General features: G+C 40.4%; 7 protein-coding genes and 2 long non-coding RNA genes across 19 annotated transcripts; 3 read left to right on the top strand and 6 right to left on the bottom strand.

The window, feature by feature from the left end:
• Nucleotides 1-23,405: 23,405 nt before the first annotated feature.
• On the bottom strand, nucleotides 23,406-28,157 carry LOC119906083. The gene is made up of 3 exons (XR_005444925.1): nucleotides 28,014-28,157; nucleotides 27,167-27,294; nucleotides 23,406-23,574 (listed from the first exon to the last, which is right to left on the bottom strand). It is a non-coding gene; the product is annotated as an uncharacterized LOC119906083 (long non-coding RNA).
• Nucleotides 28,158-31,805: 3,648 nt separating this feature from the next.
• On the bottom strand, nucleotides 31,806-34,782 carry ela2 (elastase 2). Its single transcript, XM_038722870.1, has 8 exons — nucleotides 34,642-34,782; nucleotides 34,300-34,388; nucleotides 34,103-34,200; nucleotides 33,536-33,658; nucleotides 33,298-33,434; nucleotides 32,568-32,713; nucleotides 32,252-32,404; nucleotides 31,806-31,891 (listed from the first exon to the last, which is right to left on the bottom strand). Exons 1-8 carry the CDS (start codon nucleotides 34,676-34,678, stop codon nucleotides 31,874-31,876), a joined length of 801 nt encoding a protein of 266 aa, XP_038578798.1. The 5' UTR covers nucleotides 34,679-34,782; the 3' UTR covers nucleotides 31,806-31,873.
• Nucleotides 34,783-38,837: 4,055 nt separating this feature from the next.
• LOC119905643 (chymotrypsin-C-like) lies at nucleotides 38,838-42,545 on the top strand. The gene is made up of 8 exons (XM_038722869.1): nucleotides 38,838-38,913; nucleotides 39,065-39,153; nucleotides 39,649-39,746; nucleotides 40,057-40,179; nucleotides 40,308-40,444; nucleotides 41,143-41,288; nucleotides 42,200-42,352; nucleotides 42,446-42,545. Exons 1-8 carry the CDS (start codon nucleotides 38,874-38,876, stop codon nucleotides 42,461-42,463), a joined length of 804 nt encoding a protein of 267 aa, XP_038578797.1. The 5' UTR covers nucleotides 38,838-38,873; the 3' UTR covers nucleotides 42,464-42,545.
• A 351-nt stretch (nucleotides 42,546-42,896) lies between these two features.
• Nucleotides 42,897-44,405, top strand: LOC119905647. The gene is made up of 3 exons (XR_005444848.1): nucleotides 42,897-42,955; nucleotides 43,934-44,031; nucleotides 44,329-44,405. It is a non-coding gene; the product is annotated as an uncharacterized LOC119905647 (long non-coding RNA).
• A 336-nt stretch (nucleotides 44,406-44,741) lies between these two features.
• On the top strand, nucleotides 44,742-49,602 carry LOC119905646 (chymotrypsin-C-like). The gene is made up of 3 exons (XM_038722872.1): nucleotides 44,742-44,869; nucleotides 49,084-49,224; nucleotides 49,470-49,602. The coding sequence occupies exons 1-3, from the start codon at nucleotides 44,795-44,797 to the stop codon at nucleotides 49,503-49,505; spliced, it is 252 nt and encodes an 83-aa protein (XP_038578800.1). The 5' UTR covers nucleotides 44,742-44,794; the 3' UTR covers nucleotides 49,506-49,602.
• A 435-nt stretch (nucleotides 49,603-50,037) lies between these two features.
• Nucleotides 50,038-55,657, bottom strand: tmem51a (transmembrane protein 51a). The gene is made up of 3 exons (XM_038722871.1): nucleotides 55,450-55,657; nucleotides 53,380-53,835; nucleotides 50,038-52,677 (listed from the first exon to the last, which is right to left on the bottom strand). Exons 2-3 carry the CDS (start codon nucleotides 53,784-53,786, stop codon nucleotides 52,293-52,295), a joined length of 792 nt encoding a protein of 263 aa, XP_038578799.1. The 5' UTR covers nucleotides 53,787-53,835; nucleotides 55,450-55,657; the 3' UTR covers nucleotides 50,038-52,292.
• A 4,766-nt stretch (nucleotides 55,658-60,423) lies between these two features.
• On the bottom strand, nucleotides 60,424-66,888 carry LOC119905172 (kazrin-A-like; the record flags this gene model as incomplete). Its single annotated transcript, XM_038721935.1, has 7 exons — nucleotides 60,424-61,418; nucleotides 61,737-61,878; nucleotides 63,939-64,105; nucleotides 64,793-64,894; nucleotides 64,980-65,211; nucleotides 66,403-66,521; nucleotides 66,676-66,888. Coding segments are annotated over 7 exons (1,134 nt in total), but the record flags the coding sequence as incomplete, so codon positions are not given.
• Nucleotides 66,889-70,009: 3,121 nt separating this feature from the next.
• On the bottom strand, nucleotides 70,010-263,892 carry LOC119905641 (kazrin-like). 8 transcript variants are annotated; one of them, XM_038722862.1, is made up of 11 exons: nucleotides 263,515-263,880; nucleotides 241,153-241,310; nucleotides 198,427-198,613; nucleotides 118,886-118,993; nucleotides 88,068-88,259; nucleotides 78,123-78,259; nucleotides 76,335-76,502; nucleotides 75,816-75,899; nucleotides 74,594-74,783; nucleotides 72,983-73,119; nucleotides 70,010-72,611 (listed from the first exon to the last, which is right to left on the bottom strand). In XM_038722862.1, the coding sequence occupies exons 1-11, from the start codon at nucleotides 263,588-263,590 to the stop codon at nucleotides 72,441-72,443; spliced, it is 1,608 nt and encodes a 535-aa protein (XP_038578790.1). In that variant the 5' UTR covers nucleotides 263,591-263,880; the 3' UTR covers nucleotides 70,010-72,440. The 8 variants fall into 8 exon arrangements, with proteins under 8 accessions (XP_038578790.1, XP_038578789.1, XP_038578794.1 ...); XM_038722861.1 differs by having other exon boundaries at nucleotides 76,335-76,505; nucleotides 263,515-263,872; XM_038722866.1 differs by lacking the exon at nucleotides 263,515-263,880 and adding an exon at nucleotides 256,773-257,114 and having other exon boundaries at nucleotides 76,335-76,505.
• An 8,924-nt stretch (nucleotides 263,893-272,816) lies between these two features.
• Nucleotides 272,817-284,277, bottom strand: prdm2a (PR domain containing 2, with ZNF domain a). Of its 4 annotated transcripts, none has more exons than XM_038722859.1 (5): nucleotides 284,164-284,277; nucleotides 282,603-282,673; nucleotides 282,066-282,151; nucleotides 275,085-279,363; nucleotides 272,817-274,815 (listed from the first exon to the last, which is right to left on the bottom strand). In XM_038722859.1, exon 4 carries the CDS (start codon nucleotides 279,299-279,301, stop codon nucleotides 275,117-275,119), a length of 4,185 nt encoding a protein of 1,394 aa, XP_038578787.1. In that variant the 5' UTR covers nucleotides 279,302-279,363; nucleotides 282,066-282,151; nucleotides 282,603-282,673; nucleotides 284,164-284,277; the 3' UTR covers nucleotides 272,817-274,815; nucleotides 275,085-275,116. The 4 variants fall into 4 exon arrangements, with proteins under 4 accessions (XP_038578787.1, XP_038578788.1, XP_038578785.1 ...); XM_038722860.1 differs by lacking the exon at nucleotides 284,164-284,277 and adding an exon at nucleotides 283,803-284,151; XM_038722857.1 differs by lacking the exon at nucleotides 282,066-282,151.
• Nucleotides 284,278-288,358: the final 4,081 nt, after the last annotated feature.

Genomic DNA, 288,358 nt, shown 5'->3' with positions numbered 1-288,358 from the left:
TTGGCCCAACTTTTATGGGCCATTTTGGCCCTTGCTAATGGCTCTGTGCTCGGACTCAAACAGACCAATAAAGCATAGTCTAGCATTGTAGACTGGGCATTATTAAAAAGAGGCAGACACTATTAAGGGCCATCAAATCCATCTCAAACTGGGCAGCACAATTTCTTTGCTGAGAGACCGGTAAAACAAAAAGACAGCCTTTTCTAATCTGTGGTTTATGTTTATTGCATGGGTGGCCAGTTTAATGAGCGGACTCTGGGCTACATCTCTACAGGAATATGATAGAGATCCGTTCCAGCAACAATCCACTCGGCAAATACAGCACAACAACTGCGTAATGTCAAAAATATTTTGTGTCCATGGTAACCCTGCTGCATTCATACAGTATAGGCAGTGAATGTTCATTGAAAGTGGCTTTTTCATTGTTAAGGATTTCAACATTAAGATCAGGCTGTGGGGTCCGACTGGTGGGTTGCTCCCGCTGGTTGGTCGGTTTAGTTAAAGATGGATGGGAGTAGAGCAAATACTGTTCTTACTTTCCCTTGGTCTTTACAGATGGTTTGGCAGGGTGACAAGACAAACTGGTATTGGCATCAAACCCCAGCCTCTATTTCATGGTGGCTTAGCACTTTCTCTCTCACTAGATTACACTTGCTGTGTTACCAGGGTCCAGCCCTTCAGACTGATTTATCAATCCAATAACCAATCCATTTTGCCAGATATTACCGCAGGGAGCCTGTGACAGGGGAGCAAATAAGAACTGATCATAGATGCCACAGTCCAAGTCAATCCACAACTTTCTTTATTCGATGCAACTGCAATTCATTTTTGAAGGTGTGCCGTTATTGTCAAGAATGATCAAGTGATTAGAACCATAACTGCTACATGAGTGTGAGCTTGAGTCAGAGAGCGTAGGCTGCGTAATGTGATATGCGTTTTCCGAATATCTGTTTGAGTATGAGCTTCTCTCAACATGGCCTCCAGACCAAGGCTGAAAGCCACTAACACATAAAGTGCACAGTACACACAAGACACAAAGTATATCTTTACAAGAAATGGGACCAGAGCCTAGGATTTCCTGGATTTCTCTGCGGGACTCTTTCTCCACAACATATACACATACATGAGCGGCCGCAAAAACCACATGTGCACACATGCACACAGAGAGATTCAGTCAGCAGAGGGAAAGGCCGAGGAATGAGGTGACTCATACTGGTCTATTAACTGTAGTGGGAGAAATGGGATGGTACAGCTTCACACTGATCACAAACCAACAGCGGAGGTTATGAGGATTTACAAATTTGACTAAAAGGCATCACTAGCATTTTTAAACATCATACCAGAGGGCATGGGAGTGAAAACCTCTCTGTGTGTGTCTAATGAGATGCCAAGACGTTTTCTTTGAAATAAAAAAAACATTATTGCTGTCATTATGTTACAGGAGGACAGAGGGGCTTTTCTTCATTAGGTCCTGCATAATTCCTTTATATTTAGTGAGCCTTTGAAAATGTCAGAAAGATTAGGCCTAGTTGCCATTTTGGCTACAGTTGAATGACATCACTACTGATCAGTGGTTAATCAAATCATCTTTTCCAGAGGCAGCATCTGCATATTTAGTTACACTGAAATAAATAAAAATGTCCTTCATTGGAAAAGGCAGATACCAAAACCGAGTCTCATTGAAGAAATGAGAGAGAATTAAAAAAGAAAATTAGAGGAACACTAGCACTGACTTTAACCTCAGCTTAATAAAACATTTTCTAGCAAACCCTATATATCTTCCAAAATTCTAATAATTTATTTCCTACAAAAGACCTAATAATGTGCAAAGTCTACTTCAAACAAAGTTCACCCCTATTCTGATCTTTGTGCAGACACCAGTGAGACCATAAGAGATCAAAGCTTCACTAACGTTTCTGCACAATACTCTCCTGATTAATCTCATTTCTGTTCAAATTTATATATTGTTGATGTATTTCCAATCGGCTGTATATTTTGAGTTTCAACAACAATGAATGAGACTCAGTCTGCTTGAATTTATTTTATATTTTGTGCTACTGATTGTTAAAAAAAATCAGAAGGAAAGATGAGAGGAGGCTGGACATATTTTAAAATGGCAATTATACCAATAGTCTTGCCAGGCTGTACCGCCTAACAAAACAAAAAAGGTGCCAACCATCAAGGCCCCTTTACTTTGTCTGGCCCTCTCACATTCTCTACCTCTTGATTTATTCATCAAAACCTCCAGGTGTCCAAAGGGGATTCTACCCGAGCACAGCTATGGCTCACTTAACCATGAGATTGAGTGGAGTATGCATACACACAGAGGGTACTATTTTGATTACTTATTACTTAACCTGTAATGCATTCTGCCCCTTTTTTGTCTGCATGCCCCCCCCCCCCCCCCAATTCCTCTCCTCCACCCCCCCTAAATAAATGGAAAAATATTCCCTGCCCTGGGCTATCGCTGAACTTCTCACTCTCTGCATCCAATTTGAAGCGGAGCTGCTGTGATGTCACCAGAGCGTCCAAACAGAGAGAAAGAGGAAAGGGGAGGAGGCCGGGAGGGAGGGAACAAGAGAGAAGAGCTGGCAACCTTCAGACCTCCAAGGTCACACTTCTTAACCCCACTGCTAAAAATCCAATAACACTTTATGAATGTTTTAGTTAGAAGTCGTTAATGCAGCCGCGCATCTGTTTCGAAAGGAATACAAATGAGGTGCTGTCTTGCTCTGCACTTTCCCAGCTTCTCACACACACACACACACATATGCACACAAACACACACACAGTGCCTTTGGGCACAACATCCTGATGGTTCAGGGAAAAAGTGGCCCCTAGGACCTGGACTCCACAGTGCTAAGCCAGAACCATCTCTTTGGATTTGACTGGCCGCATATTTAAAATCACTAGTCAGGTTAAACATCTGGCCCTTCAAATTCAAAGCTATGCAGCAATTCTGTTACAAACCAACTAGCTGGCTCGCATTACCTCTTACTGGAGTTGCAGCTCAAGAACAAAGGCTCTGCTATGTATTGGCTGTTTAACGGCAAATGTTAAAATGACACAGGTTCCTTATTTTGCCATATATATACACATACATACATACACAAACACCGTTGTATGTATCAAGTGTGAGCCTGGTAGCAGAGAGTGAAAGAAACTTGGCCTCAATGTCAAGGTCAGCTAAAATATTCTTTGGTGAAATCATCCCAGAGGTTTAGTGGCACAGGCTTCCAGCAGAGGTCTGAGTGCTGCAGACCTCAGAGTGGATTAAGTGGTAGACCTATATTTCCAGATAGAACAGTCTCTCAAGCATGACTCAATACCGAACACTCCCCGACACACTCTGCAAGCTACATGCTCAATCCAATTGGTAGAAATAAATTCAATACAACACTATAAAAAGCCCGCATTAAAGGAGGGAGCAGGTGTTTTGTGTGTCTGTGTGTGTATTGTGTATATGAGTGTCTCTGCTGCACAAAAGTGGAGTGAGTGAAGGCTCGGCAGTTTAAATAAGCCAACAGGGTTGTGTACCCTCCTATTTACCCGAGTGGGAGCTTGTGGTCACAGGAGAAAAGGCCACAGGGAAGAAGGGAATAGAGGTGTCGCAGTGGCCATGATGATGATGGAGTGTCTACAAATATGACTCCAAACAGGGTCATTTTGATTTGGCAAAGGCTGGCCCGTTAACTCCTGACCTTTTGAGTGTGACCTGTGGGGGAGGGGTCTATCCGCCAGGAGAGGACAGAAAGAAAGGGAGAAAGAGAGAACGAGGGGCTGTGCAGTGTCAGGCCCATTATGACCCGCTAAAAACTCAGGCCGCTCTCCGGCGAGGAGCCATCCATCATCCGGGCCTCTCTAATCAGCATGTTTGTCACTGTAACTAAACAGTGGGCTGAGCCACATCGCCACGCTATTGGCCCTGACAGGGAGAAATAAATCTGCTGCCGGCCAATGGGCTGCAGCCAGCCGAGCGTGACAGGAAAGGTGACAGACTCTTGAGGTCTCAACTAGTGTGAGATTAAGGGGAACTAGTCCAGACTCTGGGGTGGAGGAAACATTTGAACAGTTTTACTGGTCTTTAGGCAGCAGTCGGGGTTGGGGCTGCAGTGGCGTGGGTGTTGAAAGTGAGAATGCCTTTGTCCTCCTCTCGCACAAGACAGGTCCATTTGTTCAGTTAGGAGGAACTCTGGTTCCCTTCGTAAAACCTAACAGATAGGTGTTCTGTTCGCTTTCCCCATGACATCTCTGGAGGGAAAATCCTTTCTGTGGTGGTCACATAGGATTAATCATGGTGCATTCTTCAGGAGAAAATGCTTCTCTGAGAAACAAGGTGGATTACAGTACACTGCATGTGATACTATGATATTACCACAAATTCATAATCATCACATCTTTACCTCCATAATATTTTAGACTACTGCATGCCTTGGGAAAATGTGTTACATCATGATGTTTGACAACGTCCAAAAAATATTGACCATATATATTTTATAAATATGAGGGGAAAATGATTTTTCAGATTACCATCTCTCTCGTCAAACTGAAACAGAGAGCCCCCAGGTTATATTACTTTTGAAGAAAAATATCATTGTGCTCTGAAAAGGCAATTCAGTCCATTGAGCCTGCTTACTGTTTTGTTTGGTTTTGTCTGGCTCCTTGCTTATATCTCAGCGGGCGGGCTGCACACAGAAGCTGAAAAAGCTGCAGTCATTTGACCACTTGGAGCAGGGACATTTTTTCCACTCACAACAACCCAAAAGGGAAAAAACTAAATTTTCATGACGATGCAATGCCATTTACTACCATCAGCTTGAAACAAAAATTCTGGGAAATCTCAGGAAATCACAATTGGCACTGTTATTTTGAAGGTTTGATGGCTGACATCATAACATTGTACTTGCTTTCTCCTCTGGTCTTCAGCACACTTGGCTGGTGTTTGTGCTGTACTCTACGGGTCCTGGAATCCTCCCAAACACACATTTTACTTGCAGCCTTCTGCTTACAAGCGGAGAACACTAATGCACATCAGTCCTTTCAGTCTGTCAGAGCCTTGTAGTTTGCAGTGTTACTACTCCAAAAATACTACATGGAGAAGGCTAAAAATTATTTCTGAAATGTAAAGGCCTTTTGCCAAATAGAGAACTGTAGCTGCACTACTTGTGTCCTGTGAACACATCATGCATTAAATATATTTGAAAGGATGGGGTTAAAAAAATAAACTAAAATCCAGGAACTGAGCCTTAGTCCAAGTCCAATGACGTCAGGCAAAACAAAACTGGACATGTAGAGAACAGAACACAGACACTGACACACACTCCTGAAAATACAGTGTGATTAATGTGTGGAGAATTTATGTTAAAAGAAAAAAGGGACAAATGATTGATTTACCTAATCATATTCTCTTTGATATTAATGTTTTATTAATCACCATAGACTTAAATATTTAAACCTCAAATGTCTTAAATTCCGTGAAATGTCAGAACTGACACAGGATTGTAGATTGTAGTGACATGCAAGGAATTGTCCAAGTGTCTAGGAACAGGTATCAGGGAAAAATCCAAGGGCATCTATATATTTTTTTACATTATTGTATTATTATAAATGTATTATTATACAAGGTTGATAAGACATCCATATTGTACCGTTTCCTCCTATCAGGTATACAGTCACTAATTCTCAGAGTGAAAAGATATCTTCAAGCTCCAATTCATAGTCTCTTTGCGTCAGTAGATAATCATTTAATAAGAAGTGTGTTCTTTTTTAACAGCACTTGTAGTAACCCTGGATCACATTTCACACTCCATGGGTTACAGTGGTGGCGGTGGCGGGTTGCAGAAAGGACGAGAACATGCATACACTCATTTCTGCAAAGTAAAATGACACTATATCAAATCAAGCATTTCCATATGTGGACTGTTGCTTCTGTTGTGGGTCTGGCAGCATAGGGGCAGGGCAACAAACCAAAAGATGGCCTGTGCTCTGCGGCTAAGTGAGAGACAAGGTCATTCTGTGATCTCTGGAGCCTCCTACTGAGAAAAAACAGGAACTGTCTCTCTCTCTCTCATACTGTTCTGTCCCTAGAGTAGTGTACTTTAGATATAAGGCAACAATCAATTTCTGCTCCACAGGATCAAGACCTGAGGAATATTGACTTATACTGAAACACTACTGATGTATCATAAAACATGATCAGCGACATGAAAATACATTTAAATGCAGTTATAAAATTACTTTTTGTCCAAATCCTCTGCCCTGTAGAGCAGCTTTATACATTGTTAATCAGGCAGTTAAACTAAGCTTGTACAGACACAAAAATGAGGGGGATATGGGTGCATGGATATGAGAGACAGACTTACTTTGAAAAGTTAATAACTTCTACTTTACCATTAGACATGGGAATTCGGGCCATAAATCTCAAGGGCACTCTAGACTTGTCTGGACGCCAGCAAAGATAATTGGGCGGTGTTCGACAGTGCTGGCCTTTCTACTATAAGAGGATGCGTTTTGTGTGTTGTCAACCGTTGCAGATTTGCTGCAAAGGTCATCATGACCATCTTGACTCTCATCCCAAGTTGTCTGCATGGGGCAGGAAAAATACACATCCAGGAGAACATCTGTGTTGCCCCATATTTTCCAAGATGGCAGATATTTTTTTCTTTCCGCGGTAATAGAGACATTACCGCTTCCTCCTCCCATCTAAAAGAAATTAAATTAGCCACTTTGCCGCAGTGTGGGTCAGTGGCTCAGGCAGTGCCTTTACTGGAAGCTCTCCTTTGCCAAGCTTGTCTTTACAGACATAAATTAGGCCAGGAGTGGTTGGCTAAAACATGTCAGGGGCTAAACGAAGATTGAGTGATGAGGTTGAACAGGGGAGACTGAGGACTAGCAGGACTGGCAGAATGGAGAAACTCTTGTCCTTCACCCCTACCTCGCTTATACCCCCCTATCCCCACCCAAAATAGAGGAGGAGGGGACCTCCAGTTCCCCAGTACATGAGTTGGCACAAGTTAGAGCTCAGGAAGTCCAGGAGACGCCTCTGCCTGCCCTAACAGTGAAACCTAAAACCAGTGACATAGCCAATACATGTCATATTCTTTCAGTCAAGAATGGTTTATTTTTCATGGAATTTCAACCTAAAACCTGTTCTTCATAATTATCCTGATTTGTTTGAAAAACCAAGGTGGATAGGTCCAGCCCAATTGCCAACAAGAGACCACTGTTATGTTTGGTTGTTAAAAAAATATATGCTTTTCAGCAAGACATAATTTTTCACATTTCCAAAACAATCACACAATGTCTTGTTCTGCAGTGGAAGCTGTAAATATCTTCCTCGGCAGTTCTCATTACTGAGTCAAAAATTCAGCAAATCTGCTCAAAATACAGAATATTGGGGCTTCAACATGCGTGTGGGAAAGGCAGCCAGAGTCACATACATTCAGTCTAGAGAGTGCCTACGGGCGCATGGAGCTACTCCAGGTGCTGTTCTCCATCTAAATAAATAATATATAATCAAAGTCATTGAAAAAGGCCAGGGAGAACCTGATCCAACTGCTCCCTGCTTTTGGCGGAATCTGACTGCAGGTCTCAGGGAGACATTTTTATGTAAAGGAACAACAAGAATTACTGGTCATTCTCCCAGAGCTGTGTTGAAATAGATTGTAGGAAACACATTTAAACATGTGCAACCGAAGGGTTTAAATTGTCTATAAAATCTGTTTCTTCTCGTTTTCAACAACAAACACAAGTATCTTTTCCTACCAATGGACTCCTGATTGCTTTGTAAAACTACAAATAATTATTGACTTACTATGGTGTAAATGGAATACGTAAGTAGAGCTCTGACCAGCTTGCCTCAAACATTATGAATGTAAGTACAGTGTTTTTACCATAGTAGAAAGTATGATATGGCTGAACAATTAATCAAAAGTTTTTATCAAAATCGCAATATCGCCTACTGCAATTTTCAAATGCCAGGAGGAACAATATTTGTTAAAGGAAAACTGTGTGTAAAAAGACCATTTTAAATGAAATATTGTCAGGTTGCAGAGATGCCCCAGCCTATGCATCATATTCTACACACATCTTTGTTTGGAACAAATCCACTCAAAAATCACACTATAATAAATGTAATGATTTATAGGGAAAATAACAATAATGATGTAAAAATGATCATTCGCTGTAATATCGCAAATCATTTTGCAATTACAATATCTTTTATTTTATTTATTATTTGATGGCAATTAGATATTTTTTAATGTTTCAGCCCTAGAGTATGAGTATGTTTATTTAAATATTATTTCAACATACAGGTCCAAAAATCACAGAAAATGCCTGTCAACTGTCATGCACCTTAGGGTTGACAGGACAACACAAGAGAAAACACTCAATGTCATTAAAATCGAATAATCCAAATTCACATGAAGAATGTTAAAATAAGTATAAATACATAAAGCTAATCCTAGCCTATCATTATATATGGTCAGTGAAAAAAATACGTCTGTGCCTTTAAAAGTTCTCATTCCACTATTAACACCAAGTTGGTGAGGCTTGGCAAAGAATGGGTGGGGGCTAGAGTGGCTCCACTCTTCTGTTTAAAAAACCCTGAGGTATTAGGGTGGACTAATCTTTAAAAGGTTAATTTATTCATAGAGATTTTGACAGAGATGTATGGCCAAACCAACATCTCTGGCACCTCTTCCCAGAGGGAGACGACTTGTGCAAAGAAGAGAGAGGGAGAAAGGGAGAGGAGGGAGAAGGAGGTGGGGGAGTAGAGCAGAAAGATGGAGTGCAGAAGAGAGACAGAGTGGGAAGTCAACACGCTATAAACACAAACACATAATTACCTCATAGGGGCTGACAATGACTCTGGCCTTTAACCCAGTACACTTACAGCTCTCCAGTCCTTTTAGCTCAGGAAGAGAAATGTAAACTTGGTGTAATCTATACTTCACACATAATGTTTTAATAATAAAAACAGACCACATAGGTTTGGATGGTGTATGAATTTGGTTCTTTGCAAAGTGTTTCTCTATTGACAGTTATATTTTAGTTAATATATATAAAATTTACAGAACAAGAAGATGAAATAATTGTACCCAACTCATTTTCTAATTATCATTTACAATGATTCAATTATTCTTGATGTGTGTGTGTGGAGGGGGTGGGGGAGGATTAGCTGAGGTATTTCTTCAACACAATTTAAATCATTCTGATTAGAGATTCCAATTTAACTGTTTACATGTACACTAAATAAAGTGATCCGCTAAGATTTGTTTTGACATACGTGAAGTGCTTCCGCCTGATGTGAAGAGTCTAATCTCAGAAGGGGTCCGGCTACGGCCAGTTGACCCACAATGGGCCAATGGAGGGCCGCAAAATTGCTACTGGATCTAGGACAAAGTTCATTAGCAAAGAAGATGGCATTTGGCTATCCGCCAACAATGCAAAGAAGACAATTCAAAATCCACTCAATTCAATTAGTTCCTGCTTACCATGGATGTATTATTATAACTATTATTCTCATATTATACATTCATGCCGCTTACTATGACAACACACAACAGGACTGTTTGTTAAAGCAACATTATTTAAGATTTGGTGTGGTTTGGTGCCCCTACCGTAATTCACCGCTGTTGTAAATAAGGACAACTGTACACATACATTTGTTATGATTACATTACTTATAATCAAAAACCAGCGAGTCGTCAACTTTACTACAACACAAAACATAGCAACATTACTTACTAGTCCAACAGAAAGACTGCCAGCTCAGCTTCTGTCTTACAGCTTTTTATTTCATGAAGCTCTTGCTTGGTCACCCTCTTTTTCTCTCCTTAGCTTCCTCCGTCAACGTCCTCTTCGGTCTCTTCACCTCTTCCATTTACGTAATGTCCATAGTGGCTGCAAAGCCCAGTTACGTTGCCCACTAGCAACGCTCCAGCAAGACACTGCCACCAGCAGCAGTATAATGTAGCTTGAAACTTGGGTGGCTAATGTTACTGAGTCAAGGTGTGTTATGTAGTAAGCTAGTGGCTAAACCTGTCTGTAAAACCTCAAGTTGAAAATGTCGCTAACACAGGCAAACATCAATGAAGCACAACAACACAAGACATAGCAAGCCAGCTACTAAGTTATTATTTATTATTCCAAAAGTAAGAAGGCCAGCTCGGCATCAGTATTGCATCCTTTCAGCTTTTTTAGCTAACGCCAAGCAAAAAACACTCTAATTTACTCTTGTCCGGTCTATTGCTCGGTCACTCACATTACAAAGAGTTGTGTTGTTGGTGCCGTAAAGCATTATGCTGTTGTCGTGATAAATGCCCCAGATTTCCTATGGTATATTGCCCAGGGTGGCAATCACAGAGACATCATTCAAACTATTACAAGTCAGTGTCCCATCAAAATCATTTTGATGCTATTATTTGAATACTTTAATACTGCTAGCTTAATACTGCTGTTACTGGTGTGGAAACATGCATACCAATTTGCCGTAATTTGTACTAATGAAGATCAGAGTTTAAGTTTACAAATGTTTCCAGACCTTTGAGACAGCATGACATTTATTTAGTATTAATGGCAGAAATATGCAATATTTATATTTTTTCATGTCAGTTATTATTTTGAATAGCTACTTTCCCGGATCCTTTTAATGTTTATCTGGCGCAAACAAGATTACATTGAATTAGTGAGACTTTCATTTTAATTTCAATCTTTATGGTCATGCTATGACTCCCTGTTCTAGTATATTTGTATAATATTATGTTGTTAATGAAGTTTTTTTAAAATAGCTTTCTTCTGTGGTACAAATGGTACCACATAAACGATAACTTTGAGCTGAAAAGTTGCTGAATGCAATGCATGATCACACAACAGAGAATATTGCCCATGGACCCAGAGAGTCGTTGGCCAGCTAGGGTCTGAAAGAGGGCCAGACGTGCATCACTACACATTATCAAGCTGTGGAACTAAATCAATGGACCAGGCTTCAGTATTTTGTTAAGGTTCTCGATCTCTTTGAGATTTGCATTGTTTGTACAAGTTCTATATAAATATGAATTATAATTATTTAATATATTAATAATACAAATAACCTACTTATTGATTTATCTGTTTCACCTTGTGCTCTAAAAGTAGGCATAAGGTTTATGATTATTATTGTTCTTGTTGTTATTACATTTTCTGTATGCAAAAATGCAATACTTTACCATACACAATTAATGTTTGTGTACATGATTATTATTATTATTTTTGACCTAAAAGTAAAACGGGTAACAGCACATTGCAAACAGTTGGTTGGCCATTCCTCCCACAGTTGGAAAAAGAAAACCTGTCTGAGTAAAGTTAAATCTGCCTGAGCACTTGTTGATTACAGAGTGTCAAACACCAGGGCGCTCCAGGCAGAGGATGAGCGGGAGGGTGCTGGAGCAGAGCAGTGCCTGCTCTCAGGTCATCTATAAAGACAGGAAGACACATCACCCGGTCCCCACTTGGCAAGACACAGATGTCTTCAAATCAATGAACAACGCCTTGCGGAGAATTACAGACACCATCTCTGGTGAAGTGTTTATGTGTGTGTGTGTGTGTGTGTGTGTGTGTGTGTGTGTGTGTGTGTGTGTGTGTGTGTGTGTGTGTGTTATACCTGAACTCAGTCCTGCATCTCCTGAGAACATCACAACTTTGGCTGTAAATGTCAATGACACACCCCTTACCAAGCAAATAAAGTCAACAGCCCTTGGCTACTTGGGTGGATAAACATAGCAACCCAGGCACACAGGACCGTCTGGTCACCACTTTGTTTTTTGATCCAAGATTAACTACATAAGCACAGAGAATGCCTTAGACATCAAAGCAAGAGTAAAGTTTGAAATTAAACCGGCAGATTGATAGATTTACATAAAATGCATAAATTGCTCAAAATTACATCACATTGCATCACCTTTGATTTGAAGGAGAAGAGGGCTCATGTCAGCACCACAGACGCCGTGCTTCAAAGTGCAGCAGAGGCAGAGCCATCCACTGTGAAGAAGGGAAAGCGGTCATTGGGCAGCTTCTTTAAGAGCAGTGCTGTGCCACCTGCTCATCCTATGTGCAGTTGGAGGATGCCATGGAAGCTGAGAAAGCCAACTGATGACTCCTGCCATTGATGGAGAAAATGATCCCCTGGCCTGGTAGAAGTTACACAATGTTAACTTTCCGATGCTATGGAACTGGCTTGCAAATTCTTATGCATTCCAGCCACGAGTCTACCATCAAGGAGAGAGGGAGTTTAGAGCTGAGGGGCAATGCAGTCACGTGTCAGCATTCATGTCTGAAACCTGCCAAGGCTAACGTGTTGGTTTTGTTGACATAAAATCTACAGAAGAGCCAAATGAGTGTTGAGAAGAAGTAGAGATGTGAGGGAAGCAACTATCAGATAAATGTTGTTTCGAAGAATTAAGATTGTTCTGCACTTTATCCTTAGGGGCAGCATTGTGAGAATATTTTATTTTATTTTTTTAAGTGAAATGTTGGTTATCAGTAAACAAATGTTTTAGATGAACATGCAATATTGAGATATTCTCTGTAACATTTATATTCCTATTTCTATTCTTTTTTAATTACACATTTTTGACAATTATTATTTGTTTGTCAATTTATAAGCTATATGGTGGATATCAGAAAAATTATGTTCTATTATGCTTAATTGCATATTTTTGTTAGAATAAATATACAAATCATTTATCTATCATGCTACTGGTAAACGGGAATGGCAAGGACTGTGAGTGGAAGCCAGCAGCACTTTGGCTTTGTCACAAAACAACTAAGCATATTAACAATCATTATTCAAACTTACTTCAAGTATCACTAATAATACTACTACTACTACTGCTATGCTTTTGTAAACTGGCTGGAGGTTTGCATAAATTCACTATTAGAACAAAAATTGCAGTGGAAATATTATATCATGGTTATGAAAAACACAAGAATGGGCCTCTTGGGTGACACACAAACTCTAGTTTTGTTCATATTGTGTGTCATGCTGACCTGTCGGAGGTGTGGCTGTCTCCCGTGTCCCATCTCATTTCCTCCTCCTGCATGCCGTCTCACCTGCGCCGCCCCGCTCTGCACGGCAGCCCGCACGTGACTGTGTGCGCCCTGCCGCACGCTCGACCAGGTGAATGGAATTGGGGCAATCAGAAGCTTGCGCCCAGTTCAATCAGCGGAGTACAAATACGCGCATCAGTCATTTGACTAGGATGCCATCCTAGTCAGGAGAGCTTTCCAAGAAGCTACAGTAAAATACTGCTTAGACACGTGGGACGCTGCCTTGCCTGAAGGTCTCCGAGAAGACGCCATAAAGCTATTAGAATATGCTGACCTGAGCCAACTTCGTTTCGCCAGATCCCTGACTCCGCCATATCTCTGCGCAGAGTTTGAAAATGTCACTGCATGGCTTAAAGTGATAGTAAACTGATAAGACCAAATGCTTAAATTTATATGGTAAAAAGTGTGGGTTTCCTACCTAATTTGTGTAAATTAATACTTAAATGATAACCCAAAATCCTTTGTTAAAGCTTAATTAAAATAAATAAAATGCATAAATAGTTTTAGTTAAAATGTAAAGGATATTCCTTAGTTAAAACCTTTATTAAAATGTTTGAAAATACAGATTTAAAAAATGCTGTTAAAATTTAATTGGGTGTAAAAAGGTAGTAATTAATCTATGTAAAATGCAGGGTAAAAAACCCAAGTTATATTGTGTAAAAAACAGAGTTTGGTTCATCATTTGTGTATTACACACGTGTGTGTGTGTGTGTGATTAGCATCTAATTGGTAACAGTAATTAGTTAAACACTTTGTCAATCTGTAAAACAGTTGTTAAATAATACTTTTACCTTATCTAAATATACATATTTTCTACCTTGTTGAAATACTTAACCTTACCTGTGTTGGGAAAAATGCCTGTTTATTAAAAATGCTTTTTATTTTTTGTATTTAAAGGTATTCACCTGATGCTGATTCTGTCACTGGTACCTGTTCAACTGGTCAAAAATCTTTTCTGAGTGAAATCCAAAGTCTGGTGGACACCACACAGTTGCAAAAACACTTGACATTGTGGCTTTACTACTATATTGCTTTACTGTTTGCCTAGATTTAGCTATTTGACTTTTAAGCTGTTTGCATGCCTTCTACACACACACCATGGATAGGGCTCATCAACACTTTATCTCTCTCTCTCACTCTCAAAACCCCAACCCCAACCGGTCGAGGCAGATAGCTGCCCGCCCTGAGCCATGCAGCCAGATACAGCAACCAGCTCGAGGTTTCTGCCTCTTGAAAGGAAGTTTTTCCTTGCCTGTGCTCATGGTGGGAATTGTTGGGTCTCTGTAAATAATATCACAGAGTACAGTCTAGACCTGCTCTATGAAAAGCACTACGAGATAACTGTTGTGAATCGGGGCTATACAAATAAAATTGAACTGAAATAAATTTTGTATTTTTTTTGGTAGTCAAAGTCACTTGGTAAGTTCCAGTGATGACTGTCAGAATGTCTTGTAAGTTGATAGATTCTATTCATCCATGCTTTGTGTTTTGTACACCAGATTTTATCATGTATTGTGAAAAAAAAATACAGACTTTTTTTTTTTTTTAAATGGCCCTTCAATTCAGGAACTGGCAATTTCAATTAAGCCCCCGACATACTTGCAATGCGTAGGCGAAGACAGGCGTCGGCGTCACAAACAGCATTGTTCACGTACTTGCCTGCGTACTTTGCATGTACTAGAGGATTAAACGTGAAACCACTAGGGGGCAGATCAGTGCCGGATCATCCCTCGCCAACACCGGATTATCCACCTTGACAACCTCCAAATTTGCACATCGAAAACAAATCAAACATAGCGACACTTGAGGAGGTTATGATTTTAATGAGACAGCATAACAATCTCGGTAATTGCAGACTAGCTCCAGGAGTTTTATTGTAAACATCCCACCATAAATCTCTTTTTTAAAGTCTGCTGCTGGCCGCCTTCTTCTTTGTGGCCAACCAACTGCATACCGCCACCACCTGCGCTGGTGTGTGGAATAGAAGATTTCTGCTGACCTGCCTGTCAGATCGACATACTTATGTGCTAAACTGCATCTTGTGGACGCGTAGCGTTAACTTCTGGAGATGTGCACAACCTATGCTCCAAAGGAACACAAGATATGCGTGGCCGCCATCTTGCGCACATGAACGCGTAGTTAAAAGCAAGTATGTGACCAGGTGCAATCTGTATTATCAAATTTAAGGGGGCAGGCTTAGATTCAAGTTTCAAAAATATTCATCCAAATATGTGTTTAAGAACAAAAACTATAGATCTATATTTAAAAGCACAAAAATGTAGCTGTCACTAACATATTTTAAAGTAGCGACCTAATTTTGGTGGTTAAATATCCAAGCCTCTTAGTGTGACAACACCACGCATAGTGAGAGTTTATGACCTTTGGAAAATGATATACAAATGCCCACAGGAGTCAGCTTTTAAAGTAGACAGCAGCAGCCTGCAGGAGTGAAACTGCATGCATATAAACCCTTCAGTTTGAGTTAAATGATGCTGAAAGCATAACATAGAGATTTCGGGCTGTCAGTCTTTTACGGTGAGGGGTTTTCTCTAAAACATTTACAGACTGTGAAAATAAACAGCAAATTCTAAACAATCAGGGCTTTTGCATAGCTGTGCCAACAAAAACCTAAACACAGGAGGGGCTGATGGGGCATTTCATACAAAAGTCCAGCACTCTGGATTGGCAAGACAGGCAAATTAAATGGTGCCTTGTAAGACTAATTTTACAACATGCGGGATTCAGATTCATCAGCTAAATTTAAAGTGCTTATATTATTTAATACACATTTCTGCTTTTTTAGGTTGCTGTATGTGTTAACAACATTTTGCAACATTAGCTATGTCATTTTAGATCTTTTAGACGGTTAACGTTAATTTCTTTTACATATTCCATGTATGACGTTTTTAATTTGACCTTCTCAATTTGGTAATACATTGTGAAGCTACCTAAATAAGGAAAATGGCATGTGTTCTGTTTGTAGACAGTCAGTAGGGGAACAGGGCAAACCACAGACAGATGAAGCATATACATTCGTACAGTCAGTCAGTTTGTACAACCCATCAATTCGGTATGTATGACAGCTTCTATTTAATGTTAAGAAGGCCAGTTCCAGGTCATCAGGCAGACACATTAAGGCTGCAGAACATACTGGGGTTAAACTTTCTGTGTCTGCAGTGGGCAGCATGCCCAGAGGTTGTCACATTACACGAGTGTCATGACTGAAAAGTTCCAGTTCCCAAGACAAGTTACATCTGTGCTGTTCTAGGTGTTCAAACTGGAAAGGACATGATAAGACTGACATGGAAAACTTGATCCAGTGTGAATGTGCCATCTCTGATTATGGCTGATGACACTGTGACACCAGCCATCATATCCACAACTCATGAGGACATATGAAGGAGAGTGAAAGCTGTTACAATTTAGCCTGCTAGTTCATTATGATTTACACTAGTCACATCTAATAATTTAAATCACACTGTATTTATTTAGTAGAAGTTAATAGTTTTGCAAAAAATGAAAAAAATGAATGAAAATGAAAAAAAATATTATATTAAATTAAAACAGTTACGCATGAGGTCAGTTATTTTTACGTATATGGATTGAACCAACTGCATGTTTCACTTATCTGACCCCTATGGCAAAATAACAGTGGGTTTGTGAAAAGGGCTGTTTATGTGACCTTAAATAAGGCACTTTACCCTCATCCAAAGGACTTCTTCAGTTCAGAACTGAAGAAGTCCTTTGGATGAGGGACGAAACGTCTTCCAGTATCTTCAACCAAGTCCAGTTGCCCTTGATTTTAACCTTCGTTGGATAACTATGACCTGGATGACTGAGAATCTTCATAGACATCTTTACCCACAGTTAATACAGTGGAGCTGTGCTCGGTGGCCATAGCAGAAGACGACAGACAGTGGTGCTTTGGTAAATGTCTGAATGCACATTTGAAGGCACCACTGGAAAGAGAAAACAAGATTGAATTACCTTCCCTTCATGAATGTAGGTTAAAACAGAAACAAAAATTAAAAATAAGCTGGTAGTGACACTGTCATTAGGTGTTAGCCATTATGACATGAATCTGCTGTACTACGACACACAGACATGACCCGGACAGCCCAGACTTTGGCACTGACACGCAGGAAGAGGTGGAGGTGGGAACACAACCCTAACTCTTTCACCTTCCTTCCCTCCTTGGCCCAGACATTTTGGGCCATGCTGGTCTCTCACCCTCCCTGTCTCCCCAGTACCCTTGCTCGGGGCGCATCTAATTGAAAGCGATCTCGGGGCTGAGAGAGTTCCGTTTCTTCTCTAATCCCTCCACTGGGGGAGGCTCACATGGTCTCAATTACCCCCACCCCACCCCAGAACACTGGGTCCCCTCTCTCTGCTTTCTCTCTATCCGTCTCACCGGCCTGCTCCTCTGCCAATTCACCGGCCCAGGCCCTTTTCAGCAGTTTATGTTATTAAGCACACACTGCTGAGTTCCTGTCCTTCACAGGGGCCTGGAGATGTTATCTCCCCTGCCGCTGTATAAGGTTACCTCCAAAATATTCCATAAATTAGATTGGGATTGGCAATTCGGAATATGGAGGTGGAGGCTGAGGTGGTCAGGGATTGGCTGGGGAGAGAAGGGTGTGGGGGCAGTGGTGGTGGTGAGGAACAGGGAAGCGCAGCGTAAGTAATAGCATAGGAGGATCTCTTTGTGTTTACACTGGATGAAGAACCACTGGGAGGTATGACACTGGCAGAGTGAAGGTGAACAGAGAAGTGGAGTGTGCTTAAGGGCTTTGGGATAAGGAGAAGAGGAGACCCAAATCCAGTTCCTATTTGGATAGAGATTCTTTTGGAGGTGGAGTTGAATATCTAGTCTGAAAAGAGTTAGACTGGGCATTTATTGGGCTTGGGGGGTTATGTGCTGTGATACGCATGCATCCCCCTCCTGTAATTAAACAAGGCTGTATTTGGACAAGTGACTTTTCAAGCCCTGAACAGCTCTGTCAATCCCCAGAGCATGAAGAAAGGTCCTGAGCCAGGACATCCGTGGCCAATTAGATTAGGAGGAACCTGTGAGGTCTCCAAACAATGGGCTCTTAGAGGATCTGCAATAACACAAACATGGCCCCTGACACACAGCTCCAGCACTTCAAAAGAAACCATTACGGGTCTTAGCTGAAGCAGTTAAAGACACATTAACAATCACAAATGAATTACACTGCCCCCTTAACTTCAAAAGTTCAAGGCTGTTTTGACTCCAGAAATGATTTCTAGTCTGTTAAACGGGTTGTTTTACAGACAGGGACCAAATTCATAATAATTGGCTGGCTATTAACCATTAAACTGCATGCACAGCTGTGTGATGTATCTTCTGTCTTTTGATTACTGTCTAACCTCATGACCTTCATCTAACACAAATGAAACACTGATAAGGCAACACAGAGAGATGGAGAGAAAAAAATGAGACACTGTTTGGGGCTGTTCAGGTATAAATGGGCAGGCATTCAGCTAAGCTGAGTAAAGAAGGTATGAGCAAGTATTAGAAGAAAGAGGAAAATGGGAGCACTGGGTCTAGGTCAAGGGTTCAGCCTTAACCTTGGGGGCTGAGTGATCTAAATTCTGTTACCGGCTTGACTCCATGCATGGCTAATGTGGCACACTGTCCCTTTAATTAGGGCTGACCTCCTGAGGAGGCACCAGTACTTTAAATAATTTCTAGATAGAGCACATAATGATCTGAGAAGGGTGGGGAATCAATTGAAAATTAACTCCTACCTAATTACCACAGTGCTCATTCGGTAAGATCTCTATGAGGGAATTGTAAAACTGTTTTGGACTGGGAGAAGAATGGAAACAACACTGAACAAAAGAAGTGAATCAGCAGCTCCAGCATGCATGAGTTTTGTGAAGGAAAACACCACAACTGACAAGTTTTCCAATAATTTACACACCCAACATTAAGCAAAAACAGTAGCTGGCTAATAAATAAATAGCTCTGTTAACAATTATCCACCTTAAAATGCAAAGAGGCTATGGAAAATGTTTGGGGAGTTTTGGAAGGATTTTTTGGATCAAATGGTCTTTGCATTGTTTTCACATGAGAAGATATTCATCAATGATGCTCAATATCTGTAGAGCGCTGAGGGGCCCATTTAGGCAGCCTCACTCTTGTGGTGCGCTTGAAAGTGTGTGTGTATATTAGAGATGAGGGCTCCATATGCTGCCACCTTCAGTTCACAGATGTGCAGTGTTATATGTTTTAGTACCGGAGCGTACCCATGCACGCACACGGTTAAGTTGTGTCTCATTTTGAAGTTTATGTAATCACTGTTCCTACGTAGGCAAGTTCACATTGTCTATGAAAAAGTAACGTCAGCTCAGCAAGCTTTCATTTCCTGCAGCCACTGTGGATGCAGCACAAGCTGACCAGGTTTAACAGGCTAGCTTTATAATGTTTCTTTGCAAATACATCACAAATTAAAAATTAAAAAAAACATCAGAAGAGTGAATGAAAGGATGATTAGCTGCCTTTTCAACTTCACTAGTTAACATTAGCTAGCTGTAGACTGCCGTTTTAGCTGCTTTAGTGGCTATTGGCAGCTACAACTGTTCGCTTTGCATATTGGAAAATAATGTAATTGTGATTTTTTTTGTTTGTTTTACCAATATTGCGATTTCAATTTAATATGTGATGTTTTAAACCTTTTTTGTCTTCTGTATTATTCAACAAAGAAAAGCAGTACATCATTGTATAGTATGACCAACACAATATTAGATAGATTAAACAAACGTTTGTGAAGCCAGACCAATATATTATGATGAAATTAGGTGATACATTTTTTTTATTAAACTACTTCAATCACAGTAGTATATTTTTGTTGAACTTCCAGCCTTGTAAACAAGATTTCAAACTGAAATTTTAATTAATTAATTAAGCCTGGTTTAAACATTAATATGAACCCAGGCTTGGTCTCCGTATTGAGGAGCATCATATTTTTCGCAATGTTACTGCTTGAGTAATTTCCACATGCTGTTTTGAAGTATGTTCAAATGGAGTCACGCTTTCAAACATTTTAGTCAGTTTTAGCCGTGCAACTATTTTACATGGCTTTGTGGTGTTTTGTCAAGTGCAGGTTAGTAGACTGCATTACCATAGATTGTATATAAAAAAGATCTTTACATGCTTACATTTTTTTTCAGTATAACGAATTTCCACCAGATTATTAAAGAAAAACAATGGTGGGCACAGTGGGGAAGTACTGTAATCTGTCTTTGCCTTAACATCATGTAACACTGTTTAACCCTGACTACCGCGGCAAGCCTACTGCTCATTTGATCTTGTTTCAGTCAGTGAAGATTTACAGCCCCAATCTGCAACTGGTAAACAAGACTGTATTCAACAATTTGGGTGTGGTGGTGATGGAGCAGTGGATAAGACACATGCCTTTGGTTTGAGAGAACTGGGTTCAATTCCCCACTGTGTCGCATCCACCATTATGTCCCTGAGCAAGACACTTAACCCCTAGTTGCTCCAGAGGTGTGCGACCTCTGACACAATTATAAGTTGCTTTGGATAAAAGCATCAGCTAAATGAGTAAATGTAATCTTGCATGAAAAGCATATTAAGTGTTTTTCCCGCCAACTCCAGCAGTTCAATAATGGTGTCCTTGACACAATTGTTCCATGGCTGATTGGCTGTTATGTTTGGCATGTTCTGTGTCTGTGAGCCACAGGGTGTCATCAGTGAGACACGTTTAATATCATAGTAGATCATCAAAGGTAAGTAAAGTGTAAATTTATTTAACCAGAAGAATTTTTTTTTAAATGATTCAGCAGAAAATGACATGTTCAGTTTCCTTTGTTGTCTTCTCTCACCTGCATCATCCCGCAACATTTTTGTCTGCTCTTAATTTGATACAATTTCCTGATACATTTAAAATGCACAATGTTGAACAAGAGTGTTGCATTGGAGTCAAAAAGGAGCCCCTGAGCCCCTGATGATAGGGCACCAACTCCTGATGTGGAGCTGCAGAGGCTGCCTGTGTTTGTCTGTCCTCCACTCGGGAACATGTGGTTTCAGTTACAGAATGTTTTACTGCTCAACAATGTTTCTGCCTTAGAGCTCGGCACACCGCATAAAGACTACTTTGTCCCCTGATGCCCACACTGGAATAGTCTGTTTCATTGTACACACACACACGCACACAGGGTGATGATGACATCAGCAAGGCTATTGAGCCTATGTCGATAAAGGTACTATTTTCTCCATAGACGGTAATACTTTAATAGGGCATTGCTCCGCTGTACAACTTTTTAAACAGCACAACTAAAAGTAAAAAAAAACAACCTCATATTTTCAATACTGTCCACTTCCACTGTGCTGATATTAAAGTTTGACTGCACTGCAGCACCAGTGGATGCTAAAATAGCACATGGCACTACCAAATCCCAGGACGCAAAAACAGACGTGCCGCCATGTCATGTGCACAGTGCTGAAACTTACTAAGTAGAGCATTTAATAAAAATAACAATGAAATAAGAACTCAAGTGGAACTACACATGTACATATGAAAGAAAATAAAACTTCTATATTAAACTGTAAATTACTGAATTAGCCAGTATCTTTATACAGCCAATAATCCTGTTTGAAAAAGTCAAGGGGGGGACAAGTGAACACATTTAATGTCACTAACACGACATCACACCTGCAGCTCTTTTCATTTACAGTGGTCTTTTACAACAAGAAAATGTGATTGTGATCTCATGGCCCTATTTGAAGGAGGTGATTAGCACACCCGGGGGTGCAAAGTGAAAGGCTATGGGCGAGTTGGAGGATGTCTGGCATGAAGTCACTGCAGTTGTCACTTGGCACACTTAAATCATGTTCTTCAGAACCAAAATGGTGCTAAACACTGGTCACATGCATTGGCAGAGCCGATGCACAGGGGCCACTTAACAGCTTCTTCCCATTGCTGCGTTTTAAAGTCCATTTCCCAGCAGCAAACCCAACCTGGCTATCAAGCCACAACTAATATTGGAGTAGCATAGAGTAGCACTTAATAAATAGAAATGTATTTATTTTTTTCTTGTTTTTCTTGTTGTTTAAAATTTCTGGAATTATACGTCAGTTGTATCTTTATTTAGACACTGTTATACCAGGCATTGATTGAATAATTCAAATGTTAAAGCCCTAGAGATGAAATGACTGCATTCCATATACAGGTTCAACTGTGCTTCAACTTGAAAGGTCCATGCATAGGTCAAATGTCTAACCTCATGGTTCATCCCAGCATCCATCTCACACCCAAAAACATTTTGCCCACACCCTGAGGCCAACAACATGTGTAATATTCGGTTGCCTTCTAACCTTGGATATGGTAACAGATGGACAAGGGTCAAAGCAAAGTCAGGGAGAGCCATCCAGGAATTCTACAAATTGCCAAAAACATCTCATCGCAGCACAGGAGAGGCTGAAAGGTTACATTTGTTCAACATTACCGCTTGTTGGGTTCAGTACATGGACTGGAAACTTCACACCTGCTGCTGTCCGAGGCTCAGCCAGCCTTTGCTGAGACATGGTCTGTTTCTAGTCAAAGAAAATCTCAACACAGATTTTTGTGTTGTAGAATAAAATAAGGCTATTTTCTGACAAATCCCTTTTCATGTACTACCATCCCTGACAGTGTCATATGCCCATCTGCATCTTATTGGGGTAAATCAAAATAATGTCATGAAAAAGGAGCTCTGTAGCTGTTCTGAGGACCCTATATGGTTATCCAACAATATAAATACAAAAGTATACCACAGTGACAGCAGAAAATTTGGGAAATGTTACAGTAAGTCACCGGTACACCCAGCACCAAGAATTAACTTTAGTTTCTAAATCTTGCCCTAGTAAACATTGTTACAGATAACATCACAGCCAATTGACTGATTTTAGCTATAAAGAACCCCAGTTCTGATATTTAAAAAAATCTAACATCTAGGACATTTTTGCATAATATCACCCCACATGAATCCACAGGTTAAGAGAGCCAATATGGTTACAATACACGTAAATATTCTCCACCATCCACCTGCTACACAGCTGATGACCTAAAATGTGTGTGGTTTATTGTCTGTTTAGCTTGTTAAAAAGCTTTAGCTGTTAAGGCTTTACCTTACAGTTGTTGTTGTTGAAAATAATATGTGTAACTAAACATGGATATTATAATTTTAAGTAACAATGGTTTAGGTAAAGTAACCTTTTCTCTGTGTGAAAGAGCTCCAACAGTAATCTGTTGCCATCTTGTGGCAAAAGAAAACAATTTTCAAACACATTTAACACTTAAGTGCAAAAGTGTCATTGATTTTCATCATTTTATGATGAAACACACATTACTGAGGACTATCCTATGTAGAATAAATAAGTTTTACCTGTCTTGCAAAACTCCATTGGTATCAGCCCAGCAGGGAAGTGTTCCTTCATGAAATTCCTCTCAGTTTAACCTGGAAATATATAAAGCCAAATGATGACCTTTATTATGAAGCTCGTGTTATCTATCACAGTTTTATGATAAATAATATGCATTTTGTGTTTACTGTAAGTAAAGCAAGCTTCTGCTGTAAGTCACTAACCAACAAAAAATCTGCCCAAAGCCTTAATTCTCAAACTATTTACCCAGAATTCTCTAAATAACAAAACTTAGAAACACACAAGAAAACACAACAAAATATAGTAATTAAATAGCCATTACAAATAACACTTGATGTGTCACATTAGATTACATGATGTTTTTCATGTAAATCATCTGTACACTGTGCAGGTCCATTATAACCCATTGGTTACTTTAATCATTGCTCAACTTCTCAGCGTAGTTTGTCTGTATAATTCTCTTATCTCATGATTTAAAAACATCATTTTTAAATGTTTAAAAGCACCTGCATATTGTGCATATTGTTGGTCTTCTTGGAGCTGTTAATTGTGTTTCTTGCTTTAATCATATTAAAGTCCTGATTTACAGACCTTTAATAGCTGGCAAAAACTAAAACTTAACAACAGTTCAGGAGGCCCATGAAAGCTTTGCTGGCAAATGTATTAATAATGTGACCGACATATTTCTTTTACTGTTGATCTTGCCCAAAAGCATTAAGCCACTTGGTTAAGTTACAACTTCAATTCTATTAAAGCAGAGTTTGTGAGCAAAATGTTAACGACCAAGGTGAAAGCTTGTGATCTCAAGTAAAAAAACAAAGGACATCATCTGAAAACATCTAAGGTATGGCGGAGGAGAAACTAAAGATAAGGTTGCTGATTTAACTGCCTTGACATGTTTTCCTGTGCTGCTAATGATAATTAACATGCAAATGAGCACTGGGCGCAAAATAGGGGCACAGTGGCTCTCTGTTAATAATTACTGTGGAACATCATGGTTATAAATGAGATCTTTCCAGGTACAGACAGGACAGTAATTGGGGTTGTGACTAAAGAACCTGTAACATAGGAAAATAGTATTGAAAACTGGGTATAATAATGGTTTCTGTTCATTTTATGTGTGCCTGTTCCCAGGGGAAGGTGGTGGTGGGTAAAGGAAATTAACATAATTAAAAATGTTTTTGGTCTCTGGTCTTCCTTGACTCTTTAGTCACCAGTATTCAACTGTCTGCTCTTCTATTTTACAAACAAGAAACTGAGAGATCTAGTTCATAACAGAAGGCCTATTTGTTTGTTTAAATCAACAAACAGAAAACAAAAACATATGTTTGTTTGTTTTCTTTTCTGTTTATCTGTTTTTGTTTTAAACCAGAAAAAACTAAAAATGACTTGTTTTTTTGGTTTTTTTCCGATTTAGTTTTGAAACAAAATAATGAAAGAACAAACCATACACAGATTTGATATAAAACCAATTACCTTATGGTGGACTAGACAGAAGTTTTTAAGGACACAGAAAAGTTGAGTACGAGTTTACTTTAGCTCACTACAATACTCACTCCAGGGAAGAGGTTGTTTGTTCTTCTAGGAAACCTCTGAATCAAGGACGAGCTCTTTAACAGCCTCTTCCCTAACCTCATTACATCATTTAAAGTAAAAGCTGCTTAAATACACAAAGTACAGATGGGTGACAAATTAAAGGAGAACCCAACATTAAGTGTCTTAATATGGAGTCAGGTCAACACGAGCCTGCACAACAGGTCCAGAGCTGTGGCACTGTATTGGAGGGAAGAACACCATGTTTCTCCACTGTTGAGGTGTTTCCCTTTAATTTGTCCCCATCTATAGCACATGGAAATGCTAATCTATTTCCACCGGTCCTACACTTCACACGTCAAAAGGTGATTAAGCAGTTTTGCATGACAATTAGAAAAGAGATGGAAGTTTTCATTTGAAACAGATTCAAATCCATTCCACCTCCAAATTTATATTTTGATATTCCCCATGTTTTTACGTTTTCAGTTTTATCCTCTATTAACTGTGTCCTCTTATTACTGTGGTGAGATCATGCACAAGCTGCATATGGCCTGTAGCTGCTCCTAATCACAATTTAGGTATGGATACAGAAAAGAATTCTAATGTTTATTTTACTTACAGTATTAAAGAAGTTTTGGGACCTCATCATGTCTGATGCTGCACCAGGTGCACGCTGGCTCTGCAAAGCAGCTTTAAATGCACCAAAGTACTATATTTAATCAGACCAGGTGTGAAAAATTGGAAATAAGGAAATCCACTTCTATTGTTAGATTGTCAACAAAACCATCGACTTATCAAATTGCTTCTAATATTTCTAATAGCTTTGACTATATCTGGACATCTTAGGTCTGTTAAAATGGACTCAAGTTGGTATAAATGTTGCAAAAACATGGGCAAAAGCAGATAAAAAGTGAAAGCCACTATAGTATTTTTGAGTGAGCAGGCTTACAGCTGAGATCCCACTTCAATGGTGGCTTGTGCACTTCTGCCTACTTTTTAAGATTAGTACTGCAATAGAGGCTACAGTTTCAGGACCGCATTTCATGGACCCTAGTTTTTCACAACAGCGCCACCTGGTGAATTGGATGACTGCATTTTTAAGTTTCATATTCCACCCAAATACTACTTTCTGCCCAAGTACTTTCTGTCTAGCAATTTAATTTTGTTTGCAAAAAGATGCATGTTGGACAATTTTTGTAATTGGCATTTTTAGCTCATTATCAGGTAAAGTACAGATGGAATCACACGTTGCAGCCTTTGCAGTCACTAGATCTCAACCAGACATTTGAAGGATTGGAGAGAGGTAAGACACAAGACTCTGGGGGATTTATTTCCATTTGATACAAAAAAACAACAAGCAACAATAAATTAAATTAAAAAGATTTAACAAGGAACAAGGACAAGCCTCAGGTTAAAAAGGGACGTTTAAACAGGGACGATGTATCATTATCCCTCCTTGACTGTCTTAAACCACACCGGTGAGTGGTACATCCTAAAACATAATAGAATTTAGGGCTGGACAATAAAACAATAACAATAATTATCGCTTATAATAATTATCAATATAATAATTTTTGATTTTATTCACTTGAATCATACACAAATTAGGACTTAATAATATTATTATTTAGATTGTTTATTTTGTTGAGGAAAATGGACTGAAAAAGCTTTTACTTTTTTACTCGTGCATATTTTATGCATAAAGATTTTAGAATTGTTTTGAATGTTAGATTTGTGAAGTGATCCACTGTTTGGCATCAAGTGTTTAAAATACAATTAACCATCAGGTTTCTTCACTCAGGAGCAAAAATCAACCTTTAAACTCAAATGAAATAACAATTTGATACTTAGTGTGATAATTATCTATATAGAAAGATATGAAACTTTTTATCGTGATAACATTTTTGGCAATATCGTCCAGCCCTAACAGTATTTTATGATCTATTATATATGTGTAAATTATGAATACCCAAAATCTGAATCAAGTATCTCGTCACCACAAACAAATTCATAGAGGGACTTTGTTTGATTCATTGCTCAAATGGAACTGATCATAACATTCAGGATGCTTTTAATGCATCGACTCACTGTATCTCCATTTGGATTTCCAGAGAGAATATTTACAAACTTTACCTTCTTGAAGAACTGCTCAGTTGAAATGGCTAGTTGAGCTACAGGACGGGCAGTGGAAGTCCTTGTAGCATGTAGTGCATCTTATCAATTCTGGCAAAGATCTCTTGTTCTTGGATTGTTATATGCATCTTGAAAAAGAAAGCCTAATTGGTCAAATTGAACATTTTCAGATCATCCCACAGACAAAAGAGGCCCAAGCCTTGTACTGGACCAAAAGACATTTTGAATCTTCTGTCCTGATTTGAGCTTAGTACGTATTTCTGTTAAATCCCTGTATATAGGCTATTTAGTACATGATGATAATCATTTTGAGGTTGGGACTGACAAAAAAAGCATTGTGAAGGTGTCACTTTGGGCTTTGGGCAATCATGACAACATTTCTCACTATTTTCAAAATGTTTACATTCAATTAATGAAGAAATAATCAGCAGCAGCATTAATCCATAATGAAAAAAGGCATTAATTGCAGTGTGATACCAAGAAGTTCAACCTCAACCAACTACAACAGTAAAATCCTGCATTTACATTAATGCATAAGTAATAATAATCTAATGATATAAAATAGTATAGCCTAACATTCACAGTGGACATTTTCCTTCCAGCTTTGAGTACTTTTAATACTTTCAGTACATTTTCCTGATTAAACCGTTTTCAATGCAGTGCCTTTACTCCTAACAGAGTATTTCTACAGTAAGGCATTAGTACTTTTACTTAAGTAAAAAATCTATACTTCATTCCCCACTGGTGCCTTCAGGACTATCATAGGTGGCTACTCACACTTCGGTCAGCTAACGTGAACGTTGCTGCCCAATTTATATTTAAAACTTGTTTCACATTCACTACTCACACACTGTCCATGTAACAATGCGGTCCATTGTTGTGAAATTTGGTAGGTGATGCTGGGGTCCTAGAATCGCGGTCCTGAAACTGCAGCCTCTTCAGAGTTTAAATCTCATGAAAGACAATTTCGTTGTAATGTTAGGTAAATATACAGATAAAGTCGCACATTTCCAAAATTACCTTAACTTATTGCCTTAAGCCAGCACAGTATTTTTTCCACATTAGAGCGTTGTAACATTACATCTTTACGAGAAACTGAGACATGACACGGGTTTTCTGTCCATTATTTTACAAGCTAACTTATCTACTATAATTCTGAGTGAACTTTGAATGCACCTTAACAAAGGTGCATTCAAAGTTCCAACATGTATGTGGCTATTCGAAAGAAGCTAAGGTATTACAAAAAAATTGGTGATAATGAAATTGAGATAAAATAAACAAACCAACCGGAGGGCAGGGGAACTTCTCAAACATAGTTTAGGAGATGTCGCCTCGAGGACGGGTGTGGGTGTGGGCCTGCAGCCAACTTTGCATAATCCAAGATGGCGACAAACGTCTTCCTCGCTAACCACCTGAAAGAAGAGCTTTCCTTGGACCACCGACAGGCTGTGCAGCAAGTTTGGTATAGTGGACATAGTCGAAATTGCAGGTCGTGTAGTTCCACAAACTTGTCATTTGAAATTTTGAAAAATTGAAATTAGTTACACATAAACACCATAACTAAATGGGGCTGCATAGCATCTCTACTTCTATTGTCTTTTCTATTTGGCGTTATAGTGAGTTGATCTCGCTTTTTGCTTTGTTTGCTTACTTGCTTTCTGTTAATACATAGACAAATACACATGTCACAATAGCCTACAAGCAAATGTAACATACAAACAGCACAAGTTAAACATGAACTAAAGGTGCGCCAAAGGCGTGCCATATACAAAAAAGGAAAAGGACTTTCACTTTCCTCTACTTTAGTAGGCGGTTTTTCCCAGTTTCTGATATGTCTGCTGTCCCCCAAATGGATTTTTTTGTGGTGCTCCAATCTTAAAAAAACACATTTGAAAACATTTGACAGCAACATTCCTTTTCAGAAACAATTTTTCCAGTTACAGTTTCAGTTACAATTTTCAACACTGCCACAGTGAACAGTTTTCAAAGGAACAACATAAGAAATACCCAGCTTGTTGACAGTGATGTCTCTGAATTATCCAGAATGACCAGGACATACCACAATTGTATCTGGGAAGAATTTTTGTCTCTCAATTCACGTCTATTGTAAAGAGATGCGGGCAGAAATCTCAGAAGGAGTTATATTTGTACACATAAAATCTAAAATGTCTTATGGCAGTTTGGCTGACAGGTAAGAGAAAAAATAGGTGTTTTGATAAGCCACATTCCTTGAATGGTCATACAGTTATGTTGAAAGGAGCTATGATATAGGTGATATTGCAAAATCTTGGCACATTTATATGGTTGCATGGTATATATTGTCATATTACCCAACTTGTGTATTACTGATTTCTGTGTTACATGTTGCCATGCTAGGTTTATGACCATCAACAGTGTTGTCTGACCTTAATGTCAAATCTTCTCAAATCAGGGAAGCCACCAATGGAGTGTGACAGCCCGGATTTTGTACCTTCTATTTTTAACCAGAGGACCACACAGGGAACTGCAAGGTTGGTGCTCTGTCAGTTGGCATTTAATCAGTGATCACATTCTTCTTAGCCACAACTTTTTTCATGTTTGGTTGATGTATTCTACTTTGATATTGTGCAGTGTTATCTCTTACTGAATAGAGTGTCATTTTTCCTTCACCACAGGGAGTGAACCAGGAAGAGAAAGTGTTCTGGAGCCACTGTTCCACCTGAAGCCATTTAGACCACATTGTCGAATTTTTCTATGAGTTTGTATGCTGCAATGTTAGGACAGATATATCATATTTATGTTAATTTATATGACTTTTCAGATTGTAAAAACTCATGGCTTGTATTCATTTTGAGACCTTGTGACTTGGTGCCGCAAAAATAGATGGCTGCACTCATCCTGCAATACAACCAGCTATTTATGCAGCACTGAGATCAAACTTTGGGTTTATTCTATTAAGGATGAAGAGTCCAAAGTTCAAAACAGGACTGCTGTCATTGCAAGTTTTCAGTTGGCTGTTAAAAATTGTTAAAAGAAGTGCTGTTGTTCAAAGGGATGGGCTGAGTTGGGAAGACCACCTGCTTTGGTTCTCATTAAGGTCAAACGTGGATTCATCAACAGATACATACATTGCTGAGAGTATCATTCTTCAGTGTTTCAAAAATCAGTGAAGAATAGAAAAAAGAGTGGGTAGCTGTGTCTTCTACACTCACCTAAAGGATTATTAGGAACACCATACTAATACTGTGTTTGACCCCCTTTCGCCTTCAGAACTGCCTTAATTCTACGTGGCATTGATTCAACAAGGTGCTGAAAGCATTCTTTAGAAATGTTGGCCCATATTGATAGGATAGCATCTTGCAGTTGATGGAGATTTGTGGGATGCACATCCAGGGCACAAAGCTCCCGTTCCACCACATCCCAAAGATGCTCTATTGGGTTGAGATCTGGTGACTGTGGGGGCCATTTTAGTACAGTGAACTCATTGTCATGTTCAAGAAACCAATTTGAAATGATTCGAGCTTTGTGACATGGTGCATTATCCTGCTGGAAGTAGCCATCAGAGGATGGGTACATGGTGGCCATAAAGGGATGGACATGGTCAGAAACAATGCTCAGGTAGGCCGTGGCATTTAAACGATGCCCAATTGGCACTAAGGGGCCTAAAGTGTGCCAAGAAAACATCCCCCACACCATTACACCACCACCAGCAGCCTGCACAGTGGTAACAAGGCATGATGGATCCATGTTCTCATTCTGTTTACGCCAAATTCTGACTCTACCAACAACCATGCCACGCTCAAAATTGCTTAAATCACCTTTTTTTCCCATTCTGACATTCAGTCTGGAGTTCAGGAGATTGTCTTGACCAGGACCACACCCCTAAATGCATTGAAGCAACTTCCATGTGATTGGTTGATTAGATAATTGCATTAATGAGAAATTGAACAGGTGTTCCTAATAATCCTTTAGGTGAGTGTATACTGCATCCTTTTATAATCTGGTCAGGCAGTGAAACAGCAAAAGCTAATAGAAGAAGAACTTTAGTATATGGACTGTCAGTGTATTGTTGACTATACTGGAATCTTGACAAAGAAAACCTCAAATCTAATTGCACAAACTGAAACCTGGGAAAATAAATCTTCTCATGAAAGTGTTGAACAACATTTGACATGTTCTGCTGCACACAGAGCTGTAAATTTCCCTTCGGGGATCAATAAAGTATTTCTGATTTCTGATCTGATGTTTGTGTGCATTGTCTTTTCATGTATGTGTTTTGCTCTTTGATGCTGTCATGTAATTAATAATAATTAATGTTACTCACTGAGGGCCTCTGGTTTATCAGGTACTGGAGAAATGTATGTGATGTGTCCAAGGGATCATGTCTTTCATTGTTTTACAACATGTACTTGGCTGTACTAGGGCTGAGTGTCTTTGCGATAAATTTAGAATGAATGTCCTCCAGAGGACCTCTTAAAGACAACATGTTCCAATGGTAAGATAGCGCTGACCCTGAGATTAGGATAAAATGTTTGAAAACTCTGGATGAAGGAGAATGTCACTAAACATATGACCAGTTGAATATCGGCCATCTTTGAAGTAAATAACCAACACACAAATGTAATTTTGGTGTCTGATTAAGAAAACACAAGACACTGTATAAGCCACAACATTCTTTATTTGATGCTCAAGTGCAACAACCAACAATGACACAAACTAATCCGCATCTTAGTTCGTGGTCATCACCTGGAAAAAAGAAAATATGAGGAAGATATTTAAAAATGCTCCACAGTAGGGCACTAGAGCATGTGCACTTCTTTATCATAACAATGCTGTTACATTTCATCATTTCTGTTGTAATTTAAATAGTAATTTAACCATATCTGGAAAATTATATTTTTTCCCCCTCCTTTTGAATGAAACCATTTCTCAGATAGAGACACATTATAAGCACAAAAAAATGGCTTCCAGTAGTTTAAGGGTCAGTAAAGCCAACAGAAGGTGAGAAAGTGAAAAAGTTTTACTGCTGTCTGCTTGAGCCAAAAATAAACAAAAATGTATCGAGTGTTGGACAAATATTTTTCTATAAAAAGCTTTTTCACTTACGTTGTTGATCCAGGGGATGTAGGCGCTGACCCTAGTGAAGACGGAGGGCTTCTTGGGGTAGTTGCAGCCCATGCTTGAGCCGAAACTCACCACACCGTGGACGTCCCACGAGCCATCAGGGTTCTGACAGTTGAGAGGACCGCCAGAGTCTCCCTAAATGGGACCAGAGACAAATATAATATTTGACCAAAAATCTGACAGAAGAAGGGTGACACTTTTAGAAAATGTACAGTCATAGATATAAATTCTGAAATGTAGAGGTATGCTTGAATGTAAGGATGGGATTTGGTTTTACAGGAAAAAGAACCAGACTCACGTTGCAGCTAGCCAGCTTTCCATCTCCTCCAGCACAGACCATGCTGTTGGTGACCAGGTTGCCCCACCAGTCAGACCTGGTGCAGGTGGAATGGCCAACCACAGGAAGGAGTGCCTGCTGCAGGATGTCAGCAATAGGACCTCCAGCTTAAAAAGAGAACAGGTCATTCAGATTCAGTCAAGATTAAATAGGTCTACTATCCATTCAAAAGTGAGCAGAAACCCAAGTTTCTTAAAGATGAAAATGTTTTGTAAGGGTTAACAGAAATTACAGATGCTGACTCGAATGAGCTTGTATAAAATCTATTCAGCATATATAATTTTGAGTTATTCACAGTGAAATTGTGAGAAAGGGGGGTAAATCCTCAAAATATCTGTGTTGCAAGCTGTAACCTTCTTTCATTTGTAGATTAGTGGTTAAAAAAAAGCAAAGACAACATCCAAAAATATATAAAGTCATAGAACTACTAGGCAGAGGCCAAACTAAGACAAGATTAAGTCTTGAAACTGAACATAACCACCTCAGCCCTGTTCAGATTAACAGCCACTGAATTTTCAGTTGATGATTAATCCTTTGAGTCCTGTGCAATATATCTGAAAACTGGGAGGAGAAGGTGGGAAAAGATGCCGTGCTCACACAGCTTTAAAAACTGATGTAACATTATGATTATTAAGATGTATATTGCCAGATTCGGTTTCTCTTCTTATGTTTTTTTTCCCGTAGCACTTACTCCAGAGACGGCCCCAGCCAGTGACGTAGCAGGGAGCAGCATTAGGCAGGATGTCACCAGAGTTGGGAAGACAGGCAGCCATGATGGAATCAGAGAATGTGACAGGGGTTGACAGCTTGATCAGGGCAATGTCGTTACTAGAGCATGAATGCAAATACCACATTTAGAAACAGGATGTTAATGAGCATTAATAGTCACAGCAACATAATACAAGATGAAGGGAAATCACTGAGCCCACCGGATATTGTAAGAGTCCCAGTTCTCGTGGACGACGATCTTGGCGGGGCTGATGGCGATGGAACCAGGCTCATTGTTGGTTTTGAGATTGTGTTTTCCCAGGTAGACTCTGTAGGTGCGACTGCTGCTTGGCCACATAAAAGACAGAAACAAGGGTTGGATTTACTTTGATATGGGATCTAACATACAGTGTTCATTTAACTCTTAAAGTGTTTAAATTATCACTGCCAGTGTTAAAGTGCCATAACAAAGTATTAATTTTCTGATATTTATATTTTTCTTAAATAATTTAATTGAATATAAGTAAGAATAGTAATAATCAGTGACCACAGCTAATCAAGGCATTTTTGGTTTAAAGACTAAACTGCAGTGTTGCCAACTCTATAGACTGCTAAAGTATTTAAGTATATGTTTGAGTACATTTTTAAATACAAGCTTATTTTTCATTCCACACTGCCTCTGTCACCTGGCTTGATAAGTGCTCTGTCTACCATAGACCTGGCTCTCTTTGTCCCCTGTACCTCGTATACGTTCTTGATTTCCAATTTCTACAACTTTTTAGCCACACCTGATGCAGTGAGCAGCAGTGAGGACCCACTGGTTGGAGATCAAGGTGCCACCACAGGTGTGGTAGAAGTTGCTGCCACTCTTGTACTGCAGAGACACCTAAAGAGAACAAACAAAGACAGCACATGAATGTTTTATGACTTTATGAAATGGACAAAGGACACAGATTCTTAAAGAAGAAGTTTTAAAGTGACAAACCTGCCAGGGCCAGCTGTTCTCACGGACATCAACTCCACCAACCACCCTGGTGATTACAGGGCGATAGGTGGGCAGGCCACACCCGTAGGCTAAGAAACAACAGTACAGAATATAGTGATTTATAACGGTGTCTTATCAGCAGTAGTATCAAAATGTATTATTGACAATATCAAAAATGTTGTGTGCTACAAAATTCTCTTTTTTAGCCCTAAGAATAAAATGTGAATCTGTTAAATTCTATAAAATCAATGCTCCATATCATATTTCTACACTTTATGTAAAAAGAATGTGGACAGTTTTATGTAGCAACACCCAGCTGGCCAGAGGAATATCAGAGCTTACCACCAGCAACAAACAAAGCCAAGATCACGAACTTCATTATGACAGTCTTCAGCAGAAGTTCAAGCGGGCCTGCTCCTCCTTATATAGTGCTTTAACAGGCTTGCTTAAAAATTTCAAATGTGTTGCATTTGCATTTGCCAGGACAAGCTGGTGGGAAAAATAAATCAACCTTGGAGATAAGTAACTACAGATATCCCTAAATACACCTTATCTCCCCAACTCAACCTCTGTGTGAACCAAACAGGTGTCTTACAGTGGCCTGAGTTGGTCAGGTCTTTTGACAATGTTCATACTCCTTGGTTATACATTCATTTGAAAATGGTCAGTCCAACTGCGTTGTTCTATCAAAGATATTACAACCCTGTTTCCCAAACATTTGAAAATGTGACTATGTGCAAAACAATGAAACCACATATTTAATTGAAATAGCACAAAGACAACTTATCAAATGTTGACACTGAAAATTGTATTGTTTTTGGAAAATTACACACCCATTTTGAATTTGATGCAACATGATTGGAAAAAGTTGTGACAGTGGCAACAACAGACTGGAAAAGTTTTGAAATGCTAAGAGAAAACGCCTGGTGGAAAATGTCACAATGAATTAGGTGAACTGGCAACAAGTTAGTGACATGATTAGGTATAAAAAGACCATCCTGTGATGATTATGGACAGAATGGACCCAAACGCAACGGTTCAGGTTTCTAAAGAGGTTTATTGAGGGAAAAAAGGGGATGTAGAGGGGCTAGAGGAAGGGGGGAAGACGTGGGCGCAGGGGACCGAGGAGCTGGCGGAGCAGGAGAGGTTCAGGCGAGAGGGCCGAGTGGGGCAGGAGGCCGAGGTACTCACCATCAGCCGGGCTGCCACCGCAACAGGGCCCCCCCCCTCAACGGACACCTCCAGGTGGACCCCCCAGCTTGTCATGGTGGCCTCGGTAGAAGTCGGCCAGGAGGGATCGGTCCAAGATTTGGCTGATGGGAATCCAGGAACATTATTCTGGGCCGGTTCACCAGGTACCGTTAGCCCCGGCCCCTACGTCGCACGTCGAGGAGGCGGCGCACCATGTAAGCGGGATGTCCATCGACCATTTGAAGTGTGGGGGGGGGGGGGGTCTGCCACTGGTACGGAGAGGGTGCTGGTGGAAACGGGCTTGATCCGGGAGACGTGAAAGAGAGGGTGGACCTTCAGGTGAGGAGGGAGGGTCAGGCGGAAGACATGGTCGATGAGTAGGCGGGCCATTTCCAGAGGTGGGGAGCTTGGGTAGGGGGACGAAGTGGGCGGATTTAGAGAAGCGGTCGACGATGGTGAGAATGACTGTGTTCCCATTAGACTTGGGGAGACCGGTGACAAAGGGCGACCGGGGACTGGGAGGGGGCGGAGCAGACCGGCGGGCGGCTGATGGGAAGGTTTGGTGCAGGCACACACCTCACAGGCCGCCACAAAGGACCGACAGTCCCTGTCCATGGAGGGCCACTAGAACCGCTGGCGAAGCAGAAAGAGGGTACGGGCCATCCCGGGGTGGCAACTGAACCTGGATGCGTGCGCCCATTGGAGGACCCGGGAGCGGACACTCGACGGGACGTAGAGGCGGTTGGGGGGTCCGATGCCGGGATCGGGCTCAGTGGACTGGACGTGGCGGACAGCAGACTCCCCCTCCCAGACCACAAGAGCGACGAGGCAGGTGCGAGGCATGATGGTGTCGGGGGGGTCCGGGGAGTGGAGCCGGGAGAGAGCATCTGGTTTGGTGTTTCGGGACCCAGGGCGGTAGGAGAGGGTGAAGTTGAATCTATTGAAGAACAAGGCCCACCGCGCCAAAAGACTGAACTCCCGCCAGAAGTTTGTCATCCTTCGGGGAGCGCTGGGAGAGACAGGTGCCGACGCCCACGTCCGAGGCGTCCACCTCTACCACAAACTGAAGGGAGGGGATGGGGTTGGTGAGGACGGCGGTGGAGGAGAACAGGGTCTTGAGGTGGGAGAAGGCTGCAGCGGCCTCCGGAGACCAGGCGAAGGGAACCGAGGTGGATGTGAGGCGGGTGAGGGGGGCGGTGATGGCGCTGAAGTTACGGATAAACTGGCGGTAAAAGTTTGCGAAGCCGAGAAAGCATTGTAGTTGTTTTACGGAGGTGGGAGTTGGCCAGTCAGCGACCGCCTGGATCTTCGAAAGGTCGGCGTGGAGCTGCCCCCCTTCGATTATGAACCCAAGGAACTGGACGGAGGGTGTGTGAAATTCGCACTTCTCCGCTTTGACGAAAAGCCTGTTCTCCAGAAGCTGCTGCAGGACCAGACGAACATTCACGCGGGAGAAAATCAGGATGTCATCAAGGTATACGAAGACGAAGCGGTGGAGAAAGTCACGGAGGACGTCATTGATTAAGGCTTGGAAAACCGCGGGGGCGTTGGTGAGGCCAAGGGCATGACGAAATATTCATAGTGACCGAGGGGGGTGTTAAACGCGGTTTTCCATTCGTCCCCCTCCCGGATCCGCACCAGATGGTAAGCGTTTCTCAGATCCAGTGTAGTAAAGATGGTGGGCTTGGAGAGGGACTCAAAGACTGAATCCATGAGCGGAAGGGGGTACTTGTTTTTAATGGTGATGGCGTTGAGCCCCCGGTAATCGATGCAGGGGCGAAGGGTCTTGTCTTTTTTAGCAACGAAAAAGAAGCCCGCCCGGGGAGGAAGAGGGCCGGATGATGCCAGCAGCTAAGGAGTCTTTGATATACTGCTCCATAGATTCTCTCTCCGTTGTACAGGTGACTGGAAGGGAGGGGGGCGTCCGGGAGGAGGTCTGACCCTCAATGACGGCTGTGTACCAGGCCAGGGCCCGGTCGCGGAGTAGCCCAGCGACGTAACAGATCTTGGCCTCGTCGGACTGGAAAGTTACTGGTTGCCTCTTAAACACCAGGGCACATTGCACCAGGAAGCCGTCACACGTGCCCAAAACGCCGGAAAACTTGTCTGGGTGGGACACCGGAGACTCGCGAGAGAAGTACGCGCCGGCAGGGGCGCTCGGGGCAAAGTCAGCGCTGCACCTCCTCGCCCAGGGAGCAGAGCGCATCGGATACCGACTGGAGACGGGCCGCATGCTGATCGAGAACAGCCCCCTGAGAGACGATGGCGTGAATGATTTCCAACGGAGTGGGGTCGGTGGGGGGGTGGGGGGGAGTGTGCTGGGTCCATGGTGGCTTGATTGTTCTGTGATGATTATGGACAGAACAGACCCAAACGCAACACTTCAGGTTTCTAAAGAGGTTTATTGAGGGAAAAAAGGAGATGTAGAGGGGCTGGAGGAAGGGGGGAAGAAAGTGGGAAGTGTTCACTTTTGTTCTTTTTTAAGTAGTTGTGGAATTTATTTAAATTAATCCCACATTAGTGTTTTGATGAGATTATGTGGTTGAGACGTACAAAACACTTAAATATTATATAAATAAAATAAAATGGTATACATAATTAATGTTTTAGCAAGGTTTAAAAGTGATATACATAAATCATGTAGTAATGTGGTGTGTAATAAAGTTGCATTTTACTGTTACATTTGTTGCAGCAGCTTTGCAGCATTAACATAGTTTGGTTTCTGTGGCGGCTTCAGAGTACTGTTGATGTAGTGCAGTGGTATTCCTCAGTGGGTACTTTGAAAAGCAAACATTTTTTGTCCTGCCCCAACTTCTTTTCTGAAACAATTATAGATCAAATGCTGACATTTAAGTAACATCAAATATTTAGTCAACTGTTGTTGCTATATTTTTGCTATGATGCAGACATTAGTGAATCAATGCAGAGGACTTGGTGTTTCATCCACTATATTTCAGAGCAGATATTGCAATCAAACCAAATGAACAAGCCTGTTTTAATTTAGCAAGGCATGTGGAATTTCACTACTACACTAATAACTCTGTACTGCTTAATTGCACTTGTTAAAACAGAACTGTCACAATGTCAATTCCACATGAGGTTCATGAGCAACGGAAGCTTCAGCTACTGGAGGAGGCAATGAATTTCTTTGTAAGGAAATCAGAGTAGGGAGGGCTACATTTGATTGTCAACTCCAGCTCAAGTTAAAAATTTGTCAAACACCTGGCCTTGGCCTAGTATTCCTGGCAATTTATGGGCATGTCACTGTTAAGATTTGTCATAGGGCAAATTTCCAAGAATTTGACCCAGTTTTGTAGGTTGCATAACATCGTGAAACCTATAAATATGTCACATGTTTTACTGCACACTGTGGAGATACAGACATGATGAAGTTTGTGGTTATCGCTCTCTTTGTTGCTGGTGGTAAGGAGCTTTTACACAACACACTATTAAGGCAGTTTTAAGCCATGTTCACATAAACTGTTTCAGCTTTCTCTAATAACTGAATGCACATTAACAGTTGTGTGCACCTGTTCACAGTTTTAAAAGAGTTTTTCTCTGTCTGTCTACTCAGCCTATGGGTGTGGCCTGCCCACCTTCACCCCTGTGGTGACCAGGGTGGTTGGAGGAGAGGATGCCAGGCCTCACAGCTGGCCCTGGCAGGTGAAGCATGCTAAGTGATGAGTTTCACTCAGAAAACAAGACATCAAATGTCTGAAAAATATTTAATTTAGACTGCAAAAGAGTGGAGTAAATTACAGGTTTATAGCTAAGATATATAGTGTAGTATGCAAAAGTATAAGGCAAATATATAATTTTAAATTGAATAAAATTACATAAATGAAATACAAATAGACAAAAAAAAGAATGGACCAGAGATATAGTTATAGATACAGTTATCGAGTGGTTAGATTGCAGTAAGTTGCCCAAATTTAGTAAAGGAAATAAAAGTGCAATAATGAAAATAATCAATCAAAGGCACAGAAAACCAGGACAGTTTTTAAGAGGTTAAAGCTAAAATTGGAAAAAGACTCATGAGTAGGAGACATAAGCTGGATGAAATATCAGCTGCATGTGTGCCTGTAGTCAGTAAGTCTTTGAGGGCAGACATAAAAAAGAAAAGATAAAGCTTGTTCATTGTCCATGTGTATGTTTTAGATTTCCCTGCAGTACAACAAACAGGGCGAGTGGAGGCACACCTGTGGAGGTACTCTGATCTCTAACCAGTGGGTCCTCACTGCTGCTCACTGCATCAGGTATGAAACAATGGAGTAGGTTATTATAACTCAATGCAGCACTGACACAAATATCTATATTAAATGCTGTATGGTCACATGCAACATCAATGATTGTACTCATCACAACCCACTTGCACATTTCTGCACTTTCTTCACTTTTAGGACAGAACAGTAGAAAAAAATGCTTGTCAGGACAACTGTATTTCCACATAGAATCAGCAAAACATGATTGGTATTGAACTAGTGTTTTATTTTTCTACACTCCTAGAAACTTAATCTCTGAGCTAATACATCACTGCTTCATGTCCTTCTCCCTGGCAACTTGCAGCACTGGCAAGGAGTACAGAGTAGCCATGGGAAAGCACAACCTGATAGAGACAGAGAAGGATGCTGTGTTCATGGGCACCGCTAACATCATTGTGCATGAGAAATGGAACTCCTTGTTCATCCGGTAAAAAGAAAATAGAAAATACTTGGCAATGAATTGTGAAACTTTGCTGCAAATTAAAAAGATCCTTTCAGTAAACATTACAGGAAATATCAGGTCTATGATGAATCTAAATGTGTGTGTGTCTCCAGTAATGACATTGCCCTGATCAAGCTTGAGTCCCCCGTCACCTTCTCTGACACCATCATGGCTGCTTGTCTCCCTGCTGCTGGCTTCATCCTCCCTCATGACAATCCCTGCTACGTCACTGGATGGGGACGCCTCTACAGTGAGTGCCCAATCTACCATCATGTTGAGACAAAATCAGTTTCCTATGTGGATTACTATTTGTAATTATGGCAGTTGCAGCTGAGAAAGCATTCTTTACTGCTGTTTTATTACAATATTATAGTTTTCTTAGTATTTAAGTTAGTATACAGTATTATCTTAGTATTTGGACTTTTATTTAAGGTTCTACAGCAGGGTATGTACTACAAAGGTTCAAGTAAAGAAAGAAAGAGGCTTAGTGTGCAGCCATTAAAGCCCAGTTTACCATGCATTATGAGTGTAGTAATGGATATATGTCCTTTCATGTCAGATTGCTTTAAAAAGCTTATTTTCTATAATGAAAAAAATATTACTTGGCTACTTACCAAAGACAATACTTACAGTTTCTGACAAAATGCTATATGCTAAATTGTTTAATTACAAGCAAAGTCATTTAAATTATGTTTTTTATAGTGCAGATGTTTGTAGTTATCTCTAGTTAAGTTAATTAAATACCGACTGGATTTTTGTTAGATTTTTTTTACTGCAGAGTGGATTATGACTCAATAAAAATGCATTGCAGTTGTAGTTGTAAGTTTAACAGGGTGGATAAACAATATTTATTTGCCTAATCCTTCTCTAATAAAACAGCTGTCTCGACAAGGTTGTGTTTCTCACCAGTATTTTACCTGAGCTAGTGTGCATCTCTCCGCCATACAGCCGGAGGTCCCATTGCTGACAACCTGCAGCAGGCTCTCCTGCCCGTGGTGGACTTCGCTACCTGCTCCCAGCCTGACTGGTGGAGCTTTCAGGTGAAGGACACCATGGTCTGCGCAGGTGGAGATGGAGTTGTGTCTGGTTGCAACGTGAGTCTAAAATAATTTATGACACAATATTACAAATCATATCGTACCATCAATGCTTTCTGACCTCAGTGAACTGGACACCATGCAAGCAACACTCCTTTTTCCTATTTTGTCATGCATCAAACAGAGAATCATCAGTTTAAATTCTGTACGTCACACAAAATATTCGCAATCTAACAACAAAGTACAGCTGCAACGATTAGTCTTAATTGATTAGTCAATCATCAGAAAATGAATCATCAATTATTTTGATAACTGATTCATTGTTTAAGAAATGTGTTATACAAACTGGTTCCAGCATCTGAAATTTGAACATTGGCTGTAAATGTCCTCTATGATATGATACTAAAATACATATACACATATATATACATACTCCGTATTTGTATAGCGCCTTTCTAGTCTTTTCGACCACTCAAAGTGCTTTTACACTACATCTGCATTCACCAGTCATACACATTCATACACTGAGCCTAAGTGCTCAAACGGAAACTAACAATCACACAGATTCATACACTGGCGGAACAGCCGCCAGGGGCAATTCGGGGTTTAGTATCTTGCCCAAGGACACTTCGACACGCAACCAGGGGGAGCCAGGGAACCCGCTCTACCTCCTGAGCTGCAGCCGTCCCATATATATACATATGTATACATACATATACATATACACACACACACACATACATATATATGTATATGTGAGATTGATATTTGAGATTCTTCTTTTGATTCTGTATGCTATTCCCAAAAAACTGTCTCCTAAAATGCCTTTTTATGTGAATAACATTCAATATTTCAAAGGAAAAATGTAAAGGAATGTCTGTAAGGTATTATGAAATGTAAACATTAAGTGCCTTATGAGGACAAGAAGTTACTGTTAAATGTGGAATTTGCACACTCCTGTGATTCAGGGGGACTCTGGAGGTCCTCTGAACTGCCGGAACACTGATGGTGCCTGGGAGGTTCACGGCATCGTCAGCTTTGGCTCCGGGCTCAAATGCAATTTCCCCAAGAAGCCCACCGTCTTCACCCAAGTCAGCTCCTACACTGACTGGATCAGCTCTGTAAGCTCCTGAGCCTCTCATTAAATCACCTCAGAGGTTGAAGTCATAAAAATTATAACTTATCTAATAATATCTCCTTCATCTCTCCCACAGAAAATGGTGGCCTATTGAAGGGACAGGCTTTGGGGATCAAAGCCACAATGTACACATACAAAATAAATAAAACTATTAATCAAATAAAATGTTGAGATTATTTGTGTTATTTTATGTTTTAATTGTCAGGTTAGCAGTGTGAAAAGCAACCAAGCACAATTTAAATTGGAGGCACCTGAACATTCAGTTAATTTAATAAGTATATAATCTACTAAGTTTGATAAGTGATACTTAAATAGCAGAAAAGGATCCAATGTTCCACAATGGGAGTAGTGATGGGAAAATCCTATCACCAACCATATGCTATGTCTCCAGTCTCCACCACTTGTTTGACTTTCTGCATGTGTCAGTCAAGTTTCCCAGGGCAGTCTGAACACTGGCTAGAAGTTGCTAACATACAGTATAAATACAAGCCTGTTCTTAACACAAGATTTAGTCACACACCACATACTAAACCTTCAACTACAGTCATGAGGAGCCTGGTGGTTCTCACGTTTGTGGTAGCTAGCGGTAAGACAGTTTCTATCTTCTTATACATTACTTAAAAGGTATTTGCTGTATTATAATCCAGATGAAGGTGGTGGCAGGAGAGGATGTCAGGCCTCACAGCTAGCCCTGGCAGCCAAGGTCTTGTCTGAACGTGTAAAAACATGTTCACTCCTACAACCAAGGAACAGCATGAACACTACTTTTTACCACCACAGCAGTGGTGTTTTCAATGACCATTTCCGATATTTAGAGAGCAGGGAGGCTGATGGCCGGAATATAATGCCGATATCAAAAGAAAGAAATGTATAATTCCATTATTCCATGCAGATTACAATCTAATATACATAGTTATCTTAGCCAGTAATGTGCTGTTTTAGATGGAGTTTTCATGAATTAATGATATAGAAAAATACATTGGGTTATGCTGTATATTTCAGAACATTACAGGTGTTTAAAGGAGACTGGGATTTGTCAGTAGTGACATCATTCAACTGTATTATTCTCTGCATTACAACAATATATACTGTATTTAAAGGCAGCCAGTAACGGTTTTAGATTCAATTTGCTGTCGTTTAGGATGGAGGAAAGGTTTTGACATTTAGAAAAGACGGTGGTGACAGAGGACATTTAAGGCTTGAAACTAACTTTTTCACCATTTCCCCAAAACTCACATTAGGGGGCACTAACATCTTTCACAGCAGCCACACTAACATGGCTGCCCGCAGACCTTTTTTTTTCCTTTTTTAAAATCGGCCTTGTAAGTGCAGGCATCACCGATGCCAATTATCTCAAAATGCCAGATATTGGCCTGATTATTCGGTCACCCGATCACTATCACTACACCACATTAGTGACACCTATTTTCACACATTTAATGTCTGAATCTTCTATATTTTAGTAAAAAGAGTTCTCCTCCTGAGCAGATATAAGGATGAGAGATGAAATGGATATGTTGGAGTGACATTTTAAAGCACGCTGTCCTCTCTTGGCTCTGTTCAGATCTCGCTGCAGTCAGACAGCAGTGGGCGCTGGAGGCATGTGTGCGGAGGCACCCTCATCTCTTCTGACTGGGTCCTCACTGCTGCACACTGCATCAAGTATGTTTAACTCAAACCTAGGGAAAGGTTGTCAATATAATCAAGTACAGTGCAATGGTTTGGGGGGGGTTCAGAGAAAAACATTGCTTACAAAAAGCTGAAGACCTCAAAGATTACCGCTTTAAAGCCGGTCAGAAATTGATTGGTCACCCAAACAACCACGCAATGCCTCTACAGCACTACTAACGACTTGTAATCCACCATCAGTTTAATCACAGTTTTATACGCACAGGCAGAAAAGTCAATACTACTGTCTAAACACCCCATGGAAACGCAGTGTCATCTGCCATCCCACAGTGACCACAAGCACAACCTGAAGACGAGTGAGGAGGGCTCGATAGCCCATAGCGCGGCTACAATCATCACTCATGAGGACTACAACCCCCCTGCTCATCCGGTAACGGCAACAGCCTCCCACACACAGCTCAGTATCACCTCATGTCAAAAGTCAAAAATGTTCCTACTTTCCTTTTGTAAAGCACATTGTAACATTGTTAAGATAATGTATATAAAATAGTGTTTATTATTATTAACATTACAAGTCTGAGTGAAGAGCATAATCGGCAGGCCACCACGTGCAAGCGCATCAGTGATCCGTTAACTGGTAGGCTATTTTTTCAAAGGAGGAAGTTGATGCAGCAAAACCTCAATATAGCGCGCACTCATTACTTCCTTAAAATGGGTGTATATTTTTTTGCCTTTTGCAGTAACGACATCTCCATGATCAAGCTGTCTTCCCCCAGTCATCTTCTCTGACACAATCATGCCCGCCTGCCTGCCAGACCAGAGCGTCGTCCTGCCCGACGGTGCTATGTCACCGGCTGGGGTCGACTCTCCAGTGAGTGATGTGACCTCAGCAGAATGAATCACTGTGAATCTGCATTACAGATTTCCACCTTGGACTTACTGAAGGCCTTCTTAATGGTGTCTAGTCAGCGTCTGTGCACCTGTCAGTCAATTTAGGTCAAATATCTTGACATAGCCAAGAATAACTCACAACCATTAATTGGTCAGAAAAATGTGACATATATTCACCTGTCTGCTGAATAAGCAGAGCTTAGATCGAACCATAACTGGGGAAGGGATTTATTTCCTAATGCAGCTACCAACTGGCACTCTATGATTATCTTTTGGCATAAATGTTATGTCAAAAAAAAGAAAAAGAGGTAGATACTTTTATGGTGCTACAAAGTAATTTGTACATAAATAAAAATGTAAAATTAACAATTGGCTGTTCATGTATACATTAAAGAAGGGATAATATTGTTCAAGCCACATCCTATAAAATCAATAGCTTTAGTTTCAAGGAACTACTGTAAATTCTTACTTGACTGAACACAGACACAGTGAGGTGATAGTTTTGACCATCACAATCAAGATAAACCTTGTTTTCAAAAATGGGAAACTCACAGTTTACTCTGGTAGGCTGCATATGTTCTATCACTAAAGAAGAAACACAAACCATGCTTTTTCTTCACTGCAACTGACTGACAGCTTACTGCCTTTGGCATAGATGTAGTAAAATCTGATAGAACGCATTGTTTGCAACCCTCTTCAACATGTGACTAGCCTGTGGGCTTCCTGTCTTTTACTGGAATTTGAGGGCCTATAAAACACTCTTGCACCATTGGACTTGTTTAAGCTGAGGTAGAAGTTGCAACAGAGGGGAGACCTTGTTAGTACAGAATCTATCTGTTAAGTTGTGCTTTACACAAGTATAAATCCAGGTGCTGGTCATATCATTAGAATATCATCAAAAAGTTGATTTATTTCAGTAATTACATTCAAAAAAGTGAAACGTGGATATTAAAGTCATTCATTACACACAGACTGATATATTTCAAATGTTTATTTCATTTAATTGTGTTGATTAAAACTGACAACTAATGAAAATCCCAAATTCAGTATCTCTGAAAATTTGAATATTACTTAAGACCAATACAAAAAAAAGGATTTTTAGAAATGTTGGCCAACTGAAAAGTATGAACATGAAAAGTATGAGCATGTACAGCACTCAGTACTTAGTTGGGGCTCCTTTTGCCTGAATTACTGCAGCAATGCGGCGTAGCATGGAGTCCGATCAGTCTCAGGTGTTATGAGAGCCCAGGTTGCTCTGATAGTGGCCTTCCGCTCTTCTGCGTTGTTGGGTCTGGCGTATCGCATCTTCCTCTTCACAATACCCCATAGATTTTCTATAGGATTAAGGTCAGGCGAGTTTGCTGGCCAATTAAGAACAGTGATACCATGGTCCTTAAACCAGGTACTGGTAGCTTTGGCACTGTGTGCAGGTGCCAAGTCCTGATGGAAAATGAAATTTTCATCTCCATAAAGTTGGTCAGCAGCAGGAAGCATGAAGTGCTCTAAAACTTCCTGGTAGACGGCTGCGTTGACCTTGGACCTCAGAAAACACAGTGGACCAACACCAGCAGATGACACGGCACCCCAAACCATCACTGACTGTGGAAACTTTACACTGGACTTCAAGCAACGTGGATTCTGTGCCTCTCCTGGGACCTTGATTTCCAAAGGAAATGCAAAATTGACTTTCATCAGAAAACATAACTTTGGACCACTCAGCAGCAGTCCAGTCCTTTTTGTCTTTAGCCCAGGCGAGACGCTTCTGACGCTGTGTCTTTTTCAAGAGTGGCTTGACAACAAATGCGACGGCTGAAATCCATTTCTTGCATACGTCTGTGCGTGGTGGTTCTTGAAGCACTGACTCCAGCTGCAATCTCTCCCACATTTTTGAATGGGTTTTGTTTCACAATCCTCTCCAGGGTGCGGTTATGCCTATAGCTTGTATACTTTTTTCTACCACATCTTTTCCTTCCCTTCGCCTCTGTGCTTGGACACAGAGCTCTGTGAACAGCCAGCCTCTTTAGCAATGACCTTTTGTGTCTTGCCCTCCTTGTGCAAGGTGTCAATAGTCTTTTGGAAAGCTGTCAAGTCAGCAGTCGTCCCCATGATTGTGTAGCCTACAGAACTAGACTGAGAGACCATTTAAAGGCCTTTGCAGGTGTTTTGAGTTAATTAGCTGATTAGAGTGTGGCACCAGGTGTCTTCAATATTGAACCTTTTCACAATATTCTAATTTTCAGAGATACTGATTTTGGGGTTTTCATTAGTTGTCAGTTATAATCATCAAAATTAAAAGGACAAAAATTAAACACTTGAAATATACCAGTCTGTGTGGAATGAATGTATACATTATACAAGTTTCACTTTTTGAATGGAATTACTGAAATAAATCAACTTTTTTCTAATTACAGTGAGGAAAATAAGTATTTGAACACCCTGCTATTTTGCAAGGTCTCCCACTTAGAAATCATGGAGGGGTCTGAAATTGTCATCGTAGGTGCATGTCCACTGTGAGAGACATAATCTAAAAAAAAATGATGATTGATTGACTGATATGATTTTTTAACTATTTATTTGTATGATACAGCTGCAAATAAGTATTTGAACACCTGTCTATCAGCTAGAATTCTGACTCTCAAAGACCTGTTAGTCTGCCTTCAAAATGTCCACCTCCACTCCATTTATTATCCTAAATTAGATGCACCTGTTTGAGGTCGTTAGCTGCATAAAGACACCTGTCCACCCCATACAATCAGTAAGAATCCAACTACTAACATGGCCAAGACCAAAGAGCTGTCCAAACACACTAGAGACAAAATTGTACACCTCCACTAGGCTGGAAAGGGCTACGGGGAAATTGCCAAGCAGCTTGGTGAAAAAAGGTCCACTGTTGGAGCAATCATTAGAAAATGGAAGAAGCTAAACATGACTGTGAATCTCCCTCGGACTGGGGCTCCATCCAAGATCTCACCTCGTGGGGTCTCAATGATCCTAAGAAAGGTGAGAAATCAGCCCAGAACTACACAGGAGGAGCCGGTCAATGACCTGAAAAGAGCTGGGACCACCGTTTCCAAGGTTACTGTTGGTAATACACTAAGACGTCATGGTTTGAAATCACGCATGGCACGGAAGGTTCCCCTGCTTAAACCAGCACATGTCAAGGCCCGTCTTAAGTTTGCCAATGACCATTTGGATGATCCAGAGGAGTCATGAGAGAAAGTCATGTGGTCAGATGAGACCAAAATAGAACTTTTTGGTCATAATTCCACTAACCGTGTTTGGAGGAAGAAGAATGATGAGTACCATCCCAAGAACACCATCCCTACTGTGAAGCATGGGGGTGGTAGCATCATGCTTTGGGGGTGTTTTTCTGCACGTGGGACAGGGCGACTGCACTGTATTAAGGAGAGGATGACCGGGGCCATGTATTGCGAGATTTTGGGGAACAACCTCCTTCCCTCAGTTAGAGCATTGAAGATGGGTCGAGGCCGGGTCTTCCAACATGACAATGACCAGAAGCACGCAGCCAGGATAACCAAGGAGTGGCTCTGTAAGAAGCATATCAAGGTTCTGGCGTGGCCTAGCCAGTCTCCAGACCTAAACCCAATAGAGAATCTTTGGAGGGAGCTCAAACGCCGTGTTTCTCTGCGACAGCCCAGAAACCTGACTGATCTAGAGAAGATCTGTGTGGAGGACTGGGCCAAAATCCCTCCTGCAGTGTGTGCAAACCTGGTGAAAAACTACAGGAAACGTTTGACCTCTGTAATCGCAAACAAAGGCTACTGTACCAAATATTAACATTGATTTTCTCAGGTGTTCAAATACTTATTTGCAGCTGTATCATACAAATAAATAGTTAAAAAAATCATATCAGTCAATCAATCATCATTTTTTTTTAGATTATGTCTCTCACAGTGGACATGCACCTACGATGACAATTTCAGACCCCTCCATGATTTCTAAGTGGGAGAACTTGCAAAATAGCAGGGTGTTCAAATACTTATTTTCCTCACTGTATATGACTAAATGGCTCAACAGGCGTGCCACATACAATACTTGAAACATGATTAGCTTTGGCATTAAATGCCACCCTCTAACTCTCTACCCTGGACCCATTCTGCAACAGCACCCCACTTGTCCCACCGAGTGACCCTCCCTCAAAGCAAATTCTTGTTTCTTGTGTCTTCCCCATAGCCAGCGGACCTCTGCCTGACATCCTGCGGCTGGCTGCCAGTGGTTGGCCATGATACCTGCTCACAGCCAGACTGGTGGAGCATCCTGGCAACAGACAAGATGGTCTGTGCCGGAGGTGATGGCATCACTGCTGGATATAATGTGAGTTCATCCAAGGGTCATCCTAAGATACAACAGTAACTGAATTGTCAATTACAATGATCCCTTATGTCATCTGTAAGATTTCCATCTGGTACAATAAAAAAGGTTCGGGGAAGATTCGAGTGAACATTTACTTTGAAATGGTGTAACAGGAGAATTCATGCATGACTAAGTGATAGCTGGTAGCCATACCACCTTAGTGTCTGTACATAAACTGCTCACCAACAGTGTGTGCTGACCCGCAGGGAGACTGGTGGCCCTCTGAGTTGCCAGAACCCTGATGGCTCCTGGGATGTCCATGGTATGGTGAGTTTCGGATCTGGTCAGGGCTGCAACGTCTTCCAGAAGCCCACTGTCTTTACACAAGTCAACTCCTACATCAACTGGATCAACACAGTGAGGAACATTTTCATTTTGTGATTAACTTCCCAGCATAAACAATGTAACCTGAAGCAAACAAATGCCTTGGCTTTCAAAAACAGGAAGTGAATTATAATTGCATTTTCTATTGTTAACTTTTATTGCTTTTGTCAGCAATCAAAACAACTATGATTTATTATGTGCCATCTCATTTGTTTAAAGCAAAGTAAAAACATGTTGTTTGAAGTGCAAACAAGTGGATTGCAAAGCCATTGTATGTCAATGTAAACTAAAGTACTGTCGATTTCCTGTCTTCAGCTTACAAAATAGTAGCAGCATATTAACTAAGAATTGGTCAACAGTAACAAAGTTAGAATATATGGATTTTAAAATGTTCAGGGGGTTATGGCACACCAGTCAACATGCAATTATACACAATTATTCACAGCAAAATTCTTCTTAAATGTTGGGTTAATTAACAAATACGTCCTTTTATTTCTCATAAAATATTCATAAGATACATTTGTTTTCAATCTTCAGAAAAATATAGCAAGAAATATCATAGAAAATTCTATTTTCACAGTAAATAAAAAAGAAATATAAAATCAATTCATAAAAAGCATATAATAAAACTAAAAACAAACAGTATGTTTCAGGCACTCATCTAATTAAAACAGAAAGTGACTGTTAAATCAAAACACTCAATGTTTCATCAATGTAAAACATTTTGACTACATAGAAATAACATAGAATACATAGAAATTATTTATTTTAATGGTCTTTTGTAAATGAGGTACAATACTTGCAGTATTGAACATGATACAAAGAATTAAACTTAGAAAATGAACTGTATATGTTGTTTCTGACATGAAAGTGACCTTGTAGTTTTGCTTGACAGAAATTTTAATTCAATGACTGATAAATCCCTCCATTTGACTTCAGCTGTTCATATCTAAACAAGTCTAACCTGAAGAAAAAAAGAGAGTTCATTAACGGGTATTGATTAAAAGGTGTTTGGTGATGGAACTCAAACCATTTCCCTGAACAGAGAGTCTTTCTCTGCGTACATCATGAGTGAGAACAGGGCTGCAGGCTGTGGTTGAAGGAATGGTGATGAGCAAGCGAGTGAGCAATAGTTGCTGTTATTACGGCGCAGCTGCACAGTCAAAGAGTCTTTCTGTTGGTCATCTCGAGTAAGGACAAAAACAAGCCCAGATAGAAGCGGGGACTACACTACTTCTTTCACAGCTCAACAGTGTTCACCATGGCTACAGGGAAAAGGCTTTCAACCCTCACTTACTTTCTTCTCTACCCACTGTCTGCAAGAGTAAAAACAACAATGCAATGGAAGAGCAACATTAGAGCACAGGTTCAGTGGTATAATGTATTCTGAAATGTTTTAGGAAGAGCACCAAGGCACTTCAGTGTGTACCACTGGAAGCCAACCTCTGCAATCAGTTAGCATTACCTCTCCTTGAGACCTTCAACGTCCTATAAAATGGATTCATCCCAGAAAGTTATTTCTTTTAAAAAGTAACCCAATGGTGACCTTAATGGTGACCACTGGTGCTGCACTGGTTAAGTGTAAACATACATTTCAACCACCGAATCCATTGTAGATGTTCTAACAGCCCCCTCCCGATCTCTCCCTTAAGACTGTATGGTTGAGTCTCATGAGACATGCTGACGGCCTAGCACAAAGCATCAGAGAGACAAAGTAAACAAGCAAATAGTGAAAAAAGTTTAGAATTCAGCAAAAAAATAAAATAAAACAGCTGTGTTTCTAAGTGCAGCAATTTTAATTGATTTTGGACCTGAATTACCTACTCAGTAAAGAAACACCCACAACACGAACAGCTCAAGTCCCACCCCATTTTCAAGCGAGCTTCCATTCCACCAGCCTTGGCCAGACCACTGGCACTGTACAGAGTTTCTATCATTTATCTTTCTGTGAAGAGAAACAAAAAACTAGGGTTTTCTCTTCTGTTATTACTATAACCAAGATAAAACCAGCGATATTTTGATAGCATTCAACTACTGGATTTCCCATTACATTTTTGTAGAGTGCCTTTGGCTAAGAGTCATGGGAGCTGTAGCTGATACATGCCAAGGCTTTGTTTTACATTGGTTAAAAATAGTCGATTCTTTAGTGGTGCTGTCCAGTAGATTACCATTTGTCAAAACTCTCTCATTTTCTGGAAAACTCTGCAGGGCCAGGAAAGACAATACAGGTCAAGCCAGCTGAATACACACAGCAGTTATTTCACAAAATGACTGTCCTGCACATATCTATTTAAGTGTGCACATAAATCCTCACTATAACCGCTCATTGATGTCCTATGATCTTTTCAGCCATTAACTCACATGTACAGTCCCCGTGCACTGTTCACTGGGCAGCTAAGTTATAATAAAGATAATGCACAAACAGAAAATGACTTTCACATAAAGGAAAACTGCATTTGGTGTGTGCTTTTAACCTAATGTGCCACAGTGTGACAGAATCTGTCAAAGTAAGGAAAGATCCCGCAATTTCCATTACTGCCTGTCCAACTTTAGAGGTCCAGTGAGATCCAAAATAAAAAATTAATAAAAAAGGATTGTCTGCAAGAGGAGCCACCGTCAGGTCTCGCCTTAATAAGGCAGATCCAGATGCACAAAATGTGATCATGGAATTCCAGCAAAATGTTTAAACCCCAATCAGCTTTATGTTAAATTGGAGGCACTTTATCTTCATACAGCGGCGGTGGGGTAAGTGGTTCTATACTGATTCCAGGTGTTGGCTGAGAGTTATCAATGTTTTTCATGTGTAACTTCTCTGATTTAATCCTGCGGATCTTAATAGGGAGGAGATTGCGGCTATTTTTCCCAGGTCTATGAATTGATGTGGAAGCAGCAGGAGCAGGCTGGGATCCGGTAGTTGTGTCCTCTGACCCCTCAAATTCATACTGGACACCATCAACTTGGACCAGGTCATCATAGGATGGTAGCTGGGAGTTGCTTGGGCGATGGTTGCTCTGACGGACAGGGTACTGGCCACTGCCTACTGCCTCTTCATAGGTGGGTACAGCGTAACGCTGGGCTTGCTCTTCAGCCCTATAGGTATTTATACAAACATAAAGATATCAATGACACACATGAATCATTATGTGTACACTGCCAGGTACTGTACTGGAACTAATAAGTAGGGAATAATGTATTATTATTTAATGTAAAACATAAAATTGTATTGCATGCAAATCACTTTTTGTGATTACTGTAAAATATCCACTAGCTAGTGAGAAATATTCCTGAAAGCTGTCCACCGGACAGTATGGACTTGACAAGCTATGTCAGTAAATCAAACATGGATGTTGCTAAATGGATAATGTGAATATGTTAGATTCTTGAATTAAAAAGGAAGCAAGCTGTTTGCAGCCAAGTTTCAAGTCTCAGTGAAATCAATCTGTGCTTTAAACGGTTTTATCCTGAAGTCAGTAATGTAACATTGACAAAAAGAATGCCAGTATCCTGGATTATCTATCCAATCACTGATCATTACAATGCTCTTAAAATAATGTTATGTCATTTTGTCCAACTGTGACCCTTATAATAGAAAAAAGGTGGTGTAATATTTTAAGAAAACTTTTGAGCAGACAAAATAATGTTCAAAAGAAATCCACCAGCAACTTTGTCTCACATGTACAAGATTGGTAGTTTATGTGGCCAAAAAAAATTATCAAAGTCATCTTTGGAAAGAAATGTTTTCAATCTTATGGTCCAAATGTTGTTTAGCTAGAAAGCTATGATTGGACTTACGTTTCTCTTTCCTCCGGCTCCCTAGCTACCACTCCTCTGTGGTTCTGGACCTCCTGAAGTCTCTGCTGCTCCCGCCGTTTGTTCCTCAGTCCCAGACACAAGGACAGCAGCAGCATGACCACCCCAGACCCCGCCAAGACAAAGGCCACAGAAGACGCTTTACTTTTCCTGCTACCAGTATCACCATTTCCTCCTGAACTGCTGCTGCTATTACTGGTCATGTCCGCAGGTACGACACTCCACACAATCATCACAATGCCGAGCGCAACAAGTCCAACCCCCAGAGCACATAGTGCATACTGAGAACCTGAGTTTCCACTGTTTTCACTGCTGTTGAGGTTATTGTTGTTGCCGGCAGTGCCTCCTCTGCCAAGGGGGCTCGGTGGTCCACCCACACTAGAACGCATCGTGTCGGTCACTAAACTTCAGTCAGACCAGCTCCAGTGAGGTCAAAAACTGTGGAGAGAAAGGCATGTGAGGTGGGACACAAGAAATTTAAAACCAACATCACATACCCGCAGAATGTAACAGAAAACAAACAAAACAAAGACAAATTTACAAACATTCCTACCAAAAAAACCCCAATCTAATTCCTGTCCATTCCTGTCTGTAAAATAACACTAACCCTGAAAAGACACAATATCTCTTTATCTTTAAGCTGGTATCAGAAGTGGTATGACTCTCACCAGTCAGCGCTCTACTGTTAAGTAATCTGTGTAAGTATTACCAAACATTTCCGCTCAGAGTATTTGTTCTTTATGAGAATCCAAGCCCATTTTTCAGTAAGAGAACATAAATCTCACTGTAGTAAAATACCTTTATAGAGGATTCTAGGAATGGGTGGGTTGCATGGTAAAAATTTAGAGCAGACTTGCCTTTCAAAGTCACTAGTTACATAATGTCAACACATTGCGAGGATAAGAGGTACGATAAGCGCAGACATGGCGAGTGTAAAACAAGAACCTCAAGAAGTATGACTTTCTTCTTACTTTTTCCTTTTTAAAAAACTATTGTATTGATCATTACAAACGTTAAAAGTAAACAGTATTATTTTACTATTCATTAAACGTTTGTACACGGTGAAATGATTTTCTGAAATGCATTGAGCATGACCAATGAGCATATTTTTCCTGCATACTTAGAACATGCCACTGATCACAAGGCCGCCCTGCAGTGAGACTATTTTATTTTGATCTTTGCTGGATCAGGGAGTAGAGGAGGACTACTGGGACTCAAACAAATGCCCAAGAAATGAATTATCTACATATAACCTATGTGACCACTCAAGAATGTAAGCATTAAATACTCACAGAGACATATCCTTGGATACACACCAACAAAGTATCTTAGTGTGTAGTCTGCAAACATGCCTAGGCCTCGTGGGGGGGGGGTGCGGACAGTAGGGAATACCCTCTCACCAAAGAATGCATGGCATGAGACTGAATTATGCCCATCATGACAGTTGAACACATGCAAAAATCTCCAGATTATATATGAAACTGGCGTGTCATGCTCATAGACTGCATATAAAAAAAGTCATGCTTCACACACAGTCACTCACAAGCCTGTTACAGCAGAGTAGTGCAATCCAGAGGTGCAAAGGGACATTTATGTGAAGATGCCACACAGCATGGGCGTGTGTGGTTCTTCTTACAGTCCAGCCTAAAAGGTACAGAGCAGGTTTTCACAGTAAAGTATGTGAAAACTTCATTCAACAAAGCTCTGTACAACATACAGTGTGAATGACCGTGTCTGGAGTGGAATTTCCAACACTAAACAGTTCTGGCTTTGTTTTAACTCTTTTATAGCTTGGTTCAGACAGTAACAGACGCTGGGGTGTCGACCCTGTTTGACCATTCTGTTCTCACAGTAAACGTATTTTACCGTTGTTTCGCCAACACCGCCGCGCAGTAACGTTTTACTAAAACCCCGGGCGGGCTAACGTTACTCACTTTGACCACAGCAGGATGGTGTAACAGAACCTTTAAAAACGGTGGCTACTGTGTAACTTTTAGCAACAGTAATAAAAATGGATAACTCAACGAACGAGAGCATCGGATCCACACTCACCTTTACATCGTGCGACAATAAGTATTTCTCGTAGCTTCTTCTTTCCAATGTTGGGAGGTGTGGCGTTTGTTTAAACCCTGCCGACGCCGACGGGAGTTTCTGTGGCATAATTTGGTCACATATAGCGTTTAAGGCTCGGGATTCATTCACTTTCTTCCCAGACGGATGGACCCAGGACCCAGGCCCCAGACAGGGAGAGGGAGAGCAGAAGGGAGGGGACTCAGGGCTGTACTTCCAGTTTCATTAACCCCTTCACTCTCGGGGCTGTTGCTAGATGGAGACATCTAAAGTGTGTTGGGAGATATTGTGGCTGTTTTGCCTCTTGCATTTAACTGCTGTAGTGAAATGTTCTCCAGTCGCTGGCGTCTGTCGACTGAGACATAAAGTGGCCTACTAATCTTTAAACACCCTAGATGATTTGCATTGAGTTTTACTTTCTTGCACTGGTCCCTTTATTTGTTCTGCCTTGGAAACTGAAAATACACCCAGCAGTTTAGATTTATAATATCATATGATGACAAAGCCAGTGGGTAAGGAGAGTTTGCAAATAGGCCTTAAACATGTCATAGGGGGTTTCCTGGAAAGAGGGATAGCCTAGTTCTTCAAAGGTGTAACAAAAAAACAGTATGGGGGATGGGAGTCATTAAAGCCACAGCCTACATTTATGTGAAAGATATACAGGAAATTAAAACATTTCAGGTGTGCTTGTGTTGTGCTAAAAACACAGTAATGTTAATAACAACACAAGTCATATCTAACGTTAAGATACTTTCACCGACTACTAGCCTATATACTTTAATATCCAAAGACCAAAAGCATAACAAAATTGGGGAAGAAGAAGGACTGCTACATTTATAAATGACTATGTGACCTCTATGGATGTGACACGTGCACTCCCTTATGGCTTTCCCTCAAGCTCCACCTCTTGTCTTAGTCCACAATGACCTAACAGCAAGGTAACAGGTACAGACAGTAGGCTACATTTCCAATTAAATAATTCCAAATAAATGCTAATGGAACCCAGACACAGCATAGCAGGTGTGCTGAAACATCCCATTTGTCCAGCATATGCTTGAACATATAAAGAACGTTTTCAATAATAAAGAAATAAAAAATTAATATTTACTTGGGTTTAAATGTAAATCAAGAAATGCTTTTAAACTCAACACAAGTAACAACAATGTACTCACCACAGTAGGCCCTTTTCACAGCAGACGTTGACTTTTCATAGTGGGAAAAACACATTTAACATTAATAATGGCTGTGTTTCACTCAAGTTTCCCAGCAAGCACAATAGCAGCACCCATAGACTGATCAGCTAAATGGAATTCAGCCATCATTAAATTACATCATATTTATTTAGCCAAAAATGTAGTCTGTGAAGATGCCCAGAGAAATTTTTTTTCGTGTAAATGCAATAAAGACACTGAAAACACTGTGAGAATTGGTGTATCGTATGCAGATAGATGCATCGTGTTTGGTGTTTTCTGTTAGCTCCATGTTTTGCCCATAGAATCATTTGGCATCCCTACTAGAAGACTGGATGCCCTGTGTTTTCCATGTTTACACTTAATGTTGCATCTTTGGTGATGCATTACTTATACAGGGGGACTTTGTGGTCATGAGCAGAGTTATGTTATGAACTGAATGAAAATCTTTTTGTGTGGACTTAACTGTTTAAGGAACTAAAATGTGTTTATTGTGTGTGACAACTGTCCAGACAGCCATTCAGATTGACAGTGTCACATAAAATACTAAACAGGAATCCAACTGCTGTACACCAATATTAGTGAGATCTGAGGACCAACAGCATTGACTGACAGGGTTCAAAGACATCTTGAAAAAACAAGGGGTGGTAACAGTAACTTTCACTGGGCTGCTATGTTATGTCCACACCACATCTCTTTTGTTAAACATTTTTGATGTCCATGAAAATATATGTGACCCTCTGTCTTGCACCATCAATAACAACTGTCATCAACAAATAAGACTGAATGCCACTGACGCACTATTTACTCAATACTTCCCCCTACAGTAAACACTGATAAGTCAATCACTTTTACATCCATTTTAGGTAATCAGACTTTTACTTCCTCTTTGTGAATTTACCACCTTCTCGCTGTCACTCCTTTCGACCCCTTTGGACAGAACCAACTACAAGGACTGACTCTGCCAGCATTCACATGACACAGATGGTCTTCTATCATGCATTTAGACAACACAGTACAGACGTCTGTGTGCTTGTGCTTGTATGTACTTTATATGTTGGACGTTACCCAAGACAGTAAAAATGGGCTCGACTCCACTTCCTTGTCTCGGTGCCTCTGTACCGGCCTGCTATAATGAGGACAGGACTATTTCACAATGATGACAAAACCATTCTCTGTATTGTTCCATTTGAGTGAGGCAACCCTGTTGCTCTGGATTGTGGGGAAGTTTTTTTCCCCTGAGAGCTTTTTTCTGGTTCCTCTGTTTAACCACACACACACACACACACACACACACACACACACACACACACACACACACACACACACACACACACAGTATAGACAGAGAACCACAGTGCACAGGCTTTGATTACATCTGGAAGCCTGTAATCAAATTAAGTGATGTGTCAGGAAAATGTTACTCATTCACATCCACTGGCGTGTGATTATTGATCTTGGGCTTAGGCTGCTACATGAGCATGTAGTTACATTTCACCCACTGAATGTTTAAGTGATTCAGTTTATTTATCAGGCGGAACTTCACCTGACACGTCTTCCCTCGTCATACCTCTGATATCTCATTGTACAAAGGGGTGTTTGTTGTATTTTTCCCAACCGTGGGTGGATTACCAGAAAGGTGAGGTAGCACTATTAACCAGAGGGTAGCTTTCTCATATGGTGCTGTATCAGGACTAATAATTATTGTTTTTTGATGAAAAATCTAATAAATTAAATAATTATAAATTTATTACACTGCACTGTAACTTTTTTCTTGTATTTTGTATATGTGTGTATATGTCTTATACTATTTTAGCTTCAATTTTATTTTCTATTCTCTTTCTTTCTTTAATGACTAACATTCTTTTGTGTTGTGTTTCTTTTGCACTTTGTCTCAAGGCTTTTGACGTTTTGTGTGAAGCACTGAATTGCTATATAAACAAACTTGCCTTGTCAACCTTAGCTTGCCACAATGGTGGAGCCAGCATTGGAGGAGGATGCTGTCCCACTGCGTGGAGGTATAAACAGAGGCTTGAGTTAACATGTCCAACAGAGAGCAAAGAAAGGAGGGATAACTGGAGTGACTCACCAAAATACTTGAGAGATCAGTCAAGTGAACAGAGTCAGCATTAGCTTACAAAGATGATCACTGAGTTAACTGTTTGGACCCCCATTTCCATTACAGGAGGACAAGGCAGTGAACCATACACATTTCCTAATGCAAATGAGTTCAATAAGGAGGGTTGTTTCTCTCACATTTGCTCATTCATTCTGTGAATTAAACAGTGTGTTTCTATAATCTGATTCCCACACCCTGTTGTCATAATAATGGGGTCCATTAGAGGACAGAGAAATTCCAAAACAACCTTACAGACAGAACACTTACATACAAAATGATTGCCTTACAATATAAAGTTGCCATGGCTGACATGTTTCCATACAGTTGCCTATTTAGGCATTCAGCAGAGTCAGTGCAACATTAGTTTTTATTTAGTGTTTTTGGAGGCCTGATCTTTTTAAGTAAAATATTACCTCTCTTTCTAGGTCTGGTTTGGCCTCCATCGATCCTGAGAGGAAAATTTCCATAGCTGCTGGACGTGGGACTTTCTTTACTAGCTAGTTGCCAACCTTGTCATTTGGTCTTTGACAGGTAACGGTACAGTGAATTTGCATCCATAAAATTGGCCAGTCAGGAACCTGTCTAGCCTCCCTATGACCTCTTTTACCTTACCCCTTCAGTCATGTCTCATTTGGTGTGTCTCAACCTTCTTCCTCCCCCACTGGCCATCCCTCAATTTTAATTATACAATTTTAATTACACATTAGACACAGAGGGCTTGGGGGGTGGGAGGCTCCACTACCTGCCAGTTGTGAGGTGCCTGCGTTGCAACTACCCTCCAATTTAAACACCTATCTTCACTCCACCATACAACACTTCACAAACCATGACATGCATCCAACGCAATACAATACACTTGCAGAGACAGGCAGGGGGGTTGAGGGTGTGGGGGGTCTCATTGGCCTCGTGTCCTACCCCTGGAGCCCCGTGGGGTTGGTTTACGCCTTGCCTGGCCTGGGCAGGATAGGTTAAAAAAAGAGATTAGCCTCTTTAAATTTGGAAGGAATTTGTGAGAAATCCCTTTCGCATTACATGTAGTAACTTTATTTATTGTTACTGTGAAAAAATATTGAGAAGTGGAGCTTTTCTGGATCCCGTGTTGTACAATCCTCTCACTCCTGGAGATTGTCCTGGTAAAGTCAATTTAGGACTGGGCTTTTCAAAGTCTGAGACTGTGGGTTTCCCCCCAGTTTACTTGTGTAGTTTCCCTCTATTGCCAGATGCCTATGGGATCACAATTATGTTATTTCATCCCATACACATACACTCAACAATTGAGCCAAGATAGCCTAATATCACTGTTTGACATATCTTCAGACTACACCAAATAAAAAAAGGTATGTCCTAAGGTATTTATTAGTTTTTGGCTCAGTTCCCCAAAACTACTGTATCACTGAACTCTGTCTTTAAAAAATCATGTGAACTCTTTTTGATAACTAATGTAATACTGTTTCACTTCCATTCCCTGAGGCCCACCTCACACTTTAAAAACCTCTGGTTTAGGAAGTTACATCATCCATCTACAGTGTCTTCACTGGCAGCAGTGTCTCAAGTAGGAGAAGGTATAAGATTTTATTTTTCTGTTAATGGAATCTAATCCCCCAAACGGCCCCCTGTAATTACGTCACTTCATAATAAATAATCTGATTCTTTTCAAATTGATTTTTATTAAACCTTCTGCTGAAGGTGGGTGCAACAGCACTATCACATTTCAGATGTCATCTTTATTTCATTAAAAGGTACTTTCATTTTTCACTTATATGCATCCTCACACCTTTCAGCCTCTAGGCTTCCATGGACATAGAGCTCAGCAGTCATGTTTTGCTGGCGTTGTTCAAATATTTTTCAATGTTAACAGCACAGTATAAAACATCAGAAGATGGTGCTACATTTGTTTATACACAACTGTGTAAATGTGCAAGATGGACATAAACTCTAGTCTTTTTTTGTCCATTGACCTCAGTTACACTGACAAGGCATCACAAACAGCTGAACTGAATGAAGCAAGAACAATATACACTGATATGAAACTTTTTTTCATTTTGTCATCAAGTACCCTGTATTATACAAACAGTATTTTTTTTGTTTAAATATCCCTCAGAAAAACAGACTGTCTGTAAATAGCAACTAGTCAACAAAAACAAATTGCCAAGTCACATCCTGGTTCAAAAAGAGTCATTTACACACAAGAAAATAGAAAAATAATGATGTAGTCTTTCATCTCTTAATTCTGGCAAATTACTGCCCTCAAAAACATTAAAATACCACCTGCCCACAATGAGTCGTATAAAGTTTTTCTCAAACCAGGAAACTTGTAAAAAAGAATCCTGTCCTGTTTTAAAAAGTGCAATCTGTCTTGTAAAGGCTCATCTTCAGAAAAACTAACCACCCCGTGTTTCAGGTGCACATGGAGGACAAATGTCCATGATGTAGATTTTGCTGTGATGAAGCTGATGGCTGGTGTTTGTCGCACTCTGATGACCTCACACGTTGGTGACCTCAATGCTTGTGTAGCCGTGGATCGGGCTTCCCTCGGCCCTGGGTGGAGTCTGGTCTCGAACTTCCCGAGGCAGGGAGCCATAGCTGCTATGGCAACTCAAGTCCCGCCCACTGCGTGCTTTGGGGCTGAACCCTGCTGGAGGCTGGAACAGATGCACATATCCACTCAATCAAGGCTCCGCCCCATTCACTTGGTGCTACTGATGACATGATCACGGGGGAAATATTCTGTGTGATGTAATTTAAGCACCTTTTTTTCATTTGACAGTCTAGTTGCAGTTCTTGTCTTGTATGGTGTATTCAGCCTGCTGCCATGCAGCTTTTCTCCTGTGTATCTGCTATGTCAAATCTATATTATGTAACATTCTTATAATGTCTTATAATTTTCTGCACTACAAATATTTGTAGAGTAAAAGTGACTGAGCTGAAATCAAGAAAAACAAGTTTCCAGTATAGTCTACCTTGACAGCCCTCCTTCTCAGCGAGCCTTCGTCATCAGTGTGTCGGCCAGTAGAGCTGGGCGGTCTCCCCAGGGAGTTCTGGCGAAGGAGGCTTGGAGGAGTTCCCAGGCCTAGGCGCTCATAGTCCTGCTTGGCATCCGCCCTGAAGGGAACATGGGAAGGAACAGTGAGGGGACAGCTGCAAATAGCATTTAAAAGACACTAGAATACAGCTTACTCAAGTAATGTACTTAACTACAATTTTGAGATACTTGTACTTTATTTGAGTATTTCCATTTTCTTCTACTATACTATTTTGAGGCAAATGTGGCACTTTATATGCCACTACAGTTATTTGATAACTTTAGTTCCTAGTTACTTTGCATATTCAGATTAATAATCCATCCATCGTCAACCGCTTATCAGGGTCGCGGGGCAGATTAATAATACAAAATGTAATTAAAGATGCATTATGATGTACATTTATGGATAGGGGAGGGGAGTACACTAGCTAACAAGCAAATAAAGTAAATAAAGTAGCTTTACCAGCTGCAACATTAAAGCAATTAACACATTAATACATCAATAATTGTAATCCATCCATCCATCTTCATCCGCTTATCCGGGGTCGGGTCAGAGGGGCTAATTGTCATCCAATAATATAATATATACTTTGAAATGGACCATTCTGCATAATGAATACTTTCATTTGTGTTACTTTAAGTATATTTTGATGTTAATACTTTTGTACTTCTACTCACTTTTCCTAAAATTTAAATAATAATAATAATAATCTTTATTTGTAGAGCACTTTTCAAAAACAAGTTACAAAGTAGGCTGTTCCAGAGCCTCGGGGCCCTGACAGCAAACGCTCTGTCCCCTTTAGTTTTCAGTCGAGACTCTGGAACGTAATCCATGCCATTTACCTATATCAATTGCTGTGGTACTGCTACTTTTACTTAAAGAGGTGGTATTATGCTTTTTGGCTTTTCCCTTCTCCTTTATTGAGTTATATCTCTTTTTTGTGCATGTAACAGGTTTGCAAAGTGAAAAAGCCCAAAGTCCAGCCCAAATGGAGTTCCCATCTCCCACAGAAAACTCTGCTCTGAACCGCTTGAAAACAGCCCGTTTGTAGTCCCGACCTTCACTTCCTTTACTTGTGACATCACAATGAAAATGCGTCATAAAGCTTGCCAAGCGCTAGCTGGGGTCAGGCACGCCCTCAAACCAAGCTAGTCTGAGCTGAGGCCCTTTGGCTCGACTCGCCTTTGTTTGGGTTTCCATTGTAGAAATGTTGTACCTGTACCTGCTTCCAGGTACTTTTTTTCGTATCAGCTCACCTCCATCGAGGTTCCAAGCGAGCTGAGAGATACTAAAATGTAACGTGAAAACATGACAGACTGCTGATTGGTCAGAGAGAATCGTCACTATTCACTGCATCATCTTTGCCTGCGCCAGACAGAGGCCAGCAACAGAAAGTTTTATATTTTACAGTTTTCGTATGGAATTTCATCACTAAATCCACTTCTGAGAAGTTTTGATGTGAGAAATCAGCTGTGTAGATTTGGAATATTGACAGTTTTACGAGAAGTGATGGCGAAACAAAAATATGCTTGAATATTTTCGGAGTTGAGGAGCTCCGCAAGTGGCTGCGGGGGAAGCCTGCGCCAACCCGCGGGAGGAGCGTGTCAGGCCGGCCAGCCGCCCGCTCACAGAGCCCTCTGCTCCCACCGTCACACAGACCGCTGCAGCAACAACGGCAGAGGTTCTGCTAGGTTACGGTCGCAGTCGGAGGCGGATTTGATTTGGATCACACTACCTTGTTTCTTACGGCGGCCCTTCTCTGCTTCTGATTGGCTAGTAGTCCTTACCTGGGAACTGCGCATGTGCAACTCCCAACAAAGATTTTGTACAAGTAAGATAGCTCAAGAGCTCAAGAGGGGAGCGTACAACACACAGGGTGAAAAGAGGAGCTGCAGCAATGTGCAGTATGAGAAAAATACGGTGTTTTACTGGTACAACCCCTAAATAAGATTTTGAACCTGAAAATGAGCATAATACCACCTCTTTAAGTACAAGATCTGCGTACTTCACCCACCCGTGCAACGTATATTATCATAGACTGTCCCTTTCAAGTTGACCTAATCTACTTAACCAGAGGCTGTGGAAGTGGAACTATAGTGGGGTCTGTCTTGGTGTCTCTGTGTGAATGTCTCCTCTCACCTGGCCAGGCCAATTAAGGTTTTCATCTCCTCAACAAGGTGTCGGCGAACCATGTGCTTGCTGCTGGGGATCCCCAGCGCTGATGCCATGGCGTCAGTGTTAAAAGTGGGGTCAAGCACCATGACAGCACCATGAACACCACTGTTCAGAAGACTTTCAGCAAACTCCTGGACAGAAGGAGAGAAGGCCAAATAGTGACTTCTTCTTTTATTCAAAACAATGCAATCTAAAATTCTCTGTTGATACTGTAAAACTTTGGCCATTACCAGTTAAAGGAAAAGGCAGTGATATCAAGAGTCTATCAAAAATTATGTCAAATTTGCTTCTAGACAAAGAACATATTGATTCATTCATTAATATCAGTATACTAATTCACACTTCCTGAGGATATTAACAGGATGTCAGTCCAGACGGCCTTATCTCAACACACCCTGAATATGGTCATGTCTCACCATGGAAACATGTTTTCCTATGCCAAGACAGTAGACAGTGTTGACTGGGGATATTCATAATGCAGCATCACCGTAGAGGCTGTAATCTGAAAGGCTTTGTAATCAACTAGTAGCAGCTTAGACGTACAATAACAAAGGCCTTCTATCACTGGAGAGAGGCAGCGCTGAGTAAACACAGGAGCCCTGATTACCCACAACCACGTGATAATAATATGTCTCTTGTTTATTAAAATTAGTCAGAATATTTCCTTTGTTACAACGGCAGCTTTTTCTTGACAATTTCAGCTTCGGTTTTTGTTTCAAGGTTTGAGTTTAAAAAAAAGATAATCCTTTGTTTGTATAGAAGTTAGAACTGTTTTGCATGTGTTTTTAAAGTTGCATGCTCTTTCTCTCTGTCCCCACCTTCAGGTCAATTTCTCTGATCCATTTGATGACCCGATGAGAGGTCCAAACCAATGGATCCATGTTCTGGTGCTCACACTGTATCCGGCGAGCCTGCAGCGCCTGGAAACCAAACACCTTTTATTCAACTCATACCATTTTCACTGTTGTCCTCCTGCTTGTGAACACAGTGTGGAGTCCTACTTACCTCCTTGTCGAAATTGAGTATGTGCAGCAGTTCGATGCCCAGCAGCAAGCTGACCTGGTGGAACTTCTTTGTAATGTTGAGGTGACGTTCAAGGTCACGACGTGTCAGGGAGTTCAGCATGCGGCCGTCTACTAAGTGGGTATGAAAGGCCTGGGAGTACTGAGGTAAGCCCACATCGCTTAACCAGGCCTTGGCCACCCAGTGGTGGTCCATATCTGCAGCCTTGGACAGCCTGCAGAGAAACAGTGCAACAGTTTCTTAAAGGGTCACTTCACCAGAATCACAACAAAAAAAACACATTTTCTCACTTTCATGGTTGCCAGAGCATAAATCCTACAGACTTTGGATATCGCATGACTTTCCCTCAGACACCACCATAAGGCTGACAGGTTGAGTGAAATGCCTCAACAGCTACTGGATGCATTGCTATCAAATTTGCCTCAGATGTTTATGTTACTTTCAGGATGAATTGTAATAATGTTGACGATCCCTTTTTACCAGTTCATCAGCAGCGGTCTTGATAATGTAATAACTGTTTAAGTCATGTTTTAATTGAAAATGCCAAAAAAATGCACTGGTTCCAGTATGTAAAAAAAATAATTGTATTGGTTTTGTTAGTCCTCTATGACAGTAAAATTAATATCTGAGTTTTGGACTGTTGGTCGGACAAAACACTCAACACTTGAATATTTCAACCTGGGCTTTACATAAAATTATCATTATTGTCATTGTCATTGTCATTATGTAATCAATACTAGAAATAATTGCAGCCCTAAAAAATTACATTTCTTCCAGAAAAAACTGTCCCTGTTACATAGGATAGCCCACAGATCTGACTGTCAACAGTTTTCAAAGGGACTGTTTCTTTGGTATGAACTATGAAGTAGCTCCAAAGAAAAAGGTTCACTGTTATCCAGAGCAACAGGCAATGATTCTGGAAAGGCACATTGCTATTGATTTTTCTGAGTGCAATTTCCCAATGCTGTGAGGTTGCAGAACTGAATATGTCAAAACATGGGCACATAAAACTACAGTAGCTGCATGGCTACAGTACTACATACAGTAGCTATGCATACTACTACAAGAGGTAAGTGAGAAAACACGAATGATGAGTTGACCCTTGCACTTATTAAATATTGTTGTTCGTAAAGGCAGGAAAACACTCTGGACAGATCACCAGCTGACCTGCATGTCATTAATCGGTAGGAGGACATTTTGAAAACAGCCGTAAAGACAGTGAAACTTGGGTTTATTTAAACTTTACATTTTTCTCTCTATTTAAAGTCAATATTACGGCTTCTGAGAGTCATAAGGAAAGTAGATCCCACACCACTGTTATTCCTATAAATCACCAACAGATGGCCCTCTCTCACCACCACATAATGTACAACTCATCAAAGAATTCTTTGTTTCCCTTCCTCACCCTCTACCGTTCTCAGCATCTCTGTAATCCTCAATAGCCAGGCGGAGTTTCCGTCGGTGCATTAAACTGCTGACACCTAAACCCAGCTCCAGGTCTTCATCTGTAAGCCCGAGTAAAACCTGCAAAATGTCAAAGTAGCCTGATACAGTTTACTGCAACTAAAGCCACACAGCTTAAGTTTCTTATAAACAAATGCCAGGTGGTTTCAAAATATGGATTGAAATATGACCGGTTGGTGAGTCCACCTGCATCATGTCAGTGATGCGATCCTACCTTTCCACTCTTGACATTTTCTGAGCATGCGCGGATGTACATGGGCATCGCCATGACAACCTCCAGCCAGGCCTGCACGGTGCCGGCCCTCCACTGGGACATGGGTGTCATCCTGGCCAGCTCCACCTGCTGGAGGCGGTCCAGCTGGTCCTCAGACCCGTCAGACAGGCTGAGGCGAGTGGGGCTGGAGAGGCTGTCCGAGTCTGGGTGAGTGGGTTAGGGGAGACATGTGGGTGATGTAGTCGAGGGTTGCGAGTGAAGGCAGAGGTGGTAGTGGGTATAGTGAGCGATATAAAAACAAAATGTTAATTCCAACATACTGCAACAAATTAACATCAGTTTTAACATAAAATCAGCCCGGTGGGGGGAAAGGGAACTGGATGGTGAGTAATTTCTTCACAACAAACACAACATCCTAAGCTTTTGGCTGCATGTCAACAAGCCAAGCGTTTGCCAGTGATGCTGTAAACAAAGTTGCAGCATTTATAAACAAGCTCCTCACTTAAGAAGTCCATTAAATGGGCAGCTGTTTGAGCTGTTGAATTAACATGAGTCCAAATTACCCTGCAGCAACAGCTTGATGAACACAAAAAGCGTGCAATTTGGAAAATGATGTTATATGTTGATGCATTATGATCACATGAAATGTGCCTCACATCATCATAATTTACTGTGGGTAAATGCTGCCTTGAAATTGGATTGTGCCCTTTAAATGTTCCTTAAATGACTCCTTATAGTCTTGCTTTCCTGTTATGTTACTAAGTTGGGCCAAATGTTTCCTGTTTACATTTCTCTCAAGATTTCAGTTTCTGAGCATATTGGCCAAAATCGCTCGTTCACTTTGTTTCACTGGCAGCTATTCTGCTGTCTTACCAGCTGGGGGCAACCTAGTGCCAGTTTGGAGCTCAGCAGTTGGTAAAGCATCATGTATTGGTTTTAATATTGAACATATTATCATTGCTGTGATTGCTCATATACATGCCTGCAGTACACTCATCTGCTTGAGGTTTTGTTTGTTTTTTGTCGTCACTGACAGGCACAGAGAATGCACAATTTTTTCTACTTGATGACAAAATAACACCTCACGACATATCTGTCTACATGCTCTACATGAGCACAAATACCGAACTGCTCCTCCAAGCAGTGCTCTATGGCTCACCCAGTGACTGCTCTAAGGACTCCTGGGAAGCTATGAGTCCTTAGATCAGCCTTGGACAAAACAAGCATCTACCTGAGAGTTCAGCCATAAAGGATGGCCACAGAATCTTTGTCCTACTTGTTGGACATATTGCTCCCCAAAACATCCATTTTGTGTAACTGTTCAGTGGAGAAAAAAGACATGAGATAGAATGATGCTCTCTCTGAATCACAGCTTGGTTGTTTCCTCTGTGGTTCTGTCTCTCTGTGTCTCCTTGTTTCCAACCCTACTTTTTTCAGCAAGCTTTTACTGTACCACTGTGTTTACCCCAAAAGAGATTCATGGCTGAATGATTGTAGGGTCCAAATAAACAGGTTCCTATTAAACTCATCTTAAGCAATTCATCTCAAGCTGGATGCTTTTATGTGCCCTTCTAAGAGCAATGCATAAAATGAAGGCTGAACTGAACTATACTTCTAAGTGCCCCGCTGAGAGCGATTCATATTAAGCTGAATAAATCTGCTCTTTCGACAGCAATGCTCCCTTGCCCGGATACGTCTGTTTTTCACTCTGGACAGAGTCCTAACAAAGGAATGTAACATTAAGGTCTCCAGGACTGCCTCTCTGACATCCAGCTGAAGGCCAACCGGTTGGAGACTGGACTCTCTGTGACCTGAGAGTGAGGTCCTCATGTGGGGCTGACCCTCTAATGCCTTTTTAAAACCCACTGAAAGTGGAGTGAGTCAGAAGAACACCTGACAGCCATGTGGTGGTATTACTGTCAAGAGTGTCCTTTACCTGAGGCCACGAGTGTTCGGTGTGTTTTGTAAACACTGCGGTGGATCGTTAATCCTTTTGTATAGAGAGAATAGCAGTGTGTCCACTTCACATCAGACACAGGAGACAGTTTTGTTTAAGCAATCAATCCTTAAACGTGCCCTTTCAATAGCTGGTGTAATGGATGTTATTGCTACAATACAGCAGCGTTTCTGATGTGATGTCACACTCACATTGTGTAATACATTTTTTTTTCAATTGAATGGATCAACAGTCCGATGGACACATTTTCACAATTTAAGATCCATTGGCCTAGTACAGTGTACCAAGTAGAAGTATCTAGCTAGAGAGTAAAGTGCCTTGAAGGAATAGATTACATAAGTTGTGATGTGAGTATCCGCTTTCTTGCCGAGAGAAGAGAAGCTTGAATTTTAGTTCAAAGAAGTTAAAAGAATAGTTAATACGCTTATTCGCTTTCTTGCCTCGAGACTAGACTAAAACCACTCTCATGTATGTAAGGTAAATACAAACTAAAGCCAGCCTGTTTCCAGTCTATGCTAACCTAACTGGCTGCTGGCTTTCGTTTTGTATCTGGCTTACAGACATTAAAGTGGTATCAACTCTCGTTAAGAAAGCAATTAAGTCTATTTCCCAAAATGTAAAAGTATTCCTTTAACTGCTAACTTCAAGTGGTCATTGTTGTTGAAAGTCCCAGGAAGAGACTTCGGGTTCAGGAGGATGTTGTAATATCAAGATATGAATAAACAAGGGAAAAAAAACACTTATAAAGCACTCAATTGTTGTCAGATGTTTGCGTCAGATTTAGATTTAACTTGAAGAAGTGCTAAATTCCAGGGTCATTCTGTGATGTTTGAGAGTTAGAAGGCATCTGCAAACACAGTTTGCAACCCAGCACATTTTAATAGCAATTGGGACTGGTGTTCCTTGGTCTCACTGAGTCTGATTGATTACTTCTTGGGTCACTTCACTGTGTTGAGAGTCCGGTGGAGGTGAGACAAGAGGGGTCAGTGTTAGAGGTCAGGGGTCAAATCAAAGCAGAACATCATTGACACCATGTGCTGACACGTATGAGTTTCGTTCCAACAATCTGACATGGCTTCCTTTCCCCTTTCACCTATTTTCTGATTATTGATTTCTATATCACAGGAAGAAGAGGAAGAAATGCGCTTCCATGTGAATAAGGAGTTAAAATTGTAAAAGAGAGGAAAGGAGGCCATTCGGAAGCTTTTGGGATGCAGTCCTCTCACAGATGGACTTGCAGGGCTGAGGGAGGCTCACGCATATGTTAAAAATGGCAGCCCCCCCAAGCATAAAGGGACGAATCAGGATTAGAGCCATAACACAACACATGAACACACACCCACAAACATTAACAGGGAAAGAGAGGACAGCCACATGGAAATTCAACGTTATTTATTTTATTTTAAAATAATCTTATTTTTCTCATTTAGTTCTTTTGAGCGTAATTTTGTTGCCATGCCTTTAAAAGTTTGCTACTATCCACTTCTAAACATCTCAGGACCTCAAAATGTGAAGTCCTCCACTGAGGCCTACATCTTTGACCTTAAATAAAACTCTTTAATAATAATATTAATTTTATTTCTGTAATGCTATCTCATTTACAAAAAGAAAAATATTTGTGGAAAAAAACAAAAAAGTAAACTCAAAGAGGCCGTGGCTCAAAACATAAAAATCATACAATGTTTTTCATTTGATATGTTTTTTCCCCCAGCAGCAGAGGATCATAAAGGTTGGTTAAATGAAAAACTAAAAATAGCCTAGATGTTCATACATTTCATTCATTAATGAAATAAAACTGGTTGAGCTGTTGTTCTTATACATACTTATTAGTTTTATCTCTGAATTACCTTAGTGATTCACCTCCACATCCAAATGTAGGTTGAGCTAAGGGTTAAATGATAATCCCCTCACCGCTTACACAGACGATCTTTAGACAAGCAGTGCGGTTAAATACAGCTCACAATGTAATCTGTGACTCTGTGGTTTTCAGAAGAAATTGATAAATACCCAGTGTTAGTTTAATATCAGGGAGAGAAAAGATTTCCTGGGGGTGGCAGTGCAGACTCCAGCTCAATCCAATGAAAGGATGAAAATAATCCAATGTCTGTAGTTATTCTTTTGCTTGAATAAATGCTATTAACCTTTGGCACAAAGTTAATTGCCTTTTTCAGCAATGGCCTGAACTCTGCATCTGATTTTTTTTTGCCGAGTTCATGGGGTCATGGCAGAAGGTATGCATTTACTTCAGTTTGATTAGCCTGCTTAAATCTGATTTTTAACCTCCTGAGTTGGCACTTGTTATTGTTATAACAGTTCATTTAATTTCTGCTCCGTGATCAGACCTCTAAATTGAAGTTCTGATTTTCTGTTAAATTACCATCAGTTAAATATCTACTATGTTAGTATAATTGATGTTTATGCTATCACTTATTTTGTGATAATAGCTTTCTTTTTTTAGACTAACGTTTCCCAGAATAATTCTGCTCCCACTAGCCTTGTTTAAGCATTAATAAAATGATAGCTACAAGCCACTGTAGGATCTTACAGAGAGAAAATGGTACAATGCCTCATGAATAAGTGGAATAATTATTTAAACATTTATAGTGTGGTGCTGGATTTTTCTTTGTGTCTGCTGACTTTGCTGACCTTTAATATTTCAAATGTAATTTCGCATGAAGAGCCTTGTAGGTGCAGATTAAAACATTCTATTTTTAGTTTGGGATGTTAAGCTCTTGAACATTCATAAGAACGTTTTCTGAGTAACATTTCAAATGGAGGAAGTCATGAGGAAACATCATGAAATCAGTAACTGACCTCTCTTTTGTTTTTTGTATTCTTTTTTTTTTTTTAAACAGACAGTTTTTCACCCCCTCGACAACATACCCAGAGAAAGACATTTCTGTCCAGTAGGGTTTTGTTCAACATGCATTTGGGGACTGGGACTATGTGCATGCATGTCACACCTTAGGCATGTACCTTCTATCTTAACAGATAGAAAACACATTTCTTACATTTCCTGTTTGGCTTCATGTTGCCGTGGAACAAACTGTTCTGCATTGAAAGTTCATTCCTCGCTTAGCAGCGTCTTTGAAGTCTCATTTCAGCAAACATCAAGGAGTGCGCGGTTTTCTTGGCGGCTGAGGGATGTGCTGTACAACCGAATTAGAGGTGGATTTGAGGAGTCTGCATGTTGCCTACAGGAAACTGTTCTCATCATGGCAGAGTGGAAGGACGGGGGGATGGACCAAGCAAGACAATAAACAGGGAGGAGTTTAAGTTAAAAGGTAGTGAGGAGGGGAGTACATGTCAAAAATAACAAAAGGCATTCAGGACAAGGAGACATTTACACGCACAAAGTGCACATCAACTGTGTTATTTACAAGTACAGCAGTCCTTCAAGTTTCCAGTTGAGTGAAAACAAAAAGTCAAAATGTAGAGAACAATTAAAAGATCCAATAACACAGCCGTTTTGGAGGGCAGATTCAATAGAACTTATCCAAACGGTCGCTGTGTCACACTGTCCACTCTATTTACAGGACTGTACATACATACAGATGCTCGTTAAGGTGTACACTTCAGCGAAGCAAGACGCGCCTCCAGCTTCTCACATGGTCTCTGACCACGGGCGACACACGCATGCACACACTCTCACACACATAAGTATGCTTGCACATGAGACTTGCACTGGCACACACGTTATTATATCTGTACACACACCCATCCTCTCACACACACGCCTCAACACAACGCTCGTCTTCTGATAATTGCCACAAAGGCTCTCCAGGTGGTTCGCTCAGACATGTGTGCTTTACCAGTCTGCATCTTCCTCTATGTAATAATCAGGCGTTGAAGTACCATCAAACAAACCGGGGTCGAGGGATTTGCGCTGCTTGCCCCGCGCGAAGACACGCGACAGGGAGCCCAGCCCCATCTTCTCTTTTTTCTTCTTACGCTTCGCCTCCTCCAGATCTTCTAGGGACTGAAGGGAGAAGGAGAAAGAGAGAGGGAAGAGGAAGATGAGAAGATGGGCAAAGGAACAGAGAGATGCAAGAGCAGAGAAGTCAGTGAAGAAGGGGTGCGGGGTGGGCGACAGAGACCAGCAAAGATAAAGATCACAACACAAAGGGGAAGTGGCCCTTCACATGCCAGGCATGCACTTATTCAACAACTGGTTTTCACATAAATTCAAGTCACAGCTGCAGAGTGAGTACACAACAGACTGCGTGGGGCAAACATGGATTCAGCCAGAACGATGGCGGAGGGAAAAGCAGCGGCCAGGAAGCAGGACAGTCGGCAGTTACTACAAAGGAGGTGATTACTTGGGAGGGTGCGGTGGTGGGCAGCTCTTACATTGCAGAGGGAGTGAGTCCGATGGCGTGGTGAGTTGATGTCGCTGGGCGTGGATGACCGGTCTCCCTCCACCGCCGAGGCGTCAGAGATGATGGAGGGCTGACGCGAGTGGCACGGGCTCACTCGCACGGCAGCCACTAAACGGGACGAAAGGGAAAAGAGAAAAGGCTTGTTTTCTTTGGGGTGTGTTTGGGCACCAAAATTAGTGAATAGGGAAAATCTGATTGTTCTCAACAATTCCACACTTAAATAAAAATATATTTAAAAAGTCCCTGACCAAAAGCCTCAAATTAGTTGCAGCTGCAGTTGCTAGGCAACAGTGAAAACAGCTCAACAGGGGTTGAGCGAGTGTGTGCGCACCGGTGAGACTGATACATACAGTGCAACCAATTGCATAGCAATTTAGGGGTTCGTGACTGTTCACACGTTTTCCCAGTTTTTTTGTCGTTGTGTGCTTCTTCCTCCAGATGTCCCCAATTAGCCAGCAACCCGTTTGAACCCGAGGCTGCCCTTTATCCAAGCTCTAGGAGGATTGAAATCAATCCTACGCTGGCAGAAGCAAGGCCAATTTTGTGTAGAACTTTATTTTTAGGCTGGAAGGTGCCAGTAGTCCAGGTTTGGCTCTTAAGGTTAGAAATGTTTAGTCGTATGTTTTAGGAAGTTTTGGATGAACCTCTCAGGCTGACAGCTTTTGTGTTGTTGGCCCCAGACACTTGGATGACATTTAACTATCACGAAGTGCAGATTCTGAGGGGAGAGATTATGTAACTATAATGTTACCTCCAGTTATTTGACTTAATCACCTAATTTACCACATACTGATGAATCTCTGTCTGCAGACATGTGCAGCAGGAAAAGCATCGCAAAACGTTTATTTAAATTTTCACTCCCCATTTTATGTGAGGATGAGCCGCGATTGGCTCGCTGCACTGCAACACAGGGAAAGACATTTCTATTTTCCAGCCACAGGGAGCAACAAAAGTCAAAGCGGCTGAGCTCTTCAAGGGAAAGCCGCGTTTTTACTGTTACTGTGTTTTGAATTTCAAACGAAAGTCAAAGCTGGTTGATGCTTTGACTTGCAGTTTGCGATGCATTTCAGCTGCCAGTGTACGCCTGTAGGGTGAGCCATGGTTCACATAAGTAGTCACAGAGAATGTCGTTTGTCCTCCTCCGTCTGTGATGTGTGTCTGCACAAGGGAGTTAAATGGTGAACCTAGAGTGTCAAGTGTTGTGAGGGGCCTGAAAAGTAGAAATAGGACCCATAGGATAGGAAACTTTTGTGAAAATACATTTAACTGGACAGATACAGTACTTAACATCCAACTGATCCTCAGCTGCCACCGTCGTCATATACAGAATCAATATTTGTGTGCGGCAAAGACAAATGGAAGCTGTAAAGCCAAAAACGTGTTCACTGTGCATGAAATGTCAAGAACGGAGCGTCATCAGTGGCAAACAATGCGGTCATACTGAGCAGACGGCAGGAGTGAATGTGTGTGAAGCAGGTTTACATGAGCATGCAGAGGGGTAAATTATGGTATGGCACCTTGTGTGAGTCAGTTCATGTACAAGATGAGGGTGTTAACGGTATGTGTGCTCATGTTGGCCTACCTTGTCTGTCAGTGGGATGCCCTGTGTGGACATAGAGGGTCTGCTGACTCTGTCTGATGGCAGCAGTTAGGGGAAGGTCAGCCTGCATCACCCACTCCTGGTTGTTGCCATTGACAACCGTTTCCGTGGGCATGGCCAGAGAGTGACGCTTGGGCACGTCCTTGGTCAGGGTGGCTAGTGACTGTTTGGCCTTGAGAAGGTAGACAGACAGACGCAATCAGACAGAAAGCAAGAAACAACAAGTAACAACTTTGTTTTTGAGTAGGTTGGTGTTTTTATTTATTCATAAGTCATATGTGTGCGCACATCTTAAGTTATGTATCCAGAATCCTACTACTAGTTTCTGAGTGCATGCGGACATGCCAGTTCTTCTCTGTGCTTCACGTGGTTGTTGTCTCATGAAAAATGCAGCAGTATTCATGTTAGTCCTCTGTTGTGCGAAATCTCTCGTTGCCACTCCTGAGAGTGCAGTGGGGGTGGGGGGGGACAGAATATCTGGAGAACTGGTGTTTGCTGCTTTGCTTCCTTTTAGGGGTGGAAGTTAAGCTTTGGTGGGGTGTAACAATGGAGAAACTGGAAATAATGAAGCTTTTTCTATAAGTTTAATGAATATATTAGCTCTGTAGAGGCTGGACACAAAGCACAATTCACAAGCTTTTAGAGCTACTGGAACCTGGGGAGATGTGTTTGTGCTTGTGTTTTTTGTTTTTTTTTCACCCCTTTGTGTGTGTTTTGTGATTAGCCTTGACATGTGGGTGTTTTACAAATGCTTGAAATCTTGTTATTGTGCGAATCTTATCATCATGCCAAGCGACGGCAGGCTGCAAATCAACACCGGCACAATCAGCTTCATTGCAATCATCTCTACCTACCAGCGGTCAAACAATTATCAATCATAGGATTTGACATGCAAAAAAGAACACAATCACAAACCACTGGAGTAATCTAATGATTAGTTGTCAGAATATTGATGTATTTCCCCCCAAGCATTGCCTTGCTCAATTAGACCTAAAACACATTCCGATCAATCACAGAGGGAATCCGTGGGACCACCGATGTTAGGATCACTGGGAGCAGTCAGGGTCGGCTGAGGGTTAGTCAAAAACGTGCAGCTGAAGAATGGCTTTCCAAAACGACAATTAGGTCACAAGTAGGAGAGAGTTCCAGGGAGCGGGAAGGTCAAGAAAGGTAAAAAAAATTTAAGCTGGGGGCCCATCCTTACCGCCATGACCCTAGGAGAGTAGTCCCTGTCCGCAACCCGCTCAAACACCCGGTACTCCATTCTCTGATTGACACAGTTACTCATCTGGTGGGTTGGAGACATGAGGGATGGCTATACTGTACATTCAAAAGCTTTCTGTGTTTGATTATATACAATATACAGACAATAGTGCATAGTGACACTACTGAAACTTAATTTATGCTTTCTTATTTGTGTCTGTACTTTCTGCTATTGTTAATATATTCAACACGTGATGCAAAGTGTTTGAGCCTTGGTAACTGTGCTTTGGTTCAGATCAGTTCTACTGTCCTTCTATCTTTCCATTATTCTGGACTTCATTGGTGACTGTACTTTTGTATTTTACACATAAAAAGCCCAATATCTTAGATACACACAAAGATGCATGCTAAACATGGAGAAAATCACACTTTTCAATGACAAAGAAAGATTTTTTCATTTCAAAAGCATTAAAGGGAGTCTGTCTCTCTGCCTGCCTGGCTATCTTTTAGCCTGCCTCACCATGGCCAGTTCAGCCTCCAGCTCCTTGATGCGATTCTCCTTGAGGTCGAGCTGGGAGCGCAGCATCCCCGTGTGCTCCGTGGCCTCCTTGGTTTGCCGCCGCAGGTCCCACTTTTCTCTCTCCAGCAGGTCCTTCTCTTTGGCCAGCGCCTTCACTGCATCCTCGCTCTCCTAGTAGACACAGAGATCCTGATGAATTGGTTCACATATCAAGCATACCTTTGGAATATAGGTAAAATGAGTCAAACCTGCTAAATAACGGCACAGAACCAAATTTTAAATCAGTGAGGGCAATAATTTTTTCTAGAAAAAGACAAGGGTCTAAATTGTTACTAAACAGCTAATTCAGTCAGGACAACTTTCATCAAAGACTGATATTGCTACATGAAAAGCCATGAGGGAGAGCAGCTCCCCACCCTTCCACATGCCTACGTGGAAAAGCCATAAGGTAGGAAGAGCACCTCCCTGCCCATCCATGTGCATACCTGGAAAGCCTGAGGCAGAGAGCCGCAGTAACGAACACGTTGGACATGTTGAAGTGAAGGTAACTCCAAGCGACTGCAGTATGTGCAACAAAACCTCAAGAGTAAAAGGCAACTTTGTCGATACATCCATTAAACAAGCACAACATGTAGACGGGGTTAATTGATCCGCTCTGAAATGAAAGCTGTCTGTAGTCTAACTGTTAAGGTTAGATGCCATGTAGCTTCAATCTGCATTGTTACCTGCACTGAATCATGTAGACATAGGAGGACAGGAGCTAAGCTGCCTGAACTGCGTCTGTGTGGCTCTATCCGTGCACAGCGACATGACGCCCAGAACGCGGCAGCGCATGTTAGCATGTTTTATTCTATTTGGCCAAATTAATTCCCCAATGCTTCCGATAAGGAGATATGCCCAATTGGCCAATATTAATCGGATTGGTAATTATTGTGCATCCCTATCAGATACAGCCTGAAAGGTAGAGCTGGGGTGGCGGTGGGTTATGAGCTTTGCATAGGAAGCAGCGAGGATGGGCAGGTAGGCTACGGTAGCTTAAATAGGCACCTTGTCTGGAATTTGCCAATGAATGCTAAGAGCGGAATCAGCTGAGCTGTCAGCTGATGTGCTGCTGAGGATGCTGCTGGAATGAGCGGAGTTTGGCTTTGTTGTCTGGCTGAACAAACGCTATGCTTGATTTGCGATTGACTACTATAATCCTACTGTATACTACTATAGTTGTCCTGAGATGACATTAAAGCTTAAACAGTGCCTTTGCTTGACTGACTAAAGCAACACAGCTGTCTTAAACCTGCTGTTTATGTAACATCCCAGATATCCCTGTGCTTTTGCTGTCTGAGCATGAAAAGCAATACATGTTTCCTAGGCTATACAAATAAAATTTACTTGACTTGAACATCTAACCAATTGATACCAAGAGAAACTTCTCACTTATAGAAACATAAACATCCTCACGGTCCCTTAAATTACATGTGCAGACAGTGTTGAACAATTCATTTTTCTTTACACTTGAGTAGATAAGTACACTGCACACCTCCATAAAATATTCCTATACAGCATTAACACTAACATTTTAAAGACTAATTCAGAGAAACAACACAAGGTCTCACGCATTTACAAAACCATTTCAGAGAAAAAAACTAATTTTATTTGGTTGTGTTGTTAGATACATAAACTACGTCTGCCTAACACGCATATGTGCATCCAACCAGCAAACCTACAAAAGAAGAGACTCTTATTATGGAGGTTTCTGTGTGACTATATTTGGCCGGAACATGGGTGCCATACTTTTCTGTGCTGCTCATAGTTGCGTATGAAGTCGCGGAGCTGCTCCTCCCGGCTCTCCAGTGTGGCATAAAGCTGCTGCATCTGGTTCACCAGGTCTGCTTTCTCTGCCTTCAGGCGCTTACGGTCCGACTTCATGGCTGTAAAGAAGGACGAGAGACAGAGACAGAAAGAGACACAGAGAGAGACAGAGAGGGGGAAGAGACCAGCAAGATTTGGTTGTAGGTGTGTTGGTGTGTGTACATGTATGCCAGCAAAAGTGCAATTGTTGTTTGTGAAATAGAATACATTTACATGTAAAGGAGAAAATAAAAATGAGGTTTAATAACTTATTGGTGGTGGGTTATATCATATAGATTGTGTTTTGAACAGAGTTTACACCATAACTGAGAGAAAGAAAACATGTTACAGAATGTGTGTCTATTGTCACAGATAAAATGTTTTGTAGTGATGCACTATTTAACTAAGTTATGAAGCATTTTAAGTAAAAACGTTAAATGCACCTGCTGCTGCCAGTCTAATGTGGCGTGACTGCGTGTTGATGAAGGGGTGAATCACACATGAACCCTCCTGTCAGACTCCTCTCTGCTGCAGGATTTGCTACAGGCTGGGTCTCTCTTTTCATCTATCTCTCTGCCACACACTCTGTCTAATCCTCTGGTACCTCACCCACGCATCATGATAAAGAATGTGGTTCAGTGTGGTGATTCAGAGAAGCTCTAATTTTCTCAAAGACAACATCTTTTTTCTCTCTCCTCTGCATCTGCCTCCTCTCCTGCTTTCTCTTGATTTTCTCCACCTCTTGCAATGCAAAGCTGTTTTCCAGACATCTGCTTAAAGCTGAGTTTCCCTCCAGCTATCTTTCCTAAGTGATAATGTATGCTTTTTTTTTACATTTAATGTATTCTCACTGTGGCTGTCCACCTTTGTCTTCTCCACTTTGACATCTATTTGAAAGCACAGCAGCCCTGACTGTTCATCACATGTTCTCTGTGTTCTTCTTGATGCTTGTTATCATGTGTTCACCTTTCTTTTTCTTCCCTCTCTTTTTCCCCTCTGAGCCAGCTGTGTGTCATTAATTAACTTATATCACAGCCTTGTTAATTGCTTGACATTCACAAGTTGCGTCTAGGGAGCATGCTCAGGCAAGTGGAATGGAAGTGTTTTACAAGGGCATATTCACCCTCTCGTTTTCCTCCTCCCTTATTTTTTCCTCCTGTCACCCATTCATATCTGTTCCTTTCACCCATTCTGCAGAGGTGCAATCCCCAAGCAAAAGGGATATAAAAGCCAAACTAGCCGGCATAGGGAAGACAAGAAACATCCCTCATTGGCCAAGAGCAACAGGAAACCTCCCAGCACCTGCCTTAGGATGTGAAATCAAAGCTGTCTTTGAGATGAGCCAAAAAACGCTGCTGCTGCCTCACATCCTGCACCTGTGACCGTTTGGCAACATCGACCCTCCTGGTGTCGGAGACAAGAAAGCACTCACTGTGACTCTCAGTAAAAGGGTCTATTCACATTCCCAAATCATGTTAGCACTGTTACTTACCATTTATGAACACTATAATGAACAAAGATGGTCCTGGAGCTCACTGCAGTTACCTTACACTAAAGAAAGTAGGTGAGATGGGGAAGCACTAGCATGTCTCTTTCTGCTCATGGCCGTATTGATGACTACATACTCTGTGGCTCAGTCCAAGCCTCCAAGTATTATTACCCGATAAAACAAGGGGGGGGCCACCTGGGAACCATACAGAGCTGAAGCTAATGTGTGTTGGAGCTGTAGGAGGAGGAAGACACGGAGAAGAAGCTATTGGAGAGGCGTCAATTTAATAGTCTTTCATGGAGAAATTATATCTGTGAAAGCATCCTCTTTCTTGCCATGAATATATATCTTGCATTCCTCTATGTCTAAATTGTGCATAAGTGGTTGTCTTTGTGCAAAGCTGTGTGTGCCTCCATGTAAATTCAGATGCTAAAACCTACTCCAGCCTGCATAAGAAGAAGGACAGATCAAGACTCACATTCACTATAAAAAGTCATAGCCACTGTTCCAACAGCCCAATGTTAAAAACAAAAACACCTGCCTGTATAACACTCTCCTGACACATTCTCTAAAGTATGCATAAGTGTTTTTTAGCTCATCACATGAAGGCTCTTCTTCTATTAAAGCCCTTATGCTGTAAAGTAGTTTAATGTGAGCATCTACCACTGTAGTGGGCTACAAGCCTTTGTTTGCTGGGCTCTTCTATGACGCTTTGCGACTGGAGGGCTTAGATTGCCTGCAATGAGTCGGCCAACTCATTAGCTACTAAACAGGAACACTGGACTCCTCAGGGAGTTCCTACTGGCTGGAGCCAGTCCTCTATCAAAAATAACAAAGGAATAGTTCGAAACTTTGCTTTCTTTCTGAGAGTTAGATGAGAAGATTGACATCCCTGAGAGTTGTATGATAAATTAGAAGCTAAAGCCAGCAGCAGGCTAATTCAGCATAGCAAAAAATTGGAAACACGAGTCTCACTGGAGATGAGGACTTTACTGCGGCCAGACAAGAATGTTTTAAACAAACATGGTATAACATGTTAATTAGTAAGCTTTAGAGCTGCTGGTAGGTGGGCTATCTGTTTCCCTATGCTTCCAGAACAGTTTTAAATTACATTCAAATTCATTTAGTTTTGATGCCTCAGTCAAGCAAATAACAAGCTAGTTTCATATATTGTTATCACATTTTATTTGAGCTAATGCGTGGGGATGTGATGCGTTGCTTGTAAACACGGTATGGAAAATACAACACTATTTATTAAGTAAATCTTTCAGTGTACAGCTTATGTCACATAAAATAAGTCATATTTCTTTTAATTCATCCACAGCCATGTTAAGTGAGTGGACTATGTATAGCCTAAATTAATGTTTAAACACAAGTGGAAGGCATTTGTATTGCATTGAAATTATGTACCTGGGTCATCCTGTATGTCTTGCATATATGTGTCCCCCTCCACCACCTTCACTACTCAGGAGGGATGAGCCTTACAGCAGATGGGTTATGAAGGGGGTTGAGCTCCGGTGTCCCCTTTCCTCTGGCGCACGGGCATAGCGTGTGTGTGCATGTTTTACCCACCAAACAACATAATTTTTCTTGCTTCAATCTCACCAAAAAGAATGTCTCTTAACAAAGTATAAAATAGTTTGGCAGGGTTGTATGGGCTAGGAGAAAATTGTTGAGTTACCTTCATCCCTCGTTTCATTTGTCTCGGTTTCCCCCCATATACTGCATAAACTGTAGATATACCATAGATAAAGGATTAATGATTTGATGTATGGTGGTCAGGATAGCAAGGGATAGAGAACAGGGGAAGATGGCGAACTGTTTACTCATTGAGCAGCTGTATTTTTTTTAAAACTTATACTTGGGTTGAGCATTTGTCTGATTTAGTTTAATTATTTTGTCAGGTTTTTTTGAAGTTGTGAGTCTACCATTTGCCATTCTGCTTCCTCTTAGTAGAAGGATTAGGGTATGTCCCAGTCACTGTTTTGTGATTGCCTTCCCCTCTCTGATACATGAATGGACACCAGAAGATGGTTATAGGTCGATTACACTGCACGAGGAGAAATTTCTTGGAGTTTTTTCCTGCTGTGAAAACATGCCACCCAAGGAATCCCTTTTGTAAGTGACATGAATTCAAGCTGACCAGAGCGGCGGTTGTTTGTGAAGAAGATGCTACAAAGTGTTTACAGCTACCTTTCAAGGCTACGGGGGGGGGGGGGGGGGGGGGCATTGTTGGACACTCAAAGGATGTTTTTAGTGGACTGTCTATTTAAAACACTGAATAAACAGCAAAAATGTGTATATTACATGTAAGTAATAAAATAAGTCTAGGGATAATCAAGTGACAAATGTTATTCAGCTATCTGGTAATCCTTGATTGTAAAGAGACAAAATCAACCTCAGCCATCTCGTTCACTGCAGTTCCTACCTATCACTGTGTTACGCTTTTCACATCCCACTCACACTGCTTGTCTGGTTAAATAACAACCTGCATTATCTGATGTGCCCCTTCGATTATGTTACAAATATAACAAGACCCCACCTAACTAATTTCTGCATGGACACACAAATGACACCAGAGTATGACAGCAATACAGGGAAAGCATAGAATATGCAGTTTTTCAATGAATTAAATACTGCATTTTAGCTAAGACTGCTATCCAAGCAAGTTCAATTTACCTTCCACACAGGATCACAAAGATAGGCTCACCCCTTCAGAAAATGATGTTCTTGAAATCACTTCACACTGACACTACTCCATACAACTCCAGTCCTAAAGAGAAGGTGCAGGCTTTTAGTCGGCTCTTAACATAATTATTTGGGGAGAGAACAAAAGAGACATCGGCTCATTGGAGGGAGTCCAGTTTTCACGGTTTGGGATTTTCAATCTGCTGAATAATGAAGTAGGAGCCTCAGAGCCGCACAGTGTGCTCACTTCCTCGGTAAAAACAAACTAAGGGGTTCTATGACGATAAATGCATTGGCACCGTGTAACAGTCCTTACTGTAGAGCTAGTATCAGACTTCTTTGCAGACACGGTGATACTAATTACAGTGAATTAATGTTTTATTATGAATTTCAAACCTCAGTTTGTCATTAGCATTTGGTTTATGCCCAGCTTATATTTTATATGTTATCCATTAAATATAGATCAACCATTGCTGACTAATCGGTGATCTGGAGGTGTGTGTGTGTGTGTGTGTCTGTGTGTGTGTGAATGATAGTGTGTGCAAACTATTTAAACAGCAGAACTGAGACATCAGGGAATCAAGGGCAGAATCATACTTTGATCTCATAACAGCACCTCATTACTCACCTCTCTGTCTTCGCTGGATCAAAAACAAAATTAACAAGCGCTGTAAAAGGCTGAGACTAATTGTTCAGATGCAAGCCATGTTAACACCACTTTAACAGCTGAGTGCAAAGTGTAGGTCAGCTGCGACAGAGATTCTGATACAATGGTACTGGTACAATGTCTAACTGAGGTATACCCGATAACCACGAGGGGCTGCTCGGATCCAGACACGTGTTCTCACTCAAGACCGATTTGAATAGAGTGAGGTGCAAATTGAGAGAGCAAAACTGTCCTCATTACCTGTTACGATGAATGCAAAACCAGACCAGCCCACAATGAAATTAGCTGGTTTCCAAAATTTAATTGGAGTGTCAAAAAAAGAAAAAGAAAAGCCTTCATTGTTTAAAAATAAAAGACATCACTAAAACCGCTGCAATTACTTTAATGTTATCAGGTTAAGTGGCCTGATGAGATTGAGTGTGTGTGCGTGTCTCTCTGTGTGTGTGTTGATTTTGAAATGCCTGGTGAAGGAAGAGGGCTTGTAGTCAAGGACAGAGCTGCTTTCTGAGTACGGTGTAGCGTGAAATGACACTAAACAGAGCAGGCACACTGTGCTTTGATGATACATAGCCGTCTGCTGCTTTCATTTGAGCTCTGGATTGACTGGGAGTCCCTTAGTGACGGTAATTAGCCAAAGCGTAAATAGCTAATTAAAAACAACAGAGAGGGCCAGCTATACTTTGAAAATTCATTAAACACAACTTTGATGACAACGTCCAAATAAGAGTTGGGTAAACCTATAAACACCTTTCGACAGTCTAACTGCATTAGCCATTGTTCTCTCATATTTCCTTCACTTTAGGCTTTGGAGACTGCCTACCAGTTTCAGTTCATCATCAGTTGTGTACTTTAAGGTAGGGGGGATGAAATGACTCCAAGCAGCAGCTATTGGGTTGGATCGAGTGCCCACGGGCCTCATAACAAAACCTGCAATTGTGAGAGGTTGGCAATTACCCACGATTACAATTATAGTCCTCACAGGCTAATGTCTGGCACACAGTGGGAGTGAGCTCAGGTCTTAACATTGAAACTGTGTGGGCATCACATCAAACAAAAGCAGTGGGTGGGGGGGAGACACACGAAGAGACAGCGAGGGAGAAAATGAAGAATAACTGGAGAGAAAACAGACTGAAAATCAGTGCTCCTATCTGCGTTCTCCATTTTGTATTCATAGGCACCAGAAAATCTGCATGTAATTTAGCTGACTGAGGTAGGAGTGGCAACACAGTTTCTGTGAACCATTCCCAAAGTAAACAGGTATTATCTCAAGTGGCAGAGAGCAAAGGAGGGGATGAGGCATTTGGTTCGCACCACTTCATCACTCCAGCCTTTCGCTTTTTTCATCCAAAGCAGAACTACAGGAAAAAAAAGAAATAAAAACTAAAAAAACACAAAGCTACTCTGCTTCACAATAATTGTTGGTAGCACTTCAATAAAAACCCCCAGGGCGCTTACGTTCTCCAAACATTGCTCTCATTCTTCGAGGAAAACACTTTGCCAGAGCATCTGGTGGGATGTTCACAATATGCCAGCCTTGTGAAAACTGTGGGAAATCAAATAGAGTCGACATCTTGCCTCCAATCAATTGGCAGCATACAAAAATTGCTGTAGTTAATGAGGTATTCTCAAGAACATTTGGCCTATGTTTTTTCCACTTTAAACCCCAACTACTAATGAGGTTTTTTTTTGTTTGTTTTTTCCTGTATCACAAACCCTTCAAACACAAAAAGTAACCAGACAAATAATGTTGAGTGCTTCAGGAACATATAGGTAACTAACTAACAGCTATCTGGTTTTCCAGGAGTGACCCAGTATTAACAAGGCTCGGACTTGAGCTGGGTCACAGCTGATGTGGTCCTGAGAAGCCCACCATTAGATGTTCCGACCCTGCAAATGCGGTGAACCTAAAGCTACTCAATGTAATCCTGACACCAAAAGGCTGAGTAATTTATTGCAAAACATAGGGAATTTTATCTTTCAAGTAGTTCAAATGTCCTTTAATAGTAACAGCAAGACAATTAAACCAAAATGTAATGTCCTCTTTCACATGAGTAAACAAATGTATCAAACTTACTAAATGAGATATACTAAAGGCTTCAGTATGCTTCAAATCAAGTGCTTGTTGGATTGTTAAACAGCATCTGAAACCCCCATTCAAAGTGAATCAGAGGGGAGGCGATTTTCCAAAACAGATAATACAACAATCACAACCACTCAGCAGTTAGCCAAGTGTACAGAGGTGTTAAAGTAAACTGTAAATATTTCTGCAGACAAAGCCAAAATTCATTTGATGCTACCCACCAAAGAGCAAAAACCTAGTTAATACTGTTGCTGGCCTTTCATAAGATGTCTAAAAGATGGTTTTAAAATCAGGGGCAACTGAACTAGTTCGATGATGCTTGAAGATGTTTCGCCTCTCATCCGAGAGGCTTCTTCAGTTCTGCCTTTCATAGCTGTCTTAAAAAACAGAATATTTGGAAGTTGGAGTCTGAGCAAGCCACAGTGTCAGTGTATGAAGATGAAGGTGTGTGACAACCCTGAACTAAGAAAAGAGCTGGGAACCAGCTACTATTGTACCGGCCAGGTCGTATGGAAAACTACAATAAGAAAATATAAATTATTCAGAAATTCTAATTCAACTTCTGCTCTTTTGTTAATATAAAATAGCTTTAAGAGCAAAAATATCTACGGTGTCAACAGCCAGTTTCCTGTTGTCTTCCCACACACCCCATCTTAATTGCAGACCAGATCCACCTTGCTTAATGTTTCTGGACCTTGTAAGCAAACCAACATCCCCCTTTATAAAGCTTTCATTAGCTGCTGATTCCTGTCAGTGCCTGCTGGGCTTGGTAGGCTTTGCCCTTCATTAACAGGCCTGAGTCATACAAATGACTGTATGAGCCTGTGTGCAGCCCAACATCCAGCTGAAGAAGAGATAAGTATTTGTTTGATGTGTGCTCTATTCTGCTCTGCCCCAGCCCATTTTGTTTTTGTTCAATTCTTCCAAAAAGCGTAGGCTGCGAGTGTCAAGTGAAATGTCGCAGCAACAAAATCCCCTGACAGCGTGTCATGTGTTTGTCTGATACCAAATGGTGGTTTTGTGCACTGCCTCATTCCATGGGCGATAATTCTTTGAAAAGAAGGATTCACTGCCACGCTGATGACATCTCTGCTTGATGCCCTGCAATCCACTGTGCACTGCCTTGCAGAAATTGTTCATTACTTTACCTTGTGCAAAGTCTCTATGAAGGCAATTTGTCAGTGAATTCCCATTTCGCATACACTCAAAACAGATAACCAAATACTGTGGTTGTTGATTAGTAACAGACAGGAATCTGTACCATACATCAGTACTTCATCAGTTCTGAATAGATAATTATCAAGTGTTGAGGCACTCTTTAATGTGCTCTCTTTTTTGTGGTAACCTGCAATCATAAGGTTAATGTATATGTAATCACACTTAAACATTAAAACAAGTCTTTCATAGTAGCAAAGACGATAACATTTCCTTTTCATTAAACTATTATCTGTGTCACATAATGAAACCTGATTCTAGTAAGGTAGCAGGTAGAAAAGCACTAATTTTCAGCATGAAAACAGCGTGTAAACACAAAAGACATTATTAATTCACAGAGCTGTTTGTAATTATTTTGGGGCAAGTACAGGTCAAGTCTCAAATCATTAGAGATAAGTCCAAGTCAGGTAATAAATCTTCATACGAAAATTGCAAGCCAAGACACAGTCCCTAAATGCTGACCATTTTAATAATACATTAGTCTTTCATTTATCTGTTAATAGCGTTTCGTTCTATGTAATTGAGACAAAGTCCTTCAATGTGCTCCTCTCATAATTAAATATTCAAAGTGGGCTGGACTTGCCCGTAACTGTCATTAATATTTGTTCATTGTTCATAGATTTGTTGTAATTTTTTGTAAAGTCTAACTCAAGTCCACAGCTCTGGTGTGAAAAAGAGCTTCTGAGGTAGAAAATGTAATTTACCCCCAAAAAATTATAAAACATTGAGCTGAAAGGTAGTCTAATATACATAACATACATAACATGCTAAGATATTTTCTCATCTTTAACCTCAGAATGCAGCATTGTTCTAATGATAGAGTGGCGTTTCTACAGTACATTGTGCTGTGTGTACATCAGGATATGTGAGCAGTGAGTGGGAACGGAGCGACGGCGTAGAACGGCTATTTTTGAAAAGTCAAAGCGTCACTGTCCTCTCTCACCCCCAAAACACCACTCTATCTCTGACGCGGAACACATGCTAATGGGCCAAAAGGCAGCTAATGGGCAGCATTAACCACATTGTTACAGACACTTGTATTAACATTATGTTGACACAAAAAAATGCACTGGGGTTCAAGCCTTATGGAGAAAAAGAGAGCGGGTTTTCTCTCAGCATGAATTGGGAGAGGCAAAAAGAAAATCGATAGGAGCTCTGAACAAAAAGATTAAAGAATGTTTCGAGCAGGAAGTGAGTTTTGCGGCAGCTTCACTCTGCTTTCCATACATCCAATTTTTACAGGGCACCTAGTTTCGTTGTGTTCATCAAATAAAGGCTTTCTAAAGTATGGTGGATATCGTTTTTCCTTGACCATTGTGAATTGCAGTATGAATTGTAACAAACTACTAGTTGTTTTAGTGTTGATCATGTCAATCAACACAACAAAATGTTTTCTGGAACAGCATGTAAAAATCAACAGGACATGTTAAAAAATTGTCATTCGCTATGGTCAACCAGGATGGACAACAAATGTGGGGAGAGAGAGAAGAATGAAAGACAAAATATGAAATGCAACAAAGGTCCCCATGCGGCCTGAATCAAACCAGACACATTGCAGCAGCAAGCCACAAAAACTACTTCAAATACTTAATTAAAATGAAATCTAATTTATTTTATTCCATTAAAACACTGTAAACATTATCCGCTACCACTGGCTTGCTTGCAGCATTATTGTCCATATTTTATATTCACAATGATGTTAGTGTTTCAAATAACACACAGCTTCTTGTTTACTGGCGGGGTCCTCACCTTGCAGAGCCTCCTTGGCTCGGTCCAGCTCCTGCTCCTTCTGGGCCAGCTGCACGCGGAGCTCGGTGGCAGAGAGCACGTCGGCCGAACAGCCTCCCTGGGTCTCCTCCAGGTCCTTACTCAACATGTCCTTCATCTGCCGCAGCAGGTGCACCTCCTCCTGGAGCTGGGCCACCTCCTCACGCAGCAGGACTACAACACACAGAGAGGAAATGGAGCTTTAGCAAGCTGACAGCAAAACAGGCCCAATATATTCTTAGCAAAAATGTGCACAGTGTTGATTTAGCCAGACTTAACAGTTAATTTTTAAGCCAAAGTAAAAAAGGCAAGCCCAGCAGCGAGAGATGGGTCATAAGCGTACCAGATCCAGTCTCACAGAGGTGCGTTAGCTTTGAATAGCTACATGACTGCAAATATGGTTTGATATGAAAAATCGACTTAACATCACCATTAAAGGTTATGGTTTAATTTGCAATTGAGATAACTGCAATGCCAAATTACTGTCATTAATGAGCATCACAGGGGTAGGTGGGGTCCAGCGGTAGAGACAAGACATTGATATTATTATGAAATTCATCTTTGCAGCTTCCTATCGAACCTGCTGTGACAGTGGGATTATAAGAAAAGGAGAGAGTTGTATCCATTTAACATTCAGTGGCCGGTGCTGTAAAGAGTTCCTTCCCGGCGTTGTCACAAAGAAGTAAACAATAAAATGAAAACAGTGGCAGAGAGAAATAGATTTGTCATCGCAATTTGGCTCACTGGAAATGTTTCAAAGTGCTTTTCAAAGTATCATCAGCAGAGAGAGGGCTGCACTTGCCTTTAAAACAAGCCACAACAGGCAAATGTCACACTTCAGTTTCTCACATCAAACCTCAGAAGAGAAATATTTAATCTAAAAATATGTCTCCTTTTATTTTGCACGCTGAATGTGCTTGTCTAGGTGGAGCGTATGGAGAGTAATTTATATAAGGATGAGTATAGTCATTCTGCTCAATTTCATGCATCCTCGGGGGGGTTGAGGAAAACTGCTCAGCCCTATCTTGCAAGGCTCCACGATCAAGTGCCTTGCATAAATCACACTTCGTAGTCTCATCTCCCAGCTCCAATATTACTGTCTGAAAAACTAAAATCAATCAGAGATGAATGGGGGAACCGAGAATAGGAGACTGAATATGACAAAATACTGTCAGAGGAACAGACAATTAAAGACAGATCGCACTTTAGCTTTTTAATAAAGGCCAGGGTTATTATTTTGAAGTGTTTAAAAGTATAGTAAGGATCACCATACAGAAATAGGTGTCAGAAAAACAGCAATTGCTTTGGATTCTGCAGAGCATCAGTGGAAATAATCCTCTCATACAGTACATTTGCCCATAATGCCTTTTTAAATACGCGTGGTGTCTTTCACCATTATTACACCATAACATCAGTGAGATTAAGAAATCTGTTAATTGCCATTTAGAAAATGTTACGCAACTTGACATTTGTGGAACAATTATCTCTACTTAGCATTAGCAACAATGGAGCCTCTTGTTGTAAAGTTTTGTTATTACATATCTCACAGAGGACAGTCAAGTGAATCTCTACAATGCACTCTGGAGTCTTAATCTGTGCTCATCAGTCATAGATTTCATATTGCCACTGTTTCTGTCACATCGTCCCGTATACAACATTTGGCAGATGTGATAACAGAAACTGGCTGCCAGCAGTATGTATAGTGGACCATCTGTTTCCTGAAGCTGAACCTCTAGTGTCACAAAATTGGACGGGTCACACCGGACATAATCTCTGCATAGTAACTCTAGACAGCAATCCAAAAAGCTGATTTGGTTAATTGATCTTGTTTTGTAAAATAATGAATGTATGAATCTTCTCTTGTGGAAGTTTTCAGCAAAAATAAATAAATAAAAAAGATAATTTGGTCCAAAACATTGCATTGCATTTGGACATCGGATATGTAGTCACTTTTAAGTACAAGTTAGACTGTTAACAGAACACATAAACGTAAAAAATACCTTACAATTTAATGCTTCTCATGACAATACCACAAACAAGGACCTAAAATAACACCTGAAGTTTACATGACAAGCTTCACAAAGGCATTGTTTATTGCGGGGATGTAGCCTTGAATTCACTATATTGTATTGTGTATGTGTTTATGGTTTTCTGTCTAGTCCCTGAATGTGTCAGCGTTGACAGAATCATTGCTGTTGTATGTTGTGACTGACACATTTATCTTGGAACAGTTCATTCCTCCTATAGCAGACCTGGTGTTATGCTCCCATCTTCCCCTCACTGCAACCCACAGTTGTTGTGACTGATATGTTACGCAAGGAAACTAGAGATGGTTCGACAGCAAACTAGTGTGTGGGTGTGTGCGGCCCTGGTACATTTTAGCACCACATGGATCACTTTAGCTCTCACCTTTCCTCCCCTGAAACTAAAATGAACCTTTACGATCAGTTCCAGGCTTGTACGACGTGCACCTGCTTCTCAGGGCTGTTGAGTCCTTTAATTTGTGTTCACTGACTAAATGTAAGTGGCTGAGGACAAGGGCTGCCTGCTAAATAACGAAAATGAAATGTAAAAGAGGTTATTAGGAGAAGGGTCGAGAGAAGAACGTCAGCGAGTGGATTGTCATTACACAGAGGTATACTTAATGGACCCGATAATAGAACCACATTTTACAGAGCAACTCAAGCAGCGACACACTTACTGGCAAACCAAAGAGATGGCCTGTCCTGGAAACAACCGACTGCAAGATACAGTTCATTGGTGTATAAAAATCCCATAATAGTCACAGACTTGCTTTGATTACTCATTCCTTGAGTTTGCATTTATTGGTTGTGCAAAGGCAGCAAAACAGGGAGACATAAAGAAGGGACGGCGACACTGAAAATGTATCTTAATATGACACTCACTCCCTTATAGAATAAAGATACTTCTTTGAAAACTGGGGCCTCACATACTTAAAACATTCTGACTGGGTTTGTCTTAATTGATTTTTAATGGAAGCTTATCCACGTCGTTACCTCCCACACTTACTTATAATAACCACAACTTCACCATAAAAAAGCAGTTTAACCAGCTGTGAGATTGATCACTACAGAAATACAGATAATGAACCAAATATAATTGTATAAAAATTGATTTAACCACTGCAACAAAGAGAGGAAACTTAACTTGTTATTGGAATCTACAAAAGCTGCAATTTTGCACCTTCTGCTGTTTATCACAGTGGGACATCAAAAAACAAACAAACAAACAAAAAAATTTCTTCAAGGTAACAGATAGGGAGCATGGTAAATTGTCTGCCTAGTGGTAGCTGTCTGTTTAGCATTCACAGTCCAAACTAAACACTGAAAAATAGCATTTAGCTATTATGCACCATAGAGCCTATACAAATCAACATCCAAATGATACAGAGACTCTACAACTACCTTTCAATCCAGCTTGCACTTACATACTGAACTACCTTCTATGTGTTAGTGTCACTTTGCAATTAATCTTGAAATAATTTTTAACCTTCAAATGTGTGTTTTAATGTTTTATGATGCTCATTTTAATGCATTATGTAAAGCACTTTGAATTACCTTTGTGAATGAAATGTGGTTTAATAATGAACTTTGCCTTGCCGTAGCAAATTGCATGACATTGTCAATGGCAAATTTACTTTTGCATTACATTTGTCTGGCAGCCACCTGTCCGAAGTGAATGCCTTCAGCCTGCACAGGAGCACATAAGAGCTACAGTAGATTCAAATTGTAAACATCTAAGAGAGCATGTTCAGTCTGGCAGTACTTAAGAGTTCTTGAGATGTCAGTAAGTGACACTGGGTGTCGATGTGTAACCCAGGAAGTGTAATAGCACCACAAAAACTAAAGGTTAATATTTATACTATTGGAGCATGTTAGAATGGCCATGTAAAGTTAGGCTGAATTTACAATGTACAGTACATAACTTGGCAGAAAAAGAGAACAGACCTGTGCTCTGTCAAATCCCTGCCTTCAACTGTCATTACTGTCTGTGTGAAGCAGAGAATACGTTCCAGACGAATAGACCAATTCTTACCCCTTCTCAAAGTTTTACAAGGAGCAGATGCTTCATGATAAAAATACAACTAAGGAACATATATGGAGAAGATTGTGATTTTACATCCTCATGCTGCTGTCTCCTGAACTACATGAAAAACACTTGGTGATTCAGTTCTGTGTCATAACACTGAATAAGACAACCGGGTGGTGTACAGTTTACATACATGTTTTGCAGTTTTGCATAGTTGAATGGCCACTCATTTTTCAATGTCCGTATCGTGTCTAGTTTGGCATGGAGCTTCCTGATAACTGCAGTCTCTCCTGCTTTCCCCTCCAGGACTGCAGCTCATTCCCATGGACGATCCCCCCTGTGACGTTTGCAAACTTTTGTGACATGTGTGAGGATCATAATTTTGCATTTATGTATTTGCGTATCAGGCTTGGGGAGTAACGGAGTAGATGGAACGGCGTTACTTAATTTGGATACAGAAAAAAGGCAGATGTAATCAGATTGCAGATACCTTGATTTAAAATGGGGATTATTAACAGGATTACAATCTAAAAATGCATTTTTTAAATAATCAATAATAAATTTAAACTACCACGCACTTGCGCATACTGTAAATTATCTCACAATACCACTCAACTGAAATTTTCTGCCGCTGACACCATCAAAACATGGCCACTAACAAAAACGCCTTCACTGGGTGGAAATTTAGAAACAATTTTATTTTTTAAATCAGAAAATGGGAACAACAATGCAGCCTTTGCTTGCCAGCTTTAAAATCCCTGTCACTATCCAAGGACTCGACGTCTACACTTACAGGTGAGACCAACACAGCTACACAGAAATCCAGTGGGCTAATGTTAACGTCAGTTAGCTAACATTACCTAACCTAAAAGCTATCTTATTGATATTTTACTTTTCTCTTGTCTTTATTTGCACATGTGGCAACAGAAAGTAATCAGGTTACATTACTTTAATTTTTTGATACATTTTTTCAAAGAGGTCATATTGTGCTCATTTTCAGGTTCAAAATCTTATTTAGGGGTTGTACTAGAACAGGTTTACATGGTTTAATTAATATATATATATATATATATATATATTGTCATACTGCACATTGCTGCAGCTCCTTTTTTCACCCTGTGTGTTGAAGGCTTCGTTTAAGCTATGGAGTGATACATCTTGCCTCTACATGATCTTTGTTGGGAGTTGCACATGCACAGTTCCTAGTTAAGAACTACTAGCCAATCAGAGGTAAGAAAAGAAAAGAATTTGAGTAGGTTTCCAAGTTTTTCAGATTGTGTTCATGAGATCATTTCCCCACAGCAGCCACAAATGTCAAATGTTGCACATCTCAGCCATGGCTGCTGTTTGTAGCCCCACACCCACTCAACTGTCAACAAAAAAAAAAACATCTGGCCTTAATTGCTTCTCAAACCAAACAGGAAAAAAAAGGTGACAAATATATAAAGAGACGTTTCTGTCAGTGTGTAGCACTGTGAGCACAAATAAAGTTTGACAGCACATGGTTGTGTTTTAGTTTGCAGTGGTGTGAGTCTGTTACCATCACAACCTCAGTACTAGTAAGGATGAGAGGATGTATCAAGGACGGATGTTTGCTACCTCACTGCTGTTAGCTCAGCCTTGAACACCACCTGTTCCCCACTGGCTGAAAGACGCAAGTCTGACAGTGTAGCATATAGTTAAATAGTATTTGGTAAGCTAATGTGTATGTCATAATCCCTTATTTCACAGGAAAACCGTGAGCGAACACCACTACGGTGTAGTCGGTCAAAGCTGAATCAAGGAATCAGGGAAACATCTGACTCCTCAGCTCTTAAATGCTCTACCATGTTCACAAGCTAGTCTGCTAACTGTGTATTTTGCTTGGAGCTTAGCAGTTGGGGTTTTTAGAGCTTTTTCACTTGTAAAGAGCTATATGCTGCAACTGAAGACAACGCTATTGAGAACAGCGAACCAAAGTGCGTTAACTAAAACTGTACAGCTAAACAATAAGCTGAAACTCACTACAAAGCTCTGTAAAGCTGAGGGGAGCTGCAGGTTTGGGTGGAAATTCTCTGTAGGTTCATCACTGCCACAACCTTTCACATTGTTTGTACATTGTCATTATAAAAATATTGACTTTAGCTGCTTTAAGTCCCGGTCACACCTGAAGGTGGCACAGTAAAATTAAATTGCTTTTCATTAAACTAACTGTTGGCTTTTTTACATATTATCTGATAGTCTGACTACTTGTGACTCATAACTTTACCAATAACATTACCAATGTTACTGTTCTCCCAGATCTTAACAATTAATGTCAATGTTATTATCACTGTACCAACAGGAATGATAGCAAAAACTAAACTCACCCAAATCACACACTGACATAACCATGTTTAGCACCAGTGTATCTGAAAAGTACCTAAACTGCTTTGAGTTTGCTTTAATTCTGCAGACTAATATAAAGCACTTCTTCACAGTTGATACACTTCAATACAATGAGATAAAACTATTCACAAAAAAATTAAGCAAATGCACAATGATAAGACAAAGACACAATTAATATAGAAAACAAATACATCACTAGCCATGTTTACATCCAATTGTCATGCAAATTTTAAGCATACTTTTGAAATTAACTATGGCAAGTGTGTTGGGAATATACGGTGTTATGCAGAGTTTTGCATGCCTGCCGAGAATTGCATGCACCTCCAAATAATGCTTTTAAACGCTATAATATCCTTTGTAGGGTTCATCAATGGTGATAAATGATTCAAAGTATGTATTTTATGAAAGTTTAGAGTTGTTAATATTTTGTTACACTCAGTAGAAGTATTATTCATTAAGATTCAGCAAAAATATGCGGTGATAACCGCGTTTGACCTTTAAGAGATGAATGCATAATTCGGCAAAACAGATGATTAAGGCTATCTGCCAAGATTTGCATCCACCTCTTCTCTCAGCACAACCGGCCAAGACGCCGCCAGCAGAAACAGCTGATCAGTCGTGAGTTACAAGTTTACTAGGTCAGAACTTATTCGGAAAAAGTGTTTCCATCTCCCATTTAGCGTATTTACTCTTTTTCGACAAAGGCAATAACCACCTCAAGCGAGCGTAAAAACGTTGCGAAACTGAGGATTTTTCTTTTAATTTTACCAATTTTTCCATCAACCTTTTCTAATGCGATACTTCAAAATGCGCATTACAAAACACTGATAGAAACACGGCTACTAAAGGTCTTGTGACTGAAGCATTAGCAGCTTTGCTAGTAAAAGCATTAGCTTGGTGTTGTTTTCTGTTTGTAGTACCCAGGAATCACACAATTGTAAAACAAATAGTTGGGGCTTAATGTGTTGCTCTGACTATAGTCTTGTGCAACTGTGAAGTACCACAAGGATTAAACTGAGGCTGATGACAACTGACAACTTTGTCTCTGACTCGATCGGCGAAGAAATATGTGCATTCATTGACCCTCCTTGAAATTCCCTAAACGGGCTCGCCTCGAGTTATTATGATTCATCGAAACAGTAAATAAAATCTCCATCCTCTGCCACCGATTTAAACGCCTGCTTAAATGTGTGCATTTGCATAATAACGGCAATGCATCAGCTGACATGCAGTTGGTACCAGTGAATTATGAATCTGATCAGTGTCATTTCCTATTTGCATGATTTAAGCAAAATGGCTGAAGCTGTCTCCCTGAATAATCCCACAGCCTTTGAGTAACAGCTTTGGTATGGTGGAAACCAGTCATAAAACGGTTAAATATCAGCACTTCTCTAGGGATGCAAAATCTGTCACCTTTTCTCCTGGATTTAATGGCGCAAAAACAAGATTAAACATTTGAGAAGAAAAAAGATATTTTTTTCAAAACTGACAAAAGGCTTCTTACTGTGTGTGGAAACTTCTTAGACCCCAAGATTTTCCCATTTATCTTAATCGGCAGCTTTTCTGGGCTCACAACTATTCAGCCACTTTAATCAGTAGATCTAATTGCATAGTAACACATTATGTTTCTTGGCAGCTTCCTTTTGATGATTATTTGTCAATATGAGGGACTCCCTGAGTCTGTCTCTTACTCCATATCACTCAGTCTCTTCCCACAAACTATCTTGTCTCCCACTTCCAGTTCCTCCTCTCCCACGTCTACAAAAACAATAGGACTCAGAAAACAAAGTTGCAAAAGGTCCAGCAATCTGTCAGAGAGTCCAGTGGCCACAAGGCAGCTGAAATGGAACTTGCCTGGGATGGGATTGGAGGTTGAAAATTGATAGGAAATGACAGTAAGTGTCTAGAGGGGGGACATTTTTAGATTGGTTTTCCCTCTTCAGAACAAGTGGGAGGGAAAGACAGGGTGGGGTTCAATTTTTGCTTGTTACTGGAGACAAAATCAATTAACTGGCCTATTGTTCCCACTGAATTCTCACTCAGTCAGCTTGCAGAGTGAAGACATACAGCACAGGGCCACAGTATAGAGCAGATCATGGCTGCTGCTGTGACAGGCAGCCCTGCACCACCATATATATATATACTGTGTGCACATATACCAGTAAATACATAATGGAGCAGGCACACTAACTTGAGAAACATTTAAGATCATTCTTCCATGTAATAACTATGTGATTTAGACATATTACATGTTTATATTTCTTCAATTACTGCAATATAATATCCCATCTAATAAAATCAACACATCATGAGATGGTATACCATGTCCAGCAACATAATCGATTCCAAAAGTAAATCCTCATGAAGAATGTCATGTTAAATGACACTGCTGTAAAGAAGCTGGGCATCAACATCATTTCTCCAGCAAAAGATGAATTATCAGCAGTCTGAATGCAGACCATATTGTACCACAGTTGGGTGGGACAAAGGAACAACCCAAATCAAGAATGTGTTTAATACAAAAGGGAATGAAAGAGCAGTAGGGGTCAAGAATGTGAGCAGCAAGTGCTTTCATGACGAGAGGCAACAGCCCACATCCTCTTATTTGTTTTGGACTTGGCAGCTCGGCCGTGGCCCTGTTTGAATAATTACATTCAAGCAGACTCTCTCCTAAAGCCCATTCAGAGATGCCACGCTGGGTTGAAAGCTTAACCCTTCACAGCACTTCTTTGAATATGCTTAAAATAAATACATTTTACAACGCTCATGCTAATGTGATTATGATTTTCAGCAGATCTTTTTTAATCATCCTTCTTTAACCGCAAATAGCAAAAAAACAGACAATGACAAAAACTTTCTCGTAAGCTCCGCTGATGAGCACACCCAGAGGGAAGCGGTGGAGCTCATCGAACACTTTCATCTCCTGCCAAATTCAAAACCTGTACAAAGGCACCTATTTATAAGTGCTTTATTACAGTGGTGAGATAAAAGAATTGTAATGATGTACTTAATTACAAAACCTACCAGGTTAATCATCCTTGTTAAAGATAATAATTCACTTTACTGATACATTTATCTGTAAAGAAATATTCTGTTTTCATTCCCTACATTCAGATGCTCATCTATGACACATGTCAAGCTGGGGACCTTAGGCTCCGTTGGTAATTTGACTCTCTGTGCTTTCTGTTGCCTCTACAGTCTTTGTGACAGAGTTACAGTCCTATGAAATCCATGAGAATCAGCAGTGTTATTCCACAAAAAATGACACACAAGAGAGCCTTCAGGCTACTTTACCCGCTCCAACATGGTTCCATTTCCCTGTAATGATTCACTCCCAGGAAGCATGTGAATTTCATGGATTTATCCACAATCTAAAGTGTCAGACACAGAAAGATACTGAAATTTCTGTGCACTTGTCTTGTCTTGTGATGGATGCCTTTATAGAAACACAGTATATTTCTTCTATTAATATAATTAGCGGGAATACTCAAATTGGGAAGACATTTTCATCCATGTGAAACATTCTCATACACACACATATATAGGATGTGTGTATACAAACAGCAGCCATTATCTGACCTTTCATTCCTAAGTGAATCTGCTTGTCCCCAGACACAAAAAAACTTTGGTTGTTACTTATACTGTCTTTGTGGATATTTGTCCTCCTTGCAGTACCATACAAGTGATTTAAGCTCATTTACTACACGACCTTTACATTTCCCATTATAACTTAAAGAAAGTCTTTTGCTGCTTTCCATTTATTGTGGCTCTTGTATGAACATCTATTACCATACTCTTGCGACGTACTTAAGTGATGTAACCAATCACAGCTAACATCAAGTCTGCTTTAATAAAAAGTTAAGTGTGTAATTTTTAGTGACAACTAGTGGTGAGGGTTGCGAACTGCAATCAGTGGCTCATGGTGCATTGACATGCTACTCTACTTCGCTACTCTTTTCTAACTTCTAATAAACCCTTTCGAATACTACCACTACTAATGTTACTTCTTCTTCTTTGTACGTATTCAACATAGTGATGAAATGCGCTCTGTACAGCAGTTTGTCCGTTTGGGCTACTGTAGAAACATGGCGGCACAACATGGTGACTTCCATGTCAGGGGGTGTATGTAGATAGAAATGGCTCAATCTAAGGTAGGGCTGAAACGACACACTCAAGTGAACACGACGTGATTACGATAGCGCTGTTTGCAAAGTGGAGGAAGACAGAAAAAAGCGAGAGATGAAGAAGAGAGGCCAGAAAAAGCATTACCATTTAAGTTAATTCATGATTGACTGTTGAGTTGAAGGCTAGCAAAAGTAAGCTGCAATCCTCAGCTGTAAATGTATACATGTGCGTTAGTTGTTATTGTTCTCTGCATGTTTGGGCCGTGAGTTTGGGTTGTAAGCTCACAGTCATGAGTTACACAGCTGATCCGGGGGGATTGGCATGCCACCAAGCAAAAGTACTTCTTATACTATTACTCGATGAATCAATGAAATAAGCTGTAGAATTCTTGATTACTAAAATCTTCGTTAGCTGCAGCCCTATTGTAAGGTAATAAAAACATAACAGTGCATTATGTAGGATTTTTATACACCAAAACATGGTTTAGAAAACATAGTTGTGTATATTATATTGCATTTCTGTCAATAGATCCTCCTAAATATTACACACCGAACCCTTAACTTTTGTCAAAGTTACTTAAAGCACACGGATCTGCTGATTGTTTTCATATCATACAGAAATGAATAGAAACCATAATTATCTGGATTGGTGTCCCCAAAAAACATTACAGAATGAATTTGAAATGGTCAGCATAAATAGATACACATGAATTGTAGATAAGGAACTAAAACATGCAAACACGCCAATATGGTCCTTGTAAGTTGGGTGCACCTGACTGCCTATGATTTGAGCAATATAATATTATTCTAGTGGGAAGTGGGAAGTAATCGTCACGGGTACAAATGAGGTGTTAAAAATCAGCCAGAAGGGCAGCAAAGGTGAAATGCGTCACTTTCCCATGCAGCTCCTTGTAAAAAAGTGAAAGCCAATGTGCACATTTTCACATCAGATACTGCACACATCATTTATTCCAGGAAGAGTAGTTGCTACCTTGGTTGTGGCTAATGGGGATCCAAATAAATAAATAAAAATCTATTTCAGCGCCCTGCGATGGACTGGCGACCTGTCCAGGGTGTACCCCGCCTTTCGCCCAATGTCAGCTGGGATTGGCTCCAGCCCCCCGCGACCCTGTACACAGGATAAGCAGTTGACAATGGATGGATGGATATTTCATAAAGCCTTTCGTCTGACGTTGGAGATGCTGGAATCATTAATAAAAGTCAGAGTGTGTGTCTGTCACACACACATATACTCATTATGGACCATTGATAGCAAATTCATCAGTGGCTCATGACGGTAGTAACGCCTAAGCTCTGACTGATGAAGAAAGCCTGCAGTGTCTTCTCTGCCTGGGAGTGCTTCACTCTGGATTAGCTAGTCAATTCTCATGAGCAGAGCAATCTTCCTGCGCCGCCTGAGGAGATGACAGGGTCACGCCTGATGAAAACGTGAAATAAAAACCCCCAAAAAACCACACACCTTGCCTTGGGGCACTCCATCATAGAAATCACACTCTATTAACGGAGACAGTGATGAAGAGAGATTTGTATTCAGGATAACACATACGCTGATAGATTGCTATTTATTGATGAGGCCACCAGTGTGAAGGCAGACCTCAAGTCCCCATGGTCTTTAGCCTCATATAAACTCTGGATTGCTCTGAAGTTGGAGGGTTATTAAAAAGGAGACTATGAAGATGTCACTGAAGCTTATAGCGTGCTAGCAAATGTATGGGATAATTTAGCCTGTAACATGTAAGAAAATGCGGCAAACTAGTCAATTGACCCTTCGCTAAGCCACGCCCCAAATATGCAGCTGGACAATCACGGTGCAGTATAGGACTCGCACAAACTGAGGTCCGACACTTTCATGGCAGCGCTCCATTGAGTCGTATCTAAAAGGAGTCATTTAGCTTTTTTTGCTGTACTTTTGCAAGATACGGTGAACACTGTTCCTGGGACCCTTTTAATAGTTACAGTCACTACCCAGTGGTGTTGAAAGGAGAAGTACGATTTATTCACTTTCTAAAACCTAAAACAAATCCAGGAATATGTAGGCTGTCAATTGTTTCTAATGTAATGTTAGTTAGCTTACGCTAGCTAACTTACTACAGAATGTAACGTTGTAAAGCTCTACTGTTCTGCTTTTTAATAATTGTAAGAGTGAATAGAGGCCTACCCAGCTGTACAGAAACAATGTTGATCCTTAATATCGTTGTCCTCTATCTCAATAGTCACTTTTACTCTGATCGTTAGGCTTTAGCTTCTGTCTTTATTTTTTTCACGTCAATTTGACAGCCTGAATTCAACTTTCAAATGCACAATGCAACTGCAAAACTGTCTGCTAAATTCTGACAAAATTAGACAATATTTCTCCAGGGAGTGCAGTAATAGACTGTGGCAGACCCGTGATAAAAGACCGACAGGTCTGACAGTTTGTCGGACTTAGCAACAGTAACTAAGGGGGGCATGGCTTAGCGAAGGGTCAATTAACGATCCTATAAAAACAGAGAAAAGCAAATCTTCTCTCAATAACAAGGATTGTTGTTCTTGATAAATGAATCAACTAATCCTTTCAACCCTGATGACATTTCACCTCGCATGGCTTGATGCTTTCACTGTTCAAACCCCAACGTGAATTCCACAGAATTCTAGGCTGTCACTGTTAATTCACATCGAAGGCATTTAGATGGCAATGTCACTCAATGCATGACTCCCTCCCTTCTAGTCAGCCAGTGTCGATCAAGCAGTCTATGCTTTAACATCACAGAATCTGACATCCACATGCTGGCAAGCCTATTTCATGCTTCAGGTCCTTGGAGTAATGGGGGCAAGAGTGGGGTTAGAACAGAGCCCGACAGTGAGCAAAAAACTGATCAGAGAAAAAGATAGGCAGTAATCTCCGCTGCATTCCACCACGATCTGCGTCCGTTGGATTAAAACCCTCTAGTGTGCTTGTGGATAAACTCAGCCACACACAGAACTTACATCCTCAAAAAGAAAAAGAAAGAAACATGCCAGTTACTATAACTAAAAAGAACACAAACTGTACAGATTTGCATTTTTGATTTCAAAAAGTTTTTTGTTTCTTTTGAATTTTTTGGTGGACTGAGCATGAGAGACTTACAACCATCTTCATTTTTGGTGTCCTTTCACAGAGTTACATAAGCAGCCCTCTCTCCATTTTCTGTACTTGTGCCGAACTGAGAGTAATCCATCAAAACAATGTGTTAGTTTTAAAGTCTGTCTCCCATCTATGACGTGAAAACCACAAACAGTGAGATTACAGACGTAGCCTGCAGATGGACAGATATGCTGGACAGCTTTTCAGATTTCTTGGTCATGGAGATTAGCAGCTGAGTTTCTATGAAACTGGAAGAGGCGCTGCTCGGGTCATGAGGGATGGACGATTGGATGGAAGATAAGATTGCTGGTAGGATGGATGGATGGAGCCATTAAAATACAACTGGGGGAGACTGCAAATGAGCCAAAATGGCAACCCTTCCACCGAAGTGATAATGAAGGTGCAGAGTGGGAACTATCCTCCCATGATCTTATTAGCTGCATGCAATTTATCATCTTACAATGTTTTGTATTAATAGGCATTCAGGTGGCAAATAATGCTGCGAGAATACAATACAGAGCCAATTCTAGTAAATTGTATTTGCAGACATATGCTCTATTAACTTATTTTGGGGATAACTACTTATATGTACACAGCCGAGTTGGTGCGCTAATGATTTGGTGCTTTGCTAAGGTGCTTCCTCCCTGCAGAAGCTGCTGTTTGTGGTTTTATTCTGGACAGGTTATTCCAAACATGATGAGAATGTTAATTAGTTGCATCAGGCCAGGCAATAATTGCTGCCATGGTTTATGTTTGATGAGCTGTGCTGGTATTATTATGTGAGAAAGAACATGTCGTTCATTCAGTCATGATATGAGTAGCATCTATGTGAATACACAAGCCATCAACATTCAGCTTTAGCTTGTTTTGTAACATCCACCTCACTGGCTTCTGGTTCCATTTTTATGGTTACACGTTATCAATATTGTGCTATTATATACCTCATTTTCCCCAGGTGTTGCTATTAAGCGTATTGCAAACAAACAAACAAACAAACATATTATTGTCAGAGAATAGTCTTGTTGTTCATGAGTGGGAGTCAAGCAGATTACAAAGCAACAATTTCTGATGCAACAGGAATAAAAAGGTTCTGGAGAGAGATGCATGTAAAAAAATATTCAAATTCAACTGATTCATCTTATAAGGAGAACAGATTTGCTGGGACAGGAGACTAAGAGGTGTTGTGTGTCCATGCTTGTGTGACAGAGCAGGTGTGTATGTATGTCCATGCGTTTTTGTGTGCATAAAGTTAAGAAATAACCTTTACTGCCTAAGGCTAACAGTGCTGTTATCACCATGGATATTTACTCAAACTGTGGATGAGTCCACACACAGACTCAGTGTACCTGTATGAGGTGGCTCCTACCACTGTGAAAAACCCTGTACATCTTTAAATCATCCAAACACAAACATCAACAAATGTGCATTTTTATCTGATGTAGGGCTACAACTAACAATTATTTTCATTCACGATTAATCTGTTGATTCTGTTCCCGATTAATCGAATGGCTGTTTGCCCCATAAAATGTCTATCAGTGTTTCCAAAAGCCTGAGATGACATCTGCAAATGCCCACAACACAAAGATATTAAATTTACTGTCATAGAGGCGTAAAGAAACAAGAGAATATTGATGTATTTTTCTTAAAATAACAAAAACCCAGTTCGTTGGCAAAGTAAGTAATGACTAATCGATAAATCACTGCAGCTCTAATTTCATGAATAGTTATTAACTTATTAACCAATGACAACTGTTCTGTAAATACTGTAAATTCTCTCTCGCTAAAAATAAATATTGCCACCCAGAAAAGTCAAGCCAAGATGACAATGATGATTTAGCAGACAAATGGAGTATAGAGGTGCCAAAACAATTCTGGTTGCCTCTTGAGGTTCTCAATAAAATCCTGGAACTGAAATATGTAGCTAATGGTTGTGGAGTTACATTTGTTTCCACTTTTCAAAATGAGCAAGGCGTCTGCTGACAGCTTCAGCAAATAAAGCTGCAAGACTGAAAAGTCTGTCGCAGCAAATGTAAGTTACCTTTTCAATGACTCACAGTAGCAAGTTCTGTCATCCATCCATGTATATTTGATGAGCGTAAGAGGAATGGACTGTATGTGATGACAGCAGCCTACGGTGGGATGAATTTGATTTGTGATAGTGACAAAGTAAGCAGCCAAATTAATCAGAAGTTTTCTGTGGAGTAAATGTGATTAGGCAATGAGGTGTTCAAACAGAGGGAGAGATAGATAGAACATAATAAAGGCTCCAATCAGTCCACCCTCATTGAAATACAAAATTATGCTCTCAGAAAGTCAGACTTTGCGTGTCAGATCATTATTGCAGTTGCTATACCATTATTCCTGACTTGATTCTGACAAGCAGCTGATTATCTTTAACTCTTTCCAAATTGTCGTCTGTGTCTGCCACAACAGGAAGAAACTAGCTAGCGCCCGAGGGAGCCGCTTGCTACATTCACCTACAGCATAGTCAGTGAAAGAAGGCAATTACACAGCCAGGACCAAACTCGGCTGCTCTCGCAATTACGCTGTCAAACTGAGCCTGCTGGAAACACACAGGCACATACACATGCATCTATGCGTTGACTGACAAATATGCACACATGGACGTATGCATGAATTTAGATGCGTATGAATTCAGGTACGCCCAGACCTGAGTGTCACATCAGTCAGACTGTAACAAGCCGTCCAGTGGAAACCAACAGCAGCTTTTGTTTTAGGCCTGGTTCCAAAAAGGTGTTAATTCACAACGTTAAGCTTTCTCATGCCATGCCACTCATCTGAAAACACTGCTTTCTGACAGCCGTGAAACATAAAGGAGCAGCGTAATCTGGAATGATTTGGGGTGTCGATTCTTGACTGGCATGCCTGGCAGAGCCGTGGAGCTGGAGTTTGATGTGAATTTAACTCGCGGAAAATCAAAACCAGCACCTTTCTCTGCTATTCTGCTTGGAAATCATCAACAGCAGGTTCCATTATACATAATCTGCTGCTATGGTTACAAGCAATAATGGCTGCATGACTAATGCTGTCCAATTTCAGTTTGTATAGACAGACCACAAATTACCTAAGTGGTAATCGCAGAGGCGGTCACAGAAATGTGAGACAGGAAGGTGTGTAAATGAGTACAACTGCAAATACAAGCATACCTTGGATTGTAAGGGATAGGCAAAGCCAGCCAGCCATAGCCTGCAGGTGTTTGTTTTGCTTTATAAGCACTAATTGTGTCACAACCACACCTCGAGGTTAAGCTTCAAGGATTTATATTACTTGCTTGAAAAATGTATAACTCTTTTTGACCAGTTTTACACCTCATTTCTGGGTTGCTAGCACGTGGGATTTCTACACACAGGGTTTATCTGTCTTGTTTTTTGAACTTTTACCTCTTTTCGGCTATTTTTAGTCCAAGGCTAAAGGGCAGGTGAAGCAGCAGTATATAGATGAAATGCAGGTATTTGTAGGCAAAACAACAGAAAAAAAGCTATAGTAGTTCTCACAATCGTTTCTCAGCTGTGCTTTTCAGCTAAAATAGTCTGAAACCAGCATGGCTGACTCAGCAAAAATTCCTGTGTGAATGCAAAATGTGCATTCAGGCTAAAAAACTGCAGCCAACAACCCCAGACCACAGTTTTTACAATAGAAACAGAACACAATGCCTTCTTTACATGATCATAATAACACTGTTGTTTAGGGAGAAACTTCCCCATAAAAATGACCAACAACTGTGATCTAGCAACTGATGGGTAGCAAAACTCCCTCACAACCGGCTAAGAACAAACTATAGACTGTTTTGTGACACCTCCGTCCTGAAACCGCTCAGCAAAGTGTGTATCATGGCCATATTCATTTGATTTTATCGTTCAAAGGTCGGATCTGCACATTAACAGCCACACAGTATGTCTGCAGATGCAAGAAAACATAGATCTCTACAAGCACATTCTTAGCAGGTCAGTTAGGAAAAGTCCTCAGCTCAAAGTTACATTAAAGACAACTGACCGCAGAATAACAAATTAGTGGTGGAGTGTCTGCCCCCTGGTTCAGACAATACCAACTTCTCTGAGGTCAGTGCAGGTTAAAGTCTCCTAACGGCTCTGCACCAAAAACAGGTGGCTGACTGGATGACTCACTATCAGACATGACACCTGCCAACGTGAACATGTCACTCTTCGAGCTAAAAAGCAGTCGTATCTCCCCTCCTGGGATCTTCAGTCCAGAAAGACACCTTTTCACTGTAGAACCTCTGAATGTGCAGGACTGAAACTCACAGCATGCCATTGTCTAATAAGGCATAGAGTGGCAGCTGCACTTGTCATTCCCACTCACTCACCAGACTTTCCCTGCTCCCCGTCGGACTTCATCTCCTCCTCCGGGGGGAGCTTTCCAGAGGATTCCAGGATCTGTCAGGTGTGTGCTGGAGATTTTCAGGACAGACACAAAGACAAAATCCAAAAATCCTAAAATCCTCAAGCTGTCCTCACTCAAGCCACAAACATTTTTCCCCCACTAAAATCAGGCTCAGTTGACACCAGGAAATACATCCAGGAGCTGCCGCTGTGTCTTTCCCTCTCTGAATGTACCTGTTCAAAGTGCCTCCTACAGGTTCAGTGATACAGTACGTTCGGTCCCTCCCCCTCAACTCAAATTTACTGCTTTACTAGGTAAGGAGGAGGAGCTCAGCGGGGCTGCCACAAGGATTTTCCTACATTACTCAAACACACACACACACGCTCGAGCACGGAAGTCGGGAGGAGCCCCGCCTAGGTGTAGGCTTGCAGGCAGGTGAGTGTGTGTACTCTAACATCGGCAAGCAACACAGCAACAGGTCTGCCTGCCTTAGGGCCTTGGTAACCTAATACTTTTAAGATATTAGGTGTATGGTGTCACGAAACACCTTGAGTGCATTAAAAGGACCACTGCAGTGGGAAACACTTGCCAAAGTAAAACACCGTAATGTTTGTTCTTCTTTGTGTCTGCATTTATGATCAGCCATTTTTTACTTTCTGTTAAAGCCGTCAGTCCACATTTTTGAGAAACTTGCACAAACAAGGGGGTATTACAGAGTAAAGTAAGCCAAAGCATCATAATAACCGGTGTATTTAGACCTACAACCATGGGATACACACATGATGTTGTTGTCATTTAGTGCATTAAAATATAGCTCCTTTTTAAAGTGTAATAAACTGGATATGTTTACATTTCATTGCAAACATCTATCTTCTACATTTTAGTTTAATAACATCTTTTTCATAATTTCTTTGGTTGGCTTGCAAGGTGAGCAAACAGACTCACTATTAGTACAAACAGTGGTGCGCACTATGTGTCCTCAAAATCTCTGTATGCTTTTACTCAACAACCTTTGCCGTGACATGTAATTCGAGGCAGGCAGGTGAATAAAGGACTGATGATGTGCGAGTAGTCAAACAGATGAAGCCCTGACTTTAAAAAAAGGTGATAAGCCTATGCATTAATCAAGCTTATTCATCTACCTGCAAGAAGACAGATAAAACCTCTTTAATTAGGCAGAATGATGAGTCAGACCATAAATGTAATTCCAACAATTTTATTCTTAAAAAAAGGAAAACAGCTGTATAAAAAAACTAATCTCAGACTTAAATCTTTTAATGATTTCCTATTCATCCTTGTAGTAATTTAGAATAAAGCAGTGTTCTTTACAGAGCCTTTGGGTGCCAATCTGAATATTATCAGTGAGTATTATCATAAACAATTAATATTTTATAAATATTTTGTTTAAAGTCACAAATTTACGAGAAAAAAAATCAAATGTTCTCTGAGATGATAAAGTCATAAATTTATGAGAAATAAACTTGGGAACTATTATTTGTCAGATGTATTTGTGTTATTAAAGGCTCTGTACTCTGTACTTAAAAGCAGGGTAAGCAGATGTTACTGACATCTATCACATCTAAGCTATTTTCGCCAACCAGTATTATGAGATATTTCCTTTTGTTCAAAGACCAAAAGCATAAAACATTGGGGAAGGCAACATGTGTATATAGTAAATAATTTTAATTAATGGAATTATTGTTTTATATCTAGCTGATGCTGGTGTCAAAGGACCATGTGTACCTTTCAGTACAATAAATCAACATCACAAAAAATTCTGTCTAATGCTACTATTTCAGTCATTCAACAGCTATGCCAGAAACCTTGGTCTTCAGAGTGTGACATTTGATAATCATTCAAAGAACCGTCCCTCACTCCAGAGACAATAAAGCAGCTACACAAAATAATCTCGTTGTCTACTGTGTCCATGCATAATGGACACAGTGAGGAAATTGAACACTGCCTACTACTTGAAGGTATATTTGTGTCACATGTAGTCCTGCAGCTCAACTGCCCCCTCCCGTACATTCAACTGATACGCAACAAATTAAAAACTCCAGGTACATGCACAATATACTTCACCGTTATGAGGCCAGATGACAGCGTGAGGTACATGATGATTTCACTTCACGATAACCCCCACAGGAGGCTCAGCAGATAGCAGGGAGAGTGCTGCTGTGCTGTTTTGTACTACACAATCGGAATCCAGTCATTGATTTTTGTTGGACCTTATTTCCCCTCTTACAGACACAAAGCCATTTCATAAAATGGCAACAAACGCCTTTTAATGCCAGTGAACAGGACGGCTGCAGTAGTTATATTGGCTATAAAGAACATTATGTGCCCAGTACCCAGTGGTTTAAGATTACAAATCCAAGGGTGACTCAGCAATTTCCCCATTCTGGAAAAGAGAAACTCAGAAAGAGAATCTGAGAAAAAATATAATCCTGTCATTTATCATGCAAAGCTGTAGGTTGTAAAGTTATTTAAATAATTGTGCTGTTAAGATTATCTGCTGAAGTGCATGAGAAATTACGGAGCCCTGAAGTGGCAACAGATTCATCCAAGTTTGTATATCCAGAGAGCCAGCACAACAGACCAGGCTCAAATTTCAGAGTGTTGAGTAATGGGAAATGTTAATTCTGAGAACAGTTTGAGTCATATAGAGGCTGTTTTATACTTTTTTTGTCATTGTGCTTTACTGTCATTATGTGTGACATTGTCTCTGTTTTTATTGCGGTTGTTAGCTCGTGTGCGCAAATTAATCAAAAGGTCAAAATTAATTGTATCTTAGGCGAACAAACTGTATTTTTTGTGTGCACAAATTAATCAAAACGTGGTGGGAATAAAATTTTTTCTCTCTATGGCCACTCCAGGGCTGCCTAAGAAATGACTGCAGAGCAATTCCCTAAATGCTGCACGACCTGGAAGAAGGTGATTTTATGAGCAAGAGTTTTACCATCTAAAACAAGGTCATGCTGGCAGGATCCTACCATTATTAGCATTCTGGGCTAACAACTGAGCAAAAGTGAAAAGGCTTGCACATTTAACAAAAACAATAACTTACAAGCAATGTTCATGGACCACATTAAAAAAACATGTTTGCTTGCTCAGTAGATGGCAGACTACAACATATTTATTACGTTGTTCTTGCTCCAAACCTGTTGGGACATGTTAGCTAGAGTATAAGGTAACTAGGAAGTGGTCCCAGGCCCGACACTTATGAAGATAAAGTGCTAATCAGCAGGCCTGTTGGGTTTCCTAATTAAAAGAATGTACTTGGCACGTGCCGGCTATTTACACTACATTAAGACAGCATCAAATCACACTACAGGGACCAGGGAACAACAGGAAATTAGCTTTTTTGTGACACGCATGGTTTGGAATGCATGATAATATTGGAGAGAGAAAAAAAAGAATCTACGTATAAAAGACTGTGTATGATGCAGCGTCACACACAAGCACACACATGTTTGTGCCAGGAGGTGATTAGAGCACTACCCTTTAAATGAAAATCAATGGAAGCAGCCAATCTCTTTCTCTCTGCAGTAAGTTTACACAATACCTCGAAGGAACGCAGCATCACCTCATACTGCCAGGGAGACGTCAACCTTTCATTGTTTATGTGAGAAAGAGATGCGAGTAAAACAGAGACAATAAGAGAAAGATTAGAAATGAATTCTGCTTGTGTATGTGTGTGCGCATGGATACAGATGGTCAACTTTTATCACTGCAGCTCTTTTCTGTGGCTTGTGAATCCATCATTTTCAATGCCTGTCTTCAGCATCTACCAACTGCCCTTTGTCACAACACACAATGCACGTGTTAATGGACACCCTTTTCTTATAAATTCCCACATTCCCGCTCCTATGATTCTTCCCAACACCGCAGGCTGCACTGCAATACCTTGAAACAACCGTGTTCAAAAGATCTGCCCACAAGTCACAAACTGTGAACCAGTAAAGAACAAAATAGCAAGTAAACTGTCAAGATTAGAAAGGAAGGACGGTCTGAAAAAAGGGAGTAGTAGTCTCACAGAAATGACTGAGCTCTGTTTGGAGAGTTGTTTTGTCGATCTGAGCACTGTTCTGAAGACAAGTAACCATGCTAGAGTCAGCTGACTACTGCTGTTGCATGTTTTAAGTTACGACATGTCAGAGCATACTTTAGGTAGGTGGGTCACCTGTGGGTTTGACAAGGTTATGACCTTAAAGAGGATGTCTTTTCCACCCCTATAACCTCCTTCAGCCTCTCCCCACCTTTTTACTTTTTTACCTCAGGTAAAGCACATACATGTGGAGGGTGGGTCAAGGTTAAAATGTCAACTTAGAGTCTTCTGTTTGAAATGAAACCCAAGGGTGCGCTACCTTATATTGTTAATCTACGGGGAGTCTTGCTACACTTTATCTTCTGCACTGAGCTTACTTGTTGGGATTTCTCAGTCTAGTTATCACTAATAATAATGTGCATCCAATATTTATGCCTTTCCATTTATTCAACCATACCTCCTCATGTGATCTTTGTCACTATTCTCCCACCATCCAACCTTCATGTTCAGTAATCAGTGAAAAGGAACAGCTAGCCACCAGGTGCCACTCAGCTCTCTTCCAGAGCTGCCAGTTCCGACAGCCACCGTCCCTCTCCACCATCACCTCCACTGCCAATTCACTACTGCCAGACGCCAGCTCAGATTAGCTGCCCGTGGGCCTTTTTAACAGCCATTTGAAGGGCAGCAAGACGGTACTACAACGCGTGACCGGTTGTACCAGTTTGGCTGTTCGCCTTGTGTCAAAATTCCAAGGTGGAATTCAGAAATAGAAAATACACCTCTACAAGCACCTTGGCGGAGTGCTGTGCTTGGGTATACATCCAAAACATAATGAGGTGTAGGTGTAAAGTGAACATTTTGGAATGGTTTCTTTAGACTGCAAAACAAACATGTACAACTCTCTCAGACGGAGCCAAAAACAATATATGAAGTGACAGAGAATATAAAGAAGAGTTTCATCCATAGTGTTGTATTTTGGAAAAGTACTGTATTGTAAAACATGTATTGATAAAACGGAGTAGCATAAAAGGACTATGTCTTAATGTTTTGGTCACTTCTAGTTCATGACCACTGATGAGAGTTGAATTGAGATTACCTTTAGGCTCAGCTCCCCTTTCACAGCAGTGCAGCACAACGCCCACATCACTGTCAATAAGCAGAAATGCAAATCTTGGCAGAGCCCAATGCCAATGAACACAGCTCTCACTCCAGGTATACAAGGGCAGAATTTATCACATTAATGGTCCTAGTACAAAACCACAAACAACCATACTTAAAAAGCCTTCTCCAAGTATATAAAACAGCCTTCCCTGACTAATTGAACAACAGAGCTCCAGATCTAAATGTAAATCACTGGAAGGCTAATTTATCTAGCCATCTATTCACATTATTTTGGAGAACAAATAATGTTTCCTTTGGTGATTGCTCCAATTAAGTCTTTCTAATCTTCCTAACCTCTTAAATCTTTACTTTTTGAGTTTATGACCTTGTCAGCAGCTCTTTTTAAGGAAGCAGTTATGAAGTGACAAAGGCTGCAGACAATCAGACTGCTGCTCTGCTCCCCTTCTCAATTTCAACCTCTCAGTAACCTTTAATGGAAAGGCCAGAGGACAGAGGCAGACAAGCACACACAAGAAACCCTTTGTCTATGAACGTTGCAGCATGATTTTTGAGTTTTATGAGATCACACATCGGTGGATCCACAGTGTGAAACTCCTATTTTATGTCTACGATGATTGAGTCTACTGCAATTTTAAGTGCATTATCTCTTCTCTTTCTTCTCCAGCAGTCTGGCTGGATTATGTCAATAGTCAGGATTTTGACAAACAATATCCAGTTATTGCAGTGTGGTATAATCAAATGATATGAGTCGTATTAAAAAATCCAAGTCTAACTACCGCCATTGTGTCTGAGCATTTCTGAGTAGCTATTTCTGATGTGTGTAAATTACAGTGGAGAGGCCTGGATATTGTTGCTGGAGGCAATTTAGATGCCACTCTCCCAATGGCTATAAGAGGGCTTCGTGGGGGCAGGTGTTTTGGAAAGTGTCAGAACATGGAAAATGGTGGTGCTCAGCAGAGACCACTCCACACATGCACCGACACCCACGCCTTCCTATTCTCTCTTTCTTTATTGTTCTTTGTTCATTTGTGGTTCTCTCTACTCCCTCTCTTTGCTGTATGACTTTTTCCTGTTAATCAGAATGCATGCGCAGATGACACTGTGTCCTTATGCAATCTTTCACCTTGTCCTCCTCCCCATGGTCCCCCCCCCCCCGATTTCTCCTCTCCTTCTCCTTCTCTCCTTCCCTCCTAAGCCTATTTTTTCTGGACACCCTGTTTTACCTCTTTGCACTGACCCTCCTATTTAAACCAAGCTTCACGCAGCTAGTGACATCATTGCCAGTTAATGTGCAGAACCAGCAACTGTCTCATAATGATGCAGTGCTCACTGCTTACGACTGTTTCTCCTATTCCTCCCTGTCTCTCTGTCTCTCTCTTACTGCAGACCTGAGATGATTTTGCTGATAACATAGCCCCTCAGTTCCCTGTTCTCATTCTGATGAAACTTGTGGTGATATATGTGGCCTTGGCCACTGCAGGGGTTGTTGGTGTGTGCGGATGTGTTTTTTTCTGAGTCTGCACATTCACAGCACCCAGGAAATGATCACAGACCTAATGCACAAGCTGGTTCATGCTGAAGGTAGAGTGAGTATATGTGTGCATGTAGAAATGTGATCATTTAAAAATGTACGTGAATCTGTCCATATAATTGTAATTAAATCTTTCCGCATGTTCTGTACTTTTATCAACTGCAATTGTAACAACTTCATAAAGATATGGCCAGGGAATGGCAATGAAGTGCAGTCTTAACCAATTTTATAATAAACACTCAACACATCATAACAACTGAACAGCTGTAATGCCTCCTCTTCTCTTTCATTCCCTCTTATAGAGCTACCACTTTCCTGCTTTATCTTGTTCAGTGAGAAATGTGAGCTTTAGTTTGTCCTGCCAGCTAGGATTGGAGATCTATGAGATATTCTGGTTCTGAACTGCTCGTGGGAGGAATGTACATGTGAGAATCTGTACATTCTTGATTAAAAGCCATGTGAAATCTCTTTTCCCATTGTACATTGAACATTGAACTGTACCTATAGCAAGTGTCCTGCAATGGGATCCAAATAACTCTATTCCTGTGTATGCGCTTGGCAAACCTAACAAGTTTGGTGCAACAGGCTACTGCTGCTGTTGCTGATAAATAATGAAATATGTGTCCAATGTTTGCCAATCCTTTTTGATTTCTCTGTCCCTCTCCTGCTGTTCTGGAGTTTCAATTCCCCCGATTTCCCACCACATGATGAAACATCAAAACTGCCCCTCCGCTATAACTATTAGAATAGCATCACTGCTATTTGTTATTGTGCTTTTTCAAATTATGGACTTATTCAACATATTTGTCAGTTGTGTCTAAACAGAGTGAGAGAGAGGAGCAGACACACACACACACACACACACACAGGCAGGAGAGAAGCCCCGCCCCCAGCAGATCATCACACAAAGCGATAGACCTCTTAATATGTTGCAGAAGAAGCGACGCCCGTTAATCCAGGAAGAGATAAAAAGTTTAATTGTTGAGGTTATTATAAAGATAAGCTCCACGTGTGATTAAAAAAAAGCAGAGGATCAGAAGCGCTCAGCGAGTAGCCTGGCTAAGAGGGCGAAATACTCGAAATACTGCCTCCTATTTGTTTGGAGCATGTGGCCAGGAAATACACACTGTACCTTTAATCTATAAACAAAATGTATAAACTCTTTCACATAAATGTAGTGGAGTAAAGAGTACAATATCACAATCTGAAATGTAGTGTATAAATGATCATAAAATGGAAATACTGGAAATAAGTAAAGTGCAAGTACCTCAAAATATTACAAAAGTACAGTACTTTAGTAATAGTCCAGGTTTGTATAACACACCATAGTAACCAAAAAGCCAACAGCACTGTTTCCTTTTTTACAAATGACTGCACTCCCTGTATCATCACAACATTAACAGACGCTAATAGGAGCGAAGAGAGAACAGGCAGTCAAATAGACCTCTAAGCAGGATACTCTAATGAGGAAAGGGCCCCTGGGGGATCCCTGTGTGACACTGAAGATCCATACTGAATCTGGCAGCCTGACAGAACCCACAGTCCAAGAGATACATTTGTACTGGTGCCATCATTAGCTACTTTGATCCTCTCTGCAAGAGTCCAACTCCTTGAAAGACAAGGGAAACATGGAAACATGGAAACACACTACAAATAAACTGTAACTGTGTGTCTGGAGAGCTGGTGACGTTAAACGTGACACCCGTCTGGCCACCCACTTAGACAAGAGTCTGAGAATAAATCTGACAGACTTTACAGTTTACAGGCTGCTTTTTGGGATGGTTCATGGTGACGCAATTAACTGAACACTAACAGTAGAATTGTAAACACAGATGACTATGGAGCATGCTATTCACTGTTGACGGAACCATATTGTAGAATAATTTGAAAGGAGGACTGGACGGTATCTGTAAAACCAACAAAAACTCTGATTGCCCAAACAAGAACCATAAGAATATCTCAACTAGCTGCAATCCATAAATATGTTCCAAGGCAAATACTGATTCAGCTTACTGATTTCAAATGTTTTTCTGATGAATTTGTAAACACCAGATGCAAGAAGCTTAAAAGTACATTATGTAAAACTCTAATAGTAAAGTCAATCATGATAAAATGTGAGTGGGAACTGAGCATTCAACAAATCCAAGAGTTATTTACAGCATGAATTTTAATTATGTTTATTAGCATTGTGTTGTGGTTGATTCTTACACAGTGTATTTAACTGTTAAAAACTTTAGTAATAGTAGGAAAAGTTTTAACTTTTTAAATGTCTGAACTGGTTAAGAATTCAACACATTATAAATAAATTTTAGTAAATGCATTTCTATTTACACTTATACTTGCTAAGACCATACTGAGTAGTTACATTCTTCATACAAAAACAATTTGTGTATTTAAATATATACTTTTTCAGCCAGGACTATTATTTGCCCACTGTATTATTACAGTTCACACTGCAACAGGAGTTATAATTTATGCCCTGCAAGTCCAAACAATGATGCAACAAAAAGACAAACTGCCAGAATACAAACTGCACATAAAGAGAAACAAGCAGTGGTCAATTATTTGTGTGTTATTGGTTCAATGCCAAAATATACTAAATTAATAGGCAGCCTTTGTTATAATCTGATAAGATGAAAAGTTGTCTGTGATGTTTTTCAAACAGAGGGCTAGCTGGCTTCATTTGCAGCCGTTAGCTAGAATGACGTGTAATGGATGCCCATTGCTCCAATGACAGGTGCAAGCAGCAAATTCTGAGAAGGGAGAGAAAGAGATGACTGCAGAGGTGCTACTATTAGCTACTCTTGCTCTCTCCCCATTATGAAATTCTGGTTTACCCTCCGTAATGGCACTTTATCTAAATGTCAAGCTCTTGTGGATTTGCTCAATGCAAAATGTGTGCATAGATACACTCACTGGCCAATTGCTTGTTAACACAAATAGCTAATCAGTCATCGTCACATGGCAGCAACTTAATGCATTTAAACATGTAGACGTGGTCAAGACAACTTGCTGAGGTTCAAACCGAGCATCAGAATGGGGAAGAAAGGGGTTTTAAGTGACTTTGAACATGGTATGGTTGTTGGTACCGGACAGGCTGGTCTGAGTATTTCTACTGATCTAATTGGATTTTCACGCACATCCTCTAGGGTTTACAGAGAATGGTCTGAAAAAGAGAAAATGTCCGGTGAGCGGCAGTTGTGTGGAGGTTAGAGGAGAATGGGCAGACTGGTTCGAGATGACAGAAAGGCAACAGTAACTCAAATAACCACTTGTTACAACCAAGGTATGCAGAATACCATCTCTGAACACACAACCTGTCGAACCTTGAAGCAGATGGGCTACAGCAGCAAAAGACCACACCAGGTGCCATTCCTGTCAGCTAAGAAAAGGAAAGTGAGGCTACAATCGCACAGGCTCACCAAAATTGGACAAATACAAGATTGAAAAAAACATTGCCTGGTCTGATGAGTCTCGATTTCAGCTGCACCATTCAGATGGTAGGGTCAGAATTTGGCGTAAACAACATGAAAGCATGGATCCATCCTGCCTTGTATCAACGGTTCAGGCTGGTGGTAGTGTAATGGTGTGGGGGATATTTTCTTGGCACACCCTCAGTACCAACTGAGCATTGTTTAAACGTGACAGCCTACCTGAGTGTTGTTGCTGACCATGTCCATCTCTTTCTGATCACAGTACACTCATCTTCTGATGGCTGCTTCCATGCACCATGTCACAAAGCTCAAATCATCTCAAACTGGTTTCTTGAACATGAGTTAACTGTACTCCAATGGTCTCCACAGTCACCAGATCTCAATCCAATAGAGCCTGACCTTTGGGATGTGGTGGAACGGGAGATTCACATCATGGATACGCAGCCGACAAATCTGCAGCAACTGCGTGATGCTATCATGTCAATATGGACCAAAGTCTCTGAGGAATGTTTTTATTAATTTATGTCTTTTTTATTTAAATTTATTTAGCAAAAAAGACAAATAAAAATATATAATAAAATACACTGTATGAAAGTATGCAGGAGAGGTAAGAAACCCCCAAGGGCTTATGGTGAAACCTCCCCTCACCTAGTTGATAGCATGCCATGAGGAATGAGGGCAGTTCTGAAAGCAAAAAAGGGTCCAACTCGGTACTAGCAAAGTGTACCTAATAAAGTGGCCGGTTGGTGTATAGCAGCAATTTCCAATGTGTGGTGCGCGCACCCCTGGGGGTGCATGAGCTCTCACTCTAGGGAATGCTAGACAGGAAAAAGGTAATGGTGGTGTAGTAGTGTAATAACTATAACAATAATTTTTTTTCAAAACTTGAACTGAAAACTTTCCGTTGTAAGTTTAATTTAAAACTAAAAATGTTATTATTAATCACAGTACTCACACACCTCTTTCCCTCTGCCTCTCTCTCCCCTCCCTCTCTCTCTCAGGCAAATCCTCATATGGATCCTCTTTTAGTCCATGTTATCTGTTTATGTGGCTATAACAGGGTGCGATTTGTGAGAAAACAGCGGAGGGATATTTTGAAACGTTATTTCTTTTGTCATGAAAATACGCCCCCACTTCTCTCCGCACGGTTCAGCATGCAGGTGAAATGTGGATTGATTGCAAAGTTTAACCATCACAGTCTGAAAAAAAGTTTTACTGCCACTGTTACTTTTTAAATTAATAAATATTAACATTACATCGCGATGCAGAGTTGCAGTGAAAAGAAGACGGATGCATGCTCAGTAAGTGGGTAAGGGGAGAGCGACTGATTTAAAAGGCGTCACTTTCAAGAGTGTCACTGAGTGAAACCCCATAGCTATGACTTTGGGCATGTTCATTGATATAACAGGTACACTGCGCTGCTTGTCATCATAGAAACAGATCTTCAGATTTTGATGTGTATTGCACCTTCAGTAATATCGGCTGCCGTCTCTTCAACACAGTTCCGCTTATATACATATATACATACATATATGTATATATTTATTAGGGCTGTCAAACAATTAATTTTTTCTTAATTGCTGAATTTCAATAGTTAATCACGATTAATCGCATGTTTTATCACATGATTAAAATTCTATTATTATTATTATTATTTATTATTATTATATCTTAACTGTTTTAAGTCTGTATTAACAATGATGACAATTCTTGCCAGTGTATCTTGATTAGAAATCAAATTAATGCAAAGAAAGTTAGTTTTTTGACTTTAAGATTTATTTGATTATTTCATATCAAAAGTTGTGCTACAAGACTGAGGTAAAACTATCAATGTATAAGAAATATAGTCCTCCTTAAGCTTGCTTTCAAAAAATTCTACAGCAAAAGGTCAAGTACAAAATGTACACACATTATTATAAAGCACATAACAAACAAAATACTCCATTGCTACATTATTTTTAAATTCAGTTGAAACCAATGAGACAGCACTTGCTTTAAGTAGAAGTTTCAGTTTGACTGCTTTCTCTGCTTAATACAGGTTATGTATTTGTGCAATAACTGTCACCTGCAACGACAATGTATATAACTTGCACTTTTCAAAATAGTGCTTTGCCTCAGTCCGCTAGCATCAACCTGATTAGCTGTACTAGCTCTATGCTTAGCTCGTTGATGGTAACGTTAGCTTAAGCTTGACGTTTTGATAATATTTTAATTCCATTTCACGCAAGGTGCATACTGCTTTTGACTTGTCAACGCAGCCGTCTGGGGCTGTGTTGTTGTTCATCTCTATGGCTGCAGCAGGAGGTTGGAAGTGTCTGTGGCAGCATGACAACAAGTAATGGTGCATCGAAGGGTCAAAATAGTAGCAGCCAAAGATCTATTTAGCAAAGATTCTTTGTTAACAGCACCAGTGACGGTGTAAAATAAGAATATTTGACACACGCGTTATGATCAGTCCTTAATCTCATCGCTATTAATGCGTTAATGCTGACAGCCTTAATATATATATATATATATATATATATATATATGCGGACGCCGTCCTGCCTTGCCACAACATCCTCCCATTGTGGCATTGCAGGAAAACCCCCACTTTAAGTCAACCAGCTATGGTTCAACAGAAGTTATCAGTTCTTACCTTTGTCCAGGGAAGCGTCCGGAGAGTTGAAGTCCATTAGACTGCTGATTTCAGTCTTGTAGCAGAGGTCAGTGGCCGGTGGCTTCTGCCTCGGCTGGGAAGAGGGATCTGGGAGGAAAAAAAAGACAAACAAGGTTGACTTGACAGACAACAAATTTTGGGATTTAGAAAAGATAACAAATATAGACACACAGTGGAATACATCTGTGTTCTTGGGAATTAGATTTGAGCTCCAGCATGTGTAGCAACGATCATGTGAAATCACTAAATCATTTAAAATAAAGACAAGGAGAAAGGAATTGGAATGTCTCACTGATATGTTGACTGATATGTACTATTATTTATGGTTATGTGTGGGTTCTGTTTGTTGAAGTGCGTAGAAATGGTTTAAAAGTGCAACTCGAGCTGTAAAATCATTTAAATTGCCTTGATTATAGAGACAACAATAGCAAAACAAGTGAGAAAAAAACATGTGTATACCCGAACTGCATGAAAGAATGATATATTAAAATCTTTATCAATGTAAGTTTTCCTCTATGCAGAGACTGCATGAGGACATTTGGGGAAAAAAATGATTTGTGCAGCACACCACCCCATCCCTCTCAATACACATAATGAACTCTTACTCCTCACTCCTTACACTGTACTGACTCCAAAGTAGCTTACCATTGATCAAAACAGCTACTGTCTCTGGGGAGAGCGTGTGCACACTTCTGTGGCAAAAGCATACAAGCTTAAACACATGCAGGCACACAAACACAGTCGCAACTTTGAGAGACTGCTGCACATAAATATTAGCATTTTTATGACCAGAGTGTGATTTGATTTCTGGTGAGGTTCAGCGGTTTCTAATATAGTTTTGGCCAGCCTCACAAGTGGAACATAGTGAAATCATTTTGAACGCCTTGCTCCAGGTCAGCTCATATAAAAGAGTTTTCTAAAATGACTTTGTCACTTGAACATGTCCTTTTCTGTCATCCTCCTGGTCCAGCCGGTCCAGCCCACAGATGGCATGGAGAGATTTATTCCAAAGGAAAATTTGCAAAAGGTCACTCCAAGTGTTACAAGTGCTACTTTTTGATTTTATCTTAAAGGATTTAAGATTCTGCTTTGCTCATATACAGAATTAAATTCAAATTGCAGCAAACTACATTTCTTCCACTTCACTCTTAAACCTCTGCTCCTCTCTGGCTTCTTCCTCCTCTTCCTATTCCTTCTGCCATCAGTCCACCACCCACATACTAAGATGCTGTTACTGGTTGAATTATTTGCAGTAATTGAACGCAGATGTGTCTGGGTGAAGAGCTCCAGGTCTAGGGCTGGTGCAGCCATTATGGCAGAGATTAGTCATCATACTTGTCGAGATGGACTTTATAGAGCTACAAATAACAGCGTGACTGTCTGTCTGTCCCCTCCTAAGGTGATTGGTAAGAGCACATGAGGGCTGTTTTTTAAAAGTGTGCATAACACGTTTGCCAAACAACACCTTGCAAATGTATAATTTCTCAAACTTGCCCACGGTGAAGCCTTTGGCCACAGTCGGTTGTTTGAAGAATGTAAAAATTCACAGTGCATACTTATCTCCCTCCTTCAAACTGCTGCTGCCCAGTAGCCTCATGAAAATGTTTAAGTCACCACCTACCACAGTCCTCACCAACATTTACAAACTTACCAAGGGAAACAGGGAGTATAGTGGAATAAATGCAAAGGAATGAGCAACCACGATGGTCGCTTGATGGGTTTGGAGAGGATATGTGATATAGAGGAGAGCAGGGGGATATAGGAGAGTGAGCTCAGCTGTGATTTGACATTTTGTTTACTGTATACGTAATGAAGTTAGTTTGAAACTAAAATAGGGTTAGGTTCAGCCCTATTTCAAATGACAGCAGAGATTTATTTCTAATCATAATCATAATTTGAACACATACAGCACACTTGTAAAGCCACAATTACGGAGAGCTGCATGTTTTCTATGCTGCAGCCCTACTTTGTGAGGCTTCAAGAAACAGCAACAAGCAAGAAATCATTATCATTTGCCAGGCTGCAAATTCTTTTGATGATTTTTGTCCCCTGGTAGACAAATTGGATGGGTTTTTCTTTTTTTTGAAGAGTTTGAGGTAAGCAGGAATAATGGTCAGAATACTGTTCTTCAGACCCTGTAGTGATGTGTGCACTGAGGTGTGTGCATGTGCATAACGATGAAAATTACATTTTTTAAAAGCTACATTGAGTTATCAAGCAGGTAATTGCAATGTTTTTTGGATCACTGTCCACGCCTCTGAATAATATCCTTTTCAACACTGAATATTTGGGTCTGGTAAGGTCTAAGTGCCTTATATTGATCTTTTAGACTTTGTCTCAGTTCACTAAAGTAAAAAAAAAGACATTACAGACAGTGACATACAGAATAGATACGCTGACAGTGGGTGGGGAGAAAAAGACACAATGACATCAGGGGCTGATAATACAGAAGAGTTGTAGAAACATTTAAAAACATAATATCTTTCGTTGCCCTGGCTCCCTGCATTTGCTACCTGCCACATGCTGCACCTTGAATGAGAGGGACGCTTTCTACAAACCTTTATTCACGCTTATTGTATAAATTTCCTCTCTCAGCTTTCATTGTAGCTCTGTTCTTTTTCCTCATATGCCAGTAAGAGTATTATCTGACACAAGACACAAGCTCACTTGTCATCTCACTGCAAGTGTGGATGTCGGCCACACAGTTTTCATTTTTGTTTTGGCATAAAATTTGACAATCTGTGTTTGCAGAAGCAAAACAATGCATATTGTAATTGAAACAAGAGAGGGATGCACAGAATACAGAAGGTTGTATGGAAAGATCATTCAACATTTTACTCATTTAATTGAAATTCCTGAGAATTAACCTAAAGTACAAAAAACAAAAACGATTCAGCTTTCTGAAGCTTCTGTTTTTAAGCTACAAAGAAAACAGCAGGCTTGTGGGAACCACTTTTACCAGCACTGTCCTTACTGCTTCCTCACATTAGGTTGTATTGTTTTTTTGTTTCTGTGAAAAGTGTTTATGCGCACACAATAACAGTGAAGGCATGGGTTATAAAAAACAAACAAACTTGCAAGATATATAGCTTTCATGAGAAAGCAATGAACTGCACTGCAGCAGAAACATTTTCTTTTAAAATGCTGATGAGAATTTATCACACTTTATAGCTTGGTTCCATTTTCCTCACAATCAACTTCCTCAATTCACTTTATCAACAATAAGCAGTTTAATCAGCCATGCACACAAGTGACGGAATAGGTAATTCTGCTGTGATGAAATAAATAATGATTTGGCCCAGAGACTAAAACAACTGTTGTACACCATGTGGCTTTGTAATGATGTAATTATCTAAAATCACTGTATCCTCGCCAAGCAGGACCAAGCAGGAAATTTGGTTACACCTGTCAGGTTGTTGGTCTAGACCTAGCTCCTTCCCAAAGTGCATACCACTTAATGGGAAATTTTCTTGCATTCTTTTACGTTTGCTTCGTTAAGTTGAATTACTTACTTATACATTGGCGTTGTTCTGTCTTAAGATAAAACTCAATATAGGTTACTATTACTATATTATACTTAAATTGTGTCATCTCTAATTTAGTGATGGTGACGAAATAGTCGATTGACAGAAAACAATAAGTTTAAAGATGTCATATGGAACTGTGAAAAATTGTTATGATGTAATATGAATTGATACGACAATCAGCGTTAAATTAATGAATGAAGGGTTGTGAAGTGCTGTCCTGCTTGAAACCTGCGGGTTATTCTATATAGTCACATTGAAATAGTCAGTCTCTGACCATAAAACGGTTATAATCTTCTTTTGAATGAGACAACAGATGTACGCATCTTCAGTGACCCGGCCTGACAACTGTTTCCTGTGGGAGACTGAAGCTAACCTTTAGAATGTTGCAGAAAAAAAACTTACATGGAGGACTCAGCCTTTGTCAACAAGAACCCCCTGTTGTTCCTCTTCTCAGCGGGGATGAAACACAAAAACTTTGTCAGTGAGGGATACATCTCCCTAAATATACAATTCGCTCAAAATAGAGGCAGCCAAGCCTCCTTTACTTCACTGAGTCTGGAGGAAGATTTAGTTCAAACTCCAGACTTCATTGTGTATTTTTTTAAAGAACTCAGACGCTTGCTTGTGGGGACTGGGATATTTAGCAGTCGGTCTAAACATAATCTGTGAAGCAGGGCGATATTCAGGCACACAAGGCTTCAACAGCAACACTTTGAAGCCTATTATAAACTTTATCTTAGTTTGACGCCTTAGGTTGTCTGTTGTTATTATTGCTGTTACTGCGAGGGCCACTGAAAACAGGTTTAATTTAATCTCTCTGTTTTACAGTGCACATTATTATTAACTTACTTCAATTTCAGTAGAATTTATTTACATAGGCTCATACAACATGCCCCTCTCTAAAAGAAGAACTGAAAGTAGCTATATGTCAGTGTATGTCTGTAATCGGCCCATGAACACTGTAATGACCACTGGTGTAGCTATTATATCAAAGCCACTTAGCTGTTGTGGTTCTCAGCTGTTGGCACAAACACTTGCAAAACATCTCTCTTCTCTTTTTCTCTCTGAAAGGCCAACCACTCTGGATGACTTTACTCTCGGAACACATTAAGCAGGAATAATAATAATAGACTTCATCTTATCGAAGACCTTGATAACTTTACATAGCGGGAAGATGACTCCCATGCTCTATTAAGAAGTAGAATGATTGAATAAAACCCATTCACATCCAGTTACTGCACTAGAGCACAGTACTCTAAACGCAGATTTCAAGTTCACAGGTTTGTGGAGATTGTTGTAGAGGTAATTCAAGCAGTCACAGCTATAATTAGCTGAACTCTGTGTGGTCTTGATATAAACCTTCCCATATTGTAATGCACTTCTGGTTGAGTGTTCCAACAGTCATTGAGAGGAATTACTAGTCTTCATGGTCAGACAGTTCTCTCTTTCTGTTTCTCACCACCCTCTCTTCTTCCTTAGCTGACTGACTCCACCACTCCAACGTCGCTTCTCCTTTTCCCTCCTCATTTTCTATCCTTTCTCTGTCACCGCTTAATGGGGTTCTCCGAGCTCCTCTCTCTTCTGAGCCTGCCATATTTTATCTGCTGGCACAGCGCAGGAGAAGACGACGGCTGGAACAAAAGAAGGCGCTAATGAGTAGTGGAGGTGATTAAGGGATGAATAGGCACTGTTGCTGGAACCTTAACCAAGCCGCCCATGTTCCTCGGCTCGGTCTGCAATCTGCAGATAGGCGCTGCCTCTCTTTTCTTATATCTGCCACCCGCCTTTAATTGCACTGACATTCTCTGGTCCCGAGGCTGCCGGACTTGTGATAAAGCTTACGTATTCGTGCATTAATCTCCACCAGCCAAGGCAGGCCTTTCCCCCCTGTATCAACTGCCTTAAGACCCCAATTCAAGGAGCCCTATAAAAATCCCGCAGATAAATGGAAGTAATGAACCAGGGGTATGATTGTGTGGAGCTAGCCTTTAACGTTTAGCCGCCCATGCTAACTATCCTCAATCTCAAGGCGACTCACCAATTCATTTTGTAATGAAAGGCTGCTGAATATCCTAGGCTGGCCATTCAAAGGAAGTGTGTAGGCTGGGTATGTTATTAGTTGGTGTAAGGTGGACTATGGAGAAAATGAGCTGCTGCCTGAGAGACTTAACCGAGGGAAGGCAGGCTTTTGTTAGCGCGTGAATGTCATTTTCACACTGGCCATCAGAGGAATGAACACCACTGTATGGAGAGTGAAAAATGGCCCATTTGCTGAGTTCCATGACAGACCAGAGACAGGTGCCTGCAAGTACTAAAGCCTTAAAATGGCCTTAGTATGGCCACTTCAACACCATGTTTGTCCCTGGAATCAAAGCACTTTGGGAGATAGGAGCTGTCAAACAGCACTCTATCAGGACACTGAATGGTGATGAAACTCACATCCTCTTGCTGCATTTAGATCTCATTCGATAGGCTTTAAATAATATCTGAATTGTACCACCTCCAGTATGCTCTCATCCTTACTGACACTCTTCAACAGTCTGTCGTATCTGGTTGGTTATATTATATATACAGAGAAAATGAGAGATTACAAGTGGTTGATGACATGTAACTCTTAACAGTGACAAGCTGTGACAGCTGTTGTTAACTGACCTGCCAGTTGTCATGCAGGAATATGGTGTAAAGTTGTCATGGGGATAAAATAAATAATGCACTTCATGCATTTTGCCAATTTAATACATCAAACATAATTAAGAACATTTTGCTGGAAAATTCAGGTTTTTGGAACGATAAGTTCCAATACTGCATTAATGATATTCTATTCTAAAAATGCCTTACAGTATTAGCAAAATGCATCATGGGACTTGGCATTACACCACATTACTTTAACCAACCATTTTATAATGGAAAACAGAAACACTGTGGATACTTAATACATTAATTTGAAATTTGTCTTCAGATTAAATATAAAGATATTTTAATAACTCTCCCAATGTAATTATGTGAAAAACCTAGAAGGTAAAATTGAAAATAAATCCCCTTCAGCGCCCTTCAATTTGTTCAGAATCAATTTAATAAATACCATCTATAAAAAATGTGTTTCATGAGCAGCTTTTAACAGTGTATATGACTCAAAGGCAGAGCCAAATTATTCAAGTCTAGTATTCTCCAAAGGACCTTGGGAGGCTGTAGTTGTTCTTTCATATCCCCATGCCTTGGCAAAGCGCATTAAACGACGGTGTCATGTGCATTGTTTGCAGCTTATCTTTCAGTGCTGCTGAGTGTAATATTGTGTAATATGATAATCAGCAAGCATTTCATAACATCTCATCCAAAAAGAAACACTTAAATACCAGTGTTTGGGGTGAAAATGTAATATTCAACTTGTGTCACTTTAATGGGTTTCTAATTGAGCCTTGCGTTGGGAGGCAGGTCTGGCAGGAAAGGGTCAGTGTAAAAGAACAAAGTAATTATTCAAAATTGTTGTGACCTATTGTGTGCTCAAGTCCATGATCAAGTTCAAATTTAAATGGAAGGTATGCGTCTAGATTAATAATTAAAAGGTGTTGTGGATGTCCACTGAGGCTGACGTCAAACAACATAACAAAAAAAACCAATGTGATGAATACATGGATTCATTATTTGTTTTTAACATTTTAACACTTTTCAAATGGGGCAGTGAATGTTAATCACTGTAAATGTGTTTGTTCAACAGCTAATGTGCAGCCAAAAACTAAAAACAGACAAAACAGGTAAAAGCATTACTCCTAATAAGTGAAAATAAAGGTGCACAGGCTTGTCCTTTTACTGAATAAGGGTCAATGGTTGCAGATCCATAGTTTATCCCTTAATTTCAATGTTTACTAGAATTTAATTGACGTCTTCACGGCTAACTCCCAACTTTCACCATACTTCTTTTGGTACCATTTTCATGTTTTCATTTCCACGATAAATACATCATATTAAGAGTATCTTTTTGAAAGTGTGCCACCAAGCCAAAATAATTACAAAATCTTAAGATCTTTGCTTGCATCTCTGCACTGATCATTTAGATATATTAGTCTATAAATATCATGTTGGGCCTCACATCCATGACAACAAAAATGGGCCTTCAGGTCACTGAGGAGCCTGTCATGCAAGTCTGTAGACAGAGGACAAGCTAGAGAACAAAGACTGGGCCTTTTGACGTCCTCAGCCTGTAGGAGTCCCAAAAGCCTGAGTTTGGAGTTATCTCAGACAAAGGACTGTAAAACAGGCGCCAAAGCGCGTTTCACACCTAGGTGCGAAATAGTGACTCTGACCTAAAAGCAGAACCACTATTGGCTAAGCCTTTAATCTTGCAGGTCGCCCTGGTCAGTTAATTCACACCTACCCGTGAACTCTTAACTTTTAAAACCAAACCAAAGGTTTGTATTGGCTGAAGCTTTCAGGGGGCGGAGTAATCCCAGGAAGTACAGCCATTTTGTCAACGGAGGTATAAAACCCAACCCTCATCGCCATTCCCAGTTCTTCACAGGACTGTAAGGAGGTAAACCAAACCCTGTCTTTCCACAGCTGCGCGAGCGGTGATAGGAGACAACTTTCTCAGCGCAGAACTTTCTTTGTCCTGAATACAGACTTCACTCACTGGACGAGCTACCCTGTTTTCTTCTTTTTTCTACCTCTATTATTTTTTCTTTGTGTTAACAACACAATTTTGGATACCTAAACTGCTACAGAAGATAATGTTTCCTTCCTGCAGAAGAAGATGGATAAAACTCTGTGCTTAAATGAGAAGATCACGTCTGTGCTCTACCTCCGCTGGATTTCCTAAAAGGACTGACACATCTACTCGCTACCAAAGTGACACGTAAGAGGCTTTAGTATGTCTGGGCAGTAGATAGTTCTATAACTTTGTTATTGTAACTTGTACAAGCTTCAAGTGGTGAATTTCTGCTAAGAAACCCCAAGGGATATTTAAAGACCGCCGTGTCTTGTTTTATTGCTGTGTTTTCCGTGCTACGCGCGTTGTTTGTGTCCTGTACCACTCGCCGGGCCGTGACCGCTTTGTTCCTATTACTGTGTGAAAACATATCAGTATTTTTATCAAGGAACACGGTTGCTGAACGCAAGTTCACAACCATTCCTCTATTGATAAAGTTGTAGCTGAGTGTTTGCAACAGTAATAAGGATTTTTGGTGTTGGCTTCTTTCTGAGAACAGATACAATAGCACACTCTATCCAATCAAAAGCCAGCAACCGCTGCTGAATGAATAATTCACTGCTGGTGGCTGTAGGATAGACTGGTTTATTGTATATAGTTTTCCCTGTGCCTTTATCTCCTCCTTCTGCTTACTAACCCCACATGCACACACCACGTGATCTCTGAATCTAACCAGACCTGTGACCCACAGCAGGCTAGCATCAGAGATCTCCAATGTTTTTTCAGTTCAGGGGAAAGTGATTTTCCGCCATCTCGATTTTGAAATCACATGGTTTGAACCGCCGTCTTGATTCCAAAATCAGCTGGCCTCGAGCCCGATTCTGAACCAGATCTGCAACCCCCTCTCTTATTCTCTCCCCCTTCTTTGCCTCACACACACACACACACACACGTTTGCTGGATTGTTGTATGTTTTGTATGATTTGTGTATTGGCTTTATTTAATTTTGCTTAGAATAGTTAAAGAGGTGGTATTATGCTCATTTTCAGGTTTAGGGGTTTTACCAGAACAGGTTTACATGGTTTAATTTTCAAAAAACACCATATTTTTCTCATACTGCACATTGCTGCAGCTCCTCTTTTCACCCTGTGTGTTGTACGCTCCGCTCTTGAGCTACAGAGTGATGCACAACCACACAACATCATTGTTCCACATCTTACCATTAGGACTAAACGTTGAACTGTTGCCGGTGTTCTGACGATCTATGCTGCCTTGCTGAAAAATGCTACCATAGCGCAAATCGATAGACTCGACTCTACTCGGCCCTGCTCCGTTTTCCATTGCAGATAGTACACAGAGATAGTACGTAGCTTGTCGTCATAGTGACCCCACACACAACTGCCGTGACGTAATGCGACACACACACCAGCTCTTAAAATATATGTACGGGTAAAACGTTTCAATATTCCTCAGAATGTAAAGACAGATAAGCAGTATGAAAACCTTCCAGCTGTGTTTTCCTCTGCCGTTGTTGCTGCAGCGGTCTGTGTGACGGCAGGAGCAGAGGGCTCTGTGAGCGGGTGGCTGGCCGGCCTCACAAGCTCCTCCCGCGGGTTGGCGCAGGCTTCCCCCGCAGCCCCTCGCGGAGCTCCTCAACTCCGAAAATATTCAAGCACATTTTTATTCACTAGAACTCTCACCTCAAAACTTCGCAGAAGTGGATTTAGTGATGAAATTCTATACGGAAACTGTAAAATATAAAACTTTCTGTTGCTGGCCTCTGTCTGGTGCAGCAATGATGATGCAGTGAATAGTGACGATTCCCTCTGACCAATCAGCAGTCTGTCATGTTTTCATGTTACATTTTAGTATCTCTCAGCTCACTTGGAAGCTGGAAGGAGGTCAGGTGATATGAAAAAAAGAACCTGGAAGCAGGTACAGGTACAACATTTCTACAAAGGAAAACCAGACAAAGGCGAGTCGAGCCAAAGGGCCTCCGCTCAGACTAGCTTGGTTTGAGGGCGTGCCTGACCCCGCAAGCCACTTGGCAAGCTTTATGACGCGTTTTCACAAGTAAAGGAAGTGAAGGCTGGACTACAAACAAGCTGTTTTCAAGCGGTTCAGAGCAGTGCTTTCTGTGGGAGATGGGAACTCCCTTTGGGCTGGACTTTGGGCTTTTTCACTTTGCAAACCTATTACATGCACAAAAAAGATATAACTCAATAAAGATGGGGAAAAAGCCAAAAAGCATAATACCACCTATTTAATAGTGATTTACTTGCTAAAGTTGTTGATCATTGATTTATGCTTGAGTTAAATAAATCCTATTATAATTTTAAGAAGTCGTTGCCTGTGATTATTTGTGTATAATGTTGTAGTAAGAGTTGGTTGCCACGGCCAGTGTAGGGATTCACCCTTCTCTGTTTGCCATCTATAGGTGGACAAACCTTCTTTTAGACTGATCATACTTGGCTCATATTTGGTTATTGGGCCCTGATTCCAGCGTGGTACCCCGTATTTATTAATTATAATTAATCATTTTTAATGTTAATCATATTTATTAATATTTCTAGAATATCTTTGATATTCAGCTAATAACCAAATCTGACCATATGTTGAAAACCCCCAACACTCACAACTAAGAAAATAGGGTTCTTTGTCCACAATGGTTACTGACTGACTGTTCGCTGTTTTTCTTCCAAGTAAATCATCCATGATCGATGAGTCCAAACAATATTCATTGACTGCTGTCACTGGCTGCACTGTAGGGAGGGATGCCTCTGGCTGGGCTGGGGGACCGTTGGCCTGGTTCTCCCGCGTTATCGCTCCCTGGCGGCAGCGAGCTTCCCGGCACGGCTTTCTGCTGTTCTTCCTTGGGGCGGGTTACAGCTTCCCCCTGGACATGCGGTCTGGGGTCCTTTGTGCTTTGGGGGGTCGCAGGGTGTCCTGGCTTCTGGGGGTGGGGGTCTGCGGTGGGATTGTGGGGCGATTATCGATGCATCTTGATGCATTATACTTTTTCCCTGGGCAGGGTCTCTGGATGGCTGCTGGGCGTTTAGTTTGTGCGTTGGAGTCCGGGGGAGGCATCTCCTCGTTGGCTTGGAGGGACCTGTTTGCGTTCCTGTTTTGCGTCGTTGGCCTCGGATCCGTGCTTGCCCATTTCTCTGTCGGCCAGTTGTTGGACCCCTCTGGATACTGAGGTATATAGTTAGTTTTCGGGATGTGCAGTGTGGGTGCGGGGCAGGGCTGTGCTCCGGTTTGTTCTGGGTTTGTGCCTGGAGTTCTCGGCCCTTGATGGATGGGTGGGTTGTTGGTGGCATGCAGCTGAGCTAGTTGATTTTGCCTCGTTGCTGGTTTGGCTGGTGTTGCATGGCGGCCGGGGGGCGCGCTGGGCATGGGGGATGTCGGCTGGCGCCGGCGGCCTTAGTTTTTTCCGGCGGTTGGGGGGACGGTGGACTTTTATTGGCGGGTGCACGGTGACCTGTGCGGCGCGTTTGCTGCCGGGCTGGGACTTGCTGCTGGTGTTTCTCTCCGCTGGCTTTCGCTGTCGTGTTGTTCCGTTTGCTCTCTCTCATTTGCCCGACCTCGCACGCGGGATTCGCGGGGGGCTGCTGGGCATGGGTGTCGCCATGCTCGCGCAGTGTGCGCGTTGGGCTCGTCACTTGTGCATTGGTGTTGATGATTGCGTGGCATTTGGGCATTGTGGTTGTTTGCTGCGCGGCGGTGGGGTGCTGGATGGGGGGGGCCACTGGTCTATGTTGTGTCCGCGCCGCGGTCGGTCCGGGCGCTGCTCTTCCTCTTTTGCGTTCCGTCGGCATTACGTTGTCAACTGGCATTTGGGTCGGGGTCTTCTGCGTTTGCATCGCGGTGCATCTTTTGATTTGATTTATTCTTTTTCTTTCTTCCACCCCTATTGGCTACTGGGGTTCTTGCCTGCCTGTTACAGTCGTGGCGTCCCACTCTCTCTAACAACTACATTCTTTAACAGGCTTATGCGCACACACATGTACACACACACATACAGACACATTCACCCACACGCACACAGACACACACAGACACAAACAAACTTAGGTTGTCCCTGGTAGAACTATTCCTGATGCTTTTCTTTCAGTTACTTATTTAAATTAATTATTATTCCAGCTCTCGTGGCTGTGTTGTGTTGCTTATTTAGTGTGTGACTGTTTCTTGTTTTCATTGTTCTCTTAGTTGTCTTAATATGTCATTAATATGTCAGCTGTTTATTGCTGCTGTTCAGCTGGTTGTCTTTTACTATTATTATTATTTTTATTGTTTTTTTTGTTTGTGTTTGTTTGTTGTTGTTTTTCTCCTCCCCAAGCCCCCCTCTCTGTTCTCTTGCAGGTTTCGTTGCTTTCTGCAATTGGTGTTTCCCACAGCTTTTCCCTGTTGTCCCCACCCTCCATCCCCCTTTCCCCCTTCTCTTACAGGTGTTGTCCTTTCTCTGTGCTGTCTGTTTGTGCCCCCCCATCCCCGTGTCTGCCCCCCTGTCCGGCCCGGTGACAAATCAATACATAATTAAATAAATAATAAAACAGACAAAGGAGTATTTTAATACTCTCTTGTTAAAGTAAAATCTGTCTGGCACAATATGGTATCCAGGTCATTATACTCTATACCAGGCTGCTGGGCAGGACAGGTTTAAAAAAAACAAAAAAAAACAAAAACAAAAAAACAAAAACAATATTCATTGTACTTTGTGAAGGATAACACAAATCCTTAGTTGACAAAGGCATTATATTCTACAAAAACGTGCACGGGTACTGAATGACGAATATCAGGTAGTTAGGTTTCTCCAAAAATGACGGAAGAAAAACTGAAAGCATCCAGCTGACATAAAACTACGTTTATATCTGCAAGTACTGTCGAACTGGTAGAGACAAGACGTCAGGTGCATTATCAAGATTTTATATTTTATATTATATAGGTAATACAATGACCCCGTGGACATGAAAACAAATAAGTCTTTAGAAGACAGTGATAGTAACTGTAATGAGCCAAAAACTGACATACCTTGAGATCCTCGGGCAGAGGTCTGTTGTCTGTTCCAGAGTCTCGACTGAAAACTAAAGGGGACAGAGCGTTTGCTGTCAGGGCCCCGAGGCTCTGGAACAGCCTGCCCGAGGAAATCAGGTCGGCTGAGTCAGTGAACTCTTTTAAGTCCCTTCTTAAAACATACTTTTATAGGAGAGCTTTTCCTGATCTTATTTGACTTTATTTTATCCCTTTTATTTTATTGTATTTTTACTAATTTTATATTAAGTTTTCATGCTCTTATCTTTTTTTTGTATTATTCTTTACACTTGTTAAAGCACTTTGTAACTTGTTTTTGAAAAGTGCTCTACAAATAAGGATTATTATTATTATTATTATACAGGTGCTGGTCATATAATTAGAATATCATCAAAAAGTTGATTTATTTCAGCAATTCCATTCAAAAAGTGAAACTTGTATAATGTATACATTCATTCCACACAGACTGATATATTTCAAGTGTTCATTCCTTTTCATTTTGATGATTATAACTGACAACTAATGAAAACCCCAAAATCAGTATCTCAGAAAATTAGAATATTGTGAAAAGGTTCAATATTGAAGACACCTGGTGCCACACTCTAATCAGCTAATTAACTCAAAACACCTGCAAAGGCCTTTAAATGGTCTCTCAGTCTAGTTCTGTAGGCTACACAATCATGGGGAAGACTGCTGACTTGACAGCTGTCCAATAAACGACCATTGACACCTTGCACAAGGAGGGCAAGACACAAAAGGTCATTGCTAAAGAGGCTGGTTGTTCACAGAGCTCTGTGTCCAAGCACATTAATAGAGATGCGAAGGGAAGGAAAAGATGTGGTAGAAAAACGTGTACAAGCAACAGGGATAACCGCACCCTGGAGAGGATTGTGAAACAAAACCCATTCAAAAATGTGGGGGAGATTCACAAAGAGTGGACTGCAGCTGGAGTCAGTGCTTCAAGAACCACCACGCACAGACGTATGGAAGACATGGATTTCAGCTGTCGCATTCGTTGCGTCAAGCCACTCTTGAACAAGACACAGCGTCAGAAGCGTCTCACCTGGGCTAAAGAAAAAAAGGACTGGACTGGAGTGGTCCAAAGTTATGTTCTCTGATGAAAGTCAATTTTGCATTTCCTTTGGAAATCAAGGTCCCAGAGTCTGGAGGAAGAGAGGAGAGGCACAGAATCCACGTTGCTTGAAGTCCAGTGTAAAGTTTCCACAGTCAGTGATGGTTTGGGGTGCCGTGTCATCTGCTGGTGTTGGTCCACTGTGTTTTCTGAGGTCCAAGGTCAACGCAGCCGTCTGCCAGGAAGTTTTAGAGCACTTCATGCTTCCTGCTGCTGACCAACTTTATGGAGATGCTGATTTCATTTTCCATCAGGACTTGGCACCTGCACACAGTGCCAAAGCTACCAGTACCTGGTTTAAGGACCATGGTATCCCAGTTCTTAATTGGCCAGCAAACTCGCCTGACCTTAACCCTATAGTAAATCTATGGGGTATTGTGAAGAGGAAGATGCGATACGCCAGACCCAACAATGCAAAAGAGCTGAAGGTCACTATCAGAGCAACCTGGGCTCTCATAACACCTGAGCAGTGCCACAGACTGATCGACTCCATGCCACGCCGCATTGCTGCAGTAATTCAGGCAAAATAAGCCCCAACTAAGTATTGAGTGCTGTACATGCTCATACTTTTCATGTTCATACTTTTCAGTTGGCCAACATTTCTAAAAATCCTTTTTTTGTATTGGTCTTAAGTAATATTCTAATTTTCAGAGATACTGAATTTGGGATTTTCATTAGTTGTCAGTTGTAATCATCACAATTAAATGAAATAAACATTTGAAATATATCAGTCTGTGTGTAATGAATGAATATAATATCCAAGTTTCACTTTTTGAATGGAATTCCTGAAATAAATCAACTTTTTGATGATATTCTAATTATATGACCAGCACCTGTAAATACAGAGGAGTAGCCATCCATCCAACGTCAATTGCTTATCCTGCATACAGGGTCGCGGGGGAGTCGTTTCTAGATGCTGGTTGGTTGACTAAACAGCGTCACATGTTATCATGTGCAGTGGATGAATAGACTCTGCCGACACACAACGCGCACAGCAACAGAACAACGTGTAACGTTTTTACGAGAGCACATAATACTTATTTATTCCAGCATTCTTTGCACTCATCACACTGTGTACATATACGCTTGTATGCGTATGTGCACCTGTATATCACATCCACCTCCGACATAATTATAACAATAATGGTAATAATAATTTCCTCCTGCATCCTTTGCACTCTGCTCATTGCACTATTGTCTGTTTTGTTCATAGTGTGTGTACTGTTTTTGATTATTATTGTCTTATTATATTATTGTATAAGTAGGCACATCGTGAGCATTGTACAATCTAGAGTCAAATTTCTCATATGTGTACACACACCTGGCAATAAAGCTGATTCTGATCATTTTCCTCAATAACAATATAACAAATGTTCAATATATCATCAATAAATATTTGATTTAATTCACTGGAATCACGATCGAATTAGCACTTAATTTTTCTATTAAGATGTTTATTTGGTTGAGGAAAAGGGACATGAAAAAGAGTTACTAATCATATTATTGAAAACAGATTTTATCATAACTGTTTTGAATGTTCTACCTCAGATTTGTGAAGCTATCCGCTGTTTGGCATCAAGTGTTTGTCACGTTCTGACTATACAGTATAGTTTAACCACACAATTAACCATCTGGCCCTTCAATTGTCATTCACAGGCAAAAATTACCTTTAAACTTCAAAAGGCCATATCGCCCAGACCTATACAGGGCAGAGAGAGAAATTTGAGAGAAATAGGCCTTTTGTGTACATAGTGCTGAACTCAAAGATCTAAGACTTTCGAAAGTCTTAGATCAAAAACAAAAGTGTTGTGTTTATAATTTTGTTCAGTGTAAGAGCTTGGAACAATTCACAAAAATAAAATTATTTAAACATAATATTTTCACCATCAAGTCTTCATGTGCGAAGCTGAAAAAGACCACTTTTTGAATAAGCATAACAATGACAGCCTCGTCATTGTTATGCTTATTCAAAAAGTTTGCCCATACAGCTACAGACTGTCATCAAAACAACCAGAAAATGGGACAGAGTAGGCAAAAGTAACAACAAAAGATTTCTAGTTCAATCAGACAAAAGAAAGCTCTGGTAGGTATGCTTCACAGCAAAAATGTCTATATTGGTTCATACTGGCGATAGCTGTCAATTATGATCCCATGAATTTAAGTTAATCTTTGATCATTAAAAAAAAAATCAATCTGACATCATCCAACATTGAAGCCTAACAAAGATAGATAGATAGATACTTTATTTGATCCTTCGCAGGAATTTAAAAAGCTGTTACAGTAGCAGCAACCACATTCAGTCCTCACACACAGTCAGCACAATCCATATAGTCGATTTGTCAAAAAAGTCTCAAAATAAATAGATAAGATAATTCATTAAGTGAACAGTAACACAAGAAAGCTAAATTATACTGGAGTCCTAAAACACAAAGATAGACATAAATAGCAATACAGGAATAAAGCGAATAAAGAAGAAGCCCAAAATCACTTAAACTACAAGTATCTTACCATACTATTTCTAACATGTCAGGGTACAGTGAATTCCTCAGTTATTTTCTATTTAAGAGCCTAATGGCGGTAGGCAGGAAAGACTTACGATGCCGGTCTGTCTTAGGAAGGAGGGATATGAGGAGGACTTTGTTGTGGGACTGCTGCTGTTTGGGGAGCTATTTGTGGCTGATTTTCTTTCAACACCCATACAAAAATGTGCACATATAATTTCATATTTCATAGGTCATAAAATTCTCTTATATGAGCATCCATCCTTAAATCTCCAACCTGTCATTATTAATGCCACCATGTCACAAAATTTGATCCTACGTCAGGCTTTCCTTCAATATGATGAAGAGTGTGGCACATGGAGGAGGGCAGCAGGGAATCTGCTCTGAGGCTCGGTGAGCCGGGGAATGCAAGTGGACAGACAGAGGAAAGGGAGCAAGAGAAAGAGATTGAATGAGAGCAGATATGTCAAGTGAGAGCAGAGAGTAGGAGGAAGGTTAAGAGGCAGCGATGGCAGAAAATAAAGAAAACAGGCTATATGATGAAGTTTCCATCTCCTCAATCAAGGAATAATTTCAGAGCGGGTGGGAATGATGGAAAGGCTCAGCTGCTAAAAATGGAGAGAAGAAAATTCAAGAAAAGAGATATCACAAAAGAAGAAAGAAAAAAACCCTCAAATCTCAATATGCTGCAGGGGGTATGAGTATGTTTCCATGCGTATGTGTTTGTATCATGACTTCTCACATATTTGTCTTAAATGCAGAGAACATCACACCTTTATTTGAAGTAAGTGAACATAAGAAGCCTCCATTTTTCGTATTGGTTGCAATGCAAACTCAACACTTCCATGCCCGTGATTACCTGCTGTCTTCCAGTACAAGGAATCAGTACAACAACACATGCTGTTTTTCTGTTAAAAAAAATAAAAATAAAAGAGAGAGAGAGATAAACTCACAAAAAAAGAGGGGTGAGAATGACATGGTTGACCTTTAATTAGAGAATGTCAGGCATGTGTGTATGTGTGATCTGATAGAAGGAAATATGTTGATAGAAATTCAGCTACTCAGTAGCTCTCAACTCAGTAGCTGGGGAGAAAAAACATCCTCACACACACACACACACACACACACACACACACACACACACACACACACACACACACACACACACACACACACACACACACACACACACTTCCCATTATGACAAAAAGCACCCACTCCTCTCCAGCTCATCCTAGGCAGTAACAACTCTTCTATCCCTCTATGATCAGCTCCACTTTCTCCCTTCACTCTGAAACTCACTAACACCTGACAAATACCCATCTCTGTTTCCTCACTTTCTCTTTCATCCACTGGCTGTAGATCATTTTTCTCAATCCCTGCTCCTCTCCTAAGAACCCCTGCTCCTTGTCTGTCTCTGCTTCCTCTCATCGTCAGCACTTTCAGCCTTTCCAGACTGCATCCTCCTTCCTCATCTATTTTTCTCGCCCTCACTCTCGGTTAGTCTCTGTTCGCTCGCTTTGTGCATTTGTCTTTTTTTAAATGTGAGAATCTTTAATGGGAAAAACAGAAGCAGATTGGACCACAGAGGCTTGTAGGAGCTTGTTACACACATGTGCACTGCGCACATACACACAAAGTGTTTCAGTCTGTTTATCTCTGTCTTAGGCAATTTTTAGAACATGAGGCAAGCATCAAAAGCCACTACTGAGTGATGACAGTTAACTACCATCCAGGCACAATAATAACACCAACCCAATATGTGAACAAGACAATAACAGAAAAGCTGGAAAATTGATGGATTCTGTGCGTGCCTTTTGTTCATGATGTTTATAGTTGCAGAGGGAAGTGGAAAATATGAACCAGTGCAGAGTTTTGGACACCGGAGAATCTTCCATCACTAGTGACACTGTTGCTACTGACAACCACATCTTCGTGCTTTTATCTCTCCAACATGCAACATAGTGTCCATTAACTGGTCCCACTCTCAGGATTGACCACGGTGAAGCAAACACATAAGAGGCAATGTAAATGGGAGCATAGTAGGTTTGAACTTTTAGGAATTGGTAAGTGGCATCAAAAAGCAACTAATAACAAAAAAACATGTTCTCTATCCCTAACTCTAGTTTTCATTATGCTGTGATCTAAATGACTGAAATCAAAAGGTTTAGGGTATTAAGACTTTTAGCAAATGTGAATTATGTATAATGTATTAGTTAAAATCTACTCAACAACAGAATTGAGTATTTGTCTAAGTCATTGTAACATTTTGTTCTCCTTTCAGCTGTTTCAAATTGTAGTCATTTGTTATGCCCTAAAACTATTTAGTCAACTTGACGTTAAAACATTTTAGTAAATCATTTATAATCACAATTTACCAAGATGTCATATTTACATTTCTTCCTTGTATTAACTCCTTCTGCTTCATGTTGGTTTACATGTCAACCAGCTACAGCCGTTTTTGGCCGCTCTGTATGCTTCCATTCTGTGCACCTGCGCCATTGTATGTGGTTCACGGTCCTTACTACTCTGTGTGCTGTGTGTGTTTGGTGTTTTACAAAACATGCTCAACAGATTGTGTGTCAGGTGTGCCCACATTTGGATACAACTAGGAGCTCATTTCCCAGGTTAACAACATTTACCATTAGCGCTTTATTTTAATGAACAAATATTGTCTGTGTAAAAATGCAATTTTCAAATCGCAGGAGGCGCAAATTTGTTTGTCAAAATACCATTTTAAATAAAATGATATTGTGCTACAGAGATGTTCTGGCCTACACATCATATACTAGAAACTTAAGAAAAATTCACAGCATAATTCATTTTAATATATTTTTCAATGAAAATTAGAATCATAATATTATAATATTCATATATAATAATTGTAGTATATACTAGCATCACAAATCATATCTCAATCGCAATAGCAGTCATAATAATCGCAATTACATATTTATTCAAATTTGTTCAGCCCTACTTCATATATAACATTTTGACATGTAGTATTCAGTCTCCAATTGTGTACTTCAATTTAATGTGCAAAATTGTTGGGTTTTTTGGCTTGATAAAATTGAATGAATTCTGGTTGTTATCTGAGCCAGTATTTCTTCACCAATTGATCTTACATTTGCAAAAAACATCATGGTGATGTCCATAAATGTCTCGACTTCTGTCCTGCCTGCTCACTGCTCACAGTTTCTATTTGGACTGGACTGTAGGTGAAGGACACCAGGAGGGGGCGGTGAGAACTGGGGAACACCCAGGAATCCCGGGCTGGCAATGACTTCTTCTCCCCACTGATGTGGCTGAGACTTTGGCAGGACGATTTGATGCCATATTGAAGACATTAAACTGCCTGCTGTGTAATTTCTGGGGAGTTTGGACCCGTCTAATCAAAGCATGCGATCCAACATTAAACTGATATTGTCCAACAGGGACTTCCTTAACAACCTTTCTGCACATTTGGAAACCGTACACTTCTGTTCATCCAAATCATTTATTTGCTTATTGTTAGTTTAAGTCAAAGGAAATTATTGTTGTTCTAATGTTATTTTTTGTCTCAATGTTTGAGCAATGCATATTCAGCTTGTTATTAACATCATACACAGGCTGAGTGCTCTGTTGATCCTTAAAGGTCACATGTCAGGGGTAGTGTCCCTAGAGTTGGTGGGGATTTACTGTTTTCGTGAATTCATTCAGTTTGGTAATAGCTACCGGCTCTCGGTCCTGCAACAGCAAAACAGCAAAACAGTTGAATGAAGCTCCAATCAAAATCTGAGGCATCAAACAGCTCAAACAAGATATAAGACTTGAGTGAGAATGAGAAATGATCAAGTGGGATTTGGGGGAATTCATCCTTGCTATTAGTGCTGCATTTTGTCAATACAGACAGAACAGCGGTATGCTCACAAATTGCATTTCTCTTCCCAATTAAGGTTGTTGAAGGCAACACAGGAGTGTGTCCATTCAGAGATTATTATGCCTGAGTGTTTGTGTGTGTCTTTGTGGATGTGTCTGGCACACGCGTGGTGTGATAGATGTGCCACAGTGTTGGACGGATGCATCTACGAATGTTCCCAATTATAAGACGTGTGAAAACTGACAAGGTATGGATGAAAAGGATGGCAAAAGAGCAAGGCCTGAGGGAAGTATGTAAGGCAAGATATTTGTGTTTGAATGCATGTTTGTACAGTATTTGCATATCTAGTGGTTCTGTTTTAATGAGTGTGTATTTTGAGGTGTTATGTTAAAATATTTATACTATTCTGTTCACCGAAGAAACCGTGCCGTACAACAGAGTGATGACTCTGTGTTCATACTGCATGTGGTATTATTCAGTGATGACTGATGGGCGTAATAAGTGGGCTGTATCAATTTCAACAGCTCAGAAATGTCTGTCAGTTTAACACAGAAAAATGTAATTGACATGTGCTCGTCTCTTATCTGTACCTGTGTTCTCAGAACTGACGTCAAGTCCCAGAAACGTCTATGTGCTCTTCTGCCCCATGTGCATGTTGTTGAGAAAATGTGTGATAACTGAGTTGGAAAACTTAATAAAAGTGTAGCAATGTAAGGACACATTTTTGTCTATTCTCCCCTAACAAACAGCTCTTCTGGACAAAGTCAATTAATGAAAGCATTTCACACTGTATAAACACACCGTCAAGGCATAATTACAATAATGGTCTGCTTAAAAGGATTAATTTGACTTTGCTGTTTTGTTGGTTTTACAAATGAGATTTTAAAAATGTTGTGAAGATGTGAAGATAATTTTACTCTTGTTCTTACATTCATTTTTGCCTCGAGATGATTTTCTGCAACCAGTGTCAGAAAAGTGGGAAAAGCAAACCTGTGTTTTAACACAATCAAATTCCAGCGTTGTAACGCCACACATTGCACAGCAGTGACACAGTCTAGGTACGCAGATGGATGCACATCAAATTGGTCTCATAAGTAAGGAAGCACACTCCTCTAGAGAGAGCAAAGCTGTGCAAATGCAACAAATCAAACAGGTTACCAAAGTTCCATGAAGCCCACGGAGCATGACGGTGCCCAGTGTCACACTACTTATTCAGTATCTCAGACCGCAAAACAAATTGCCAGTAAAGCATCGTTTACCCCCACCTTCAAGGCCAACCAACTGTCAGACATAAACTTCAGTGGCCTCTGAGGCATGTTACACATCGAGTAAAATCTTTTCACAACTCAGCACTTAAGTCAACGACTGGGGAAAATCCTGCATCATGAATACCAAATGATAATCGTGGTATTCCCTCAGAGCTCTGGAGGACATGAGGTATGGCTGGTGGAACAAACTACTCTCATCTCCGTCTCTCGCTAGCCATGTTATACATTTTTCATACAGTGTATGTGTTAAAACAGTGCAGCCTGCACACTTAAAGCCTCCAAAGTGGTTAATGTTGTAATCATTATTTATAATTGTTTTTGTCTGAGGCAAACAAAAAACAGCAAACTAGATGATCATGGTCAGCAGATTAATAAGCATAACATACTGGTTAATACATAGTAGTTAATAATTTAAATTACATATTACTGAATGTGAGGTCGATACACTTTGTACAATCAAAGAAAAACTGTCTGCTGTTGACCTTTTTAAGTATTTCCGACACGTGACAGGTACACAGGAGAAGCCCAAGTTGAGCTGAAAAATGCCCTTACACTCCTACCCACTACCTGACAGTAATTTAAACATTCAAATGAGGAGAAAAAACAAACACAACAAAACATACAGTAACGTTGACATTTCATGCTGTAAGATGGAATATCCAGAAATAATGAAAAACTACCGCCGGGCCCACATGGTGCCAGCTGAGACGAGAGCAGGTCAAGGAGTTCAGATCCCAGACTGGTTTCAGAAATGTGGGCTGGGAAAGTGAACAAGTTCCTCTTCCATCAACAGCTACAGCTGAGGTTGTGTTCAACAAGCCACTTAACCCCTCGCTGCTCCAGTGGAGGGGTTCAACAGCAGATAGCTGAGGAAGCATTAGACTCCCAGATGCTTATAGAGGTGGGTACGTGTGTGAGTGGGAAGCAGGGTGAGGCGAGAAAAGAACAAGATTATATTGAATGCTGTATTTGTTTTTTAAATTTCATTCTAATTTATTTTTTTTTTTTTTATTTTTTGGCTTTCATTTTTAAATATTTTTCTATAGGTTTATTTGGTCAATGAAATGATCACATATTTTTTAATACACTGAACTGCTGCCTTTTTTCCTAATATCGGTTAGGAGAACACATTAAACACAAGGATCGTCTTTCCGCAAAACGCAGAGACTTAAAAGGTTACTATGTAATATGGATTTAAATAATGAGTAATTTTTCTTTTTTTATTCTTCTTTTTACCTTTGAACTCACTTTCACATTCAAAAAAACTGAAGAAAAGAAATAATGACTCTGATAGCCTGCTTAAAACATTTGGCCATAACCACACAGCATCTCCAGATGCTTGTGTGACGGGTGTTAGGATCTAAAACGCTTAACCCTCTTCATCACACCACCAAAGCACTCAGCAGCAGCAGCAGCACTGAGGCGGCAACCATTCAGGTGTGCTTTAAAGCTTTATTGATTGGCTAATGGGGAACTGAGAGGACTGGATGAGGGTGGTGATGGTGGGGGGGGGTGGTTTATGGAAAACTCAGCAGGGGGTAGCGGACTGGGACAGGCAACAATCAGAACCAATCAGCATCTGAGCTTCAGTAGCGTTCTCGTGCATGATGGATCAATCCACACACAGTGTGCTTACCAACACTGCCGACATATTGTTTTTATATATCTGTATTATATGTGGAAATGCAATAAAAACAATTGATTCTTTCTTCACATTTCACTACAGTGTTTTTACTAAAAACCTTACTAGGGTAGTGAACATGATCAAAACAAAAAACAATTTCACAATCATCATCAATTGCACTAATTATTTGTGTAGACATTTGTGCATGTGTGAATGCAACCAAGAGGTCAACGGGTTGCCTCAAGTTGAGTTCTCCCATCTAGAAAAAGCAGTTAGGGGAAAAAAAGAAAATCAGTAACTTTTTTCAGCTTTCAGGGAATAGGCGAGGGCGTCTGGGTCACTGCAGGTCCGTGGCTAACAAGCTCCTAAGAGACATATTGGTTGGGGGTTGGCACTGGAGCGGTCACATTAGTCAATGTGCCATGAGAGAAGGGAGTGGAAAAATCAGTGGCTGTAAAACCTTTCCTTCTAGTAAGACGAATGTACAACAAGACCGGGCATTAACACTGAACATTGGAACATCCACCGTCCGCTTATGGCCCTTAAACAGCGCTATGCTTATATATTTGTACTGGTGTTAACAGAGTAATGGCATCCAGAAGGGAAATACATATATTTATACAGTAGCCTATTATACATGCAACTCTCCTGACTTATTTTTGTAGGAGCTGACGATGGCTGTAGGGCTCAGGCCTTTTGTCGAGTATATCCCAATCACAGAGGGACAGAAATATGTGGCATTTTCAACCAGAATCAAGCATGCTCCTTATCCACATCTCTGGTTTTAAAAGGCAAACAGGGATTCATGCCACAGTCTACAAAGAAGATCCTCTTCTTCAGAGGCCTCGCAACATTTGGAGGTGACATCACCATCCCCGGTTTAAATGGCAAATGCAGGCTAACAGTCTGAATAACTAAAAGGTTTTGCCATCTGACATTTACTGTCACTACAGTAGGGAGCTGTGGGATTTTTAGGAAAGTTCTAATCCCCTTCTGTGTGTTGTCACAGATAGGAACAAAAAATAACAAAGATTTTGTAAATACAAACTTTGAAAAGCCTAAGAGTGTGCAGACCTTTCTCCTTTGTGTCATACAAAAGAAAAAGTAACACAGAGTCGTAATAGACACTAGTGCCGGGGGGATTAGTCAATTTTATCTCTTGGAATCATGTCGTGCTGATATATTCATGTTATTTATATATTATACTGTATTATGTTATAATTTGAATCATTAACACTGAGTATCAATGGAGTTGTTGTTTTACATTTGTGAAGAGTTTGTCAGATTTCTGGCAAAACAGTGCAAACCACTGCTTTGCAATGAACATCAGGGTAATTACTTTAAATGTGATTTTGATGTGATTTATACCTTTTACCACATGCAGGATCATCTCAAAAAGAAACTGCAGAAGATTACATTAACTTGATTTGTTCTGCACTCACATTGAGTCATAATAAACATGCCACAAATACTACTTAGTTCTATACTGAATAACAACAGACTAAGAGATCCCATAGCAGATGTTCCTTGAAATCCTCACACTAAAATGCCACCATGTACCACTGAACAGCTGTTAAGTTAAGTTGCAACCTCATCCCATTATTGCATGTTACTAACACAACTTCTCCCCTTTCTGTTAGTCTTGTGCTTTCTCGTCTCTCTCCTCTCTCCTATCACTTCCTGCAGGTTTTCTGGCTCTGGAGCTGTGGAGTCTGGATCTGTGGTTGCGGGTCACCTGCTGCCCACGTGTTCCTGCTCGACTATTGTTGCTAGTCTTATTGTTATTATTGTTATTATAATCATTAACATTACGATTGTTACCATTAACACTATTATAAATATCTGTACCATTTTTCATTTAGTCTATAGCAACATCACCTTCACTGTCTGTACCTCTGTGTGTATACTGTGTAGGCTGCCTCCCTCCCCTCTCTCTCTCCTTACATCCCTCTCTTTTTCTCTCTATTCCTCTCCTGCTCTCTCTCTCTCTCTCTCTCTCTCTCTCTCCTTCACCCCCAACCGGTTTAGGCAGATGGCCGCCCACCCTGAGCCATGGTTCTGCTCGAGGTTTCTGCCTCTTAAAAGGAAGTTTTTCCTTGCCTCTGTCGCCTAGTGCTTGCTCTTGGTGGGAACTGTTGGGCTTCTGTAAATATCATCACAGAGTACGGTCTAGACCTGCTCTTTTATGAAAAGCGCTGTGAGATAACTGTTGTTGTGATTTGGCGCTATATAAATAAAATTGAAATTGAAATTGAAGTGCACATAGTGTGCCTGATAGCATTCATGGGTCTCAGTGTGCCTACAACTGTGTGAGTATGACCGTTCAATTGCCATACATTAGTAGTAAGTAAGTAGTAAGTGAGTAACATTTTCATCATTCATGCCATCCAGGATCATGCAAAGGGCAGGAAAAGAAAACAGGTGGTTCATTCTGCAATCCAAACCAGAACACTCTTGTTTGGAAAAGGAAAAAAGGCAAACAGAAATGGAAAATCAGATATTCACCACTAAATAAATACCCATCTCCTTGCATACACTACATTGTCAAAGTTGAATTTAGAATGAAAAGCAGATACAGCGGCCTTAAGGATAATTAGGCTCCCTGTTCCCCACTAATGTAATAAATGACACAAAGCTCCATTCATATAATAAATACATATCTCTAAAGACATTCATTACCCACGGAGAAGTTATTAGCAATGTGAGACATAATTTACAAGAGACAAAGACCATGGAGTCATGGCCGCTGCCTAGAAGTGAAGAAATTAGCTTGTTAGCTGAATGGCATGAGGGCAAACATCACATACACAAGTAAAAAAATAAAAAAACTAATGCACATGCAGCCCACCACAAAGTCAAAGAATGTTCAGAGAAACAAAATAAGATTTTTCCATTTTTATTCCAGACATAACTATTTACTTATAAGGCTTTGTCCGATTTCCCATTGACAAATAATATCATTTAATTGGCCTAATTGTTTCAGCTGGAGGCCTTTAGCATTTCCTTTCACTTTTTCATACTCCACACTTTGCCTTTCCCCATTTACAGATAGTCACTGAGAGGATTGTAGCAGAGGACTCTGCTAGCAAGCCTGGTGATATAAGCTGTCACTGCAATGTGTTGCTAGGCAAAGAAGTGGAGGGGGTTTCTAAGTGCTGCAGTTACCGGGTGTTGACATTTTTGTCTGTCTGCCTGCCACCAACAAGAAGTGCTGTTTTGCCAACAACAGCAGGAGACAGACAGGCTGAGGTCGGTGCTCTTTGAACCATGACACTGCCAGGTTTTTGACCCTGCCAAAGAGCTCTATTGCTGTATTTGCCCCAGTGCTATTCTACAATCGTCCTTGACAAGCTGCTGCCTTGTCCTGCCAATTATTTGTCTCATTTCCACTACAGCTGACGTATAACTGACAGAGAGGATCATGGCTGTCTCACCAACAACCACTAGTGGTTTTAAGACCATATGTGTTTCACCCTGCATCTCCTGCAGTGAATGAAACAACAACAATTTGCAAAATCATCACAGTCGCTGAAGCTAACCTTACCGGTTCCAGCTTCTCAACAGTGAGAAATTGTTGCTTTATATCACTGTCTTTGAGTTTTCTGACTGCTGGTCGGACAAAAGAAGCAAAAGAAACATCTCCTTGTTCTCTAGGAAATTGTGATGAGCATTTTTCTCTATTTCCTGACATTTCATGCACTTCACAATGAATCAATTATTTCCAAAAATAATGGACAGATTCATTGTAAATGATAATCATTCATTCTACAATAGATTTCCTGATAGTTAGACACTGGTGAAAAATATACAGTTGAGACGGCAGGGCTTGCTTTTTGACTGATGGGTATAAAACCTCACATTTAACATTAGCTGGAACATTTCGGGTATTAACTATTTAGCAGTTGTGCTGGAAAGTTTACTTTTGGTTAGTGATCTGTGGGAACAAGAAAATAAAACCTCCAAACAACAAAAATTGATTTATCCTAAAACAGACAAGGGTATTCCTCTTCGGAATTTACTGTACACAACCCTCATTTATTTTTTTTAGCTAACATGCATTCACAGAAACAGCCAACAAATGTCTGGGGAGGGAGCTGACTGAGTGGATGGGATAGTTTCCTATTTTGAAAATAGCGCAGTGGGAGCGGCCAATTTGGTAGTTTAGACACAGGTCAACTACGGTAGCGACTAAGCTAAATAAAGGGGGTCCTCTCAGTTAAAAACAGCTTCTTGAAATTGATACTACACTGCAGCATCTCTACTGGGGTCAGTGTCATTCACACCGACTACGTGGAGGAGGGTGTCTGATACTTTTATGAATAAAGAAGTGTCTTATGTTGAGTACAGCATACTCTAGCTGTCCATGTTTTTACTAAGAGAGAAAAAAGTTCACCCTCACCACAACCTCGGGACGCTGAGCAGGTCACGTTTGGTCAAGAGGCAAATCACCCTCCTGGTGCTCTCGAGGTCTGCGGCCCTGATATAGTAACACAAGTCTGTTGCTACATGTGCTACACCTGTGTCCTAGTTGGTAGCCCTAAATATGTCCAGAGAACAAGTCCACAGCACCTAACGGAGAGACAGCTAGCCTACAGGAATCCTTCACAAATGATATTAATTTTTATTTCCATCCACTTTTTTATGTGCATTCTCAGTTTCATGCTTAAAGTTGGCCAACATTTTAATGGAAACAAAAATGTTTGTCTTTTCATCAAACGCTCATTATACACATAAAACACTCCGTCTGCCCCTCAGGTGCGTCTCTAGTAGCATTTTGGGTACTGTAGGTGTAAAGTTTAGTTTGTGCCCTCCAGCATGGCAAAGGAAGCCAACAATAGTAAAAACAGCTGTGTGTCTCTTTGTAAACAAACTTAGGGTCTGACCTGGCATCATTAATCCCTCTGCAGTAGCTTTCCAGGCCCTGAGGCCTGCCTGCACCACAAACTCGCTCTTTGTAGGTCTGGTGTACTCTCCGTTACTGTGTCACTTTGCCTTCCTCCCTCTTTAGATCTCTCGTTCTCTTTCACCATTTCTCTGGCTGTCTCTCCACCTCTCTGGCTTTAGATCACCCCTGTGAATCGCTCTCTGTCACTCTGGGCTCTCCTTCACTTCATCCAACAAGTCAGCATGTTGTGGCAGTTCCTTTTCTTTTTGTTGTTGTTTTCTGTCAGTTTACCTTTCCAATGGAGAAGTTGTCATTTGCTGTCTTTCTAACCTTGCTTGCATGTTCTTGGCGTTGTCTGTCTTGAACCTTGATTTTAGCTTTCTAGCATATTATTTTGTGATATGTCGCTTCATGTCGTCCTGTTATTGATTGTTGATTAGTTAGAGCTATATACACTCATCTTTATTATCTGTAAAGTTTAAGACAACATTTGTGATGAAGAGCTATTTAAATAAATGAACTGGAACTTATGCTGCAAACTATTACCCTGTAATAGCCCATAATGGCAAATGGAGTAATGGTAATGACAGCAGCTTTTACTTTAGAGTTGTGGATTAATGAAGGGCTTTGAGACCAGTTCAATAGGTGATTCAGAGCAGGCATAGCTCAGATTCCCTTTTCATCAGCTCTTCATCTTTATTCAAAAAAATGAATAACTTGTCAGCAGAGCTATTTTGCTGCCTTCATGCTGTACTTTCAGTGAAGCCCCCCCCAAGATTCATCTTTTGTAATTCACTTTTTTGTTTGCCCCACTAATAATACAACCACATTAAACAATTACACTATTTTACTAATTAAATTACTTATTTTACTAATTAAATTTATTAATTAAAATGTAACCTGTCTCCCACTCACTTTGCCTCAGTGGTAGCACCCGCTCTACCTTCTGTGATGACTTCCCCTAGTCTCCCTGCCTGTGTGTGTCTTCTGTTTTGCAGATGCTAGGTGGAGCTGGGAGGGTCCAATGCATGTACCTGCCCCTCTGGGTTGGGCTTCCTAGAGGGCATAAAAAGGATGCCTTGCTGGTAATCACTCTCTCTGCTGGCCTGCTGCTTCAACCCCAGCCTTTGTTCCTTTGTTTAATTTGCTGCACCCACCAACATGCATTACACTTCATTGTCACTCATCCACACACTTCTGACATGACAGATGTTCCTCATATCTACCCACCCCATCAACTTAGTTAAGTTGTTTGTTAGTTTGAGTTAAATAAACCACTTTTGTTTCTATTATCTGTGTGAGGCCTCCCTTTTTGTTGCCAGCCTTGAGTCAGGCAGTAACACTTCCCTCAACACATTTTCCTCACTCGAGGTCATTGATGCCGCACAATCTCTTTGCTCTACACTGAGCTCGTAACTGGATAGCCTGTGTCCTCTGTCCACCAAGCCTGCCCGCCCGTACCAGTCCCACCCATGGCTAACTGATACCATCCATGGCCTCCGTACTGATCTCAGAGCCGCTGAAAGAAAATTGCGAAAAACCAAAGACCCTGCCGACCTTAAGGGCTCCCAACTGCTCCTATCCTACTTCTCAACAAGCATGAATGCTGCCAAAACTGCGTTCTATAATGACAGAATAAGTAGTGCCACTAACTCAAGGAAATTATTTTCTACTTTTAAAACGATACAAAATCCTCCTCCACCTCCTCCACCCACAAACTTGTCTGCTGATACCTTTGCTGCCTTCTTCACAGGCAATGTGGCGGCTATAACTAGCCAATTCTCTAAATCTCTCAAAATCAACCATTTTATTCCCGCCCTGGTCAGCTCCCACTGTGTGAGCACGGCATAGGAAAACCTATCATGTAGCAGTCCTTATACATGTCTCTCTCTATCTCCCTCGGGAAATGGCGCAAAAGGCTCAACACCTGGGCTAACATGTAGCAGTCCTACTACATCTGTTCCTCTGCCCTCCCAGGGCAATGGCACTTCACTCTCCTTGTTTCCTCCTCTCATGGACAACGAAGTATCAGTACTCCTGACCCACAGCCGTCCCACTACATGCCCACTGGACCCAATTCCTACGAATCTCCTCCAAGCCATATCTCCTACTGTTGTCTCGGCAAGCACTCATGTGATAAATACTTCTCTGGCTTCAGGAACCTTCCCGACCACTTTCAAAAGGGCTCGGGTTACACCCTTGCTTAAAAAGCCTTCACTCAACCCAACTCAAGTTGAGAACTATCGGCCAGTTACTCTTCTACCATTTTTATCCAAAACTATCGAACAGACAGTCTTCAAACAGATCTCAGAATTCCTCTCACGGAATGACCTCCTAGATCCATATCAGTCTGGTTTTAAGAGTGGCCACTCTACTGAAACGGCTCTTTTGTCTGTAACAGAACCCCTAAGATCAGCTAAAGCTGCAGCCCATTCCTCGGTTCTTATCCTGCTTGACCTATCAGCTGCCTCAATCACATGATCCTCCTATCCGCACTCTCAGCAATGGGCATCATGGGTAAAGTACTCCTGTGGTTCGAATCCTACCTCTTGGGGCGTTCCTACAATGTTTTGTGGCAAGGATAATTATCCTCTTCCCACTACCTCTCCACAGGGGTACCCCAAGGCTCAGTGCTAGGGCTCCTTCTCTTCTCAATTTACACCACCTCACTGGGGCCAATCATTTGCTCGCACGGCTTCTCTTACCACTGCTACACAGATGATACACAACTCTACCTATCCTTCCTGCCAGACCACACCACCGTCTCGGTGCGGATCACAGACTATCTCTCGGACATATCTCTATGGATGAGGGCTTGCCACCTTCAGCTAAACCTTTCTAATACTGAACACTTGGTCATTCCAGCCAAGCAATCTATCCACCATAACATCAAACTACAAATTGGCTCCTCAACCATCACTCCAACCAGGGTGGTGAGAAACTTGGGTGTCATGGTTGATGACCAGCTGTCCTTTTCAGACCATGTTGCTGCTGTCTCTCGGTCGTGCTGCTTTGCTCTATACAACATCAGAAAAGTCAGGCCCTACCTCACTCAATATGCCACCCAGCTTCTGGTACAGGCCATGGTTACCTCTCGCCGCGACTATTGCAATGCCCTCCTAGTGGGTCTTCCACCTTGTGTGGTGAAACCCCTACAAATGGTTCAGAACGCAGCAGTGCATCTGGTTTTTGATCAGCCCAAAAGGACACATGTCACTCCATTGTTGTGTGACCTCCACTGGCCACTACCCACTCTTATTACATCAAACATGCACTTCCTGTGCTCTTCTTCTATCCCCTACAATTATCTTGTATTGATTGCACTTTTTGTAACTCTAACTTCTTTCCCTAGGTATTTACCCCATTGATGCGATATGTGCCATTAGCGCTTACTAGTATTTATTGCTGCTTTTATTTATATGTATTGTCAGCTGTAGATCTCGTGCTGTATTTTATGCTCTGTTAATGATTGTATGTTGTTCGTCAAATGTAAGTCGCTTTGGATAAAAGTGTCTGCCAAATGAGTAAATGTAAATGTAATTACTTATTAAATTACTTAAAATCAAATACAACAGCTCTGCCGCAAATAAAATCTCCATAAAGCTTATAATATTTCCAATGTTAGCTTAGACTGTGTAACAGACATTGTCCAGACAAAACATAAATAAACTACAATAAACACACACTGGCTACTGTCAGTGGACATTTTGGTGTCTTTATTTCAATGATGACTTTTATTCAATGAGTCACACATAAATAAATTGCTGAATTTAACATTTTTACTGTAGTTGTTGTACTGTTTTCTGAAATTCCTTTCTGGCAAAATCTCACTTAAGGCTGCCCCTGACAATGATGTTCATTACTGACTAATCAGTTTTTGTTTTCCCTATAAATCATTTCTCTATAAATTTCCTTTAGTCCTTCAAATTGTCTTCAAATTCTACAATATTAATTCTCACATTTGAGAAGCTGGAATTATTTAGACATTTTTGCTTGAAAAATAGTACTATTAATAATCTATTAATGAATTATCAGAATAGCGTCTGACAAGTTTAAGCAAATGACAAAACACACTCAATTATACTGTAGCTATTAAAGTGTCAACACATATGGGGTGTTATACCTTTAAAAAGCTTCCATTTAAAGTAATTACTCATTTCCTCTCTTTTTGTCTCTCCATCTGACTTTCTTCTTCAGTTCTCCTCATATCTCTTCTCCTTCCTCTGACTCTGCTTCAATTGATCGTCCCCTGCCCCTTCTGTCCACCCGTCTCTTATTACTGCTATGTCCTCACTCTTTAAATAAGAATAGGCTGCATTTCATTCGGCCTGTGCATGTTCGTGTCAGACAGGTTACCATACAAATTAGATGGATGATGTTTCCTCTCCTCCTCCCACTTCTTTCCCCCAAAGCCATGCAATTAGCTTAAATCAAATGATGGAAGCCAAATAAAAAATCTTAGCAGACTAGTTCCACAGTTGCACGGCCAAAGGATGACAGTGTGCATAACAACACTTAAATCACTGATCTACAGTGACACAATCCTGTGCCAGCTAATGATTCCCCTACCAACACAAGCACATCTCATTGGGTGTGATATAAGTGCCCTGACATTGAATTCTTAAATGAAAAGTGTGGGAGATACAGAGAAAACTGACTCTGAACATCCTTAGTCTCGCCATCTCATCGTTTAAAGTGTATGACAGATTATTCCATTTGTGAAGATTTAAAGACTTAAAATGAAAGCCTGACTGAGCCTGTCGAAAGTCAATCTGATGCCTTGTGTATAGACTCCAATTATGTTGGTGCCAGCTGACATCTTTTCAAAAAAAGAGGGGGAGACAGAGGGTGTCTGGGGACAGATGATTTGATGAATGAAGCTCTATACACGGTATATTGGCTTTAAAGGTGGTATATCATAGGGGAAAATGAGGGTATCTTATCTGATTAGAGATTAGAGATGCAACATCACAGACCAAATTACTAATTTGGTCTCCGGCAATATATCAGAAAAACAACAATGAGTTCGGATTGTAGAAATAACTGGTACACCCTACAAAAGGTCGTCCATCTTAAAATGGGGCCAAGCAGTTACAAGGACTAATTCCAGCAACAACAACAAAAAAATTCTCTTTAACAAATAAACCTTTGAGACTTTGAAAACAGAAAGACAGTATTTCTTGCTACTGCTTTGCTTATTTGTACTCATTGGATCTGTGATGGCAGAGGTCTTCGAAAAGATATACTGAGTACTGACAAGTAATAAGGAGAACACAGACATTTTTATGATGAGTCTAAGTCCATGCTAGCAGCTCAGTGAGGCTTTACTTGCACAGCAGTGATTCAAGGTAAATGATAATGTCTGCATGTTAATATACTGATAAAATGCTGATGTTTAACATGTATAATTGTTTACCATGTTCACCAAGTAGCACTGAGGATTGTCATTTGTTTTGCAGGTACTTGGTCATAAACCTAAGTATTGGACAAATGAAACATTTGACCTGATGATGGGGTTAGATAGAAGTGGTGTGACGATACACTTAGCTCACAGGACGAGACAAAACAGGATATTGGGTTCACAAGACATGACTATTTTCACTATTTTTAAGAAATATTCAGCAACGAAATATCCAACCATCCATCGTCAACCGCTTACCCTGCGTACAGGGTCGCGGGGGGCTGGAGACAATCCCAGCTGGCATCGGGCGAAAGGCGGGGTACACCCTGGTCAGGTCGCCAATATGGCGAAATATATGACATATATACTACAGTATATAGTTCAACTGAAAGTCACAAAATGCAAAATAATGCAGGTGCATTTTGAAATGTTGTTTACATATTATTCGCGTCTTGTTTGTCACTCTGTCACCGTTTGTTGTTTCCACCGAGTACAAAAAATGCTGACACACAACAATTTCAAAGTGGTGGGGGCATGTTCTATGCTAATCTTACCCTCACACTCCATCATGGGAGACAACTTTTCACCCCGACAAGGAATGTTGTCACGTTTTAAGATCTCGTGGCACCCCTATTAGATCAGTTAGTTCAGAAGATATTTAAAGTTATAACAAATGATCCTGAGTTGCCATGTCTGAACCAAGTGTCATGAAATTCTATCCAATAGTTGTTGAGACACAAAACCAAAGATGTAAAAATCATGGTGGTGCTAGAGGAAATGTATGGGGATCTTAAAAGTCGTTAGGATTCACCCTCAGGAGAACACGAATGTCTGTACAAACCATTGTGACAAGGCATCTAGTAGATGTTGAACTATTTCACCGTAAATTTAAATTTGACCTGCTGGTGGCGCTGGATGAAAATGTCTGGGTACCACAAAAATCAGTAGGTGTCATTTTCTGGGCATGCAGGAGATCTGCACCACATTTAATGACCATCCAATAATTAATTCATTCTGGACCAAGATGGTGGACAGACTGACCGACTGATATTGCCCCTGTCGCTATAGCAGCTATATCACTTTATCCACTCAAGTACAAGTATCAATGTAGCACAGTATGAAATATTTTAGTTTAGTTTTTACTGTAAATTGCAACAACATGACATATTGGTGCCTGTTAGGATGGAAATGCATGGAATAAGGTTAGAGCTTTGTGACCCTATACCCATATAGGTGGCACTTTTTTTTTTTAACCAAAATAGAAACATTCAGTCTTTCCGTTCACAATCTTAATTTTACTACTGAATTGATTTTGCCAACCAAGAATCAGCAGGTGAGTAGGATATCTGGGGTCTGTGAGTTTAGTGCCCAGTGTCATTGTTGTGACAGCAAGCCGTTTTAGTCAGTCAGTTATCAGTGCGTGACTAAAGTCTAAGGCTCTGAGGTGAAATCAAGCTGGCTTAGCCAAGCGACTGTGCCATTTTCGGATAAGAGGCAAAGAGGAGTAGAGGTCAAAGCTCCATGGCTGACCTGGAACAATCCTGTCACCTCCTCAGCGGCTGCCACAAAGTGCAGAGCTGGGGTGAGGGCAGGTTTTGGCAAAGTAGAGTGCTTTGGGAACAATGAAAAAGAAAGAGTCTCAGCTGATAAGCCGTGGCATGACTCGAAACTGTACTTAATTCTGCTGCCACATTATGGACCAGCATTTAGAAGATTTCAGAAGATTTACCAAAGCTCAACTAATTTTTATACATACCAGAAGCACATGTTTGAGATGGAAGGGAAAAGAAGAAGAAATGCATCAGTCCACCCACACCGACTAACCTTTAAGTAAATCAAAGAAGAGTTGCTGAAGAGTGGGGCGCTACTACAAAAACAGGAATCTTAATTAAGAGAATGCAGAAAACACAACAGTAATAGCCAGAAAAGAAACACCTGAAGTTGACATTTGGAGAGAAGAAACAACAGAATGAAAACAACATTCCTTTGCAGACAGAAATCCCTAAAGGGAGAGAGAGAGGATGAAGGAGAGACAAAAAAATAAGATGAGAAGAAGACAGAAAAAGTCACTGCAAACCCTCTCTTTTCTTTAAATAGGAATAAAGCCAAATCCTCTTCCATCATGTAGCAACTGACAGATAGCTGAGACAAAACTTTACCAGAGGAAAGACACTGATTGACTTCTTTTGGCAGCGCCCGTTTGGGGTCGCCACAACGTTGCAATCTCACTGCCAAACCCAGCATGGAGATCTGATGATCCGCATATTTAATTTGGCAAGGGCTTTTTAAGCTGGATGCCCTTTCTGGCGCAACCCCCATTAGTCTGAGCCTGGGACCGGCAATTACGAATGCCCTGGCTGTGTGCATGTGGACAGGAGGAGGTGGGGATCGAACCACCAACCCTGGTCAGGGGACAACTCGCTCTACAACCTGAGCCACAGTCGTCCCAAAGACACAGATTGACTGACTGAAAATTTCTGAAAAACAAACAGGGGGGTTCGTAATAGAAACAAACATCAAAACACTGCAATTGAAGAGACGGCTATAACTTTGCCAAAGCAATAACAATGCAATAACAGTACCTTTCCATCATTAAATAAAAAACTGCTCCCTGGTAAGAATGTCTTAAAAGTTTTAGGATTCTATTAATTTCCATTCTTTGAGTCAACATTGTTTGGCTGGTTTGTTGGTATTAATTACATTCTAAAACTGTATCTTCCAGAGCAAACACAGTTTATAGTTAATCAGTAATCCAGGAACAAAAATTGATTTACTAGAACCCAAAGCTTGCTGTAACTACATATTTGATTTGCTGTATATGAGTGATTTGTTCTTCCCAGAGAGAATGCATTCTGGTAATCAAACAGTAATTTGTAACATTACCCTGCCTGTTTGTATTCCATTTCCAAATTCATCAGGCAACAAATATGTTCAACAAATTGCTTTTGGCAATATCAACAAAGATTGTCACTCTGGATTACATCTTCAATACGGACAGACAGAGAAGAAACACACTTTCAGTCTAGGTGACTTATATTATGTGCAGAACTCAGGTTTGTCTGTTTGAACATTACCACCCTGGTTTACTTAAGATTACCTTTGTTTGCTGCAATTTGCTTGTTTAAAGGACGACAGTGCAGACAGTGTGAGACAAGGTCAGGCAGTCAATGTCCATGTGCACTTTTAGTCTATTTAGTAGGGTCCTCTTATAATCAAATGCTTTTTCGTTCTCTGCCACCACTGTAGAGCAATGTAACACATTACTGATCAATACCAATGTAGGCAAGCCAAGCGTAAAGATACATGGGTTTTGCTGGCTGAGTCTGAGCAGTGGGAATTACATGTGACAACTTCAGCAGGAAGTCTGGAGGGCTTAGCATCAGGTTTGCAAAGACAATCAATATCAAAATAGTCACTATGACTACATATATGTTGTATAATGTATATGACAGTGAACTCACAGCTTTCTAGGTCAATGTACAGTACATGTAACAAATGCAGCCTCTTGACTCCTTCTACAATAAATATTAGAGGCTGTGTTGACTGCTATAATGATGGGATAGGTTGAAAAGATAAAGAATCAATCATTTATGGGATACATTATGCACTTACACAATAATAATAAGTGGAATTAAAGTGAAATTACTGTTCAACAAGATGAGTGCAAGTGGCTAAAAACTGCAGGTTGGCTATGAAACAAGAACTGTCAATAGTTTATGTACTACTCTATGTCACATTGAATGTAGCTCACAAATTATTAATAGTTAAGACTTCATTCTCCCTCTGAGAATACAGCCCACCAAGGACGGCCACATACAAAGATTCCTTATGCCTTCTTATGTCTAATGGATACACAGACATGAATTCATTCGATAAACAGACAAAGAAGAAGAAAGAAAGACAGAAGGAACCTTTAAAACAGGTCAACTGCTACATCGTATATCATGGATCATCATCAAACGGTAAATGACAGCTAATACTATTATATATTTACCACATGTCCATGTCACATTAAGATGCATGGCTTCCCTCTCTCATGTGCACCTTACAGCTGTTAATATGAACAGTCATCTATTTCAATAAGGTAGCTGGCATCTCCCGTGGTGGGGGAGATAATGTTTGTAGAGAAGACCCAGCTGCAGTCAGAATCAGAGCCATAGATTTGGCCCCTCAGCTCCACGGGACAGTTAGGCTCCCAGAGGAGACAGCACAAGGGCAATTGTAGGACTCAGCTGGCCTCTTGGCCCCCTGCATTAATAATCATTCCAATTAGACAGAAGATGTCAAGTTGCTCATCTGGTTACGTAATTTTTCTTCTCTCCTTTTTGGGTCCCAAAGTTTAACTGGCACCTGGATTTCCAGATGCTGCATATTTTAAGAATGGGATTTGAGGTGGTTTGACTAAAACAGTATTTTATTCTTACGACTTGTTTCTGTCCATTTAGGCTCCATATACATTAACTCAGCACCTCCCTCAGCTGGTTTACTTGAGGGTAGGTAATCGGATTAACTGACGCCTACCAACAAGTTTTTCGAACTGTGGGAGGGAGCGCAGTGACAAAAATGTATTCAACTTTAACTCTCGCAAATGTCTTTGACGCTATAGACCGACTCTAAAATCTCCAAAACACTGTCTACCTTTATGACAAGCACAGCAGGATCTTAGAGAATGTGAAATGGGCATGTAGATGACTGTGCCTGCAGAGGGTAAGGTCCTTTTTTGAAGTAGGAGTCCTCTTGTGTTGTGAAGCCTTTTCATTATCCAGTGCAGATGGTGACAGCATATTTTAAATTTTCTATATATCTTTCTTTGAGGCTTCTCCTCATAGAATACCACATTAAAAGCACTTCACAGCCAAAACAACGCTTTTCATGCATCAGAAGACCAGAAACAATACTTGTTTGATATCACATAGCACTACCGAATGCCTGAACAACAGCAGGATTACTGATCTTTCTATCAGCATGTTAAGCTGGTGAATTTTATGAGAATCAATGATTCAGGCCTATTTTCTCATGTCCAGGTATGTCTCAGCTTAATATCTGCGCCTCTAGTACAGAGGGAAGGCCAGAGATTTTTGTGTACATGACAACGTGTAATCTTTAATCATCTGCCTACTATTCTGCACCTACTGGTTCATCCACTTAGGAATACCTTCATGCTGTTAAGCTTCAGCTGTTATTAGTCTCCACACAACAAAGGACATCAATACACCATGGTCCATCTGTACCATTATCACTCAGGAAGAAAATTTTTGCCTATATTTACCCGGCGATTCAAACTGTAAGCCTGAGAGACAACTTAAAGTTTCACAAGCTAATTTCAGGCTATTCTGTAAAAGTGTTGAAATTAACGGCGTATCAACAAATTACTTAATCCCCAAGAAAACAAAAAGCATCTGCTCTGCGGCTTTTTCTGTTTTTGTAAACTGATATCTTTCAACTGTTGGTCAGACAAAACAAGCAATGTGAAGCTGCTGTCTTAGACTTTCAGAAAATGTGATCAAAAGCAGAAAAATACATTATTTGCAGCCCTATTAAATTTAGAAAACAAAATATCGACATAAATATGTAAATACGGACCAGCGTGTTTTGTCAATCTGATGCTTCTGACTGAAAGCCTGAACCAGTTTCAGCTGCTCCCTGTGTTATGGCACTTTGGTTAATATGATTTAGGTTTTGATACCAATAAATGTGCGGCTGAACATCTCTAGCGTGATCCTAGTATTAGCCCTGCAATCGTCTGATGTCTGCAGCCTTCTCCATGTAAGCTCTGATTAAGCCATTCGTTACACCCGGGCCCTAATTTGCACAGCACTTCCCTCAAGTGCAATTTGCACCTACTTTGAAAATCTTAAACATGAAGGATGGATCAAAAACAAAACACTTGTTTAATGAAGGTAGGGCTGCAGCCAGAAATATATGTATTTATCTTTGATGTCAGGTGTTTATTCCTTTTCCCATGAAAAACATGGAAACTGCACTTCAGGCCAAGTTTATGCTTTATAAATGCCGACCTCTATTTTCACTCCAAGCCTGAGCAGTGATGAAAGGCCTGTTTTCATTAGTGGCAGCTGATCCTCGCTCAGGCTATCGGGTGATGTTTGTTATCTTGAAGAAGACAGGCAGCTGGAGAATCAGATAGGCAGTCTGTCAACTGATTTCCATATTGTCTGCTTTCTGTTAAATTCCAAATGGCTTGATTTACTTGTCATCAAGTATCTGCCAGTCTGCCAACATAATAAAAATGATATATTCCTTATAAGTAAAAGTAATCATGCATGTCAATAATTCTGAAAGCTAAACAGCACTAAATGGGCTCTTAGAGTCTATAAACAAAGTGCATATGACTGATATAAGCTAGAGGTGGTACAATATTATGTAGTATATGAAGCCTCAAAATCATTTAGATGTCGGAGAGAAAAAGAAAGAGTGACGTAGCAAGAGACCGGACAAAAGTAAATATCGGACTGCTTTTTACTCAGTGTGAGCTAAAACAGCTGAAAGGTTGCAGGACAGATGCCGAGCTGGCCTTCTTGCTGTTGGACTACTAAGTAATAACTTATTAGCTGACTTGCTATGTCCTGTGTTGTTGAACTTGCTTTATGTTTGCCTGTGTTAGCAACTTTTTCCAACTTAGGCAAAAATCAGCCAGAGCTATCACAGATATAGCTATAAAGCTCGAGTTGACGTTAGCAAACTAGGTAACACACTCATCAGAAATGTTACTGTACGTGCTCTAGCGTCGGTGGCTGTCTAGCTTGCCACCCAAGTTTTAAGCAACATTTTGCCGCTGCTGGTGGAGAGTGGCGCAAAGTATGAGATCTTTCTGTGTAAACTGAACTAGTAAGTAATCCTTGATGTTTGACTGTGTTAGCAAAGTTGTCAACTTGCTAGTTTTTAAACATAATTAATGTAATCATAACAAATGCACATGTACAGGTGTCCTTATTTATGGCATCGGGGACTTGAAACGGGGGGGTGCCAAATCACACAAAAAAACACATCTTACATAATAGCTCTTTCTCATTCTGCGTTCTGTACTTGTGTTCTTGTGGACTTGTGAAATGCCATAGACTGTATATAAGAAATGGACGTAGTCATCGTGACGTCACCGGTTGGTTTGTGGACTGCCGTTTTAAAGCTTCGAGTTTGGCCGATAGGGCGCCGCCATGTTCAGTTTTTGCAACCAGGAAGTGCCCGGAAGTGACGATACGGCGGAGCTCACGGCCGTGTGCGGAGCTAGCTAGCTTGCTCAGCTAGGTGCAACTGTAACTCACGTTAACTGTCATTTTAACCGGGCTGATAACTTTGTCTAGCAAACAACAGTCTTAAAACTAAATGTACTCACCAGAGAAAGTGAACAGCCAACTCCTAATCAGCTTTTGCAACGGCGCTGGTTAAATTTACACAGTGCTGAGGGTCCGAGTCGGCTCTAGCCTGATTGACAGGTCGCCATGGTAACGACTTGTCAATCATAGATAATCCCACCCTGAAACATACTCTGTTTGTGGTCTATTTTAAAATAAATGGGACCATAATTTACTAAATGAACATCATTTTGTGTTTAAGAAGACATGAAACTAGTGACTTAGACCATAAACTCATCAGGAAAGTGTTTATTGAGGTAACTATTCAGCTGAGTAGTAGGGTCATTTTCCCATTATTTCTAATGGAGCCGGACTTCTTTTTGCAACCAGAAGAGTCGCCCCCTGCTGGATTTTGCAGGTTTCAGGGACTTCCGCATTCGCTTCATATTGTAGACCAGAAGCTTCACGCTTGGTTGCAGCCCAAGTACTGTTCCAATTTAAAAGTCTGCATCTAGCCAAGTAAACTCAAATACCCAGATGTGTTCTTTCTCTGCCCGAGTCCGAACTTGGCAAGTTTGGCCCGAGTCCGAACTTGGCAAACTCAGTATTGAGAAACAGCCATTGTTGCTTTAAAGAGTAAATTGAGTTCAACCTGACTGTTTCTGTTATGACCGTTCTGATCAGGCCGCAATATCTGAGGGACAGTGTACTTACAGTCACCATCCCTAACGAATAGCCTATGATTTTACTCCACCACTTCAGTCATGCAGTGTTTCGGTTCAAAATTAACTTGACTCTAGTGAATTCTAGTGCTTTGAAAACACTCCCCTCAGCCCAAAAGCAATATCATGGCCAATAACAATTTATAGTTTGTTTGAAAACACCATCAAATGCAAGGAACTGTTTGCTTTTCCACTCTGCTTTACAGAGAAACTGTATTAAAAAGAGAAAAAAGGCCTATTCAGACATATTTGGCTTCATTACCATCTCACCACCTCTCATCCTTCATGTGTGGCAGCAATTCATGTGAAGCATCTTTTGACAGCTTGTGCATAAAATCCAAGCGCTTGGCTGTATGCTCAGCGTTGTGAAAAACAATCTCTTTTCGGTATTTAACATATTTTTGTAGACGTTACCACAGGGACTTAAAGAGAGTTAAGACTGACAGAAACATTGGCACATCCCTAGTGAATGGCATCATTAATGCTTAGCTGGCGCATTGGCAGCTGAGCATTGATGGTCCATTTCAGCATGTGACTGGGGAGTTAGGGTGAGGGGACAGGGAGGTGGGGGTGGCTGTTGCTGTGCTAATGTGACTCAAACACGCCCTTTTCATAATAGGGCTTGTCCCTGTGCCAGGGGAAGCGGGTGGCATAAACTAGTCGGTGATTACGTTAAACAAATGACTGCCTCATTAGAGTGCCCCAAGAGTGTCTCGTGCATATATACAAACAGACATACACACTCATACTGTCCTATGATTTCTCTCTTCTTCAAACACACACACACACACACACACACACACACACGCACACACGTTCAGACATTTACACTGACATAAGCATTAGGTTGGCTTTGTACACAGAAAAGGGCAGCGCACAAAGGCAATATTCAGGAGGGTACAAGCTCCATCCAATAGACTAATTAACATGTCCCAATTACACCAGCCAGCACTCTATGGTGCTCCAGTTAGCTTTGGATGATACTACACAACTCAACAGAATGTGTCACTATGAACGTTCATGTCCAAACAACATCTGAGCCGCTCCCTAAAAGCCAAGCTAATGACTACAATTAGCATTATTAGATTCCAAGCTCAGGCCTCAGCTGCTGTAAAGTTGGACAGACATTTAATGGTTTTTGCCACATAGCTCAATGTCTTAGAATTGGGGATGGATGTTTCAGCTTGTTTTTTCATGCAAGAGCATAATGTGAGAAGCTAGATTGCTACCTCAGGCCCTTAATTACTTAACCTGATTTGCCCTGGACTATCTACCCCATCCTGCTTCAGAGAAATGCAGTGTGGTGTAATCACAGCAGAGTGCTCAGAGATACACTACAAGGCAAAACAATGCAAAGACAACTAAAGCTCAAACTAGGAGCTTCATTACTGAAGTCATTCATTAGTCAACTAGAAGAGCACACTCAGTAGATTGCAGATCTATGCCAGGTGTGTCTGGGGGGCATATTGGTGGAGAACAGGGAGAGCAGGGCGGGCTGTGTGTTCAGAGTAGCATGAAATAGGGTTGGACCGATAGACGATGCCATTGTTCATCGGCGATGGCTGACAGACATCACGACGTTGAGCAGGCATCGTGATTGTAACCCCCCCAAATTTTTGACATTTTACTACCATGTGAAAGCAGGTTTTAATCACCACAAACATTATTAGAAATTTTAACTATGTTTCGCACCTGCCTCGGAATTCTCTTCTCCCCACACTCAGACACACAAGAGGCCTACACCTCAGGTAAACACACCGGCTTGCCCCAAAGCGAGCCCCTCTGCACCTCAGTAGGGTAAGATGGTAATTGGGTGGGTGTGTGCTATTGAGGTTACAATGCGTGCAATGGCCTTATTGTTTAGCTCTGCTAGGTTGGGTGTGGGAGACCAATTATTCTGGCGGAGGTGTTGGTTGTAAGTGTAAATTTGGCCTGACAACATGTTAAAGCAGCTGGTGGAATAGTACAATAGGATGGGCTGAATAATGATCTGGTACGGTGCTGTGATAGTCCAGAGTAGTCATCTGTGAGTACTGCAAGAATGGCTGTGTTGTGAGTATTTGAGTTAAGTAGTGATGGGTGATGAACTGGTGCAGTCATTGGTGTACAGTGGCAGTCATTATTATGGATACGAGGGCAACATGGCGCTAGTGGTTAAGTTCTGTGAGCCTGGCTTTTTGGGTACAGGGATCGTGGTAGTTTTATGGCCGTTAGGTAGGATTCATGAGTGAAGAACTGGTCAGTGTTCTAGGACGCAGGTCTTCAGCGCGCTTGCTGCCATCAGATCCAAGGGCCTTGCTTAGCTTACATCGGCTAGGCTGGTGCGGCATAACGTCCTCTGTAAAGAGGTCTTCAGGATCTGGTGGGGGGAGAGCTCTTGACCATGTTTCACAATCAGCTGAGAAAGTAGGTGTAGAACGTATTCATTCTTTAGCAAAGGATTGTAGGTTGATGTTTGTCCTTCTGTTAGGAAACATACTTTTTAAATGACGGTAGCACACAAATCCAGTCTACAAGTGTCAAAATCCCCCATGATAAACACCGGAGCTCCGTGAGTCTCGCATTAGCATCTTTAGCTACTAGCTCCACTGCTGCCTGTTTGCACTTCCTCATTCTGTCTGCATACACATCTTCCTCTTTTCCCCGGCCAAAGCTCCAATGGTAGGACCACAGCAGACTTGGTGATGCATAGCAGTGATAAAATTGTGAGAAAAATGATTATCGCTTTACTGATCATGTTCGATCAGCCGAGTGTAATTTACATCTACCTAACAGGGCACAGAACACATTAACACAGGATGTAGTGTAGCGTATCTTTGTGTACTTCACTTTCTGTCTTCGTGTTTTCTCCTTCTCTGTATTGTGATAATTTTTTACCTTGTGTCATTTATTCATTCTTTCTGAGATGGATTCCTGTTTTACTTTGTTTCTCACCTCTCTTCCCACTTCACGTCCTGCCCCAGTGTTTGATCACCTATGTGATTGCCATAATTTGTTCCCCGTGTCCCTCTTTATCCTCACCTCTCTCTTGTATATTTAAGCCATTGTTATCCCCTTCTCATTTGTCAGATTATCTTATTCACTGTCAAGCGTCCGTGCCTAATGTAGATTTGACATTTTGGATTTCACACGTCTCCCATATGTGTTGTGGTTTCTGGACTTTCACCAGTACCTGTCTGGATTTATTTTGCCATATGAACTGCCTGCCTCACCACTTGTGCACGTTTTTTCACCGTTTGCTAATAGACACCATAAACTGTACCTGCTCAGCCTGAGTGTCCAGCGTTTACGTCCAAATCCCTTGAGTTCTCCTGTGTCTGTACTTAGCAAACACTGAATGTATGTACTAGCTACAAACACACGCACACACGTGTGACCAAATGATCCCCAGGTTTACGCCTGGTGGAGAAATTGTCAGAAAATAGTTACAAATGTCCATCGCAATTTCCAGAGCACAAGGTAATGTCTTCAAATTTTTGTCTGACCAAAAATTCAAAGACAAAAACATTCTACTGATAATGATATGAAAAAGACAAAAACAGCAAATCCTGATCAGTGAATAGAGAAGCTGCACCAGCCAATGTTTGGCACTTTTCCTGCTTTGGTGTCCTGCTTTGGTTTTTGGACCTTCTAAATGTAATGGGTATTTCTGCACTCTACAGATTTTAGCCCTTAAACCTGCTGGTGGCTTCAAGCTTCCAAACATGGCACCTGGGAGGCCACATTAACTCCTGGGAGGAGACCCAGAAAAACCACAGTGAGCTCACTGATCTTATTCAGAAAAAAATGAGGTGATTGTAGAGAGGAGGACAGCCTTTGCCCACTGGGACACTGGTCTCAGTACAAGCACTCCAGCATCTGCCACCTGACCATTAGCTAAATAATGCATGGGGCTTGTATGAGGCCTGTCACATCCAGCCTCATACTCATTACTACTGCTGAGTGGTGTGAAAACTCAAGTCAGCCAATGCGCTGGAGCAGGAGTGAAATGGGACACGGCAATGCATGCAAACATGCACAAAACCACACATGCAAAGTGTGGCTTCCCAGAGGCTTATAGTGAAAGATTGCAGACATCGACGGATTAAAGAAAGGTTCTTGAGATTATGTGGAAAAGCTAAGTGTGGGAAGATTAAGCACACTACAGAGAATGTGACCAAAGTTTAGGACATGAGCAGTTCAATCTTCATTTCAGAGACAAGATTAAAAAGCATGTGTATGAAATAAGAGACTTTGTGTTTCTGCGTGGATGTATATTTGTCTGTCTGAGTCTCACAGCTAACACCTTGGCCAGGCCTCTGAACATTGAACAGCAGGATAGAATTGCCGTATATCCACATCTCTGCAGGCCCAAAAGTCACAGTGACCCAGGTCTCCCATCAGAAGCCTGTTACACCGCAAAGGCCATTTTACTCCCAGAATAGAAATTATGGGGAAACGTAATCTTTGAAACATCAGCTAAAATAGCCCGACAAAGTCATTTTCTGGCAGAGCAACAGAAGGAACGCTCTGACGTGGGAGCTAAATTTCAAAGGACTCACTTTTAGACCAAAAGGAAATTTTTTTTTTACATTATTGGTTCTTAGTCTGACATTACTGTTATATTGGTTGACTTAAATCACAGTGCTAGCTGAGCACATGAAGGCCTCTGGCAGTGTTTCAAAATCATGTAAGCAATTGGTTTGGTAAGATAGGGACACCAACCACAGTGTTGTGTTAATGGCTAGTTGCCAGGCTAATGGCATTACCAAGTGACATGTATCTCTCTATTCATTATTTTTGCCATCAATGGATTCATAGTTTTAAGGGGTACTTTGCGATTCTTATCCAATACACTTTTTGTTAAATTCTGCGAATATTTCCTCATGGATAGGTAGCTCTCTGTTTTTCGTGTGCTCTGAAAAAAATCCGGTTTCCTACACAGCCCCTGGGTCTGTACATTGAACGCGGAGGCGTTGTAAACAAACAGCAGTACGATCGAACATGCTGGACTTCTTACGGGACTATAGCTGTGAAGATGGCTTAGAAACAGCTCAGGACTAAAGAGGAGCTCCCGTGTGTTGCTGCCAACCGTTGACTTCGGCCCTGGAGATAAACAGTCGCACTTGTGCTTCCCAACTCTTATCAGTCACTGTAATTTTAACAAACTATTTCAAATAACTCACTAGTTTTTTACTCTGTTGTATTTTAGATGCTGCATTTGTCTGCTTACACGTTTGATGATGTTTTTTCACTAATTGTACCTATATTAGTTCCTCTCGATAATCCTACCGATAAATTAACATGACTCCGTATCTTAGATTTAGGCTTAGAAAAGTATTTTGCTTCAATACATTTTAAAATATTGACAGGCTTGTTGTCACACCTTCTACAGTGCTCTTATTGACGCTAACTTGCTCTCGGATCAGCAGATGCTGTGGATTCTGCGATATTTCAGCAGAGTAGGACTTGTTACCATGGCAATGCGCGTTCATGAGTTTGTTTATCAACAAACTCTCTGCAGAATCGCATAGTATCCATTTAATCCATAAAAAGTCAAAGAAATTGGTGAAAATGCTCATCACAGGATCCCAAAACCCAAGTTAGCTTCTTCAAATAGCTTATTTTGACCTGATAACAAGTCTAAAACCCAAGGTATTTAATTTACATTGATTTAACACAGAGAAAAGAGCAAACCCTCACATGTGAGAAGCTGGGAAGGTAGAACGTAACCACAACTGTGTACCAGAGCACTCTACAACAGAACTCTATCAAAGTGCCCCTATCCCCATGCCACTCTTATCGCCCATCACTTTCATCAACTCTCCCATGCTCTGGATAATTAACAATTGGATAAGGCCTAATCATGTAGACATGGGAATTGATTTGATTTAACCTTGGTTTAACTGGGAGACCCTCCCGAGACACACTGGCAGGAGGCTCGCACATCAGACATGAATGGTAAAGAGACAGAAAGAGAAGCAGTGGGAATTTGAAAACCGCCATCATCTGCTCTCTCAATCTGGCAAGGTGACGGCATGACACAACAAGGCTGCTGCTGCCAAAGGACGAGGACATAGGGTTGTCTGGTGTTGCTATATGTACACAATAGTGGACAAATACTAAAGCACATGCACATGCGCAAATATAGGTATAAACAGCCATCTGTACCCACACACACTTGATCTGATCTGCACCACTGAGCATCTGTTCGGGACTTTGAATTTGTACAGTCTATATGTTGTGGTCCTCACTTTACATCATATCCAGTGATGTGACTATCTTTCGGTTGTTTTCCTTAAACGTTCGCATTTTTGACAAAGAAAGGAAGCACTTCAGTCAGACCACAAACACAATATTGGACCTTACATCTAGGTTACATTATACTGTACAACATATGTACAGTGCACAGTTTACAGATGTCGAGGGCTCTTCTAATAAACAAGATGAAAGAACGTCTTTTTTTAATGATGCCAAATCCCAAGACAAAATATCAAGAGATTTTAGTTGTGTGTTTTAGGAGGAGAACTAAATCCTGAACCAAACTCCAAAATCACATTGCACAAATATTACACAGACCACAACTGACCCACTAAAACCAGCAAGCAAGTGTGCTGTGCAGGAATGCCGCAGCAGTAGCAGTAAACTAAATTTTTACAAACAATATGAAAACCAGCTACCTACAAGAGAACATCTTACGTCTTACTCAGAAAACAGTTCAAAAGGTTGCTTAGACTTCCCAAGTGTCTTGCCTAATAAACTGTGTATGTATACTGTGTCGTCATACACCAGGAGGAGCAGTTGACAACGGCCTTTTCTGAAATGCAAACAACTGTTTTTGGACGTCACATCTTTTTGGACATGAAAGGGAACAATTGCAGAGAACCAGACAAAACAAACCCCTTTACATGTCAAAAGTTAAACAAAGAAAAGTGAACATGATGTCTCTAGACGTTCAAGTCAATATTCCTTTAGAGCATCTTTTCTTTTTTTTTTTCAGATATTCTTCTGACAACTTTTTTTTCGCCTGTGCAGTTTTTCCACAGCATGTTCAGCGACAACAAGTCCGCCCTAGAAATGTCAATGTGCCAAATTGAAACTGCGGGATCACAGTTAATTTTTCGCTTGGTAATTCCTAAAGCCTGTAGCGACACTGAAAAGAAGGTTCCGGTATGAGTAAATTGAGTTGGGCAGCAAAAGTGGGTCCTGAAGATGACAACGTCTGAAAGCCTCGAGACTAAAGTAGATTTTAAGTGTCACAATTCAATTTGCAACCTAAATTGCACTCAGCCTTACCTATTAGCTTAAACTTTTCTGTGTGGATAGATGAGGGACATAATGTGTTTGACACTACAGTGGTGTTGAATACAATGTAGCTGACACAACTAGTCTCTACCTGTCAGAAATGCACATCTTGGAGTGTCAGTTAGTTCATCCAGCAGAGCATGCGCATCATATACACGAGTCCTTAATGCAGCGGCCCGAGTTCGAATCCACCCTGTGGTTCATTTGCTGCATGTCTTCCCCTCTTTTTCTCTCCTGCATTTCTCTGTCTGTCTTCGGGTGTTCGATCACCAATAAAGGCAAAATCACCCAAAAATAATTATTGATTGATTGATTATGATTTTATTTTATTTTTTTATGAAAAGAAATGCACATCTTTACTTACAGGTGCACCATTTTCTCAAGCAGGACACTCAAAGAAAGAAATTAAGATTCTTTCATTCAAATATTAGAGCCCAGAATCAAACCCCACAATTCAAAATCAAGCTAAGCATGAAGCAGCAACCTAGCCAATTAGGTAATGACAATTTCAACAGTTACTGTATTTTCCCTTTTTCTGGACAAAGTACTGGAGGCTTAATGTGGCATATCACTGTTATCTATCTTAATGACACCGGCCTCATTGGTTCATCACTGACTAGCAGCATCAGGCCATCTGGCTTCATAATGTACTGTACAACAAGGGTGCATGTCCTGGTATTATACCTCTTCTTGTGTTTCATTTAAAACATGATTCGCTTAACCGCTGAGCTGCATCTGGAGAGCTGCAAAAATATTTATGTACAAACAAGAGTTTTTGTTTCAAATTTGATTGTGCAAAGTCTTCCTCATCACTTTTCAAATTTTAACGGCACTTGCTGCCAGACTCTTAAGGGGGAAAACAATATTGATACAGATAGAATAGACTTCAGTGGCACTTGTCCTTCATTTGTCACAATAAAAAAAGACAAGGGATTTCCCAGGTATAACAATCATTTCTTTCTTCCAGGGCACAGTGAACTGCTATTATTATTCCCATTTCCACTGCAGTGTGCCCCAGGAAAAAAAACAAAGTATAGTATATGCGTGTGTCTGTTAGCCATTACCTCCACTGGTCCCCATTCTCCCAGGTTCAGGGCTGATGCATATCCAACGTGGCAGCCGGTCGCCAACACTGCGCCGGGATGAATAGTTTGTCATCCCTGCTTCCCTCACTCCCTCTCCACTCTGCTCGCTGCCTCTTGCCAGAGCTGTTTGCTCAGCTGTTCCCCTCTCTGACCGCATTTATCCCAGATGAGCGGCACAGCTTACCCCGTTAATCTGTGTGCAAGTGTGTCTGCGCGCCTGAGTGTGTGAGTATATGTGTGTCTCCATTCTAGGCATCCTCTCATTGGCCCCCTGATGATCATCTGAAGACACGCCCTGATCAATGGACACACACACACACACACACACACACCATCACACAGGAGACAAACTCACGGGACATGCATTGTGCTTAAAGTGGAGGTCATTTGGGGCATATCTGAGGTTCAGAAAGTGTCTATGGAGATGTCACAGCACATAATAGTCTTATGAATCCTCTTGTCAATGATGCCACCCCTACGCCCATTAAATTCAGCAAGGCTGTTCCTTAACAGTGGTGAAAGCAGAGAGTGTGTATGTGTGTGTTGATGCCTGATTAAAGTGTTGACACCTACCTGATACTGGTAGTATTAGCGTCACAATGTATTTCCTAACCTGTTCCTCCTCCTAAGGCTGAAGCCATATAACAATTCAGGATAAGTAAGAAGGCCTCAGCCTCATTCCAAACTGCTGTTCTTCAAATTATTGTTCGTTTGCGTGGTGATTGGAGGACAAATAGTGCTGACTGGCAACAATGAGATTACGAAACAGGAAAAACAAAATGGCTTAGAGCCATAACAAGAAACAGGTTTTCCATATGCTCACTTGGAACATTTCTAAATGTAAATGTTTTCACCTAAATATTAGCAGTGTAATGGGATATATAGTAAAATTATGTTTTGAAATACAAAAGCACAAAGATACACATTGTGGAGATGATATTAGTAACAGTAAAAGTGCATTCAAGTACCTCCCGTTCTAGGCAGAGTGAAGTGAAGATATTCATTTAAATAAATTCAGATAACGGCAAATTCTCACTCAAGTGGAAACATTTTTAGCTTCAGTGGACACACTTTCCCCTCAATTCGTGCACACAAATTTACATCCGTTCATCTCCATTTGCATATCTCTATTGACTTTGCATGCACGCAACCTCTTAAAATCTTCACACACTGCAGCAGTCTCTGCTGAAATGGGGCTGTGTGACCACCTAAGGATGCTTGGCGAATGTTAGTCCAACCAAAGTTTGGAATTTCTACAGTATCTGGAGGGAGGGAGCTCACTGGGGCCTCATGTCCCACAGGGGACAAAGAGGATTAGGAGACGGAGATAGTATCCTAATGAGAACATTTTAATGTAGATTTTATTCTTGAAATGTATTTAGACTAGGAACTTTTTAATGTATTTTCTTGTCTACTACTCTTTGCTTAGTTTAAAACAATTTTTGCTACATGTCAAACAAGAATAAATAAATAAATTTTTAATTGGTATACTGTAGTTTGTTTTCAGTCAAACTACAGTCAGTGTGTTGAAATGTGAACCCTACAATGGGGGTTGTGTATTGTACTGACTGTACACCCATTACTAAACACTTTACATCCATAACTAACTGGAGAATACACCATACAGAACCCCTCGTGTTCATGTTGTGTAATATTCAGGAACTTTTTTTTCGTGTTTGGTACAAATACAGCACGTGCTTTCATACTCTCCAAATAAACTGTGTATTCCAATCCACAGACTGCATGGCTGGCTGCAGCTAACATGGCAGTGGCCAGACATGAGCAGCTGTTGTTGTGGTTGAACCATTCCCCAGCTAGCTATTTATCTGCCAATGTGAGTGTCTGTGTGAGAGAGAGAGAGAGACAGAGAGAGCGAGAGTACTCAGAGAGAGAAAAATGACATGCACTGTCAGATTTGAGGCATTTTACCAAAAATTTTGCACACCATCACACAACTCTATTATTGTTCAGGACAGAACGTCCATTCATCCTTTCAAAATGTATATATACAGCCTATTTACAGTCACACAGTGTTGTTTTACAGTAAAGAAAAGTATACACACACACCATGTTACTAGGCCTACAAACTCATGAAGTCTGACATTGTTTTCAAAAATGCATATTATTGCAGGACACTATCACACATCCGCATCGGTCCAGTATGTTTTTTGCTGTCCTAACTCTTTCATCAGGCTCTAAAACCATGCAGAAGACAAGGTGAAATCTCCGCCACCCACCTCCAACAAACTCTGTGTAAAGTGAAACAAATAACCCCTCTCACCCCTCTTAGAGGAAGGACTCTGTGTGCCTTGACTGAGATTTATGCCATGTACGACAGAAAAGAACAGTGGGCAGCTAGGAGCTTAAATGCTGGCTTTGTTTTTCTAGACACTGGCTGTTTTGTGATCCATCATGTTTGCGAAGGAGAGGTGTGATTCGGCTGCTTCTGCGGATCCACGGCCTACTCTTCCGGCTCAGTCACAGATGAGAAAGGTGCTGCAGTGAAGTATAAAGTTTCATTTGTTCAAACTTTATTATTTTACACAAACTGTACTCGTAAAAATGTTTTGTTATGATAGATGTTAAGATGGAACACTCTCACCAAAGTGCAAATTGATAATAAAAATACAAAAAAACAAGAGAGGGCTCAAAATCTATTTCACCCTCTTGAAAGTCTTTTTTCTAAAGTATTCGTTTATATCTAAAACACAAAAAATCAACAAATTCTCCAAAAAATGTAAATGGTCATCTAGTTTTATAATGGATATTTTGTTATATACTACCTACACTGGTTGGTCGCACATTGTTTAAAATATTTTCCCCCCACATATTATCATCAGACTCTTAGATTTTTGCCTTCTCTTGTAACATCACTGTCTTTCTGTTCTGCGAAGCAATCCAAACTAAGTTGAAAACCTTTTTAAAGAACAGACATCAATGAACCTGGATGGTCATCAAATATTTCAAATGTTATTTCTATTTAAATCATAGCGGTAAACTTATACCACTAAAGAGATGTAACAAGAGATCTCTGCAAAGCTAAAGATCACGTTGGCATGGGTGAAATCCTCCCAATATCAAAGCAGGAAACATTATCAGATTATCAAAATGCTGTTGGTAACTGCAGCAGAATCCACAAGAGCTGGATAAACCAGTGGTTCCCAAACTTCTTTCAAATATGGCACTTGTTCATAGTGATATTTTTTCCTCTCACAGCAGCACCTCACCACCACACACTGGTATTTTGTCTCAACATGTCTCACGAGCTTACTCTGGACCATTGCCGCATTTAATAGCTTTTCCCTGCAGATGGAGCATTCACAGTCGATCTCCCTCAAATTGCACCACACACTGCATCCCACAATTTTGTTGGTTTGTGGTATACTTTGACATTACAGCTTCAGCTCCCGAGTACAACAATGGAATCCACACACAAGTGTGGAGTCTCGAAGAAACACTGAAAGAGGGAAAAGAAACTGTCAAATAGAAAAGCATTCATCGTCTTAGCTGCCTATGGTGAAAGACAGAATAGAAAGATCACCCTGTATGACAAACTGAGATGCATTTGTGGGATGTTGTGTGGGCTGCATGCGTGAGTCACGGGGGACATTATCATTTGGTTCATCAGAAGTCCTTTCTTTCGGAATGTAGAAAAATCAGCGTGACTGTAGTGAAAATGAGTGATCTGAGAGGTGCAGGTTGAATCTTACACCCTGATGGTCTGTCTTACTTTGCATGTGTAAATTTTAAACGCAATTCAGAACAGAATTGCATGATATGGTGGGGTTCTTTCTGAGAGTTACAGAATCAGAGAATAAAATAGAAACATTTGTGGGAACAGACGATGTGTTTCACTAGAGATCCAGTGTACAGCTGCCATTTGTTAAGTTTCAATCCTCTCATCAGTTCAAGTAAACACTCACATGAATCATAGTTAGATGATCATTCATAGAGTTTGTAGTAGAGTGGCTGTTTATTTTCAGCATGACACTGAGGCTTCTTGCCTGGTTTAGTATGCAGAGCGCTCCATCTTCTTGAGAAACCCCGCCGCTAATAATGCTATATTGAGATGCAATGGCCAGTTCTCAGTTTTAATGGTGACTGATGGAGGGCGCAGATGCATTATTGCTCGCCGTTCATCAAGTTAACTTTGCACATTAGGAAGTTGAATGAGTTTCCAGGAGATTCTATCAGTGGTAATTATGGGACAGGCTGGGATTTAAAAGGGGGGAGATTTCAAGCGGGTTTCAAGTTTGTCCTGACAGGGGTGTCCATACCTGGCATGTAACTAGGATGTTTTATGTGAAATGATAAGGTCTAGACAAGAGCGGATCTGGCATTTTTTAATACGTAAATACATTTTAACCCCTACAACTAAAACCCAAACTCCAAGATCACTAGATTTCAAATCAATAGTGAACAAAGAGTGATCACGTAGGAGGGACAACAATCTATAACATAATGACCAACCAGAGCTGTGCAGAGAGGTACGAGGGATTTTACATTCTCTTTCTGTGTCTGTGTATGTTTTATGTCATCATTTTCTCTGTATTTCACTCTCCTTCCTCCTCTCTGTGCACCCCTAGCTTCAATCTCCTCAGTGAATGTTTGTCACTTTCTTTCTCAGCCCCTCTTCTCTGCCTTCCATCTCCCCCATTTCTCTTTTCCAATTTCCGTTCTCCTCGTCTCTCCTCTCCTCCTTTAGCTGCACTGCAGATTGCAGTAAACCCAGAAAATCCTCTTCATCACACAGTGCAAATACCATCTGTATTGGGTTTGCCCTCAGCCCCAATTATCGGCTAGATATGTGCCCTGTAGAATCTGGGACAGCGTCGGACGCTGCACAATTTATACACAAACACGGTATCACAGGGCAGAATGTCAAGTACCTGATGGGTTGCACATGTTGCTAAATGCTATAGTCACACAGCTTATGAACAATGTGTGAATGTAGATGTCATTATGTCTCATCACACCAGTCTAAAATTGGTTATAACATAGGACACAGGGAGGAAAAAATTTAATTTACCACATTTTTAATAATTTTGGGTAACACACTATACAGTCTATGTTATCGATAAAACTTGGTTCCTTCAATACATAATGTAAGAAAAGTGATATAAAAGAATATAAAACATGCTCAACTCTGTTACACATAATACAGTGCAATTATTTTCCCTTGCAACTGTTTTCTTCCAGTCAAGGAAGCGCTACGTTCTTGTTACACACAAGTCGTAGAGAGGAGTTCATGGTGTATGGTGGGCATATAAAACCACAGGACTTTGACACCGGGCTTTGCATCCTGAGTCCTGCATGTAAAGTTATGTTTAGACAACTTAAACGCTTGCCTGGTTAGGGAAAGATCACGGCTTTGGTTTTAACACACACAGTCTCTTGGTTAAAGTCAGCGTTAAGTTTTTATTCTTGATCTTGATATTAAGATGGCTATCTTTCCTTAATCTTGACCAATTGTTTTGACTGCCTAAACATAACTATAAAACATTAAATGGTCTGTATTTGTATTTGCTTTTCTAGTCTTTTTGACCACTCAAAACGCTTTACGCTGCTCTACGAGCAGAGGCTAAGATGCCAACTGCTCATCTGAAGAACACTGAACTGCTGCAAGTTGGTATTGTAGGAAAACAAATGAAATATGGTAACATTTTGCGACATTTTCCTATTATGTTGATGAAGCATAATCAATCAGCCAGACATTTCTCTAAAATTGGTAGGATATAAATGTAATTTCCGAGAGACAGGTTAGTACAGTGTTGTTGTCCAGTTTTACAAGTAATGGTGGCTTGTTTGTTTCTGGTTTAGACAACACTGTAGTGGAAATACACTGGTTGCAACAAAGCAACAATGACCATTGTGTTGTGATATCTCCAAAACACAGCTTTGCACACACCAGTTCCAGATATGACCTAGAGTTTACACTGCTCTCACAGTGTAAGAGAGGCAGCCTTGACAACAAAATGTGACAAAACCACCCGTCTGTGCTTTGTGTGTGGGAAGGTGCCTCTGCATGTAATTAGCCAACTAGTAATGACTTGTGACTCCACAGCAGCAAGAAAGTGAATGACTCAGAGCTCAAAGGCATAAATAAACGACATAGCTGCTTTGTTCCCTCGTCTAGAATTAAGAACATTAATAATTAAATTGAACAATAAATGGAGGTGGCCCAAGGAGGCAGAGAAGAGAGAACAGCATGCAGCAAAGAGGGAATTTAAAAGCACAAAAACAGAATACATTGCTCATAATATAGTTAAATAAGAATCTTATAGCTACATACAATAAAAGTAACACACAAACAAGTTCACATGCAGGGCTGAGACTGCATGGAGATGTCTGGAGCTATTCATCTGTGCCTTGGAAATCAAATAAAAAGGTTTAGAAAGTACTCTCTGGGACAAGGCAAAAAATAAACACGGATGGATGGCAAGTTGCGCTCTGGAAAAAACAAAGCGAGTTGGGTGGTAAGTCACGTTGAGGGTGGTCTACTGAGTGTAATGAAAAGGATGGATGAAACACATGACAAAAAAACAAGCTCCCACGACATCCTCAAAGACTGCGGTGTGTCTTTGTGGTCGCAGATGCTGAAACAGACCCCTAGCAGTGCTGACCTTGACATTGTTTACTCTAGCCGGGGTCTTCAAAGACACCAGGCGCAAGCAGTGCCAGAAACTTTACCTCAGTCTCCATGGAGACAGTGTACGTTTGACTGGGAACTTTCTAGGCTCATTACCAGATGAGGTAGTGGGTTCTACCTCACTGCCTCGCTCTATTTGCTTCCTTTCCACTCATGGATCCGCAGAAATACGAGAGAGAGGGAGAAACCGAGAGACAGAACCGAGAGAGGGGAGCTAAAAGAAAACATTACCTGAATGAAACTGCAAGTCATAGAAGGACCGGAGGAAAGGATGGCAAATCAGAGAAAGAGAGAAGTGAGACATGAGAATGTAAAAGGAGGAACAGAGGGGGAGAGAAAAGTTAACTGACAAAAACAATTTGAAGAACAGGAATGACTAAGGGGATGTTTTTTAAATGTCGTCCATTCATGGAGCTCCAGAACAGCCAGCGCAGTGCGAATGGTCTATTTGGTAGAGCAGGGGGGACTATGGCAGAGGGATGGAGTGGGACAGTGGCCTTGCTGATCCGATGGTCATTTTCATGGAGCTATAATTATCTTATTTGAATATTGGATACACAGCTCTTTTTAAAGTGTTCAAAAACCTTCCCTCTGATAAATCATAATGACAGAAAATTGAATGTGCTTTTGTGCTTCGAGTGCTCAAAGAATCCAGCCTATAACTTATATCTGCTAACGACCTCGCTCATATCTTTCACTGCTGAATGAAAACACATCACAAACTCCCGCCAATTGAAATGCAAACTTTTCAAAGAATAACGTGCACTATGGAGATGTGCAGCTCATCAGATGAAAGGCTGAGGTGTGAGAGGCCTTGAAAAACAGAGGAAACGCGATGAAGGCGAGAAGACGAACAGCCACTTGGCCACTGACGCAGACCAACCGCATGAAGGGACTTAGACTAATGGAGCAGAAAATAGAAGAATCATGAGCCTCTTATCTCTCTACTCATCAGAACAGCAAAACTAAAAGGAGATAACAAGGGGAGGAAAAAGATGGAGTGGAGAAAAAGGGAGCGCAGAGGAAAGCTTGAGGGTTTCTATAATCTCCATCCATCCCAGTCACAACCAAGACTCCTTCTTACTGTTATCAGCATTCCTAAATACTTCCAATCATTAGCAAGCTACCTCGTTCGCTATTGCTCTCATTCTCCTGGATGCCTCTCTATCTGCAATTCTGTCAGACAGCTCTATTTAGCGTGTCCAGCCTTACAGGGCCAACATTCCTTCCCTCCCCGTGCTCACCAGTACTCTGGTTTTGATCTATTTCTGGCACTCCGCTGCCTCTTCTCTCATCAGTTCTTCTCATCTCAGCCTCGCGCGGCGGACGCTTCAGAATCCTAATGAGCAGAGAAACTCGCAGTTCTTCTGTCACTGCCCTCAGCAACCATGCTGCCATGCATTCCTATCTTACATCTTACACAGACTCTGGCTCTGAGCTTCCACATAGGTGGGACCATCAGGCTCACTTAGAGCGAGAGGATTGTGGGCTCTTTATTTTGTGGAGCTGTTAACATCTTAAAAGGGCTGGTGCATACTTATGCCAAGGCGTGGGCTACAGCTTTGATAGTGTGGTCATGTGGCTGGTAACTGTGTTGTTGAATTGGAGGCAAACACTTGACCTCAAGCAACGCTCTGATCTGGGGCAGCAAGTCAAAGCCCTCACCAGCCAAGAAAGAGTGTAAAGCTTTGTGTTTAGGGAGTCTACAAGGTCATGCCAGTATGTGGCAATCCGGTTTGTTTTATTAGACTTATAATTAAAATTAACCTTAAATTATGTATATCTCAATAGAGGCTGTGACTTCACAGCTCTATCAGGTTTTAGACATATTTTTATAAATATTTCTATATTTCAGAAATATTTGGTAAACCATGGCATGCAGTAAAAGGACAATAGAAAAAAAAACCTCCCATCAGCAGCACCAAAGCATTGTTGTAAAACCATTCTCCAGTGTAATAACATGACACGAGAGGAGCAGCATGAATAACAAACACTGCGGAACAACCACAAAGGTTTATGTCCTGTCACAGCTTCAAGAGAGGAAAATTGGACATCTAGCCTGTGCTGTTTTCACTGCATGATCCCCATTCAAATTTTCTCTTTCATAGCCATGGTGCCATTTCTTATACCCACTGCATATTTACCTGCTTTCCACTGAACAGCTCCATGTCTCTGAATTGACCTGCAGGGGCAAAACTCAACTTGAGTAGGGTTGTCGCAATATTGGCAACGTTAACATTTAAATACCGCGCTATTGACAAGCCAACCGCAGGGGATGCCAAGCAATCGCAACAACCGCTATGTTCATATCTGCTTTACACTGCCATGCGTGTTAAATGAACACATCAGTGCCTAAAAAATTCCAAATGTTGGAAGGCTACCCGCCTCCCGGGTAAATATATTTGGCATTTAATTTCTATTTGACTGTAGCAGCAGACCGGCGTTATTGTCGGTGGTGTGTCGCACTTAAATTGGTCCCCAATGTACGAAGGTATCTAAAATCATGTAAAAGCTAGTGAAGCTAATTACAAAAGTTGTACTAGGAGTGTTTTTAGCTTTTAGCTGGGTAGTTGGCAGTTCAGTCAGTGTCTCACACACTGTCAGCTCTTCCAATGGTCCTGCTGTCCTCCCCAGAGATCAAGGAGAATGATCCATAGGCTATATAAAAAATGATGATCCCACAAAAGCTGTGATGCTGTGGCACTTGGACTGGCCAGAAGAGGGTGACTGTAGAAAGTGGGCAGTCTGATGAGGAGGTTTAAGCTGAATGATAAAGCATGATTAAGAGTTAGCAGTGATAAGATTTAAGTTGAATGATTGATAAGCATCCTTATAAAACAATTTATTTGTATTTGTTATGTTTTAAGTAAAGCAGCTTAATAGCAATAATATAATTATGCTTAAAATTTCATTCTGCCCTCTTCTCTAAGTTTGTATTTGACATAATACCTTATTATCTCAATTAAAAGTAGAGAAATAAATGTATGAGTGACACAAAAGGCAATTTATTATTTTGGCCTGCAAAAGATATGCTTAGCCGTTGGATTTTTTCATCAACCAGCCACCTTGGCAGGTGAGCAAAAAATGTCCACCCCTGGTATGCGCGTTGCTGTTGCTCCGGTATATTTACTTTATAGACATACCCTTAAGGTAACGATATAGCTAGTACGTTTGAAAACCACAGGGTCAAACTGCAGAAATTAAGTTGCTTGGCAACGTTGTGTAACTTTCACTAGCACCCAGCAGCTAGCTTGCCAAGACCATAAAACTGTAGTTAGTGGCTCGCTGGGAGATCCACAAATACACTTACTATGCATTGTTGCACCAAATTATTTAAGTTACCATAAATTAAGTACAAAAACAAAACAAAAAAGTAATATTATGAAAACGGTACTTGACAGATTTCCATACTCTGTCCTATGCATGCTTTGTGTATCAAAAAACGTACTGTCCGGGTCCAGGGATCCCCTGGGGTCCTTAAGGGGGCCCCAGGGGGTCCCCAGCAAAAAGGGAAATCATTTATTTTCACTCTAATGCATCCATAAATAGCACAATGACTATCTTGGTCGCAAGTTTCATACATTCTGTAATGAAACATCTAAAAGCAAAAATCCTACCAGATGGGCAGTCCTGGGACAAAAAGTTTAGGGGTCCTTCACGTGAAAAAGTTTCAGAAACACTGCCCTAAGTGACACAAAACAAACTGATTTAACTTCAACAAATATAATCTTGTATAAGGATGAAACAATCAACGCAAAGCTACCAAATTTAAAAACTATTGGGCTGTAAAGGTAAAAGTATTCTTTTGTATGAGCAGAACATTCTACAGCTCTGACCAAAACCAGAAATACGAGTTTCTGATCACTTGATCATGGTGACTTCAACAAAAGCTTTGGTTAATAAGAGTTATATGTCAGACCACAGAATGAACAACCACAGTGCTGTAGTTACATGCTCATAATTATGAAACATTTTCTACTGCCCAGAAGGGTAATTCTCCTGTAATATCTACTTTTGAGATTAATTCTTTACAATATTTTAACTGTCTATCAATATACTGATGAAAATGTGTTCTAAACCACACTGACAATGACATTGTGTGCAGCAGATGTACTGAATAGCAGGAACTCTAAGAAGCCTACAATCAATGAATCAATGATTCACTTTGGCATCATGGTGTGGATCATAAGCCTGGGAATAGTTCTCCGACACCCTGAGCAGCAGAGCAATATTTCAACGCTAAGCCTAATGTAAGTCAATTTTGTGGAGAGAGACAGACACTGCACAGGCTGGCACGTCACTCCTGACAAAGATCAACTGTGTATGAGACTATATTCTTCCTCACAACCCATTTCACCCGCCTCCATGAGCCGCCTATCCATCTATCAACTCAAGCCAGATATGCAAAGGTCGCATAACAAGCTGCAGAATTATAGGACACTATAAGGTTGAGGGTTTTGGCAATCCATCAGTGAATTTGGGAGGATCCAAATAAAGTTTGGATTAATGGTCTGATTATGGATAGTGGAGGGAAAGCCAAGATGGTGATCTGAAGGATTTAAAATCTAATAAGCAGCGTATTGCATTGGATCAAGATATGCATGGACTTCAATCTCTGGGATATTCTTACAATAACAAGACATAATGACAGGGATCCAAACATAGATACAGGCACATTCCCTCAACATGATATTCTAAGCAGCCTAAAGGTAGTCTTTATTATAACAACAGTACTGCTTTTTATTGTAAATATCTGATTTGCAACGCTGCAGTGACGTGACGGGTTGTTACAAGGTTTGATTTTCAAATATCCAATTTTAGTAGGTTAATTAATATTTCTTAATTTTAATAGTACTTCATTCTCCACCATATTTTAGGGTTTATGTGTTTACTCATTACTTAAATCTGCTCCCTTTCCCTTCCGTTCTCTTTTCCCCACACTCACACACACCTACACCTCTGGCCTCTGACTGTAAACTTACTGCCCCGCCTCTTTCTGTTTCTCTCTCCCTGTCTGCTCTGCTGACTTTTTCTATCAGCAGTATGTTTTATAAAATCACAGAAACCCGTCCTTTTGATTTTTCCACTTGTTTTCACAGCAGCAGGTGCACCACATGTGGAGGATGCTTGTTAATGATGTATCCTATAGAAACAATCAAAACCAACATGGTACTGAATGACATTTACACTGGTGTGTTCACTGTTCACTGTTGCTTTACGTGGTTTGTGCTTGTAAAATATCCATCGTGTCTGCGTGCCAAATATATTCCCAAATATACTTTGGTGGCCATTAACATACCTGAGTGGCCCGCCCAAGTAAAGTCTGTATGTGGGAAACACTGGAAGATCCTACCAGAGTTGAAAGGCCAAAAACAAAGGAACTGAAGATTTGACAATAAACTTACTTACTTACTTAATATACTTACTTAATATTCGTCTAAAGGAATAGTTGAATTTCCCCAGGTTTTACGGGGGAGAATATGATAGAAAATTTCTTACCCAGGCACAATAACAAATGAATAATCTTGTTGTCAATGTGAGGTAGCCTGAAACCTATGACTGGCCAGAATAGTGAATGGCAAATAACCCCCCTAAAAAAAAAATGTTTACACTTCGGTTTTTTTATATATCAAACAAACTAGATAAAATGTTTTACTTAATGAGCTTTACATGTGCCGCTAGTTTTTTTTTTCCATTTAGCCCCAATTCATAACATAAGTTATCTCATTACACTTTTCATAGAGCAGGTCTAGGCCGTACTCTTCGTAATAAAGCAGATTTTGTTACCTTTAGACAGAGCCAAGCTAGCCGTTTCCACCTGTAGTCAGGTTTTGTGCTAAGCTAACTGGCTGCTCACTAGAGATTCATATGTACCGTAAAGACTGGTATCGACCTTGGCATCTAACTTGAAAGAAAGCGATTAAGCATATTACCCAAATGTTGAACTATTGCTTCAATGTTTAAGGTGTCCACCGAGTTTTCTTATAAACAAACAAAAGGTTTGTTTAAACTCTGTTACTGACCACTGTATACATCATTCAGATTAAGAAATATGTTGAATGCAAACAAAACATGGGACACTTCCGTGGCGCTAATAGAGTTTAAAAACTTTTTCTGAATAAATTATTCTTAGGCCAACAAATTGTATACTCGTTTTATATTTACTGTCTGACAGCTATGAAAAAATCCCCTCCTTTTAGTTTCACTTGATAAGGTAAAGAGAAAGATTTTTGGGTGTAGCCATTATAGCCACCTCAGTTAGTACAGCAGAAGTGAAACATGATATGTGCAGTGAAAAATGTTGGCTAAGCTACCTATTTATATTAAGATTACTATCCCAATATACACGTAAGAGTACTAACCTGACAAAGTAGTAGCACAATAGCCCAGTATGGTATCATGGAATAAAGTTGTTTTTTCTATATCCATTTCATTATCCATGAATCTGTTCAATGGTGGCATCAACTTACTTTCAAGGTAATGGCCTTGTAGATTCTGACAGTGAAAAGCTGTAGCATTGTGCTTTATGGCCCATACCAGAAATCAATTCTGTCTACACAGCCAGCCACATCAATTAATGGCCACAGAGCATGCCAACACATGGATCATTCACTGCACAAAGCAAATAACCCAGCAAGGTTCTGTGTGTGTTTGTGTGTGAGAGAGAGAGACAATCCAAGTATGTGTGTACTTGTACAGCATACAAGAAACAATGAGCCTTGCCAAAGGGCCTCAAGCCACGAGGTCCATGTTAACCTTATCAAAGTTAAGTAACTGGCATCAAGTCTTGCTGCCCACAAAGTCCCAATGAGATAATCAACATTAACAGCTCATCATGCTGTCATCCTTTTCTTTGCTGAATTTATCATCAGGAACTCTCCAAGATTAACAAGTGTTTTGCCCAGCACCATTTCTAAATTGTGTTATTTTTGTTTTAAACTATATCACATGAGTTTTTTATTCACCAGGTGGCTTGTACAGAATTTCCTCACCGTCTGTATCTCTGATAAGTAAAAGCATTCCCCTGGGGCTGGCTGAGTCAAAGATTCCTCTTGATATTCCCTGAAAGACGCCAAACACTCCTTTACAGCCTACTTGTTTCAAACAAGAGGCTGGTAGAAAGAAATATGTCTCCCCCACAATCAGTATCTGCAACCTACCAGCTGTCAACCCAAACATTTCTCTTGCCAGAGGAGCAAGACCCAAAAGGTGGGGAGTAACTGACACAGGGGGGGAGCGAAAACCTCTCAACTTCCTTTTGAACTCTGGCTGAACTCTCCTTGTTTGGATGAGAGATATGAGACAAAGCCTTTTTTCGCTCGATAGAGAGATGAAGTGTCATGACTACTTCTAGACTGGCAGAGCATCTGGCAATACCTGTCTCGTTGTTATGTCTCAGATAAGAAGCAACTTCTAAAATACAAATACATAGCACTAGACTTTAAAGGCATTTTCTGCAGTAAGACACATTTTCATGGCTTGATATTTTAAATAAGCAATTTACAGCTTTTTGGATGTCTGTCTGCAACCACGAAAATGCAACATTAACGGGTCGGGGTAAAGGTGAAAGAACAGAAAATATTTATGCCACACAACTAGCAAGCTAGCAAATGATAGCAGCAGCACAAATGTTTTTCTGAAGAGGTGAAATAGAGGTGAAACTTTTTACCAGAAGCTAATTTGTCTTGAGAATAAAAGGTGTTATAATCCCCATCACACACATGCAGCTCTTTTAGAAGTTGAAAATGCAACAATGTGGGGCTTTGTTTATATGAGTATGGGCGAGAATGTGCAATTTTGAATAGCAAAAAAAGTAATCACTATATCACCCAGCCATACAGTATTTTCAGTATTATGATAAAATAATACTGCTAAAGTCTTACCTATTGTGTACATTCACCAATTTGCAAAACTAAAAGCGTAGAAAGGATTAAAAGACTATTAAGAAAATTAAGATGACAAGAATACATACACAAATACTTTAAAATGACAAACAACTATATGATAGATTACCAAGAACATTTAAAAAAAACAAATTTCAGTCTTTTGCATTGAACCTGATGCTTGGAAACAATTGTTCAAAAGAAGAAGGTCAGGGACTTTCTTTGGGTGACTGCTTACAAAAGACACATTTGTAATGACTGTTGTGTTCCTTTTCCCCCTTCCTATTGATCAGACATCTGCCTATAGCTTCCTGCTGATGAAGAGTCAATGGGCCTTAAATAGGCATGGTGACGCATTGAACACTTTCTAATGACTGTGTGAGGACATCACATCCTCAGTTTGGAGGTCATGTGGTCCACAGTTAAAGGTCATGTTGGTTCAGTGGGTCAAAGGATGCCGTCAGATGCAGCGACCCTAAACTAACACCCTTGCTTGTTGAATCTTACAGGCCATGCACATCATTTGCACCGTGATGAGCTGCCTCAGACTAGCAGTTCAGATAATCAATAGTAGTTCAATTCAATTAACAACGCAGAGAGACTGCAGATTGCTCACAACATATCATCTAATAGCTTCCTACTTGCGGTGTAATGTCTTGATTACATAATGAAGGCTGCACTACAGTAAGCTTCGGAGTTGGTCATTGCAGTATTATTCTGATCAATAAAATGAAAGACGATGACAGGACGGATCCTTAAGTGGGATGAGGCAAATACAGATCTCAGTCTGCGAACAAGGCTACTGAGACCCAGCCTTTGTGTTTTTTTTAAATCAAGCCAGTAAATCATTTTGAATGAACTAATCCTAATATATCAGAAGCCTACGGTTCTGAAAAGAAAAGGTAAGTGTTGGCAACTCAGAGCTACATTTGAGTTAATCCCCATGTTTCTGAGGTGGAAAAGTGTGAAAATCTGTAATTGCTTTAGTTTATTGTAAATGAGCAATTCTGCTTGCTTGCTAATGAAGGTCTGATGTAATGATGCAGAATACTCAATACACACCTGCAATTCATTTGACAGTTAACCACCTGTTTTTTGTTTGGACTACTACATCAAGTGAACTTGAATTCTTTGATGGCTGATAATAACTGAGTGTCACAGGTTTCTAGTATAATATAAGTAAATATATTACATTTTGGCATGTCAGCATGACATGACAGTTTTCACTATATTTAAAATCTATTCATATTCATAGCATACCACAGGGCTCAACAATAAGGATTGCCCTCGAGCAAGTAAACCCAGCAACTCTGTTAAAAAATAATTAAACACAGCGTTTTGGTGTAATTTATTATCAAGCCTTTCCTCTGTTCTCTGTGTTGGCACTGAGCTCCTCCACATACACAAATGCACACAAAAACACACATACACACACAGTCAGACAGACAGAGCGAACTCACCGGACAGCAGATAAGTATAGATTACTCAAGTTGACGACAAGACAACTGTTCATTACACATAAATATGTAAACCTGTAGAACTGCTCTGTTATTACTTACAGTTAACGCGTCCATGTCTGGGGAGAACAAAGGGGTACTGTCATTCCAAGAAAAAAATGACTTTGAGCAACATTGTAACATTGAACTGCATTAAGAAATGGCAACTCAGTGTTCCAAAAATTTCCTTTGACAAGCATGTTTCTGAGTAATGTAAAGATAACACTGCATGTCTGTAGGCATTTTTAAAGCAACAAAATGCATCAGCAGATAACATATAACTTTCAAGTAATTTATCATACTAGTGGTTTTGACGAGTTAAAAAACAATGAAGTAGAGGATGAGGAGTATCCCCAGACAGACATTGTGTACATGTGAAAATAACACTATAGGCAGTATTTCTTTTCACCCTTTTATAGAAGGGCATGCCTGCGCTCTCATACACACATGATACACACATACAGAGACGTCACTTATTGTTCTGTGCATGTGTGTATCAGTCTGTTTACATCCATTAACGTAACTAATGCTTCCCCTCCTTCAGCATGATGCCAGGGTTGCGGTGACACACACATCTGCTCTCCGCCACCCTCACCCCTCCCACCCTCCGCCTACTCCACCCTCTGTGCCCGTCCTCTTCATATGTCAGCATCACACTGGCACTGCCCTTCCTATCCACTGGAGGCTTTATCCAATTTGTCAGGGTTGGCATGCACATGGCTCAAGCTGCCTCCCCCTCTCCTCCGCCACCACACACGCTCGCACCGTCCCTTCCTATCATGCGGCCCTGAGACGGTCCCGTCTGTGCCAGTGGGCATTACGGTACCTGATGGTGGGGCCCACCTGCCACCACTGTGACATCCAGGCTTGCCCAATATGCCTCTCCAACCCAGCGGGCACCAGCTGGCCGGACAGACTGCATGCTGATAGATGGACAATTGTAGGCTGGAAGATCACTCATATTCACAACAGCCAGGCCTGACTAACTGACTAGAACAAATACAGAAACAGTGTTGTGTCTGTGTGCTGATTGTTAATATGATAATTACAAGAGGAAAATGAGAGGTAAGATAACAAAAAATTAACAAAAGCAGTTTTGTGAATCTGTACCTTTGTCAATTTATATATTTCTTTATTTAATATTTGTGTCTCTTCCAAACAAAGGATGCATCGCATTACAGGTACACCCCTGGGATCTCAAGAATAAATTGTCTCAAACTTATCTCTGATTTATAATGTGGAAACTTTGAAACAGGCATTGCCTAGGCAGCTGCTGGATAAGATAATAAAAGAGTAAATGGACTCTCTTCTTAGTCATGTCAGGTTTTCATCAAGACTAAGAAAAGCAACCACTAACTTTCTCTCATACATTATTTTCAACAAATTATCTCCTTTGTTACTTCAACTTAGCTAGCTTATGAAACTTGGATAGCTTGCTAGTTATCAAACCTCGTGTTGCATAGCAATTGGAACGATGAGGTCATGTGTCTGCACCCATTGCCATCTGGCTCTCTGTCACTAACAACACTTATAGCTGTACATTTGGTTTAAGCACAAGTGTCCAATGTGATCACAGCCATAGACAGAGTGACGCCTACATAATACTTACAAAAATGTGGCCTCAAGACAAGAAAATACTACCAGACAACTACAATTCCAAAGTCCCTCTTGTAACCTCTAACTTAATAATGACAGGACTTTAAAGCCAAAGCCATGCTCAAGCCAAAGTAATCAGTACCTAAATTATATTACAGAAAGCATTAACAGGGGAAAGAAACTGTTGGTTTCTTGGTATTGGTATACCTCAATAGTGAACTTCTCTAGACTCAACAGCATCAACAAGATTTAAGGGCATCATTCCAAACAGCATGTACAAAATGTGGGAGGTGGAGGGGAGTGCTTAATGATCTTATAACTACGTTAGTGCCTGCAGTGCAGGAGTACCCCTACTCCTACTGTTTAATGTCTTTAAACATTGAACGTCATTGGTTTAGACCAAGAACATAACATCCTGTGCCCTTTTCCAAGAGAGCGATATAGCAATTTCAAGGCAATGTCTCACAAAAACTTTGAAACACCTTCACAGCTCCCTTGACTGGTCCTTGTGAGCTGGTGGAAGCCGTTTGACACATGAGTAGAGGCTTTACAGAATCACTGATCCGAGATCCCACTCTATTTGTCAGCTCCTAAACGGTTGGAGTGGGATGTGTGCAAGGAGAAACCTGACCGAGGACCGGTACATATGTCTGAAAATGCTCTGAGGCAAGCCAATGCCTCTGCAGAGCTATGCAGTAATTCTATTCGTCTATACCTACGCCCAAAATACCCTTATCATCTTGGGTTGCACACAGTATGTACCCCCTAGCTAGGATCCAAAATTAAAACCGTGTTGTAAACCTGAAGAAGATGAACATTGCACTGCAGTGAAATGTAATTAATTAAACAGTTATTTGTTGTATAATTATTTAATTATTTGGTGATATCAGCATTTAATGCTTAGTATAGTTTCTTTGGTTAAAAAAAATGATATTAAGCCTAACAATCAAATGAAAATAAAAAGTGAAATACTTGTGAGACATGCACAGAAAGAAGGATGACGTCAAGATGTACAGCGTCTGCACACAGTGCTGCACAGCATCGGCCTCAAAGAAATGGAACAGACGACAGAAATAGGCAAAACTCACATCCTTTCAATCTACCACTTCCAGAGATGTGAGATGAACAGAGGAAATGTCATTTCATCATTGCTGCTGCCACAGCCGATCGTCTGACTGCACCTCATTGTGAATAATTGCTGACAAAATCTTGGGAAGCCCCACAGTGCACCCCCACCTCCCCAGTCCCCTCCTCTTTCCCCAGTCCCTGTCATATCACATCATTCAAAAATCACTGGGGGGGCTCCGTGCCTGACAAGCACACACTTTCCTCATCTCCTATCTCAGCCTATTAGGAGCCATTCTCTGGGGCAACAGAGCGGACCTATCAGCTTCCACTGTGCAGATTACTACACCAGAGTCCCATCCGATGTAATGCAGTATAGCCTTTCATAGATTCTGCTACTTTAATTTAACCCCCCACCCCCACCCCCTTATGATCACTGGCAACGATACAGTGACAAATGTTTCTCGCCCCCACATTATCTGGAGGATCAAGTTTGTTCAAATATGTTTGAGCTGGACCCTGTGGCAAACGTGTAAAACGAAGGCCATCTTGAAACTGATGGTGTCTTAGTGGATGCAGTATAAAAACAATGATGCCCACAACCTGCCATGACCCACTAATGAAGCTTTCCATCAAATTAATGAGTGTTTTAATCATTGTTCACAGTCTTCTATCCACATGGTGCACTATCCATTATAGTGGCCTGACACCTTCAAGGAGCTACAGAATATCCTCGCTCAAATCTCTTTCTGTGAGAAACTCGACATTTTACGTTGTACTAAAGCACATTTCCTCCTCATCCTCACCTTCTACATGACAAAGCTCAGAGTTTACACTTGCACGCATCTAAATATGTGCAATGTCACCTATTACCGAGGACACTCGTCATGCCATCTGCCGCTGTGCGTGAGAGTGCTGTTAGCATCGGTTTTCAGGAAAGGCCGGCTCAAGGACAGAGGGCAACATTCATTTACATACCCGAGAGCCATTCAAACTCATTAATGCATACTGTGACCATCCCAAAACATCAAATATGCACTACAGATGTGACCTACCCAAATGCAATGAAGGGCATCAAATTGTCTATTCAGGTAGAGAATAAATAATATGTGTGTGTAGTAGTGGGGCTGCAAGTTAATTAGTATTATAGTTGTAATGTCAAACAAAGCCACTGTTAGTTTGTCAAGGCCTATTGGTAGCTGATGACTGTCTAGAAAACACTTTCCTCCTCTGCGCAATAACGTAAGGCCACAGAGAGGGGTGCGTGTGTGTGTGGTAGTGCTGTAAAGACACTTCCAGCATATGGTGAACACACACATTAGAGATAGCACATCATTATATTTGAACTGTACACTACGTTGTAATCAATCTTTGCAAGACTGTCTCACTCACTTGATGACTACATGTATATGTAAATGAATGACCTTTAAGCATATGGTTACAGACTAACATCACTCATCATTAACATGCTTTATAGTCAAGTAATTACTACCTTCTACCACATGTTCAGGTTTTAGCCTTATTAATTATACCGACATGGGTCGTTCCATTTGAAATACAACCTCCAGTGGGTGGCGATTCCTTCTAAACTAGGGATTCATTAGGAAAGTTACTGCTGTCGACACCAGGAGATGAGCTAAATGAAGTTTGCCAAAGGCAATTGTGGCATTTCCAATTTTTGTTGCACTTTTGAGGACCGCTTTCATGAGTAACCATCTGTTGGGAAACTTTGTCAAATAAATGTCCATAAAACGTGCCATAAACATGAAACCTGAGAAGGACTATCATTTTTCCTCACACAAGTCATTAAGTTTCTCATTGCCGTAGACTGAGAGGGACTCAAAAGCCATCTCCATCGACAAAAACACTAATGAGATTTGGTGCCATTTTCACAGCTTGAGGTAATTCATTGCAGTCTTTTATGACTGCATTACCCTGCTATATCTGTCTTTTGTTTCTTTGTTTTTCACTCACCCAGCTGGCATTCTACGCAAAAGACCTTTCTGAGTGACAGCAGCTTTATACCTATCCCTCTTCATCAAATCAATGATAGGGAGTGTGAAAAGGTACACAGGTAATGGCATGGTGCAAACTGTCATGTTTTCCAGACATTGTCTGAGCAGACAAAAGAGAAAGAATAAAACAGACCGTCCTCCCCAAAAATATGGCCACACAGGTAATCTGTGCAAGCAGCTTATTAGGACCAAATTTACGACAATGGGAAGACACCGAGGTGGATGGATGGGTCAAACACAGGACTGACATTCACAGAGGAGACGGCTGTTCGTGTCCAACATAACATAAGTTACGACTTAGGTCCCAAAACATACGTCACGTCATCTTACTTACTAACATAACTTGTTTATTTTACACTTTTTCATCTTTTCCTAAACCATCTTCAGAGCAGCGACAGTTTCATTAAGCTCAGCAGGGACAATTAACCCCCTGTATAAATTATTTCTGTGTATTGAGATGCACTAGTTTGAATAGAAAGCGAATGCTATTATAGGGCAATATGTATATGCCAATCTCATATGCTCCAATACAAAGTGTAACATTTCTATTGTATGGGGAGCTTTTCACCAGATGTGTTTGTATTCATATTTGAAAGAATTGGGTTTAAAGATATTTTTTCATTTGTTAATTTTTTAGAACCACACACATTCACCTCCCTACAATAGAATGAATAAAGTATCCTCTCAGAACCGATTCTCTGGCCAGAATAATTTCCCCCATAGTTGTCCAACCCAAACCGTTGTGTTCCTGAGGACCCCTTCCTCACACTAGGGCTACCGATATGTATTCATAAACATGAGTGCAGTATAATGTGACTAACTGAGCACTCAAATTGTACTCTTAAAAAGAAAGCAGTGACATTTGAAGCAACTCTGGAAATATTCATGCCAAAGACCCCTTTTTGCATACATTACCCTAATTGAAGAGGGTAGAACATTATTTGAAAGCCTGTTGACATTTTCAAATAGCTGAGATGTAAAAGTCTCTTTGCAAATTATGCAAATCCTGTCTTTATTCCATATAAGTTAAGTTCCATATAAGTGAAGTTATTAATCAACTTTGCGTCTTTGCAATTTATTTCCAAACTAGTTGTGCAACAACAATAGTTTGCTGCATGTTCCATGTACTGTACAGTAGCAAATAGTAGGCTAAGTGCTGTACAGGGATGGAAGTAATAAATTACATTTACTCTCATTACTATAATAAAGTAGTGGGGTTGTTTTAATTCAGCAGCTGCAGTTGCAGCAAAGCCAAAGCAAATGGTGTGTCTGCGGCCGCAGGAGGTCAGAGCTCTGGAAAACATAGATGTTTTAAATGTTTATGTTCACTGGGTTGGCTTAATTAATCACTGGTTTAATGCAACACTTGGTAAACAGCTAAGTGACCCAAATCAAACACACCTATGATGTGACCAAGTAAGTGCACGCTGGGTCTGGTTAACATGCTAAATGGGGAGCCTAACTAGGTCCCCAGGGTCCTAAGTTTCCTAACCCCCTAACCCTAACATCGAGGAACATAGGACCATTTATCATGTTCCCATTACATGCCATATAAATCTAGGGAACACAGGACCATGGGAACAAAGAAATTACCCTGCTAAATGCTGAAATGCTCATGGCGGATCCTCCAGTGCCGACTTCTGCATTCACTTTAGGAACTTTACCTTCAAAAAGGTGTGTGAAACCTTTCTCCTGTTTTGACAATAATCCCTGTCACAGTTGTGCCTGCAGAACGCTCTTTCAGCTCAAAATGTTTTTTGATACAGCAAACTCACTGATGGTTCTAACTCTCTAGTCAACATTGCATAGCATCGTGTGTGTGTGTGTGTGTATGTAGCTCTTATTTTGCTTTAATATATGTTCGTGGCTACAGCCACTGTAGAGTTTATATTGTTTATACATGTCCGTGTTGTCTGCCTTGGTGATGTTTTATTCTGTTGTACTTGTACTTAAGTAAAATGTCTTTAAAATAACTAGTACTTTTATTTGAATAAAATGCTCTAGTACTCTTTCCATCCCTGGTGCTGCATATAGTGGGAATTAAGAGGGCATGCCACATGCTGCACACTTCAGGAATACAACTGTCCACGCTTTTGATGGTAATGAAGCATTTATTGAGCGAGTAGTGTCTCTAATATAGTAACAACTGAATGTTAACACTCTACACAGAATGACAGGAGAACCACTGACCAGAGAGGATCTGCCCTTGTGCATAAAAATTGTACTCACAGAGAAAAGTAACATCACTAAAACACCATGTTACCTTAGTAAGCCTGAGATATGATAGCATGTAGTGTGTGCGCGTTTGTTTCACAGCAAGTAAAAGAGAGGGATACTGGACATTTCTATAGCAGTTTTTGAATTGTCTAGTACTCACACTTACAGGCAAGAGGCAAACAGTTGCTGCCCTCTCCCTTTGAAAGATACCATTGGGTTCTGTCAAGAAGCTGGTGGAGGAAAACGTAGCCTCTTGCTTTCAGAATCATCTATTGATGAACAATCAATCACAATACTGTATCGATCTGCAGCAGTCTGAGAGAGGGGTGGGCTGTCCCATATGCTTTAAGGTGTTTGTGGAATAGAGGTTAAACACCCAATACCACATGCTGTACAGATGCAGATGGTCAAGAGTATTGCCGCCTTTTCATTCCAATTCAAGGCCTGGCTAAAGGCTTAAATTGGAAGTATTAGCCTCCCGATATTCTTAATCCTGTTTAATATATAATGTCAATGACTAAGGAGGCTTTTCGTGAACAGAATTACAGAACACCACCTCACTGTACTCTCAGTAGCATTTTAACATGCAGAGATTGGATGCTCATTAATGATATATGGAGACAGCAAATCCTCCATGCTAAACGATATAATAGGCCTAACTCATTGTTGATCTTCTGGATAACCCTTCCTTGAAGATTAATATATTTTTGTGTTTTTAATTATCATGAGGATAAAATCTGTGTTTAACTAAAATGATTACCCTGACATTGTGTAAAGCATTTTGATGAGCTTCAGATAGAAAAGCATGCCCTTTTTGTTGAGACAGAAATGTAGTCAATAATCTTGTGAATGCAACCACACGTGGTTCAAATACACTCACTCTCAACTACAAAAATGGATGACTCATTAAATGCAATAGGGCTGACCTTCTCGCATAACCTCTGAATGCTGAATAAATAAACATTTTCATCACTCATGAGAGGGGTTTAGAATACACTGAGCGGCAGATAAATACCCAATTTTTTATCCAAAACTTGCATTAATAACAGCATCAGCATATTTTCTCACTCAGACCTAAAGCTAGCTCTGGAGAAGTCAGTGGCATTCAGCTTCCATTTGTCACTGTTTCTCTGGGGGAAATAATATAAAAGAGAAGCTGAATGACTTGCATGCATATATTTATAACACGATATAATGCGTCCATAAGAAATTTTACAGTTGTTATAATCACTTACAGACATGTATTAGCCGCTATAGCAAAGTTCATAATGTATTATGACCTGTTGATTTAATGTTTTATAACAATAGTAACACCAGTTTATATCAATGTGAAGTGATATAAACTGGTATATCACTTCACTGATATATAAGTGAATATGAAGTGCAGCGCCCGGACAGTCGCCCGGACAGTCGCAGGTGTGCACATAACAGACCTGTGATCTCTGTTAATGGTCTGAGACCAGTGTTGTTTTCGACGCATTTCGCATTACACCGTGCAGCAACACTCATTGCTGTTTTGGTTCCTGTGTGCAAAGCGAGTGTGTGCGCCAGCGAAAGAGAGAGCGAGCAGCAGAACGGGGAGAACGCGACGGTGAAAGTTAGCGGAGGAAAATATATATATATATTTATATTATATATAAAGTTACTTGAGGCAGACATGTGCAGTGTAGGTCACAGTGTGTCCGTTAAGTCTGTTGTTTCCGCAACTGCTGGAAAAGTGAAGGCGGTTAGCGCTAGCTAACAGATCCCCGGTCTGTAAAGCAGTGTAACGTTAGCTAAATTAGTAACGGAGTAATGTTAATTAGCTGCGTGTCGTTACTACCTAACTTGTTGAGGAATGAGAACAGCAGGTTGAAGCTAAACTGGTGTCCTGTACACATACTGTACATCCTGATAGTTAAGTTAAATTATATTTCAGTGTCCAGAGGAGTCTGACTGGTTATTAAAGGAAGGACGCTGGTGACCATGGAGGAGCTGAGGCTACTAAAGGAAATTAGGGACGTAAACTTTAGGATTTTAATGTGCAAACGAAATGCTTAGTAATTATCCAGAATTTACACAGAAAAAAAATGCATCTAGATGGATCGCTGCCCTCTGATCTGTAATCAAATCGAATCGTGAGGTGCCAAGAGATTCTCATTCCTACTGCCCAAACAGTGTTCCCATTCAATTACTTTAAAATGCCATTTAATAGGCTACGTTTGGTGAAGTGGTTGTCTTTAATTGTCCACTGCATCTGTTAGGGCCTGTCCATAGGCTCGCCATTCATCTGTGACAGCATCTGAGCCTCTTCTTACATGATGTTGGTCGGCAACAGGTCTTCTCTTGAGCGATCTCTCACCACCCTGACAATGAGTGTCCTTGATGTAATTATGTTGTGTTTTTGTGCTGAACTGCAAAATGAAATGAAGTGAAGTAAAGAAACATAAATAAGTTGTTTTCCTGCGCAAAATGTGTGTCACTTTACTTAAAGCAAACAATTACGTGTTATAAGGTCTTATAATTAGTTCATATGGTATTATATCCAACTGTAATATATTATACAGGGATAGATATGCCGCATGCACAGATAGAACACTTTACTTAAAGCAAACAAAGACGTGCTATATAACTTTAAACATTACTATAAGCTATTATTCCATTTTATATCACTAATTCTAAATGGTGACTAAAGTGTATTTATAAGGAGGCAGAGTCGATGGTTATAATGTGTTATGGAACATGGTCAGAGATTCTTGCCGCACATTGATATAAACTGGTGTTACTATTAGTTATAAAACTAAATCAAAAGGTCATAATACATTATGAACTTTGCTATAGCGCTTAATGCATGTTTGTAAGTGATTATAACAATTGTTATAATCACTTACAATTGTTATAATGTCTTATGGACGCATTATATCGTGTTATAAGTATATGTATTAGTCATTATAGCGATGACCTTCATAGAAAGTGTTACCAGAGTTATAACTTCTAAAAGCTGGATAAGATGTATAGTAAGTTCAGCACTGAGACCTAATCAGTATAAATGAAGTATTTTATTATTATTTTAATGCATAAAAAGTAAACGTGTTAACACAATGCTAGTTAAGATTTCCTTCTTCCCCCCTTTTTCAGCACTTAGTGCAAGAAAGGGTAGGCTGTGATTAATTAATTAAGTGAAGCAACATTACGTAGTAACTGTATTTTAAAAAAACAGCTTCAAAATCATTTTGATGGTACTGTACACTGACTTGTAATAGGGTGAATGGCGTCTCTGTCATTGACACTTTGGGTCCGGAGCACCTCCTACTATGTAACACTGGAATCCCAGGCAGGAAATATGACACGACAACAGCGAAATGTTTTATGGCACCAACAAAAAACTCTTCAGCGAGCATTAAGAAGAAGCAAAAAGTATATGATGTACAATGTGAGTTATTTGAAGAAGCTAGCTTGTTATTCTCTGTATGAATACTATGGCAGAGGCTGCGAAGAGATCGAAAAAAGACGTTGTCAGAGAGCACGAAGAAGAGAGAGGCTGAGGAAGATACCAGACAAGAGTAAATATGGGACAGGTTTTTACTTGTTGGCGCGAGCTAAAAGAGCTGACAGGATGCAGGTAACATGCCAAGCTGGTCTTCTTGATGTTGGTCTAGTTGGTAATAACTAATTAGCTGGTTTGCTATGTCTTCTGTTGTCGTGCTTGCTTGATGTTTGCATGTGTAAACAATCAAAAAAGTACAGAATTTTTATATTTTGTAAATTTAACCAAAACAATTCAAACATAATTCTGCTCCACGGCAGTATGTGGTTCATCGTAGCCACAGGTCTGCCTCTATTGAATGAATCGGTCACCATCTTTAACACTCCAGCTGAATATCTGAAAACTTAAAAAAGTAAACTAAAAAACACCTCAAAATGCCTTTTGCTAAAGGTAACCAAAAGAAACATATGGTAGATATATGGCAGAATGAGCACTATAATGGGCCTCTCATTCACCTTACTCATTTCCAGAGTTGGACATGACGTTGTCTCCCATACACAATGAGAAAACGAGAATGGCACAAATTGGGGCCACAGGCAGACATTTTGAGCCCCATTTTATGGCTGCTCAGCACTCCTCTATATAAACAAGACAGCAACCAAGCTAAATGTAGTCCATTTAAGTCCAGGGGGAAGCTCATGAACTACCACATGAGGATACTAGTGAGCTCAGAGGATAGAAAAGGTGTAAAATGGTTTAAAAAAACAAGAGATGTGGAGGCTGGATCTTGTGTGTGTGTCTGGGAAACAACTGTGAGCATATACCTCCACCACATAAAGATACTACAATTTATTCATAACCTTTGCACTTGCTGGGGTGATTGCAAAATGCAAATCCCCAGGCAGTTGAAATGCAATTAAGGTAAGCTAACCTGATAGCAAGGTTAGTGCTGCTAGTAGTGAAGTCCCAGGTACCCCCACCGCAACCAACACAGCTTCCCTCAGGACTCCCACTCTGCCGGCTGCGCAGTGAACCAGCAACCCTTAGCGCACACACCTCCCTTCCCAACACAGCCACTGGTGATAAATTACCTAATCCCCCTATCCCCAGCCGTTTCTTTTATACACCCTGAGCTTGTAAAGAGCAGGAGGAGGAAAGGGGGATAGCAAACAGACAGCGAGAGGTGGGTGTTAAGAGAGAAAAAAAGACTTATTGACAGAGACACAATGACAGTGGGAAGATATACAGGCCAAACAAAGGCAGGAATCAGCAACCATTTTCTTCAAAAGGACATGCTCATTTTTGATGTTGAAAAAAAGGGGCACTCAGAACCACTTAGCACTGTATTTCTACACAATTATGTCCGACAAAATCCATCATGAGACAGATCTACAGATAGGTGTCAGTTTCTGACTATCATTTCAAGAAACATTGTGCACAATTTAAGAATGGACCAGTCAGAAAGGCTTCTGCTGTCTATGTGATGTTAATGTGGTCTTTATGTGAGCTTTCTGAATCAGATGAATGTGATTCCACCACTGAACATGCATATCTCAGGCATCATTTCAGCTCAGCAGAGAAGCAGCTACAGGGGACAATGACATCAGTGCTCAAACCCTCCCAGAAGAATGCTTGTTGTCACTCACACTGGCGCACACACTGCTATGGAAACAGCATGAGTGTTAGCGTGCATCAGGGTTAAAGGGATACCGCAAGGCACACACACACAAACAAGCAGAAAGAAATAATGGAAAAACAAAGAGACAGGGGCAGTCCATTGAAAACAATGCTGACACATGACCAAAATGTTCCTGACCAGCTGTGTAAGGCAGACTGCGTTCACATTTTCCTCTTTAAAAAAAACACTACAGAGGTCAGCTGAGGACTAAACGACTCTCTGTCACTGTAAAGGGAAAGTTAGCCAACATTTTTTTTTCCTTGTGAGAGAGGAAATATGGCAGTCCTTTTACTGAGCTTGATCTCGGAAGTATCTGAGAGATATGTGGTTTCAAAGCAGAACACTATCGAAGCCAAGATGGAACATATCCTATCAGACGGCACAGTGTACCAGCTGACTGCTATGGAAACAGCAAGAGTGTGAGAGTATGTGTGTGCCAGAAGTTAAAAGGACATGACTACCATGGGCACACATATCCACACAAGCTAATGCAGCCAACCATGCTTACGCGTGTACACAGGTGCTAAAACACACATCTGTAACCTATCTATATGTCAAGCTGAGTGTAAAAAAAAGTTGGAAAAGGGCAAACAGAGCAGCTGCAGACACACACACACACACACACACACACACACACACAGAGGACAGCATTCTACAGACTGGGCATCTATTCAAACAGCTCTCGGTAACAGTAACCCACAGCAACCAGCCCCCTTTCCCCTTCTTCCTCAAGAGACACAGATCCATTGCCCGGTTAAGGGAGAACCAAATGCCTGAGAGAAGTGCCCGAGAGTGAAAAGAGGTTGTAACTTAACCCACTCTGCACTTACTAAAGTGCAGCACTACCCCCCTTTTAAAGGTTCAGAAGGTTAATTATTCAACATGAGAGGGGATTTGTGGGAGAACTAAGAGTGGACACAAGCCAGCAGAAACCCCTCACCTCTTTCCTTTTGTTCAACTCATCTACTCACTGACTTTCAAATGTGCACTTTTTCCCACGGACGGAAGCATGAGCGGTGGCTTTTTCAACTCGCAAATTACACACACATGTGCGCAAAGACACACTTCTGCACACATTGCAAGATTGTACACAGGTGAATCAGAGTGTACTCATCCTTCTACACATGTTCGCAGCCTCTCAGCACACAGTTAGTCTCACTCCACTCTCCGAGCGGCTCCCCTACCGTTGTGGTTGTGCTGCAGGGTCTCAAGCATGCCGGCAGAGTCTGTTGCCCCCAGCTCGGCCAGTCTGCGGCTGGTGGCGCTGAGCTCTGACCGCAGGTTGGTCACCTCCTGGCTGGCGGACTGAATGGCCCCATCAATGCGCTGGGCCAACTGTTTGTTGTCATCCATCATTTTCAGGATTTTTGCCTGAGGAGGAGAGGGGAATCCAGAAGAGGTGTCATGCTGACAAGTTGACCATTTCCTGTCATGGAAGGTGTCCCCAAATAAATCCTTCCTCTTTGCCTTTTCTGTCTGTTCCTGCTCCCTTTTTATGAGAAAGCCAAGTTAAATCCTCAAAGCAGTTTGTCCTTTCCCTTAAAGAGAAGCATCCGGCTCAGGGGGAATGTGTGTCTGCTGGAAGAAGTGTACACTTCTCTAAGAGAGTGTATATGTGGTGTGAGTGTGTCAGTGTGCAAGCATGCCTGTGTGTGTGTGTGTGTGTGTGTGTGTGTGTTTGTGTGTGTGTCTGAGAGTTCCGTAACAGCACGAGTGTGTGTGTGTGTATGTGTGTGTGTGTGTTAGAGAGTGAGCACTGCCCCTGTAAAATGTACTCCCTGCAGCTGACTGTTGAAAGGACACAGAGCATTGAGAGATGACAAGCACCTTTTTAAATGGACTGTACCATTTGCAGAGAAAGTTGGGGGGGTGGGGATAGACCATATTAGCACATGGAAGTCAGAGGTCCTCAGCACAGCTGTTTTCTGGAGATATTGCTGTAAGGTTCTGGGATTGTGTGTTTGACTGAACTGACACAAGACATTTCACTAAGCCTGTGAAAACGGACTTCAGTGAAACACTGCAGCCTTTCCTGTTTCTCTCTCTCTGTGTATACTGCATGCGCCTCCCTCCATGGACCCGTGGACAAAGGGAAGGAAATCATTAGTTTGACAAAGAAGAAGTGGTGGGGAGAAAACAATATAGTTATGCAAACAATGCTTTCATCACAGCGAGGTATTCCTCCTGAAAACAAATGCATTTTTAAAGCTCTGCTGTAATGTTAAATGAAAAGTTCAACATTACAATTGGCTAAAGCTAAGGAAGGTGTATATTTATATTTGGGCATGCATTCAAGTGTGAATCTGGCAGTCATGCATTACCATAAAAAAATATTTAACCACATAAACCACAAAAATGGTGAATGACATGTCATTTGAGGCTCTTATAGATACTTTTTAATAATATTATTTATATTTAGATTATTACTGATGTTTTCTTAAGCACACCTTACCTGCAAATATGAAATATGTACTTCACTTCCTTGTTAGTCTGTTCTATAATTGGAAATTAAATTAAGTATGTTTGGGTTGTGGGTGGATTAAAAAAACGTCATTGAGGCTCTGCAAACTTGTGATGGGACATGTTATAGACTAAACGATTGATCGAAAAAATAAGCAAAAGACTGGAAGATAATGTAAACACTGCTGTATGTTCATCAGAGTCAAAATGGCAAAATGGCATTTTTTCTAAATGTTAGTCTGTTTGCACAGTTAAAGGCTACAAATCAGTCAGTGTGCTCCGCTCCCCTTCCCTTTTTTTTCTTTGGTAGCCATATATCTTTCTCAGGGGTTGGTGGAGACCAAAACTGAGCTAAAAGGACAGTAACTACTGGACCTAGATTTCCCAGGGTGCCAGAAATACAACTCTTAATTAACATTCTGAGTCTGGTCTGTTGGATGAGTAAATAGGCAAATGTAATGTAAATAATGTGAAAATGTGTTTATGTTGTGTTAACAACTGATTGTGCTAGCCCCAATTGGGGCATGAAATCGAGTATTTGGTTTTAAAGGACACTGGACTGGCAATATAACAGCTAAATACAAAATAGTGCTACATTACTGATTGCAACAGGAAAAGGTTTTGTAAGAAGTTTCACAGAGAAGAAAAAACTGTTCTCATGCTCTCAGTATCCAATCTCACAGACGAGAAAAATAGGTTTGACAGTATAGAGTCTAATTGTTGGTTGTAAAAAATAAGCACTTTTAAATAACTAACTAATTAACTACTCTGTAAAGTTGTCTTTGGGCCCCAGGGCTGAGACAAACTACCCTAGTTCCCACCCAACAACCCCCACTCAATACTGCATTTCACAGCTATAATCTGACTGTCAAAGTATGCCCACTCACTCAGCAATACAGCTGTGCTATTGTTGTTTCCCAAGGTTACGTGAACTTCGACCCCAACCCATCCTGCATGTGGTAAGGACAGATCAGCCACCACACTGCGCAAGCCAGGGTTGCGAGCAACTGCTGTGTAATTCCCCCCAAAAAACGTTACCATGGCCTCGGGCACTCCGTGAGAATGTGTGTCGGACAAATATTGAGGTCCACACTGTCGTTTTAAATAAATCCTAAATGACCGCCCGCTACAGTGTGCGAGCTAAAGTATGAAGAACACACACACACATTCCACCCGTTCATCCATCTGCCCAGACACAAGTCACCCCTCCCGCTCAGTAAATGAACATCATGTTGTTATTTATAGACGACCCTGCTGGCACATATGATGCATTAGTCACAGGGGAGGGCAGGCACAGACACACACATACTGTACTCCCATTCACACACACATACACTAGGGGGCTAATAATCCCAAAGTCATTTGATGTTCATTAATGAAATTCATCTCTTGTCAGGTGTCATAAAAGTCTATTGGACCCATGTGGGTAATTAAGATGCTGTGGTGTATAGCTTTGTAAGTGGATGTGTTTTTATATATTTATATATTATATCCCTTACGCTGTTTGTCTCTATTTGTTCAGGAGTATGTATTCTGTCATGTTGGTATACACATTTGACTAGGGAGTCACTGCACCTTTTTCTTGACGGTGTCATTGTACACAGAGCAATACAAGAGCAATAGCCTGGCAGGCTGTATACTTTGCAAACCGAGTCACAAAACTGTGGAAGAGAAGGGTACTGGAAACAAGGAGCAGAGCAACAGCGGACAGCGTGAAGCAAGGCAGCTCAACTTGAGTCTGTTTGCTGCTCCAACACTCTCAGCTCTGTTTTCTTCGGCTAAACTACTTTTGAACCAGACGCTCTTTGGCTGACAGCGCTGTCAGCAGCCCGGCAGGAGAGAAGCTTCGTGGTGTGCTAGGATTTTTATAACTGAACTACGACCAGGCCACACATTTACTTTCTCTGTCTAGAAATATTATGTTTTTATATCACAAATGAAGAACAATTTTATTTAAATGTGGGTCCTACAGGTAAAACATGTGACTAATGTAGGCTAACACAGGAGTTTAGTGTGGTAAGGCTGCTCTGCAGGAGAGCTGAACTGACAGTAATTGGGCAGGGGATTGAAATATATATATGTTTCGTATTTGTAGGTAAAGTGTACTGAAGAAAAGATGAGCAATTAATGTTTATGAAAGTGACTGTTTATAAATACTGAAAATATCTCTAAGAGCCTCAAACTAAACCTGACCCCCCACCACCACCACCACCACATACACACACACACACACACACACACACACACACACACATTTACCCTCACCTACACTCAGTTTTTCCTGGTCGATACTTTGGTTGAAACATTTCCTAGGTTGTATTTAGTTTGTTTAAACTCCTAGAGAACCCGTGATGGTTTTGGAAAGAAGAGATTTAGGGAGCCAAATTTGGTTTTAGTTGCTTCAACTTTAGCTGAGCATAAAGAACTTAAGTAATTGTCTTCTCCAATCTCCATACCAACACAACAGAGCACCATCTGCTGTTGCCCTTGGTTATTTTTGTTATGGTAAGCTTTCCTCAGAAAGTCATATGGACTAGCAGGTAAACAATAAAACATGCATGAAATGTTTGGTTGGTTCAGGTTTACATCCAACTCCAACTCAACATCTAAGAGCTCCAAACATGTGAACATGAGTGTGTACATCACATAAATGACCCATCGCTCAAGTCACTCGCTTAGGGCCTTGAATGTGTCTGTTGGTCAGTGGAGTGAATCAGGACCCCATTGGCTGACTGAAGATAAGTAATTAGTGGGTGTGCTGGGGGTTTATATTACCTTATGAATAGAGACAGTGGGGAGTAGGATCAGTGCTCTGCGACCATTCTTCATTGTGCTACTGCTGAGTATCTGTCCACACAGCAGGCCTTTTGGAGCCAAGTCACTGGATTCAACTAAAGTCATGCAAAAAAGTTTGGGCACTGAGGTCTGTATGTAGTTTTTAAGCCTCACTGATTTTGATTTTTTACTTACTGGGATGGAATTTTGTTGCTAAGCAATAACAGTCAGGATTCACAAGTACTCACTGGGACGGTATTTGTTGCCTGGTAACAATAGAAACAGTATTCAGCTGTGTTGGTAAAAAATGGCTATACATCTTTCACTTCTGTCATTGCTAATCTAACATTTTAAGTTAAATTTTTCAGTCCTCATCCAAAAGCATTATGTACAAGCTCTGAAAAGTCTCTCAAAAAACAGGTACTGTGTTAACTTACTACAGGTAAAATAAGCAGAATGATTTAGGAAGTAGAAGTATTATGTAGATTTTTTATAGTAGTTCCTCTTACCTCTTATTAGCACAGCAAATTAAATCATTTCTAATATGTCACTTGTTTTCTAGTTCAATTTCTCAACAGTTTAAGGTGTAAATGATGAGCAAACTAGAACGGTAGTAGAATAAATGTGTAGCTACATGTGCAAATGAAAGGCTGACATGACAAAAAGTGGGGTTATTTAAAGAAAATTATTTTTACTGAAGCTTACAGTGGAACGAGTACAGACGTGTTATTTCCCTATATGTCTTTGGTTTGTCAGAGACCTGTCCACCAGATGATGGTATGTAGTATATATGATGCTTTGGCAATATTGTTGTTACACATTCATGCCAATAAAGCTAATTTGAATTGAACGGAATTGAATTGATGGGCATAGGATTTCTTTTTCCTGTGGTGTCTCATAAAATTACTAAAAGATTCAGATAGCCAGCCATGGAATTAGATGAATTAATTAGTTTTTTTCCCTAAGATACATGAATTAATCACCTCATGTGCCTTGCATGCTGAAGACAAACAGAAATACTAATCTGTATGTGTGTGTATAATTACAATCTCTGTGGGTCTAATAGTGAATACACTAATCTAAATATAAATGTTTGACTTCTATAAAGAGAATGTTTTATAGTTTTAGTACTTTCTGTTTTCAGCAGTCAGGGTTCTGCCTCTAAGTCAGGGCCACTGCTGTGCAGCTGGTCTAAACACAGTGTAAAGATACCTACAGCACAATCTGTATTTACTTATTCAGACTATGCCCCTGCAATGCAGAATTTATGGGCTGCACCAACATCACCTGCTCATTGATAGCATCTGAAAAGGCCAGCCAATGAGGTGGAAAAGATGCTGTAATGTGGGGTCCATGCTGATGTGAATTCTTGGGTTGCTTGATTTTTATTTATTTTCTTGAGAAAAAGGAAATAGTTTAATGTCCCCAGAGGAGTAAGGAAATGTTGTTTTTTTTTGTAGCTGAACGCTATCTTGATCTTTTATCAAGATCTTCTTATCTTGGGGGGAATGGGGCTCAGCAAAAAAGACACAGTACACACCAATAACAAACACACACAGTGCAGGAGAGGAAGGGGCATTGAGGAAAAGAAAAATAGACAGAGAAAGAGACAGAGAGTAGAGAGATGTTCCCCAATAAGATCATAACAATTTCCTGTGTCATTTATGACCACTGTTGTGCAGAAAGTCTTACATCTTGTCACTTGTGGGTAGAGGCTGCAGACAGCACCCAAAGGAAAGACCGAACGTGCCCTCAGAGAAGCTATAGAACTGCAGTCTCTATTCATTAGTCACTGTAACTTAAACTGTACATTTACAGCTATACTGAGGCTCATTGTTGACCCTTTTCTCTCTACTGTGTTTGCCTGCCATTCAATGGTCTTGTGCCAAGTTGCGCATGCCCGCCGAGAATTGCATGTACCTCGCGGGTCTATTCCAAGTATATAATATTCTTTGTGTGGTCCATCAATGGTGATAAATGATTTGAACTTCCCGCAAAGTACACGCACCACTTGGCACAACACTGGCGCAGCTGGTCCTCTGTCTCTCTCCCTCTTCTACCATACACACAGCCCACACATGCGCACTGACCCCACCTTCCCTAGGGTTAAAATTTTGGATTTATTCACACACAGATTTATTAAAAGCTTCTTTCTTTTAACATTTTACAGCATTTTATGTTGATATTTATATCATAATAGGCTGTATATTAACTTATTTGGAGAAAACCGGTAGTTCTATGTAAAATCAGACAATGAGCAGCCCCATTTAGCCAAAATTGCATGATGCTCGCTTCATTATGCATCTGCAAAGATTCGACTATGATATTTGCAGTCGAATCAGGCCCCGTCTATCGAAGCATCGAATCTTCGACTATACTGGGTCACCTCTAGTCTGTTGTTTCCACAACTGCTGGAAAAGCGAAAGCAGTTAGCGCAAACAAACATCTTTCCTGGGCTTCAGACTCCAGATTGGAAACTAGTCACCTTATGTTAATGAGGAGACGTTTGTTTTGGATTTTAATGTACCAATAAAATGCTTGATAATTATACAGAAGGGAGTGAATAAGATTGCTGGTTCTTACATGTTGCCTATTTTTTATAGTAATTTCTACAGATAAATGTCATACTCATTACTGTAACTTGGCAACTGCTCATAAGTCCTCCTCTATCTAGCTACTTCCCAGTGTAATCAATGAATGTACCTAAGCCCCGCTTAATAGACAAAAGTTCCCAAAAGCAGTTTTCCAAACCAATAGAAGTGTGTACTACCTCAGTTATGCATCATGGAGGATCATTTCTGCAAAGACGAAGCAGAGAAGTTAATGTGTGACACAAGAGTTATGAGCTCATTCCACAGGGGTGGGTCAACCCAAGAAAAGGAACAGACACAAGGCTTATGAAAACACAGAATTATGTTCACTGAAGTAATCTGTTTATTGTCAACCCTCCTCTTCCTTCACTATTTAAACTATCTGAAAATGGATAATACTGAGAAGCTGGAGGAGAGAGACAGGTCTTTGCAGTGACAACTGTCTATGTAACCCAGAGTGATTACATAGACCAGGGAAGCTTTTTTGATTATGGGCCATATACAGAAAAATATGAAAAGTCATGGGCCAGTAGTTTGACGCCAGTCCAAAACCAGCTGAATTCCCGAAGTGTTAGTGAAGGAGACTTACTACAGTTCCTTATCTCTTAAGATAAACAGTTAGGAACTAGCTTCTCATCATAGTGGAGCATTTGGCAGCATTTTATTGTTCTACCCTAAACACTGTCTAATTCCAATCACCCCACTGAGATGAGCAACTCATGCTAGGCAGAAAACTGGTTCCCAGAGAATAGATATCAGTACCTCTGCTGTCCTTGCCACCGTCAACACTGTGTGTACCGCCGGCTAAGAAATAAAAAACACAGATGCCGGGCAGACACAGTTTGTTGACACACACAGATAAGTTTTCCATTTTGTCTGACGAGGGTGGAGAGGTTAGAGGTGGAGAAGTGTTTTATTGGAATATCCTGTATCCTTATCCCAACGCTTCCAATTTCTCTAATCTCTTGTTCATTCATGCTAAGCTCTTGCTCACATCCTCCGACTTCCACATGGCCACTGTCAGCGTGAGGCAGATCCAGACAGCGATGTCAAACAGACATTTTTTGGGAACGCCGTAACGCCAAACGGACCCTGGCTCTGGGGTAAAGGCTCAAGGCTAATCTCAGACACTTTGATGGGAATTAAGATACATGGTTCTTTGAAGTGAGACAAGCGGGGAACAATCTCACACAGGTTTATAGGCAAAAGCGAAAAAATGCTTTTATGTCGGTTTGAACCTGGGTGCGTCATATCATCTATCGCAATCTACTGAAGGCAGTGAAGATTGTGTTTAGTGTTTGAGATTAAATCCATTTTTCAATCATGTTCCATCCTGGGCGGTTCTTGGCTACCCCATTTGGAATTTACTGGTCTAATTCAAGTGTATAAAGCGGGATGCAACCATGTTTAAAATGATAGGCCCTAAATTTCCTCAGTCACCATTGTCTTTGCTAACATGTTTCTCCCCTCCTGAATGACAGCTAATTTTTTAAGGTCTGAGCTGCCGATTCCAAGTTTGACCGATTCTGATTTTCATAACTAGAACTGACAGCATACACCAACAAGTTTTCTTTAATTTTTTAGGATCCCCGTCAGCCCCAGCATAACAGAGATGCTCACAAGTATTTGAGCTAGAGTCCAAGTCAAGTATCAAGTCACTGAGCTAGAATCCGAGTCAAGTCTCAAGTCTCTCGTGGTTATAATGAATGTTGTATTACCTGCTGCGTTCAATCCAGGCTGCTTATAAAACTGCTTTGCTATAAGGGATTCTGTAACTGTAACCTGAGAGCACAACCATGTAATGTGAAATGCAATTAAAGACAGCTTATAAACTACAGTAAATCAACACATTCCCCAGACTCGTAACGTTAACTAAACAAAACTGTAACGTTACGTGATCAACAATAAACCTGTAACCCGTTTTTTCACTTACAGAGCACATGCATGTAGCCTAATGTACAATGCGTCTACGACAAGCTTAACTAGTGTTACTTTCGTCAGACGAAACTAAATTGTATATTTGTCACTGACTAAAACAAGACAATGACGAAACGGCGACAATGTACTTCAACGCTGACCGGGACTATCTTAACATGCAATATTGTTGATGAAAAATTACGAGACTAAAATGTAATTCATAAAATTAAAATGTTAGTCAGTATTAATGAGGAGACAAAATATTACATTCCATATTTTCTCCCTCTAAATTTTTACTTGTTGTTACCGATCAAGACCACCGTGGTACTGAATGACATCTTACATACTTACAGAAGCTACTTTACTTACAGAAGCAAATAATTAGACTTTTATGAGAAGCCCTTGTCTGCTGTATTTGTACATTTTTGGTTGTTAATAAAAAAAAATTAAACAAGGACAACAGAGGTTAGCTCTGGTTATTATACTTGCTAACCCTCCGGATTTTCACAGGAGACTCCCGTTTTTCATTGTCCTCTCATGGGTCACATTTCTCCCAAATTATGACAAGTGTTCACAACATTCTGTTCTTTTCATTACGGTTTTTGGTCATGTACAACGCAACTGCCCCACAACACACTCACTCGTATCACATATTTAATTAATCGGATCAGACTGTTATCGGCAGATCTTAATAGTTAATATTAAAGTCCTCTGATCAGGACTGGGGCCTAACTAGATTTGGACATCCCTACCCCAATATGCTCAAGGTGAGGAGAATGATTTTCCATAAAATATTATTTTTTAATAACTAATTTGGTGATATCAGAGGAGTGCATTTTATTTAAACTCAATATTCAAACTCATAACATGCCGTATCAGAATAAAATCTCATTAGCATAAGGACTATGTGTTTTTACCACCTTCATAAATTTGTTCAAAGATGGCTGTAGTTAATAGTACGTTGCAGCTGAGAAATTAGTGAAGATTAGTTCTATTAAAGTAGCTCTTTTTAAATCCGCAAACAGATGTTTGCAAAACAACAAGAAAAAAAAGCTATTCAAGAACCAAATGCTAGAAACAAAGATTCAAAATGCAGTTCACGACTGTTGTTAAAATGAGTCCTAAACAATGTCATTGGCTGGTGGCCTGAAGAGCTCACAGATGGTCCATTTTTCCTGCTGAAAGGGAGTGTGTGGTAGCACGTCTGATGCTGTTAGTGCTCTGTGAACTAAAATCCCTGCGTAGGTGTGTGTGTTAGTGTAGTTAATTGCATCTGTGTATGTGTATGCATGTATGTATGTCTGTTTGAGAGAGAGAGAGAGAGAGAGAGAGAGAGAGAGAGAGAATAATTGTGTGTGTGTGCGGGGGTGAGGGGCAGCTCCTGTCTCTTCTGCTCAGTATTCAGCAGCCGTCGTCTCTGTGACGAGGATTGAGAGAAGCTCTGTTTAGGTGCTGTAGGGGGGTTGATGCTGGCTGGCTTGATGCATCCTTTCAAAACCACTTTCCTTCAAAAAGGTACTGCACATGGATGACAAGCCTTTCTACACTTCAACTACAAAGATGGTGAAAAACTACGCAAAATACATTATTTTATTTGTATAAATATGAGAAAAGAGATTTTATACTACAGAAAACTTATTTTTTAAGATGTCATCTAAACATACAAAAGCACCTTTCAAAGTTAAAATAATTTTTTGCTTAGAATTTAATACTTGGTGTTTGTTTTGACTTGTGTATTTAATAAGACAAACTTTCTATCAAAAAGAAGCAAAACAAAGTCATATTTTTCTAAAGTGACAGCACATTAGTATTCTCCTTATGACATGACTTTGTGGTACCAGAATGAAAATCACTAAGGTGTTAGATGTTGAAACTTCCTTTATAATGTAGCTTTGATAAAAAAAGAATGCAGACTTGATGTTCCCTGTGATGGGTTGTGTACTAAAAGAATCTCATGTCATATGAACATTTCTGGAAACTAATGGATGCCTGGAATGGTAGAGAAAATACAGCCAAATGTCTAAAACACAGTAATATGGTTTAAAAATTTGGTATAAATTAGAAGTGATGCATCTTGTTTTACCTTTCAGCTTGTCTTTCTATCTTTCAACAATTTTTCTCTAAATCTACAATTGATGCACTAATGCATTTTGGTGGACTACAGGCCACGAGCAACAGGGAAAAATCTTGAGTGCTACCATTTGAAGGCACAAAACTAATGAATAAGATGAGATTTCACTTGGATGATGCCAGTTGTAAGGACCACTCAAAATAATCACTTAAGTATGCAATATGCAAAGACGCTTGGAAAATTTAATCATTAATGAAAACACCAAAATTATGTTAGGGTAACAGTTTACATGTCTGTAATATTCATATCTGGATTCAGCTCAGTGCCAATGAACTGATCTAGTGGAGAGTACCAAACTTCATTTTGCAGATGAATGCAATTCATATCAATATCTAATGATGTTTACACTTGATTAATTTGCAGCAGAATTAAGTAGGCTCTCACTGTTATTGTGATTACAGAGAAGAAACAGGAATCAGTTATAGGGAAAGGGGAATCAGCTTTTCCATCACTCTTGGCGTTTTGCATTGTACTTCTCCTCAAAATATGTAGATCTTTGCAAATTAACTCATTACCTCCGGTATTAAATTAGCTTAGAGTGCTTGCCAACAGCCTAAGTGCTGATTATAAGAACAATGACATGCAGACACCTATGGGCGCGCTTTGTGATTACAGACTAAGCTGAGGAGGCAGGGACATGCCAAAATCAGCACCTGTATTGTTTGAGGTGAAGTGTTTATGTATTGTTGTGGGAGGGGTAAGGGGTAGGAGGGGTTCCTAAAATGAAGATCCCTGACATCACAGTCTTTCTGTCTGCACCCATAGAGTGCTTGGGGTGACTGTTAACAGACTGTGGAGACTCAGTTGTTTGTCAATTGAAAGAATAATTCTTCTAAATTCGAAAGAACACAAGTTAGTAGGGATGACCGAGTATACCATTATCAGTATCTGTTCCGCCAACTAAATTATCTGTATCCGTACTGAATTGCTGGGGCTTAAACCGGACATGGGCCAAAGTTGTTATTGGTTGATCAGGATTATTATTATATTTATTAGAAAACTTCTTACAGAACAGTGTCAGACGTTTCCTATATTAATTTTTTATTAGAAAACGGATACTGGCGCATTTTACTCTGATGGTACAATTACATTTTCTGTAGCAGGTACTTGTTTCAGCCAAGCACTCACTCAACACTACAAGTTGTCTTGTTTATCTTATAAGACAGTCATGGTTAGAACAATATGTAGGCCTGCTAAACATGGAGCAGGTGGCTGGTTTTCTAAAACACTTTCACAGGACCGAGGAGGAACATTAGGACATAATCAACAAATTCATCTCTGTGTACTGAATATAAAAAATCTGACCACATAAAGGGAGGTGATTAGTCCCCGTCATCTATTAAAGGTTCTGTTTGTAAGTTTTAGTGTCATCTAGTGGTGAGGGTTGCAATTTGCAACAAATGTCTCACTGTGCATTCACACGAAATAAGTATATTTATTGTAATGGCAATTGTCCGCAAAAAAAAAGTCTGCAGTAAAAAACCTAACTTTGTAACTTTTCCTCTATGAAGTTGTAAATTGTATCAATTTAATTTCTAAATCCAGCAACAAAAAGGCTGTGAAAAATGTCCACCAGCATTGGTTTGCAGGCCAGACCGGATATAATGCAACATTGTACACGACCATTTTCATGAGGCTTGAAACATTTAACCTTGAATTCAGTTAAATGACGGTTAATACTGGCCCTCAGACCTCTTAGACTAGCAACACTGTACTCCCACCTGCCTTAGACAGCTGTATAAATCCCCCACAGGGTCTGATTCAGAGCATCTGTGGTGTACTTCTCAAAGTTGGAGTTTATTCGTTTTTGTGCCGGGAAGTCTCTCAGGGGTACCTTTCTATGCAAATGATTTAAAAAAAAGTCCAATTCACAAATACTAATAGCCACACGCAGTTAGAGGGAAATTATGGTGTCTTCAGAGAGTTGGTGGAAACTGAAGCGCATTTATAAGTAGAGATGCAGCAACAGCAACTTTCATGGGTGATTCCAATTTCAGATTTTTTTAAAAGTCTGACTCAGAACTTTAATTGACACCACACACAAACATTTTTGTCATGTTTCTTTAATGTAAAATGCTGTCTTTTTTTTCTTAATTAGGCGTCTTTCTTTACAGCACTGGCTATTCTTCCTGGGGTCCATTCAACTATATTGAAATGATGTTTCAACATAATGAAACATTGACTACATATTCTCCAAAACTGCACCAGGTTAGAGGAGCTTCTGTCACTCTCACTCAAACAAATTCAGGTTCTAGGTTAGGCTACTAGACAGAGCTTTTCTTTTTGTACAAAGAAAATCCAACTGAAAATGAGTTGCAGTGTAACAATTCTCAGTGTTTCTCACAGCGTGAAAGTGTAACTGCGTAAAGAGCCATTTATACTTCGTCAAATCGACAGGGTAGCCTCTGTGTAGCCCCCTACCCTACGCCATCACCTACGCTGTAGCCTGATGTGCACTTCAAAAATCTAACTACACTAGGGCTGCAACTAATGACTATTTTCGTAGTCGACTAATTTGTTAATTATTTATTCAATTAGTCGACTAGTCACGATTATTTTTGTCACCCCATAACCCTAATCAAACCATTTAACTAATTAAATATATTTCAAGTGAATTACTGATCTCCAACACACAGCCTAACTAGCTAATGTTACCATTAAGTGAACAAGGTTTACTATTCAGAATGAACACCAGTATCAACGCCAGGGAGAAAATAGGGAAGAAGACAAGACAGCGTAGGCTACTCCTATAATTCACTGATTATACAAACTTTAAAACTGTTTAACAAAGATTTTTACTTTAGAATTATATAAAATAAAAGCAAAAAAGTACTAAAACTCCAACTGTACACTAACAAAGTAATGTCTATTTAGAACAATATAAAGCAACAGTCCCCTTTCATACCACTTCTGTTGTTCATTTTTCCAAAGTGCTTATGGGTTTTAGGCAATAACTCAGTGGAGAATGTTCTGTAGGCTACATCACAAGCCAGATGTTCCTTGATGTATTTTAAACCATTACTCATTACTAATAACTTTTTTAAAGCTGGGTCTCCGACATGGACAGTGTTGTGTTGGACAGATTTGTGCTGCGGTGTTTATGAGAGAGAAGGAGGGAGAGATAGAGACGAGCAAGAGCATGTGCTGCGCAAATGCACTACGGCGCTGATCCGCAATCAAATAAGATTTTAAATAGTAAAAAAAAAATCAGTATGTGGGTATCAGCGTTGATACTGTGGCAGGCCGCCACAAATAAATGAACGAATAGGAAACACTGCCTTTCCTCTGCTGTTGCGGATGCAGTGGTCTGTGTAACTGGGACCAGAGGGATCTGTGGGCGTGACATGCCGGCCGGCTGCCACCGCTAACCTCGCGGGCGCTTGTGGAGCTTCTCAACGCCGAAAATGTTTGAGCACGATTCGATTCGCCATCAACTTTGGTAAAACTGCCAATATTCAAGTTCTACACAGTTGATTTGTCGACTCAAAACCACTCAAAAGTGTATTTATTGACTGCGTACAAAACAAAAGCCGCTCTGCTGTTCGCCTCTTTCTCCGCTTCTTTCCGCTTCTCACATGAAAGCTTCTTCTTCGTGAGAAGTCTCAAAGTCAAGCTGTCATGGCAGACAGTGGAGGCAACACTGCCCCCAGCACTTCCTGTAGTGCATTGCAGTTAGAAATAAACAGCCAGAAATGTTCCTAATACGAAGATGGCTATCTCTCCCTTAAACGGCATCTATGTAACGATTCGTCGACAAGGAAATTTCATGTTGCATCCCTAAACTACACGTCCAGGCGACACGGACCATAAGCACTGTGATTGGGCGGCTAGGTAGCCTCGCCATGCCTCAGAGCCGACAGGAAGTGCACCGGTCTTTGAAGTAACTTTTACTAGCAGCCAAAACAGCAGCTGTAACACGGTGGAATGTGATCCATTCTGTCGATGACATTTGAAAAGGCTATACTAGCCGCACATATCCAGTTTTACCCTCATTCACATTAGCGGAGGGCTAAACAGGAAGTTAGCCTTCTCTGCTGACAAAAGTAAACACAGTGGACGCTGTAGCGCTACCGCCATCTAGCGTTTGGGGGTGTAATTGCAGAATGCAGAAAGCGTAGCTACGCACGTAGACAGTTTCTATAACTTCTATAACAGTTATTCTTATTTCTTTCACACACCTACACCTCTGTGACTCAAAAAACTAGCCTACCACTTTTGTGAATTGGGGCCTTGAAACAGGGCCTACAGTAGATGCTAGTGATGCGCAAGTCATGGACCTATCAGCGGCCGCAATCCATTCTGTGTGAATTCGCCCCTCAGTGTATAAACTGCACATTTCATTGGGGTTTTTGTATGTGTTGCACGTTTTTGCATTTTTGGGGTATATAAAACCCCCAGTCTTCATCTAAAACTGATGCTTCCTCATTGCTTCACTGCTTTGTCCCTAACATATTGCATTATGACGAGCCACTAACTGACTCACTGTGATGATGTTGACATATAGTGCTGTCATGGAAACGTGTCTCACAATCAATCATAAGATTCTCTTTTGTGAAAACCAAACCACAGTAATGACTCCACATACTGCTGATCTGAACTTGAAGAACTGCACTGAGCAAATAGTGACAAACAGATTAATGTGCATGTTTCGTTTTTGCCAGATCTGCCTATAAAAGGTCACTTACATATGTATCCTGTTCAAATTCCTCCTGTCTATGCGGAGCCAGATAAAAGGTCATCTCTGTTTGACCCTGAGCTGACATGCATGGCCCAACATCCTCCAGCACTCTGCAGTTGTGTTTGGAAAGCAGATGAAGAAAAGGCCTGCATTTACGGTGTGGTGAAAGATGAGCTCAAAAGAGTGATTAAAAAAGTCTTGCAGAGACTAATCTGAGTTTTGCCTACAGGGAGATGAAGCACCAGTGTTTGAGGATGCTTTGCAGCTGTTACCAGTCCACTCCAGAGTTCTGCATTGTTGGGATTAGTTTGCTAGCTGTGTATCCAAATATGATTTTCTGACTCAGTGAGCAGAGTGAGGCCCCCTGTGAAGTCAATTATAACGGTAAAAGTGGAGCCTGAAAAAAGTGACATAAGCAGATTTACCTCACCTCATTGCAAGGTGAGGTAAATATTAACATGTCATTCATTCAGCTCGCCAGCTGTGTGTGTGTGTTTGTATATGTGTGCTGGTGTCGGCATGTGGCCCTCCTTCAATGTCACAAGAGTCAAAAAGTGAGCACCGAGGAACTTGGGAATGTCAGAAAACTGCAGCATCTGAGGATCAAGTCATGTAAATTAAACTGATGTGATATTTTATTGATTTCTTTTTGCTTGTCCCCTCATCCATGGCACTTGACACAGACTAAGTTCATGAATACAGTTAAATTAAAGGGGCTATATGTAATATTTCAATGAAATAACTTATTAATAAATCAAATTTTATAGACTCTAACCTCACTAGAAATGGCCGGTTTTCTCCGTTGCTTGGAACAGCCACTATTCTGCTTTTAATGTGAAAGCACGTGTACGAGCACATGCCTGTGGCTGCTGAAAACTCCATAACGCCCCTTTAATACATTAAAAAGTGTCATCATTTTATAAAATATATGCATTTAAATTATGCATTCAAAATGATTCAAGATAAAACAAAATAATAAAAATCAAATTTGCCAATCAATAATTATACTATCTTATTATGTCTTTAAAAGTTATTTTATTTTCAAAAGGCTTTTACGTTAAGCCTCCACACATCCTCTACTGCAGAATTATTCCGATACATTGGTTGCTGTTGTGCATAATTCCCATACTTCTACTTAATTTATATCAGTGGGACAAGACTCACAGGTGGACCTCAAAGGCCCACGAGTGATCAATCAGGATGAGAGGTCTGGAGGAAGAATTACCATGATTTATGGCCTTTCTCACTGTTATTCACTACTTGTGTCAAAAGCAGCCATGTAGAAGGTAACTCGCAGGAGCATCCCAATGAGGGCAGAGGAAATCTAAGATAACTAAAGTGTAATTATCTGAGGGAAAGAGAGGAGGAGAGAGAGGACAAGGAACAGTAATGAAATCCTGTCCTTGTGTCAATGTAAGTGTGTCCATAGCCAAACACAAACGTCGTATGAGTTAAACCACACTTGGTCGAAAAAACAGAGAAACAAACGCATATTTCAAAATATTTCCTCATTATAGATTTTTAGATAAACCTGAAGAGGCAATAATGTAATACAATAACACACTTTTTCAGCTTTTCCAAAAAGGCAGAAATAAATATTGGGAAGTGTACTCTGCAGGGCTCAGTCAAGTGAATGATCAATATTCAGCAACACTCTTCTGTGATGAGTCATTCAACTAATGATATGCCCTGGATCAATGGTCTGCTGCTGAAAAATTCAAGCTATTCTTATTCTAAACTTAATGCACACCCTCGCCAAACATAATGAATATTTCATGACAGTGACACACATTCTGACATCAGAGCAGCGTCTGACTGTGCCATTCTCCTCTTTTCCGTAAAAATTTGAAGCAACTTGTCAACATCATTTATAGTGTTGAGGCAGAACCTTACAGTTCAAGGTGAATGATAAGTGGAAAGTAGAAATAATAAATGACGTTCATGTCAAGAGTATAAATGTTAGAAAGGACACTTTCATATCTCCTTTGTCAGTATTGATTGTAATGTATTTTTATGTTGTGTCAAATCACATCGTCTCTCATCTGATGGGTTTCTACCTACAGTCTATAGCTTCTACTTGTGTTATCTGCTTTCTGAGAATTATGACATTTGTAATGAACGTCCTAGCATGCTATGTTTAATAGCTCAACAAAATGGGGGGGGGGGGGGGGGGGTGAAAAAATATTTAACAACTCAATAAGAAAATGTTACATATTGAATCAATATAAATTAATTTGATGTTTCATGAAAAAATAATATACAGTATATTCAAATGCATGTGCAATTATTTATGGGGAAAGTTCACAGTAAATGTAGGCTACTGCAACAGTAGGATGTTAGAACAGGCTATTATAATACTATTTACTAGGGGACAATTCACAATGAATGCACTGTTGCAGTACATGTATTGCAAATTGTCCCCTATCAATGGATGTGACGAGGCTACTCTCACGTGGGCAGCGCGCATGCTTGTTTACAAAGCTTGACCAAACATATGTTTTTAATTTTTTAATGGATTATCTGACTCCAACCACACAGGCATGGAATCTTCAACGAGCTTGAGTCTTGCAACTGAGTACAGAAGCAGACACCAGAACAACGTTGTGCGACTAAAGTTCAAAATAATTTAACTTTTGAGGCGTCGAGTGAATTCCCTGTGTGTGTGTGTGTGTGTGTGTGTGTGTGTGTGTGTGTGTGTGTGTGTGTGTGCGTGTGTGTGTAAACAGCTTGATCTTGCACGTCCGTAATGACACCTAGCTCACATTATTTGGGTTTAAAATAAGGTAAAATCACGAATGAGCTCACGACAAATTAGGGCTGGGCAATTAAACAATAATGATAATTATCGCAATATAATTTCCCTCAATAACAATATAATAAATCGTCAATAAATATTTGCCTTAATTAATTTGAATCACGACCAAATTAGCACTATATTTATTTATTTTGTTTGGGGAAAAAAAGATTAACTAATCATATTTGTTGAAAAAGATAATAGTTTTCAATGTTCTACCTCAGACTTGTGAAGTGATCCAACATCTGGTTTCTTCAATTCTCACTCAGGAGCAAAAATCGGCCTTTAAACTTGAAAAAAATAATGATTTGACATATATAATATTTATCGTGATAACATTAAAATGATAAATGATATTTATCATGATAACATTTTTGGCCATATCGCCCAGCCCTATGACAAAGGCTTTGTCTGGAGAGTGGCCTGACCAGGGACAGATTCCCAGGCTAATTTTTGCTCAAGCCCGCTCCTGTTTAAAGCCTATTTCACCTAGTAATCTGGAAAAACAAAGTTCTAATGCTTTCTGAACAGTAACAACAATAAAGCACACTGCTGTGTATGACACATCAGAAAGAGGCAGGTTCTTCCATTATAACGTTGCTGTTTACATACTGTGATTATCTGACCTTTTCAAACAAAACCACAGCACTGCAAAAACAGGGAGGAATTCAAACATAGAAACTCTGACCTTTCTGTAATTTGGCAGGAACTAGTGAAGTTATCAGACCTTTCCATCAAAATTTATATGAATCCACATCAATCAAAAATGACTCTGCATTCTTTCCTGGTTGTAGCTGGGTAATCGACCCCAGATGATTCTAATTCTACCTTTGCTGGGGTCATTCCCATTTCCTCCAGCTAATTAATGTACTAAACATATTAAATTCATCTTGCAGTATTTATTGAAAAATGTCAATCATTTTCCTGCACAATACACCATGTGTGTGGAACTGAAATGTAAATTACTGCAAGCCATTAATATCCATATGCAAACCATAGGAGACCGCTAGCTTATTTGATAATGAATGGCATCTCCACAGAGAGGTCACACTGCAGCTAAATGGCCGAGGACAGATTCTGCAGTGCCGTGCAACATCACCCAGTTCTCTCCAGGTGAGCACTCTCACTGTGTTCATGCTTAGAAATACACTCAGTCTAGACAGATAGAAATTAGCATACTTGTAAGCAAAAATAAACACAGAATCATTCTATTTATTTTCAAATCTATACGGTGTCAGGCATAAAGGCTTTGCAATGGCATCTGTAACTGCATTGCAGATGTGCCAACAAAAGACCGCCCTCTCCAGAAAAATGACAGCATTCGTCATTCTCTTAAAACAGCTTCAACACTGGTTTCCTTCCCTCTCTGTAGCAAATGCTCTGTTTGTTTATGGTTGCTTTAATACCAAAAACCAACAGTATCCTGAATTTCTGAGTTTCTTTTTCTTTTGGTTTTCATGCATGACCCTAGTACAAAATCAAATCCCAGATCAAAGCAAATGTTTCTACATTTAAATTCTCAACATCACCCATCTTCCCAGATTCAAAGAATTGTATTTTCCCCCTATAATGAAGGGGCACATAATTCATATCAGTGACATTCATATCAGTGAACTCCATGTGTCCTTCTGTCACAGCCATATCCACCATACTGTCCTCGAATCAAAGAGGCTTTAAGGGCAGTACACTTTACACAAAGATGAGTACATACTAGGGGTGTATCATCTACAATAATATCTTAAATGTTGTTTTAACAATGCGTGACCAGATATTATCGAGTAGGCTATGTCACTCACTTTGCAAAAATCAAGAATTGTCCGTGGAGTCACTGCATCACACGTCATGCAAGCAGTACACATGTGGCGTGAGTTAAACAAGTAATAGCTACCGAAAAACTCATGACTGAAGTTAAATATCAGTGAATAAACAGCCGCAGGAGACAAAACACACACACCACCACCAAAAGACAGCTGCTGCTCATAACACGTCAATCTGTAAACTATGTATAAAGACCATGAACTATCTAGAATATGAAAAGCTTCGGGAGTCAGCTGTCTCCGACGGGCCTAAACCAGCTAGCACAAAAACAACATCTACCGACAGAACTCATGGCTATAGCGACAGATAAAATAGTTTACTCATACTTGCACTGTATAAATATCATTCGTAAGCAACATCACGAACACATTTTTGAATGATGTCAAAAATCTTCTAATTATCGTTATCAACAAAATCCTAGATAATATCGAGATATAACTTTCTGTCAATACCACAGACACCTAACATAAATACTATGCAGTATATATGTTAGCTGAGGTTACCTTGATTCACATAGGATTACATTTAACCAGGGTACTGACTACTACAACAGGAGCATGTGAGTTTATACATTGTAAATATATACAGTGATTGAAATACATACTTTAAGACAGAGAGAGTATCTTCAATATTTAATAAACAAAGAGATTGAACGTTTTGGCAAGATTTTAGAAAAACAAATAAACAGACCAATTTCATGTCAGATAAACAGATAGGCCAGTAGACAGATAGGTGGGCACATATCAATATTACCAACATTGATTTAAGAACAGTGATATACCAAATTGCATACTTGCTTCAGGATATTGCTCTCACTGCTCCACGCTGAGGTCTTGCCGCTGCTACGCAGAGAGATATGAGCCATCTACAGCAGCTTCCAGCATGGCAGCACGCCCCTATCACACACACCATCTAATAACTTGTGCCAGATAGTCAGATGCTACATAATATTACCTTCATCCAAATGTGCCCCCCACCCACAGGAGCGACACCCAATCAAACTCACTTGTCTTTTGCCATCCAAATCATGTTATACTAATAATGTTACACACTCAAACAGGCTTACAGGATTACAACCTTCCCTGGAACCTAGAATCTGTGCTAAAAACAAACGTGAAAAGGATTTGCAAGAAGAGTATTTCAGTATGTATGAGACATTTATCATGTAAAAGTAAAAGCATTCCAGCAAACCAAATCTAGCTTTAATTTTAAAAGCCCATCTGAAATCCTATCCTCCACATTAATGAGGAATATTCATAAATGCAGATTCAACGAAAGAACTGTGGTGCATTTCGCAATTTGTGACTCCCCTGTGGATACAGAGCTGATCTGAATAATGTCCAGTTATCCAGGGGAGGCAGCTGGATGGTTACTATCGATAATGCAAAGGGCGTTCGTTTAGCAGTTGTGTGTTGGTGTGTGTTTTGTGTTTTCCATCCCTAATTACAGATAGCAGCAGTGCTTGTTTGGCTGATGCTAACAGCCTCAGGGGAAGGGGCCACAATTGCCTGGTGAGAAAGTGAGAGTCATTTGTTCTAATTTAATATTTATCTATTGGAGGTGGCTGAGTTTTCAGAAGGAGCTAAATTGAAAGACACTCAAGCATGCCCTGACAGAGTCAGCAAAAAAACACAAAAAACAGCCAGCTCTGAAGACCCTTCAACTGAGGAAAACAGTATGGGTGGAAGACAAGAACACTATATGAACATTGCAGCAGGGCTTAAGCACTTTGTGTTCTCCTGACTGTACAGTTGCAAATCCATAGCCGTACGCGCTCCTGTAGCACTGGATGCTGCTTTGGCCCAACCTTAATCTAAAGCCAAAGCCTGCTCTGTCTAGCGGTGACTGACTTATATGACAGAGACTGACACTGGCTGAAGTCTCTTCACTGTAAACCCCAAAGAAAAACCATTAGACAAGCTGCTCTGACATTAAAGGGGCTACATGTAGTTTTCAGTGGCCACTAGCAGTGTGGTTCTTTTTAGATTGCAACCAGGTGTGTGTGAGTGTGTTTGCTCGAACTCATAAACGAGCAGAATCCGACACACAGAGACCAAAACACTGGAGACAGCTTCACGCAACATTCTGGAAACTCGGGTAAATTCCCACTCCAACATTACAGTAATATTTTTATCAGTTCAACTAATCAATGCTCGTTGTATGACAATGTTACACTGACTGCATTAAGGCAACATTTGTCGGCGTTAGCTCATCTGCTGGTTTTTCAATAACTATTTGTGTTCTTTCAACAGAGGCTCAGAAATGTCAGCATAGCTAAATGTATTGGATGATGACGAAAACGGTTAGTGAGCTAAATGAATGTTATAATTGAGATTGCTGCCACACTTTGTAATAGTTAGACTGCAGTAAGTAACATTACTGTAGTGAATGGGCCTACCACTGTGGTGTTGTCCTGCTTGTTATGTTGCATTATTGTTAATGCTGGCAATGATTAAAAATGTATTCTCCACATCGCATTGTTATGCGCAAAATTGAATAATGAATTGCAAAGTAGTGTATTGCACACTTTTAATTTAAATGTACTGCTACATACAGAAAAGTGCAATAACATGTGGTTTGCAAACATTTTAAACCAATAAGGTGCTTTTTACCAGCAGTATTCCCTTTACACAGTAGCAATAAAATATTTCTTGGAAATCTCAACTTGAACATTAATGTAATCAAATCAAATATTAAACCAAAGCTATTTGCCACTGCATCAGGGCATTACCTTTTATCTAGCTTGTTAAAACAATTTACCATCAGAGTCCAGAGCCACAATCATAACATCATAACAGGCACCTTCTGAGCAACAGGTAAACATATATAAATCTGTTTTCTTGTTTTTTTTCTGAACAGGTATCAGCAGAAACATTTTCCTTTTATCAGGGAGCAGCATAAACAGTCTATGTTCAGTAGCAAGTGTTCCTGTTAGAGAGAGGTGAAGTGGTCGAGCGTAAGGCATAGCGACAAGCGGGTGAGTTCCCGTGAAACTGTCATGATGGTGAGCACCTCACGCACATGCGGGCCCACTGCTGAAGTTGAATTGTCTTGAACTTTTTGTACGCGACGTGCAGCACAAATCACTGGAAGAGAGACTGATCCTCGCTGTTTCTGAGTTTCCAGAATCTATTACTGTTTACTAAATAAGACATCAACAGGAGGGAATTCGCATGGCATTGCATCCCTGCAAAACTAGATGTTGTCCTAGTAAAGTTATGTAGCCTATAATTTTAATTTAATTTAAATAGGCTACAGCTGTTTAGCGCACAGCTGTAGCCTATTTTTTTTCACGTTTACTTACTTTGTTCACCTGAGGAGCGCAGAGCGACCCCGCGGGGCCAAGTGACTATATTGTAATTTTAAAAACGTTCCTAAGACCAACACTAATCAACATGCAGTGTGTAGCTATCCACTTCACTATGGCATTTCATCACTTGTCTTGCTTTTGTTTATCTACTTCTCCCACATCCAAGGTAGTCTGCCGAAGCCTCCCTCCACTCCTTGTTGGGGTGGGTGATTTCCAGGCTGATCAATATCCCATCCCTCTTGTGACCCATTGTTTGACTGTATGTGTATTAAGAGCCAGTGAGCAATGGACTTTCAAAATAATAATAATAATAATAAAAACTGCGGTAACGTGAGATACAGTAATTGTTGGTGTTAATTAATTAATGTGTTAACACGATAATAACGTGTTAACTTGCCCAGCCCTAATCATTGTATATTATGTGGGTCATGAAAGTTATAGTGACTAAGACGATGAAGTGGCTGTGTACCGGACTATAGGTAAAACGACAACAAATCTAAATTTAACGTTTCAAAACAAATGCGGCAGATCCATGCTAATGTAATGTTAGCTGGCTAACCTAATCCCAACCCGGATGACGATAACCACTGGTTGGCGTTAGCCAGCGAGCTATTGTTATCTAACTTGAGCCAACTAATGCACAAAATCAAAATATATTCACACACTTTGCAATAATGTTATTTTACCTGTCCAATAGGCTGAAAGCCAACTCTGTGTCGGTTTTGTCAATTTAAAAGAAAGCGGAGGTCTCTCCGTGACTCAAGTCTATCTGATGAGGTTTTCAACTGCTCGATTTGATGGCATGACGGGTTTCAGCATATAAATTTATTGTTGTTTTTAATCCTTACATGGAGACTGTGTTGTGCTGAGAGCCAGCCATTTTATGGTGTTTGTGAACACACATAAAGTTAGCTGTGGTGTTATAGTCGGAAAGAGGCTCGGGAGCACGCATGCAGAGAACCTGACCTGATTCCTTCAGGAGCAGAATAGTGGCTGTTCAAAGCAACAGAGAAAACAGGCGTGTGGTACATTTTTTCATGAGGTTCCAGCCCTGACTCCCAATTTTGCATTAGCCATTTTACTTTCTTGCCCTCAATGTGCCCAATTTATTAAACACCGGATGTCCAATTTTGGTACAAAAATAGCTCGCAGGTCAGACTCACAGCTCACTGAACTAAAATGCTAACTATGGGCAGGTAAACTGTTCTTATTTGCCTGTGGTAACGTCAGAGACACCTGGCAGCAGTCCTCACTAAACTCCTTCAATAAAAGATGTGAATTCATTGTTCTACCCAGGGTTTCCGAAATCAATTTAAGCTCCGGTAAGCACTTTTATGCAAACCCTGTCTCCTGTCCAGGTAAGTCCTTTGAAAATGCATCAGTGAAATTAGAAAGAGTTAGACATGCACATTCAGTGGCAGTATGAGCAAAGGAAAAGTGCTGTTAACTATTACACTGTGTTCATCCTGAGTGTGTCGCCTTGTAGGAAGGCTCAGTAGGCCTCATGGGAAACCGAAACCTAATCCCATTTACTCTGGTATTTAACCACAAGGAGATCTATCCTGTCTACTTTTACAGTCTGTAATCACAGCCCAAGATCAAAGACAAGACTGATATCACTCTATGATAGGCATAATACTAATATACTTTTTCCTAAGCAAAGAAAAAGACAGGAGATGGCAAAAAATGAACAGAAGAGCTCTGACCACTTTTTCTTTTGAGGAAGGGGGAGGCTTGACAGACAAATATGCCCATGGGAGCAAGGAATGTTTCTGAGTCTGATTCTAAGTACACTGCTCAAAAAAAAATATGGAAACACTCACAGTATAACATCAAGTCAGTTAAACTTAGGGATATCAATCTGTTCAGATAGCATAAGCCATTGTGAATCGTTGTCACTTGTTTTGGTGCAGATGAAAGTTGACAGGCGCACTGGAGAGGCAACAGCAAGACAACACCCAAAAAGGGAATGGTTTTGAAGGCGAATGCCAAAGAATTGCTTTCTCCTTATGCTTCCTGACTGATTGTTGTCGAGTTTTGCATTTTGCTAGTACTTGTCACTAATGTTAGCATGACGCGCTACCTGAAGCTCATTCTAGTTGCATAGGTAGTCAAGCTCCCCCAGGATGGCACATCCATACGTGCCGTCACAAGAAGGTTTGCTGTGTCTCCCAGCACAGTCTCAAGAGCATGGAGGAGATACCAGGAGATGGGCAGTTACACAAGGAGAGCTGTAGGGGCCCATAGAAGGGTATCAACCAAGCAGCTGGACAGGTATCTGCTCCTTTGTGTGAGGAGGAACAGGAGGGGCACTGCCAGAGTTCTACAAAATGACGCCCAGAGGGCTACTGGCATGCATGTTTCTGTCCAAACTGTCAGAAAAAGACTCCATGAGGGCAGCATGACAGCCCGACATCCTCTAGTGGCTTACCTCTACTGTGAGTCTGAGTCTCCTGTACCTTCTTTTAGTTTTACATTTAGAAGTCCTCCTTTACTTTATATTTGTAAAAATAATACCAATAGCAATAAAACCATGTTTAATTACCGCACTTCAAACAACTCATGTTAAATATTGTCCAGCATTAGCCAAAGTTAGGAACAGTCTAGGGCTGCAACGATTAGTCGACATAATCGACGACATCGACTATAAAAATTTGTGGACGTGAAGTTTCCTTGTCGACGCATCGTTACATAGATGCCGTTTAAGGGAGAGATAGCCATCTTCATATTAGGAACATTTCTGGTTGTTTATTTATAACTACAAAACTGCAGTGCACAACAGGAAGTGCTGGGGGCAGTGTTGCCTCCACTGTCAGCCATGACTGCTTGACTGTGAGACTGCTCACTAAGAAGAATTATTCATGCGAGAAGCAGAAAGAAGCGGCGAAAGAGGCGAACAGCAGAGCGGCTTTTGTTTTTACAAGTTGCGTACGCTACTTCATCAGTAAATACACTTTTGAGCGTTTGTGAGGTGAGAAATCAACTGTGTAGAATTTGAATATTTGCAGTTTTACCAAAGTTGATGGCGAATCAAAAATGTGCTCAAACATTTTCGGGGTTGAGAAGCTCCACAAGTGCCCGCGAGGTTAGTGGTGGCAGCAGGCCAGCCAGTCACGCCCACAGAGCGCCCTGGTCCCAGTTACACAGACCATTGCAGCAGCAACAACAGAGGAAAGGCAGTGTTTCCTATACGTTCATATATTTGTGGCAGCCTGCCACAATATCAACGCTGACCGGTACATAGGCTACTTCGTTTTTATTTTATTTTACGAGGCCTATTTAAAATCTTATTTGATTGTAGCTCAGCTCCATAGCGTCTCTTTCTCTCTCATAAACACCGCAGCACAAATCTGTCCAACACAACGCTGTCCATGTCGGAGACCCAGCTTTAAAAAGTTATTAGTAATGAGTAATGGTTTAAAATACATCAAGGAACATCTGGCTCGTGATGTAGCCTACAGAACATTCTCCACTGAGTTACTGAATAAAACCCATAAGCACTTTGGAAAAATAAACAACAGAAGTGGTATGAAAGGGGACTGTCGCTTTATATTGTTCTAAATAGACATTACTTTGTTAGTGTACAGTTGGAGTTTTAGTACTTTTTTGCTTTTATTTTATATAATTCCAAAGCAAAAATCTTTGTTAAACAGTTTTGTATAATCAGTGAATTATAGGAGTAGCCTACGCTGTCTTGTCTTCTTCCCTATTTTCTCCCTGGCGTTGATACTGGTGTTCATTCTGAATAGTAAACCTTGTTCACTTAATGGTAACATTAGCTAGTTAGGCTGTGTGTTGGAGATCAGTAATTCACTTGAAATATATTTAATTAGTTAAATGGTTTGATTAGGGTTAGGGGGTGACAAAAATAATCGTGACTAGTCGACTAATCGAATAAATAATTAACAGATTAGTCGACTACAAGAATAGTCATTAGTTGCAGCCCTAGAACAATCTCGCAGGAAAATGTCATTGTTTGTCTAACTTACTAATAGCTTTTAAACTGAAGCTCTCAGTGTTATCTACTCTTGTAAAAAATACTACAAACCAACAAATTTTGCTCACTAGTTGTCAAATGGTTGCATATTTGATTGATCATTTGGTATTGGCTGTTAGCCTATTATTTTAATATTTATGCAAACAAAAATTGCATAATCAGTACTGCTACTTTTATTTGTTTTCAGTTTTAAACTTTTAGTGTGTGTATCAGTGCTTTGTGAGCATTTTCAGCACATTTTAACAATACAGTCATACTAGTGATAACCGTGATAATTTTGGTCACTGTAATTGTCATATGAAATTTTCACAGCGTTTTATCTCTAATGTGGTCATTTGTGCCTTCAACACAGGCTCACATGTTTCAAAACACAGGTTGTATTGGGGAAGAACTCAATTTCTTCCAATAATGAAAAAAATAATCTTAAATCAATTTAGGACAATTATAACCAAAAGTCCAAGTGTTGCACTGAGTATTCTTATCTCAAGGCTTCCACGAGATCCAATAAGCTTTTCCCACAGCTGCACTTCACAGATAAATTCTTCAAAACTATTGAAATGGAGAGGGCTGGCCTCAATTCATGCTTGATCACATGTTAATGATTCCAAAGATAATTCAACCCTTAATTATTTTTCCACTATGAGCCACTGAAAAAGTGATAATTCCAAAACTAAACACTGCTGAGCTGTGTATTCTTAAGTTTGCTCTCTATTTATTGATTCCTTTAAACCTAATTCAAGAGAGAACAATCCAAAGTGGTGAGAGGGCTTTGATGACAGCACCAGCATTTTTCAAATTGTGGATTATGCCAGTATGAATTTCTCACGTCCTGCTGACTCTCCAAGCTGTGTTAGCAAACCCCTCCTCACCTTCACCACATATTTCAAAAACATCTTATCATCTTTCAATCAGCACAGTCCAAAGCGGCGCTCCCTCCCTTTTATTTTTTCCCATCAAGACCCTCATGAAATGAGTGGCTTCAGGCTAAATAATTTCTATTGTGTTTAAAGGAAAGTGAAGAAACGTCAGATATGAGGGGAAATCTATTTGTCCATGAATCCAACATTACAAGGCCAACCACAGTAGCAGGTAAGGCAGAAGGAAGGAAAGTATGATACAACATTTCACTTATTGATTCTTCCGTGCCTGACCTGAAATGTGATCACACACTTTTTCTTATTGCCCCTAGCTGTAAATGTGACTATGAATGTCGTGGCTGTGTTTGCTAGCCTGACAGACTGGTGACCTATCCATGATGTAGGGTAAGAGTTAGTATTCCAGATTCCATTTTGTTTTTTCCCAATTCTGTGTTTTACATTTTTCTGAATTCAGTGTATTACAGTTCCAGCAGATTTTGTCATCAGAAACAGTGTGTAATCATGTGCTGGATGAATACAATTTCAACAATTCAATAACAAATTATAAAAAAAGGAATCAATATAATTTATACTGAACAAAATTATAAACGCAACACTTTTGTTTTTGCCTCCATTCATCATGAGCTGAACTCAAAGATCTAAGACTTTCTCTATGTACACAAAAGACCTATTTCTCTCAAATGTTGTTCACAAATCTGTCAAAATCTGTGGTAGTGAGCATTTCTCCTTACCGAGATAATCCATCCACCTCACAGGTGTGGCATATCAAGATGCTGATTAGACAGCATGGGTATTGTGACCACCATTTGCCTCACAGACTTGCAAAAGTAAAAAAAAATGTAGTTCTAGCCTACAGTTCCAAAACTGAGGGGAAACGATTATCTCCCAAATCAAAGTGAGATGAAGAATGGTAGGAGTTACAAAAGGGGTGGATGGGGTGTTATGGGGGGCACTGTTATCTCAATTTTGTCTGGGGGGGGTAGAGTCAGACTCTATAGTCCCCTGCAATGTACCAATATTACAACCATGTTTTGGTCAAAGAGTCTTATTTTCTTATGTTCATAAAGTGTTTATCAGCAATAAGCATAATCTAATATTCAGGCCAATAAAATCTACTATGTGAAACATGACTACATCTGTGCAGCGGTAAGAAGAGCGGTAAGACTGCAGAGCTATAGTCACCTCACTCATAATGCAGATTTCAAACTTCACAATCACACCTACACTACACTCTACTCCACCTCCTGCCGTCATTAAGTGATTTACTTTGAAAAGTTGTAATCTTGATATGACCTGCTGTTACCAGGGTAGTGTTTCCTCTATATGCATGCGCCGCTGCTGAATCACAACTGCCGCTACTAAAATTTCCCACGATAATTAAACTATGCGCTACAAATGTTTTCACACGCACACTGTGAGAGCATGGCAGCACTCAATGCTCGGCTCCCTTTCTCTTCTAGTTCTATGCAGAATATACGTGACAGATGGTGTCATAAGAGCAGCGTAACTCTGAATCAGGAGGTGTGTAGCGAGTGTTTGATTGTCCGCAGAAAGTGACGGTGAACGCGAACGGAGTGAACGGCAGTAAATGTACGGTGTCTGTTACAGTGTGTCAGCTTCTCAAGACCAAGACCAAATTACTTTCTCCAGATCTAAAGGTTGTAGTTCCTCCAGTAGACTGATCTTAATTATCTGCTCTAGCTTTTCCAACTATTTGTTCAGAGATATGGTGAAAATAATAGCCCAATATGATGTGAAATTACATATTTTTCATCGGAAAACATAGAATTTTCTTGGGGGAGCACCCCCAAACCCTGCGACCAACACCAAGACATTCATCTAAAGCTCACATTAAACTGGGAAAACACTGCAGTTTTAAGCTATTCTAAGGTGCATCGCATGCTCATAGACACAAGAGCAATGTTGCTGAGACATGTAGCTGATTGTCTAGCTGAAAATCCTAGAGGAAACACTGCAGGGATACTGGGTTGACAGTTAGGCACAAAGTCAAAGTTAATTTTGGGCAGCACAGAGACAAGGAAAGGGTCGGTGCAGTCATTTGTAGGGCAGTTAACTTGCTGCAGGTTACAGAAAAGGGAACAGCGGTGACTCCATATGCATGTTAGTACATATTCACATACAGGAGCCCAATCCTTTAAAGCATTTTCACCTCGAGTCACACCTGAGGGTCATGGGTTTACCTACATTAAACAGTGTAGCTATGGGCACGGCACACATCTGCTACCCAGGCAGCCCATTATAGCTCTGAAACCCTATGCCAAAATTGAGGGCAAAGCCTTTGATCTTTGGAGATAATCTGGTTCTGCAAGGTAATATGAAGAAAACTAACACAAGGAGGAAACAGGGAGCAAAAAGACAGAGCAAGAGGGACAAACACATAAACAAGCTTTGGCTATTACCTCTCCGCCTATATCTCCTTTTTATACGATCAAAAAAATCTTCTGATGGCCTGTTTCCATAGTAACATAGTGCCTCATGCACATGTGTACACACAAATACACACCTGAGGCAGGAGTCCAATCGACTGTGGCTTCCACTTAGACTACATCAATGCATGAGTTAGATTAGGACATTGCTGTATATCTGATGCGGCCCAGCCTCAATGAAGAGGGAGAACTGAATCATCTTGGAGTGGTCACCCTTTTTTTAGTTTGTAATCTTATAAGTTTGACCATGGCATACTGTAAGCGCACTCCAGGTGAGCTGGCACAAAGAACCTTAAAAATTGAATAAAATACAATCTATTTTTATGTAATGCCAAAACACACACACACACACACACACACACACACACACACGCTTCAGATAAAGGTTTGTTCCTTCAGTGACAAGCCAAGGAAAACAAAGCTGATAAAAAAAAGACCAAAACACAAATTCAACCATATGCATGGCTGTCTGTGACAGTGCCTGTCAGACAAGCCGGGTTGCCTAGCAACCTAGGTATGACTTGGCCAGTTATGCAAATACAGCCAGAAGCATACATTATTGAATTGATTGAATCTCCCTTGAGTGTCATATTCCGGGTCATTAGACACAACAACAAATGCATTGTTTGACTGTCTGAGAATCTTAAAGTCTAATAGCATATAACAGTCCATCCTTACCCAACGCATTCACAGCCTAAAAGAAATACTAAGGATGTGTCTGATCATGGCAATGATGAATCTGTATCAAAAGGTAAGATTTTCTATAGTTTTTTGCCTATAAACAAGGTCATCTGAACCACTTAGCATCTAGTATTGTAGCGGATAAACTAAATCTGGTTATTAGCTTCAGGTATTATGATCCCCTTTCATCAGTAACAATGTACAGCCCAACAAAGGCCCTGTATCTCTTTACAGACAATCCCTCATGGGGTTCACGGACTTCTCACTCAATACCAAAATCAAACAACTGATTTGTAGAGGACAAGTCCAGTATTTCAAGTCACTGCCTAATCTACAATCTGTATCTGTAACATTTTGTTCTGGGTTAAATGACCTTACTTAGCTGTTTGCTCAAATCTCACCTCAAGCTTGTGTTTCACCTTGAAGGATGCACATTTATCTTTCCCTATCTCAGGAGACCAGAAAGGACAGCTAGTCATTGCTCCAGCTGTAGTCGCTCACAGGGCTGGTAGTCACAGAATCTCTGAGGCATTGCATTCTCGATCAATGCAGGCTATTAACCATGTTGTGTTGCTATTCCTACAGCTTGTGTATGTCTTCGTTAGAGCCAGACGTTGACCTCTTATGGAAAGGGTTAAAGCTTGTTGAGAGTAGGGCTTGAGAATGGTGTGTTAAAAGCTTGCACAATCATCAGCTCTCTCCCTTGCTTGAAAATGCTGTAGTCTTTCAAAATACTATAGCTCTTTTGATCTACAGAAACAGCACAAAGGACATTGTTATTGAAATTCAAGTGGAGTAACAGTAGGTATAAAATATAATAACAGTTTCTCCATATATTTGGTTATGGAGAAATTGAGACCAAGAGACATCCCAAGCGCTCTCTGGTGGACAACCTTTTATGTAACTGACATATTTCTTATCGGCAAATATACTGCATAGTTCCTGCTGATTTATCCATCAGGCTCTACTGTCTATCTATATATCTTTTTATACAGTATGTAGCTATGTCTAATCATTCTGTAACTGCTGTGTAATTGCTGTTAAAACAAGTAATGGTACCTCACCTACTCAGTGTTAATGCTGAGATATTTGCGATGTTTGGAGGTCATGTCTTTCACTCTGATGGCAGATTCACTCTGATGTGCGATACAAATTACAGAGTGTGTGTATTTGGCCACAAGCTGAGAGAACTAATTACCATGCATGTCAGGTAACAGAAAATAGTACGGCGATGTAGTACGATAATTAAAATTATTTCATACAAGCCAAAACCCTGTTTTCTAACAAGTCTATCTCTTTATAATGTATGTGAACTGACTTTAAACTGCTTTTTAGAAATTCATAGTTTTTATGTAGCAGAACAGACATGTTTAAATCTGTGTTCAGAAACAGAAAAAAGGCAGTGCCCTCATTCATTTCAATGAGATCATTGCGTTGGTACTGCAGGGGTGCCACTGCAGCTCCAACAAATAAACGTAGGGTTATCCGGCAAGAATGTTAAACCTGGCTCATCTTTTGCCCCAAATCAATGCAACGTCAACTGACATTACTTTGTAATGTAAACAGAGTGATTCTCTCGCCAGGAGGATGGAAGGATAGATTTGATTGCTGTGGTGATAACTTTCCAAAGTTGTAATATCCTTCCTCATTATTATAAAACACTGTGCAGTGTTTTCGTGTCTGATACGCCTTGAAATTAATGGATCTATTACACAAATTGGCTTACCTAGATTGTATTTCATCAATGCAGCTCATTGCCATTTTTTAGCACATGTTAAACAGTCTAAACGGCTGGTAACACACCTGGGGAACATGGAGTGTCAGATTCATAGTAAAGGCATCAGCAAAGTCTCTCCCAAGCAGAAATTTCAAAGCAGACAGGGTTCCAGATGTGCTGCACAAGCTCTTTTGAAGAAGCACAAAGGAACGGGCAACGTTGAGGACCGTGTTATGTAAACAAGCCCATGCGACTCAACTATGCACGAAAACACAGGAACTGGAGGGCAGAAAAATGGCAGCAGGTGCTGTGGACTAATCAGTCAAAATTTTAAATATTTGGCAGAAGGCAGTTTGTTCACTGAAGGGCTAGCGAGCAGTACAAGAATGAGTGTCTGCAGGCAACAGTAAAGCATGGTGGAGGTTCTTTCCAAGTTTGGGGGTGGTGATGGCGCATAGATAAGATGCTTGCCTTTGGTGGGGGAGACCTGGGTTCGATTCCCACTGTGAGACATCCACCATTGTGTCCCTGAGCAAGACACTTAACCCCTAGTTGCTCTAGAGGCGTGCAACCTCTGACATGTATAGCAAGTCGCTTTGGATAAAAGCGTCAGCTAAATGCATAAATGTAATGTAAGTTTGGGGCTGCATTTCTGCAAACACAGTTGGGGATTTGGTCGGAATGAATGGTCTGCATTCTCCACTGAGAAGTACATGGATAATACATATCCATCAGGGAGGGAAATGATAAATAAAAAAATGTATTCTGCACCATGACAACAACCCCAAACATGCAGTGAAAGTTACTAAGAACAATCTTCAGTGTAAAGAATGAGGTGTCCTGAAAGTGATGGTATGGCCCCCACAGTGCCCATCAAGTCTGTCTGGGAATACATGAGTAGAGAGAAGTAATTGAGGCTGCCTAAATCCACAGAGGAACTGCGAGTAGTTCTCCAAGATGTTTTGAAGGCAAATGGTGGTCACTCCAAATATTGATTTGATTTTCTTCTATTCACTCACATTGCATTTTGTTAATTAATAAACAGAATCTATTAACATTTACAGCATTTCCCCACACCTGCACAGTAATGTGTATATATACAGTATATGTTTACTACTGTATAACCCTCAGACAGTACTGTAAATCTCTTTTAGAAAACATTCTATGTGTTCAAATATTGACACTACACTGCATATCAAGTACAAAGATATATCCTGATTAATTTGTTATACATTTTTACAACAAATGATAATGTGTGACTTCCCACACTGAATATTACAAAGGATGCAGTTTCTTACATTATATAATTTTCTACTGACGTGTGACAATGCCCATACCATTACTATTTCACTATGACAGAGAGCTCTTTTCTCTGCAGGCAACATTCAGAACCGTATTCCTATAATGAAATGGTTTTCAATTTATTCCTTACAAGATAAGCCGTCATTTTCAATCTGCTCAACATACAAGTCCACCAGCAAGAGGAGTAATATCATGCATCTTGCACCGACAATTCAATTTTGGTGTGCCCCCCCCCCCCCCCCCCCCCCAAAAAAAAATGATAGCAAGTAGGAGATAAATAGTAAAAGACATCATTTTACATATTCCTTCTGGATACAATCTTCTCAATGAATGAGATATCCCCGGGTATTTCATTAAGTGCAATACTCTTGACCACAGCAGCATTAAAAATGACAAGGGTTTGACCATGTCTGTATAAGTACCATTACTGCAAATAACATTCACTGAGATCAGGCAATTATAACTTTGACAGAAAGCAAACAGAAATGGGAATAAACCAATCGAAAATGCGACAACAAAATGTCTAAACAAATGACCTCAAGTTGAGTTCAAGCTTGCTGCCTTTAATATGAAAGAATAATTTTGAAATTCAAACAACACACTGAAGGCATGAACTTGGGTGAGCTAATTCTAGTATTTTGAAAACAGTGCTGGATGTTTTGACAGCAGAGTAAAACCTAGGAAACACTCCGACTCTTTCCAACAGTAGATGAAGTCAAAACTCTCTTTGAACCAAATCACACAATTTCCATTCTCATTTGTCACACTCTGGAATTGAGCTGGGCCACACTAAGCCATCACCAAAGTAGTACAAGGCAGCATATCAGGCTGGCCCTCATTGTTGGAGGGCCTATTAGACAGGCCTGGTGGAGTCAGAGGAAGGGTTGAGAGGGCAGATGGGACCAAGGTGATGTATTATGCATGGGTAGGAACCATGCGTTGAAGGGCCAGCTGAGGCCCCAGTCAGAGAGGAACAGACTGACCCAGCCAGACCCATCACACACTCGCTCCATCTATATCACCTCCCCCCAGTCCTCTGAGACTGTGCACAGCCTGCACTCTTCCATGACCCTGGGCACAGGTCCAGCACTATTGGCAAATATATGTGGAAGTCAGTCCTTTGCGCTGAAATATTAATTCGGACACTCCCAGGATAGGCATTTGATTAGATATAACTGACTTAGGTATGCAGTCTACACTAACTCTAGATAGAGGGTTTATTACCTAAGCGTATGCCGGCTGTTAAGGAGTATTAGTTGTTTTTTGGCCACTTGGCGGCAGCAGAACAAGCAGTAAACACAATATTTACATTTTATCAGCTTAAGTTGATACATGTAATACCCTAAAACTTCAATTAATAGCCCGGGCTTGTATTTGCTTCAATCACTGAACTCACCCAGCTTATAACAAGGACAGTCTACAGGTGCATCTAAAAAAAACTTTGAATATCGTGGAAAAGTTCATTGTGAGCACCAGAACCAGACTGAGAAATTAAGGGCTCAGGCAACCTTTGCAGATGTTTTGAGTTAATTAGCTAATTATCTTCTCATGTCGACATTTCTGTATTATAAATTCTTTATTCTAAAATTCATTATAAATTTGAGATACTAGTTTTGATTTCCATGAGCTGTAATCATCAAGATTGAAGTGGTCATTTTATGCTGATATTCAGGTTCATAAGGTTTAAGCAGGATAGGTTTACATGGTTTAATTATTTTTAAAATACCATATTTTTGTCAAACTGCACATTGCCGCAGCACCTCTTTTCCCCCTGTATGTTGAATGCTCCTTTTTAGCTACGGAGTGAAGGATCTCACTACTATTGCAGTTGCAGTTGAGTAAAGGACTTTGGCTGCGATTCCACAATTGGTCCACAAGAGCTGTTCAGGCAATTCAGGCGCAGTGTTTTCTGCGGGAAATGGTAACTCCCTTTGGGGTGGACTGGGCTTTTCACTTTGCAAACCTATTACATGAACAAAAAAGATATATAACATAATAACGTAAATCGAAAAAAAAGCTGACTTTCAGCTGACTTTCTAGTTTGCCAAGACATGCTGCTGTTGTGATGTTAGCTATTGTAGCAAGAGAGTTGTGAACATTACTGTTTGGAGCTGGTGTTCTGGCTCTGGGACCACCTGGTCCTCTCTGCAATGTTAGCTTTGCGGCAGCAACTGTAACAACAGTATGCTAACCCTAACAACTTAGCTAATGTTACTGACATTAGTTGCTGTGTCATTGTTTGCTCTACATCATGGTATTTGTTGTGGTATTGGATTTCTCCAGAATCGCTTACTCCACCTTTAAGTCAAAATTACCATCTATTTATTCCTTACAACACAAATGTTTTCAGGGATTTAAATATTACTGTATCCATGTCTGTGAGTTCAGACTTTGTAAATCTACAATACTTAATGGTGAAGATAAAATTGTATCCTTTACAGCTGTACAACATTGATTCTCTCAGAATAGCCGGCAAAACTGGCAAAACTGATTTGCTCTGTGTTCAATACATATTAAAAAGAGCTCACAACTACTGACTTTTTGTGAAAATGTCATTACATGAAATATTGATCTGTTTCTATATTCATTGTTTTTTTTAGCGCTCAACTGTGTGTACCTCTGCGCTTGTAAAAACGGGACCAGTGTATTTGAATCTGCTTTGCTTATTCTGTAAGAGTGACAAACGTGTCTGCAGCTCTCCACTGATGATTAAAGCAGAGTGGAGGTCGGAGGGAGTCAGACAGACCTTATTTATCAGTGTCTCCACTCAGTAAATGTCAAAGTCACCTTTACTGGACCCCAGCCTCTGTCAACATCCACCCCGTGCTCAAAATGTCCCTTTACCTCCCCCCATTTCCTTCCACTGATGAGTGACAGCTCAGCTAATGAAGTCACAGCCAGGTACTGCAGGGGAAGGGGAGATAGAGGGAGGGTCAGTGGCAAAAGCTCAGCAGCCAATCTCCTCCCAGCTTGACTGCAGGATACACACCAGATGGGCCTTTGCAGGAAAAGAAAGATCTACATGAAGCGGCTCTGCCGTGAGCAGACTGTTGCAGGACAGTGGTAATGGTTTGTTAAAATCGCCTAATGAAATAACACATATCAAAGTTGAGAAGGGTGGAGGAAGAGATTTATCAAGATTTATGGCTGGTGTGGGGCGGCCCACTCAGTCAGTGCAGGACAGCAGGTCAAGGTGGAAGTCACACATTTCATTTGACAGAAAAAAGCTGAAAGAATTCAACAATTTAATTTCTCATTGTACATTTATTAGTGCTGCTCGATTATGGCAAAAATCATAGTCATGATTATTTTGGTCACAAAAACAAAGCCACTAAGGGGGCTCCTTGTGTGTGTGTGTGTGTGTGTGTGTGTGTGTGTGTGTGTGTGTGTGTGTGTGTGTGTGTGTGTGTGTCTGTGTGTGTGTGTCTGTGTGTGTGTCACAGGTGAACTACTCGAGTTTACTACAACTCGTTACAGTACATGATGCTGAAATTCAACCGTGGTGTTCTGTCGGGAGATGCAGTTACTAGTAAACAATAAATCAGTATTACGTTAGAAGACATGGACATAGTGGATATTTTACAGCACAGACCAGGTAAAGCAGCACTGAACACACCTGGTTTAGTATAAGTATAAAGTGTATGAAATTTGTTAAGCTATGAGTAGAGAAAAAGTCAGCTAGCTGCTAGGCTAATTTACGCAGTGTAAAATGCCATAGGCTTAAGCTAATAATAATGACTGGTAAGTTATATCAGGAACTCAGTTTGCGCTGAACTAAACATCACATCTCGATGAACTTGTTTTTATTATCGTTGGAAGCCAAAATCATAATTGAGATTAAAATTTGACTAATTATACAGCCCTAACATATTTTATACATAATTACAAATTGTTTTCAGGACATGACAAGATTCATCATTTTGTAATCAAGAAATGTGTTACTTAGCATGGCATTAAACTGTTGAGACCACATTTCCATGTTTTCCATTAGAGTAATTATTAACCATCTCAAATTTTGGACATAATCTTTTTTTCCATCTTTTACAAGCAACAGGTTGGACCAGACAAATTAAATATTCAGAAATGTTACATATTCTCAATATTGGCAGCTACTTTGTTCTGGATGGAGCTTCTTGTTCTGAGGAATCAAAAATGGACAGCAATCCTTCCCAATAGACACATGCTTCATGACATTTTACTTGTGCTATGACTAAAATGAAAAGAAAAACGTTCAAAAGAGTGCTGACGGAATGAGAAGTACTGGGACCATGAGTAAATTAACAAGACAGAGTCTGCTGTGTTGTTGAAAGGAAGATGGCTACCTGTCTTTTAGAGGGAGAATGAGAGATAAAGTGAAAAAAGGAGAAAGGCATTTTCAATGTCAGTCAGTAGTCACTCAGTAGTCTCCAAGTCTCCTGTATTGGTATGCAAGTAGATGTTTTTCCGGCATTGAGCATTTAATATGCTTTTTAGCCTCAGAATAAAATAACAAGAGAGAGAGAATCCAAGAGACAAAAACACTAAGTAGGTGCACTTTAGTTGTGCATAAATCATGACATGTAATAATGGCCAAATTGTGAGGCAACGAGCAAGCACTTACAGTAAAGCCTTGCAAGCTTGTTCTAGATTAGAGTTCATGACCATTTTATTCAACATCATGTTACGTTGTAGCGTATACAGTACATTTTTCAGCACAAATTCATTTGTATTTGTATGAGGGGATAGAAATGACACTGTAACAAATGATCCCAAATAGCATGTGTACTAAATCGCAAACAGCTCAATCACACTCTTGACATTGCCACTTCAGCTGGTTGCATCCTCCCTTCCCTAATTACAGCTTGTAGGAATCCAGCCACTCATCTCCTCCTCTTCCCTCACAAAGGTTATGTGAAATTATCAGCAACAGCATGAGCAAAACGAAGAGAAAGAGAAAACTGAGGGAGAGAGAATGCATGTAGGAGAGGGGGTGTTTATAATGTCAGGTCTCCGTCCTCACTATTTGACATGACAATAATGGTTCAGTAAATTCATTAAGTAACAAAAAGGTGCCATGCTAGCAGTCCACAAGCATCAGTCCTCAAACATACCCGCAGCTGCTTACTTGGGTGATTGATTCCAGGACACGTGGGTCATCGCTGAATAAGAGGACTTGGTGGAAGACTCAGTCAAATGAGGGGAGTGAAGTGGCAAGAAAAGACAAATTAACTGTTATAATACCTTCTAACACTATGTTCTATTGAGTTGATCTGAGGGAATTCAAGTGGCAGTTGACTCTGGAAATGTAACCTTGATGTTGCACCCCTATTGCACACAGTCAATATTTTCATTTCATCTGAGGCCCTTTGACGGAGCAGCTCAGAAATAGCATTCTGTGTCTTCACAAACAATTTGCACTGGTACCAAATGAAGCGTGACGTCTACTCCTACACCACAAGTCTGCCAGGTATTGGCACAAACCAGGTTTTACAATGTTGTGATTTCACAAATTCAAGCGTCTTTCTTGACCTTTGTTCTCCAAGATAACATTATCCAGCAATTTAAAAGGTGGATTATATGGGTGTTGTTTTATATCAAACCTGGATAATTTCACTGCATAACACTCAGGTCTGAAACTAATGATTCTTTGCAAAGTGATTTTCACGCAGCGGGGTAATCTGCAGTTCTGTTCTTTGGAGTTTAAAGGATCAACATCGAGGCCACTTCAGAAATCTGTTTTAACTCCATAAGTGCCTTGGTCACACCACAAAAGTGGCACAGCAAGATTCACTCAAAATACCTGGTGCTAGAAGGTGGCAACTTCATCCAGGATGTGTTACAACAGAACTAGAATGAAAGCGGATTGCAATCGGTTAACAGTTGTCAACCGTTGTCAACAGTCCACCGAAGTTGAACTCTACACAAAAGCTCTGAACTAATTTACTTCACCATCACCGATGACAAATTATTGTAATACAAAACAATTTCATTGAAATTTGAGGTTGCGAAATTTTGTCCACATTTTGTCGGTTAAATTAATGTGCTTTTTTTTAGCTGTGTGATTGTGTAATTGTATGCAGAGCAACGCAGGAGCAACCGCAAACTTACAAACCAGGTCTTAAAATTGCTTCTCATCATCTCATTCTCAATCCGGATTCAGGGACAGCTCTGGAAAAGTCGCTGTTGTGTACCAACAGTGTGGATTTGTGCATTTTATATTAAATAAATTCCTCTTCTCTACCTGGGAGAAAGAAAGGAGGGGGTTGAGATATCAACTTTCAACAGATGGCTGAAGATACCCCTTAGGAGGGGGGTTGAAATTTTCCCTCCCTAAGTGCTGTCTCTGAGCAGCCTGATCGTAAAACGTGCCACCTTTTGATGCCGCAGCCAGATAACGCGGTGCCTCTTATTTGAGTAGTTATGTTACCATGTTGTTGTTATCTGTTGTTTATATTATTGCTGAAAAGAATCTAAATAAGTTACTTTTGCAGTGTTTTAATTTTCAGCAAGGCTAATGACATTCCTTCAGTTTATGTGTAACCAATGCTTGTTCACAACTTTGACACCTCCTTTAGAAATGATGATAAAGAAATGTCATCCTATACTCGATTAATTTGCCAGCTTGAATTAAGGTTAAGTAACCAAATTTCTTAGTTCCTGAGAAAAGATTGTTTTAGGATTAATCAGAGCTATCCTCATGTAACCCGAGCTCCCCCAAGTGGACAAAATAAGTATTACATGCCATCGTCTGAAATGCCGTTAATGTATAAATGTCACTCAGTATTTATCATGACCAATAATCTGACAATTGTTTCCCTTATCAAGTGCATAAAACTAAGAAAGGTACAACCGTTTGACAATTGAGGTTGATTGTGGGAAGATATTTGATTACAATACGCGCCAGTAGATTTGTTTTTGATTAACTTTAATATGTCTACAGAAAGACAGTCCCTCAGGAACCGGAAGCCCGCCCGCCGGGAAACGAAGAACTGCCCTCTGGGAACCACGCCCCAACAGAAAAAAAGCGCGACACACGCTGTCGTTCGCTCTCTTCCACTTTTCTCTTCGCTCTGCTCCCCTGCTTGTTCCGGGCTCTTCAACGGCACTCCGGCACACGCCCGGCGTGCCCCCTCTCCCGGCAAAGCCCTAAGAGTTTTATTTTCTTTCTTTTTGTTTGTTAAAAGTTATTAGTCCGTTAAGTTACACTAGTTAATTTAAGAACGACCAAGTTCTTTTTAAGCTTTATGCGTCGAGCTAAGCCCACGGAGGTCAGACACACCACGTGTCCCACCAGCCGTAACAAAGGACACTTGAAGAACAGCCTAATTGCCAGACCGAGGACGGCCAACCCTTGAGGGTTTTCTTCATTCCAAACACAAAGACCTCCGGAGAATTCCCTAGCAAAAAGCCAGGAATCGGACAGCTAGCGTGGGACCCGTGCAACAGGCCAAGGCAGGCCGCCGATCCACCGTAAGGCAAAAACAAGGCATTCTGTGGTCAGTGATGTCCAATAGTTGGTTAATCCAGCATATGTAATCCTTGAAACGGCTAGACATTAGCTGCCGTATGAGTCAAATTCTCTCACAATAGAAACCACATTCTCATTGTTTAGCCATGGTTTACTTCTTTGTTGTATTTAACAGCATTTTTATATCACCTTAGTTAGTTAAAAAATTCACTGCAACCAAGGAATTGTGTGCGCTGCCTATTTCTAAGTCCCTGCCAAGAGAATTTACCCTTAGATATGAGACTGACTGATGGATTTAAGATAATTGAGCGATTATTAACTGATCACTAGTGAATAATTGTATAATTATTAAAATGCTACCCAGAGGTCCGGAGACTCTGGGTTAATAACAACTCTGCTGGTGCCCCGCGAAACAAGAGATTTATGAATATATTGAATATTACTTTTATATTGAATATAAAAATTCGTAATTAGGTATTAATTCTCATAAATTTATTATATCAATGTAGACATGCAACATCGCTGTTTTAAATGCTCGTGTGACCACCAGTGTTGGGCAGTCGTCTATTGTAAACTCCGTGCACCAGCAATGTGACACAACTCCGGCCGCTACTGCCACTGATGCTTGGACTCGTCTGGAGAGAATGGCGCTGTCATTCTGTGGGAAACTGGAATGTAATATAGTAACTTAATGAGTAACGTAACTAGTTTATTTTATCACCTAGTAATAAGTAAAGTAATAATATTACTTTTTTAAGGAGTAATAAGTAACTAGTAATACATTACAATTTCTGAGTAACTTGCCCAACACTGGTGACCACCCTGTAATTCCAGCCCCCCTTCAACTCCCAGGTCGAGTAAGAACTGTGGAGATTAATCCTCCAACCTGTCTCCATTTTATCAGTGACGAGTCTCTCTTTCTCTAGCCTCACCTGCCTTGTTGTGAGCTAATGAATGTACTTTGTACCTGTGCATCCACGAGGAGGTGCCTCATCAGGGTCATGGACTTCTTTAGTGTGTCCTTCTCAGGAGGAAGAAAGGCAGGCTCCTCCTGCTCCAGGGGCTTGGGTCCAGTCACCATGAAGCTTGCAATCTGGTCATTCAGGCTGTTCAGAGACTGCACAGCTAGAGGGAGACACAAAAATAAATGTATCACAAATAGGCTGTTGTTCTATTTAGACATGCTGATGAAATTAATTATTATTATTAATTATTTAATCTGGTGAATTTAACTTAAACCGCACCCCTCTTCATCTTCCATCCAAAAGATGGCAATACAACACAATAAAAAGTAAAAATTATAGCTTTTTATATGTCCTCCCTATCTGAGTGCTAGCAGGCTTAAGTGGGTCATAAAATGCTTTCAATACCGGAGCGCTACTACACACACAAACACACATATTTCTTACATACTGAGCGGGAATAACAGAGATAACACCGTGGAAGAACACGGTTTCCTACTGTCACACTGTCACTGACTTTCTCTGTCAACGCCCTCTCTCCAGAATGTTCCATGTCGGCCTGAGAGCCATCCTGTTTTTGTTTCCCTGTTCTTGCCCTTGTGTGTCCCTGGCAAACCTCTCCTTTCAGGTTTCCTCTCCAGCTAGGCTTCCACATTAAAACACTAGCCATCCCTTCTGTATTTCCGCCTTCTCACACACACAAACAGACTTCCTCAACCCTCTTCCATTTACCATTAATCCCCCTTAGTCTTTGAAAGGTCAACACAACTATTTCCGAGGCCATCCACGTTGGAATTGTTGGATAAATGAAAGGGTTGGAGAAAAGGCAATTTCCATATTTTTGTGCCTTTTTAGCATAAGTATCTTTTGTATTTTTCATGAGCTGCTACACTAACCTCTAATGTCTCATTAGCCAGCTTCCCCGCATTTAAACTTTGCCAAAACCTCAAATGTAAAGCTTTGTCAGTTAAAAAGGGAGACAGAGGTGCAGTGATCAAGGATTGACCTTCTGTCCAGAGGTCATCGGATACAGACTCTGAGCCGTTAAATCTCTCGTGTTCTGCTGAAATCGTGCACTGCCACATTTCTGCCAAATAAAGAAATCCAACCTGCAAAATCCATATAGAGAAGGGATGATTTTAGGCCAAGAATCTGGATAGGGTCTTTTCAGGATGCAAATATAAAGCCTCTTTCACACACAAAAGCCCACGCAAAAAAGAGAGAGAGACAGAGAGAGAGCATAGATTAATGTGTTACATAACCAAAAACATTCTTTCACCCTGGCTGACATTTCCAAGCAAACAAGCTTTGACTAGGAAATTTGACAAGTCGGCACTGAAGGCGGCAGAGATAAGAAGGGAAAGAGGGGGCTGAAGAGGAAGACTGTGTCCCCTCGAGGTGAGAGTTGAGTAGACGTCAGATGTTTAAATACGTGAGTGGGCTGGTTGTCGCCCGAGTTCACAGACACTCTGACCAGTTCACCTCTCTAAACACTGTTTTAACATACAAGTAGCAAGGTGGTGAGTGAGCAAGAGTCTGTTCCTACACATTTTTCAGAGTAAATTTAATTGTGGTTGATTTAAAGGCTCCCACAATTAATTTCCCTTCCTGCTAATTTCAGCATGTTTTTGACTGAAATGGAAACCACACAGATGCACATTTTCTTCTCCCAGCCGCTTTCTCTTAGTGCCCTCCACTGGCCTATTAATGAACATGCAGCACTTGTGAGTCCAAACCTGTGTGATCTTGATCATTTTCTTGTTCATATCCTGAGAACACAAACACTGAACAGGTCATAGTTTTGCGAGCCAGCACAGCTTTGAATGGGAAATCATTTGATGCCAAAGACGGTAGGAGAAATGTCAGGATGTACATTTAGATGTGCTATGTGGGGCAAGCAGATAGGATCGGTAGAGCAATACTGGTGTTCGCTTTGGGCAATTTTTAAAGAGCTCGTTCAGCTGTCTGGACTCAAAATGACCAAAAGCATGTAAGACACTTTGGGGGAAATACAATAGTATAGTTTTTTTTTGTTTTTTTTTTATCAAAGTAAGGCTTGGAGGTTTTAAAAATGTGACCACTTTTTGGTACAACTGTAAAATCTAATGAGATCCAAATAAATTATAAAAATGCCAAAAGTTCACTTCACTTCTAAAATGTGAATATTTGCTGGTATGACCGTATATTTAATATGTTCGGGTCTTAATTTTCGTTGAGCAAAACAAGCATTTTGGAAACGTCACATTGGACCACATTTTTCACTATTTTCAGACATTTTATAGACGTTGAGTCATGAAACTAAATGTTGTAATTGAAGCTCTTACTCTCTTAATTCAGTCCAGGTCAACACAACTGCAAACTACAACCTGAATAAACATATAGTTAAATGAATACCTCTCTGACCGTATCAATAAAAAATTAAAACATTATTATCTTTGTAAATGTAGAAATTATGGCTGATTGCATTATAGGTGTACCTAATAAAGTGGTAATAAATGTATGCCATTAATCACAGACACAAGTATACATACAATAATCTATTAATTCACTGCTGTGAAATCAAAAGGCTTCATGTAGTCTGAATGCTGAAAACAATTTAAAACCCTGGAGAAATTGCGTATGTAGTGCAAACATCATTTATTAAATTAATTAAACTCCAGAGCCACTGATCATAAAACTACACTATGCAGTGACATAGATATAGATATTTTTCTGCAGTACAATGGGTCAAACACCCACACACACATACTGTAACCTTTATATTCAACATCAAATATTAATTGTCCAGTTGCCAATACTGCGATCATTAAGCCTTTGAAACAACAGGGCACAACCACAAATGGTGTGGAAGCATCACACATCATTTCCCAGACAATCTATTAACCAGTTTAACAAAGCACACAATCAATACTTTTTCTAAAAAGGTGTTTCCTTCAAGTGCATCAACAAAAATCGATTCAGGACAATAATCAAACGCACATAAAAACACTTCATCAAAGACACCGCTCTCATCCTACAAGCTGCACTTTTTTCAACAATGGACCAAACTTGTACAATGATTCATTATAGATTATATGTGTTGTGTGGTGGATTCAAATTCGAGATTACACTATATAATTCATCAATACTAATAAAAGCTGGTGCTTTGGTTAAGGTTAGATCTTATAATAACCATTGGCCACATTAAACACACCATTCAAAATGTGTTGCTTTCAATCACATATTCTGTGTTACTAAAGTAACCCACTATATCACTGTGACAGACAGGGTAGTGCAGTGACATTGCTGCTGAGGATAACGATGCACAATACACCAAACTACAGGGATTGTCAATCTGTGTCTTCATCTGCAAACTGAAATAGATTTCACCTACGGCTTGCCTTCAGCAAATCTGAAAGCTGATGAAAGAGAGGCAGAGGTGCGGAGGAGGGAACAAAAAATATAGATAGAATTGCACAAGGTAGGTTACAATGGATGTAAAGAATATAAAATTGTCATTCCAGCTCGGCTCTTGCACTTTTCCTGTCTCCTTTCTATCGCTCTCTCACCAGCACAGGCAAATCTCAAAGTGCCTTACATGTCTTGTATACAGCAGGAAGAGCAACAACAAATGATGAGGCGAGGCTCTTTATCTGTTCAAAAGGGAGAACTCTGGGTGCCAGTGTAAATAAGATCACTACCGGTGAAAAACATTTTGAAAGAAAGTATGCAGCAAACCTTACAGGATAGGGTGCAGTAGTCAGGCTAAAGTCGAGATAAAAGGGGCTTATTTCATGGGAATTGTTCGGAGCACACATGGAGTCTTGGAGAAATGTTGAGAAATATAGAGAATGAAAGGGCAAAATCCACTTCTGAGGTTTCTGATGTCAGACTTACACTTGCTGCTATGAACTGAGCTGTACAACGTCATGCTCACCCAAGTTGTTCATTTTGGTGAAGTATCAAAAACCTTCACTTAACAATGCACAGAACATGTACGCAGTATGTGAAATAGTGTGCAATCGTAGTCATAACCAGAGGTGGAAAGAGTACAAAAATATTCTACTTAAGCAAAAGTACAATTACTTTGTTAAACTTTTACTTAAGTACAAGTAAAGTTACTGGTATAAAAATACACTCAAGTAAAAGTAAAAAGTTACTTTTTTAACCTCCTAAAATAACTTATTTATATTGATTCAATATCTTATACTTCTTATAGGCAACTTATTTAATTAACTCTTTTGCGATTTGATAAGGGAACAAATGCATTCAATTTTAGTTTGTTTGACAGATGCTTTGCCAAATCAATGGCGAAAAACAATAACATTTCATGTTATAATGAGAAGTTTGAGATTGTGGTGGTCATTTTAATGGGAAATCATAAGTGTTAGTATAATAAATAACTAGTTACCAGCAAGTTGCTAATGTCAACTAACACTGTCATGCACCGATGGCTATTTAGAGAAAAGTATCTTACCAAACTATGAAAACTTGTTTTTAACCACCAATGGAATGGTACAAGTAGGCTATTATTTAACTTACTTCTGCATCAGGGGTCCTCAACTACATTTGTTCAAGGGCACAAAGCAGACACTGTGGGGGCCGGACTTTCAAAAATAATTGCCATATTACTGTTTAATATTTTCAACTTTCGCAAAATGAACGTTTTTATTATTTTATATCAATGTGAACAGTCTCCTTAAAAACATGGTAGGCCTAAATCCATAATGATTAATCTACATATGCTACTACATAGGCCTACTTCACTAGAAAATGCTCTCAGACCGCAGCCAAGGAGTTCACTGAGGGGTGATGGTTAAAATCTGTAATTGCAAATGTAACTCTGATTGGCATGATATATTAATCAACAGGTTTTGACGCTATTTGAAAATGACAGTTGTCTTGTTGTGTGGACTCATTTTTGACGAATGAGAGAAGTCAGCGCTAATCTCACTTACAAACAGATTTGCATTTCCTGTGACAACTTGTGTTTCGCCAGTTAAATGCTTTTAATGTGAATCTGCAGCAGCAGGAAATGTTCAGTTTGCATTAGCAGTAACTTAATAGAGTATTTTTTTTCACAGCTTACACTGCATGATAAAAGTGGTCGCGAGTTAGGGTTGCAATTTTTTTTACTCATTAACGGATGTGATTGAAAATACTTTATAAACTACTAAGTACAAGTACACAAAAAAAACTACTGAATTACAGTTGACAACTTGATTACAACTTGAGTAATTGTAATTTGTTACTTTCCACCTCTGGTTATAACCTCACTAACTCCAAACTGCTCTAACTAAATCTATTTTGAAATAAGGGACATTTTTCTCTCTGTTACACAGCCGAGATTGAAACTGAGAGTGACATTATCATATTATCATATTATCATATATTTCTTATTCTAATGTATTCTTTAGAGTAGGGTTCTGGCACTGCTTCACCTTCTTGCAGGATGGATCAGGAACAATCAAAGCGCCAACCAATATCTGAAGTAACAACTTCAACAAGAAACCATGATTCTCATGATAAAGTTGCTCTTAATACCACAGGTATTGCTGGAGCTTTGATACTTTCTGTATTCCCTCACAGTCTTAACTCAGTAGTGGTGATTAATAGGCAAGGTGATGAATACAGTATATTTGGTATCGGACCTCAATTCCAACCAAAATGTGTCTGTCAATCACTGTAAGCACCAAAAATTGAGAGTGAATGCTTGGTCAGATTCTTAATGTGTCTTCTTTGATCAGATATTTCCCCATTTAAATCTTAATTTTGGCATTTTAGGTAAGGTGTTTTATAACTGATTTGTGTTAAGCGCCATATGCAATGCATTTGAGGGTTTTGGATTAGTCTGTTAATTAGTAAAAAGGGTTTTGGAGAAAAATATGTTTATATTCCACAATGTAGGGTATCGGGAAAAGTGGTGTTAATGCTGAAACTCTGCTCTTGTATGAACCAGTATTGAAATCTTTACACTATATTATATATCTCAAGATGATATTATTACAATTTATAGTTAAATTTCTCCTGTGACTGATTATTAATTAGTTAGATCGAAACAGGCCCTCTTTCTCTATTTAGTCCTTTGAGACATTATTGTGAAGAAAGAAAAAGTTAAATCCCTCAGCAGTCATCAGTCAGTTCACTTCACATGCCAATAGCTAGTGTGAAATTGCATCTTTAATTATCAGTGCATGGGTCGCTTTTGATTTTTCATACAGTATTTCAATTTGAAGATAAAAATTTTTTTCTCAGTAATAAAAAGAAACTGAATAGTTTTATTTGGCCTAAAATCACATTTTCCAGACGGGTCTGCATAAAAGTCTCCAATAGCCACATAACAGGAGACAGTCCCAGCCAGGGAATACTCCTTTTGTGTTCATATTAGTGAAACTAATTCCTTTGGTGCTTAACTGGAAGCCTGGCATGTGGTGTAGTATGTGCACAGTTAAGCACAGTTTTAAATGATGCACTTCTTTAACATCTGGCAAATGGGACAGATGGGATATAAGAGCTGTAAAGACAAAACTAATGGATTCAAGCATGTGTGATATCATAAATGGCATCGTTAACATCATAATAAGTTATTTTAGGCTATGGTAAACTCCTGTTAAGCTTGTGAGTAGCGGTTGAAGATATGCTTGTGAATATGTAGAGGTTTGTTGATTTGTTTGTTTAAAACACATATTAAAATTATATTTTCATGCAGAAAATGTTTTTCAATAATAACATTTGACAGGAAAAATAAGATGAGACGTTTTAAACAGATGGTGAACTACAACACAGACCATGACTCTGAAGCTGCTGCTGAAGAGTGACTGAAGAAATGAGGGCAGGAAACAACCACCGTGTCGACGCAGTGACGGGAAGAGCTCCAACTGACTGTGGTATTCTGAAATCAGAGACGTCGGTCCTGATCTAAGTGGAGGAGTTTATAAACACCAGACAATTTCATGTCATAGATTTTAACTAAGGGACTGCAGCATCCAAAAGCATTTTGAGAGAGTAAATGAACGGTAGGGCTGTACAACACTGCCCTCTAATGATAACAATAAAACACTACAGTACTGGCCTATTGCTAATCTCAATGCCTGTAAACCAAAGTAGTCTCATGTTGTTTACAGCACTCCCATAATTACACTAATGTATTGCACTACATTAGTGTATTACACTAAATAAATGCAAATCAGTTACATCACTGAGGTGAGAAACACTCACAGGCTATACGTCATTAAAAAATGAAAAGTAGCACAACGATCTTTAAAGTTCTCCAAGTTTAAGTCTGTCTGTAAGTGCAGAAATATGACCTTGATAGAGATGTTCTCATGAGGTAATCTCCATTGCTTTGCAAGGATATTTTCAGCATTTTATATCCATCTTAAGTGGTGTTATAACTGCTCGGCACCTGATGTTTGCTCAGATGATGTTTGAAGTGTTTTCAGAGGTTCTCTGGGGGTTTCGAGTCTTGAGGCTGGTGGAAGATGTGAAGGCGGCCATCAAAAGGAACCAAATTCACTGAAAACTAGGCATAAAATATGTTGTCCTGAAAATTAATGAAAAAGTACAACATATTTTAGCAGTCACACACACACATGCAGTGAAGTAAGAATGACCTCATACACGATTCAAGTCATAACATCAAGAAAAAAAAAACACAGAACATTTCCTGGTTTCAGTGTGAGCATTATTTACATCCTTCCATGAACGCATTAAAAACTTGGCGCGGAACAGAATTTAACATTCATAAATATTATGCATGTTTATTACAAGCGTGTACACAAATGCATATGATGCCACCCGCCTTCGCACCTGCAAGATTTACATGCTGATGATACATACGTGATGATTTACATAGGAGATAAAGAGGCCGAGATGGTGCAGGAACACACATCATTCGTTCGGTGGAGCCGAACCCCGAGGGTTCTGTAGCTGCGAAGCAGCGAGCAGAACTCTCATCTCTGCAGAGCTCATTAAACTCCACTAATCGTATCTGTTACTGCTGTAATGGGCGGAATAAAAGGGAGAGACGCAGAAATGTGATGTGGTTTCCTGGAGGTGGTTAGATGTGCACTTAAAAATGGTTTGTGTATATGTGTGTGTGTGTGTGGGGGGGGGGGGGGGGTATGTGTTTGCCCATGATAGAGAAATCTGGCGCTGGCTCACCATATCTGCCTATTTCTCCCTCCAGCAGAGAATGCATCCCCCTCAATTTATCCCTTCTGTTTCTGCTGAGCTTTACACGACCGCTTCTCTCTGCCCTCATTCTTGTTTTTCTGCTGCAGTTGTAACAACATCCTGAATTGCTGAATGGCTTACAGACCAGCTTGTGCTCTATTCCAGCAAGAGCATTAGAATAATAAAAACAGTATCGGATGTCTGGGCACAAAGGGGCCGCAGCTGTAACATAATTGGACAAATGTTGTTTGTGCATTAACTTTTTCTTCTAATGGCGTGGCCTCATAAACACTGTCCGCTCATAAACAGATTCATGGCTCGTAAGTTAAAAGGCCTCACATCTAATGCTGTGTAGTCTCTGGATGATTTTGGTCACAGCCAACACAAGGCTCTGCACAAACAGGAAGAAATCAACACATAAAACCCACTGCCAAAGTCTAGATGGTATTAAATTGTTATGTCAACTCAAAGCTGTCTGGATTTCATGCCTTGAGAACATCATCATGGAGTCTTTTCATAGATGCTGGGTGGTCTGAGAGTTCTGTTTGCAGCGCATCACTGAACTAAGAGAACTGTCTTTGAAAATACTGTCAACATTTGGATCTAGGCCAAGTATCTAGAGGTTGATGAATCTTTGCCGGTGTTTGGTATAAAAACAGACTTTTATTTGTTTATTGAATCTGCCCAACTATGATGATTAAAACGTGGATCCCAAGGTAAACACCTCCGACTGAATCTCAGTTCTGAGAACATCTCACATCCACGAGGCAGGATTTTGTGAATGTGGCGCTCTTATTTTCTCTGCAACGCTGTGTGAATTTTAAAAGACAAAAAATGCTCTCGCTGTGAAATGATTCCAAAGGCTCCCTAACAGGATTATGCACTTTCTCTGAACTCACAGATGAAGACTTAATGGCTAATGTTGACTGCATTAGCAAAACATTATGGCAAACATTATGGCAAACAGAAACAGGCCTTAATATTTTTATGTTTTTAGATAAAACTGACAAACAACCCCTTCCTACATGCAACCGCTACTAATGTAAGCGTTTTTAGTGGTGAGGGTCTTGGTCAGTGAAATTGATGCTGTGAATATGAAGCATGGCGTCTGTAATGTGAGCAGACATGTCTGCAGTTGAGTAGTCTGTGTGTGTGGTGGGGGTGGTGGGGTGGGGGGGGGGCATGAATCACACTTGACAAGACCATTTCCTCTCACTGTCATCCCAGCCGATTCGGCTGTCAGGGGATGGAAGCTGCTGCCAAAACATAAACAAGAGGCATTACATGTATGATCGCAGTCCGCTGTCAGGGTTTAATGTTTAAGTTAAAACTGAATGTTGCGTTTCATCAGGGAACTTCCATTTAATGAAACGGCCTCTGTGGATCTGTGCCTAATTAAATGACATTTAAATGGTTTCAGAGCACTAACAACGCAAGGAAATGCAAATTAAATAGCAGTGTTTTATTACTATTTCTTGCATAGTTAGCTACAAAGACATGATCAAGAAGAACAAGTGCACAGATGATCTAGTGATGACCAAAGCATTTTTCAACGTTAAAGGGTTGGTTCACCCAAATAACAAAAAAATATATAATTTTTTTTTTTCCTGTAGTGGTCATGCACAGAGTTCTGGTTTTATTTGCCCAGGTTTTGAGTTACCTATCTCTAATTTCTGCCCTCACCTCAATACAAAGGAAGTAAAGGAAGAAATGACTTTAAATGCTGTGTTAGTGGAGCTCTCAGCAATGAAAATTATATTTCCATTATATGTAAACATACAACATTGTTTACATTATATATAAACACACGACAAAGGCGTTTTCTATAAGGATCTCTAACATTGTTTATACATGGACACTTCTTTGCAACAATTAGTTAGTCAGTTTACAGAAAATTAATGAAAAATGCCAAAAGTTGGTTCTGGTACAACTTCCTCAGTAACAACAAACAAATTCTTCACTAAGTCTTTATAATAAACTCAATGGTTATGGGTTTTAGACTGGTGGTTGGACAAAAATAAGCAATTTGAAGACATCAGCTTGGACCCTAGGAAATTATGATGGGACATTTTTCATTTCTCATATTCTATAAATGAAACAATGACTCTGTTAATCAAGAAACAAATGGGCAGATGCAACTTTGCAGCTGATGTACACCGATCTCAAAAAGACATAAACTTAAATCGTCTTATGTCATCGTCCATGCCAGCGTGTGGGTTGGGCTCCAGCAGAGACCAATTTGTCGGTAGAAAATCACCGAAAAACTGTTTCACAGCTAGGTGAGTGGATTTGTCAGAGTGACACGGACATTGCTTCTGGAAAGACATGCTGCAGGTGAATTTAAAGTAATTTTTCAATGCTGTGTTCACCCTCAGTGAAATTCTATTCATCTCTATTGTATTGGGATGGCGGGACAAATTTAAGAGACTGACATCTCAAAACCTGGACAAATTACACCAAAGGCAAGTGCATTATAACAAGTGAAGAAAAATGGTTTTAGAATTTGGGTAAAATGATTCTTTAATGAGCCGTCAACATTTTGAGAAATGTGCTTTGGTTTTTGTAGAGCTTAAACAAATAAGACGTGTTAATTGTGAAGCTTTAGAGGTGCTGATAGGCGGATTTTATAACCTTTGGGCAGAGCCACACTAGCTGTTTCCCCATGTTTCCACTCTTTATGCTAGCGGCCTGCTAGCTGTAGCTTTGTACTTACGTACAGGCGTGAGAGGTGGTGTTGATCTTCTCACCTAATTCTCCAAAAGAAAGCAAACAAGTGAATTTCCCAAAATGTTGAACTATTATTTTATGGTCTTTTTTAATTCTTCATAATATTTAATATCAAAATAATTAATTTTCACATCTCCATTATAGGAGTTCCAAACATGTTGTTAAGTTTGGCTTCTTTTGAATATTCTTTGTCACAGAACTTGCAGTTGAGTCAACACTTACTACTTAACTGTTCAGACCTGACCGATCCTTGGGGTCAGCTCAGTCTAACAGCTCTGTGTGGTTTTGCAGCCCGCTGTGCTGCGCCATCCTAACACCTCAGCTAGAGTGAGATTACTCCCTTAGGCAGCGGGGCCTCGGATAATTACAGTGGAAGGTGAGATTTTAAGCCTCCACACACATCCGGAGAATGAAACATACCCCCCTAACCTTGGTTATATGATAGAGTATATCATTTTTATTATGTCTTTGTCCAGTAACCTACTGATAAAAAATATTCAATTAGCCCTGATTGAGTATTCAGCTTTTAATTAATGTTTATTATTTAATGAGAGCATAATTTCTCCATCCATAAAGCTGTTCTCATTAATCGATGAGAGAGCAGCAACACATCTGAGAAAATAAGAACTGCTTGTAGTCATTATACTCAGCATCTTCATTCTTTCATTAGCCTCTTTTGTACTCTCTGTGAGGCACTGCGTTACTATTTACTAGTTGCTCACATGCAATAAAAGCAATCAGAGGGGTTTCTTCTCTTATGTTAATAAGGTTACTTGTGCTGACATCTACTGTATGGAGTTGGATAGCTCCTTTCTCTCCCGTTGTTTTCATCAAGCTAAAGTAAGTGTGGGAAATTTCTAGGTGACATTGAGGACCAAATAAAAAAGAGAGAGAGACAACTTCCCGCACTTCCAAATATTGTATGTTATGCTTGTTTAATGCACAGCAGGAGGCAAATCATTTCAGCCACTTGCCTTCATCTGGCTTTCATCATTAATTTTCCAACACACTGATATAAGCCAAGGGTTGCAGTGTGGTTGTTTCTTTATCTACTGCAGCCAATTAAATATTTTAGCATAATGTTTGAGTTGAGGCATTTCAATTTGTGACTGAAGTTTAATGCTGTTTTTTTAAGAGAGACATTACAAAGGCGGAGCCCTCTGTTTTCAGCGTTGGTACCATAAGGGTGTGAGGGACAGCTATTATTATCCGTTAGGTGACGGTGTCCAAACCAAGACAAACAAAAGGCTGGATTACAGACTCAAAACACTGTGCTCTGCAAATCGGTTAGCTCTTGGAAATTTCATAAAATTCATTGTTTTATAGCTGAAATCTTTTATACACACCAAAAACATCTGAGAAGGAAAGTAGTGTAATGTATAAGTCTGCTAGCTGTGGTTATATGTTCTGTTACTGGTTATCATCTAAATTTATTTGGTTGGATATTTAAGTGAACTACAAAAGTACTCAACTCCTGTTCTCAAAGTCACAGCAGGCGCTATTGCTTTACTTCAAATGTGCAACACTTCTTCTATAATCCTGTATGTGTTTGGGATTAAAGTCTAAGCTTTTATCACTCATCAGCGATCTCTCGTCTCACAGAGGAAAGCTTGGCGGAGATGGATTGTCTAGATTGGAGAGCACAGACACCTGAAGTGAGGATTTAGAAGCAGGAAAGTGAAGGATTAGAGCATAGGATTGACATGATTGGCAGGAGAAAAAAAAAATCGCACGCAGCTGCTGACGCATCAGCCACCTGCCGCTGCAGATAAAAAAACAACATGGGAAAGAAAACACGTGTCATCTGAATACCGCAGAATACGGAACACGCTGTGAAACAATCACAGCTGCAAAGACAATCAACTTTCAGTGATTAGTGAGGATTACAGTTGCCTTGCAGATGAGCCAGAAGAGAAATTATTTGTCCAAAAACATGCCATGACTCCCCTTGATCCCTCAAATAGAGTTAAACAGACACTTTCACAAATAAAAATCTGAATCCCATAATTCTATTGTAAGCGCAATGGGAAAATCTGACGTGACACAGACTTCACCCTTGAACATTCAGGAAAAACTGCCAGTCTACATCAACTGTGTAACTTCTATTTTTTTACCTTAGAATCAGAAGTATAGATTGTATTTGCTTAATTATAGTACATCTGTCCCCAAAGGAGGGGCGATTTGAGAGAACAAGAAGCTGTAAAACTGGACAAGAAATCCTTTTAAGGGGTAGACATTTGGCCATTACAGGAACACAAGAGGTCTAATTATTACAATTAACATCTGCATTGCATGTTATTAGCTCTACACCTGTGTGTGTGTGTGTGTGTGTGTGTGTGTGTGTGTGTGTGTTTCCAGCTGTAACAAATCAAAATGTCTCCCATGAAAAGACCCACAGGTACTTTTTAGCCATATTTGCCATAAGAAAGAAGTAAAACAAAAAGCAGAAAATGAGGTACATATCGTAAAACAAAACAGCTGGGATCCCGCCATGTTGTATGGGTCACAGTCCATGGCTGAGGAGGAGAGGGGTAGTGGTTGAGCCTGGCTATTGGCTAACGTCCAGCCCTGTCAGCTTGAGGCTGGCCTGTTGTGGTGCTGCTATGCATCACTGCTAGCTGATATGATAATCACAGAACCACCGGAGAGCCGGCTGGTAGTTTCTACACCAGTTGCCCACTTATGCTGACAAAAGTCGAATCACTACGGTGCACTGAGTTTCAGTGTGGACTGTTTATGTTGGATTCTGTTGGTGGCGCCTGTGCAGTTACAGGCGGGGAGTGTGTGGCAATGTGAGTGCCGCTTCTATCAGCAGCAAACTGTAACTAGGGTGTATTGCAGCAATAACATATTCAGTCAGTCGCTTGAAGAACAGAATAATTTGAAATGTGCAATTAAGAAAAAGCCAAAATTTTAAATGATCCTCAGAAAAACTGGACAAAAGGATGACTTGCCTGCAATCACTGCTTAAATTACATTTATATTATAAAATAATCCATAATCTTTTAGAGAACAGATTGGCTTTCACATGGCTCCTTTTAACAGATATCAGTGATCAAATACACTGATATCTGTTAAGAGGAGCTGAGTAATCTCATTTAAAGTAGCCCGTTGGGTTTATAATAATATTACTTAATACTTATTAATTTATTTCTTAAGAAGATGTAGACCTGCTTAATATCATAAGTCCTTACAATAGTATAGTATATTAATACAATAAAATAAAATAAGGTGCTTGCCTTAAATATCCATAGTCTACCCTTAGACATACAGGTGCATTTCAGAAAATTAGAATATCGTGAAGAAGTTATTGTTTTCCCGTAATTTAAGTTAAAAAGTAACACTTACGTATATTCTAGATTCATTACATCTAAAGTGAAATATTTGGGGCCTTTTTTTGGTTAATTAATGCACTCAGGGCTCCTTTTGCACAAATTACTGCATCAATGCAGAGTGGCATGGAGGCACTCAGTCTGTGGCACTGCTGAGGTGTAATAGAGGCCTGGGTTGCTTTGATTGCGGCCTTCAGCTCGTCTGTATTGTTGGGTTTGGTGTCTATCATTTTCCTCTTGATAATACCCCAACGATTCTCAAATGGGTTCAGGTCAGGTGAGTTGGCTGGTGGTTTACTCCAGCGTCAGTACACTCCTTTGTGAAGCTCCCCCAAGTTCTCAAATCGGCTTTGCTTGACAATCCTCTCAAGGCTGCGGTCATCCCTGTTGCTTGTGTACCTTTTCCTACCACATTTTAACCTTCCAGTCAACTTTCCATGAACATGCTTTGATTTAGCACTCTGCAAACAGCCAGTCCTTTCAGCAGTAATGTTCTGTGGCTTACCCTCTCCGTGGAGGGTGTCAGTGTGTGTCTTCTGGACAACTGTCAAGTCAGAAGTCTTCCCCATGATTGTGGTTGTGTGTATTTAACCAGACTGAGAGATTAAAGGCTCTTCTCAGGTCAACATTTCTGTGTTATATATTCTTTATTCTAATAAAGAGATGGATTTTTGATCTCCATGAGCGGTAAGCTGTAATCATCAAGATTAAAACAAAAAAAGAATTTTCCAATATATATTTAATGAAGCTAAAATATAAAAGTTAAAGTTTCACTTTTTGAATTAAATTATCTAGAAGTGCTTCATCATGAAATAGTAGGAAATGGGAAGTGTTTCACCTTTTTCCAGCAATTTAAACTTGTGGAAAGTCTGCTTCCAAGCACATAGACAATGTCAAACATACACACAGACTCCAGCTGCTCTGCTGTCCCCTTCATCTCTGCAGTGTCGGATATAATACGTGATGTTTCCATCGACCACAGAATAAGCACATAGAGGGATGCACACAGGGGAGACCCACAAATCCTGTATGAAAGTTATGCGGTTTGCCAACAAAAGCATAAATATCTGACCTCTAGAGCAAAAATACAGGGCTGCAATTTATATAGGCCTATATGGGCAAAGCTTCACTCATATGCACCTGTATGCGTCAATACAGGATTCAATCAGAAAATGAGGGGAACCTCAAAGGCTCTAAACACACAATCCCTTATAGTTTGTGTCAATCATAAGAACATGTTCTCCAGCTAAATTCATCAGTCTGCCACCTCTATTTGGGCTGAATATCATTAACTGGCACTCATTCAATTAACAATTAGCAGTTACTTACTTAAAGTATTGCACTGTTAATTAAACCAACCAATAAACATTAAGATTAGTGTAAACAGATGGAAGTAGAGCAACCTGTCTTACCTTGAGAAGCTGTTTGTTCTTTGCTATCTTCTGTCACCTAACATAACTATAATACACTCCAGGCCGTTGAGCACATCTGTTGTAAGATTAACTGCTATAAACACTCCTCTTGGTCAAATTAGTTCATTCTGTCAGCCACATATCCCAAAAAGGACAATGGGCGCTCACTAACTGAACTTGTTGTAGCTGGAGTGGATGTAACTTATTTGATTTCTGCTGCTAGCATGGCTAACGCTAGCTAGCGTCCAAGTGGAGGTAATTTTTCTCTCTGCTTGTGTTATTGTTGTAGTTGCCTGTGTCTTCACTTGCTGCTTTTGAGTTTGAGCTTGTTTGGCGTTAACACAACCGATACTGACGCATTAACAAGCCATTTGCACACGTTTAGGAGAGGGGTTTTGGTTAGCCCACCGTCTGAAATGTGTCGGGTGTTAATGTGTGTGCGTAACAGCGTCGCCTTGTGGCGGCGGCTGTAAAAGGAGGATGTTTGAAGCTTCCATGGGCTCCTCCTGAACAGTGGACATTTTAGGATCTGAAGCAAGCTTGAATTAAATATAATATTTTTTTTTAAATCATGGCCTTTATTTGATGTAGGCCTATTTGACAAATATATGATTTGATTGAAAACAGTGTTAAATAACTTAACTAACCAATAAAGCTGATTCTGATCAATAGCCTACTACTGCAATTTACCTAAAAATCAGCAATAAATATACATAGTCTACCCTTAGACATACAGGTGCATTTCATAAAATTAGAATATCATGAGGAAAAGTAAACCTTACGTATATTCTAGATTCATTACATATAAAGTGAAATATTTCAGGCGTGTTTTTTTTTGTTTTAATCTTGATGATTACGGCTTACAGCTCATGGAAATCAAAAATCCATGTCTCAAAATATTAAGAATAATGAAGGTAAAATGTTCCTCTAATAAACATTACACATTTATCAATCCTCCCAAATTCAAACAGCTTCAAAATAAGATGTATTCATTGGTTTGCTGCTAAAAATTAATGGACACATCAAAATCGATGGAAGCCTATTGAGTGGAGCAGCAAGCAGAGAAAAGTAAAAACAAATTTTGCATGAATTGGGACAGCTGTGTGAAGTTCCAGACCACAGATACCATCTACTGTAATGTCCCTGAAGGTATGTTATGGTTTTGACACAGCACAGAATATCCACACATTATGCAGTACCACATCTATCAAACATGTTATCTTTTGATGACTTTCATTGCACTGTAGGTGAAATCAGTAGGCTGAAGTGTTTTTAAAGTGGCTCTCCGGTCCTAAAGCTCATGTAAATACACCTGAGAAAAATGACACAGAAAAACAGCACAACAATTTTGAACACACATAATCTGTATTGAGAATGAGCCCTGCATGTGACAGAATGTGCTAACACAGAGTTTATATTGAAAAGGTGGTTCGGTAGAAGGTAGACGAGAGGACTAGTAGGATGAGGCGGAGGAGATGCGGAGACATAGCCTGCTGACCCTTTAATTCTGTTTTCAATCAGGCTCCTCTGGCAGCATGCTCATTCATCTGAAGGTTAATGGAAGTTGGAGATGTCCTATTCTAAGCACAGGCACAGGTTGGAGGGTGTGCATTGTAAATTTTTCAGAGTGTGCCAGGTGTCCCATGGTCCACTGCTTAAACTCAAATGACTGCCTTGGCAGCAGTTTTCCTCTGTGAGGAGTTTTGAATAATAAACTTGGAAGGTGTATGCTATAAAAATGAGCACCCATCAACTACACACATACATTTCTCGGGGGAACAGAGTGGCAAGAACTATATTTCACATGTGATTCTGATGCCCTGCTGGAATTTAGCTTCGCAGATGGCAATAGTTTCTAACTCATGTGAGGAAGAGAAGGTCCACTGGTGCAGACGGATGATCTGCATTCATCTGTGACTGACCTGTCAATAACAGGTCTAGACATTAAGTACATCAGGGCATGTTACATAATTATAATCTCTTTTCTCATGAAACAGACCTCTGGTTTTGTTATTTAGTCATGACGGGGATCCAACATTTACTGTTAATCCTGATTTTTCCAAGTCAGAGATCCACTAAATTGCCTCCTGAATCTGCATTATAGACGCAATAATATTGTCTCTGTTATGCTGCAATAAGACAAAGTACTGCAGCGAAGCTACTGTGAAAACACCATTTCCTAACTAACTTAATGTATGTTGGTGAGCATTATGCTCTTTGCAGACTGTGCACTTTGATTTTAAAACACTTTTCATAGAGATGAAATATTAACAAATAATACTATCGTTCTATGGAAATGAGTAAGTATAAAATATTTCTCGATAATATCCAAACCTCAATACAGTACTGTTCAAGGTCAAATAAGTAGGGTACTACAGGATAAATTTGTTTGCTGCTAATAGGGTGAGTGATAATCACCACAACATACAGGGCCACTACAGTCTGTGTATCCCTTAAATTCTACAACCTAATCCTTCCCATAGAACTGAAAACTAAAAACACCATATTACCCCAACATACCAAAAACTACCAGCTAAGTGAAGTAACCCTAAACGAATGCAGCAATGTGTACGCCAAAGTACTGCACAGTGTGTATTTTCCCCTATCTGACTGAGATTGAGATTGTGTGAGATAATTTGAAACCTGGCTGAGTGATAATGTATCTCCCGTGGCTTAATTTCTTCAATTAAGTTACATTTAATGCACATCGAAACGAGAGCAGATGGAGTGTGAATAGTATCAATGCACAGATCTTGTAGAGTCACAGTTAGTGTGGCATTTTCACCAATCAACAGTTTCCCTTATGAGCAAACTGAATAACATTTTTAAACTCTTGAAAAACAGCCCATATCTGTGACTCACCATGTGAAAAAAAATTATATGTTACCATGTCCACACAACGACTGTACCGGCAAACCTCTTGCAACGTGACTCCTTCTACATGATTAGCAACACCAGGAGCATGAAGCTAATCTCTTACTGCAGGAAAGCCCAACGGGTAAGGAGGTGTGAGGAATCTGTGAGTGCGTTGGAACCATAGCACAAGTGGAAGAAGGAGAGGAATTAATCACTTCAAAGAGGACCAAAATATGTTCTACACCTGCAGTGGTCACGTATTAAAACTTCAAATCACGTTCCCCTCTCCTGAGCAGGGATTTACCAACGGTTTATTGAGGTATTAGGGGTATATTCAAGGGTAAAGTGATAGGTAAGAAAGGAAACCGTCTCCAACTTTGCTAATCTGAAAATATGTACGCTCCTCCAGTGTTTATGTTGTCTCTGAAAGTCATAAACTCGTTGGGGTTTTATAGGAAATACAGCCATGATTAAAGTGGCATTAAGTTATTGTCTACCTCTATCAGTGACAATCAATTCATCATAATTTCAGAGTTATATCCGGAATTTGGCCCAAGAGATAAAAGCAGACAGAAAACAGGAAGCTTTCGCTCAAATTGAGTAACAGCCAGGAGGCGAGTTTTGAGTGCTAATAAGTCTCAGGGTTGTGGTGAAGTAATACTATTGATCCGCAATCCTTTTGACAGCCTATAGGTATGTTTCAAATAGTTTAAGTCATAAATTCTTGTATACGTTGGCTTTTAAAACCATGTCGGGAATTGTCTTTGATCCTCAAGAGGAACAAGATATTTTTATTTCCATTACAGGAGCAAAAAATGTGGAGCTGTAAGTGATAGCACAATTATGCACATTGGATGATTGGTAAAAACAATGCTCTCCCGTGAACGAACTAGCCTTGCAAACTCATAGACATAAGAAATTAGCTTTCCCTGAATACTTTGACTATTTCAAAGCCAGGGAACTAAGTTGTCACGCTCCCCCCTGACAAACGGGAATCAGGGATTTTTGACAACGCATCACAACACTGAACACAGAACAAATCACACCTCGAGTGGGGAGCGAGAGAATTGTAGCAGGATTATGCACCTGGCACTGCCACGTGAATGTGATTCATGAGAAGATTTTTATTTTTTTTTGTCAGTGTTTATTCTGCCAGGATACCACCAGAAGGTTGTTAATATTCAAGTCTTGGGGCATGTGCAACACTCATGTAATGGATTTTCTCTCTGCAATTCAAGCAGGCCTTTGCATATAGCTGAGGGACGTCTGATCCAATGATGGGTGACAGCCAAAGATAACAAAAAAATCCCTCTATAATTACTGTTCAGATATTGCCAGCTAGCGCTACTGTGGATTAGTCTTCCAGCAGCTGTGTAACACTATGTAAGGTTGTTACTAAAAATAGAAATAAAAAAACACCCATCTCTTATTCACACAAATTGCAGCTTGCTCACTTTCTTGCCCCATCCCCTCCCCTCCCTCCTCTTTTTCTTCCAGCTCCTCTTCCCTTCCTTCTCCTGCACATCCGAAATCGCAGACATGCAGCACAAGCTTCAAAGAGCATAGATAACTTGGGGAGTGCAAGACTGACTGTATTCACCGCAACACATGCAATGATAATGTCATTTTCACAACCGGAGAGTGGCATTTACCTGTAGGTTTAATTCACCCAGTGCTCTCTGTGACTGATGATGAGTAGATGAGTAGGCACTGGAGGGGAGTCACTCTGAATGAGCTCCACAGCTTGACTTCAAAATGCCTTTAAGTTTAGTTTGAACAGGGGAAAGCAACAGAGAAGCAGAATAATAACACCCCTTGGGCACATGTAAAATAAATGTGCAACAAGGAGTGAATATTCAGTGTGAGTGTACTTCAGTCCAAAAACAAATTGCACAAAGAAGCTTGACGTGCCTCCAAACGTTTAAACAGTGATGTGTTTTCTGTTGATTTTCCCCGGTGTTACACTGCGTGCTGCGCTCTCCAATCTGCCTGGATGTAAAGTGAGGAAGCATTTCAAATCATTCAAGTCAGGAAACCCATCCAATCGAAGTTGTTCTGATTACAACTGAAGACTCCAACAAACAAACTAACAAACTGCAACCCTAAACCCACAAGCAGAACTAATCACAGAGAAGCAGTTCTAGGAAAGAAACAATCCAAAAAAAGTTTATCTTGTACAACACGTCACTTAACGAATGCCGAGGAAGGCCAGGGAAAGGTCTTCTACTCTATCGCTTTCCTCTGCAAAACAGCAGCCTAAAAGCAAACCATTATTTATTGATGAATGAGAAAATAAAATCAGCCATTGTGCAGCTCAAGTCAACACAAAAAATGCTCACGGTCCCGCCTCATGTGGCAACTAAAAGAAGAAAAAATAACATTTCTGTACCAGAGTGGACCAAGCAGATACAAGCATGTAGCACATAAATCTGCAGCAAACCTGTGAGAAAAAAACACAAGTCACTAAGCTTTGCATCAGGTCAGCCGTTTCCAAAAGGTGCCATTTTCTGTTTTAGGAATTATGCGACACCTTGTAACAGAAGACCCGAGGCAGATTTTGTCACACTGTGATGTTTGATCCTGTGAAGAAAAGCCACAGGGCCTCAAAGCTCAAGCACACAATTCACCACACCGACACAAGTCACATTATACAAATAATGCATACATGCACCCACAGAAGCAGAGTTTGAATAGGGGCTGTGGGTGTCTGGCACCCATACTGCGGAGAATCCCTTCAAATATTGATTAAAAACGAATTCCCATAAAGTACATAAGCATAATTATGAGCAAACATCATCTATTTTTCATTTTGCCAATTCACTCAGCAGGCTCACACATATTTGCAAAGATGAACGCTACAAAAATTAATTTGTAGGGCTGGTGCAGCATTTAATGCAGAAGCACTTGTTTAACTTGAGAGTTAAATGTGAATTAGTCAATTAAAATACGCTAATTCTCGCAGCGTATGTAATTTTGTCTACCAGGTGGACAAACAATATGCACTCCTATATAATCAACAAACATCCAACATTAAAAACTTCATCAAGACATTTATTGCAGTGTACTGACCACTATTTAGTGGTATTAGATAAGAATATATTTGAGTCCGCTGGACTGTTTTTTTTTTTTTTCTCCCCCTTTTTAGACCAGTGGCACGTTTGGTCAGCCAGAGATCAAAGGTTTGTAATCATATGCATGAAAGCTGGGCTCCACTCTCCCACACCCACTTGCACACACATAACTACGCACAAGAGACACATTGCACACATATTCACACCTACCATCTCTCTCCTACATGAAAGGAGCATCACAGTCCATCAGCATTAACACATTGCTATGTCAACCTGGATGACACTAGAAATGATTCAGTTACGGATGTTTACCTCACTCTGTGCCACCATGTATTATGTGATTTTTCTAAGCGAAAATATAAAACCTGTGCATTTGAGAAAGCCAGGCAGCATGAATTAGTATGAAATTTCAATTGTGTCTTTTGCACAGTGAGAACGGAGATAAGAGAAATGGAGAGAACTGAAATCTTTCAGAATCACATCTGAATCTGCTGAAATACCAAAAAGTGGTATAAAGAAAATGTATTTTCTACCTGTTTTGGATAAAACTGGGACACACAACTGTTGCCTCACTAAACACTTTAATTTTGCTCACCATTATTGCTTGACTTACAATGTGTCATTATCAGAACAGTCTACTTTAAAGACTCTCTGTGATGGCTGCTCTGAATCTGGGTTTAGCATCAAATGCAAAAAGAACAGTGGGAGCACTCATTAATGAAACTCTACATGCAGTCAAGTTAAACTTAATCGGTTCAAGCAAGGTAAATAAAACTTTCATATTTTGCAGACTTTAGGTGGCTGTTAACACTCACTGGCTTGCATGAGCTGGCCCTGACGCCCAAACACCTGGGAGAAAGGGCTGCGGCTGCAGGTGAGCGTCTCCTCCATGGCTGAACTCCTTCGGGAGGGGAAAGGTCCTTTGTCTTCAGAAATAGAAAAGTGCACTGAGGATCAGCCTCCGGGGTATAGGGAAGGTCAGCTGTTGCACTGGAGCAATCCGCTCCTCTTGCTCTATAAACTGTCTGCTAATTTACCTTTGGAGCCACCTCACGACCTCCCCTATGCCTTTCCCATGGCTGTCGTTTGCTTTTTGCAGCTGCCTCCCTGCTGACTGCAGATCAGTCTTGTGTCCCGTTGCCTCAGATGCTGTTAAGAGTTGTTGCTGCTCCTGAGCTGATGGGAGATCTGTGCTGGGTTGCTCTCCGCCTGCTCATTAGTGCACCAGTGTGGCGCTGCTTCAGAAAGAGAGCACAGCAAACACAGCATGAACAAAGCAAGAGAGCGAGAGGGAGAGGGAGAGAGGGAGCGATGAGAAGGAGAAGCCTGCTGCAGAGAGAAGACAGACTCTCTCCCCTGACAGAAGTGAGAATAGAGATGACTGTGTGTGCATGTGTGCAAGTGCGTGTATAGCCAGTTCTAACATAGTACTGTGGCTGCTGCTGCTTGTAGTTTCAGGATAGGGTTTCCTTTTTCTCTTTAATTCCCTCTTTTTAATCCAATCTCCCGCCTCTATGATAGAGTTGACAAGCATATATGTTGGGAAAGGGACCAGATACACAAGCAGATGAGACTGAAAAAATCTGTCCTACACAGAAGACTCTAAAACAAATTTGGGAAGTTCTCAGACTGCTGTTGAATATGCTCTGCTCTCAATGTGGCCTAGAAGCGGCAACGGCATCCATATTAGATGGGAGCTTGGTAAACCCAGAACATAGAGAGTAAAACTGAAATATATTGACGAAATCATTCATGAATTTGTTGAGCAGTTGCAGAGAAAGGTAGACTAGGTTTGGTGGACAAGATGTTCAATATAGATAATTCAATATAGCACCTTTCACAGAACAAAGTCACAAAGTGCTTTAGAAGAGTAAGAAAAGAAAAATAGTTGAGAAACAACAATAAAATAAAAGCCGCATCATAAAAACAGTCGGTCAGTAAAACATGATAACAGACCTCAGACAAAGGTGACATGAATGCATGAATGATCATACAACTTCAACCTGCCAGCATGCACCACTGTGGACTAGATTTTGATTTGCTGTACACCTCCACCGTTACTTTTTCTTCTCTTCTCTGTGAACTACTGTTTGTCTTGTCAATGCCTGGCTCCAAACCAAATTTCCCTCACTCCACATCCCTACTTCAGTATTATCTTCCAAATATAGACAGAGAAGACTGATCCTGCATCTCTCTTATCGCTCACTCACACACACAGTCAGGTGTGCAGGTCTTATGCAGCACTTTGCTTGCGCATGCAGGAAAAACAGCACATTTGCGAGTCCCTCTCAAAGCAAAACACGGATTCTGAACGCAAAACTCAACCACAGACACGAAAATCTGTTTCAAACTAAAGGGGCCAGTGGATCATTAAAAATGGATCCACATCCTTTATTAATGACCTCATTACCATGTCTGTTCTGCTCCTGCAGCATGCAGAGAGGGAAGAAGAGACTTGTACAAAAGTACTTTATGCCAGTATCCTGTTTGCGTTATTGCTTCCACACAGTGCTGCACGGAGGGGGTGGGTTACCTTTAAAATGCCAGAGACGGCTTCATCTTTCCTTTGAACTCAGTCTCACATAACTTATCAGAGGCAGCACATTGACTGTATTAAGAGATCTGCAAGCCTACAATGACCAAATGTTTGAATATTACTTAACAAGATAACTTTTATTGAGAGTAAGAATCTGGCCAAAACTGTTCTGACTGCACCAAAAAAACAAAACAAAGAAGAAACATACAAGAGAAGAATAATGTGAGAAGAACGCTAACATTCAGTTAAGTGAAGAGTTTATTCAACGTAGTGACATCCTGAAGATTTTACCCTAAAAAATAAGCACGTCAGCCAGAACAAGCAGTGCCAGAGGTGGTGTGACTCAGCTCTCTCACATGTCTTCACCCTGAAACACTGTGTTCCTTGCACACTGTTCACCTGCACATTCAAACTTAATCGTCACCTCCAGATAACACACTGAATCATTCAAACTTTGCTTGTCTTTTTGCCTTTGCACAAACCAGGTACAGGAGAGCCCTCCAACTTACCAAAAAAATACAATTCGTCTCGCACTTTGTTACTGGCGTCAGTTCAGTATTAAAACCAATATCAAACTTTCAATAAGGATGATGAAATCAATGACACATACTGTAGATCAAAGGTTTCTCCTCAGACTTCTGGGATGGATGTTTTTGTTTTCGATCATCTCTGATCATGTGTCCTCGTTTCTCATCATTACTTCCTCCGAGAATTCAACACGGCCCTGGGCTATGATCCTGCGTTGAGCTTACAAATGCCGCATCACAGTTTGAAGTTATTGCTGAGCTTGTGAGCTCAGGGAGATCCTGCACCTCAGGGCTGTGGTTTGTCGCCATAGGTACACCCGCACCAATCCTAAATAAAAATGATCTGCCGCTCAAAGCACCTGAAGGCCTGTGCCTTATTCCCAGAGACTGCAGTTGGACTTTTTTTGAATTCTTAATTACTAAAGAGGACATCAAGTGTGTTAAATGCCTTTTTAATAAACATCTTCAATAAACCTTAAGAGATACAGATGACAGCAGATTCTGTTTTTTCAATTACAAAGCATGCTCCTCAATCTGATGTTAAATTTTGTCAAAACATTTTGCTGGAACTTTGAATTTGTCTGAGAGAACAAAGTATCCCCCACATCCAAACCACTTGTGTTGATTTGTCACAAAAGCACCAAAAGCTTCTCAAGAGTGAAAATATATGCTTCACTAGAACAAAGTGAGAACAAACCCACTCACGGCAGGCTGAACCAGCTCGCTACACCTGCTGCTGCTGAGTCGTCTGCATTTTATTACAGTTTGGGCTATAGCCATGACACAAGGGGATGGGGGGAATTACAGTCATATGTCAAACAGCTATATGGCACAGCTAGTGTTTCCAATGCATTCTGATAACTGAAGAATGGTGAAAAAATGTCTTTCCCCTAGTTGCCTGTAGCAAATTAAAGATTCTGCCAAAAAACCCAGTTAAACCCATTGCCCACTGTGCTGCATGTTGAACAAAATTAAATTCAAGCAGAGCACTTTTCAAATATTAATGTTTGATTGGGAGGCCAGTACTTGGACATGGTCTCTACAGACCGTATTAGTTGTTCATTTTTTTAGTTTCACAAAATTGAAATCAACTTCCAAGTTAACTTTAAAAGGGGTGAAGTGGTCTACAGAGTATTTGATCACTCGCACCTTGGAGCAATGTTGGTACAAGTGGGCCCTCATTTTGTTTATTTTCGTGAATGCACACAAGGACACAGGTGACACCCTACACATTCCTTTCAATGGTTTCACCCTGTTCCACTGATCGTGTCACGCCAGGAAAGGCAGCAAGGCACCAACAAAGGCAGGGATGAAGACTACCAAGTGGACATGAATGTACACAATGCAGGTTTCAAAGTGTTCCAAAAAACTGGCTTGTTTTATAATGTTTTATAAGAAGGAAAATGAAACACATTTGTTGCTGCTGGAAGATGACGGTGGAAACGTGAGTCAGAGTTGGAGAGAGGACATTGTTGTGTTGGAGTAACATTAGGAAATAAAGTCTTGCTAGCAGCTCCTGTGTGTACACAACAAACTCCTCTCCCTCGTTTCCTCCATTGTCTTCCTGCAACAACTCACCTCTCATGTCAGACCAAGAATTGTCTGTGAATGAGACTTTTTTTTCTTGTTAGAAACAAAGGGTGTCACTGGAAATCACTTTTCAGGATCCTTTTCATGATGTTGTCAGACACCTCATTTATCTACCAGTTGATACGACTCCATAGTAGGTATTATTAACCATTATTAGCCATTTTAAATGACGGAGCCAGGGGAGGGGGATAAGAAATTGCAGAGATTAAAGTAAAATATTTACGAGAAAACTCACAAATTCACAAAAAAGAACTTCAATGTTGTCTTGAGATTATAAAGTCATACATTTGCGAGAAAAAGAAATTCTTTACGATTAAAGTTACAAGAAAAAAACTTGGAAAATACTTTTTCCTGATGCGCTTGTGGTACTAAAGGCTCTGTACTAAATTAAAAGCACTATAAGCATATGTTAGTAACAGCCATCACAGCTAAGCTACTTTTGCCAATCAGTATTAAAATACTTCCTTCTGTTCAAAGACCAAAATCATAAAAAAGTCAGGAGGAAGAACTGCAGAAATTTATAAATAACTAAGATGTCGAGATGCTTTCAAGGGGCTTTGTTGCAGTCCCTCATAACTGCCTAACTGCCTTGAAGCTCCACCTCTTTTCTTATGTCTAATACAAGACAAGATTCAGTACATTTTCTCCAGATTTTACAACTTTAATCTCGGAAATACTGGGTTTTTTTTCTTAAAATATTACCCCCTTGCCCCACCTCCACAATTTATTTATTTTTTATCTACAATGCCCATAATAGGCTTGTCGTAGTTGTACTATAATGAAACTTGTATCTTCTTTTTTTCTATCAGAGGAATGTTGGAAATTGCAATTTGGAAAAGGGTCCATCCACCAAGATGTTGTTCAGCAATGGACCATGATATACAGGGAAACTAACAGGGGTCTTTGTCTTTTTTTTTTTTTTGCTATAGCTGCCTGTGAAACGGCTGTACAATGTGTACTTAGAGAAAAAAATTGAAAAAATACATTTAGAAATGCACCACATAAGGCTGCAGATGCAAAAGACAAAAATATACTTGCAAATGCGGGAACATCAGTCAAACATGAAAATATTAACTACTGTACTGCATTTGTGCTTGCAGGAAATGAACAAGACTTCATAAAAATAAAGGCATATTGTCTTTATTTGACACTGGGGAGGTGACGGGTCAATCAGAATCATTGTTCTCCTCTAATTGTGTCACCGTCAATGGAGAATCGCACATATGAAAATAATGTCACATGCCCTCTCTGGGTTGACCCTGAGCCTACGGAGGGACTGGAACCAGGCCTTATACATCCCAATGGTCATCTGTACCCTGGCTGGTGTCCTGAAGTGAGCCAAGTTATAACGTTACTGCAGGCTGAGCTCAGGATCAGAGTAAGGGGTCAGCAAATAGGATTGGCAGGGGTACCCTCTGTCACCAAGCAGGTGACCATTGAACGCACTTATGATAATACAAGGATACTGTTTTCAGTTGCAATAGGAGGAAACAAAATACAGATTAAAATAGCTGTCTAGGCAAATCTCACAAAAAATGTACAGTCATGTACAGTCAATGTAATGTCATGCACAGACCCAGACCACTTTGCTTCTGTGTTCCTGATGATGTGGGCTGCATCACATATGATCTTCAAAGTGCAGAACAGTAATTTTCTACTATTTAGGCCTACCTGCACATAATGATGTGGAACGACTTCCTGTTGACATAATCTGCTTCACTCTCAGTTGAGGGATATTTCTGCAGAGTATGTGTGCTTCAGGATCAACTGGCTCTTCAAGAAAAGGACACACTATGTCTGACACTTCCATCAGTCTGCAGGCTTCAGCTCAAGAGGAAGAGAAACTTTGGGTTAGTTAAAGAAAACCTGCCAGCACGCAGGTTAGCTTCACCAAGTAAGTTGCCACATGCAAACGTCTTTAGCTGATGGTTTACCATGTACAATGTGCGCTTCCGTGGGTGCTGCCATTGTTGTGTCATGTCAGACAACTGCTTCTTCATGAAGTCGCGGTAAATGGATTTGTGCCCCGAGTTTATAAGCAGGAACTCCGACTTTGAGTAGCATTCCATTGTACTTTTTCTTAGTCAACTGTCTTGCTTGTCTTTGCTTATTATAATAACGTACAACATCTACAAATTGTCTAAACGGGTGCCGAGCGTAGTCAATAGTACGAACCACAGCCAGTAGAATAATGTGGGGGCCTCAGGAGGCAAGACTGCTGCTGGAAAGTTGTAGAACTTTCACAGTGTGCACCACCACATTGCTGTGACGACAACAACGAGCCATTCTATTGCACTTTTCCGTGTCGGAGGTCGTTTTTTTCCTTGTTCCGAGTACACTGTTTTGCAGAAATAACTGGTTATGGTCTCTGTACAGGCTCAATGGCACCAAATCATGACAAGACTTTTGGAAGCTGCCCAAAGTGAGCCGAATTACTGTTCGCCATGAAATTGTTCAACACGTAACCACAAATTGTTGCTTTCACATTTTTAGCACTGGCCAGAATCTCTATTGCTTTCACTGTTGTTTGGTTGGTCCACAAAAATCTATCCACCCTTTGTTGGCCACAGTTTTTGCCCTCAGAGGCTGAAATTTGGCATGGAGGTCAAATGTGTGTGCGTGAGTGTGCTCATGCTGTTATCTGAAATAGGGCACAGGCAGGGTCGGACACATCTCTAAACCATGGCACTGGCATCAGTAATGTTATTTTTTGATAATAAATGTGTTCACTTAAAAAATGTTGGCATCAACCTTAAGATTGCTTTTCTTTTTCCCTCTGACCTTCCCGCTCCACTTCTCTTCGTCTTTTATCCATTTCATTTGTATTTTCGATTTGAACTTGCTCTTTCTGTCTTGATTTCATTTGATTATTTCCCGCCTGACCTCTGACATTAAATGGATGGACGGGTCCACTTGAAGGGGTGGGGGGAGGTGACGATGGTCAGTCCCACTTCCTGCACATGCCTTTAAGTGCAGGTAGCCTACTGACAATTTTGGGACCCTGTAACCCCCAATAAGATGGCCGTGGCTGGCAGGTAAACATTTTTTCCCACATTGCTGGTGGTGGCTTTGCAGCCCATCATGCCGTGGTAATGGGAGTGGCCTATCACTAAAAGGCACACAAAGGTGTAACCACGCTATAGCAACCACGGTCTATCTTTAAGGCTGAAATTTCCCATGGACGTCAAGTGTTTGTGAGGTTGTGTGTGAATGTATGGACACCTGTACCTTTATGTACAAGTTACATTGTGTAATGTGTAAATAATTCAGCTTTAGAAGTGTTAGTAGGCATGTTTTTTTTTACTTTATGCTAAGCTAGGCTAACCACAGCTCTGCACAAAGATGAAACTGATAACAATCCTCTCATCTCACCATGGACTTAAAGTAGCCTACATTTTCAGATACCAGAGTGATAGCGTGCATATTCTGTGCAGTGTGCTTCATTACTCTATAGTCACAGAGCATCTGTTTTTCCTAAAGATGTATTGATAAAACCCAGAAAGTCATTTAACAACACTTAACCCTGTTTTGAAAAGATTTCCAGGATCCTTACAGGATCACCTGCCAGTTCTATCTGCTGTCAAACTGCAAAAAAATGAATCTTGGGGAGTTAGTTTTGCAGTTCTGTCAGCTAATGACTCATTTACTTTTCTACTGTTCCAAATTTAAACATAGTACAGACATATTTTATAGAGATAGAGAGTGTTTTACTTTTTGAATGATGATTGGTTGAATGAGGGGCATGATTAGTCCTTTTAGAAACAAAATGGTTCTATATAAGATTTCACAGCAGATCAGTGGTTACTGCTTTTCCCTTACAGAAGACCCAGACCAGTTCTCATGTGGCAGATTCTTGCCACCTTTTATACTCAAGGAAACTTAGTGCCTCTTTATTTTTACCAACAAACTCTGCTTCCCTACTTTGTTTACCCAGTTCTTTGCCACTCTTTCTCTGCTGCTCTTCCACCCGCAGCTAACAGTGCTAATTATACTTTTTCCCTCAAAACTGTGCTCATTATTGTGCACATTAGTTTTCCTATAAATAGCCTACCAACTGGCTCACTGTTGCCAATATGCCCCCCCTCTTTACCAAGGAACTGTCCTGAGTTGGTTGATTGGAGACTTGAGCTGTCTGAAATGTGCTGAAGCACATCACTTCCTTACATTTTTGGGCACTCGCACTCATTACTTGACTTCATTTCTTCTTAATTAAACCCCAGAGTGCAATAACAAAACAATAATTAGTGTAACATGAGAGACACAAAGTGGATCTGGGTAAGTAAACACAATCACGCTACTGTATATAACTTGAAGCTTGAACTATTAACTAGTGTTATGACCTGGCTCAAAAGGGAGACACACCATGGTAGAAGTAGAACAAAATATGTTTATTTAAACCAAAATTAATCAAATTAAGAGGTATTTCAAACTAACCTAATTAAAGTATGAGAGGTATGTAGTCTATGGTTTCAGTAGTGTCTGTGCAAGATGATGGTTGCCTGAATGTATATGTGTGAAGGTGTTGTAGTATGCAATAACAAGATAAATACCACAAAGCAACAGTTGAAACCCAAAGGAAACCAAGCTAAAGGGGAAACTGGGGAGGCTGGCCTGCAGGGATGTCTGATGTGGCCTTGAAAGCAGCCTCCTGCAGAATGAGAAACAGAGTTGCAAATACTCTACAGGGCAATCAGCCCAGGTGCCCAGAGTTACTGCAATCAGTCTCAGCTGCTCTTCTCCTGCAAGGGATAGAGAGAAAGGCCACACCCACACATAACCCCACAGGGGGTCACAAGTAGGAAAAGGAAAGTTTTTGCTGATACTGTAATTATGGTTCATTGGATATCACTGCTCAACCAACCTATTTTGTTAATTATCTTGTTTGTTTGTTAACCAAGTAACCTTATGTATCCCTTATACAGAGGGAGTACAATACAAAGTAAAAGGTGTAATTCTTCTGACTTCTGGATTGGCTGTTTTGTCAGTTATTTGCAACATCCTTTTACCTTTTAATGTAGATACTCAATATGTAGGATAAAAATGGAGGGTGGTGGCTCTGGATACCTTTGCATGGACACTTTTTGGCATCCAGAGTCCAAATGTTGACTCTGGCGATGGGGAGAAAGCTTTAAAAAATTACAGACCAAAAACACGTGTCACTATAAATGGATTTTTAAAACAGAATGTGGGAGTGCAGAAGAGATGCAGTGGTTTTACAAAATCCCCTCCATTGATTCCACTGTTCCAAAGGTAAGGAAAGTGCGCCACCCTCTGGACATTTTTATCACTTTCTAATAAAAGGTACATACTATAGGCAGCATGCAAGTCGAGCAACATTCTGTTAACAAGGTAAAACATAATCATAACTTAGATTACAGTATAATTTTCCCACATGCAAACATATGATTTCTACATAAATAATTTGATTTGTTTGTTAAAGAAAGTTTGACACAAACTTCACATATAACCTTAAGATTTTCCATTTATTTTGAACACTCGCTTGAAAAACCTTTAGTGCAAATCATAGAGGAACTGTTCAGAGATTGATAACATGATTTTAAATTATTAATAAATATACATTACTCAATTTACACTTCCAAATGCTACAAGCAAGTTTCACAGTTAAATAACAGTCTCCCAAACGGTCCTGTACATCCAACACATTACATGAAGGAAATATAACCAGCGAGGTTTGAAAAGGCAAAAATGTAAAATAAAAGACCCATTATTCTCTTTCTCGGTTACAGGCCACTGTCAAGTTTTAGCTTGCCCAAATTAATATAAATTAATTCAATCGTAATGAAATAACTACCCTGTATAGCACTGGATCTTCAAACTAGTAGCTCATAGCAATTTAAGCCAAACTGATACAATTCATTACAGTCACTCTTTGAGATCAGTGACAACTTGCCACAAACATTTCATGTCACTACAGGGTTTCAGCAAAAAATACCCAGTAATTGATCTTACATTTCCATTTTGTGATTTATACATGTTGGAAATCATTAAACACACTTCACACAATAAACTGTCGACAACTGTTACACAGATAATAAGCAATGATGAAATGCTTGTACGCTACAGATGACAAACCTAACCAGACTGTACTTCTAATATGAAGATTTCTAGTTGCTCAATGGCAAAAAAACAACATTTAAAATAATTTTTCTGAGTACTTGGTGAAATGGGACTAGTGTAAATATCATAGGGTTACAGAAGAAAAGCAGGCAAAGTACTCGAATTGGCTCTGCCAATGCTGTTTAGAATTGAACTCTTATTACTGTAAAAGTGTCAATGATGCTATACAGAATATTACACAGTATTTCTGTTTGGGATTGCAGTGCCAATACATTGAACTGCAGTGTTTCCCAAAACTTAAGAATTTATGTGTGGTGGACTATAAATTGTAAATCGAACATGTGTGATTAGGCTGCTCAGGGAAGCCCTTCTTCAAAATGTGATAGCACATCAATGCAGTGTGAGTAATCTGCACTTTCAATTGCAGTTTCACACAGAGACAAATTATTTATTTGGGTGGGCCGCCAAAATAAATTCCACATGGGGAGGAAAATCAAACTATATTTATTCTTCATCACCTTTATGCCATATTTAGTCATATGATGTACATCTGATGGCACATAGAGCATTATTCTTAAAACTGTCATACAAATACATAGCAACTGGGCCACCCAACCAGATTATGTACCATTGGATTTGCAAAGGCTGTAGCATTAAATCTACCAATGCTGCAATCACACCAATAATAGTAATCAACAGGGTTGATAACAAGAATTTGATAGGTAGCTAGCGGGCAGCCAACGTTACACTGTACTTGTAGAGTGCATTACTTTTGTATGATTCTGTAGACTTACGTTTAGAAGCAATCTTGATGTGTTTTCCATATATTTACGCTGGTTACAGTCAATCCGATCAACATCAGATTCAATGTTTAAGGCCTAATTGCATTAACATGATCCATCTTAAATTGATGTAGCGGTCGTACAAGCTCACAGCATGCAGTAAATTTAAACTAAAAGGCCAACAGATAAGGAAAAGTGCAAATGCATGCTGAAAATGATTGCCACCTGCCATCTTCTATAAATAACCCACCAGGCAGGAAATGAGAGCAGTCTTCCAGCTCAAATCCTCCCACTTCCTTTCCAATTTGTGACATGTAGCAGTCAGATTAACTTCAAAGTGCTAATCCAAGACGTTGACAGAAAGTTTACAAAATGAAGGAGAAATTTACAAAACTCCAAGCTACTACAAAAGCATTCAAATACTCACTTAAACACATCCTCTCACTGCAGTATTCTTAGTTGTCAGTTTTATCTGTCCTCAACTCAGTCATTTATTGTACAGTGTGATGCAATTTATCGAGTCCATGGGGTGTGATTAGCAGTTATCGCCCTTTAATATCACTATGACACCAGTGTGTACAAGGGGTTCCACACAGCAGGGTCCTGAAAAACAAAACGTATATTGAGAAATAATAATGTCTTTATACATAACATTATGTATAAAGACATTATTGGCTGTCTGCCCAAGATTTAAATTGCATGATTATACTATGGGTTATTTTAAGAGGCATGATTATTGTAGAAGCTATAGTGTGTTGTTTAACCTGTATTACTTGTTTATACTCTGGTACCCGTCTTACCTGAACAAATGAGGAAATAAGTGTGTATGTTTGCAATGACATCACAATCTGTAAATAATGTGCTTTTGCTACCTGACAATCCCCGGTGGGCTGTCGAGTAGTCCTCAAGCTGTGGGACTCTGCTCAGAGCTACTGATAATGGCTCCGCTTGCTTCATCTCGGCTGTGGGAAGGAGGCAGCTCAACCTTCTGTGACGCAGTCTGTTGCGGTTTCATTATGGTGATTTTAATGGGGATTCCTTTGACACTATGCTGCACTCTGCCATACTGACGCATGGAGGGGTTGAAAGGGCGAACAATGGGAAGTTCATTCAGAGTGGATGTCTCTTGTTTTGGCTGCATACTCTCTTTTATGATTATTTTACTTCTTTTGTTGGAAAAGACAGTTTGCACTGGCAGGATGGCGGGCCTCTTAGCAGTGCCAGACGTTTGGAGTCGTGTTTTATGCTGGGGTGAGGCTTGTTTCTCTTCAACACCTCTATGTAGGTGTCTGACATTTTCTTTTGTCACAGAGATTCCTCCTTCCTTCCTTTTCTTTACCTCTTTAGGTTTCTTGGGGCAGACAGCCATGTGTTTGGTTCTGCTGCGACGCATTGTGAACTCCCTGCTACAGTGTGGGCAGACAAAAATCTCCTGCTGCTCATCTACCTGTGCAGGTGACATTTTATTTGATGAAGAGACCGACTTGTTCCTCTGTGGCATGACCCTTTGGACCAACTTTTTCTTCCTTTTTTTCAGTACCTTGAACTTTACCTTTACTGGTGATTCTTGGTTAGGTTTGGACCTGTTTGACTGGCTCGGTCTGTTCGAAGCATTTAGTCCATTAGTAGGATTTGTGGTAGACAGAACTCCGTGTTGAGTTTTTGCAAAGTGGCGTAGTGGGATGGGATTCTTTTTGGGTGTGTACCGCCTTTTATCACTGGCGTTTGCACAAGCCAGGATATGCTTATGTAGCTCTGGCATGTTATCAAAGCTTTTTCCACACTTAGTGCAGCGAATAGCTGTGCTAAAGGTTTGTGGGATGTTGTGGGTGGTGAAGTTTGTGGCTGAAGCCACTGAGGCAGCGGGTGATCTGTTATGGTAAGGAAATGGAGGGGGCTTAAAGCTGGGATAATGTTGGTTAATGCCAAGACGAACATCGGGCCCTTTGATTTTGCCTCCATCTGAAGCCATGAGTTTTATTGTAGTAAACAGCTCTTCAGCAGTCACATCTACTTCACAGTCTTCCTTTTTCAACTGCTTGTTGGATTCCTCTGGAGCGTCAGGCACTGAAGGCTCCGTGTTGACTTTTGTTGAGTTGTTGTAGTTCTGACGTCTTAGTTTTCCCTTTTCTTCTTCTGTGTATGTACACTGCTGCCCGGGGTGTAATTCTTCCTGATGCTGTTTCAGATTGCAAAGGTATGCAAATTCCTTTGTGCATGAACTGCAAACGTAAGTCTTGCCGACACCGTGGAGGCTTGATCGATGGTCAAGCAAAGTGGAGGGTTTGCCGAAGAGCAGCACGCAGAACTCACATTTGTAGGGCCATTCATCGGCATGGTCACCTACATGGCGGCCTAGTTCTTTCATGGAATGGAAGAGCTTATCACACACATTGCAGATGAAATTCTTCGTGAAAGTCTGCTGTTGTGCGTCACTTGGTGTGTTGTTTGAAGATTCGTCCTCTTCAGCTTTCTCAGAATAGCTTTTAGATGGGATTTCAGGTATGGAAATGGTGACGTCATCAGCTTCCTCCTCTTTTGTTGTTGGTGGCTCTGCATTAACAACAGGCTCTGGGTTAGGACTTGCCTCACCCACAGTAGGACAATCAGATATCACTGAGGTGGTAGTGGACAGAGTTACTGATTCTGCGATGGAGGACACAAGAATAGTGGGGTCTACAGTTGGAGGGTTGGGTACTGATACAATCTGCTGCTGTTCTATGTGATTAACAACCATCTGTGATGGTGCTGGAGGCTCAGCTGTGTTTTCTTGTAAGGTAATTGCAGCAGGGACTATCCTCCCCGGGGCTTCAAGAGCTATTGTGCACTCAATCAACACGGTGTTGCTGGTGATGTTGTAAGAATTGATGAGGGAATCATTTAAAGTTATATTGGGTGTGAATGGCACTTCAGACACAGAAGTGGACTCAACTAGAGGTGGATTGAGAGCAATTTGATCAGTGAGAAACACGTGGCCGGGAAGATTTAGAGTCGGGTCAAGGGGCTGGGAGAGAGTGACAAGATTTGCAGAATTTGTAGTGGCAAATGCAGCAGTGAAATCACACTCTGAAGAATTTAATGCATTTTCTGTGCAGATTACCAAGGGCTCGGGAGATATATTAGGGGCTAATACCTGGATTGGTTGGCTCGAAGGGTTAGAAATAGGTGGTGGTGGCGCTAAAACTGTGATTAATGAAGGAGCAGTAGAAAGCATGGTGTGTGAGGCTGGGGAAGTAAATGCGATAGTGCAAGGGGAAGCTGTCTGCAAGGCAATAGGGGTAAGGGAGGAGGATGATGGAGTCAGAGAATTTGGGGGTAGGGTAAGTCCATAAACAAGTCCTTCTGCAACAGGCTCCACTGGGGTCATCATATCTGGACCTGTAACTATGGTGAAGTCTGTGACTAAAGGAGCCTCAAGGTTCCCGAGGCTCACATTTGGCTCTGCAATATTCATTAAGGCTTTCTCCATCATGCATGCATTTGATTTTCCTTCTTTCAAAGCTGCCTGTGAAACTAATTTTAATGTCAGTTCAGAGTCACCTGGGGACTTTTTTTGCAAACTCAAATCCAGCACGGCATCAGATAAAGCTATATCTTCATTTCTTTTGACTGTATTGGAGAGATCCAACGGTTGCTGGTTACAAGAATTACCACCAGTCAAGGGGGGCCAGCTCTCTGACAAGATGGGTTTCGCTGCTGGATCCTCTACAGGTTGAGTCGTGTCGTCCTTTTCATTGGCTGTTTGGTGCACAGGTGAAGCGTTAAATTGAGTCTCCATCTGTCCTGTACTGACAGCATCACAATCTGCCATATCTAACATTGGCGATTCCTCATTAGATGTTGGGTTTTGCTGTGGCGAGCTCGGTGGAGATCCGGTCCTTCTTTTAAACCTCCCGGTTCCAGCAGGCAGGACAGAGAGAGAGACTGGTGAACAAGGCTTCTGGCCATCTGTGATGAGGGCAAGTGTAGGTTTGAGGCCGTCTTGCTTCTCCAGGAGCTGCTTCAACTTAGGTGACAGAAACACTGTTCTTTCCTTCTGCACAACGGTAGACTCTGTATTCTGAGGGAGTAGATTCTCTATTAAAGAAGATACAAGTGATGATGAGGCTGAAGACACAACCACCTCAGACTCCAGTTCAGTTTTGATTTGTGGTAAAAGAGGTGGTGTTGCAGTTCTTCTTTTTGCCAATGGTTCCTTACCTGTAACTGACTCTGTATTTAATGCCTGGCTGATCTGGCCGGGGTCTAGAATCAGCGCATCCAGTCTAACTAAAGACCCAGAATGGATTTCAGCTGCTTCACAGCTACTGACTGTACTTGTTGACACTATCTTTCCATCCATGTAAAAGCTGAGATTCTCTGAGATATTGCTAGAGACATCTAGCATGTATTGTTCTGTGTGTTCCCCTTCATTCTCCAGAACAGCTGCAGGTGCTGAACCCTCACCAAGCTCCGTTTCGTGTTGAGATGCGTCACTGAATATTGCCTGAAGATTTTCCTCCTGGGGAAGCTGGGTTGCTTCTGCACTTGTGAGTTGCAGGTGCTTCTCGTGGATCCTGCGCTCATGCCGGTGCTTGTTGGTATGTGTAGTAAATGTCTTTTCACAGTACTTGCAAGCATGATGGCCGTCTAATACTCCCTGTTTGTCTGGCTGAACAGTGTGGTCTCCAGCCGACAAAGTGGAAGTATTAGAGCTAGTGGGGGAAGAAGTTTGAAGCTGCATGACTGAGTCCTCTGAATTCAGAGGGTTCATCTTCTCATGCTGCAAATGCCCCAGATTTGAACCAAAAGACATGTCGCTCTCACTGCTTTTGTGGGTGTGTGCCTCACTGATCCCTAAATCATGGATGTGCATGTGTCGTTCTAAGCCTTGTTTGCTGGTAAAATGTCGTTCACAGTGCTGGCAGGGAAAAGATTTCCAGTCTCTCTCAGTATCCTGATTGGGGTTTTCATGAAGATCTGGGTACAGTGAATTCATCAGGTCTGGTTCCATATTAGTTTCCTCTTGAGAAATGTCCTCATCCTCCCCCTCCTCCATATCCTCATTGTCTCCACGTTCAGAGATGTACAGGTGGGGAGAGTCCTCCATCTTCTCTGGACGTTGTATCCAGTTCTCTGAAGGACGCCTATCACACAGGACTGTTGTCACACCTATCGAATAGATAAAGAAGATATTGTCATTTAGCAAGCTGACACACATTGTGGCTGAAGTGCCATTTAAGGGCAGCATCAAATGAACTTAAACATCCATTATAAACACTTGTGCAGTCTAATCATTCACACTATACTCCAAATCCATACACCAAACATTTATGCTTTCTCAAAGTATGTAAAACAGCATAAATTCTTTCATTAACAGGCACAGCACAAAGTTTATTATTGCCAGTAATAGCAGTAGTAGTCAATACTGTATTTATTTATTAATGCCAGAGAGCAAATTGCCACTACCTAGTGTAACTCTCAACAGACTTAGAATAGGTGTTCATGATATTGCCTACATCATATACAATATTGTGCAAAGGTTGTAGGCAGGTGTGGAAAAATGCTGCAGAGAATGCTTTCAAAAATACACGTTAATATATTATATTTATCAAATAACAAAATACAAAGTGAATGACAAAATAAAAACCTAAATCAAATCAATATTTGGTGTGACCACCCTTTGTCTTCAAAACAGAATAAATTCTTCTAGGTACACTTAGTCTTTGAAGAAAGGCTGGTAGGTTGGAAAATCTTGGGAGAACTAATCCACAGTTCTTCTGTGGATTAAGGCAGCCCCAGTTGCTTCTCTTTCTTCATGTAATCCCAGACAGAACTGATATCGAAATCAGGGCTCTGTGGGGGCCGCACCATCACTTCCAGGACTCCTTGTTCATCTTTACACTGTATGTTTAGTGTCGTTGTCATGCTGCAGAATATATTTAGGGCATCTCTACAGTGGTGTGAAAAAGTGTTTGCCCCCTTCACGATTTCTTTTTTTTTTTTTGCATGTTTGTCACACTGAAATGTTTCAGATTTTCCAACAAATTAAAATATTAGACAATGATAATACAAGTAAACACAAAATGCAGTTTTTAAATGAAGGTTTTTATTATTAAGGGGGGAAAACATGGCCCTATGTGAAAAAGTGATTGCCCCTTGTTAACTGTGGTTTATCACATTTTTGGAAAGCTGAGTTCAATTCCTCTAGCCACACCCAGGCCTGATTACTGGCACACCTGTTCTTAATCAAGAAATCACTTAAATAGGAACTGCCTGACAAAGTGAAGTAAACCAAGAGATCCTTAAAAGCTAGATATCATGCTGTGATCCAAAGAAATTCAGCAACAAATGAGAGAGTAATTGAGATTTATCAGGCAGGAAAAGGTTATTAAGCCATTTCTAAAAGCTTTGTGACTCCAGCGAACCACTGTAAGAGCCATTTTACACAAATGGCGAAAACACAGAACAGTGGTGAATCGTCCCAGGAGTGGCCGGCCGACCAAAATTACCCCAAAAATTACCCTGGCAAAGTTCCAAGACAAAAACCACTGTTGAGCAAAAAAAGAACATAAAGGCTTGTCTCAGTTTTGCCAGAACTCATCTTGATGATCCCGAAGACTTTTGGGAAAATACTCTGGACTGACAAGACAAAAGTTGAACTTTTTGGAAGGTGTGTGTCCCATTACAGCTGGTGTAAAAGTAACAGCATTTCAGAAAAGGAACATCATACCAACAGTAAAATAGTGGTGGTAGTGTGATGGTCTGGGGCTGTTTTGCTGCTTCAGGACCTGGAAGACTTGCTGTGGTAAATGGAACCATGAATTCAGCTGTCTACCAAAAAATCCTGAAGGAGAATATCCGGCCATCTGTTCATGACCTCAAGCTGAAGCGCACTTGGGTTCTGCAGCAGGACAATGATCAAAACACACCAGCAAGTCCAACTCTGAATGGCTTAAGAAAAACAAAATGAAGACTTTGGAGTGGCCTAGTCAAAGTCCTGACCTGAATCCTTTTGAGATGTTGTGGCATTACCTTAAAAAAGCAGTTAAGGCTCAAAAACTCTCCAATGTGGCTGAATTACAATAATTCTGCATAGATTAGTGGCCAAAATTCCTTCACAGCGCTGTAAAATACTCATTGCCAGTTATCGCAAACGCTTGATTGCAGTTGTTTGGATTTTTTTCCCATAATAAAAAAAAAAAACGCATTTTGTGTTTACTTGTTGTTATCTTTGTCTAATATAATTCAATTTGTTTGATCTGAAACATTTCAGTGTGACAAACACTTAAGAAAAAAAAGTAAGGAATCAGGAAGGGGCAAACACTTTTTCACACCACTGTATGTATGTATGCCTCCCGGATGGTTTTGCATGAAGAATAAGTATCTGCTTGCACAGCAGAGAAATGCAGCACCAAACTTGCAAGAAACCTCCACCATGCTTCATTGTTGCTTGCAGACACTCGTTCTCATACTACTCTCCAGCCATTCAGTGAACAAACTGCCTTCAAAGATATACTTCAAATTTTGACACATTTGTCCAGAGCACCTGCTGCCATTTTTCTGCATGTACTGGACATGTGTTTCTATGCATAGTTGAGTTGCTTGGCCTTGTTTCCAGGTCACAGATGTCTTTCATCTGCTGCAACAAGTTTCCTGGGCCGACCACTGCGTCTACGGTCCTCAGTGTTGCCAGTTTTTTGTGCTTCTTCAAAAGAGCTTGGACCGCACATGTGGAACCCCATGTCTGGCTTTAATATTTGTGCCTGGGAGAGACATTGCTGATGCAGAATAACTACCTTCTGTCTTGTTTCTGTGCTCATTCTTCCCGTGGTGTATGACTTCTGAGACTAAACTGTCTTCAGCAACCTCACCTTGTTACATGAGTTTGGCTGTTTGTCGCCCAGTTATCTTCCTCCTGCACAGCTGTTTCTGTTGCAGTTAATGCTTGTGCTTCAACCTACATATTGAATTCATGATCATTAGCACCTGTTTGGTATAATTGTTTAATCAACACCAAGCAATATGCCTACAAAATCCCTGACTTTATGCAAGTGTACCTAGAAAAACTGATACAGTTTGAAGACAATAGGTAGTCACAACATATACATGACTTGATTTAGATTTTTCTTTTGTTCACTTACTTTGCATTTTGCTAAATGATAAATATATAAATTATGTCTGTCTTTAAAGAATACACAGAATACAATTTTGACTCTTTTCCCCTTAAAAAATACTAAAACTGATTAATCGCTTATAAAATTAGTCACCGATTAATTCAATAGATGACAACCAATCGATTAATCGTAGCAACTCTACTCTAGAGTAGGCCATTTCTCATCTATAATATGTTATGATCCACATAAATTCAACCATGAAGACCTTCCAAGAAAAAAAACTGAACATCTTACCATTTTTATGGTCAGTGCAGAGTAGAAGGCATGTTCTGTTGGACAGATGAACACACAGGTTTTTGTTTCCGCTGGAAGAAAAAAAAAACACAGCAAAGCACACATTTATTTATATATATATATATATATAAAAAAATGAAAGTGTTCCATAACGTAGCATGACACTTGCACTCAAACTACTGAATGATAAGAAGCACAAACTGATCAGAGTGAACAGCTGTGGGGTGGGAGTAGTTGAGCAAAATGTTCCTTTATCTCTTCGGCCATTTGGCTGCTGAATAAGCCTTGGGTCCTGTGTTGTCTTATGCTAATGTCCCTAAGCATATCAAGGTTACATTATGAACCAACAAACAACATAAGCTAATGAGCCGACACTTTTTAAACACTGTTAATTCAATGCTGTATATGGGCTTTCCTTTTAAATCATGAGTTGCCTACAGTGCGTCCAGTTCCAAAATACAACTAATCTGTCCCCATGATTACCTCATTTACCATGCTATGGTTTCCTTACACCACCTGGTACAATGATTACAGGCATTCACACTCTGCAACAGCCACATGCACCTCGATTTTTTGATAGCTACATTACAGTTATTATGGGAAACTTTTAAAAACAGGCAGTTTAGTGCATTTTGACATTCATCTACTGCTTGGTAGGACAAAATGGCAGGCTCATCTTGTGTGTGCCACATTTGTCGTGCTCTTCCACCTGCTCCTCACGGCCGCAGGAGCACTTGTGACATCAAAATCTGTTTACTTCTTCAATTATCCTTATTTTTTAAGTTTGCTCGTTACGCATAAATAATTTTTATTAATAATATTTTTTTCATCCTGCATAATTATTCCATTACTAACAGTGTTCCGACTCTTGTAGACAATGTAAACAAAGCCCTTGGTTTATGTTCCTACAAGTTATACTTCAATTAGTATAAGACAATCCTGCAGTAAGTTCCTGTTGCACAAATACAACTTAATCAGTCACGATGTCATATTAGCTGAACACCGTTCAAGGGCCTACATACTGAATTATTTGAGCCGGTTTCCTAAGATTTAACTTCTGTTTCCATCCACCTGCGCTCCAAAAGACGTATTTGACACTTAGCATGTATAAAATAGATTTTTAACATAAGTACTTTTCTATTTAATATTATCATTACAAGTCGGATTAGCTATGGGTGCGTTCACGCGCATCTGCTTCACCTGGTTTGATGACGCTCTCCAGTCCATGCACCATTGCTAGCTGGTCACACATCACGTCGTCATATTACTGTTTTCCTACAGAAGCTCGTACACTGAAAGGTCAACTGGCTTCTCTAAAATAGACCTACCACTCTCCTCCAGATACAAGAAAGCCGCTTGTAAATAAAATCCCTGTCCAGAGACAAGACTTCAGTTACCAAGTGAAAGAAATCAGCTGTTATCGCCATTAAAGCATTAACATTATACAGCTAGCTGCAATGCTAGCTCGCGAGCCCTGGCTACATTTAGGGAAAACAAATGTTCGACACGAGCGTTACACTAACTTTTACACAAATAGGCAAGTTACAGTTTCTATACATACGTCTGTTCGCAGCCAAACAAACTGATGGGTTTGAAATATTCCTCTTGTGCAGCTTGTGGACAGTTTTTTTCTTCCCTAATGTGCAAACAAGCTTCTGGCGTTCTGATTGGTCAGATGATGTGGCCGTCAAATATGGACCAATCGGCAACAGGTTTGTTAAGGTGCTGGAAGGAAAAAAAAAACATCCTCGCAGACGGCAGCTGTCAGCTCAGACTAAAATGAGAACATTAGCACATCTTGATCAGTATTTAGACATTGTTACACTAAAATGTACAGAACTAATACTAACACTAATATAAGATGTAGCAGATATTCATCTAAGATATTACAAATACCCATGCTGTTTTCAGCTAGTTTTATGCATAATGAATTTTATGTTCATCTAAAATAGAAATAAAAACTAACTCCGAATTGACACTAACACTGAACAAACGCTGCCATATCTACAGGTTACAAAACAGTGTGGTTTAACAAACGCATGGAATTTATTTGAACTTTGTAAAAAGCCTATTTTATTTCTGAACTCTATCCTTGCAGTGTGTTGAATTGACCTGTAGAGGGCGCAATATTATAACGTCTGACTTTAAACAGGTTGGTAACTTCAGTGCACTGTGGACTATCCTGTAATTGATCATTTATAGGATGTAATCCTGTGTTTGCATTGCATGAACATTTTAAGATGTGTAATGTTTCTAACTCTTACTATATTTATAGTTTTATTATTGAACAGACAACAAGATGAGACACACACACACACACACACACACACACACACACACACACACACACACACACACACACACACATTGAGCTTGCAAAAATATGTGCTAGTTAGTTTGCAATTTGACTTCTGATGTTATACTTAGGCCATATCTCAATGTCCTAAAATTTGCATCTTCATTTCTGTTTTACCGCTGTTGAGAAAACAGGGGACCAAAGTTGAAGATTTATGATGCAATAGAATTTCTCTTTCCCTGACCACTTCTGTTTTTTTCCCATCAACTGTCAATTGAATCACAAAGCACTAGCTCATATAAAGCTTAGCTTACACTGATAGAAAGCTACCCCCTAGTTTCACATGGCATTATTTACACCTCCAGAACCATACCGACATAAACGGCATTCTTGGAGAGGATCAGTAGGAGTTCTCCAGACCCCACATGTACAGCTGTGACATTATGCAGCATATGGGTGTCCTCATGGCACATGCATGGTATGTCTCCTCTTGTAATAATGTTGTATGTGGGCAGAGTGGTGTTTCTCTATCAAACTATGTCAGACTTTTGTGAGGCATAATGAGAGATCATGAACAAAAGGTCTCTCTTTACACCAGCTTTTCGTCTTCTCTGTATTTTAGATTCAACCCCTCAAACTTTGCAGTAAAGTTGCAGATACAATGTGGTGGGTTGAACTGACATAACTCTTGAGAAACAAAATTGAATAGACAGTATTAGACAGTACAAGATTCTCATGCATAGTTCATTTAGTGGCAGGTTGACTGTGATCATGTTTATTTTTAGCTCGTCATAGTGAGTCATGACATGCGCAAGGCTCCAGCATGTCTTCCATTGATTGCAATTGCAGCTGTGGAACTATGATGAATAGCTCACGATTGGGTCTACTGGTCAGACACATACGTCAAATCATGGTATAAGCAGGTGCTGACTGCTCTGAAGCTGTGTCACACACATGGCTAAGCAGTCAGTGTCTGTTATATGGTAGGAATGAGTTTTGCTAGAACTGAAAGCAATTCAATAAATATATAGATTTATCAGAAAGTGTACTCATCATGTTTGCATAGATAGAAAATTATTATTTATTTGTTTATTTTTACTTTTCTCTCCAGGTGATCATTTAGAGAGACTGAGCATATATGTACAGATGTACACCGTAGTAGAACCTTGAATCTAAGTTGGATGTTTAGTTCTTGTGGCGTCTTGTGTTTCTGACAAAAACCATCTAAAAGTTGATAATATTCTTGAGGAAAACAAACAGGAAACAGAGTGATTGTGAGATAAAAGTGAAACAGTGTGCCCCACATTACATGCATGGGTAGCTTATCCTGTGGCAGCGGGAACTGGTACGTGCCAATGGCCCTTTTCACAATGAAACATTCACTATTGACATGAACATATAGGAAAAGAGAGACAAAGAGGGAGAGGTGGTCCACAGTGTGTCAGATGGATCAGGCTTTGGTGTGAAACAATAAGGGTCCCTTGTAGAAGATGTGGGCCACGGAGCATAGACAAAGCCTTGCCTGTGATCAGACAACATCTTATTTTATATTTTATTGCTTCATGTTGTGGGATGCCAGATGTGCAGGGAAGAACATGTAAATGTGTCAGAACACAAACCGTTCAGTGCAAGAGCACATGAGACTGTACATGAGTGCACACAACCGTAGCCCACTGTACTGTATATTTATGTACTGACCGTACATGCACACACGCACAGACTCACCACACCCATGCTAATAATCCCCTAAAGTCCAATAAACACACGTGTGCCCTGCAGAATCACTGCCCCTTGTCAGTTCTGCACACACACACACTAAGAGATGCACCCTAACACCCAAAAAGTAGCATGGCATATGTAAAGATACTGTGCACACACACTTACATACCACGCACACACCATCAATCCTTCTCCCCTTTCACTGGCTCTGACTCTCTGCTGCCACACAGTCGCACACTAGTATATTCAGCTATTCCTTGCATCACCCATGCTGTATCTGACCACACACGCAAACACACTGTCTATGCCTGTCACCCAACTTTATCCCCCTCCCTCGCTCCTCCACCGCCACCCCAGCCTCTCCATCTACCCAGCTGCCTGCAGCACTCAAAGCCCACAAGCTGACATTTATCTCATGACATCACAAACCCCTGCGCTCTACAGGCTTGACAAGGGGTGCTCCTCGCACGCATGCAGACCTACACACAGCTACGAAGCTCATGCCAAGTCCATGAGATGATGCTTGTCTACGCTAGTGGGTCATACAGTACAGTATAAAAATACACATGCTTCAGTAATCCAACTATCAAATCACTTCTTGTAGATTTAAACAAAGCATCAACTTAAAACCACAAATGCAAATTGAACACTTGTGAAACCTCACGGCCTTTCTGTTTGGAGTCTGCATGTTCTCTCTGTGTTTTGTTTGTGTACAGGTGTGAGTGTACCATCCTCTGTGAATGCTTCTCACTCAACCCTGGAGAAAAAGAATTTAGAGAATGGATGATTAAACATTAATGTAAGAGGGATCTGGGTTGACCGGGTGATCTGTTTGAGTGTATCGTATGTGGTAAACATTTCCAAAAGCCCTGAATGCTGGAAACACAGTGTACACATTTGTAGGAATCCACAGTTGTTCTTTAATGGCACTGTTCAGGAAGGTTTCGTTCTGTGTCACAAATGCAGTTGAGCATACTTGATGTGTTTAGGCAAGATTTCCCAATAGATTTCCCAAATGTTTGTTGCCCAGAATAGAGATCAATGGATGAAAGAAAAATTCAACTTTATCCTTTATCCAGGTTAATTATTTGTGTTGTGAGATTTTAGCAACTTAGCAGTAAGAAGAACTGGAACTACTTTACCACTCCATTGCCGCCACATCACCAAAGATTTTATTGCACTCAAATAATGTAAGTAACAAGTATAATCAAAGAACCCTTAAATAGAGATTATGCAGTTTGTAAGAAGTACAAAAGTTACCAGTACGATCCTGTGTTACTGGAAAACTACTAATGGATATATTTATTAATGTAGAGCTGCTGTTTCCTTCCTTTTTGATTTTTGGATAAGGTGTGGTGATTTTGGGTGTCTGTAATATATGTATCATCATTTTTTTTAGGTACAGCACAACCTGTTTTATATCCTGTCTTCACCAGCCAAAAACAAATCTAAGAGAATTAGCCTGATGCCTGGCATTACTTTACTGCATTTACAAAAACCTCATTCCTCTATTGTTATACAATCTGTGCTTTCTTTACACTGTTAGGATTATAACTTGCTGAGTGGGCACCAGCAGTTTTCCTACAAATAAAAATGATGACCAGCTCAGACCACAGGTTTTCTTCTGTGTGGAATATATCACAAACAGGCAGCTCACAGACAACCATGACCTGATATTTCTGGTTGCCACTGTACTGTGAGAGAAAGTACAAGTAAACACACATTCTTCTGTTAAAATCAA

Source organism: Micropterus salmoides, unplaced genomic scaffold (genome assembly GCF_014851395.1).
Source record: "Micropterus salmoides isolate LMB-PRFRI ecotype aquatic unplaced genomic scaffold, ASM1485139v1 Ms_hic_scaffold_16, whole genome shotgun sequence".
Lineage (NCBI taxonomy): Eukaryota > Metazoa > Chordata > Actinopteri > Centrarchiformes > Centrarchidae > Micropterus > Micropterus salmoides.
This window is presented reverse-complemented; position numbering and strand designations above follow the sequence as displayed.

What these genes read in the sequence shown, in the direction of transcription:
- ela2 (XM_038722870.1), bottom strand. Translation starts at nt 34,678, where the DNA reads ATGAAGTTCGTGATCTTGGCTTTGTTTGTTGCTGGTG. An exon ending in AGAACAGCTGGCCCTGGCAG is followed by an intron (nt 34,201 to 34,299) that starts GTTTGTCACTTT and finishes TGTTCTCTTTAG; the next exon opens with GTGTCTCTGCAGTACAAGAG. An exon ending in ACTGCTGCTCACTGCATCAG is followed by an intron (nt 33,659 to 34,102) that starts GTGTGGCTAAAA and finishes GTGGCCAAGCAG; the next exon opens with CAGTCGCACCTACAGAGTCT.
- LOC119905643 (XM_038722869.1), top strand. Translation starts at nt 38,874, where the DNA reads ATGATGAAGTTTGTGGTTATCGCTCTCTTTGTTGCTGGTG. An exon ending in ACTGCTGCTCACTGCATCAG is followed by an intron (nt 39,747 to 40,056) that starts GTATGAAACAAT and finishes GGCAACTTGCAG; the next exon opens with CACTGGCAAGGAGTACAGAG. An exon ending in TGGAACTCCTTGTTCATCCG is followed by an intron (nt 40,180 to 40,307) that starts GTAAAAAGAAAA and finishes GTGTGTCTCCAG; the next exon opens with TAATGACATTGCCCTGATCA.
- LOC119905646 (XM_038722872.1), top strand. Translation starts at nt 44,795, where the DNA reads ATGCCCGCCTGCCTGCCAGACCAGAGCGTCGTCCTGCCCGACGGTGCT. An exon ending in CGGCTGGGGTCGACTCTCCA is followed by an intron (nt 44,870 to 49,083) that starts GTGAGTGATGTG and finishes TCTTCCCCATAG; the next exon opens with CCAGCGGACCTCTGCCTGAC. An exon ending in GCATCACTGCTGGATATAAT is followed by an intron (nt 49,225 to 49,469) that starts GTGAGTTCATCC and finishes GCTGACCCGCAG; the next exon opens with GGAGACTGGTGGCCCTCTGA.
- tmem51a (XM_038722871.1), bottom strand. Translation starts at nt 53,786, where the DNA reads ATGCGTTCTAGTGTGGGTGGACCACCGAGCCCCCTTGGCAGAGGAGGC. An exon ending in GAGCCGGAGGAAAGAGAAAC is followed by an intron (nt 52,678 to 53,379) that starts GTAAGTCCAATC and finishes AAATACCTATAG; the next exon opens with GGCTGAAGAGCAAGCCCAGC.
- LOC119905641 (XM_038722861.1), bottom strand. Translation starts at nt 263,590, where the DNA reads ATGGAGGAGACGCTCACCTGCAGCCGCAGCCCTTTCTCCCAGGTGTTT. An exon ending in GGGCCAGCTCATGCAAGCCA is followed by an intron (nt 241,311 to 263,514) that starts GTGAGTGTTAAC and finishes GTCTCCCTCTAG; the next exon opens with CTGTGCAGTCTCTGAACAGC. An exon ending in CCTGCAGCACAACCACAACG is followed by an intron (nt 118,994 to 198,426) that starts GTAGGGGAGCCG and finishes TTTTCCTCCCAG; the next exon opens with ATCCCTCTTCCCAGCCGAGG.
- prdm2a (XM_038722859.1), bottom strand. Translation starts at nt 279,301, where the DNA reads ATGGAGGACTCTCCCCACCTGTACATCTCTGAACGTGGAGACAATGAG.